Below are 288,358 nucleotides of genomic sequence, written 5' to 3' on the forward strand. Positions count from 1 at the left end.
ATATACGTTTTTTACTACTATACTCATTCAGTATATTCTCAGTTGAATGTAATTCTTGTATTGGTGCTTATTTGTTGTTAAGCACATAATGCTTGTATAGTTAATGCAATGGAAACTCCCTGATTATTTTGGCACTTTGAAGTGAGTTACTGCATAATGTACAGCTTAGTTACTAGGGGAAATAGGAATGACTTAATATCAAGACCTATATTTTTTAAAAAGAAGCTTGCAGGTTCCTGTAAATAAGACAGCTTAAAAATCCTCTTCCCAGAGTGTAAGTACGAAAGAAGTTTTAAGATGTAAAAATGAGATTTTTCACTTTTACAGATTGCTTCCTGATTGGCTTTGCATAAAAAAATAAAACTTTGAAGCAAAAGTGTGGTGCTTTGATTTGACAGTGCATCCTTCTGGTTACCCTTTTGCATATGTTGAAGAATGTAGAATGCTGTATGGGCAGGGACGTGATTACTTGCTGCATGACTATAGTACTGTCATCTGGGGGTAGAGAGAGTAAACTAGACATCTTGGAATGGAAGTTCCAAGACGAGGGCATCCAGCAGTGTGGAGGTGGAGAGAGAAAAGAAATGGGAAAGAAACAGGAAGAGAGAAAAGGAGGAAAAAAGAGAAGGGAGAGAAGAAAAAGGAGCGGGGGGTGGAGGCTATGTCGTGTGGGTACGTAGCTGATTTATAAGCCCAATCTTTGCCTTGAACAATCCGCTGTAGCAGGGGCAAGGAAGCGATGAGGACTGGGAACGAGAGGTTTTTGTTTTTCTGGCCAGGAATGGAAGTAGGCAAGTTGTAACTGGCAAAAGGCATGACACACACGGAACTGAAGATACCCACCTATAAAATGAATGGCTTGAAACAACATTTTGTCTGAGGGAAGATGTGTTTTTTGATTCCCTGTTCATCCTTCAAGTCCTGATAATCAAGTACCAAAAAGTGGTTGTTTCTTCTTTCAGGGGGGGAAGGAAGCAGGCAACTCACCCAACTCCTATTTAGAATCGTGTAATTGTCCAAAGGTTAAACATGATATCTGTTTATGAATGCAAGATGTGGTAACAGAACATTCTTAACATTTTCAAAAGGCCAACAAATACAAAGGCAAAAGTTTCCCTTATTGTAGTGAAATGTTGCAAAACAAATTGAAACAACCTTGAGTCTTAAGTGGAGAAACTAAGATTTGAGACCTGGAGTCCCTTTTAAAATAGAGACCAAAATAATTTAATTGAAATCTGTTAAGATTTGGTAAGTATCAAATCTTATTCCAGTAAAGTTAAGCTTTAATGGGTGGGGGGACCTCCCTCATCTAAAAATAGGATTTACTTCTATTATATGAATATCCTTTCACAGAAGATATGTCTATGGTTGGGAGCAGTATTTAGCTTGTGAAGCTAAATATTTCAAATAACATGTTGCATCTGGCTTGATGATATGGACATAATGGTCATGCTTTTACTTTTGTAGTCAAGTAATATTCTGAATATGCTGTATTCAAGATTAGTCCTTTGCCATAGCCTCTAACTCAGTTTTGCAATCAATGCCTAAAACCAGTTGGTTTTATAATATAACCGCACAAATCTAGGGGCCTGTGACTTTCTTTTTTTAAACAGTGAACTGGAAAATTCTAAGCTTAGTAGAAATTCTGCTTTATTTTATAGCATGAAATTTTGACCTACTTTCATTATTTCACATGTTGGAGACCCAGTTTAAAAATCATCTTAAATTATTTAATCAGAGACATGACATTTACTACAAAGTAAACAAACTTTCCCCTCTAATAAAAGTGGAGTAGACATAGTTTGGTTTTCCTGCAGTGTAACCTTTTCAGGATAAAACTGCCTTGCAGAGGGTGACCAACTATGTTCTGCTGCTGATTGCATTGTCAGCTGGGGCCTGGAGCACTGGATTTTGTGGTAGGCTTTGCATCCTAACTTCCAGTGACATGTCAGTAGCCTGCTCGGCCAAATTAATTAGACACCCTGGCACTAAATTATATTCTATCCCACTGATTTGTGGCAATTGCCAGAATATAAGTAAATAGGGTTCTTCAGGAAAGCCTTATTGAGAACATGTACAGAGCTTCTGTTGTAACCGACATTTGCTGAAGAACAGACTGTTTTACCCCAACAGAAAATGAAGCGGTCTATCAACGTATTGGTCACACATTTTACTAATTTATGCCAGAATACTGCATGGAGTGGGATAAGTGACTCCCTGTACCTGGCAACTGTGAAAGGCACCGGAATGTCTGGGGATCTTAAGGGTAGGTACACATTAACTTACCGCAAAATAACAAGGGATTTTGTTGTGCATCAGCTGTGCTGTGATAACTTCTTATGTGCATGCTCTGCCCTGTAACAAGTGGAAGCTAATCTTTCAGTAATTTAATACCTGCCAAATGACAGAGGGCTAAAAGTGTACAGAGTGAATGTCTGTTTCAAAGACTTAATGCATGGTCATTCTGTTCATTTTTATGGAGCCCTAGAATATGGGACAAATGGAGTTGCAGTAAAACCTAATCAGACAGAAGTCAAGAGGCTTCTAACACTGCTTTAGGTTTCTGTGTTGCATAGCTATGTAAAGCCATGTCAGCAGCAGCTTTATTCATTCCTCCAAATACATTGTTGGTGTTAAAGGTACTTCTCGTTGTACAAAAAACAAGGTACACTTGTTGCAGGCAGGATTAACTTGCTGATGTTTCCCTATTTAGCCCCACAGCCTAAATAAATGGCTCCAGCACCTGAAAGGTAACATCAAATGATGTAGAAAGAGAATGGTGGGATATAGGATAAGCAACTGAATACAAAGCTAACAATGACTTGCTAATAAAAGAAAAAAAATCTCTTCATGCAAACAGAACAATTGAAAAACAATGCATCAATTACAGTAAATTTCCAAATTTAAGATCAGGTAAGAATAATGAACAAGGATTACTCCCCACCCCTATTGGGCATGTGATAGAAATAGATAACTTGTCAGTTATATACTAGAGAAGTGGAGAAACAACTAGTTTTAGAGCTGTAGTGTGTGAAGGTGGGTTTACATGGACCATATTTTTAATATCCCTTTTCATCCCTAAGCAGACTGCACTGTCAATGCAGAGAATTTTGCAGTTGATTCCTTTGTGTTTTGCATTATCTGAATATACTCTGCATGTAAAACATGATGAAAGAGCCTACATGTTCTGATGTCTAACTTAGACAAATCATTGGTTTGTATTCTGAAAGTGTTGAGTTACAGATCTGGCCAGCAGCGCTGTCACATTAGCCTCACAGGACCCCCCACAGGTTTGGAAATTTGGCGGGGAAAGGAGTGGTGCTGCCAAATTTCTGAACCCACGGGGGAGCCCTGGGGGCTGGATAGTGCAGCCCTACCTTAACCTGGGATCACTACAGGGGCAGATCCAGATGTGTGGGGTCAGGATGGTGTGCAGCCTCATTCAGTATGTGGGGTTGGGCTGGTGCATGGTTGGACCCAGGTGTGTGAGATTGTGTCTGAGGACTGACCTCATGTGCTGATCCTGTGGGATCTGAGCCAGAGTCTGATCCTACTCATCCAGCCCATGGAGTGGAAGATTGAGCATCACTGGTTTGGATCAACAGTGAAGAAGGCTGAGACCAATGTAGCTGCAGAAATGAGGCAGCAGTTAATTTATTAAATCTTGAAAAAATGCCATTGGGGCAGTTGTATAGAATAAGCAGGCTGGGTTTTGTTGCTGATGAGGTTACTAACATGGGTTGGGTTATACCACAAGTGGCACCAATAGTACCTCAGGGTCCTTTGTAGCTTTCTGTCCCCCAGTGTGAAGCGCAACAGTTGGAGAGGGATACTAGGAATTTAATTTGTGTAGGTCAAGTGAAAAAAGCCCAAAGATTCACTTGGTAACTCCTACTAAGGACAGCAGCATAGATACCTCCTATCTTTCTCTCTAACTTTGCCAGATAGCAACTATCTAGCCATCTTCCCATCATGGTGTGCCCTTAACTGCAATTACCCAGCCATGTCAACAAGCAGTTGCAAATTTTGCTGTGGCAGACTGAGCACCAAAGGCCTGACATGACCATTTTGGTTGCACATTTGACAAATCATTGCAGCCTACTCTTGCATGATAGCAGATGTGCACCTGAAGGTGAAGCTAGCCAGGTGATGAATGAGGATGGTTTGCCTGGGACCATGTCCAGCATATGACCCACTGATTCCAGATATGGGAAACAAGTGTGGAGAGGCCTAGGCTGCAGACAAGATGGCCACAAGTTAAGGGAGAACTTGAGGGCAAAGGCGGCCACGTTCCTGGAAGCCTGGGTGGAGCTAGCCACAGAGCTGCAGATGCACATCACCAACATGAGGCTCAGAAGCATAACACCAGCTTTAAGGAACCTGGCAACCCTAACAGCTCAGTCCATTGCCAGTTAGCCATCCACATCCGATGTTCCTGTTCATAAGGCTTACAGCAATGTAAAAAAAGTACTTTCCCTGCACATAAGATCATAAGACTTTCTAAGGATGAGTGTGTGTGTCCCGTCTTCCCCTAACATGCTAGGGTCTACTGGCTAGCTTGGACAAGGATGCTGATCCCAAAAGGCAAGAAACATAATGAGCAGTTCATTAGTTCCATGGTCTCAGAGATTAAGCCTTAACTTTCTACAAACTGTAGGGAGATTATCGCCAGAGCCCCTGACTGTGGTAAATCTAGCACCTGGGGTTGAGTGGCTAGCAATCTTTTTGAAAGGGACTCCTTAATTGTGCCACAGTAGCTCATGATTTGCAAGGGTGAGCTGGTGGTGTTAGTACTGGCTTTGGCACGCATCCTTGTGCTGGGGGTGGAAGAAGAGGATGTGGACATATCAGGGGTATGTATGTGAACAAGCAAGCCTGCTTTAATTTATCTTAGTGCTTCCGGTGGCAATGTAAATTCTGTTTCTTGCTCTTTCTCTGCCCATAGCCCTAGAGGTGCATTGCTTTAACAGAACTGGAACATAAACTCTGCCTTGTCAGTGTTCTGTTTATACATAAACTGTAGTCTATCACAGCAGGGCTGCTGCCAGCATGTTGAAGTTGACTGGACTCTCAAAGATCCTTGCTTGAACCAAGTAGTATTACTCTGATGGAGGTTGATAACCTCCACACCCACATCTTAGCCATTGAGCTCTTCATAAGATAAGGAGCAGCTTATGGAGGGAGTGTTTACTTACGTCTGCCCCAAGTGACAGTCCCAAGGCACAACATAAAAATGGTTCACTGCATTTTTGGGTACCCTCTTTTCCTGCATATTGATCCATCCACCAGGTTGATATGGGGTAAGCTAGCTCAGCCTTAGTCTCTAACCAAATTCTTGGTCTTTGAGGCATAGCTTTGCCAGCCAGGAGACCTCTTCAACTTCCAAGCTCAAGCTGTTGCTGACCCCAGGCATAGAGAACTGCTTCCCAATCAGATATAGACAGTAGTTTGATGCTGACAAGATCCTGTTCAGCTCAAGTATGGAGCTGTGGCACAACCAGCAACTGAGCAATGGTTGATGCTCCTTGTCTACTTGAGCCATGCATGAGGTCCATGCACCAGTGGCTCTTTTACAACCAAATGCAACGGTTTCATAGACATTCAGGTTCCTGCAACTCAAAATCGGAACTTGCTAGACTTTTGCCTCCAACCATACCACAAGAGGGTCTGGAAGCTTCTGCTTGGGTCCTTTCCTGAGCAACGAGCATCCTTAGCCTTCTATTATTGCTTTACAACCTCAAAATGATTAAGTAAGCTGAGGGGTTTGGTCTAAGAAGCTGCAAAGCAGTGTGGCAAAGGCAGGTAGTCTCATCTAAACAAAACCCAAATCTCATGCAGTCTGATGTTGCAACTTGCTCCCAAGATGAACAGCTAGCAATTTAACCACTGAGACAAGGTTTCATCTCTTCAGGGATTAGGTCACATGTTTATTTTTAATTATGACAGCATGACTTCCCATAAACTAGCTTGGCCATGGACACAAGAGCAAAGTTGCATTTTTAGGGTTATATTTAATTTGCTTCTAACACAAACCATAAGGCATCTATGGCAGAGGGAAGAAACTGAAATTTGCTTGAGTCTAATGGGAATATGCAAATCCCTAAGGAACATGGAACTATTTGATCAAAAGCAGGATTTAAAACATAAGAAAAAAACCCATAATCATTTCAGGTCATGCTATAGAGTTCTGACTTGTTTGTGGTTCATATTGTACAATATTTCTATATTTGGATGAAATTATTTTAACAATTTTTAGCAGTTACCTGTGGAAGACTCTCCATGAGCCCCATATATGCTAGCCTGTGACTTTGATTCTTCATTTCTTTGAAATGGAGAGCGTGGGAATTTTGAAGAAGACTAACTCAAGGGACCCGGCCTTTGTTCTTTTCACTAGTTCAAGCTTCCAGTTGTAGGAAAGAACTTTTGAACAAGTACTGTACACTGTTCAGAAACTGCATAATGCTTGTGCCTGGAACAAAACATTTTAGGTGCTAGTGCAGCAGAAGCAGCCCATTGGACAGGAACATTTCTCTATCACGTAAGCACTGATGAAATTGGTAGCCTTCAACAGATGATTCAAGATACTGCCTCACCCAGGGACCTGAGATAGTACAAAGGCAGTGCACAGTGGGGTATTAAGGCCAATCCCTCTGCCGCACAGTAAGTAACACACAGCTTACTAAATAGTTACTGGTACACAAGGAAGAAATGGAAGAGGATAAACTTCTCTTTTCAATAAATGAATTAAAAACCTAAATCTGTAAATCTCCACATCTTCATTATCATGCCAAAGCAAACATATCCTGCTGCTCTAACTTGCTGGAACTCCAAAATGTGTATTCAGCATTGCACAGAGAATTTTATTAAAAACAGTAGCAATTCTGTGCTTTACAGACACTCCAACTTCAAGGCTGTTGTTTGATTATCTGGCATTTAACTAGAACAATGAGTTTCTCAGCTATCATGCTTCAAAACTCCTGCTCCAAAAAAATCCAGCACGAATGCCACAGAAGCCCAGGTAGACAGGAATAGGGCTTAAGAATAAAAGGAACACACAGAGTCCAATATATTAAGCATACATATTTACTTAATCTATACAGAATTGAGTAGATAAAATTTCAGATTCACATTAGTGAAAAATCTCTACAAAATGTTTTTGAAAAGCAAAACAAGACTGCCTGTTCATTTATCAATTTTTTCCTCATGAAAGCAGACATGGGTTGTAAAAATAAAGCAGTGTGTTTAGCACAAACTAGATTTCTGCATCACTTTTTTCACAGTTATTTCCATCTACAGTCTGAAGAGGTAGATTTTCTGCAACACCTGAGAATTGAACTGTAACATAACCAGGTGTAAGTGAAATAAAGGAAGGACAACACAGATTGGAGATACAGCCCTAAAGTCAATGTGTACACTATTACATGTTTGGGTCTTGCAACACACAAATTTTAAACTTTTTTTTCTCTGCAGGTTTAATTGGAGTAAAATGATCAAGATTCCAGTGCCTGATTAAGTAGGTGTATACATCAGAGGCTACATACATTTACAGTCCAGATTAGAATAATTTATGGTAGAGGAAGAAAGGCAATATACATGTTTACCCAAACCCCTCCTGGAACCAATCTGGCTGCGGAGTGGCAGTGCAATAGCCTGCTGTATGGCAGATCAGAGTTTCGAGTGCTGGGATTATTCCTTGCCTTCTTTATAGCAACATCCCTTTGGCTAATGCATGGAATGATTTTATCTGGTCTCAGGAAGCAGAGTCTAGCCCACCTTGGCCAGAAGGAAGGTTGTCAGTGTGGGAATCTTCTGGGTGAGACAGATGGAAAAACATCTCAGATTCTTACAAGCCTTTTTCTGGTGGCATTCTGCTTCATTTGCAAATCAAGTCAGTAACTATCCTGTATTTGTATTGCTGTTCCATTCATCTGAGATTTCTGTCAAGCCCTTTTAAAAAACAATACTTGCAACAGGGTCCACAGTTTACTTTTGCCTATATAAAAAGCACTGCACAAGCACGGTACAAAGAGTTGTGGTTATAGATACAAGCGACCAAATAATACATTGTGAAAAACAGAAAACTGCACTTTCCCATTTTACTGGCAAATTCTCTATCCGCTTTGCCAAGCGTATGTTGTGCTGTAATTTAATACATTGAGATTCTCACTTGCCCTCAAGAAAATTGTTCCATGCTCATGTAGTTTGTTAGCTAAAGGTCTCTTCTTTTGGCACTAACTAAAACTTACTAGAACGTTCTTGACTCCACAACAGACACGTTTTGTCAAAGGAACTCTGAAAGGATATTTCTTCTACAGCATTTTTGTTGCCACGTGGCTAGAACGTGATTAGTGTTTAGCTTTGATTAGCTTTGAATCCAACCCTGCTGACTGCTCCCTTCTACCTTCTTTTCATTACTGCACCATGACCAAAGACAGGCTGTGCAAATATGGGAGTGGGAGGGGGGAACCCCTAAATCCCAACACCACCAGCCCCACCAAACAGCCTGTTACCTATTTAGGCTACTCATCTGCTACACGATTTTAAAAATGTCAGTTTGATACCATTTTGTTCAGTGGTACGAGCTAAAACATTTATCATCACACCTTATAAAACCTCACTCTGTTAAAGAGACATCTACATTATTTCCATGTACATTACATCAGGAAAAGAGTCGAGAGCTCAGTGCAGCCTGAACATTCAAGTAATTTAGCCGATAAACTGTCAAAAAGAAAAAGGGGGAAGCTCATGGAAAGATATGTGCTTGGTTCAGAAACCCCCACTCAAGTAAGTGCAAAGAACATTTTGAGTACCAGAAAAGGCTACACTTTTTTTTCTTTTTAAAGAATTACAAGACAGCAACTGAAACGAGAAAGCAATCATAGATGGATTAAAGTTAACAGTAGCTGGTGGTTACTTAACACATTGCCTGCTGTGCCAAGAATGTGTTGGTCCCAAGTTGTCTTAGAAAACTGCTCCCTTAAAATTTCCGATATCCACATTTTCAAAGTTAAAACTCATAAGGCTCATAACTGCAGTCTATTAAAATTTTTTAAAAAGAACCCCCCCCCCCCCCCCCCCCCCCCCTTCACCTCAAAAACCTCCCCTCTGCTTGTGGCATGTTTAGCTTTAGATGGAACTTCTAAAGAACCAGACTTCACCAAGTCATCCTAGGCACCAAGAAGGCACTATCTGCTGACTAGAGTTTCTTGGCTGAGGGTGCAACAAAATAAATGTTTTACTCAGGGAAAAGAATATTTGAATACATGTGGTCAGTTACCAGCATTGTCTACTAATTCTTAGATTCTGCATATAGTGCTAAGTAAGGAACATTCAAACCAAAAACTTACACTGGGGGTGCGTCCACACAAGATGGTAACGCGCAGTGGTTACTGTGCAGTAGCACCAGTAACTGCCTTCTAAGTGACGATACTGTGCAGTAGCCTAGTAATACCACACAGTTGTGTATTATCACTTAGTGCTGTGACGTGCTACTGTGCAGTATTATTTGGCTGCTGCACAATCAGTGTTTCACGTAGACATGCCCCAGATATAGTCAACATCAACACTGTCCACACATTTGCAGATACCCTTTGGTTAACAAATATCCAGATTATATCAATGCAACTTCTCTCATTGGAAACAAATCTTGCATGGACTCGCAACAGGGCCAAGACCTTATGGAAGGGGGGCAGAATATAACCAATTCTTATGCATAATTAGCATTACTGAACAAAATTCTGCAGTTATGTAATACTTATTCCACATATTTTCTTCATAGGTTTAAATTCACAAATAGGGCCTTGAACTGACCTTACAGCACAAACCTGAGAAATTTGCAAAAATAGTTGTACACCCTGTTTTACCAACTGCAAATTAAAATATAGATATTTCAAAGCTGTTGTTGTCATGCCACAGTTTACACTAAAACCCTGTAAAATATTTTGACCATATTCTGGATCCTTATTTTCATGTATACTCATATATATGAAAATACCAGGGGAGAAAGCTGAAGTTTCCTACTGGCCATTATATGAATGGATGTAGACAGTTTACTGAATTTGGTAATAATATTAGTATATACCAAGCCTCCAGCTCAGTTAACAGAAGCAAAATGTTATTTTTCAAATCAAGGAAGTGACACTCCTGTCACTTTTTCCCCTGAAAAAGTGGGAAGCTTTCATAGCTTGGGAAGCTATGTTAAATCTTTACACACGTCTTAGTTGACAGTGATATTTTGTGTTGTAGGGGAAAAAACACACATGCATTCTTTATGGAAAAATATTTTTTTAAAAATGAGGCAGATGTGCAACACAGTTGTGGCAAATTTATAGATTAAGCTATTCAAAGCTGCTATGCAGCTTCCTGTACCACATAAGTCCAGTAGTTCTAAGAAAATACAGATATGGTAGAAAAAGTAAGAAAATTTTCACCACAAAACCAATAGTTACCACCACCAGAGAAAGTTATACACAAAATATATCTCTCAATACAGTGTTTACACTTCATTTTAGTCAACAGAATCAGTGCCAGGAACAGGACTCGTGGAGACAGTCTTTTCAGGGACATGTCCTTCAACTGCTGCATTTGATTCAGCATCTGGCTGGATTCCTGGTTCTGTGTCAGTGCAAGTTCCCAGCTCCTCCTGGGAACTGAGTGTGCATGACTGAAACACCTGCACTGCTAGATCCACATCTGCATCTCTTACCAAAACCTGTTCCTTAAGGACTTCCACCTTCTCATTCAGCTCATTTCTCTCTGTTTGGAGAGCCCTGCATAACTTCTCCAAACGCTCCAGCTTTATTTGAAAGCCTTTGTAATCTTTGTCTCTTACTGTTTTCTGAGGGATAAAAGTAAAACACAGGCCTTATATCATCAAGTTAGGTGAGTATTTTGCCAGCGTACTTCACATTAAAATGCATTAAGGTTAACTTTCTTGGAGATTAAATCCTGTTTAATTCACTGAAATGGTGATCCAGCACAAACTCTCTCAGGCTATCTGGTCAGAACAGGAACCTTGGGAAGGGGTAACAAGCCATTCTGTTGACCTGACAATAAGTGCTACATCACTGCCACTTTTGAACAAGCGCTTAACTGAGACTAAATCAGTCATAAAATTAATTCTTCCTGGAGACCATGGTTACAGGAGTTGGGTTAAGAATCTCTTAGAATCCAGCCAGTTGTATAGTGACTTTTACAAGAGAAAAGACTACCTACCAATGTCCATAGCTGAACCCACACCAACTCCCATCAGTAGTTTAGCAAGTTTTGTAACTAATTAAAAAGTTCTTAATACATATTTCAGTAAAAAAAAAAAGGGTAGAAAATGGGAGTGTGCAACTAGTCACAATGACTAGGGCCCAGAAAATTTTAGTCCCTTACAAACCTACTGGCACCCATAACCTGTTCCCTTCCACGTATTGCACAGTAAAACAGGAACTGTTACACCACTGTCTAAGTTCTGTTTGACAGATTGATACCAATCTTGCATCTTCTACACCACTAAGTATACTCAAGTGTTTCCAATTCTGCAACAGCATTCCACATAATATGCAAAAGGCAAGGTAAACTTCTACTAAGTTTCTTCAAGCATTTGCTTGGCTTGACTAGGTAGGTATATAAAGGTCAGTCAAGTATCATGAATAGCAGTTATGGAAAAATCAACTCATTCTTGTACACCAAGGAAAATAATGGTATTGTTACTCAGAGAAAGCTTTTCACAGGGAGAGACTAATGAAAGTATATCAGGGCAAAACTTTGGTATGTGCCATTTCTCAGTAATCTCCAGCTAGACATCCCTCATGAAGAGAGACAGTGACAACTATACTTTTTCCCAAACTTCAAAGAGAATTACGCACCTCTTCAGCCATTTGTAGAAGAGCTTTGTTGTTGTTTTCCCATTTTGTACGCCATACGATTGTCTCCTTTTCCAGTTTTTTAATCTTCTTGGTCATCTAAGAATAAATGTAAAGTGACTTGGCTTGTGACTACCAATAAATTGTAGGTGACCACATCATAAAACTTTTTTTTTGTAAACAGCTAGCACTGCAGCTTTGAAAGCAACATTACAAAATGAAATTATTCAAGTGTTGCAAACACTGGAGCTAAGAATATATTTAAAGATCTCAAAACACGAAGTAAATATTTTATGGTGGCTACCAGGTGATTTTCAGCCTCCCTCACAATTAAAGATAAACTTTTCCAGTAACAAAAAAAAAAAAATTGCAACAGAGTACTGCGCACAATCTCATCTTTAAACATTTTGTTCCATTTTTTGCTTTCAACGTTAAAAAGAGTAGCAGATGTAATTCTAATATGCTATGTAACACTTTCTGTAGCTACAGCCTATATTTTAAAACTGCATTTACCTATCTAAGGAGCATGCATTTTTTGTAGCACTTATCATGGAAACTTTAAGTAGTACAAGTACCTTTTCCATTTCTTGTCTAAAAGTTGTAAAAAGTTCATTACTTTTTGCCATAGTGGTCTGGAATTCTTCAAACTTATCCATGTAGAGAGAGAGCTAATGGGGGGGAAAAAGTACTTGAGAATATTAAAAATTGAAACCATTTAAGCAATGTTACCACACATTTATTGAAATGCAGGAGAAATTTCAGCTAACAGTAGTAATTCACAGAAGAATTAAATTCAAAATTAAGTGAATCTTTAAGTTCCGTCTCTCATTTATCAGGTGATTTTTCAGCTAAGGAGTATGTAGGTGACTGTCTAAAATAAAGGACTCATCAAACCATCCATGAACCGCCTGCTTGGGATACCATTATAAAGCAACAGTAAAAGTAATAGCCTTAACTGCTTGCAGTTATGTGAAATTGAGAGACCTTCTTAATCAACCAAGCTGCAGTTATAAGTCTATCTAAATGAAGGCAACAGCTAAATCTTGAAAAAAAAACCAGCAAAATTTTATAAAGGACTTATATGTATGTAAACAATATAGCTCTTTAAACAATGTATACAATAACAAGGCAAGAGTTAAACAACCAAACTAGATGATAAAAGTTGAGCTAGTGACAACCAAGTAATTCATATCAACCATCCTGTCTCTCAACCAGTCTTGCTACTATTTCAAACCATTTCTTAGAATTTACTACAAAACCTGATGCCAATAAAATGAAACTGACCAAACTCAGTAACTGAGGTTTTTACCTACTCTTTGAAATCTGCACAGTGAATGGTATGATAACTCAGAAGAAGTAGAGAATCAATAGGGAATTCATTTAACAAACCGTTCAATATCTTTTCTAAGTATTTAGTTGGGATGCTTAAATAATTGCATCAGCTAAATTTCTAGGAAATGCAGAACCTTGATCAGGAATGCCAACCTTACATGCTGAGTGAGGTGCATGATTTATGAAACTGCTATTGGGGATAGGCAAAGAAGCACATTAAGTGTGCCATAACCTTTATTAGCAACTTGTAACAATCTGAAAAACCTCAAAGCAGTAGATAAAAATCTCTCCCAACTCAAATCCATTTGTTGCAACTGAGGCTGAATTCCTAGATAGGTGACTGCATGATCAGTTTAGTGCACAGTGACTGAATGCATACCATACTCTTTCTAATTTAGCAGAAGGGTGAAACAGGAATTTATCTAGAGCAGTGTTTCTCAGTCAAGGATTGCAATATCTGTCTTGTTAAAATTGCACCCCCATACCTTGACACACCCTTGCCCTTGCAGGTAAAATATTCTGTCAACCTCTTGAAACATGTATACAGTAATAAAGGTTTATCACTAACAATTTTTACTCACTTTATAGGTAGTGTCAAGGCGTGGCAAAAATTTTTACTTCAAATAAGGGATTAGTAACCTAAAGAAGTTGAGAAACACAGCTCTAGATGTAGAAAATAATCATTCTGAAAGGTGCTGGACTTCTTTAGGAAAACCCCAGTAACTCTCAATGAATGAAGAAGACTGTGTATGTGTACTATATATGCTTAATGTGTGTTACTTTGAGGAAAAAAATGGTTAAGGTAGATGTGAAAAGGGGCATAAACCAAAAAACTGCAAGATGACTCAGGAAATCTCAGGAACTATGTTTTACACCAACAAGAGGAAGAGAGGGCAAGTTAGATGACTTCTAGATATGGATGCACTAACAACAATGCAAAAGGCCTGGAAATACTGTTAAGTATTGTGAACAAAGAAAAAGATCCAGTATCAGATATCTGATGGAAGAAATATCAGGGTCTAGATGCAGGAGGCTAGAGGGAGGAATCCACCTGAAATCCAGGTTAGAGGGCCGGGGTAACTGCAAGCATCAGCAACTTCAACTATAATATCTTGGCTGACACTGTCGAGGACAGGTTTCCCTTACTTTATGCTGTACTTGTGTTCCTGGAAAACGGTGCATAACTCGAACTCACATAAAGGGAACCCACTTTACAATGTAACAAATATAGATACCTTCCAAGACCTCGACTGTACTGACCACCAACCCATTTCTACTACTTTTACAAGACAATTTTGGTACTCAACAACAGTAGAGAGGGGTAGGAGGATAAGCTAGCGGGACGCTTAGAAGCCATAATGGGGATGGCAACTACAGAAACACGTGTCGCAGACAATGAGTGAGGAGCACAGATCCACACAGACTATATTTTGGTGCACGTCACTCCCACAATGCACCGCACAAAGCAGCCGACTGCGGGCTTCCATCACACCGAATGCATAGGAGTGAATTTACCTCATGTATAATGATTTTTTGGTATAAAAAGGGTCATCGCATAAGAGCAAGTTTGCACATACAGAGCCTGGATAAAGTGAGGGAAACCTGTACCCTCCCATCTCCCTGTAGACAAAAACAGTAAGATTAGGCAGCAAAATCATCATGGAAAAAGGAACCCTGCTTATATTATAGTCAGGAAAAGGCTGCATGATCCTAAACAGAAAAAGGGAAGTAACATCTTGAGGAGGAGAGACTCAACTTCAAGAAAAACAATATGTTATGTAACAGGTGGATAGAGACCATAGATGAATCACACGTCTTTAGACTTTCACACAATCTTGCCACTAAAAGTGGTTCATCATAAGGTATAAAACTGCTAAACAAACTGCCCACAGGAAAAAATGCTATTTAGTAAATTTCAAACAAATGGAATGTTTCCAATGACAGTGGTTTAATTTCCAGCTTTTTAGTACAGCATCCACTTTCAGATTTCTGGCAGACCCCTCTTGATATTTGTGGTATAAAACATCCATACTGAAAAGCACAATATTTTAAAGTTACCTGCTGTTTGAGCTGGGCTTCCTGCTGCTTCATCTGCTCACATTTATGCCTGGACTCAGTAGCTTCTTTTAAAAGCTGAAAAGTTGAGGAAAACTTGAACTGTATTATTGTTGAATATATTCACATGCAAATTTTTAAGGACAGCATTGTTCAGTATAGCTTAGCATAAAAAAAAAAGTGATTTACCATGAAAAAACATGCTCTTAGCTACTTTCACTTTAAATACTTAAAAAAGTTAAACAACAAAATTGATGGCCTGAATTATGCCAGCTTACTAGAGCAATTTAAGAGCAGTTGAGTTTTCCTACGCACTCCAAATTAATATTTTAGATGCCCACAGTAGCATATTGCAATTATTTATTATTGCATTTTGTCTCTGGAATAATCTCATATAATAGGTATAAAATGCAATCAAAATTGAACTTTCCTAGTAAACTTTAATGTTAACAACATCCAAATAGGCAAAAACTCAAGAAGCATGCATGCCCAACTGCCAAAAAATGTACATCTTACTTTCTCTCCTCACTGATGCTTATATACAGAGATTGAATTGGCCATTTTCAATAATGGTCTCAAATGAAAAAAAGTATCCCAGCAGCAGTAGTAATTGCTATGTGCAAAATGTTAGCCTGACATCAATGCACTCTCTCTATTTAAAGGAGCCAAGTTTGTCAGCTTGCATAAAAGTTTAGCCAAATTCTCTAAAATTCTAGTTTCCGTTTCATTTAAGATGTAGGAATTACCAGCACTCTCTTAAGTTTTTGGAAAACTGGAAGATTTGGTCTTCTAGAACATTCAGTAGATCAAAGGGAAAAAAACTTCTTTTGTACACCACCACCATCAGCTTAAATACTATAAAAAAAATCTACAGTGATTCCACAAAAGCTTCAAAAGAGCTACATATCCTGTTTTTAGTGTTCTGTCTTCTAAAATTACAGGACATGCTTAGAAAGGATTGTTAAAAGGCCTTAAATATTTTATTTGGTCCCCACCATGGAAAAGAAAAAAAAGTCACACAATAGCACTTGTTTTCCTGAAATCACCATATTTACTTGCCTGTCACATGACCTTCCTTTTTTTGAAAGACAGAATGTGGGGAAAAAAAGATTTTTTTCTAGTCCTGGCCCAGAGATGCCTTTTTTTTTGTGAAGACTCTATTACAAGATGACTGAGTTCCTCTCTCCCTGCCAGCAAGCAGGAAGGGACGCATCTAGTATTAACCCTTTCACAGCTGCTTTCAAATTGGCACCGGTTTTTGGAAAGTGTTGTCTCACAACAAGGATGAAGGGAATACATCTAATACTCTGGTGATTGTTACCTTAGTATCAATAAATGCCCGTCTTTTAAAAAAACTTCAGTTTTTTGGGCTCTTTTTTTTTTTTTTTTTTTAAATAACCCATAATTGTTTAGACAAGTACAAATAGAAAATCTTGTAAGATTTTGCTCAACTTGGAAACAAAAGCTGTTAACTACCTTGTGGGTAGATGAAAGGTTTGGGGTCTGTTCCAAAATTGGCTGAAATCTATATAATGACTATAACTGACTTTAAGTGAGGTTTGGGCCAATTCTGTAATGTCTACAGCCAGGTTCTATCCCTGGAAGACACCTGCTCAGACTGGAAGATAAGCTTTTCCTGTAGTAAAAACTTCAGTCTATATAGAACCTGCTGTGGGGGCATCACCCCTCCACAGAAGCAAAACTGATTAGGTTGGTTGACCCCATTTTGTCCCTATGGGCTTATTACTTGTTTGTGTCTCTCAGCAGTGCTCCCTCCCCTTCCCATGCCCATCTCTTGAATTCAAGCCACCATTTGACAGGCTGTTCTGTGCATGTCTCTTTACAGTATCTGATGAAGCAAGCTTGGGCTCACAAAAGCTTATCATCCCCAATTGGGTTAGTCTACAAGGTGCATCTCTACTGAGCCTTCTGCCTGACTTCAACCTAGCTACCTTTTGTTATAAAGGGGGACCATACCAAATGAGGCCTGTGTGAGGGAGGTGGTGGAATGGAGATGTGTTTGGGGAAGGGACTGGGGTGGGGGGAGGACCTCCAGCCTCTGGCACCAATTGGAACAGGGCCAGAACACTGCTGGGAGAGGTTGGGTTAGGTGTCTACCACAAGCAAAGTCAACCATTTCCTCACCAAATTCAGTGCTTTGGATTTCGCAGCCTATAAGGGGTATGCATCGGGAACTGGGAGAACATCTGTTCACCAGGGAACTGCAAAGGAAGCCAAGGTCTAATTGTCACAAAGTGCTGGAAGACTGTTTTAGACTTGACATACAGACAGTAAAGAAGTTTTTCCTCGTCTCCAGAGTCTGGAATAGACTCCCCTCCAGAAGTGGTGCGAGCATCTACTCTGGATACGTTCAAGAAACACCTGGATGCTCACCTTGCTGGGGTCACCTGACCCCAGCAGACTTCCTGCCCTTTGGGAAAGGGGCTGGACCTGATGATCTCACGAGGTCCCTTCCAGCCCTATCGTCTATGAAATATTTGCCATATAAAACTGTATCAATTGCAGGGCCAGGGAAGGGTTAAACTGGCTCTTGCCAGCAATGCCTCTCTCTGCAGTGTTCTGTTGCCACTCCATGCCATCACTAGTCTAAGGTGCCACTCTGCCGTCCTCTGCCTAACTTCAGGCTAACACAACTAACTACCTCTTGTGTTGTGCATACAAATTCAGACTTTTTTTTAAACAATCTAGATCTTAACATCTTCTAGCATTGTTTCTCAACCAGATCCTTTAAAGGATCTGCATGATATTAGCACAATTAGATACGCAAACACCTACATGGATTCACAAGGGAAACCCAGAGATCTCCAGTAGGAATACCATGTCAAAAACATTCTGACCTGTTGTGCTCCGAGTTCTTTGTAAAAGAAGAATAGCTTTATTTTTCCATAATCTAAAAATAAGTGAAGGCCAAGAGCTGGCATTTTCTCAGGGGTGCCCCAAATCAGAAAGGTTGAGAATCACGGTCTTACAGAAAAACTAATTCATCCTTGAATGTGTCGTCCCATTCAGTTATCCTCTCTGGTTAACGGTTTCAATTCACTCAATATACAGATTTTATTATGTTATAAGCAACTCACAAATTCTCTCTCGTGCTGATGTTTTTCCTCAGCTTCTTTTATAAGCTGTGTGGTTTGCTGAAGTTTGGCATCTACTAGTTGTTGCTGCAATTCTTTATGCTTGAACACTTTGTCAATATGCTAAGGAAAAAGTGAAAACTAATATTAGTTTGCAATGGATCCTCCATAATTTATTTCCACTAAAAAGCTACTGTTTGTTTAATTATCTAGGTATTATCCTTCGAGATTTTTTTATTTTTATTTTTTATGTGGACTGTGGCTGTTTACACTCATGTTTTATTTTCACGCTGTTTCTTTCCATTAGGCTTAGGACTTCAGGGATCACCCTTTATTTAGGGGCATTAGTTAAAATCATAATTTGTAAAACAGGCACGAAGTTCCTGCTGCCTCTGCATCATGTTTCAATAATTCTTATGTCAAGAGACAAAGCCATGTGATATCTAAGGCCTCATGGACTCTACTCAGAAATACAGCCTCTGACTTTAGATTTTATTTCACTCTTGCTTTATGTGCTTCTGAGAAGCAAACATGGACTGACATGCCCTAACATGGGCATGCCAAATGTTATAATTTTGTAAGGCTTTTAATACTTGACTCTAGAGCAATGCTTCTCAAACTATCTGATGTGGCAGACCAGCAATTTTTTTCCAGCGGGCCCGGGACCGGCGCCCGGTTCAGCCGGTGGCAGCAACTGCATGTAACCGCTATACAAACGCACGACCGGCTGTTTCTTTCTCTTTCCTCACCTCGCAGGACGTGACATCACCTGGAGTGTTGAAACGTACGAACTGTGGCGCTATGCCATATCAATGTTATGCTTCTGAAAATATATTACTTTCTTTTCTGGCAACTCGCTGTGGACTGGCGACCGGTTCGCGGACCACCACTTTGAGAAGCACTGATCTAGAAGCCAGAGCTTAAAAAACAGTCAAATGCTTACAGAAGAATCTGAGTTTTCAATCTGAAAAAAGTTTGTAGCCCTCACAATTGAGAACAACATGAAACAGGACTCAAATAGACTTTAAAACCTTAAGTAACCTGAGGAAGGGCACTTCATGTCTGAAAATTTGTTCAACAACTCTCCCACCTATACATTTGATCCAATGTAACATTTTAGTGCAGTTGATAATGATGTGTCAAGGTAGAGAACATCTCTGAAAAAACAAAAACAAAAACATGAATCCTTTGGGCTTTACTAAAGATCCAGGAGATCCTAAGAAAATGGCACGGGAATTGAAAGAAGATATTCTGGGCTAAACAGCCATGCGTTTTTTTATTAGGAAGGCTGATACTGAAAAAAACCCAGTGGTTTGTAATGACATGTACGAATTACATCTACCTATGTAACAGTAAAGATAATATTAACACATCATTACTGATTTTTTAAAAAGCGCCATTTAAATGAGTTAAGGGAGCTAATTGTGTGCAGAATCATTGCTTAATTACCTCCTCCCGCAATGCATACTGTTCAATGAGTTTCTTCAGTTTTTCCCCCAGTTCAATATTTTCTTGGCGGAGCTTGGCATTGTGTATATCATGCTGTTCCAGCTGAGCCTGAATTTCATTCAGCGTAATCTGGAAATGTGCAGTTGCTTCTTTACGTCTCTCTTCTTCTTCACGTGCTTGCTGCATGTTTTCTTCCTTTTTATGCGAAAGGTTTTGTTAACAGGCAAGTTAAAACTGACACATCCTTCTAATTAGTTTTTTGAATAAATGCTAGGGGTGGGTCTAAGTAGCTTTAAGTGCTGGGGTGTTTAAATATAAATACAAACTTTGCCAAGCTGAATTAGTTGAATGTTGCAAATTAGGGACCTTAATTTATCTTCAACTCACTAAATTAGTGATTTTCCACCAGGGTGCCAGGGCACCTAGGCATGCTACCAGATCCTTCTGAAGGATGCCTCAAGGTGTGAGGAGGTAAACAGATAACAGCAGGCTCTGTAAAGGGGGAAAGCATTGTAATAAGTAAGCTGGTTTTGAAACGGGGAGCCTCTCAATTCACAAGTTATGGAGGGGTGCCTCAAGTCTAATAAGGGACACCTTGAGTCCACCGAGAAGGTTCAGAACCACTTCACTACCTTGTTCTAAATATTTTTTGGTTTTTTTGTCACACCATGAGACCCTCTGTTGCATGACACAGGTGCCCCACTTTCTGCCGCACTGAGAGCTTCTGGCCTCGCCCTCTGTTCCCTGCACCTCGCTGCACCACACTGCTACACACCCTGGGCCAAGCGCAGAAAACAGGAGGGAGGAGAAGCCTAGAGACTGCAGCTTAACTTAGCCTGCAGGCCAAGAATTGAATGGCCCTGATTTATAAAAATAAACTAACCTTTAAAGTCTTGTTATGACGCTGAAGTTCCCGGCAAAGAGATTCCAGTTTGCTGCGTGCAAGAATAGCTTTGCTATGCTCACTCTGCAAGTGGACTTTCTCTTTCACAACCTGGGCTTGTTTCTTCTGAAGTATCTTCATCTGCTTTTGGACATTCCGGCTTTCCTCCAACTAAAGTTAGAAAGCATATTTAAGTAAGTGGACTTGAGCAAGCCTCTTTCCCCCGCCTAGTCAAAATAGCTGAAGCTACAATTAAACCAACTGGAAACAGTTTCTGAGAAGAGCAGTGAAATCAAATCATTAAGAATACTAGACTAGACTAGTGCAAGCTGTTCTTTTTACAGAAATTGGGAAATTTCATAGATAACTCTAAGGATGTGTAAGAAAAGTTTCCTATTTAAAGACTACAAACATTTATTTCAACTTACCAAATTTTCTCTCTGAGGAACAAACTCCACAGATCTATTAATAGGCTTTCAGTATTCATAAAGCTATAAAGGTCTGATGGGGGAGGATGTGGCTGGGTACAGGAAGAGCTTACCATTTAGGACAGCATCCATAAAATAAAGTATTCGGATCAGTGGAGCAAAAATGTCAGCAAGCTTACACACATCGTAGTTATGAACCAAAACCTGACTGCAACCTAAATTTGAAGAAGGAACCATACATAACAAGGCTCATATTGGCTAAAGATCACTGCAGACAAGAGATACTGGATTAGAGAACACAAACTTGGAAAAAAAGAATTTTTCAGAAAACCAGAATAAATGTTTCTACTCTCTTGTCTACAGGATTTAAAGAACTTTTAGCCAACAGAATGAAAGTGGCTGTTGAAACGCCCATACAAGTCCTTTCTGTCACTGGGAGATCAGTGAGAAATATCCTTTCATTGAAGGTCTCCACAGTTGATACCTGACAGTCCAGTTGGTAAAATGTTAAATTGTGATAAGGTCACACATGTGACCAGGCAGCTATCATACAGATACTTATCCATACTTAGCTGTATGCTGGATAAGATGGCTCAGTCCACAAGATTGCTGTTACCGCTGCACATCTTTAGCCCCCCCCCATTATATAAAGGCCAAACAGTTGCCAGCCTTTCGCCATCACTACAAAGGTCTGTCAGCAGTGTCTTCTTCACCTGCATGAAAGTTGTGCATCTCCTGGATGAGCATGCAGAAATGTTAGAGGACTACTTCTTAAAGCCATTCCATCATGTTCCGGGGGGGGGCGGCGGGAGGGGGACACAGCCCTGTTTCTCCTCAGTGTTGTAGGACACTCATGCCTATCATTGGTTCATCTGGAAAATGTACGTAAAACAGACAAGCAGCAAGTAGCCTCCTGCTTCCACCAGCATTCGCTTTCTCTGAGTTTCAGTTACCCTCTATAGGGAGATACCAGCCAGACCAAGAGTTCATAAAGAATTTTTAGCATGCTACTTACCCTTTTGGATCAACCTGAATCCTCCACTCCCAGGGATCATCCAGCCCAAAGTAACTATAGGGCCACAGGCCCAGTAAACTCATAGCAGCAGCAGCACACATTTGTACCAGCAAATTAAACAGCAGGCTAAATTGTTTATAGGGTCTACTGCCTATAGCAAGGCTACAGGGAACAATTTAAAGGAATTTCTATGGTTCTGTTTGTGCTGTAGACACATCTGCAGGATGTGTGACTTTAAGCAAACTATGATTGGTGGTATTTGCATAGATGACGGCTAAGAGGCAGCAAAAGAGGATCTCTAGAGAAGATATGTTTGCAAAGCTAATGAAACATTGATACAGCTGAAAGAAACTAGCATTAGTGGGTACTTTGGAAGCAACACAAGGAGAAGAAGGAGAAAACAAACATGCACAAGGAATTCTTGTAACTGAAGTAGCAGAGATGCTGGAGAAACCTGGCTTCTCTCCAACCTATGGAGAACTCACTTACAAGGAGTAGCGTATCTGCTGCATCACAGGTACCTGTACTACTTCCCTCCACATGAGACATAACACTTGAAGCTGAGAAATGGGAAAGAAAATTTAAGTGTACCTAGAACAGCTTGGAGGCTGTGTAGTACAAATCATATCAAACTGTGCTATTGCTGAGGACCTGAAAGCTGCCAGCTCAAGATTTAAGATGGCACTGATGTGTGCTTAGGGATTCTTTCAGGCTGACAAGACACAGCTTCGCCTATGACCCTTGTACCTGGCTGCTTCATCTCAGCAGACAGCTGCTGCACCCTCCTTTGCTACCCTGGGGGAAGGTTCCCCCTTTGCCCTCACATAACAGATTACAATTATGAGGGTCAGTCCCACTTATGTTCAGTTACCTACTAATCCGTAGGCCCTTCCAGATAAGAACAGGATATCACTGTGCACCTCCACAGTGCAAAACTAAACTTCTTCTTGGTGCTGTCCAGAATAGCAGTGTATAGCTACATGGCATCAAAAGATACATCTGGGTTTCCTACTGGCATTCTGAAGTCCCCTATTCAGATGTGGCAATTGGAAAAGAATATCCTCACAACATTTTGAAGAGGCCCATAAACCTGAATATAGGAGCATTAGACACCTTCTCTGACCAGACAATACAGAGGCCATTTCATAGGTACTGATGATGTGCCACCCAGCATCATCATGAGCAAAAACTCTCCTGTTAATAAATTCAGAAGCTAGGTGGAAGTATAGAGACAGAAGAAGTATGACTTTACAATCCCATCAGAGATCCAGAACAACCACCATAGATTTCCATATTGTTTCCTCCACTTTGCTCAGAGCCATAGGTCTCTGCAGGATGACACATCTCAATGCTCAATTCTAACAGCCACACTTCTTAACAATTATTAGTTTTCTACTTAGCAGGAAAAGTCTGAGGTTCAGGTTCTACAATACTGTGAGAGTCAGAACTGATCTCTTAATTATTTGCTAGTGTCCACTGATTTACCCCTGCCCAGTACCATACAGGTAGCACACGGACAAAAGCATGGAGGGAATCAGAGAGGACGACTCAATCACACTAGAGCCCTTCGGAACTCCAGCCAGTAGTAGGGAAGGACAGTGTGGTGAATTGCAAACATTCAAAATCAGATGGAAAAGACCTGAAAGACAAAGAGGCATGAAGGGAAGGAAATTCCACTTATCTAAAATACCCTGAAGATAGCATGCACATCTAATTATGTGCTTCTCCCTGCCTCATGCTAGGGCAGAGCCTACTGCAAATGCCACTGGGATGTCTTCCTATGGTATACTGTAGGTTCTGCTTGCATTGGCTGTGCTGTTACTAGCAGAAGCACCACGATGCACACACCCTTTTATAAAGTTAGCTGTTATAAGTTGACATTTTCTGTGGACAACATTTTCTATGCTTTTTGGATGCTCTGTCTAGAGAATCTTAAAATAGTAGGTTTTGATGCCATTTTCTTGAGATAGTGGAAAACAGAGCACACATTTAGCCGAATGATACAGATCTTGATGGTTTTATGTATATCTAAGGTATACCAGAACTTCCTGGACAAGATGTTGTTGCACAAGGGAGCATATAATTTCTTGGGTTCTGTAAAAAACTACATTAAGTACTGGAAAAAGACTGATGTGTTTGAAGAATCACCATATAACTATGAAGTGTGCTACATTATTCTTCAATAGATAATACTCCAAGCTCTTACACTTACAGGTGGAGACTGATAATGAGGAAAGCTGTCCAATAGGGAGAAGACATACCAGGATTCAAAAAGATGCTAGGTCAAGGCATTAAAAGCTGAATACAGGTCTCATGGCAATTTGTGATAAATCTTCAGAGGATGAAGTAAAGATGCAGTTCTAAAAAAAAGTTTGATATTCCAACATAAAGAGATTCTCTTCTTGCCTGTGGCACAGTCAGATAGCACAAGTATTGGCATTTTAAAAAACGGAATTTGTGAAGCTTTTGATCAGACATTTGTATAAAATCCAGCACATGCAATACAAGTTTTGATGGAGGTACACTGTTTCTTGCATCACTACTTGAACTTCTGCCAGGTCCCAAAATAGGAAAGAAATGCGGAAGATCTTACACCAGCAAAACAAAACCCCCCCCCCCAAAAAAAAAAAAAAAAAAAAATCACACCCTCCAAGAATTTGTTTTCACATGACATTACGCAACAGCCAGGTAGTTAACCTAAGCTGCTCTGGCTACATTATAAAAATCAACCATTGGGAAAGCAGATCCTATTGTAAAGGGAGAACAATAAGCCATTCCGAGGAAAACAGAAACATGATCTGTATCTGTTCCCTGCTCCTCTGGACAGTTCTGAGGAACTAGTAGGGATGTAAACAGTTAAATGATAATTGTATTTATATCCCTTTCCATTTAGTGACCTCCATCAAGAACAGCTCTGACTCTGGCCACATATGGCTTGACTATGTGCCCAGCGCTGCCTGGGCTCCAGGCTGCTGGTGGGGAGCTGTGGGCAAGGGGTGCCATTTGTGATTGAGCCAGTAGGGGGGTGCTGCCCAGCTGCAAAGCCACAGCTTCCCCTCACTGCCATAGGCAGGGGCTGGAAATGTGGACATGTCCTGTGCCCAGAGCCTGCCACCACGGGGAGGGAGGAAGGGAGGTGCCAGGCTCCCCCACAGGGGTCAGATGGGGGCTACCCATCACAGTGGCCCCACAGGGGGTCTACCTGCTCCTCCCGCAGTGGCGGGGCCTGAGCAGGACAAAAGGCTCCCTGCACCTCCCACTGTATTCATGCCACTGTGGCCTGGACCTGGAAGGCTACTCCAATGCTACCATGCCAGGCCCTCCCCAGCTCACCCTGTGGGAAGGCCAGGGTGTGGTCCAAGTGGGGCAGCCTCTGCCAGGCATGCTGGGTCATTCCCTGTCCCACCCATGACCGAGTGCACAGATGGCTTGGTCTGAGGCAAGGGAGGGCAATTATTTTGGGCGGAAGGCCACTTACCCAGTTATGGCAGGCTGTTGAAGGCTGCATGGACAGCCCCACCCCTTGACAAGTGCCCCACCCCCTGGTCACCATCTTGGGACCAATGTCTTATATCCCAGGGCCAGCACCGGTGGGGCCCAGACTGGGGCACAGGCTAGCAGGGGTCTGTGGAGCCAGGCTGGGCTGCACCAGCAGGAAGGGGGGAGCTGGCTCAGCTCTATAGAGCCCCTGCCAGCTGGGACCCCACGCTCCTGCCACCCTGATCTGGGTCCCACCGGCACTGGGACACTGGTGCGGGACCTGTGCTCCCACTGGCTCCCTGCCCGCTCACACCCAGTGCCCCCCAGCCCTGCAGTACAGGCAGGGGGCAGCGCACAGCACCGACCTCCTGCTCGCCATCAGGGAAGAAGCTGTTACTGAGCGTGGGAAAAAGTGGCCCCTTGCCTGCCCAATGGCCGGCACTCCCTGCTGCAGGCGCCCGCAGCCTGTGCGGGGCTGTCTGGAGCAGGCACAGGCAGCCTCATGCGGGCTGTGGATGGCTGCAGTACGGGGCGCTGGCCATGGGGCAAGCAAGGGGTCAATTTTCCCCCCCACACTCAGCACCAGCTTGTAACCCGCCCCACTGCCAGCCTAGCATTGGGGCCAGGTTACAAGGTGGTGCTGAGTGTGGGGGAAGTAGCCCCTCCCCACCCCATGCTGCAGCCCCTTGCAGCCTGACTGGGGCTGCCTGTGCCTGCTCCAGACAGCCTGCAGCACAGGGCGCCGGGCATGGGGCAGGCGAGGGGAAAAGCTGAGTGCAGCAGGGAAGTGGCCCCTCCTCCGCCCCACGCTGCAGGCACTCACAGCCCGCATGGGGGTGTCTAGAGCGGGCACAGGCAGCCCCATGCGGGCTGCAAGCAGCTGCAGCATGGGGCACTGGGCATGCGGCAGGGAGGGGCTGCTTCCCCCCCACCCGTCGCACTCCTTCCTTGCCCAGGGTCCCCCCCCCACCCTCACTTACTGAGCTTCCCCCGCCGGGGCAACCATGTGCTCCCAGCCCAGAAACCCGGACTGGGGGGTGGGGCCCGGCAGGCCCCACTGTTTCATAGATGTTAGGGTCGGAAGGGACCTCAATAGATCATCGAGTCCAACCCCCTGCATAAGCAAGAAAGAGTGCTGGGTCTAAATGACCCCAGCTAGATACTCGTCTAACCTCCTCTTGAAGACCCCCAGGGTAGGGGAGAGCACCACCTCCCTTGGGAGCCCGCTCTAGACCTTGGCCACTCGAACTGTGAAGAAGTTCTTCCTAATGTCCAATCTAAATCTGCTCTCTGCTAGCTTGTGGCCATTGTTTCTTGTAACCCCCGGGGGCGCCTTGGTGAATAAATACTCACCAATTCCCTTCTGTGCCCCCGTGATGAACTTAAAGGCAGCCACAAGGTTGCCCCTCAACCTTCTCTTGCGGAGGCTGAAAAGGTCCAGTTTCTCTAGTCTCTCCTCGTAGGGCTTGGTCTGCAGGCCCTTGACCATACGAGTTGCCCTTCTCTGGACCCTCTCCAGGTTATCCGCATCCTTCTTGAAGTGTGGCGCCCAGAATTGCACGCAGTACTCCAACTGTGGTCTGACCAGCGCCCTATAGAGGGGAAGTATCACCTCCCTGGACCTATTCGTCATGCATCTGCTGATGCACGATAAAGTGCCATTGGCTTTTCTGATGGCTTCGTCACACTGCCGGCTCATGTTCATCTTGGAGTCCACTAGGACTCCAAGATCCCTTTCCACCTCTGTGCCACCCAGCAGGTCATTCCCTAGGCTGTAGGTGTGCTGGACATTTTTCCTCCCTAGGTGCAGCACTTTGCATTTCTCCTTGTTGAACTGCATCCTGTTGTTTTCTGCCCACTTGTCCAACCTATCCAGGTCTGCCTGCAGCTGTTCCCTGCCCTCCGGCGTGTCCACTTCTCCCCATAGCTTTGTGTCATCTGCAAACTTGGACAGAGTACATTTGACTCCCTCGTCCAAGTCACTGATGAAGACATTGAAGAGTATCGGTCCAAGGACTGAGCCTGCGGGACCCCACTGCCCACACCCTTCCAGGTCGAGACCGACCCATCCACCACGACTCTTTGGGTGCGACCCTCTAGCCAATTCGCCACCCACCGGACTGTGTAGTCATCCACATCACAGCCTCTTAACTTGTTCACCAGTATGGGGTGGGATACCGTATCAAAGGCCTTCCTGAAGTCTAAGTATACGACATCCACCCCTCCTCCTGTGTCCAGGCGTTTCGTAACCTGGTCATAGAAAGAGACTAGATTGGTCAGGCACGATCTGCCCGCCACAAACCCGTGCTGGTTTCCCCTCAGCATAATTTGCCCTGCCGGGCTCTCACAAATGTGAGCCTTGATAATTTTTTCAAAGACTTTACCAAGGATGGAGGTGAGACTGACTGGCCTATAGTTGCCCGGGTCCTCCTTCCTCCCCTTTTTGAAAATGGGGACCACGTTAGCCCTTTTCCAGTCCTCTGGGACTTGGCCCGTGTGCCACGAGCGTTCGAATATTCCCGCCAGTGGCTCTGCAGTGATGTTGGCCAGTGCCTTCAGCACCCTCAGATGGAGCTCATCCGGGCCTGCCGACTTAAAGGCATCCAGTTCTTCCAAGTGACTCTGCACCACCTCAGGATCTACGTATGGAAGTCTGGCGCCTTGCTGCTGCCTCTCTACAACCCCAGTGAGAGACTTGTCGTGCCCCTCACTTAGGAACACTGAGGAAAAGAACTCGTTGAGGAGTTCAGCTTTGTCTCCCCTGTCTGTCACCAATTGTTTCTGCCCATTTAGCAGGGGTCCTATTCCTCCCTGGGCCTTCCTTTTACTCCCAATATATCTAAAAACCAATTTCTTGTTGTCTTTTACTTGGGTTGCCATCCTCAGCTCCATGGTAGCTTTGGCCCATCTAACTGCCTCCCTACAAGCACGAGCAGAGGAGGTATATTCATCTTTAGTGGTCTCACCTTGTTTCCACTTTTTATGTGCTCCCCTTTTGGCCCTTAGGCTGCCCTGGATTTCTCTGGTCAGCCATGGAAGCCTCCTGGCCCCTTTCCCTCTTTTGCCTCGCTCGGGGATTGTCTTGCTTTGTGCCTGAAGGATCATTTCCTTAAGGCACAGCCATCCTTCTTGGTTTGTTGTTGGAGCCCGCTGGACTTCCCCTGGGTCCTACTGCCCTTGGTTCCTGTCATTTTTGAAATGACAGAAACATTAATTTTCCAAATTTTTTTTAGTGGCCCCAGCCCAGCTCTGTCACAGCTCCAACCTGTGGGGGCAAAGGAATGCCAAGGCTTCAGAGCTCGGCAGCACCCCCTAATGGCTCAGCTGCATCTGCCACCCCCTGCCTGTGGCTCCCTGCCAGCAACCTGGGGTCCAGACAGCACTGGCGGCACAGTGAAGACATTAGGGGCTGGGGCCAGGGCTTGGGCCATTCCTGCCAGAAGCCACTAAACTATGTATGTGCTATCAGTTAACCATTTAACCAATGTAATTAGAGGAGGTCAAATGGATAATTTTTTAAACGCTGTTTACATCCCTAGTAGTCACTGGAAAGTCACCTCTGGGAGAAGGCATATTGGCTTCTGGATACCTCCTTTTGAAAGAAAAGGTGGACAAAACCTTGCAGTTAGAGAGATTCAAACTTCTCATGATTTAACTGTTCCCCGATTAGAAAGCTGACTAAAGTTCTCTTGCCCTGATGTGTAAAACTCAGCTGCACTAGAGGTACTATCATCCTGACAACAGACGTTAGGCTTCCTTTTGCAGGAAAGATTTCATTCCACACTGCTTGTTGGCCATCATGATTAGGAGATGAGAACTGATCACTCGCAAAAAAATGGCCCCTGTCCACAGTAACTTGAATTCTAACCAATTCATGATTCTGCAACAGTATAACATGGTCTTTAGACTTGGATGAAGTTGGACTTTCCTGGAGGGCTGCACTAAAAACATCTAAAAAGAACTGAGGATTAAAACCAGATTTGAATACAGATACAGGAGGAAATGTTTCTCTCAGACTCAGTCCAGTTTTGTTCCCAGTCACTATTTTTGTTGACATTATAAGAACAGTTATTTCTCCTGCTGCATTTTGACCCCTAAGTAGCAAACCAGACCACTGAAGTAAAAAACTAAATTGAGTCAGGAACTCAACTTTTCCAGAATGTTATGACACTACGTACATATTCACAAGGCTGCTTTGTAAAACATCTCTCTCCATAGTCGACAATGTAATGAGGGAGACTACACCATTTTTATGTCATCCAGGTTTCCTTACATTACAGTTTAGTGTGGTTATAGCTAGGAGTGCACCAATAGAGATTTTTTGGGGCTGATACCGATAGCTGATTTTTAAGGAGGCATATCGATCGATACCAATTCAATTTCCAATATGCAGCCTGGCAGCTTGGAGAGCTGTGTGCAGACGGTAAATCTGTTGTGGTGGAAGGGTAGGGAAGGGGCGTGGGGGGCAGATCAAGGCCCCTGCAGTGAGGGAGGAGTGGGGCTGGGGCAAGTGCTGACTAGTCAGGGTAGGGTGGGCCATGGGACAGAGCTGTGGCTTGTCCAGGGGGCACAGGAAGAGGGGGGGGTGACTTCTAGAGCTGCACAAAGCTTACCTGGTAGCTCCCACCGCTCATTTGGGAGGGCATGGGTGGGGCGGGCTGAGGCGGGGGGGTGCAGCAGCCACCACAAAATTCACCATAGCCTCCTCGCAGCACTGCCACTGCCTGCCCCAAGCGCAGTCTAGCCCAGTCTACCCACTGGTAAGAGCTTGGCGCAGCCCTGGTCCCATCCTGCCCCGCACAGATGTGGGGGCACATGTTGCCCCCATGCCATGCTCTCTTGGCCTTTATGTCCAATAATTTGGCTGCTATCAGGCCAATTTCCCATACAGACAATTTTCTTTAGGTTGGTGCTGATCTGATACCGGACCAATGTACTGGTGCCCACCACCCAATTTCCAAGTACACAGCTCTGTTGGGGATGCATTTCTGTAGTGGCGGGGCAAGCAACAACCACATTAACTGCCATTGGATTCAGATCTGGACTGTAAGGTGAGGGTGAGTTTGACACTTCTGAACTAAACAGTTTGTACAGCCACATCAATAAGCACATTTAAAACAATATCTAATATGGAACCTTCCCATATTCCTATCATCCATCTCTAGAAAACTGCAGTTAACTCCAGATGATGGTTTTGTTAATATTAATACAACACAAAGAAAGTTTCAATATCAGCATACTAATTAAATGTGTTTAGTTTATAGAAGGCAACTCGTTCAGACAGGTAAAAGCAGAAGCGATTTAAGTGTTTTGACTGTAACAGCACCTGTAAGGAGCCTGAATGCTTCAAACACCTTTGTATTTAAAAAGACAAAACAAAACCACGCCTCCCACAACCCCCACCCCCTTTAGTATTCCAGGTTATATAACATCCATTCATTCTCTTCAAAAGAGCACTATAATGGTTTCTCCAAGGTAAATTTTCAGCTACTACAATGTTAGACATGTGCACTCGCTATGCTTAGCTGTACACATTACTTACAAGATCAGCACATTTCTTGCAGAGAGCTGCTAACTTTTCTTCTGGAGTAGAAAGCGTGTTCAAGGCTTGCATCAATAATAACACTTCTTTTCCTATGGATGGGAAAAAATCCAAAATATTGAAAAACACTGTAAGAGCAGTTTATCCTTAGAAGGAAATTACTGTTATTGCACTTCAGTATAGTAGCTGCATAATTTTCCACTAAAGGATGCCAACTAGTAGTTCACTACAAGATACGCAAGGGTGTGCCCAAAAGCTTTTCTAACTTCTCTCCCAACTATACAACTAAGACAATAAAAGATATAACCTTACCTCTCATATTTCTTGGACCATCCTGCCTACACCAACACTCTAACCCTACCACTACAAGGTAAGTGAACACATGTAATTAGAACTCTTGTATATGTAACTACACAGTTTAAAGGCACAAATTATTGGACCACAAGGAATTCTTTGCCTTACATGATTTATTTCAGAAGATGGAAAGAATCCTGAAAACCAAGGTCTAAAAGTCAAGTATTTTATTAATAAAGCATAGAAAATATTCTTTTCTAAAATAAATATTCATGAAGCAATATTCATACAACAAAATAGTTTGAAAGAGTTCCCTGAAGAATGACTAACTGAAGTACAGGAAGTACAGTTCAACAACCAGAAAGTTAAACATCACAGTGGTAAGTATTAGATTAAAAAATGTGGAGAAACACGGTAACATATTGACAAGCAACACATTTTTACTTAATTTTAACCAGTGATCCTTTAGAAACTTTTTCCCATCTCCTCCAAAACAACATGATAAACAAACAAACAAACAAACAACCCCCCCCCCCGAATGACAAAATTAAAGATAATGAGAACGAGTTAGAGTTTGTGGACAAAATAAGAAGTTACACCATAAGGAAACATTTAAACCACCTGTTTTTCAACATTTCAATTTGCTTTAGTTTCAAAGCCACTCTTCCCTTTCCCTAAGCAGAGCATACCTAAGGTTTTCTCTTTGTTTTTGTCACTCTCTGGATCTTGTTGGCCATCAGGTGGGTCAGTACGGGCTTCTTCTCTTCCAGGGGTCTCCTCACGCGCTTCTCGAGTACAGCATGTTGATCCCAACAGCTTCCCATTCTTAGGGATATAGTCTTCCTCTTCCAATGTACCTGTACTTTCCATGCCATCACAATTGGACTGTGGATGCTGTAAAGTTGAGTCAGATTCAGCACATTTGCTATTCACCAACTGAACCTGGGTATTGATGGCAGTCTCGCAAAATCCAGCTTCTTCCATGGCATCAATCACAAACTTGAGAAAAGGAAAAAAGAAGCTGGGTCAGTTAACAAGAAAAATTTGAAATAAACTTCTACTCCTCTTCTTCTCCCCCACCTTTAAAGTATGAACAAGCAAGGTGGCCAAAAATTGCCTGTATCAACATGAACTGCCAACTAGAGTCAAAATGTTTAGAAAACCGATATAGGACATATCATATAAGCAGATTTTATATACAAAGCAACTGAAACATTACTATTAGCAATATGTAGACAGGACTAACTGTTGTAGGTATGTTCAGGTAGTAACAGGTGAGCTAATGTTTAGTAATTATTCTTATAAAGATGCTTGAAAAATCTAGACAGGACTTCACCTGGGGAGGTGGAACTGTGTGGGAAAGCTAAAGTGGCATACAGCAGAGACTCCCCTAGGCCTAAAGAAGCTTGCAAAGAACTTTTTTCCAATTGCTCAGCTGGTTTAATAAAAGATATCACATCTATACCCAAAGAAGCGTGCCTGCCTATGTCCTTAGATCAGTGGTCACCAACCAGTTGATCGCAATTGGTTGATCACGGAGATTCAGAGAGTCGATCTGAGGCTGGGGGGGCCCAGATTGAGGCCCCTGCAGTGAGGGAGGATGCAGGGCAGAGGCAGGAGAAAGGGGTCAGGTACGTGGGGCCCCAGGGGGGTGGGAGGACTGAGCCCAGAGGTGCAGGGGGCGTGTGCCCCCGCATCTGCATGCAGGGCAGGGCAGGCTCCTGCTGTGGGCTGGGGCTTTACCAGGCTCTTCCTGGCAGTGGCTGGACTATGCTGTGCTTGGAGTGGGTAGCAGTGCTGGGAGGGGAGGTCGCATAGTAGATCCTGGGTTGCCCCTTTACTTCAAAAAAGTGATCTTCACTTTAAAAAGGTTGAAGACCACTGCCTTAGACCAACACGGCTACAACCAAAAACCCTGCAAGCGAAGTGGCATACAGAATGACACCGAAAGATCATTATATTATGGATTAATCAAATTAAGAATTAGCTGCAGTAGCTTCTCATTCTAGAAGCTATGAGTTGTATACTAAAGAGATTTTCATGCTAACCTTTAATTTTTACATCAACTGTTAAATATTAAAAAGATGCAACTAGTTCTGATTACTGTACTAGAATAAAGATAATAGCTGATCCAGTTGTAAAAGTAAACAGAATCTTAAATGCAAAGTACATGCAGATAAATGAAGGAATTTTAAGGTAATCTGCAAATATAACACTACGTTTGGAGCATATTTGAAGAAATTTAAGAGAAATCACAAACCATCTAGCACTCTACAGTCAATGTGTAAACCTAGGAATTACTAAGAAATCCAAAAACAGCAGATAGCTAAATTCAAAAACAGTTTTTATGGTTTATGTACAATGACATTTTAAAAGCACAAGTTCTGACCCCCACCAACCAGAGTATTTTTTTTCTAGTTTACTGAATCATATTATACGCTCTTGAATACTTAACCCCCATCTCAACAATCCGTGATGATAAGTAAGCTTAAGATATGGTATAGCTAGATGACATCCTGTTCCTATATGGCCACAGCAAATGCAAAGAGAACTTTAACAATTAGAAGTACACTGATATATTGATAGCCTATTGGATCGGCACCGATTAAAGGGGAAATGACATTACTAGCTATTGTAACCGATAAGGTTTACTGATAGTTATGTCTTCTGACCAGGGCCCTGGACACCTGGGTTCCCTTGCCTCTGTGGGGCTGGTGCCCCCATATGCCTGGGTTCCCTCAGGAGCAGGTGGGCAGCATTCTAGCCTGCAAGCGGTCCTGCTTGGGGCTACCAGGAGCAAGAGCAGGAGGCACTGCATGCATGTGTGCGGCTTCACACACGCACGTGGCCAGGAACACAGTTGGGCAGCATGGAAAGCAGCTCCCTGCAAGCAGGTCTATGGAGGGAAGGGGTGTGTGGGAGGGGGCAGATCGAGGCCCCCCACAGCGAGGAAGGGAGTGGGGCAGGAGGCACTACCCAGCCAGGGTGGTGCATGGGATCTGGGGGAGGGGAGTGGGAAAGAGCCACAAGTGACTTATCCATGGGGTGCAGGGGGCTGCTCCCCACTACTGCGCATACCTCCCAGGAGAGGCATGGGCCCCCCCAAGATTTGTGCATGGGGCGGATGAAGGATGCTCACTGTGGGCTCTCAATTCTGTTGCTTTTCCCTCAGGAGCCCTGAGTTGGCCATGTGCCCCCGCCTGCCTGTCAGCAGTGGGGGTGGCGAGTTATGCGCCCCACTGCTGGGCAGGCAGAGGACACACGGCTGGCAAGGGGCTCCTTAGGCAAAGGCAGCAGGGCAGAAAGCCCCGAGCCCACAGCAGGCAGTCCATATCCACCCTCACCTTGCTCTACTTAAAAGTGTCCCTGTGCTTAAAAATGGTGGCAGCAGTGCATGAATTAAAGCTCATTTGACAAGCTTCAGTTCAAGCATCCCACCACCATTTCGCCATTTTTAAGCGCTGGGACACTGATACATGTGATGTAGGAGACTGCTGGAGTGCACCAAAAAAGGTTTAATTTAGTTAAATCGGCTATCCAATTGTTATTGCCTGATACAGTTGGTTAATAATCGGCTATTGGTATCAGCCAAGAAAATCTTTATTGCTGCAACCCTATTAATAACTGACAGCCATTTTATAATACATTAGTTTTAGATACAATTAAAAGTTTAACACTTAAATACTACAAATAATTAACAAAATAAAAAGAAACACTAAAAGAAAGGGGGGGTGGGGGAAAAAGAGGGAAAAAAATAAATAAATCGGGATTTGGGAAACTAATGGTAGATGTTATTCTGCCAGAAATGAAGCACCATCAGTCAAAACTCTATTTTTTTTTTAATGGTTGAGAGCGCAGTTGCATTTAAAGACAATTAAGAACCACTTCTACTATGTGGATATGTGGGGTTTTTATTTTTAAGTGATAAAGGGCTTACCAATAATGAAAACCACAGCACATGTATGTCAGGGTGGTAGCAATGCAGCTGTTCCCCAAATGATCACACAACCTACCATACCCAGCTTGCAGAACCATTTCACTGGTGCCAGCTGGTTATGGTTCCAGGGTCTGCTGCCAAATTCCAAGCAACAGAACCCAAAGTGTTGGGGGATGGGGAAGGGGCACAAGCAACAGCTGTGTTAACCTCACCACTGGCAGGTCCAGCCCAAGAGGTCCCTTTTGGCCTAGCTCACAAGGGTGACAGAGTTTGAGGAAGACTGATCATGTACTCTTTTGTAAGAGTATATATCTCCTTCCACATTTTTAAAGATCTTGCATACATATTGGCGTAATCTTAAATTGTGATCTTAAACCCATTTTTATAAAAGACTTAGGGGTTGCAAAAATGAATGCAAACTCATTTTTGTTCTAATTGCGTATCTTTTATATTAGTTTAAACTAATAAATAACAGGTTTAAGCTAAATACATGTAACAAACTTTCAAATTAATAATAGTTGTTATTAAAACTACTTAAACTTCACCAAACTTGTCATAAACAGAAGTTATGTGAAATTTGCTTTAAAGAACAAACAACCAAACAAAAACATTATATTGTAATATAAAATCTAATCATTTTAAAACCAAAAGTTTTCATCTACTCTCATAAGTCAAACTTATGGCACTCATTCCTCATCCAACGGCAGAGAGACTCTTTGCAAATGTAAGAGTTGCACAATACCTTATAGCTTTCTAATAATTATGCATGTATTATACAGCAGTGTAAGGCAGAAGTACGGTCTAGATGAAGAAAAAGATCTTCCTGAAAATTGTGCAAATAATGCATCTGCTCTAAGTAAATGATTGATTTTTATCTACACTGCTCTGCACCTGTTGGAGAATGAGAGAAGCAAGGTTTGCTATTCCTTGGGTCTTCAACAAAGTGTGACCTTATTATACAACATGCTGAAAAACACATTTGATGAATGGTCAGAATTACAAGAGGCCAACAGCAGGACTATTAAAAAATAAACCTGTTTCAGCCTTAACATTTGTGTCGTCCCCCCTGAAAAAAGGGCTCTAAAATACACATCCTTACTTAAAAACTGCTGTCACCCCTAGGCACTGAGCAGCATTTTCAAGTCCAAAATTGAGCTCATCTAAATAATAAATGGGTTCTCTGTAAATAGCTAGGCAATATCAAAACTGGGTAGTTCTTTTAAGATTATTCATGTTTCTGGGGGCCCAGCTAGTGCTCTAACCTTCCAAGTAAAAAACTAAATACCTTTCAGAACACGCTTCAAGGCTTGTTATATCAGTGTTCTGAAAAAGGTGGCTAGTTAAGGGATACAAAGGAGCGGTTAGTAAAAACTGAAGTTAATTTCTGGATTTGTAAAATCTGAAAGCATTGGTGCACATGATCTAGAGCAGCAAGGAGCCACACACATTTAAAAAAACCAGATAATGACTAAACTGCTTTCAATGTTAAGCTGAAGAGTCAAGAACAAAAGGTAAAAAGAAATGTATTTTCAAGAGTCTTATTTCCACCAAGATCATTTGACGATATTTACATACTCAAGATGCCATTATTTTCTTACCCACTTATAAGATCAAAAATATAACAAAAAGTATTAATTCAGGTTTACTAGAGGAGAGATATCTATACTAGTGTCCTTATACTCAAGTTCTAGAACTCTTATTACTGAAAAAAAAAGGTTTAAGTCATTAGCATAACCTCTTAATAGCCAGACAGAATAATAGAAAAGTACAACTAGAATGGAGGACCTCTGGAGGTCATCTATTCCAAGCTAAAAGTACCCTATTTTATTTTGTGTAATTGGCAGTCCAAAACAACTGGCCACAAAACTGACTTTAAGGCTAAAAGATACTTGTGTCTAATTAAATTTCTAATTTGAAGGCCTGTGATAAAAAATTAAGATGTGGAATTTTTTTTAACCATTACAAATATTTATTAAATTGCAAGAGAAATAGGAAAATTGCATTAAAAACACCTGTTATCGTTGACAGAAGCATACCTGCACAAGCTAACGTTTAAAATGTTGAATTTTGATCATTTTACTGAAAAATAGGAAATAAAATCCAAAATCTGAGCAGTTTCACATTACAAATACTTTCTTGTTAAAGAGCTCTGCAAGCCCTCCCTACAAATATAATTATTTCAGGTATCTCTGATATGCAGCCATCTATCTCTGAGGTTTTCAATGAGATGTAAACTGAGTGGTATGGTGAAAAGAGATCAGCCTTTTTTTTTTTTTTTTAAACCTCTGGCCACAAAAGGGGAAAATTAGTACAGGGGATAATTGGTAAAAATAGAGGCAACAAGAAGATACCTTTTTTCACTCGCTCATTTGTGATACTCACTACAATCCAATATCAAGGCAATCAGCTTAGTGTTTTAAAACCCATGACATCTCTTTGAACAAGTATATTCTCTCCAGACCTTGTTTCAGGACTTACAATCCCTCCCTGCTTCTGTCTTCACTGTAGGCTACGGTACACTATCAGTGGAAACTGTCATGGACCACAGAAACCTACATAAGTTTTGTTTCTATTTCTTCCAGCACTGTTTGAATACAAACAGCAATACACCCTATCAGAACACACAGGTCACCCAGCTACATTTGACAGTATGGCACAAATCTGATCATTTAATCTTGTTTTAGTACAGGTACTCCTCACTTAACGACCTCCTGCTCGGAGTACCGACTGCTCGGAGAGCTGGTTGTAAGTCTGCGCGGTCGTTAAATAGGTAGGTCGTTAAGTGAGGAGTACCTGTATTTATAATACAGCCTACAGATGTTTGACTTTCATGAGCACAGATACCACATACTACACAAAAATACACTTTATATATCTCTCTGTCTATACATACTATTTCCCCAACACTTGAGGACACCCAGCCCACACCAAACTAGTACATGCCACTCCAACCAAAAAAGGTGGAGTACTGTAATAGCTTTATATTTCTGCTAAAATTATTGTTACCAAGTAGACTAATAGTGAAACTTTAAAGGTTAGTTTTAGCCTTCAGAAAGCTGAGATGCTGTTGTGGGCTGAGGCCCAGATAGTGAAAGTTCTTAAAAACAGAAGGCCCAAAAGATTTTTTCAAATTTATGATTCTCAAATAGGTACAGCAAGAACTTCAACATAAGCAATACTAAAGCTAACAGGTAAAACATCAGAGTCCAAACAATGAAGGCATGCTTGAAGGATATTGCTCAGTTGACCACACCGTCTTCAACCTTTCTGTACTTGTTTACTGAGTACAGAATATCCAGGTGCCTCACCACACTAAGGCGGGGGGGGGGGGGGGAAGGAAGGAGAGTAGTTTTACCATGTGTTAGCCATGTTAAAATCTAGTGTGAAAAGGTAGGTAAATATTATCACCCATTACAGAAACGGTAAAAAAACCCCTACGCTTCCTTTACCCAGCTATAACCTTGATCTGTTAACAAGTGAAAACTGACATGATTTATCCAAAATAAGTTTTAACAAGATGTTAATGTCTCTTTTTCCCTAATGTGGACACAGTTAAAGAATCATCTAACGCCACTGTAAATATTCAGCCTACACAAAGGAGTTACCTTCAGAGTGTCAACAACTGTAAGGGCAATTTCACCTACATATTTTTAATATAAATCTATGATGCACAAAAAATTTAAGTTGAAAATTTATGGAAACAAAACCTTTGTTCTGTGATCTCATGCCACCAACTTATCACAAGGCAAGTGAATGTAAAACCAGTTTATTGCAGCTCTCTTTTTGCAATGTTCTTTTTAGGGCTGTTCTATTGCTAACACTTAACTGGATTAAACTATTATGAGCATGGTAGTATTATTATTTATACCCTGTGGTTTTTCTTTAAAAAAACAGACTTCCACGGATATGGCCAACTGACTACACTTGAAAAACTGTATTCCAAACAACTGTATTCCAAACTATTGTGCTCCTATGCTTAGACCACTGAAGTAAATTGAAAAAAAAAATGCTCCATTGTATTTATATGATTTACTTTAATTTCTCAGGTTAGACCAAAAAAGGAAAAAGGCAGTTTCATTTTTGTTTATAAACAGTAGCACTTCCAGGTTCCTGATATGTTGGTAATCTACATAATCCTAACAGGAAGACATTTCCAAATTGATTAAAAGGCAGGGTTTTTCTCCCCCCCCTTGCTAAACACTTCTTTGATCCAAAGTAGGCTGGCAGAGATCCTCCGAAACTTTCTGCCTGTTGGAAATACATTTTAACAAGATCTTATTTCCTCTATGGCCTACAAAACGTATTTTTCCCCTCTGACAGTCCTTTTGACATGAACTCATTCACTTACTGAAATTCACTTACATTTGTATTTCAAATCCGCACATGTAAAGGTGACCTGCAAAGGAAAAATGGGCTTTGTGCCATCTTTTTTATGCAATATAAAGATTTCAGAATTCAAGCTCTCTGGGAGGAAATCTGCAGATGGTGTTTCTGGAGGACCCAGAGAACCTGAATTCTTAGACCTTAACTGAGAAATGAAGCACTGAATGTTTAACAAACCAATCTCCTACTTAGCTACTTATGTGAGACAAAAAATGCATTTGAACAATATGACTCACTTCCCCTCAATCAGGTTCCACTTCTGTTTTTATGATAACCCTACTTGCTTGCCATCCATCCACGGACCTTTCTGGAAAAAAAGCAGGCAAGCCCCACGTTTCTAAGGCCAGACCAAACAAAACAGCACCCGAGCACAGCGTGGAGCCTCCCACCCACTACAAGGAAATGGCTTTGCTTTCTCATTCACAGGGCACGTTCCAAAGGTGAAGACACAAGTCCTGTACTTTTGGCAACGCCTTCCCATTACTCAATTCAACGTGACTCCTTTACTGGGGAGCACTTCTGAAACAAGCCTTGTAACTTTGCTTTCTCAAGGTTGGCAGCATCCTGGCTGCTTTGGTAGAGGCCAGGAGGAAAATAAAACGAGTCTGTGAAGAAGTGGCCGGCAACAGCAGCAAGATTTTTATAGAGCCATAGAAAGTTAGGGCTGGAAGGGACCTCTGGAGGTCATCTAGTCCAACCGTCTGCTCAAAGCAGGGTCATCCCCAACTAGATCATCTCAGTCAAGGCTTTGTCTAGCTCGGGCTTAAAAACCTCCAAGAATGGAGAGACCACCACCTCTCTGGGTAGCCTCTTCCAGTGTTTTACTACCCTGCTAGTGATGGAGTTTTTCCTCATAGCCAACCTAATCTTCCCGTGATGCAACTTGAGACCGTTGCTCCTTGTTCTGTCATCGGCCACCACTGAGAACACCACTGAGTGGTGGTCCAGCCTCTTTCCAACCCCCCTCAGGTAGCTAAAGGCTGCTATTAAGTCCCCTGTCTCCTTTTCCCCAGACTAAACAAGCCCAGGTCCTTCATTTTCCCAGGACAGTGGGGGTGGGAACGGCGCTGTCCCCAGACACAGACCCCCTAGCTGCCCAAAACAAAGGAAAACCAGGCACTAGAGGGCACTTCTTACTCCAGACCCCGCTGCCCTCGGCCGGCCCGGCGCGGAAGAGCCGAGCAGTGCTCCCCGCCCCGCGCCCACCATAACCCCAGCCTGGCCCCGGCGCCGCTCGCCTGGAGGCGGGGCACGTGCTCCCCTCGCGCCGCAGCCCCAGCCCCAGCCCCAGGAGCGGAGCCGCGCGCAGGGTGCGGGTGGGGGAGGGGCGCGCGGGAAGGGATAACGGCGCGCGGGCAGCCGTTACCTCCGAGCTGCCGAGCGACCCCGCGCCAACCGCTGCTGCCTCGCGTCGGCCCGGCCTCGGCCCTGGCCCGTGCCCCGCCCCCGCCGCGCGGCTTGTGCTGCTGCCGACGCCGCCGCCGCCGCGCGCTGCCTCGGCTCCGCGCGTCGCCATGATGTGACGGAAGCATCCAAACAAGCAGCCCGGCCCGGGGCCCCGGAAACTCTCACGCTCCCCACCGCAGCCAATCAACGCGCGGCTCCTCCATGGTCACGTGGCGCCCAGCCTGCCCCGCGGCCTCCCGCAGGGCCTACAGTTCCCGGCGTGCCGCGCGCGCCCGGGCCCGGCCTGCTCCACGGCCGCGGGGTACTCCGGGAACTGTAGTTGCAACTACCCGCGCAGGGTCGGCCTGGGGAGGGCGGGCCCCGGGGTTGTATGCCCTTGACCGCAGGGGTCGCGCCGCGTGCGGTGCCCGCCCGGCGTTTCTCGGGGGAGGACGAACTTCTCGAGGGGGCGGGGCAATGTAAATTTAAGCCTGTGCTGGTGCGTCAACATAGGCGACTTTATGAGCAGAGTTAAATCTGCTGCATGTGAAGTTAAAACCACCCCCCCCCGCCCCCAAATCGGCACCACACACATGTACATACACACAGAGATTTAATAGATTTTTATGCACACACAACACCCCTCCTCCCCAATCAGTGCAATGCATACACATACACTTTTCAATCAGTGCAACACCCACTTTAAATCAGCACAAGTTAGTTTATGATTAAAAATTGGGTAGCAGATTTAACCCTAAACCACTGTTGCACATACATGTCCACATTTCAATCCCACCTATAGTGAAAACAATGCAGTGCTGAGTCCAGCTGAGGCCTGCAGCAACCAGATGTTCCCCCTCTCCCTGTTTCTCAAGAGACAATGTACCTGGGACGTATATACCTTCAGTAGCCTACAGGCAACCACTTCAACTCTCCTACCAAAGGGGCTGCAATTCCTACTCACCTTATGCGTGTTTCTAGAAGTGTAATGCAACAAACACCTCAGGAAGGAAAGGGGGTAGCTGCTCTTGGCAGGCAAACCACGCTTTATGAGGTATCTGTTAAAAATAAATTGCAGGTTAACGGAGGAAAATTTCATCTCCCGCCTTTTGGCCTTTTTCATGTATTAAAATCCTAAACATTTTACTTGTTCTTGCTCCAGATCAAGCCAACTTTTGGCCTTTTTAATGTATTAAAATGTTAAATATTTTACTTGTTTTTGCTGTGGATTAAGCCAGCTTTGAAAACCAAGCCAACTCAGCTGTTTGTCCTGTGTAATACATGAAAATGGTGGCAAAGTTTGTAGGAGTCACTGCATTTCACTGTGATACCTATGGTTAAGGTGACCCAATTTCCAAGGGTGGGGGGAGGGGAACTGGGTAGAATTAGGGCACTTGTCGGAAGGGTGGAGGAGTTGTGCTGGGAGTGAGGTGTATATTATTAGGTGAAAGAACAAAGGAAGCCCTAACCTCAGCCAAAGAACACCTTTACTGACCTGGGTGCCTACTGATTCAATTCTGCTTTTAGAAAGAGAACCAGTTTAAGAAGAAATAGGGAGGAAGACAGGATTATAAAATTGTCCAGGGTGGGAATGAGGTTATGGCAAGCATGCATTCCTTGAACCAAGCTCAGGGGGCCACTGGAGGGTGTTAAAAATAACCAGCTGTTATGACTCATTAGGAAAGAGACCTTGGAGTCATTGTAGACAGTTCTTTAAAAACGTCAACTCTGTGTGCGGTAGCAACCAAAAGAGCCAATTAAAAATGTTGGGCATCATTAAGAAAGGAACTGAAAACAAAACAGAAAAATCTCATTATGCTATTATACAAATCCATGGTGCACCCACATCTCGAATATTGTGTGTACTTCTGGTCCCCACATTTAAAAAAGGATATAGTAGAATTAGAAAAGGTACAGAGAAAGGCAACCAAAACGATCAGATGCCTTGAACAGTTGCTATACCAGGGAAGACAAAAAAGGCTAAAGTTGTTCAGTTTGGAAAGCAGATGGCTGAGGGGGGATATGACAGAGGTCTATAAAATCATAAAGGGAATGGACCAAGTGAACAGGGAACTGTTGTTTACCAAGCTCCAGAATACCAGGGGGGGCACACACTGAAATTAGTGGGTGACAGCTTTAAACCTAAGTAGTGTAGTTTACATGTTGTTAACTTGTAGAATTCATTGCCACAGGAGGTGGTGGAGGCAGATAGCATGTCCAGGTTCAAAAAGGGACTGGATAAATTAATGGTTGATAGATCTACTAATGGCTATTTAACAAAATGATTGGACATGTTTCCTTTGGTAGCTCTAATCCAATAAATGGTGGATGCCAGGAAGGGTATTGAACAGGGCAGTCGTTCTCACCCTTTGGTACCTTACATACCCCCTGCCAAAGTGAAACCAGAAGTCGCATCGTGGCACTTCTGGTTTCACCACTGTGAGCTGAGTCCCACTTTTTCCACCGCAGCCCAGGGCAAAGCAGCCTGCACGGGGCCTCCCTCCCTATCCCCTGGTACACTGACGCTAGCAAGTGAAAGCCCCAGTGCACCGGACACAGTGAGAGGGGCGGCATCTGGAACTTCTGGGCTGAGCAGGCAGACGCTTCCAACCTGCTGTGTGTGTGTGTGTGTGGGGAGGGAGGGGTACGCAGCACCCACGTACCCCCCTGCCCATGTTTTGCGTACCCCCAGGGGTACGTGTACCACAGGTTGAGAAACACAGGAATAAGGGACAGATCACTCTAGAGATATCCAGTTTGGTGCTCCCCCTGTATAGCATCCACTCCTGCCACTGTTGGGGATATGCCTATTTCATGTGCTGAATGGTCCTGTTCTTAAGCCCATCAAGACAACTATAAGCCTCCCTTAATGAACAGGGATCCTGGTTTTATCCAAATTAAAAAAATCCCCAATTTTTGGTTTAAAAAAGAGCAACCCCAAATCCACATTTTTCTGTGCCTAAAATGAAACACTAGAGAGAGAGAGAGAGAGAGAGAGAGAGAGAGAGAGAGTGTATAAATGTGTTTCACTTAAATCACCAAAAGTGTGGATTTGAAAATTGGGATTTTTTTTTTTAATCAGAGGTTAATGAGGTAGGCCACTGGGGACATATCAACTGAATCTGGGGGACAAATAATAGGAAAACAGGGAAGGGGGTGATGTCACAGGTTAATAACAAGAAGGGATCTGGAACAAGACACCAAGCAGAGATGAGGAACCTGTGGATGTAGACCAGTGAAAGCAGTGAAAGGAAAACAGCCCCACACTTGCTCAGAATCCTCCTGACCAGCTTCCTTCCTGGTCTGACATATGGCCACCTTGGCTAGAGCCAAAGAGACAGCTGACCAGGAGGTCCAGGGACTTGGTGAGGCCACAGACAGGGAGTGCATAACAGAAAAGGTATGGGGAGAAATGCATCCAGGACCTCAGCAGGAGGTTCTATAGGAGGCAAAAAAAGGGGATGCAACTTGGCATACTCAAGGTGAGCATTCGCCAGGGTCTCCCTCTGTTGGCAAAAGGGGCAGAGGTTGAGGGTGTCCATCGAGTGTGCCAGATGCATGTCTGTGGTGGTGGCTCAATAAAAGAGCTTCCAGCTGAGGTCCCTGGTGGCTCTTGGGCGGAATACATGCTTGTCCACTGGGGACCCTCACTTCTCCAGGTTCAGCTACAGGGAGAAAAGGATACATAGTTAGTGCTGGTAAGCCTGCCTTTAATAAAGTAAAACCATAACACTAGCTGCATGGTTCAGGTGCAGTAACAAGTTAAAATGTACTGTTATACTAGGAGCTACATGAGGCCTTTTCATCAACGAAAACAATAGGTTTCCATCAGGAAATTAAAGGAAGTAAGGAGAAAGTAAGAATTAAAGGAACGTAAGAATTAAAAACATATTAAAATTGAAAATAACTATTCTTGGACACTTACCATGACATACTCTTCTGCTGCTGTCAGTGATAATACCAGATATTATTGTTCGGTAAGCATAGACAGAATATTTCTTCAAAACTCAATTTATATAAAAGTTTACATTGTTTGAGGGAGGGTTGAGGCAGGCCCAAGATGGGAGCAGGTATTGATGATTTATAGAAGTCTTAGGGAAAGGCTATCAGTGATGCTGCATTTTTAATTTCTCAGAAGTGTAGACATCTGAACTAGAATGAAAATAGCTCCAATTTACATTTCAAAGCATGTCTTTTAACAGAATATTAATCATACTCTCTTTCATTCTCTTTCTGAGATTTCTTTTCAAAATAAGTAGTCCAACAAAGAGACATACCAACAATATTGGAAAATGAAATGTAATTCAAGCAAGCAGGAGTATGTACATCCTTAAAAATGTGAGGTTACATTTGAAACTATACAGGAATGGGGATATGCAAATCACAAGCTTCAGCTGATATAGCCAGTGAAGGATAGGTGGTAAACAGTAGAGACTAGGACTAGTTACATAGGTACAAGACAATCCTCCGTTCCACCTGACACAGATAAACAAAATTATGTTACGGAGGGAGAGATGAGCACGTAAAGAGATGTGACTCAGATAACCCTGTTAAGGTGAAAGTCTCCATGAGCTTTTATTCTTTTCTTGAGTTTTGGTGCATGCCTCTTTCAGTCCATACGAGAGTCTGGCGAAGGACTCATCATGGAAAGCACAGAGTTTTGTCAGATATTAACAAAAATATGCTGACCTAAATTGGTTATTTAAAGCTTAACGATTTTCAAAGGTTGTTATTTCAATGAATTAATGACTGACTTCAATTTAAAACTGGACATTGATATAGAGTTGTTCTTTGAAAACTTACCTACTCTAAGAGTTTGAGAGCTCAGATCTTGAAGGAGTTCTGCAATGCAGTATTAGAACAAAATTAATAGATGCGATTTATTACTGGAAGGAGATCATAGTGGGGAGATTTTCTCTGGAAGACCAGATGGAGTAGAAATTAATTGCTGCTAATTTTAAACTATTTAGAGATGTGTAGGTATTTTATCTATGTAAAATTCCCTCAATAAAAGTCTGCCAAAATAACTACCATTTCATGTGCAAGATGATGAAAACAACCAAAATTTCAAAACAGACATCTCATTCCATATTTAGACACCCATATTTGCAGCCTGATAAAGTGCAGGCCACATAGCAAATCCCAGGAAAATCAGTTTTACTTTCAGATTTAAGCACATTACTGTAAGAACCCATTTAAGAAAATTTCAGCAATCAGTTTTCACATACTGTACATTTTTAAAGTAAGCAACTAAATCTATTTTTTTTTGTATTTGTATTCTTGAAACACTACTGCACCATTATACACTTGTAAGTATCATGAATTAATTAGATACTGTTATCAAGCACTTCCCCCAAGCACTACAATACCACCAGGATACAGTAAAAAAAATGTGTATATGCATAAGACCACAGAATTAGGCCCAAAAAGATTATTGAAAAAGTTGCTTACAATGAAAAATAAACTTTTAGTACACTGACCCTCCAACAAGACCACCTGTTTTGCATAGTTTCTAAAAGCTCCAAACATGAGGGCAGTGTGACTGGGACTACTCATCAGTAGGTATAGGGGAGGAGGTGTTGGTTCAGAACATTTTAATGCATCATGAGAAGTGCTGTGCTTGTAAGTAGGAAAATATATTAAAAAAAGGACCAATTACGACTGCTCTGAAAGCAAGATATAATGTTTATCTACACATTTCTAAATGCAAGGCAGGCTGAAATAATATTACAACACCAATCTTCAACATCATCTCCCATGTAATATTTATACAGAAATCACAAACATTCAACATACCAGAGACAAGTGGAATCCCTACGTATTGGGTGCCTCTACACATGCGATTTACTGTGGAGCTGGCTGATTAGCTCTGCAGTAAAGTGTCACTGTCTACATGTGCATCCATATTAGGGAGCAGTAAATTAACTCTGCCGTAGGATAGTACTGTCTGGTATAAGTACTATCCTACAGTAGAATAATTTACACCACCACAACATATGCAGATGGTGATTGGTGTTGGCTGGGGCACAAGGGTGCTACAGTACGGGGGGGGCTGCCTGCTGTCTAGCCCTGTATTGTAGCACCCTTGTGCCCCAGCCAGTCCTGATGCTGTGACCTGGAGCTGTTGCACCCTAGCTAAAACTGCTGCGGTCCCAGGCACGTGTGTATACACTGCTCAAGAGAGCCACTGACTCTGGTGCTAACTGCACCAGAATTTATCACTCCAGGCTAACTCTACTTGTAGATACACCCACTGTGAATCTTTCAATTAATTTAAGAGCAGGCTCTTCACAATGCAAGTCAGAAACCCTGATTTCTCATACAAGAGAACTACCTCCCACATAGTCCCTAATCAAGCCTACATACATAATGAAAAAAAGAAGGAAAAAGCCTTTTTTTTTTTTTTTTTTTTTTTACATTTGAACAGGTTCTAGATTAACTTCATCCACTTCAGAGTGAGCCCTTTTGTCACCGTGGGTGGCAAGATACTGGCTATATGCACAGCTGGAGGCAAAAAACCCAAGATGTCAGGATATATAAATAATAGGACTCATAACACAGAAAAATGTCATTATGTATCTATTGTGCAATTTCACCCTGACTACCGGACACCCTAGCTCAAAAAGATATTGGAAAATTAAATGAGGTTTAGACAAGGGTATAAAGTCATGGGGCATAGAAACACACTCCTGTAAAGAGAGAAAACACTGGGATTGTTTACTGTAGACGGGAGACAAGTAGGGAATCATGATAAAAATATGTAACATTATAAAGAGACAGGAGAATTGAAGCATCAGTTCTTCCTGTAATAAAAGCAAGAGGACTTTCTGGACGTCAGCAAGACAGTGCTCCCTTGGCCCCTCATTCCTGCTTCATGCATGCTGCCCGCTGAAAAACTGTCATGTAGCCAACTATTAGAGTTCTTGTGAGTGTGCCCAAGACTGACGGTAGTGCCGGGTGTACATTAAACAGTTATACTAATGCAGAGAATAAGTGTAGGGGTCATGTTTTCCCTTCAGTGCTCAGTGGTACATCTGACATGGTGTATACAGGTATACAGGTTAATCAAATTAAAAGGTAGCAAATTCTGAACCAATGAAAGGAAGCATTTTGTAACACAATGGAGAAACTAAGAAAGTAATTGTTACAGGATGCCGTTGAGAAGAATAAGACTAAAAAATATATTGGATATTCACATGGATAAACAAGAATATTGGTTATAACATGTTTATTCTAACAAAGCTTGAAAGAGCTATTAAATTTCATGCTTCAGAGATTAACTCAAAGTACCTACTACTAGGAGACTACCTACTCTGAGCAGATGATTAACCCCTCTGCCTAAATTCAAAGCCTCCCATGCCTTCTTTTCAAGCATCTGGCAGTAGCCACTACAGGAGACAGAACTGGATGCGTCAGGAGGCTGATCCAGTGCAACAGTTCTTAATGTTCTTATAACCCTGTTCAGTCCTTCACTCATTGTGGGATTACTACCCAGCTCTCTCATTCACTTTTCTAATACTGCTTAGATTTTGCATGCCAACTTTCCCATTTTCACACTAAATGGTAGACTCTACTCCCCGCTCCTAATAATGCTTATTATCAACCATTATTATTATTCCCAAACATTATACAACATATACAAAGAGACCATCAATTGATTTTTACAACATCTACCCAATATAAAACAAAGAAATGGAACTGCATTTGCATGTTCACAGACCTACATTTTCCATATTGGTTTCTATTCCATTCAGGAAAACACAAGAACAGCAGACTATCCCTCTGCCTGAAGAAGGGTGCGTGTGTCCAAAAGCTTGCTAAGAACAATTTTTCCCAACTACTTAGTTGGTCTAATAAAAGATACTACATTTACCCAAATGTAAGGAGAGTGAGCAGAAAGGAAGCCACCGAGGCTCAAAAAATCATCTGACTAGAGAAAAGTGAAGTCCTATGTTTTTCTAGTGAATTGACTGTTGAGTAAATTATACTCACTTGTCCTTCTGAGGAAGGGAAGAAAAGAGAAAAAGGAACTTACCTACTAAAAATCCTACTCCTAAAACTGAACAGGACAGAACTCGAAAGTAAGATAACCCAAGATTAAGAGCTGATTGAGACATGTCACATTTAGGTTTGGTGTATACATATTTAAATGTTGATTCTTAAAGTAACATATTTCAAAGATGCGTCAATAATTTGTTTTTTAATTTGTATACACCCACCTCTTTTTTGTTTCCTTTCCCCTACTGTTATCACAAATGTTTTATTTAAAAGCATCTCCCCTGAATTCATGCATCTTGTGGGGGGAGAGAAGGGTGTATATGCGTGTGTGTAATTGAACATGACCTGTCAATTAAAGTGCAAAGACTTATTTGAGGAGATACCCCATTAGTCCCCAGATTCCTCCAATTACTCATTATAAACTTTAAAAAATGAATGGTATTTGTGGCAGCAAGAAAAAAAGATGGAAACTACCTAGTTCAGCCAACTGTTCAGATACGGATCAGAGGGAGTTATTCCCTGAAAACAAGGAACACATTCTTTTATGGGGCAGCAATTATTTACTGCATATTGGAATTTCTCTTAACAGAAAATGCATATACAATCAAAATTCTAAACCAATTGCCAATGGCCTTGTACTATGTATATACTCCATTGTTTATTAGGATCTTGCCTTAAAGAATCAGCTGCTGTTTACAATCAAAATCTTAAACTATAATCTAAGCACAAAAACCTCTCTCCTGCCAGCTGTTAGAATCAAGTCTACTTTAATACAAACTGCTTGCCTACTTGCATATTGCTTATACAGTTGGATTTTAGGTTTGTGTTAATAAATGTGTAAAATATCACAAAGAACTAAAACAGTACAGTCTCTTGATATATGACTGCATGGGGTTTTTTTGCTTTTTTTTTTTTTTTAAACTTTGCTCACTTTATTTTGCTTATAAGTATTGCCAGTTATTAGAATCAGAAATGCTCAGCCCCAGTGCAATTCTAATAAACAATATGTTAATTTCTCACACCAGGAATAGGACGATAAACAATATTGAGGGAGGCAGACTTAATAACGGCAGGCTAGTATTTCTAGATTCTCTGGTACTTGTTTGAAGAAAATCTAATTATCTTACTATTTAAAACAAAACCCAGAAAGTAGTTCAATTTTCTCACTTGAATGGTTTTATGCCGTCTTTGCTCTTGTTCTCTTTTAAATTAGTAATCTTTATTTACAGCACTGACTTTAACTAGTTACAATTTTCTTTTTGCATCTATACCGATTACAGCACATGCCCAGAGTAGCTTACTTGTTTCTGATTTTCCATCACAGGACTCAATGTTGTCATGCACTCCAATAACAAGTGACCTTAATTCCATGAAATGAAGCAAGGGATTTTCAAAAGATTTTTTCTTTATGCTGTCTCTGTTAAAACTGAGAAGTCAAAGCAACAGTAGTTTTTGTTTCCATTACTCATGCTTGAAGTGATAAACAGGTGAAACTATCAGCTGAACCTTAAAATGTGTAGGATGATTCCCAAATATGAAATATAAAGGACAGACTAAGAAGAAATCTTGGACTATGTTGTGAGACTATAAACAGTTGAAACATACTAGATTTTCAATATTTATATATATTACCTCAGCCTACCCTATTAAGTAAATCATTTAAACTTTAGTTATAGGTATCTCAACCTTAATAATATTAAAAGAAAACACAGCAAAAAAGAAAAAAAAATAGCATATCGTATGGCAACAGCCTTCAAACCAGCTTTATACATTTTACCTGTTATTTTAAAAACAGCTAATATGGCCTAAATACCAAGGATTACTATTTAAGATATAGATTTAAGAAACAAACACACAATGTTTATAACTGTATTTTGATGTTTTGTGACAAAAAATATTATCCATTACCAGACAGCGATTACACTTCTTTTAATAGGGAATCCAGCCACTGGTGTAGTTATCAATTAGCTTACTCACCCCATGATATGCCTGTCAGTATATCCATCACCCATACTTCAAGACTAGGGACCAAAATTACACATAAGCCGCTATAGGTGACTGGAAACCAATTCAAATCTGTAACACAGCACAAGTTCAGTGCACATAAACCACTTTCAAAATGGCCAAAACCAAGATAAATCTGGATGGATGTAGCATCAGACTTGACTGATTTAGGTTAAATTGGTTTATTGAGCTTCTGTCCCAGATTCCCTCCATATTCAAGTTAACAGTGTCCCCCAGCATCCCAGGATGCTTTGCACCTCCCCTGCAATCCCACTTGCATGGTGGGCAGGCTAGTTTTGGCCCAAGCTGTTTAGCCAGCTGAGCAGGGAGGCGTGCTTTAGCATCCCCTGGCTTCTGGCCTGGGCCACTGCAAGCATCTGGTTTCATTTCCAGAATAAAAACTGAATGTCTGTTCACTTTCTTATTGGCTCAACCTATGCAGTTTGGACTAATCTGCAAAGATTGGATTGATTCAGCTTTGGACTTTTTGACAATCTGTACTTAGCCTAATGAAGTTAAATTCAGGCCTATTTTTAAACTCTTAAGCTTTAACAGGATTCTTCCCATGTTGTAATTCTATAGCTTGAATCCAAATACTGTGCATGAGTCTAGGCCTGATTTTGGTGTTGCTACTTGCCCAGACTCCCTTAGAAGTAACCAGAGGTAATCCATTCACCTGTATAACTGTTAAAATAGAAAAGTTAATAATAGTGGCGTGCACAAGAATTCATGGATCCATCCATCATTTGGATGGGTGTTGCTGGTACAGAGTGTTATTCTGTGAGCATAGGGGCCTAACATTGCTGGACAGTGGCAGTCTGCAATACCAAAGCACTTTTCTGATAATTTAATGTGACAAAGCAAAGTAATTTCTTTAAATTTCAAGCTTTTTCAGAAAACCCTAATCTATAGCAATAATCCAGGCATGGAGAACAGATTTATTTGTTAAATGTAGTATTTAGATATACAAGATGCTAAGGGGAATTCACTTTTCTGCAGGAAAAATATTTTCACTGAGCTCTGCTGCTAACATAAATTGTATGTAAGCATCTACTTCATTATTTAGCAAAAGTTGATGCAAAATTTAGCAATTTTAGTTCTGGATGAGAAAACTTCATAAATTAGTTGTGATTTTTATTTATCTGATATATATTGCACCTCCACATTGCTATTTACAGTACTGATATTATTCATATCTAAATTTGTTGCCTTAGTATGATTATGCAGGGATCAGAATTTCAAATCCTGCAATCCCTAAATCCTTCCAGGCAATACAAGTCTTTGCCTATGTACTTTTTGATGTGTGCACGGAATACAATAGTGTAGCATATGCATGTATATACAAAATAAGTAAATACTTAATAACAGTAGTAATTTTCAAAGTTTCATATCCAAGACACTGGCTCTGCAAATGAATGCACACAGGTTGTCCATTTGGCCAGAGTTCCACTCATGTCACTGAAGGCCTAAGCGATGAAGGAGATCTGCCTGTATACCTTTCTCTATAGGACTAGAACTTTAGTGCTTTTTCTCTACTATAAGCAGTCATACTTTTCCCAATTACTAATTGCATAGACCCTTTTAAATGAATGGCAGTGGAAGTTGCATATACTTGTGAAGAGCACACAAAACAACTCCTTTCAATTTTCTAGGTTAAACTCAGCTAAAGAGATTTAAAAATATCACCAACATTTTTTGCCAACAGAGAGACCTCCCAGATCAGATTTTAGTTAGGTAATGATCTTTGTTGGTTTTTATACTCTGAGAAACATTGCTGCCTCTGTAATTGTAAAATCACTGAGCACTTTATACAGAAAACAGTGATTTCCAACAACAGCTGGGGTCCCTACCTGCCATATGTACCTTTGAAAATCTGTTACTTGTATGTTACATAGAAACACAATACATAGTGGAAACTTTCTGGTGCACCTTCAATATAAAAAAACCCCATTAATATATAAGCAACCAGATGTTTGGCAGATTTATTACTTTATCCTCAGTTTAGCATTATGAACATGTATCTAGTTTTGATGATAACCATCTTATTAAAAAACTGGCACCAAGTCCCATTACTTTCCATTAAAAACCTGGGTCTACAATTGTTGCAGAACTGGAAGCATTTCAGCCAGTTAACTTATACACTTGATCAGCTCCCCGATTACTTTTGGTTCTCACATTCAGCTTATAATTACATTGGTCCAAATTTTTTTTACTGCTATCACAACTACCTATTTTTATATTTCAGCCTCAATACAACAAACCTGTTTTTTCCTTATTTCTTTTATTGAACTTCATGCATGTAATAGCATGTTGTATAGAGCCAGCTTTTATTCCCTCCCCAGTATTTTTTCCCTATAATCTTATGTGCCTCAATCCCACTAGGAGCAATCTACATGGTTCTGAGATTCAAAAGCAGATAGGAAATTGAGCCAGATATTTTTGATAAACTAATCAGTATACAGAAAGTTAATAATGAGATTTAAATTATTGCCCTTAGGGCTCAAAAGTTAATACGCCAGAAGTGAATGGACAACGTACACTATTCAGAGCTCCTTTTTTGGCTCCCTTAAGACTGATAAAAACACTGCATCATTTTAAATGTTGCAAAGAAAATCTTGAAAATGGGAACATACGAGAGATAGAAACACTTTGAAATGAGTGCATCTGCAGCTGTAAGTGGATTCCAAAATTCTGCAATGCATAGAATTGGCTCAAATTACAGCCTGACTGGTGAGTGCACTCAGAACATATTGTATTTCTAGGCTCAAAAAAAATTAATTTTAGTTTTCTACAAAATTGTTGTGTTGATGCTGTGGGGCTTTTTTGTATTTAAAAAGAATATTATTATTTGAAATAACTTTCATCTATGTTATTAATAATGCTTTGCAAATTGAGTGTTTAGGCTGCAAATACTCACACATGCAAATACTCAGTGAGACAGGCATGTTTGTAGGAGGAGCTCTTAAAGTTCATATTTTACAATCACATATTTTTCCCTTAACATAAACTTTTTGCCTGAATCTATGAAAGTGCACAGGGAAATAAAATAATTAACATGCTACAAAAACCCTGTGTTAACATGGTGACATATTTCTGTAATACTCTGCAAGGCTATATGCATTTTTTAATCAGGGATAAGAATAGTACCTATGCTGGAATTGGTACTATTCAATAAACAATGTAAATGTCAGTTAAACACTAGCAGTCCACAGAACCAAAGTTTTAAAAAGGGACATATTCCCAAATATGATATTTTGACTGTATTCCATACAAGTCTCAGAGAAAAGTAAGGGTGGAAGGTACTTTAGAAAGTCATCTGGTCAAACCACCAACCCAAGACAGGATCATCCTGTGTCTAAACCGTTCCAGATGAGCATTTGTTAAAAACTCCTAAGGATGGGGATTACGCAGCCTCTCAAGGTAATCTGTTCCAATGCTTAATCACTCTCATAGTTAGAAAGTTCTAATATCCAACCTAAATTTCCCTTGTTGCAATTTCAGGCCCCTGGCACAGGATCATTTAATGGTGCGATGAGATCTGATCCCCAATCCCAACAATCATGCCTCCTGCCATATTACAAGTGCATAGCAGGAAGCGTGATTGTTGAGATCAGATCCCAGTAGCGCAATTACTACTTTCCAGTACTGGAGGAGCCTGGGATAATGATCCTGGGTCTCCCCCTGCACTGGCAAGTTGAAAGCCAGATGCCTATAATTTGGCATGAATCAGCTTGGTTTCAGGGCTGAGACTATCAGATGATTGTTGGTTTCAGCCCTAGGACTGCACGGGGGCCATCCCAAATCCCCATGCACTGGGATGTCAGAAAACTTCATGTGGAACTCAGCTGACACATGATTTAAGGTCCTAGTGTGCCAAGGTCTGGGGATCCAGGAAAGACTGCTTGATCCAGGGGTTCTCATGCTGGTGATGTCAGAAAGCCATGTGTGCAGCCCAGCTGGCTCCCAACAACCCAAGACCCTGGACCAGATGATGACAGATCAAGTTGCATGACGGCGCTACCCCAGCACACATTCAATTTAAGGTGCTATGGAAAGCAGCCACAAAGTAACCACCCTTCAGGTATTTGAAGGCTAAAACCACTCTCAGCCTTCTCTTCTACAGACTAAATAATCCTGGTTTTTTAATATTTTCTCAAAAGTTGTGTTTCCTAGATCTTTAATCATTTTTGTTGCTTTCCACAAGACATTCTAATTCAGGAATGTCAAACTCATCCTTGGCCAGATCCAGACCACAGGGGTTCCCCCTAGACCAGATCCATGGAGCCATCAGCAACTGAGGTAGGTCTAGATCTGGGGCCAGCGGCACAAGTTTGAGGGGGAGCGGTATTGCAGGCTGGGCAGTGAAAGTCCAGGAACAAGCTGTGGCATATACTGGGGAGTGGGCAGCAGTGGGGCAAGCAAGGACTCTATTTGTACAGTCCTCATTTCTCCTCCCCCTCCGGCTACTGATAGCAATTCTCTCAGCGTCCAGAGTCCCCAAATTTTGTGGCAGGCCACATTCCACTGGTCATGCCTCCCAACTTCTGGTGGCCAGTTGTCTATTGGTGGGCCAGATGGAATGGTTCTGTGGGCCAAATTTCTTTAACACCATTGCTCTAATTTGTCTATGATATTCCATCTTTATTTTCTGATTTCTCTCAAGTTTTATTTAATTCTGCAATCATCTGCTACCTTGTAAAACCACATCCAGAGCTACCCTATCCTTTATTTGGATTACCTAATTTTCACTCTCTTGTTCTACGATCTAGATTTGACCAGTTGACTTACCTCAACCGAAGTGTCTACAGAGGAGTTGCCAAATGCTTCGTGTCATTCAGATCATTATAATGCAGAAAAAAGGAAAATATGCAACATCAAGTCTCCTCTACAAGCTGCAGGATCCCTGGGAAGACAGTACTAAGCAGGTCTCATCAATAAAAATCAGAGTCTTAGCCCAGCATTCTCATGTTAGTAGCAAATTCTTCATGGGATGAGCCCAGGACAGGTGTTTGTCTCTGGAAATTATATTATGATCTCATACTTCTAATGTGGGAAAGGTAGCACCAAATCCCACACTTTTCTTAAGGAAAGACATTTACCATTCTTGTACATGAACATGTTCTGCAATGTGTCCATAGCCATAAAGAAAAAAAGTACTATACTAAAAAGACCGCTGCGATGTTTATTTGTTGTCAATGAAAGCATTTAGGGGAATTTTCCTTGCAAATATACAATGTAATGAGAAAAACATAAGGAGAAATTGACAATTTTAAAAGTGAATTACATTTCCTGGCCTAAACAAGTCAATAGTGTTCTTTTAAATATCATTAAGTTCAGCAAAACCTATTGGATGAAATGTACACAAGGTTAAATTGTTCTCATTAGATAAATAAAATTATAAGAAAATTCCTTTTTACTTTGAGTTCCCTGAAAGCCATAACACGACATTTTCAGAAAGGGTAGCATAATTCTACATTTCAAAAGATAAGTCACTCCGTACAGCCATTACTGTGGAGTGAATGGCAAACTGAATTCCTATGGGAACAAGACATTAAGTTTAAGCTTAAATCCCATCAGTAAAATCCATCAGTCTAGAATGGGAAACAAACTCAAACCTCAGTTTTTGAAAAAGAAACTACATTTTTGTTTAAGTTTAATGACCAGCCTCCCAAAAGAGAAGTACAATGTGGAAATCTACATACGTTTAAGTATCCAACCATGGTCAGTTGTATTCTAGTACTGCTGTTCAGAAGGAAGTAAACTGTATAAATATCTACAATATTAAATAAAGATGTCCAAACCAAGCCAAAAATATGGAAGTTCAGCATTTAAAGTAGAAATATTTTAATTTGTGCTAATCCAGGCAGCAGAACTGAGATGAAAATTAATAATAATTTGAAGACAGAACATTATTAAACCATTTCTGCCTTGGGCAAAAGGAAATACCTTCACATGATGGTTTAAGATGATAATGTATTAGACCAGGAAAAGTAGGAACTGTCTTCTTATCTAGTCATTCAGATGTTGGGCAGTTATATCAAATCTAACCAATACTGATCAGTATTTTTTGGAGTCTGGATTAGTAAAAGTTTTTAAAAAAAACAAATCATTATAAAGGAAAAGTTATCTGATAAGACTTCCTATAAATTCTTTGGCGCCATACGTTCTCTTAGGAAGGTAAATTTTAAACAGAAGCTAATGCTGCAAGTACCTTAATAACTGGTACATATATACAAATAATACAGGGTCAGAGTGCAAACATGATGAAATACAGTTACTTGAAGGAATAAAGTTAGTCAGATACCATTCGATTTTTATGTCACCACCAGAGAACTGTAAATAAGCTTCAGTTGAGAATGTTTTAGATTTACAAATCCCCTAGCACAGCCTAGCAGCACATTTTGGCCCTCTAAAATTATAATTCAAACTAAACTGTAATTTCATATAACAATGTTACCACTTTTGATTATTATTTATCACCTGCAGTCCTATTTTAAGAAGAGCGATCAAAGTTCAAAACTGTTCTTACAAAGAACAGAACAGTGCTGGTTGTATCCCCATACGGACTTTTAATGATTTTAGGTTTTTTGCATTTCGTGAAGGTCTTTCAGATGCAAATAGAAAGGCAATGATCCGTATCAGTTTTTCAGAAAATGTTCATGGGTTATAGTGATTTCAGGAAATTGGTTAATTTTCTTCTTGCAGCATTTCCTCTATTTCTTTATCCCAGTTGTCATCACGTTTTTCTGATTCTGTTACTACTTCAAACTCTTGAAGCTCTTGCTGTAGCTCCTTTTCCCAATCTGCAGTCTCTTCTACAAGGAAAAGCAGCAATAAATAAATTAGTTTATAGCTAGCTAAATCTGCATCGAGGCTACTTCGCTTGGGCAGATTTAGGTTAGAGACCTAGAAATGCAAAGCTCATGACTTGCACCTATAACAGGTCCAAAAAGATCAAAAGCTAAGAATTGGAGCGGGACTCCTTCACACTAGACTATGCTACAGCAAAATAAAGATGTAAGGTATTCATTACATTTGATCTATTCTCCAGCTCAGCACAACACAAAAATGTTTTGCTCCAACAGACAAGATCATTTTTCAAACTGCTGTAGTAGCACAGTAGAAAGAAGTTGCTGTCAACCTTCTATCTTTCTTCACAAACAAAGAAAAAGAAGCTATGCTGCACTGAAACTACACATTATTGTTAACTCAAGTATTATGAATGAATAAAGATAAGTTTGTGGAGTCCACTAGCTCTCAAAAGGTCAAACAAAACCACTGGCAATTTTTAAAATGTAATGGACAATTTTTCCTATTACAATTTGTAGCTAGGAAAGCTCATATAATCATGGGATAAAGGCTGGCAATTTCATGCTTTAGGGCAAAAGGTGATCCAAAAGCCATTACTGTCCTTCTACCCTTTTTTGATGGTGACTAGGTCCAAGACAGAGAGAACTGGGGAGAAACTGGCTTTTGAAATGTTTGGTATTGCTGCCTCTGAATGTTACAAGTCCAAGTTTAAATGATTTGGTTATTTCAAACCTAGCAAATGCTAGAAACTAGAATATTCCATCTTTTGGAACCTAGTAACACTCTATCATAATTTTAATACATAGGATAAGCATAATAAAACATTTGAGAAATATTTATTTTATTAGCATTAATTTTTGTTTTACCTTCAGCTATGGAAGTCTTCTCTTCCTTGTTGTCAAGCACCAGTTGTTCCATTCCCTTCCTTAGGTCCTCCTGATTCAGGTTACAGGCATCAAAAGCATCACTCACAAATTCTGACACGCCTGGACTGGTGGAAATCTCCTCTTCATCCTGGGATGATTGATTTGTGGAAGATAAGGAAGGAAAGCTATTTGCCAAAAGTACTCACTGGTCGGAATCTCTCTTCCATAACTTGAACTAGTCACCAAATTACAAATAAAACAACTGCTGATTCTGTCAATTACTACACATCCAAGACTTTTCTTTCTAATGCAGTGGTTAGCAACTTTAAGGCTGTGGGACTGACCTAGTTCAAGTCAAAAGCCACTGGTGTGGAAAGTGTCCAACGCCAGTGATATTCCCCACAGTAGCATAGGAAAGGAACTGCTGCCAAAGCCTGGAGTCTGCAGGCCAGATCAAATAGCTCCACAGGCCAGAGGTTGCTGACCCCTGCTCCAATAGATTTTTGTTTTTTAATGGAAAAGATATTTGTTATGAGTTTGAAAAATGACTACTTTCATATGATTTTTCATTAGTTTTCCACTGAAAATTGTATTTCAGTTTAACACTTATTTAAAAAGGATAACAAATTTTAAAATAATTCAGCAGTAGCAAAAATATTTATATTAATCGATCAGACAGTTAAAAAGAAAAACAAACTGCAAGAGAAAGAGTTATAGTAGGATTCCTCTTCAGAAATCTTTCTTGTTAAATTTAGCAAGAAAGAGATGGAGGAGAGTGAACTTCTGGGCTATTTATTTTTATACAAAGATTTACAACCTTCAGAAACACTGATCTGTATTTTAAATAAATATTACCATTGCCATATTAAATATTATTGCCGCCAGACATATTTATGGCTTCATCACTGTCTAAGAGTTCTCTGGCATCAATAACGTAATCCATAAATAAATGTCTTTAGCTCTCCCCAAAATTATGATTTCTGCAGTGCCAAGCAAAGTTGTCATTGTCATAATAAAGTGTCACTATGACAACACAGTTTATATGGCCCACATGGTAAGCCTTAATATAAATTTCCAGAAGTATCATTGCTGTATATGTAAATATTTTATGAGGCAACCCTACTGTCTCCAAATATGACAAACTCAAAAAACTCCCTCAAAGCTTATGTGATTATGTCTTAAATGAAAATTTGATGCACTACACATCAGATAAAACAATAGTATTTTCACCTCTTGTGATTTCAGTTGAGATTTGATAGTAATAGGTGGCGTTTTGGGCCGAACTGTTTCTAGAAAGAAAGAAAAAAGCATTAATTTGATTAAAGGAAATACCATTTCTTACTTCAGGAAATACACACATTGAAAGGTCAAGTTCAGGTATAAAGGGAATATTGACATTAAAAATAAGGATGTGAATTGAACACAGAACCATTCTTTTCCATGGTGTTCCTATTTTTAAAATGAAATTCAAGATGAAAAACTTCAAGCATCTATACCCGCAACGTTTCCATAGCATGAAATCCTAAGTCAAACTGGAGAACAAACAAAATAAACAAAGATCCAGATAAGGTCCAGTATGTGAATGAGTCTTCAGAGCTGGTAGACTCCCTTAAAGGACCAATCTAGAATTCAAGATCTGAAGTTTTACTGCTTGAGAGGATCTTAGGACTCTAGAAATCAGACTCAGCCAAGAACCCTGGGTCAACCCTGGAAAGGCTTATCAATATAAGGGAACAAATCAAGGAAGAATATCTTGGACCACAGTCATAGATTCATAGCCGATTCATAGATGCTAGGGTCAGAAGGGACCTCATAGATGATTCCTTGGATGCATTGTGTTAACAGGCTCCATCAATTGAAATCAGTTCCAATATGTCAAGTAAAGGTGGAGACTGGCTCCTACAACCCAGTACCTTCCTGGGACATCACCACCATAAAAGAAAATGCTTCCAAACTCATACATCTTGTTACAAGACCTCATGCCCAGAAATTACTCAATTATTTTGCTGTGCAGGTTCTCTTGATTCATCTTTGTTAGGAAAAAAAAAATCAGTTTTCACTGAAAAACTGAAATTGAGAAATTCTTTGATTCTCTACAAGTAAAACAATTTGGAACCATTGCAGCTCCCAAGAAAGAGATGGAAACAAAACTAGAGGAGATGAACTGACAGAGTTGACTTGGGGGAGAAATTGTTTGCTGGGTTATACCAGGAAGGAACACCCTCTGGAACCAGATGACTAGTTTGGCATCAGATGGAAAACACTTTGCAGTCTACAGAATGATGCCTAACTCCTGAAAGTCCCGCTAGGAGGCCCCTTTATTTAACACTTGCTGAAAGAACTTTGACCAACAGATGACAGAACAGAGGATACATTTTCATCTCTAGGGGCAGTGTTAAGATTTGTTCATAGAAATTTGAGATTTTAGCAACGTGCAGTGTACCTTGCCTTCCACAAACTTCTGAATAAAGGATTCTCTATCAAATAATAGTCCTTTAAGTAGCAGACTACTAAATACCCTAGCAGCCAGAATTACCTGCGAAAAGCATAGTGAGGAGAGGCAGCAGAAGTCTGAGACTGGTGAGCTCCTCAGAAAATAATGTTACATTGGTTGTTATACATTATTTCATTTGCAACAGCACTCGGACTCCAGCCAAAATTGGGATCTTCAATGTGTTAGTTACTATAAAAGCCTAAGCTGACAGATTGTAAACTTTTGGGTGGCATCTAAGATGCTTAAATTTAACTTGGCAAAAGGAAGTCTTTGTTTAATGTCAGAATTCTCTTTTCAAGGCCCAATCACACAGCTATGTTAGTAGCAACTGTTCATTTCTTGAAACTGGCTTACTGAAGCAGTAGGGGGTAGAAACTGAAAAAAAAAAATTGTTATGTTTTCAACCTTTTTTACAAGAGAAGTGAAACCCAACAACCAAGACCCTAAGACAGACACAACCCCCCCCCCCCCCCCAAAGGTTATATTTGGCTACGCTAAGGGGGAAAATCTCTAAACTTTGTATAATTTAAACAATTAAAAAAGCAGTAGTAGTATTATAGTATCAGCTATGACATCCCAACCAAGATTTCTGCCCCCTTTCCACACACAGTGCTAGGCATTGTTAAACAGAGCGAAAGAATCTCTGCCCTTTAGTGCTTACAAAATTATTTAAGACAAAACATAGCAGACAGATGTGATGAACTAATCAGAAGGAAAAAAGATAAATAAGACCAAGGGAACAGCGGTGAGAATCTGTATTTACAGAGGCCACATAGGTGCAAAGCTAGATGTTCCTAAGATGGTGACCTATCTTTAAGTAAAACTATAAACTAAAACAAACACTCATACAACAACCTTCCTCCCCCCACCAAAAAACACAACCCAGTGAAAACTGGAAGCCTCTATCAGATTGTCTTCCTGGTTGTTATCAGTTCACATTTTTTCCAGAGTAGAATGGGATCCTGAGGAAGGATGAGGGAAACAGTGGCTTAATCAACCAATTCAAGGGGGTTATGTAGAATAAAGCACAAAGGTGCCTGTAAGAAAAACACAGATGGAAAATGGAGGTAGTCCTCTTGGTGGAATGGAGAAACAATGTGATGAGACACAAGAATGGAAGACAAGGAATATGTTAGGCTAGAGTAGGTAAAGCAGGGGCAGGCAATTATTTTGGGCAGACGGCCACTTACTGAGTTTTGGCAAGCCATTGAGGGCTGCATGAGAGGCAGCCCAGGGCAGATTAATATTAATTTTCTAAATTTTTTAGGGGCCCCGCAGGCCGAACAGAATGGCCTGGTGGGCTGCATCTGGCCCCTGGGCCACATTTTGCCCACCCCGATGTGGAGTGTGTTAAAAAGATAAAGATGAAAACAATTTGATACAGCTGTGAAAGTTACCGAATGACATTCAAAATGATGGAACAAGACAATGATCTTAGTAACTACATTTGAAGGGAGCCAAAATGGGAAAGGCCCTAGAGAACAGTTTTAGTGCAATAGAAGAAAAGGAATATTAATGTAAATAGCAACAGCAACAGTAATACTGTTACTCCAGTTACAAATCTGATAAGCTGGAGAGTGACATTATCAACAATGGAGAAAAATAGAACAAAGAAAGAAAAGAGCAGGGAGTCACAATTTGGACCAAATTAAATTTAAATTGATGGCACAATGTCCAGGAAGAGAGGTCAGATTCACATTGAGATACAGAATTAAGCAATGTTGGAGAGCAGATTTATGAGTCATTAGCAAAAAAAGTGGTGGCTGCAGCCACTGAGCAGATGAGAGTGAGTGTAGACAGGCAACAGGAGGCAGCAAAGGACTGAGATTTCTGACACAGCAGAAAGAGTAGAAGAGAACAGAATGCACTGCTGAAACAGAAAAGGCAGTTCACAAAGCAGGGGGAACAGAGTTCTGAAAACCAGAGATGTAGATTCAAGAAAGTAATGATCAATGAATAGAAAACAGTTGAGATCAAAGAGAGTAAGTATGAAAAAGGAGCCCTGAATATTAGTCAAAACTGGTCACTAGTGACTTGGCGAGTGTAGTTCTAAGGTAAACAGAGAGGGTGGAAAACAGATCACAAGGAGACTCAAAGATGGAGATGTAAGACAGGAACTTGAGGCAGTGGTTGTAGATGAGTGATTCACACACAACAAGGGTGCCACAGATTCACAGATGTAGGGTTGGAGGGGACCTGAGCAGATCATCAAGTCTGTTCCCCTGCCCTGGGCAGGAATGAATACTGGGCTCATATGACCCCTAGTAAGTTTAAGTTCATATGACCCCAGCTAGGTAGTTATCAAGCCTCTTTTTAAAGACCTCTAAGGTAGGAGCCAGCAGCACTTCCCTTGGAAGCTGGTTCCAGATCCTGGCCACCCTGACTGTGAAGTACTTCCTCCTGATGTCTAGCCTGAACCTACTCTCAATCAACTTGTGGCCATTATTCCTTGTTACTCTGGGAGGCATTCAGGGGAACAGGGTCTCATCCATTCCCCTCTGGTCCCCCCGGTAAGTTTATAGACAGCCACCAGGTCCCCTCTCAGCCTTTTCTTGTGAAGACTGAACAGGTTCAGGTCCTGTAGACTCTCCTCGTAGGGCCTGCCCTGCCGCCCCCTGATCATGCAAGTGGCCCTCCTCTGGACCCTCTCGATGCTGGCCACATCCCCCCTGAAGTGCGGTGCCCAGAACTGGATGCAGTACTCCAACTGCAGCCTGACCAGTGCCGCAAAGAGGGGGAGGATCACCTCCTTGGACCTGCTCGTGATGCATCTATGGATGCATGACAAGGTGCGGGTAGTTTTGCTGACCGCGTCCTCACATTGGTGGCCCATGTTCATTTTAGAATTGATAATGATTCCAAGATCTCTTTCTGCCACTGTGCTTTCAAGAAGGGAGTTCCTCAGCCTATAGGTATGCTGCTGGTTCTTCCTGCCCAAGTGCAGTACCCTGCACTTGTCAGTATTGAATCCCATCCGATTCACATTCGCCCACCCCTGTAACCTGTCCAGGTCCAGTTGTATCCTGTCCCTCCCTTCTAGCGTGCCCACCTTGCCCCAAATCTTGGTGTCGTCAGCAAATTTGAACAGGGTGCTTTTCACCCCCTTGTCCAAGTCTTTGATAAAGAAATTGAACAGTATGGGGCTGAGGACTGAGCCCTGGGGGATTCCACTGCCCACATCCCTCCAGGTCGAACATGACCTGTCCACCAGCACTCTCTGGGTGCGGCCCCCTAGCCAATTTGCGACCCATCTGACTGTGTAGGCATCAATGCCACAGTCACCTAGCTTTTTAATGAGAATGGGGTGGGAGACGGTGTCAAATGCCTTGCTGAAGTCCAGAAAGACTACATCCACCACGATACCTGCGTCCAATGCTTTTGTGACCTGATCGTAGAAGGCTATCAGGTTGGTCTGACAGGACCTGCCCTTAAATGAACCCATGCTGGTTGCCCTTGAGCATCCTCCCCCCTGCTGGTCCCTCCCAGATGTGCTCCTGGATAATTTTTTCAAAGAGCTTCCCCGGGACTGAAGTAAGACTATTCTTCTAAGGGTGCTGCAGGGTTCTGCACAAAAAACCACACTGTTAGATGTGCAAGCACCTACACATGGTTCACAAGGTAAACCTTGAAATTTCAAATAGGAATCCACAGTGTCAAAAAAATTCTGACCTGCTGTGGTCTTTCTGAGTTCTCTGTAGCAGAAAAATTGCTCTATTATTTTTCTGTAGTTAAGAAATGAATGAAAGCTACGACCTGGTATTTTCTGAGGAGTGCCTTGAGTCTAAAAAGGTTGAGAATTACTGTTTTAGACAGTATGCACAATGAATAGGGAGCCAAATAGGAGAAAGGTAGAGAGAGATTCAGGTGCGCATTAAAGAAACCTGAAGAGGGACCTATTTCAGAAACTATATATTTTTCTTTTTCAAGAAGCTCCCTTTAAATGGTACACGTAAGTTCTCCAAATAAAAAAGGATTTGTGGTAATTTGATGTATACAGATAAATGTGACAAAAAAAAGTTATATTGTTTTCAATAATCCAGTTACTGAGTTGAACAAATACTTTCTGTACCTGTGAGTTGTCCAACCTCTTCTCTGCTATTGTTCTCTTCCTTTCCTACTGCTTGTTGCTGAGCAGCCAGGGCAGTGAGCTGTGCAGACTGTTTAATTAGGGAGACCCGATAGAAATAGTTTCTCCAAAACACGTCCTCTTTTATACTGTAGAGAAACAAACATAAGTTTTGATACTTTTTTTTGCAGTTAGCATGAAGATTCACTTTACCAGCTGCTGCTGAAACAGTCAAAGTCAAAACTACAGATGGTTGGGGAAAGAAGCATAAGGTTCTACATTTTCATTTTCTCCATTGCATGGAGTATCTGAAGTACAATCTTAACTATGACTATCTGACAGCACACACAAAACTTAGAAATATCTACAGTTATAATGATGTTCTTTCCTTAAGTTACTGCTCGATATTCATCACTTAATCTCAGTTTGACATAAATTTCTTTAAGATTAGCTCAATAACATGCAGATAGGCATCATTATCTTGGAAGGCTCCCACTGCTCTGTTCTACTTTTCAGCAGACGAAAAACAAATAAAAAAAATAAATGTGACCACTGATGTTGGCTCAGCTTCTCTAAGAATTTCACCCCTTTGTTGTCAGGTAATGACAACTTTGTTTGATTCTGGCAACCGTGGACCTTTATCAGATTTGTGAAAGGCAGCAAACCTAAGATACAGAGAACAGCATTTGCTCACCTCTTCTCTGAACAGGTGCTGCACAAGTAGAAATGTTACTCTCATGGTTTTTCCTGCTTGGTGCTTTTACACGACAAAGTCAAGAATTGTTTACAGGGTAAACTGCAATATGCAGCATTTCTAAATCGTATCAGTTAAATAAAGGCAGTCTTTAGCTAAAGGTCCAGTTCTACATGTATTACTAAAGTTAAAGGGCCTTGTAAAAACAAGATTGCACACAGATGGCTATTTAAGACATGATGCGATTTGAATATGTGCCACTGAGCAGAACATTTTGTGTAAGATGCTTTAAAAATTGAAACAAAACAAAATCCAGTGGGGAAAAAATATCATGCTGTACAGTCCAGCCCCAAGAACTGAGAAGGTTTGTGTATTAGAGGTGGAGTGAATAGACCCACTTATAATTAACGTTGTTCAGCTTATCCTCCTTTCAGCCTGTTTGCAGTTGTTTATATTCTATAACACTCTGACTGGTTGGATTCAAATTTCCATGGACTATCTGCTTCATGCTGAACTCTTCTAAATTCCTAGTCTAAAAGATTCATCTGCTTTTTAAGAGTGAGGTTAAGGAAGAATACTTTGTGCAATGTCAAAAAATTATTAAAATTGATTTAATGAGTAACTTTGGGGCTCCCCTGCCAAGCCATGGAGCAGGACTAGAAATCTGGACAGATTCCTGCGGCCTAAATCCACATTTGGACAAGTTAAGCTTAAAAAAAAAAAAATCACAAATTACATATGCTCAATATGATTGGACTTGAACAGGTTAGAAGGAATCAAGTCTGGGAAGGAACAGGAAGAAAGGCCTGTGCACAGTGAAGTTAATGTCTCCCCGCTCCAAGCTTAGAATGCAACCCAAGATTCTTCAGTCTCACTATTCCCTTGCTGTCAGCAAATATCTGTGAAAGCACCTGAGAAAGCATGCCTCATCTCTGCCCAGTGCTGGTCTACAGTCAGGATAATAACCTACCATTGCTATCAGTTACTCTGTTAGCTAGAGACAGAGGTTTTGTGTGGCATATGTAAATCGAAAGTGTTCAAACCTTGCTGAGAAACCCTGTTGGTGTCTGTATTACAATATGTGACAAAATCTGGGGGCAGGGCAGGGTGGAGAAGGGAAAGGGGCAGCTTGCTTTAAAAAAGTAATAATAATAATAATAATAATAATAATAGAAAAAATGTAAACACAAAATATCTACGTTAAAAGAGCATTAATGTTGCTAAGCCAAAAATTGAAAAGCTAGGAAGTGCCAGAATTGCGTTTGCCTATACAACCTTAATTCAGCTCTCTTGCACATATGCAATTGACAATTTTTATTTACATGACCACTTACTGTTTTTTCCACAGACCTTATTCATTCAGTGCACAGGTGGAATGATGATCTGGGGATGAAGGAGTTATAAAGTGAAGGAGACTGTTGTCTATAGGATCCCTGCCTCATTTGTTGTAGAAGCTGGAAGATGTGTAATGAACTTGCAGGAAAATGAAGGATGGTTTCATATTTAAGGCAGTTGACTGGGCCATGAGAAAGTGGATTCAGTTCCTTTTTCTGCTAGAGGTCCTGGTCCTATGTGATGTCAGACAAGTCACTCAAGCCAAACTTTTCTTATATAGTTACTACCTGTGTATTCCTTTGCCGAGTGCAACCTTACATTTCTGGCATTTTGTAACTTTTGAGTGCTTGATTTAGCAACATTAATAAATATGCTTTTAACATTTTGTGTTTAGTTACTTATAAATAATTCAATACAAATTAGGAATGTCACAAAAAACGTATCAGAAGTGTCCACTGTCTATTAATAAGAACTATTCCTACAAACTGAACTTAATTTTATAGAAAAGTAAAAGGTTATTCAAAGTAGCAAATTGATAAGAAGTCATCGTAGAGCTTTGAGGAAATTTAAACTGAAGAGATCTACTTCATCTATTCAAGCAGCTACCTTAAAAATGGTTATAACAACTTCAGACAAATGGGCATAATTTTTCTGACTCAATTTTTTAAAAAAGGGTTTATAATACAAGAATTTGTTATTTATGGTGTGAATAATGCATACTTATACTAAATCCCAAAAGTCTGCATATTCAGGATTAACTGTATATACTCTTAATTTAATGAACATTGCACACGCAGTAGAGAAAAGGAAAAACAGTGGAAGGAGGTGGAGAGGAAAGATGAACAATTTAGAAAAGTTAAATTAAAATAGGCAAATGTGACGTGTTACATAGTTCACAAATATCAGCAGAAATTACTTACTGTTTAGGAACAAGATCAAATCTCATTCTGTTCAGAAGCTCATCTTCTTGCAGCATTACCAAGGCGACAGGATACATCTGATCAAAGTCAAAATTAAACTGAACACCTGCTGGAGGGTCTCGCAGAAAGTTCCGCTTGTCCTTTGAAAAAAACAGAGACGTTTTTAACAGATGAATGGTATCATGTTCAACAAATACTACTACTACATCTCATTCAACATAAATTTGAATGCCAGTGGCATAAAACTGTCCATAAAAGATAAAAACATGTTACAGGATAAACTTTTATCTGTTTTTGCTCAGAAACTGCTTTAGGCACTGTGGCAGAAGGCCACCTCTGTTTCTCCCCCCAAAACTCTGCTCTGTGACAATTTGGCTAGGATGGGACCAGCAGAGGATACACACCTTACCTTATCTCTTTAGGTAACCCGAGCTGGATACATTTCTGAGGGAGGGGGGAAACCTGCTCCCTCTGCCTACATGACTGGCATCAGATACTTGGGTGAGGGGCTTGGGCTCCCTGGGGAGCTAGGAACTGCCAGTCTGCCCAGCAACTAGTGATGCATTTCAAACTGGTTGGCTGACAGCCAACAGGTGCTGGCCTCCATTGGACCAGGTAAATGAGATTACAAGGGCTATATAAGTTAAGGACTGCCCAGGAGGAGGGGGCAGCAGCCACGAGGAAGACTCAGAGACAGAGAAGAGCTGAACCATCTCCACCTGCCTCTGGATGATACTTGTGAGTAAGCTACTTGAGATCTAACTAGATATACAGCTTGCAGTAACATGGATGCATGATCAAAGGCTACCCAGCCATGGGAGTTTGCTCTATGGGATTTCTCTGACATTGCTCTACCCTGTACCCTATTCCAACCCTACCCCTTGTAACCAATAAAGTTCTCCTTTGTATCTAGTGTGGGAGACTTACTGGGAGTGGGTCTAGATTATGCCTTGGGGTCCCCTTGGTTCGGCTGACTAAGGGAGACCACTACTTGTGCTTCTGACTGAGGGAAGCATCCTAAGTTCTTGAAGTGAATCAAGTACCCTCGAGGGCTACTAGGCCTGTGTTTCCCAGGGTGCACAGAGCCAGAATCAAGCCCAGCCCTGGGTGATGGCAGAGGAACTCCCAGGCTAGTGGGTGTGCTCCAGGAAGGGGGTTGGCCAGACGTGAGGCGCCCCCAGGGAGGCACTTGGAGCCTGGAAGGTGGCTGGGCACAGTGAGGTGGGTGGCTCAGTGCAGGAGCGCCTCCTACTGGTCCACCACAGGCACAACCTTATTTACAGTACTTCTGAACACAGCAGGTGGCCTGATGAACACTAATCTGTAGGTAAAGTTTGCATGTATATGCACACCATATCATTTATCAAAACGTAAGACTAAACTTTCTGTAAGTAAGTAAAATCAAACCAAAAGAAAACTTTGACACTACAAGAAACTTACTGCTGATAAGGCCAAAATTTGTTGTTGAATGATTTCTTCTTCATTGCTATCTACCCAAGGGGGTACTGCTGCTTCTGTTGTTAAGAGGAGAAATATAATTCAAGCTTAATTATACTTCAATATGAAAATGTTAAATTAACTAAGAGTAACATACAATGCCACAAGATAGAAAACTGTTTTAGAACTGGGTTTACATGGGTAGATTACTTCCATTTCTTTTTTAATTAAATTCATCTCAATATATAGGAGATGATGTCCAGAAATGGGTCTTTGTCTCATACACACGCGCACACAAAAGAATCTGCATTCTCTTTTTTTTTTTTGTTGCTGTCATTTTTCAATCAGATTTTGTTTTAGTTCTAAAATGTTCTGACCAGGTCTGCCACAATTCATTCACAGAAGCACTGTGTTGTACAACTGGTTGAACTATTTGGAAAAAACTGCAAGTGGTTTAAACTGGCTTGGGTTTCATATTTTGGAATACTTTACTAGGGACTCCATTTCAAACGCTCAAAATTTCACCAATTTTTTGCTATGGGGAAAGAAAAATGTTAAATTAATGAAAACAAGAAGGGGATGCTATTTAAGTGCTTATAGATATATTACAATTTTTTTATAACATTTGATTCTGTAGTCCAAGAATAAGTGAAGAAGGTATACTCTACTACTCATACCCAAAGCAGAGACTACATCTCTTCATTGTGAATAGAACTATATATTAATAGTTGAAAAGTATATGATACATTTTACCACGATTCATTTATAAACATCTACATATTCTAGGTTAAAATAGAATCAATAATTATGTCAAACTTGAACAAACTTTTCTATTCAAGTAATGCTTTAAAAAGTTAGAGAATAACAACCTAAATATAAAGAAGAAACAACTGTTGCTTCTCTTAGTCACAAGCAGACCCACTGATGTCAATGCACATGGCTGGGAAAGCCAAGCAGGATTGCATTCATGTTACTTATGAAATAATGACCTGTAATTAATTATTCCTTGCATCACAAGTTTAGCACCTCCCTTGAGGAGTTAAGGAAATGCTATCAGGGTACTGTCAACCTATGTTTTTTGTTCCATTTATTAACATGTTATTCCAGTGGTACAGCTTGGGTAACAGTCATCTAGTGTTTCTGTCTCCACTTTATAGAATTACTCACAGGAAATCAGCCCTACAACTACATGAATTTTAGAGTAGTATATTTCTGATGAACTTAATAGAAAATGCATGCCAGGTTAGCTGTGTAGTGTTAACTTGTTTCAGCTTATGTCAACAACAATCAATTAATCTCATCCCAAGAGTCACTTAATTCAATCTTGTCATACCAGTATGGTGAATTAAACATTATTTCCATATGCCATTTTTTCTGTTCAATGCATTAGGCTTAGACTGAGGTCAATTATGCACCTCTTAGCTAAATGTGATCAAATTCAGACATAAGTTACTTTTGCTTAGACAAATGCCCTACACATTTAATAACAGATATTCAATACCTGACTTTTTTGTGTGTTGTTCTTGGACAAATTTCTCTTGCTCCTTCTGAAAGTCTCCAATAATTGTCTACAAAAAATATATATATATTTTATATATATAAATAATTATCCTTGACAAAGCAAATGAAAACTATTAGTGTTCTAATGTTCAGTGAAAAACATTTTAAATAACTCTCAAAATGACATTTAATACTTGAAACCTTATTCATTCGCAAGTTCAGCAAGAAGAGGCTGCCCATTAATTTTACATAGATCTATCAAACTCAGTTTTGTCTTAAAGAGCTTAAATTTCTATCCATGAAAGTTCATAAATGAGATTCAAGCGTGATTCATGCTCTGTAGTACATACTTGACAATAAAAGACATAAGGTTCAGTCCACTTGGTTTGCTGATGACAAGATCAAGACGTAAATTTCTCATAGATCAGAAGTGCAAACTTTGACAGAGGATATCCCATGTTAGAAGTATTAAAAATACAAAGACAAATAGGTGAAGTCTGAAAAATCTGAGCTGTTAATATGATGTGGCTTATCAGTGAGGTTTTTAGACAGAGAACAGATTACCAAAGAATGTGAAGTAAATTCTCCATTAATTAGCATCTTAATTTGAGGTCAAACACCTGTTAAGAATATGCATTCTACATCAACTGCCAATACTTAGGCTTGATACTTAGCCCTGGTAAAAGAAATTCTACGGCCAGTTATTCAGGTAGATCCTAGAAGTCCCTTCTAGCCTTAAATTTATTAAACTAAATATAAAAAATTCGTATGTACATATGCTCAAAAGGGAGAATTTTGGATGCTGCGGAATTACTTTTAGCTGTCCTATGAAACAAAGTCAGATGCTTCTTCAGAAGCAAAGCCTATGTAGAAGAGGCACTAGACATGAATACAAGACTTTTCCTGCAAACCAAAAGCATTATTTGTGCCTAAACACACAATGCGTGAATAGCTTAAAGTCATACAAAGGATCTCCTACTTTCTCTCATCTCCCTGCTTTTGCATTTGAAACCATTTCTTACTGCTTTCTGTCCACATGGTAGATCAAAACATTTTCCACACGGCACTTCCACACAGTGCCTAAAACTGCCATTTTAAGAAAGTTCTACAACTGGGTTTATGCACAATTAAATGCCTCAAATATTTTTCATGGCCTAGCCTATATCCAGCTCAGCTGTTCTAGTCAGCAACTGAAACTTCTTCATTCCAGATAAGTGATTCTGACTCTGGCATCCTTATATAACAGGGGTGTCCAACCTTTTTGAATGTGGGGCTGGATCACAAACTTTTTATCACCTAGTGGGCCGGTGAGCCATATTCAAAGACCTCACAGGAAGTGCTATCACATCAGGAAGTGATGTCACGTGACCTTTGACACTAATGAAGTTGCAGGAAGTGACAATGAAATGGGTCTACATAACCAGTTCAAAACTCCCCCTCTATAGCATCCACCTCTGCCACTGTTTGGGACAGGATACTGAGGTAGATGGACCATGGGGCTGACCAAGCATGGCACTTTTTATACTCTTATGTTCAGAAGCTCTTATGTTCTTTGGCTGAGCTTCCAAACTATGGCTGAGATTTGCAAAAAGGAGTAGATAGGCATGTTACAAAGTTGCCATAAACGATTTGGAGCCCTCTAAATCCCATTCATTTTAATGGAAGTTGGCCTTTTGATTCAGCTTTGAAAATCTCAGCCCAAGGTGCCAACCAAATAAGTCAAAACATATTTTACATTTCTATGTAGTGCATCTATGTGGGGCTCTCCAAGCATTTTACAAACATGAAATGAACCTCAGGATGAGCCCAGCTGGAGGAGCAGGGGCTCAGCTGCACTTTCCCCCTACCTGCGCTGGTCACTCCCAAGCAGCACACGGCTCCGCTGCCACTTCTGCTGGCTGGTACTGACCCAGGTGGGTCTGTCCCATCCGGAGCAGCACGTAGCTGAAGCTGGCTTCCCACATGCTACTGGGGACGGGAGGAGCCCAGCCGGGTCAGCACCAGCCAGCAGAAGTAGCAGCGGAGCCATGTGCCGCTCGGGACTGACGGGCGCAGGCAAGGGGAAAATGCAGCTGAGCCCCTACTGCTCCGGCTGGGCTCATCCCATCCCAAGTGGCGCATGGCTCCACCGTCGCTTCTGCTGGCTGGTGCCGACCCAGCTGGGCTCCTCCCGTTCCCAGTAGCATGTGGGAAGCCAGCTTCAGCTGCATGCCGCTTTTCCTGGCCGGTGCTGACCCAGCTGGGTCCGTCCCATCTGGAGCAGCATGCGGCTGAAGCCAGGTTCCCACGAGCTGGTGGGGACGAGAGGAGCCCGACCCGGTCTACATCAGCCAGCAGAAGCAGCGACGGAGCCGTGTGCTGCTCGGGACGGGATGAGCCCGGCTGGAGCGGCAGGGGATCAGCTACATTTTTCCCCTGCCTGCACTGGTCAGTCCCGAGCAGCACATGGCTCCACCGCCGCTTCTGCTGGCTGGTGCCGACCCGGCCAGGCTCCTCCCGGCCCCAGCAGCACGTGGGAAGCCAGCTTCAGTTGCATGCTGCTCCAGATGGGACAGAGCTGCCGAGGTCAGCACCAGCCAGCAGAGGCGGCGGGGGAGCCGTGTGCTGCTTGGGACTGACCAGCGCAGGTAGGGGGAAAGTGCAGCTGAGCCCCTGCTGCTCCGGCTGGGCTCATCCTGTCCCGAGTGGCACATGGCTACTCCTCTTCCCACACGCATTGCGTCGGCAATGTCAAGCTGATGCGGTGTGTGTGGGAACCCTGTCCCTTCCCCAGCCCTTCAGCAGCCATTAGGAAGCTGCTGAGGGGCTGGGGGAGGGACAAGTGGTGGGAACGAAAGTAAACAGTGTTTACTTTCATTTCCAGTCGCAGCACCGCGGGCCACAGAAAATGGCTTGGCGGGCCACATGTTGGACAAGCCTGTTATTTAATAAGAAGAAGCATGTTTTGCATTCAAGTGATACCATACTTTTCTAATGGCAGACAGTCTCAGAGAAATCACTGACAGTCTACAATTAACGCAAAAATAATTTATTCCCCAAATTATTAAAGCTCTCTATGAACAGAGACAAGCTTACAAAAAGCAATACAATACGATACGATGAAAAATATTATTATTATCATTTAGACTATTATTATATATTACTCAACTACAAATGACCAAAATACTGAAATAAGGAAAAGGAAGCATGATTCTATACCCCAAAGACAAGCTACATTAATAGAAAAAGTGCTACATGTACAGCACACTACCTAATGTAGAAGGATTCTGTTTGCAATTTAGCTGGGTCTGAACACCTGAACTGGCAGCCTGGAGCAGGAGGAAGTTAGCTGGTTCAGTTGTAGAGGGGCCATGAGCAAGATCTGAGACCCAATGCTGCTGACAGCCACAGGAAATTCAAAGTTAGAATGGACACTGACAAGGAGAGCAAAGCGTGATGTCACTCACTGTGTGCGTCTACTTGAGATGCTTTATTACTGCGCAGCAAATTAGCCTGCTGTGCAAAGCATCACTGTGTACACGTGCATGGCAATTAGGGTGCAGCAGGCTAATTTACTGCACTTAAACACACGTGTAGATGGTGACACTGGCATTAGTTTATTCTGGCTCAAACTGAACCAGAGTATATTGAATTGCATTAAATCCATGTGTAGACATGCCCACAGGGTATTAATCTGCTTTGTACTGTTGCCCATAAGCCACCTTTGCTCCACCTGTCAGCATATGGTAGTCAAAGCAGAACGCAGCACTCCAGGCAAAGCTTCAACAATACTGAACAGACAGGAAAGATATTAGTATTTTTTACAAGAGCATCACATCACTGACTTATACAATTTGTGGTCCACTATGTTCCCTATATCTTTTTGTACAGTAGCACCACCTAGTCAGCCATTCTACGTTTTGCATACAATTCTTCCTTAAATACAGCATTTTACAGCTATCTTTATTAAATCTCATTTCACTAATTTTAGATCATTTCTCAAATTTAAAAGATATTCTTGAGTTCTAATCCTGTCCATAATGGTTACATGTCCTTCCATCTTGGAATTATCTTCAGATTTTAAGTACATTCTTTATGTGGTCAAAGCCAATAAATGAATATAAATAGTGAATGATACCACACCAGAACAGATCTTCAAGAGACCCCGTTGCATAAGTCCTGCCCATCTGAAATCAAAGCATTGTTTGGAAACAAACAAGGAAAACCCCCCAGAAGCCTCTTGAGAATCAATCAGTTGCGCATCCAGCTTACAGCAATTTTATTTGGACCCTATTTTCTGTGTTTGCTCATACGCATGTCATATATGACTGTGTCATAAACCTTACTAAGGTGAAGCTATATCATCACTACTGCTTTCTCCTATCTACCAGGCCAGCAACCCTGTGAAAAAGGAAGTTCCATCTTAATGGGCTATCATCAGGGTGTGCTACAAAAAAGTGCATAGGACAATTTTGTCTTTAGAGATGGGTATGAATACTGTGTGGCAAATAAGGCCAAGGCCCATGCCCTGAACAGCGAGGAGAAGAAAAATATTGAGCTGTTGCTTATTAAATGAGCACCATTTAGTACCGTGCTTTTCAAACTGTATTCCACAGAACCCTGTGGTTCTGCAGTAGGTCATCGAGGCTCCACAAAAAGACTGGAGGTTATGGGAGTGGGCTGGGAGAGCGGTTCACTGCCAAAGCTGGGCTGGGTCACCAGGCTCCATGTCAGTCTTTAGGGTAGGGGGTTTGCAGCAGGAGGCATATGAAAGGGTTCCATGTATTTAGGAATTCTGAACCCACTGATCTAGTAAATCTTTGATGTAGCTTTTTTGTGCGACCCACCTCCCAGCCAAAAAACCGTGTTCTTCATGTTTTTAATAATTAGTTTGTTTTACTAGAAATGTTTATTGTTTGTTGGCTAACAGCTAAGGTTGCTCTCAAGTGATTACATTTTTATGTAAGGGATTTCGTTAACATTTTCACTTGAAAATATGTACTCTGTCTGAAAACTTTAGTCAGATAATTAAAGTTTTATTTATTCATTCATTCAACTATTCAAGAAACAAGATATTTTAAAAAACGTTTTTTAAATATAATTTTACAGGCTCAGATTCTTCTACAGATGCTGACATACAGCAGCAGCAGAGGTACAAGTAGGTATATTACAGACTGATTTCACAAAAGACAGAAAAGGCATACCTTATCGATGATGCTATCGATTTTCCCTTCTTCCACAGACTTCTTTATAGTCTGTGCTGTTTCAGCAACTGATTCAGATATCTTCTTTGTAGCAGCAGTGGCAAAATTGAAGAGATAACCTTTCACAAATAAGTAGAGATTACAGATGTAAATATTTCTTTACATCTAGTTCTCTACTGACAATCTTTTCTCTCCTATATTTATAGATCCTTAATCTGAAAACTCTACTCTGAATACAAACTCCAAAACAAAATCATTTACATCAGCTTCTTAGCCCGAGATAAAACCTCCCGTGTACTACCCTTATTTTTTTCAATGAGGGATAAGCTACCACACTTATCATTCATTTCCCATGCGCATGGGTGAATCAGGATTTCAGAAAGGAGGGTGCAGGAACTGTGACTTCTGCTGCAGCGATGACAGGAGCTGCATCCTGGATTCCAGACTCCCTCCATACACCAGGGTGGGCAGACCATGTGGCAGGAGCACCAGCCAGGGATTTTTAAGTCCTTCAAGCAAGAAAGTATCTTCCCTCCCCTGTTGCTTACCCCACGTGCAGCAGCAGGTTCCCTCTCCTCTGCCAAATGCCACTGCTCCTTTCTGCAGCTAAGCCAGGTATGGGGGGGGGGGGGAGCGAGCCTACAGAGCCACTTCTGTCCTGTTGCACCTGAGCTGCACTTGAAGCCAGGCTGAGGGATAGCAGCAGCAGCAGATGGGTTCCTTTTCCTCTTCCTGCTCCCAGGCTAGCAGGGAACACCTGGGGGACCAGACAAGGAGCAGGGGCCTGCCTGCCAGGCTGAACCTAGCTCCCAGAAGAGTGGGAGGGGGCAGGAGTGGCTCTGAAGCTCCATCCTACCCCCTTGGGCAGCTGGAGACAATGACAGCAGTGGGAAGGGAAGGGGGAAAACATGCTACTGAATGGGCGTGGGGGGGGAGACAATTTTACTTGCTTCAGGGACTTAAAAAAAAAAGTGTCCCTGGCCTGCTTCCCCCATGCCACGGTCTGAAAGTGGTACATGGACTGCAACACTGCACCCTCCCCCTCCCATCTGCCCCAATTGTGAGATGAGTGCATTTGCATAAGTAATTACTGAAAAAGTAGCCAAAATGCTGTCATACCCTGCCTGCATGTAGTAGGGCTGTGCGAAATTGCTGGCAGTTTCAACAGTTTCGACTCATTTCGAGCTCGAAACAGCAAAATCGAAACAAAACACAGAGCTTTGAAACAGCCTCGAAACGAAACGAGGCAAGTCAAAATGTTTTGAAAATTTCAAAATGTTTTGAGTTTCGAAGCTCAAGCGGGCTTGCCTGCAGGGAAACAGAAACTAAAGTAAGGAGAGGGATGGGGAAGGAGTGCTCTCATTATTGACCGTGTAGCTGGCCAGTGACTGTCATCCTTTCCTGAGGTCCCTTGCAATCCCAGTGCTCTGGGGAGGGATGGAAAAACTGGAAAGAAGGCAGCATTGTTTGAACTGCCTTGCTTTCTGCCTTGGTGTCAGTTGAGTGAGGGTGCACCTTCTCTCTCTCTCTCTCACACACACACACACACACACACACACACACACACACCCCCCCAAGTGTCACCCAACCATGTCACGAGTTTTGCCTGTCAGCAGCCAGAGATGCATGGCCCCAGAACACCTTGTACCTATCTCCTTGACAGCTGGCAGGCTTTGTGGCCTCAGCAGGGGCTAGCAGGCTTGCAGCTTTCACCCTGCTGCGCCTTAACACACACAGTGTCACCCATGTTACTAGTTTTGCTTGTCCGCAGCTTGAGGTGCAGTTTCCCCCAAACCCCTGCACCTATCTCCTTGAAACTTGGCAGGTTTTGTGGCCTCAGCAGGGGCTACCATCCCTGCAGTTTTGACCCAATGTGGCTTAACACATACACATGACATGAGTTTTGCTTTTAAGACTTTGAGGTGCAGCTTCCCTGAAACCTCTGCACCTAACTCCCTGAAACTTGGCAAGCTTCATGTCTTCAGAAGGGACTACCATTCCTTCAAGTTCCATCCATATCAAGCCAGAAATGACAAAGTTATTGGCTGTTTCAAGCTTCCCTATTATAGCTTATGGGTGCAATGTTGAGACAGTGTTGAAACAGCAAAACTGTTTTGACAAAACAGAACAGTGGTTTCAAATCAAAATGGAATTCAAAACGAAATACTCTTCTGTCAAAACGCAAGTCGAAATGGAATGGTGCCGTTTCGCACAGCCCTAGCATGTAGTAGCCACCCTCATTCATGTGTCTACATTCTATGGGAGCTGGAATTCACGTGATTCTTTTTAATCTTCTGAAAAAATCTAAGTGATATATTAGAATATCATGAACAGTGATAATTAATGAATACATCTGATTTAGTGGTTGTTTAACATGTTGCTGAAGGAGAGAAAGAAGGCAAGAGAGAACTGTGTAGCAAAAACAGTAGGCCTGTATTGTTTTGGGTTTTTTTTTTTAACAGTCAGGTTATAGTGCTTGGCATGACTGGAATGAAATATAAGCTAGTAACTTTTGAAAGTATTAAGCAACAACTCCTTGATAAAGTATCCTGAAATGATGTTGGGTTGATTTATTTAGGCGCTACATAATTGCTTAAACTTAGATTAAGCAGTCCTGTTATTTAATTTGTGCTTCAGTAGATTTGAAGCCAATACTTAACTTAGAAAAAATAATCTTGGATCTAAACTAAGCATTCATATGAAACAGGTATAATTGATAGGATGATTAAAAATCAAAGGGACATATTTTCAGCACAGTAGGAAGAGACTAACACATTTCAATTACCACATTTTCTTTAACCCCCCCCCCCCAATAAAATATACACTTTGCTTTTGAAAGGCAGAATAAAGAAAATTATCCTTCCTTGAGAGCCTCTTTCAGGGTGTGGGGAAGTAATAGTGTCCATAGACAGCAGTTAGAGAGCTCTGCTTGCAGCAGGTGTAACTTTACTTTTGCACTCCTCTGGCAGAGGCTGAAGTGGCTGAAACTGCTGCTACCATATTTCCTTAATTATAACATACAGCCCAAATTCCAGCAGTTGAATTTTTTGGGGAAAGGTGTGCATTATATGCAAGAAAATAAGGTATTGCAGGAAGCTAGAGTTTAATTTTAACACTATGACTTTCCAGAACTATCAGCCCATCAGGTATTTTCACTCTTGCCTTTCACAAGACAGGCTGAGGCTTCTGAATTGAACCCTAACAGTTTTGAATTACTTTAACACTTTTAACATATCATATGCAAAACAGTTAGCTGCTTCATTTCCTCTGGCACACAAGTAATTAGGAACAATAACTATAGAGAACAAGAATCTCAAACAGATTATACTGACCACCCTAGACACTGTTTTGCCTCAACACACACAAAGCACTGAAAGCCTAAGGCAAATCTGATGCTAACACCAGAAAACAGATCACTCCAATTCCCAACTACAGGAAACTGGAAAAAAAATGAAGAAAACATAGGGTTATGGGTTTTTTTTACTAATAGAAATCATCAAGTCCTTCAGGAAAATGAAGCTGCCAAACACTCTCCCCAATGCAGGAGCTATCCAATCTTAAACTATACACCACTTGGTCAAAGATGTCCTCTCAACCCACTTCCCTATGCCTAAATACCTGACAGAACAGTGACAACTAAGCTTCAAAATGAGGTATCAGCCTTTGTCCCAAGTAGTTTGCCATGAGACTTTAAGCCATGATACACAGGAACTGCCAGGGACTTTCCTCTTAACTAAAGTATGGAGAAATAACCTAATGACAGATGTTTCTCATTTCTCTTTATGCATCCCTGGAAATTCTCAGACAGCATAATTATAGACAGGTGCAGTCTATGACTAAATAGACAGAAATCATGGATGAGCAATCTGTGTAACATCGCTGGATCTTTCTGTAGCCTTTAATATTGTCAGTCAAAATGTACCACTGGCCACAAAAATAAGATATGCCTGGAGCAGACAGCAAAGCACTACAACAGTTTCATGTATTCCTTTGACTGGTGCCAGAAAGTGCTAATTTGCAGCTATTTTTCCTTCAAAATCCTCACCTGTTAACTCCCACAGGGATCTATGCTGTCTTTCTCTTTAATATCTAGATCAGACAGGTTGGAAAGATAATGAGACACAAAACAACACCAGCAATACTCCACTTTTGTCATAGATACACCCACAATGTAAGTGTTGATACCTCAGAATTATTAAATAAGATTTAATCCATCTGAGCCAGAACTGATGACAGTTAGAATGGCAAAACATTTCAGAAGAATCGGCTGGGCCACTGTCTTCCTTTTTCCATCAAAGTCCCTTATCCCTCCAATTATTAGCAATAGTACAAAGCCTCAGTTTTCTTTCAGTTTGTAAAAAGAGTTGTTATTTATCCAGGGCTGAATCAGAGATTAATTCACTTTTCTGCCACTTACCAGCTTGCTAGGAAATGTTGCCCCTTTTTCATAGATTTCATAGACATTAGGGCTGGAAGGGACCTCGGAAGACCATTGAGTCCAGCCCCCTGCCCAAAAGGCAGGAAGTCAGCTGGGGTCATAGGATCCCAGCAAGATAAGCATCCAGTTTGCTCTTGAAGGTGTTCAATGTAGGCGCTTGAACCACCTCCGGTGGCAGGCTGTTCCAGACCTTGGGGGCTCAGACAGTAAAGAAATTCTTCCTTATGCCCAGCCTGAAACAGTCTTGTAGTAGTTTGTGACCATTCGACTTAGTCGTCATCCCTTGGGGCGCTCTGGTGAACAAACGTTCCCCCAGATACTGGTGGTCACCCCTGATAAACTTACAGGTGGCCATCAGATCACCCTTGAGCCTGCGCTTGCTTTTCCAGGCTAAGGAGCCCCAGGGCTCTCAGCCTGTCATCGTAGGGTCTGCTTCCCTGACCTCTGATCACGCGCGTGGCTCTTCTCTGGACTCTCTCAAGCTTCTCCACATCCTTTTTGAATTGTGGAGCCCAAAACTGGATGCAGTACTCCAGGTGTGGCCTCACCAAGGCCGAGTACAAGGGGAGAATGATGTCCCAGGATTTGCTTGAGAAGCATCTATGGATGCAAGCCAGCGTTTTGGTCGCTTTACTAGCCGCAGCATCGCACTGCAGGCTCATGTTCATCTTGTGGTCAATGATGACCCCCAAGTCTCTTCCATAGTCTTCCATAGTGCTAGCCAACACTAGGATATACATCTCTACTAAGAGCACTTTACTAATGTTAAGGAATACCAAAATACGATATGCTTAAATTGTCCCTAGCAGGCATGTAGCTATACCCACAGTTACTTTTGATAAGGGTATAGCAAAATCACAATCACGAGTCAAAGAAATTATATACCACTAAAAGGTTTGCAAGTATAAGTGTGTCTATAATAAGGATGTCTGTCTGAGAACATTGTTACATTAGTCACATCTCACACGTCTTCACACTCTTAATAAACATCACTGTGCAGAACACGTGAATGATAACATGGCCTTAGATTAGGGGTTGGCAACCCATAGCCCCCAAGCCAAATCCAGCCTGTGGTGGTGGGGATTAGTGGCATGTGGCAGTGGGGGCACTTTCTGTACTCTGTGCCATGCATTTATCTGTTGCATGCTCTGTGTGGCATCTCCTATGCAGCACCCAGCTGCCCTCCCAGCTCTGTGCTCAGGGCTGTTCTCTCACCGTACTACTACTGCCTGCACCTGCCTCACTACCAAATTTGGGGCTACCCCAGGGATGGGCAAAATGCGGTCCACCAGGCCATTCTATCTGGCCTGCAGGGCACCCCCCCAGATTTAGAAAATTAATATTTATCTGCTGCTGGCTGCCTGTCATGCGGCACTCAATGGCTTGCCAAAGTCAGTAAGCGGCCCTCCACCCGAAATAACTGCCTGCCCCTGGGGTACCCACTAGCACTGGCAAAAGAAATCAGCAGCAACTGGTGGTGATGTTAGGCAAAGACTGCATCTTCGAAGGACATGAGAGAGGCCCTTGCCACAGAGCAGAGAGGACAGGGATGCTGCCATCAGGATTGCCAGCCTACAGCAGCAGCCAGGTTGCAAGTGGGGCCTGCCACTCTTAAAGGTTGACAACTCCTGCCTTAGACAATGAGCTATGCATTCCTCTAGCCCAGGACTGGATTACTATAATTCGCTGAGAGCAGAAACAGACATCACCTTTGTGGCCCTACAAACTTTTTTATGGGGGTGCAAGGTGAAAGCAAACAGGCGTTTCAACACAAACATTCAAATTTGTGGCTGTGACAAAAGGTAGTATTAAATTGGGCCACTTTATTCAGTCCCACATCTATTTGCTCATAGCAAAACCCCCGCTTTTTGGGTTTTTTTATTTAAAAATACATTTCCTCCCCTTCCCCAACCATTTCTGACTTTTTCTCTCCCTCTCTATTCCCTATAAATAAGTAAGCTAAGATACAGGATAAGCTTTGGCATTTTATTTTGGTAGCAAGTTGTTTTTGTTTTATTTATTTATTTTCTTGTTCTTTTCAAATAAGTGCCCTGTTATGGATATCCACTGTTTTATATTGTATAATTAATATGTTTATATTGATTGTTACTGTTCTATATTACTGTTTTACTTATACAATGATTTAGGCCTACATATGTAAGCTAGCATAAGTCATGTCAAGTTTCCATTTTGTTTGTCAAGTCTCCATGTTGTGTCCCTATGCCCTTTTGTGCAAGTATGTTGTAACCCATGACTCATACCTACCAACCTGTAACTTGGTTCCTGAATGAATGGGGATGAATGGGGGTTCCTGAGAGACAATGGCAGTAGGTCTAAAAAAAGCTCCCTCTGAATGACCAAACCATCAGCACCAATACCTGGACCAGTGACCCAGCCCTTGGAACCACCCTCAACATTCAAGAAACAAAAGATGAGGCAACCCACCATTGTGCCAGGCTGCACATGCTCAGTAAGAACACCTGGAGCCCTCTGGAACAGGACTGACCTTGCCTGGACAGGCCCTCTCCACAGGAGATCAGAGGTAGTCTGCCCCATAAAAGGGATAGTGAAGACTGACTCCTTGGGACGCCCTCTCCATCTGGACCAGCACCACATCATACCACCTATCCACTCAGAGGCCCTGCTGGCAACCCCCGCTCTGGACAACACCTGCTGGACAAGTAACCCTTTCCAGCCTGGATCGGTAACTATCATCCTCTACCCCCTCTTCAAACAAGGACTTGGACAATGCTTCTCTTCCCTACCTGGACTCCAGCCCTTCCACTGAGTCTCTTTCCCCTGCTGCCATTGTGAGTGCTTGTGTGTGTGGGGGAACCAATAACTTCATGGGGCTGTGTAGTGTGTTGTCTGTTTAATAAAACTGTTATTTTGAAACCCTGAGTTGGGTTTTTGTCCGTTTCCTGTTTCCTCCTTGCTACCACTTATTTTCCCCCCAATCTCTTGGCTGTCTGCCTCAGTTTCCAGTCCCAAGCTCCTAGGTTTTCTGTCTCTCTCTCTTTCCTGGCTGTCTCCTCCTTGCCACTGGGCTTTTTCCCTTGCACCAGTGACCTCGAGTAACCCTGGGGTCACTTGACTTTAAGTAACCCCAAGCCTCAGTTCCTCAGCCAGCTTCTCTCTAGTCTACTGGTTCTAATCCTGGCTCCAGCAACTTTCACTCCTTACACTTTCCCTCTCACCTTAACCTTCCCCCAGGCATCCCAAGTACCCCAAACACACACACACACACATACTGTACCATCCAAGTAAGGAACTCATCTGTGTGTATGTGTAGGTGGGAGGTTTGTACGTGAACTGGTGAATATATATATATGTCATTGTGTGTGTGATATACGAATTAGTGATCTGTGTATGTGTATTGGGTGTGAGTATTGACAATTGATTTTTGTCTAACTTTTGGTGTGTGCAGGTGCTTGAATTGGTGATAGGTGTGCATTTGCCTAGGCTGGTAATTTTGGATGTATATGTGCCTGAGTTGGTAGTGTCTGTGTATGTGCCTGGTGGGGGTGTATGCAACTAGAGTGTGTGCATCTAACTGATTTTTGTGTGTACGTGCAATTGTACACCACGCCCTTCTAACAGCACAATATTGAGATCCTGAGCATTGGCCTGACCGCACAGGGCAACATGCTTATGGCAGTGTGAAGCTCCTGGGATTCTTCACCCTCCCCAGGGCTGGGACACCGGGATTGGCCCCCTCAAGCCTTGGGAACGCCAGCCTTGCTTTCCTGCTTACCCAGACTCACCTTCCTTGCAGAGGGATTTCCTTGTGCATCTGCAAACATGGAGGAGGGACTGTGTGAGTCCCACTCTCTGTGAGTGCAGACTTGTATAGGGGAATCCCTTGCAAAGGGATGCATGCCTGCAAATGGGGGGCGGGGGGCAAAGGAGGGGAGCCTTGAGTTTTCCCCGCTTGTAGATGTGCCCCAAGTTAGCATGGCAACTGTGGGCATCTACAGATGTCTCTGAAGCGTGATCATATTGTGGCACAGCTGATCGTGCTCCATTGAAAACATCTGCTTACAGCTTGAAGGTAGCAGGAAGAAGAGAGGCTACACCTTTGGGAAAATACAATAATCCATTTCCACCTCTTGGACAGGCTTCAAAAAACATATCAGCCAGCATCTGTCCTTCCACAGAAAATTCAAAGTCTCAATTTGTCTTGATATTTAAAAGCATTTTAAGGTATGGAGAGTAGGCCATACAATGAGAGGCTGAGAGCCATGGGTCTGTTCAGCCTGGAGAAGAGAAGACTTAGAGGGGACTTGGTGGTAGCCTATAAGTACATAAGGGGCACATACCAGGGACTGGCAGAACATCTATTCCCCGGGGCTCTCCAGGGGAAGACTATGACTAGTGGTCATAAATTGCTAGAAGACCGCTTTACATTAGACACAAGGAAAAGCTTCTTTACAACTCGAGCGTCCAGGATCTGGAACAGACTGCCCCTAGAGGTGGCACACTCACCTACTCTGGATATCTTCAAAAAACGTCTAGATGCACACCTTGCTGGGACCCTAGCAGTTTTTTCTGCCCAGACACAGGAGGGCTGGACCTGATGATTTTAGCCCCTAACATCTATGAATCTATGAATTAATGGTTCAGAACCCAGCTATATCATGCACTGAATCTGTATCCAGGACCATGAAGACTGATACACAACTTCAGTTCATGCCACCTATGGCAAAGAATATGAGAGGCAGGACTAACCTATTCCTGTTTAAGAGGACAGGCTGCGAACTAAACTTTCAAAACAAATCAAATGTATCAAAAGTTACAAACAATATTCTGATATTTTCCTCTTTGCTGAAGCTTCCCACTGCAACAGAACTTCGCATATTTTCCAGAGACAATACTACAGTAAAGCAAACCTCTCAGCTCTATCCTGTTACAGTTATGTACGGGTAAATTCAACAAATAGTTATTTGCTATTTTAAACTTTTCATGCAAAATTTTCACCACACTTCACATCACATTAAGTTAATGCACATGCCACTTTTTCCACTGTCAGAATAGAGTAAATTTTTAAAACCCTAAACTTTTAATCACATTTCTGCCTGAAGAACACAGATAACTTAGCATTACCCGCAAAGTACATGGTAACTAAAAGATTATTGAAAACATTTCTGACTTTTCATATTTATTTTGTAGCAAATACTTTAATTTGTCAAATTCAAAATTTGTCAGTTTCCCTTAATGGTGTACTGCACTCTCAGAGAATTAACACCTCCCTCATTTCCTACCTATCTTCATTCCATTAAATACTAAGTTATTGACATCAGAAACAAAGACGGCTCATTTTAATTTCCAGATACATGAATCAGTGGCAGACCGGGGGGGGGGGGGGGGGGGGGGGGGGGGGGGGGGGAAGGGGCAGAGTGGGGGCACCAACCAGGCCCTTCAGAGTTCTTATCGTGCGACATGACTAAGTATTGCTACGGCGGGGGGGGGGCCCCCAGCGGGCAACTGCAAGCATTGGCCCACGGGGTGCTGCAGACCCCTGGCACGCCACTGATATGAATGGGTGCACTTTGAGTGTCCTGGGGCAGACTGAAAGATATGCAGAGAAGTCCAAAACCAATAAACACAGAATACCACATCAGAAATCTATTCCATGATTTTATCAGAGAATGTAATCAATATATATTCTTGAAAAGGACAAAAGCAGGCATGGGAGTCCCAAAGGATAAATATTCAGAGAGGCTGAAAAGCTTTTACTCCACTTTTCGCTAGGTTTAAAAAGGAAGATTTTTTTTCCATTAGGTAACACGCTGAAACACTAATTAGCAGTTAGTGCAGACACCAGTGCCCTTAAAACTAGGTAGGTAGGTAGGTATCTTGTCTACATCTACACTAAATGTGAAGTTAAGCAGAATTAAGGAAAAAAACATGTTTTCCTTTCCCGAATGAGTTGACTCAAAACAAGCTATCATAAAGCAGCTGAAAATGTTATTCAACCCTAGAAGAGGCACAATTTAACATCTTCAGCTAGACTATAGCAGGTAATAGTCACAGCCTAAATGGGACCCCTTGCACGATCCAACTAAATCAAAATAAAGCTATTAAACTGTACCTATATTTATATTGTGATTTTCAATAATTAAACTACTTTAATTAAAGAAGTTGCTTCAAATCACATTACCTAACATTTTTAAAGGATCTTTTTGCTTGCTTACCCTCTGGTTCTACACCAGTTTAAATGTTTCAATGAGGAATATGATATATATTTTTCACTGATTTCTTTATATTGACAACTTCCACCAAAGCATGGACATAATTAAGCCAGTTAAAAAGGCTCCCTATGTTGGCCCTGCTTATTCCCCTTTCCTTGTCACAATAAGGCAAGACAGAGTGGCATATTTTAAACCAACTGGGGCCAAGCTTATGTGCAGGTGCGCCAGAAATTATCCCTGCACCCTGCCCAAGTGCCACTCTGATCCCTTTTCTCCACCTGATCTTTCTGCTCTCTTCCATGTGTTCCCTGCTTGATTTGCTGCTCTGCTTTCTGCACCCTGCCCTATCTGCTACCCGTCTGCTCCCTGATCTGTTGCTTGACACATAGGGGCTCCCTATACCACTTGTGGTACCTATGCCCCGGGTTGCTCACCCTCGACCTGGACTAATTCAGAGAAGCACAAGCTTTCAAAAGCTAACATGGCTAGCTACCTGTCTCCCCTGTCAGAACCCCATTTGATCGAGGCAAAGTGTTAATCTGGATACTTCCTAGGTACTTAATGGGCAAGAGGGCTTGTCTCTCTGTAAAGGCTGGGGTTGGCTGCCAGACAAAATACTGAAACAACCAGATCCATTAGGCATCAATTTATTTCATAAGAATTGCTATTTACTGGGTCAGGCCATAGATCCATCTTGCCCAGTCTCTTGTTGCCACAGTCCCAGGCACTGCAGGGCCATTTTCCTGTCCGTTGTTCACTCATATCTCCGAGCAGAGCTTTACTAGGCAGTGGCTACTGACTCCTTAGATGCCTCTGAGGGCCAGTGGGCACTGTCTGGTGTACTTTGCTTACCTTTCCCCCCCACCCTGCTGCTGCACTCGCTGGCAAGCGGGCACTCGCTGGCAAGCAGGCAGGCAATGGCAATCTTTGACCCTCACTCCCTGTTTTTGTCTTTTTTGTCCCACAAATTCAGTTGGCACATATTCAATAGCCCTCTGTTAACGGGGGACAAACTGCTGCTCTGTGGGTTCCCAATGTGTGTCAAATAGGCCTTTGACTGCAGCACCATTTTACTGTCCCTGATCCACGCTCTGAGCAGAGTTTTACCAGGCAGCATCCACTGGTTCCTTGGACACGTTTGAGGGCCAGTGGGCACTGTCTGGTGGGCTCTGTGTGCTGTGCCCCCCTTGAAGCACTCATTTTGAACCTTTGACCCTCATTCCGGTCCCTGTTCCCTTCTTTAGTTGTTCCCCGTAATCACTTGATGTGCACTTATTGTCCCTCTCCAGATTAACGGGGTCTTTTAGCTTTACTGGAAGGGAAACAGCCCACGCTCCCAATGCATATCAAATAGTCCTGTGACATGCAGCCCCCAGGGGATGGTGGGGTCATTTTCCTGCCCCTGGTCTGCCTAGGTCTCTAGACATTTTCACTGGGCAGCATCCACTGACTTCTTGGATGCACTCAAGGGCCAGCAGACACCATCCAGCATGCTCTGCTCTGTGCCTCCCCTCGATGTGCTCGTTTTGAACCTATGACCTCGTTCCCAACCCTTTGTCATCCCTAAAAAAAAAATCAATTGCTACATCCTTAGCAGCCTCCCTTTCTACCAGCGGCTCACAGCTTCCTCTGCAGACACCGGCCCACAACACGTCTTAGCACTGCAAAAGGCCCAGGCTGCGCAGCGACAGGGAGCAGAGACTGAAAGGGAGAAAGAAGTGGGTGTGACAGGGCGTTTCCCCCGTTCCTTTGCCCCTGGCAGCCTCAAGCATTTTGGGTTTGGGCACAGAGGTGCTGCCCTGATCCCCCATGCCGCTTTCCTTCACCCCTCCAAGGGAGCGAGACCACCCAGGCATTTGCTCGTACTGTGCTCACCTGCCCAGGGCTGCATGTACCTGGCCCTGGGCGGGCCAGCTTCGCACCTAGGGGCCTGCACGTGCCCAGCTCCCCTGAGAGGGGGAGAGGCTTCACCCGTGACGCAACAAAGGGGCGGAGCTTCGCCGGTGACGGGGGGGGGGGGTGTGCTGTGGAATACTCACTGCCTAGCCCCTTGGCTTGGCTGAGGAGCGGGTCCGGCTGCTCCTGCTCTGGCGCCCCTCCTTCCGCGGCTTCGGCGGTGCCGGAACTGCCGCTGCCCTCGACGGCCGCCGCCGCCGCCGCCGCCGCCGCCTCCGCCGCGGCCGGCCGCTCCAGCCCGAGCCAGCTGCCCAGACCCCGCAACATCCCGGCCCGGGCCGCCCCTCCTCCACCTCCCGGCAAGCCCGCTCCCAACGACAACAATGGGGCGAGGCCACCTCCGGAAGCGGGCAGTGGAGCCCTGCTTCCGTGTCGCGTCACTTCCGGACAGGCGAGGAGGCGGACGCTCTAGCCCGCGGACGCTCTCGGCTGCTCCCCAGGGGAGGGGAGGGGAGGGGCTCGAGGCTGTACTTCCAGCTTCGGCAGCTTTTCGTTGGAGTGGCGGGGTGGGTAGGCAGGCAGGTAGTAGGTGTGTCGGGGCTCCGGTGGGTTTTCCACGTGCACTGATGGAAACCAGGTATCCATCCAGCTAGAGGCAAAAGGAATCCAAACTGATGGAAGACGTGATATATTTTATTAGACCGGCTAGATATTTGCAAGGACATTATTTTCTTTCTATTTGCAAGCTTTCGGACACACTGCATTCTCTGCTCTATGCTATGCCTGATGAACAGGGATCCTGGTTTACTCTGATTTAAAAAAAAAAAAGAAAATCCCCAGTTTTCGGGTTAAAAAAAAAGTAACCCCAAATCCCACATTTCCATGATTAAAATGAAACCACTAATTTTGTATATGTGTGTATTTATATTATATATAAATATAAATAAATGGTGTTTCACTTTAATTGCAGAAAAATGAATTAGCGTATCTCCAAAAGATGCCGGCTAATAAAAATATACAATAAGATCCTGTATCAAGTGCATAGCCCTGAATAAGGAGCTGAAATTGGGCTGGGATTCTGGGTCCAAATCCTTCATTTTTAGCAGCCAATACCCATGTTGGGTAACTCTTCAGCCTAATTCATCACTGACCACCTTCAAAAGTGTCAAAATGAGCTTTGATATATAATGGTGTTTGATTTTAATCATGGAAAAATGTGGATTGGGGGTTACTTTTTTTTTTTAAACGGAAAATTGGGGAGTTTTTTTAAAACAAAACCAGGATCCCTGCTGATGAAGGGTGTGTGCGCCCAAAAGCTTGCAAGTAAATAAAATAAACTGTTTGCAAATATCTAATTGGTCTAATAATAAAAGATATCTCTTCTACTGGGGATGGAAACCAGATGCTTTGCCTCCAGGACCCTGTGAGTGCAGATGCATCCTGCAGAGATACAGGTTTTAGTTGTATCCTGCGTGCAGGTGACTGAACAAGGAGCAACGAACGGTCTTGTGTTGCAGCAAGGGAAAGTTTAGGTTGGAAATCAGGAAGAACTCTTACCAGGTAGGTTGAAAAGCACTGAAATGATGTGGTTGTGGAATCTCTATGCTTGGAGGTTTTTAAGACCCAGGTAGACAAAGCTTTGGCTTGGGTGATCTAGTTGGGGACAGTCCTGCTTTTTAGCAGGGGGATGGACTAGATGCCCTCCAGAAGTCCCTTCCAGCTCTCATTTTCTAGAACTGTACAATCCCTTCCTTACCTTCCCCAGGATGCAGCACAGCTTGTGTCACAACATGAGACAACACAGTTCTCTCTCTCCCTGTTCTCAGCTGTGTTCACCTCGGTTGCAAATTTCCTGGCTCTGGCCAAACACGTGCTCAGCCTTGTGCATTCGTGCAGGCATAGGTCCTCATTATACTTCTGCATTTTTAGCATTTTTTGTGGAGAAGTGGGGAATTTAACTCAATGGTGGGGGGGGGAGAGGGGTCCACATGCAAAAACTTAAGAAAGGCCCCCGCTACATGTTACATATATTATGCAATTGACTGGTGAATCAATACTGTACATTTAGTCTAGCCACAGGTGCAAAGTAATAAACCCACTGTAAAAAGGACTGTTCAGCTCTAAAAAAGAACCAACCAGCTACAAAGCATTTGAAAACATGTAAGAGCTCTATAGCTGGTTTCTATCCAGCTTCTATCTGAATATGTTGCAGGGCAATAATGTTTTGTAAGATAGGCAGCAAGGATTGCAAACTGGATCTGGCATGGCCCAGTCTCAGAGAGAGCCCTTTCCATTGGTATGACTACACTAGAGGTCAAATGCAGTTGGAAAAGTTTGCATTCAAAGGAAAGCTGGATAGTAACCAGCTAGAGAGTTGTTACATATTTTCAAGCTCTAACTTGATAGCTGGTTATCTCTTTATAGCTGGACAGTCATTTTTATCGTGTAATAATTACTTTGCGCCTGTGTCTGGTCTAAATGTATTATGTAATTCACCAGTTAATTGCATAATATATATGATGTACAGCAGGGTCTTAAGAATGATGTAGCTGTGATGGTCCAGAAAGGATGCAAGGCAAGGATTTCCTGGGGTGATCTCTTTTATTGAACCAATGGTATAGTTGGAATAGAGTTAAAAAAAATATTTTGGAATGCAGTATGTCCTTTGTTAGGTCAGAAAAGGTGAAAATAAGACTTCTGTAAGGTAGAAGAATAGGCAAGCTGGCACCTAACTTTAAGAGAGGGTGAAAGGCAAGGACAATTAATTACATCCTGTACTGGATCCGTTGATGATAGAAGAGGATTTTTTTTAATGGATCAAAAGCATGTGTCCTATACAAAATAATGTGCCAAAGAATATAAATTCTATTACTCCACAGTCATCAGAGCTGGTAAGTCATCTGCATTTCTTGTGCATGTGGCTTGGCTTAGCTTGGAGCCCTTCTTTGGGCCTTGACTTTGCATGGAATTTGGAGCTCCCATTGAAGTCACAGGCCAGCAATATGTTCAGAGCAAAACCAGGCCCTCCAGGAGTGCGTTAGAAAGGACTTTCAATAGGAGAAGGAAATACCCTCTTATCTCATCTCCAGGCTGCTTTTAAGTCTTAGAAGTGATGAGGATGAGTCAAGATATGACCCTGGATATATGTGAAAACAGAACATGGGCAGATTTAGGATTTTGAAAAGCAGGGTGCAGGTAGTGTAGTGTTTCATCCCATATAACACAATCCATATTTTTTCTTTGGGTAAAAAGAAAGTAGAAGCTGGCCCCTAGGGCGATGTAATTCTGTGGAAGATGCAATAGCAGACAGAACTTCATTGTAATGGGTTAAAGACAGTCTCCAGGGCTGTGAAATAGGAGCCATATTACCAGGAGTAGCAAACAGAGAGCAGAATGCCAGAAGAAAAGCTGGCTTGATTAGTGGATTAAAAAAGGAAAGAGGGTCCTTAGCATCTGTGAGAAGGAATCAGATTTTAAGGGCCATGTCAACTGACACTTTCTCTGCTGACTAGAAATGCTGCTGCCACTGTCAGGCTTGAAGGTTTGGGTGGAGCAGAAATCAAAGCGGGGCGTGACTGCAGCCCTGCACTCCCACTGGGTTTGCACCTGAAGTGGAAGTTGTCTACTTGTGTTCCCCTTTTCCATTCCCTCAGGTGAAGGCCTGGAAAGCCCCCCCTTTTACTCCTGATCCCTCCTCCTCTTGCATGGCTCCCCCCTGGCAGCCTCAATGGGGGACCCAGCTAAGGGAACCCAATGCTGCTCTGCCCAGGCCGACCTGGGCCCAGCCGACAGGCAGGGGGAGCACAGCTCAGCTGGGAGCAGTCCATGCATACATACTCTGTCCGGCAGGCAAGTAGACCATCAAGTGGGGGCTTCTAGTGAGCAGTTGCTTGAGACTGGCTTTCATGGTGTGAAAAGCCCAAACACCATCAGTCGTCCAGAAAACAGTGGCCACTGTGTGCCTTCAGGCCTTGCTCCAAACAAGGCCTGCTCACATGCAAGGCACAGTGTTGTCAACTCTCATGATTTTGGGTGTTGCTCTTAAAGTCTACTCTCCGGGCATGTGAAAAAATGTAGCTCTTTCTTTATATATAGATCTATATCTAAATATAGATATATAAATATATTTAGATATATATATAAAAGAGTTACGTTTTTCACATTCCCGAAACACAGCCTTTACGAACAACGCCAAAAATCACAAGAGCTGGCAACGCTGCTGTGTCTGGGGCCCCAGTGCAGGGTTGTGAAGGGGCAACAACATGAACATTGCATGCGTCCCAAGGTTGGGGGGACACGGTGGCCGCCTGCAGGCCGTGGCCACAGCGGGGTGTGGAGGTGAGCAGGGAGTTTCTTCAGGCGGCTGCAGCGGTGTCGGTGGCGTGGGGGCAGGGCAGTAGTGTCGGTGGGCAAGGGGGGAAGCAGTGACTGCCCACAGCTGATCTTGGGGGGTGCATGTACACCCGCGTGCACCCTCTTCGCATCACCAATGGGCAAGACACAGGTCTGCCTCAGCCAGGCAGGCAGCAAACACTCTGCCCCAGGCTGCCAGCCCAGCCCCGCTGCTGCCCGCAAAACAAAGGCACCCACGTTTCTTCGGACACCTTTTATTACATCGACTCGGATAGTTGGAAAAATGAGAGAGTGGTAAAAATGCAACCAGGCCCCTGCCAAACAGCGCCCAGCAGCCAGGTGCCTGCTCCGGCTCCCCGCGAGGCTGCATCTGCCTCGGGGGCCGCGGCGCCCTTCCCTGCAGCGCCGGGCGCGGGGGCCGTGCGGCGAGCCGCTGGCGCCAGGATGGGAGCCGTGCCCCCGGCGGGGCAGCGCCCGCTCCTTCCGGGGCCGCCCGCCTGCAGGAGCCGCTGTGCGAGCGGCAGGCCCGAACGCGCCGCCGCCGCGGGCGCGCAGGTAACCGGCCCCGCCGCGCTCGGGCAGGGTGGCGGGTCCCCTCCTCTCCTCTCCCCCAGCCCCGCTGGCGCAGTGCCCCCTGCCCAGGGCCGCCCCCCTCTTGCCCGCTCCCCCTCTTCCTCCGCTCCGCCAGGAAAGCTTGGCCTGGGCTGGAGCAAGGCTGGAGACCCGCGAGCTCCCTCTGAGCACGCAGTTGGGTTCTTATTCCCAGCTAGCTACTGCTGCTGCTGCTTCTTGGGTCCCGTCGTAAAGCCTCTCTTGACACACTTGAAGGTGGGCAGTGATGAATTAGGCGAGGAGTTGCCCAACATGGGTAGCGGCTGCTAACAAATGTAGGATTTGGCCCCCAAATCTCAGCCCATCTCAGCTCCTTGTTCAGGTCTATGCCCTTGGTACAGGATCTTATTTTATGTTTTTATTAGCCGATATCCTGTTTTAGGGGAACACGCTGACTCATTTATTACCGAGATAGCAGCCTTTTTTGGGGACATGCGAAGTCCTTTATTACTGACATAGCATATGTATTTGTATATCATTGCATTTCTCATTTTAATTAGAAATATAATTGTATTGCATTTATACATTTCACTTCAAGCAGCGGCACACGGCAGAGGCAGTGAGAAAGCGCATGGCCAGGAAAAGAGGACCTCTTGTCCTCAGTGCTCTCCTGCCCCTGCTGCAGCAGATTGTTCAGGGCAAACATTGGGTTTATAAATCACCAGTTTAGCCACGTGACCTAGCCTCCACCCCCTCCTCTCTTTCCTCTCTCTTCTTTCTCCTTTTTACTTTCTTTTTCCTTTTCTCTTTTCCCCCCTCCTTTTTCTTTCCCACTTCCTTTCTCTTTTCTCCTCCCCCCACCCCAGGGTGCAGTCATCTTTGCTAGCAAAGGACAAACAGCATACTTTTAACTATGAATATAATTGTATTTATAATTGAAACTAGAACTCTAAGTATGTAATAAGTTAGATGTAGTATCCATGTATACATTATTACAGTATAATTATAATAGGCATCTATAATATATATTATACATGTGTATATGTATATATTATACATTATGGTAATAGTAATAATAACAATAATAATTAGATTATCACTGCATCTCATTCATTACTAGCAACTATTATTTGTGTGACAATGAGCTTTGAGAAATGAACCAGGAACTGGGAATAAGGAACCGGCCTTGTGTTCTCATCAGCAGGGATCTTGGTTTTCTCTGATTTAAAAAAATCCCCAATTTTCAGGTTAAAAAAGGAACCCCAAATCCACATTTTTCCATGATCAAAATGAAACGCCACTATGCATATATAGTTTCATAGTTTGTAGGGTCGGAAGGGACCTGAGCAGATCATCAAGTCCAACCCCCTGCCATGGCAGGAAAGAGTACTAGGGTCAAATGACCCCGGCAAGGTGTTCATTAGACTGTCAATACAGTCTACACAACAGAATTATAATTCATAGATTCATAGAAGTAGGGTTGGAAGGGACCTTGTAGATCATCAAGTCCGACCCCCTGTCCTGGGCAGGAGAGAAAACCGATGTGTATGTGTATCTGTGCATATATGTATTAGTGGTGCTTCATTTTAACCACGGAAAAATGTGGATTTTGGGTTCTTTTTTAATCGTATTTTTTAAAATTGGAGAAAACCAGCATCCCTGCTCATCAGCCAGTGAGGGAGCTGCAAGCCAGAGGAATGTGCTGTGAGGTGGGTACTCAATGGGCTGAGTGGTTGTACCCAGCGAGTCGTCCTCAATGGCTCTGTGTTTGCTGGGGAGGAGGCATGGAGCAGGTGGCTGTTGAGGAGGCATTGACAGACCCCAGGGGTCACTCCTGGGTCTGGTACCATTCAGCATCTTCGTCAGTGATTTGGAGTGGTGGGATCCAAGCACATGTCTGGCAGGTGTGTGCATGACACTGAAGCCTCAGGCACTGCAGAGGGCAGGGCGAGGACTCAGAATGACCTGGGACGATTGGAGAAATGGTCTGCCATCGATCAGACAAGATTCAATGCGGGCAAGTGCGATGTCCTGCCCCTAGGATAGAATGACTGCATGTACAAATACAGGCCGGGGAAAGACTGGCCAGGTTGCACTATTGCAGAGAAGGACCTGGGAGTTAGGATAGACCGTAGGCTGGGTATGAGCCAGCAGTGTGCTCTTGTTGGCTTTTTTTGCAGCATCCAGGGGTGTTACTTGAAAATCAGGGAACCAATTCTTCTATTCAGGACCAGGGAAGCCTCAGCTGGAGCATCATGTCCAGTTTTGTGCCCTGCACTTCCAGAAGGATGTGGACAGTTTTGAAAGAGTCCAGTGCAGGACAACAAAAATGATTAGGGGCTTTAGAGACCAGACTTATGAGGAAAGGCTGAAAGAACTAGGGCAGAGAAGAACTGAGGGGAGGAAGGAGTGGGGATTTGATAACAGTCTTCAAATACCTGAAGGATGATTATACAGAGGATGGAGTTGAGCTTTACTCTGTGGCTGTAGGAGACAGGACTAGGAGTGACGGCCTCAAGCTACAGCAGGGGAAATTTAGGCTGGAGGGTGGTCAGGGATTGGAACAGGCTGTGCAATCTCCATCCTTAGAAATTTTCAAGGGCAGGTTGGACACACTTGGCTGGGATGGTTTAGTCAGGGATGATCCTGCCTTGAGCAGGGGGCTGGAGCAAATGACCTGACCTCATGAGGTCCCTTCCATCCCTGCTTATCTATGATCCTGTGAACCCTGTGAGGTGCTCCTGGGGTACGCAGGTAGCTGGTTCCAGAACTGGAGTAGTCTCAGTGAGAAGAAGGGGAAGCATCCAGCAGCATTAGCAGTTAGCAAGCTTATCTTGCAAGAGATCTTGCTCTGATGTGAACTAACACTGGGGATGATGTTATTTGGCAATAGCTCAATGGCTTGGGCAATAGCAGCTAAACTCTTTTCAGCAGGGTTTTAAAGGGGGAAACCAGCAAGGCTGTCAGTGTCATCTGTTGTGGGCAGTCTTCATTTTCCTAGGGTGGCTAGGACCTAGATGTCTTGTAATCTTGTACTTTTTCTAATCCCTTTCAATTTTGGACACCCACTCGTGGTACTTCCCATCCAAGGGATGGATGCATTCCTGCAGCTTCTACCAATAGGTGGTGGCCTCCCAGGTTTGTGTTAGACATGTATCAACAACCAACACTGGAGATGGGTGTCTCTCTCATGTGGGGGCTGCTTAATACTGCCTGACACTGAACCAAATGCATCAAAGTGAGAGGACCTGGACAAGAATAATGTTTGTATTGCTTCAAGTGTTATAAGTGCTTAAAAAATAAAGAAGCAGGTGACATATTGCGTGGAAGTGCTGCAGATGTCCCATACGATTTCCAAACTCTGATCCTGGAGGAAACAGGAGCAAGTACTTCATTGTATGTTTCAGGTTATGTTTGTCTTCCAGCTGACAGCAGGGATTTGATCAGTTTGCAAGCTTCCCCCAGTGTTTTGCTTCCCACCCTGCCCACCTTACTGAGGCAGACCTTCTGTGTCTTACTCTTAATTACCTTGCCCTGGGGCCCAGGAACCTGCCTTGCATGTGACCATGCCTTTTTTATGCTAGGCATGAAGGCACATAGCAACCACTGTTTTCTGATAGACTTGTGGTATTTTGGCTTTTCAAGACCAGTACAAACTACTCTCAAGCACCCACTCACCAACTACACTGGAAACCTCCACCCAGAATATCTGTGTCTGTGAAATGCTTCACCAGCTGAAAGCCAGTAGAGGCTATGGACCTTCTCTGCATCTGGGATGAGGAGAGGACCTAACAATCCTTCTGGAAGAGCCATCGGATCTAGGCTGTGTTTGAATGGTGTGCAGCAGGCTTGACCATGATGGGGGTCAGCGCTGGGACAAGGTGAAGGTGGTGAAGACAGTTGTGATGCTGACCAGGTCTCAGATGCCCCCTGGACAGTCTTTTCTTACTAGGAGGCATTTTGATTGAACCTTGTAGGGAACAACTCCATTGAGGTGAGATGCATTAACCATTGGGATGAAGCAGTCCAGATGGCAGCAACACTGGGGAGGACCAGCTGGCCACTGTGCCATCATCTCAGCACGAGGGCCCAGCTACCTGGACACTGAACCTGCTGGTGAGTAGCACCCATCTTATGCTCTGGCAGCATCATTAACCCTTTCTCTAAACAGCCACAAAAAGCCAGAGGCAGCGTTCCCTCTAAGCTGTGTGGTGTGTGCGGTTGCGCATGCATGCCTGGCAGTGTTGCATGAGCGCGCCTGCTCAGCCGCGCACACCACACAGCTTAGAGGAAATGCAGGCCCGAGGTCTGTTTTGTGCTTGGGGGTGACTTGGACCTGGAAATGTCCAGTTGCATGTCCATAGTGCCAGGCTACTCTGAGCGGAAAGGGAGCCCAAAGCCATGGAAAGTGGAGTCCTTATATTAGCCCTGAGGAAAGGGCAGGGGTAGCCATAGGCATCTTGTGAGGCACTCGGGGACCTTGAGGGGGATGGTGCTGCCACTAGGAGACCAGCATGCTAACAGGGACTATTTTGGTTTGCTGGGGGGCCTTGATTGCCAGTTTTAGCCAGAGGCCAAGGGAGTTTTCACACCTCCCATTCGGCTCGCTCGCATCCCATGAGGATGGGGGTCGGGGACACACTGCATCCTTTTGGGGACAATTGTGTCCTTCTGTGCAAGGATTAATATGTCCCATCTCATCCCTCTGTCCCAGACTGAGACACCCATGCCTTAGCCACAACTGGGGATTGGTGAGGAGTGCTATCCCAACATGGACCTGAGGGGCTGCAAGTTCTGTTTGCAGTCATATGCTGCCATTTCTGCTCCACTTTATTTGTATGCAGCTTGGGTCACACTCCTGTTACTCTCGCTGCCAGCCACTGTTTGACCCTTCTTCAACCCCATCATTTGTGGTTTGGTTGCGGAAACATTCATACTCTTCCCTCTGTGTAGGCCAAAGGGCCTTGGAAAACGTGTACGTTTCCGTTGGAAGGAAACATGAAGGAGAAAAAGACCTTTTAGCTAATATAGTTCTTGGATTTGCAAATACAGATATGTTCAAGCAGCTCAGGCTGTGAGTAGAGAAAGCATTAACACAAGTCAGTGCTCACTTGTCATGGTATACAATTCTCGGTGCTTCACTCTTAACACATGCAAGAGGGTCTTGTTCCTGAAAATGGTGGTGACTTGCAAAATTTAGGAGATTATTGGGAACATCAGGTACTGGGGACCAAGGTCTCTACCATCTTCAAGTCACTGCTGTAAATTCAGAGAGAGTCCCTGGGCAGCCCAAGTGAGGTATGCCACCAGAGGCACCCCAAGGACTTTTGGGTAACTGATAAGTAGGTATCCCCATCCTGGCGGTTGAGGCCAGTATATTTAATGTCTCAGGAGCCTACAACAAATGTGAAAATGCTTCTGTGACAGAATACCAAAACTCCTTTGGGAGGTCATTATTTATCAGACAAGTTTAATAAAGATTCTTTGTACATTTATTATCTCTTCAGCATCATCACCTTCAGCCACTGCTGCTCCTGATGCTGCCATGAAGGTTTCAAGGTTGTTGATAGGGGCTGCAGGTCAGCAAAGTTGAGGAGAAAGGAGGAGGAAGAGATGCTGTCATCAGACAGAACTGCAGCTGCAGAGGACTGCTGTGCCCTGATGGAGTACTATTAGGACTTCCGTGCTGACCCTGTCAGGTGGAAGATCTCCCAGACCAAGTGTGTGGTGTGGCAAGGCAAGACAGAATGCTGAGGCTGCCAGTGTGCTGTTGGCATTGTAATAGAAATTAGGGAGCTGCTGCTGAAGAGGAAAACAGAGCAGACTCTCATAGTAGCCCTCAGCCACCAGTGGAGAGCATCCCAGTTATGTTTCATTTTATCAGCTGTGTCTTTGCCTTTTCCCTGTAGACAGGAATCTATGACCTTTTGCTCAGTGGTAGTCCTATTCCTTCCAGATCCCAGTTACCCCCAGTAGGGCCAGGACTGACCACTCTGGTTCCAATGCTCCACCCCTCCTTCCATGCCCCATGGGGCACAAGGCATGCCCCAGAGAGTTCTTCCTGTTCTCTTTTTACCCTGGCCCATGTCTACTACTTCCTTCCTTCCCACACCCAAAACTTTCCTCTGACATCCCAGCCATACCACAAGAAGGTCCCTTCCCTTTCTTCTTGAGCAGAGCCCCTTTCCCCCCAGCCCTGACTTTCAGCCAACTGTACCATGCCAGCTTTCTCTGCTGTAGGGTCCTATAGACCCTTCTCAAATATGCGTGGGAGCTCTGGGATACCCTCCTTTCTGGAGCTGTGGAAGTAGGAGGGCAGGGTCTCTGGGAGGGCTTAAGGATGGTTCCTTTCCTTGAGTTTACAAACCATCTCTACCACACTCCCCTGATGTTTGCAAAACTCTTTGTTTTAAGAACACAGCCCATAGTGTTTGAATGTTTGTCATGTTAATAAAGAAACTTTTTTCCCAAAATAAATTTTCCCTGAACTGACTCAAACTTTATGCACTGGTACTTCCTGCCTTGTAGCTGAACATTGCTGGAAGTTGTTCACCAAGGTCTCCCTCACATGAATATCCTGATGGATGAAGTTCTTGGGGGCTCAGTTTCTAAGGTCTAGTACAACATAGTAAGCCTCTGGCCACTACTGCCCAGGGCCCTGGGAAGTCTTGCTTCTGGTCTTGCATCTGTTATGGAGCATGCGTGCTGTGGAGTGATTGTATGTAACAGGTGCTACTTGCTAGCATGGAGACACCCGCATTGCCCTTCACTGCTTTGAGGTGCTCAAAACTGCACTGTGTAGTCATTTGGCAGCTGCTCAGCTTGTAGCTGAAGAGTTCCTTTTTGTATCCAGCTGCCCAGTGTAGGGCTTCAGGAGTTATGGGAGAAGCAGTTAGTCCAGGTCCCTGGGCAGCAGAGTGGGGATAGTCACCTTTTCCAGCTTCATGCTGGGAGTGTTGTGTACAGATACTTCCAGGCTGGTGTTCCTGAAGGCCCTAGCATTGTGGCCTTTGCCCAGCTATTTGGTGCTTATGTGCATGAATCTTCCATGGTGGTCCATGACATTCTTCAACACAGTGCCTTTGTGGCTGATGTACACTGAATCACAGTATGCTAGATGTGAGATGGGAATGTGGATGCCATTGATGGCCTCAATACAGTTTGGAACTCCAAAGAGGAAAATTCATCTTTGATCACTAGCAGTTTGGAGATGGAAAACTGTTGTACTAGTACCCTCTAGATGGCATGGCATACCTTCTGGATAGTAATCTAGCAATGGACTTTCCCACACCAGTGAAAGGCATCTGACTGGAGGTTTTGGGGAGCTGCCAGCTTCCAGATGCCAACTGCCACCTCCTGTTCGTTTCTTATGGGTACTTTCCTGTTGGTAGTTTTCCTGTGGAACAGTGGGGTTGAGTCAGCATGGATCTCACCAAAGGTGACTCTACTTATCCTGGATATAGAAAGCAAATTTGGGTGTAAAAGGCAAAATTTTTGAGCGATGTGCTGTGCTTTCCCTGGCCTCTAGTTCTCTGGCACAAGCAGTAGTTAGGGTGGGGGAATTTCACAGCCCTCTTGTGAGTAAGTTGACAGGGGTGAAGGGACGGAATGTTCCTCCTCCCTTTTCCAGGAGCTAGAGAAGGACTGGGTGGAGATGCTCAGATTTATTTTTCTGAGACCAATAACTTGTCTTCCAGCATCCTGTTTTTTTCCAGCAGCTGGCATAGCACTTGGATGAAGAGTTTTTTCCTTAAGTTTCCACCAGACAGGAGCTGGTGGGTTCCTTGGGCCACTCTTGCTAATATTGAACAGTTTCTGGTAATATTGTAATCCAGGGCTGTCCAGCTGGCAGCCTGTGGGCCTCATGAGGCCTACAAAAGGTTAAGTTGATGCTCCAGGGCTCCCACTCAGCTGCTACTGCTCCCCCTTTTGCTCTGGCTGCAACAGCAGTTAAAGGCTCTGGACTCTTCCTCCCTCCTCCAGCTGCTGCTTCTTGCCCCTGCCCCAGGGGGTGGGAGAGTGGGGTGCATGGTGCTGGGACCTTGCAGGCATGCTATACAGTGATAGGGAAGAGGAGGTGTTAGCACAGGCATACAACACAGCAGGAGGGTGTCTGTGCAGCCCAGGGGCCTGTGCCTTGCCCTGTACAACTTAGAAGTTGTATAACTCTGTTCTAATTCATGATCTGATGATTAGGCTTGTTTTTCAAAATACTGTTTGATATTTCTCTTTAATAGGAGAACTTTGCTTAAACTATTATATACTGCTAACTTTTTAACTTTATTTTGTTACTTGCCCCCCACCGCACACACCGACACTCTTCATTTTGAATCTTTGAGAGCAGTGCATGAATAATTAAATGCTGATCTGTCAACATGTCATGGTACTGTACATCTCTGTCTTTCCAGGCATTCATGCTGACAAGTGGCCTGTTGACTTTTAAGCAGCTTATGTCCTTGGCTTGCATGAACATGAGTGCCTATTGTTTGTTTTGCAGGCTGTTTTGTGAGGTGGTAATGTTTGGAAGGCTTGCACTGCTTACAGTAGTACATGGAAGAAGGTATGGTTCTCCTGATGTTTTAGCTTCCTCTAACTATTTCATATCTCAGTATATTAACTCTTAGTGTGAAAGTGTTACATTAACTCAGTGTGAAAGTATTACATTAACTCTTAGAGTGAAAATGTTATAGATGCCCTAGACTTCATTTTTGTTTACTGTGCAGATAATTCTATATGATTTTGTATCTTAAACGATAGCTACCAGCTGTGGCATGTCCTGAAATGGCCATCTGGCTCTCATTAAGGTGTCCTCTCTGACATCTTATAAAAAACAGTGAATCCATTTCATTTGTCTCCTGTCTGGCACATTATCATTGTTTCACTTCCTGTGCCTGATATCCAGTGAGGTACAAGCAGAATAATCAAACCAGATTTTTGATTCTTAGCCAGGAATTGAGCAAGGTCATCTGAAAACAAGGTTTCCTTTATTTATCTTACAGCAAAAGATACGTTAAAATTTGTAAGATATTAATTAAAAAAACTGTAAATTAATGAAGAAGTTGAGGACGTTTGAGTGGAAACCGTGCAGAAACGTAGAACCGTTATGTAGATCGCTGTGGTAGGTGCAGACGTGCACAGGTTTTGGAGTTTGAACCCTCAGTCCGCTTGCCAAGAGTGTTGATGGAAGAAAATTGAGGAGATTTTGAGGTCAGACTTTCAAAATTTAATTGCTCCTGATTCTTCCCTGATTTAATTCATCCCTGATTTTTAACTTAATTATTTAAGACACATGTTTAGATTGCCTGGAATTTCTCCCCAAAATACTCCCGTATATAAAATCTGTGCTTATACTTTAATTCAAAGCGAAGGCTTGTGTTTGTTAGTAGGTTTTGTAGTTATGGTTAGTTTAATACAGTTTCCATCATTGAAAGTGTATGGTGTTTTCATGGTATTACTATAAATAAAGTAGGGTCTACCCAAATTGAGGAGGTGGCTGGCCAATTTCATGGGCAGATCGAGGGTCCAGCCACCATTTTCATGGGTTTGTCATGGTAGGGACTCCCGCGCTTCTGGCTGAGGAGCCCTGGTGACCCTGCCCCCTGCTACTGATTGGTGGAGAGGCCTGTCCATCATATGACCCTGCCCCTCACCACTGATTGGTGAAGAGAGGTAGTGCCGCATGACAGGTAGCCCTCTCAGCCAATCAGTGATGAAGGGCTGGGGCAGCAGCCATCTTGCTTGCTCGCCTTCATGCCTACAGCCCCTTTCATGCCGGGCTGCACAACTCGGAGGACTGGTGACTCTCACTGGGGATCCAGCATTTTATTTTTAGTAAGTTGGGGTTTTTTTGGGCGGGGGGAGAGGGAGTTGTTTTGTTTTGGGTTTTTTTCCCCATGGATTTCACTGAGACTGCCTGACTTCACTATTTCTTTGAAATGCGTGATCATGACTTGAGTAAGTTTCTATATATAAGATCTCAAGGAATATCACATACATCCCAGACTCTAGGAGGAAGGTGGACTAGCTGTGAACTTTAGAGTATATTTCAAATATAATTTATTTGGCACCTGCCTCCATGGAATTCTAGGCTCCACATACAAAGCCAAATACAGTTCATTTAAAAATAAAGCACACAGTAAATATAATTTGATAATTAGACTGACATTATATGTATTTAAATAGCGATCATATACCTATGATCCTATTTGTGTATCAAAGTTCAAGTAATTAACATTAAAATAATTTTGTTTTGGTTTCAAATACGTCAATGTTATTTTTTCCAACTGATAACTGCCCTTCACCCCAGCCCCCTGGAAAAATCCCAGCTCCCTGCAAGCATTTAGACAGCATTTTCACTTTGTAAAAATATTGACGTTGAAAAAACTGAATAACTTTAGCAGGTCCTCTCCCAGGAGATATTGAATGTCTGTACGAGGCCTAAGTTAAGGATTTTAGGTATGTTAATTTGAGGATTTAGGTACCTTAATTTATGTTTAGATTTTACAGTTTACACAGCCTGTTTTTTGGATTATTTAGCTAATAGGAGCAAGAAAGATTTGTGAAGCTTTCATTAGGTCAGCAATATGCTTTAATTTCACTTTATCTATTGAAGAATTATCTATGTATTTTTTTCATATCTATTTTTCATGTATGTACAGGGATATTGCAAAAAGACTAATATTGTTATGGAATACTCCTAAATGTGATGATCCATTTCTTTCACTGAGTCTAGTCACATTGAGTGGTCTCTGATATCAAACCTGTAGAAGTGGCACCACTGGGGTGTCTGTCAGGGAGAATAGCATTTTGGCAAATCATAGGCCTCTAATTATACTCAGATGCATAATAGACAAATAAGAATCTGATCCATTTTCACAGGAATAAGATATTTTTGATCTGACATTAAAAGAACATATTTGAAAAGCTTAACCTTTTAATATTCAGAAGTGGCTTAAAGTCTAGATTGGTGACTACATGTAATGTCTCACTTTCTGAAGCTCACTTTGGTTTTCTTTCTCTTTATGATAATTTAGTATGCTTTCTAAGGATAAATCTGCATTTTGTTATTTTTAGATTTCCAACTCGAGACATATGTGTTGCCAGTAATTTTCCGATGAAGTACATCCTGGTAACCGGGGGTGTCATCTCAGGCATTGGCAAAGGAATCATTGCAAGCAGCATTGGCACCATACTGAAATCATGTGGTCTACGAGTCACTGCAATCAAAATCGATCCCTATATTAACATAGATGCTGGAACATTCTCACCATATGAACATGGTATGAAGGGTGATACTGTTGTTCTGTGTGTACAAGCTGTTCATTTGCTATTCCATTTTATAAGCAGAATTTAAGTTTCTAATTTTTATGAGAGAGGTGTTAGGTCACCTTATGCATTTATTTGACAATGTAAGATTGGTCCGTGCTGCACATTCTCAAGTGTCTTGTCAACTCTAATTTGAAGTAACTCAAGTGTCTGGCTTTCTTGTATTTCTATTAGCAACTGTTCCCCAGCGTAATAGACCTCACTGTTAGGAAGTCTTTCTTGTTATTCATTGCACATTATCTTTGGCCCAGTTTGATTTGTAGAACACTATAGCAAATGCTTTACAAATCTTACTTAGAAAAATTACATTTTCATGTCCATACAGTTCCATACAAATACAGTCACCCATACTGAAAGCCAGATAACCAGGGATCCAGGTTTTATTTTTCCCACGGAAAAACTGAAAAACCTACCAATGTTCCCTTTTAACAGAGAAAAAAAGTGGATTTTCATTTTAATTGAGATACCTGTGGATTTTCCACTTTTGCAAAGAGCTCTTTCCAGGTTGGCAGAGTTGCGGCCTGCAAGAGCTTCTTGCGAAAAGGGCCGGAAACCCTAAGCCCTGTCCCGAGGGGGAGTGGGAAGTGGGGGACCTGAGACTCAGTCAGCCAGGGCTTGGGTCAGGCTCACTTTCCCTCCTGGAGCCTTTGAGGTAGGTGGGGGTTGTAGGGGGCTGGGGACCAGCTGGGGGGGTAGGAAGCTGCAGGTCAGGGATGGGGAGCACTGGCACAGCTTCGGGGGTGGGTGAGGGTGATGGCCAGGGTTGGGGGCATTGGGGGCTGTGGGAAGAGCCAGTGGTGGGGGTGAGAGGCAGGGCAGGGGCTGAGGGAGCGAGGAGGTGTCCATGGGAAGCCCCACGTGGAGGGCCAGCACAGTCTGATGGCGTGTGGACCAAGAGCCACGTGCCATTGTGCTGGGTGGGAAGCTACACATGGAGGCATGGAGTGGCGCACCATCACTCTGGATGGGCTTGTGCTTACCTCCATGTGTGGCTTCTCGCTGGAGTGCTGGAAGCCCCATGTTGAGAACGGAGCCCACCCGGCCCGATGGCGTGCGGCTCCCAGCCCACTCTCCATTGGCCAGTTGCTTCTGTGCCTCCACAGGGGGCTTCCAGCACTCCAGTGGGAAGCCACACATGGAGGCACGGAGCCCACCCAGCATGATGTTGCATGGCTCCTGCCTGCAGTGCTGCAAGCCTCATGTGCTGTCATGGAGCCAGCCTGGTCTGGTGTGAAGGCTTGTGCCAGTGAACTGGGCATGTGCAGGCCCTGGGACTCAGCCAGAGGCATGCACTGCCGGTGGCTCTGCCTGCCATGGCCATGAGCACCCCCAGGGCCCGCTGCCTGCTGCTGAGCCGCTGGTGGCAGGGGCTGTGCACCACAAATACCTTCCCCCTTACACCACCCCCACAAACCCCACATACTCCCATACCAACACCACCCCATACCCATAGCCCCCCGCACAAACCCCACATGGCCCCCCAATACCCCATCCCTTCACAACCTCCCCACAAACCCTACACCTTCCCACAAACCCCACATACTCCCATACCTACACCCTCCACGCCCCTTCACAGCCCCTTCACAAACTTCCACACCCACCCACAAACTCCACATACTCCCATATGCACACCCCTGCACAAATCCCACCTGCCACACCCACACACAAACCCTGTACACCCCCATGAACCCCACACACACATCCACACACCCCACACCTTCACAAATCCCCGCCACACATCCCACACCCACCCCTCAACCATACTAAGTATCTGCATATATTTCTAAAGAAGGTTCAAATAGTGTTATATTTAGTTTAGTTTGTAAAAAAAAGTAATAACTTTTGTATAATTTAGAGTTTTCCTGCACATAATTTTGAATTTTTCTGTGCATAATTTTAATTTTTTCTGCACATAATTCTCTGGGGTGTACAGAGTGGTCTCAGCAGGAGCTCTGATTTTCCATGATGAAAAACTGAAAATCAAATGCCAAAATATTTAGGTATTTAGAATGTATTTTATTATAGAGATTGAGGCAGTAGTAGGCTTCCAAACTACTTTAAAATTGTAAATATGTATCAATAAAACACTGTGTTCAACTGTTACCTATATATATATATAGATATATAGATATAGAGATATTGTATGTATATTTGTGTGTGTGCGTGTGGCCTTTCATTCTAATCTTGGATTTGGGGTTTTCAGTTGGAGAATTTGCAGGGGCTTTTTTGTAAATTGGAGAACTTGCTATTTTTATCCGAGAAAACCAGGATGTCTGCAGATAACAAAGGAAATAACACTTTATGTAGTGGCATAATAAATTAGAAGAGGTGTCTATTGAGCTGCTTCAAGAATTTGTGAGAGAGGTGGTTTCATTTAACACCATTACTAATGAATGATATATCAAATTAAATAATCTATTTAATTAATCAGAGTGTCAGAATAAATCATATTTATAGGTGATATGAAAGAGAGGTATTACAGGGGGATAAGAGAGCTTTGAAGTGATACCATGAGATTCTACTTGGAAAGGTAAATTATTCTATATGCAAGAAATAAATCTGAAACTGATATTTAGGGAAGAAGGAGGAGCAATGCTCTACGTATAGTTAAATATGAGCTTTCAAGGTGGTATTGCAACAAAAAAAAATGGCCAATGACATTTTAGGCTGTTTGAACAGACCTCCTATATCATGTAAGGACTCTCTAATACAGACCAGCGAGACTGTACTTAGCATGTGAAATCAAAGGTAGTGGGGTTGCACATATGAAACAGGGCAAGATTTGATCTGCTCATTTAGTTCTGGGAGCCACAATGCATATTGGAGGGAATTTAATTAACAAAATATATAATAAAGGGGGTTTAAGAACTGGTTAGGAGGAAAGATTAAAATAAATAAGTATAACTTAGCTCAGCAACAAAGATGAGTCAAGTCTGTTATGATTTTAAATATCACTTCTGCATAGGGAGGAAATTTTAGGGATTTGGGTTTGAAGTTAGTTGGATTGAAGAGAAGGAAAACATTCAAGTAAGGACAAATAGGCATAATACTGACTGGTGGCTGAGTTAAGCAAGGCAAAAAATATACTTACCAGAATAACATGTTCAGAAAAATCTACTATACTTTATAGATACATATTCACAGTCTTCAGTTGTCATATGTCAATGTAGCATTTAGAACTAATTCAGTATGTATAGAAACTGCTTTATTCTCCCAATAAAGTATTGTAACACATTGCTGAAACCATATCCACTAAGCATTTTAAATTACTTGATATATCTGCAGTATGATATAACTTTTCTAATTCATTCTCAAAAACATTTATTATTTAAAAAAGTAGTACCCCATCAGTAGCACTTCATTAGCACAGATGCAATGGTCTTATTTGTAACACACTCTGTATTGATATAACATACCGTTTGACTTTTAAACTTATTTATATGTCAAATTTAATACAAAAATGTGTACTTATTATGTTTGCAGTGTTGTTCCATCTAGTTAATAAGATTTAATTTCTTTTCTATATGTTACTTTAAAAGGAAGACTCTATGCAATTTTAAAGTCTTTCATTTTTTTTTCCAGGTGAAGTCTTTGTACTAAATGATGGTGGAGAAGTTGACTTAGACTTGGGAAATTATGAAAGATTCTTGGACATTAATCTCTATAAAGATAACAACATCACCACTGGAAAGATCTACCAGCATGTAATCAATAAAGAAAGACATGGTGACTACCTGGGAAAAACAGTTCAAGGTGCTTTTTTAAAGTTTAAATTCATGCATATTTACTGTAGGCTTCATTAAAATACTTCTCTTGCTAATATACAGCCCTTTCCACAAAACACGGTCATTCAAGTTTTTGTATGATTAGATTCAGGTGAATTAAATGCTGTTTTCCTGGGAGTATGATATGTTGTTGATGATTTGGACTGCTGAAAATGTAACTTAAGTTGGACCATGGACAGTTTGACTAAGAAATTTTACTGACCCTACCACATTTTCTGCTAGATCCCAACATTGTGTCTTTTAGGTGGTCCAGGAAGGGTTTTCTTCCTCACATGCATTCTAGTAAGCAAATTTTACTTGCCCATATGTTTGCAGAGAACAAATTTCAGTTCATTCACAAATATTTAAAACCTTTTTAAATTTGCATGCACAGTTATTTGAATTGGAAGTGCTGGCATGCTCATCTGTTTAGGTTTCAGTGGGGAGCATGCCATGTGGAACAGCTGATGATTGCTACCCTGTCTCACCCATTCTTTCTTGTCAATGAGATGTGGCCATACTTTGGTCCTCTGGAAGGACTTCTGCAGGCTCAAAGAAAGTAGGAATGTGCCATAGTGCTACTGCTTCCCCTTTAGAGTCCACATGTTCAGCTACCAGTGGGTTTTTCTCCCTTCTGTAAATGGAGAGTCCAGTATGATCCTAAAGCAGGAAGTATTTGCATTAATCAATTTGATTCACTTTGCAGTTGTTCCACATATTACTGATGCCGTTCAGGAATGGGTGATGAATCAGGCAAAGGTTCCTGTGGATGATGACAAGAAAGAGCCACAAATATGTGTTATTGAGGCAAGTATGGAAATGATCTCTGCCAATATCTATCTATTTAATATTTGTTACTGTATGATGAATAGATGGAGCTAGCTTTTCCTCCATTGTGTTATCTAGGTATCTGATTCATTGTGAACCACACTAAAGTTTATATAGATAGCAGCAAGAAAGAGACAGAAGTATTGTATGACCCGTGTTGTTAATTATAAGCATAGTAGGCATAGGTTTACCCTTGCAACTTATAATAATGTGACTAGGAAACGCTGACATTTGCTAAAACTATGGATTGCCTCTGTTAAGAGCTGATTCTTCCATAAGACTGTAGCAGCCCATCAGTGTAGATATATTTAGAAGTATCTGTTTTCACCCTGTTTACACAAGCTAGAGCGAATGATTTCCAGTCAGATATGATGAATTTAAAATATTTAGGGATGGTACTTTATTTCCCAAATGTTCTGAGAAATCGTGATGACACAGTAGAAAAACTCTTTAGATCCTAGCTTGTACTTTCCTTCCATGCTGTTAATAATCAGACTTTCAGGAACATCTTGAACCACTTCAGAGGTAAAGATAAGCTTCTTAACTTATTTTTTAGATCTAGAAAAGTTCAGTAGTTAGAGTACAGGAATTTGGCTCCAAAGATATGACTACCGTTTCCAGTTGTGCTGTGAATTGTTTTGTGAACGTAGAGTGGTCACAGTCTATTGTTTCCTGTAAAGTGGGAATGAAAAGCACTCCTTCATTAAAACACTTTGAGATATATGGATGCAAAACACTATATTAGTGCTAACTATTGTTATTACCTCCATTGGTGATTTTGAAGAAACTGTGGTTGGGGATTTAATGAAAGAGTATGTATACTAATGACAGAAGAGAGAAGAATCCACTCTGGCTATGTGAAACAGGTCATAGAAACTTGCTTACTAATTCCAGCATCAAAACCAGAATTCCTATTCACGCTACTGATTAAGGTATTGTATTAGAAGGGTCAACATGTTAAATACACTCAAGGATCAGTCCTGAAAATACTCATAATTCCACATAGCCAAGCTAAATTAATCAGTTTATTAGTAAATGACAAAAAATACTTCTATAAAGAAGACATATTATTATCTTTTTGGATGTCAGAATCCCAGTGGTCACCTCACGTTAGAGATCTGCCTGCAAATGAAAGCTCAAAAATCCATATTAATTGCCTACCTGGTTCTAGCAATAGATCAGTGGAAATTTTTGTGCCTTTCTCTGTGACCAACTTCTTATCTTTGTTTGGTCCACAGTATCTGTCTCAGAAAGTGGAAAGTTTATTTTTGCTGATTATTTCTTCCTATGACATGCTTGTTTTAAACAGCAAGAGAGATATCTGTATTATCTCTCTGAAGTCTAAGAGGTAGTTATCCGTGTTAGTCTTTCATATCATCTGACAAAGTAAACTCGCCTACAAAAGCTTACATCTTTCTGAATGAGTTAGCCTTTAAGATGCCACCCTGCCCTGCCTTATGTCTGAAGCCTAAGGTATGTTGCTTTCACAAGAGTAACTTAGAAGTAAAGAGCATTTTAGGACTCTGATTCATACACACTTTTACACACAGACTTTAGAGAAACAGAAAGCATTAACTAATAGTATTAACCTCAAGTATTAGTTTACTGTTTTTATGAAAAGTATAATTCTTCAGGGCATTTGGGTTACAAAGTGTAATGTTTTCCATTGCAAATTGTTGAAATATGTAGGTGTAGTGTATATGCATTGAATACACATAAAGCTGTATATTGTTTTTTACACTGTAGCTGAAAAAAATGAGCAGTGCTAACAGACACCACGTGAGGGCAGATCAGACTAGGTTCACAAATAACTGTGCTTCATAGAACTGTGTCAGAAGATTGTTTAATGAGCCCAGCGTTCCTGTTACAGTTCTTTCTGAATACGTTCATTTGTAAATGTAGTTAATTTTTTATTTATTTCTTGCTTTTGGTATAAGATGTTTCTAATTAGTTTTATACCAAGTGTATTTTATTGTACTGTAGAGATTATGTGATATTATCAGGTGCCTTTCTCACATTGTCCTCAGTTGTTGATTTAGCAAGGGGGAAACTACAGGTTTGTTTGTTTTTTTAATTTGACTTTACCACAATTCTTTTTAAATATATTTCATACTACTTGATTCAATAACGTTCTGAGATGCTGCAAATTATATTTGTAAAGCATGTATTATTTAGGGGCACCTTCTTGTGGAAGAATTACGCACTTGGAACATTAGTGAAAATGAAGCTATGTTGTAGGGTCCTTCTCAAGTTCTTTAGAGTATTTGGTGTTAATTGAAAATGAATAAAGTTTTATTTATTGAAATATTTCAGTGTTCTTCACAGTGCGTGTCTGCAGAAGCATATTTCATTCACTCTACCTCTTGTATGCAGTGCAGCTGAGATGAGTAGTTATTTTTAAGGCTGACCATAGAGTAGGAATTTTTCTTTTCTTTTGGTAATTTACCACCACCCTAACAGTTCAAGGACTTATTTTCCAGCTGGGTGGAACTATTGGAGACATTGAAGGCATGCCATTTGTTGAAGCATTTAGACAGTTTCAGTTTAAGGTGAAAAGAGAACGTTTCTGCAATATCCATGTGAGCTTGGTACCACAGGTAAATACTCAAGATAAATATATATTTTATTGTCTCTAAAGTTTTGCTTCATACTGTATTCTATATAAAGTGGGAACTTTCTGGAGAAAGTATCAGAAGGATTTAGTATTTTTTAAAGCTTAAAGCAAAAGTAAGTGGCACCATTGAGGCACTGGTGGCCTCAATGAAGTAAACGGGAGGTTTTCCACAGATTGTCTGAGTCATAATTTCATCCGGTGTAGAGTAAAACAGTGCCAATTATTTACTTTCCAGGTTATGTGAGGAAAGCATAATAATGCTCTCTCAGCAGTTAGATTACATACATCTGTTTTATAATCCTGAAATATATTTATTCCAGTCAACTCAAATTTTACTACAAACATTGATGTATTAAAAGGCATTTTTTAAATGTTGTAAGTATTTGTAGATGATATAATTACACAATTTCTTACAATCCTTCCATGTAAGAAGGAAAGGAATGTATTCTGTCCAAAATTGCACGAACCATTTACCCAATGTAAATTGAATGTGTATGTATGAATACAGAATAGGTTAATAAGTTCCAGTGACTTGTGGAAGACATTTGAAGGCTTGGTGACTTCATAAGGATTTCTAGCTGATTTCAAAGGCATAGCTTTGTACCTCTCTCTCTTTCAGTTTTGATTCCATTGCGTAAAAGTACTTCTCTAAAACCTGGCCTGAATTAAAGCCATATGATTAGAAACTTCATAGCATTATTATTATATTGAAATTATCGTGTTACTGTTCTTCCTTGCCCCACTGTATTATGGCAGGGGTTGGCAATCCTTTGCTAGCACTGGCTGGAGCTTGCAACCTGGCCACTGCTGTGGTGTTGCTAGCCAGCTGCCAGATTCCCAACCCTTCTTCAGTAAGGCTAAGTTCAGATGCTGAGGATCAGTGCACTGCAGCAGAAGGGAGTGCTCCCAAGTGGAGGGGCAGCATGGTGCAGCTCTGTGAGACCAATCTCCCATGTTGGATTAAACCTCTTTGCTGGCTCCAGCGCACAGGCCGTAGGTTGTTGACCTTTTTGTTGGTTCTATTTTCAAGCAGGTTTTTGCTCTCTCTGAATACTCTAACTTACACTGACTTTCTTTTTTTGAACTGTAATTGTCCTAACTGTAGAACCTAGTTACAATTGGAGCCTTTAAAACATATCTTTTCAGCCGAATGCCACTGGGGAGCAGAAAACAAAACCTACACAGAACAGTGTTCGAGCACTGAGGGGCCTAGGCTTGTCTCCAGATCTGGTGAGTTTATAAAGCTATGATAAAATCTCCATTTGTAGGTCATCTTGACTACCAGGGTATGAAAAATATTTAAGACACAGACTTCAGTACTTTTTACCTTGAGAGAAAAGGGTAAAAAGGGACATATATACTCTCATAGCATGCTGTAATCCCAAGATATTAAACTAGAAACATCTACTGTGTGTTAATATAGGATAACCACTCACATATCATGGTGTTGCATCCATACAATGTCCTATGTATTCATGCAGTTCCCTTTACAGAGTCTTATAGCAAAATTTTAGTGTGCTGCTTTAAAATAAACTAGTTAAAGCTTAGGCAGGGTTCTCTTTCTTTGGAGCAGAGAAATCTTGGAGGCAGACTCCAGACTCTGTGAGACCTTCAGCACTGCACTTGGGAGGTGGATTGCAGCACAAGGAGTGCTCCAAAGCTATTTTTAATCTGGCTAGATCAGATACTGATAGCCCTGAAGTCAGTGTGGCACAGGTTTCAGTTGCTGAATGTATGCAGGGTCCTAGGCAGGCAGGTAGGTCTGTGTGCACTTGCAGCCCTGGCTGAAACTGTTTCGCTTTGAGGTTAGAAATAATTGTGCTTCACAGTTACAATGTAGACCCAGCTTAAATCAGTCTGACTCCTAGTATGGTCCAGGAGTAGCACAGCATTGTACTGTCATTTGCCCTGTCTCTCATGGCAAAGGCACAGTGCAGACTTAAAGGCCTGGGTCTACATGATACTAGGTATTCCTTTAAGACCTTCATCTTTCTTAACAACCTGGGGAATGAAGGATGCTCAATTCATCCCAGGAGGTCCTGGCACCTTGCAGTCACTAAGGGCTCAATCCTAGTTGGTTGGTTGGTTGTTTTGTGAAGGGGCAAATATAAAAAATAAAAAAAATACTGTGTTCTGCCTATTTTTTTTAATAAATTTCTCTTTCCTCAACATTTCTGAGAAATTACCTGAAAAAAAAACCCCAGAGACCAGAAAGCCACATGCCTAGTTAGAAAATGGAGCTAAATTATGTGGTACTTCATTAACAAGGTATCTAGTGCACCATTAGTAACAGGTATCTTTACAAAAAATTCCTTTCATCCTTATGTTTGGGATACCAATTAAGTGTGATTTAGTAGGTAGAAGAAAGCCACTGAATTTTGTTTCTATCGCTGGTTGCTAAGTAATTACACTAATGAATATGCAGAATTAGAATTAAACTGTCAGCACTTTGAAGGCTTGGCTCTTCATTTCTTTCCTTAAAAGAGCTCCCTTGGAGTTTTTAGGAAAGGATGAACATTAATCTTGTGCAACGCCAATCAACATTGTACCTTGGCAGGCTTGTTCACCTTGCTGACTTTCTTGGTCAAATCCAATAAACAAAAGGAGACCATCCTACTGCCTTAATTTTTTCAAATCAGAGGCCTAATATTGAGCAGCAATGCTTTCTAAAAGCAGTTGATATCAGTTCTATAATTATTAGGTTGAAGATGTTTTGATAGTTCCTGATAAGAAGGGGAAGTTTTTGCAATCAGCTGTTTATAATATTATGACTTTAATTTTAAAATATTTGGCTTGGAAGACTGCTTGAATGATTGGACTCTAGCAAGACTGAACATAGTGAATTGTAAAAGCACTACAGTGTTATTTACAGATACTAAGGAAAATAACGAAGATGCACAAAACAAACTGATTTTGCTTTCAAATGACATAAGCATTCTTTAAATACAGCATGGGAGATAGTTAAGTCATAATGCTGAATTTTACCTGGTCATATAGTAAACAAACATTGGTGTTTCTGGGAATAAATAAATACTTATTTAATTGCCATCATTAACCTTAACTCTAGCTCAAATTAATACTGCTTGATCTGGAAATTAAAAAATGCTCTTCAAATTAAAAAAATATCTTTAATAATAATCTATATTGATTAGCCTCTAATCAAAGTCTGTGTTCATATTTTTACACTCTAACATTTCATAGTTTTTCTACTGAACTACCTATACAATATTATTCTGGAGAAAAAACTGTTACCGTACTAACACATTTTTAGTGTGGGTAAATAAAATAGCCAATATTTCTCATTTAAGTGAATCTATTCGAAACAGATACTTAGGTACTGAAATCAAGCCAACAAAAGTAATAAAGTCAAACAATCCATGGATCATCTGTAAGGTTGCTTCATTGTCATGTCATTTCCATCACTTAAAAACAATAATGTGTGTAATTAGAGGTGAATTGGGTAAGATTTATGATGTTTCTGGGTATCCATTCCTTAGCTTTACTCCTTTATTTTTCAATTTTCACTGTATAAAAATGTGTGCCTGGTCCTTTGGAATACAGGCTTCTTACAGACGTTGAAAAACCCAAACTAAACGGTGCTTTACTTTAAACTCAGTGTGCTCCTGCACCGAGCCCAGCACATGCCCAGAAGAGGCATTGTTGGACCTGGCTTGACCAACATCTATATAGATCAGGCACTTTAGTGGGGCTTTTTTGGTGCTTTTATCTAATAGCTGATTGAATCAGTTTGAGATAAAAGCCCCCAAAAGCCCTGCTGAAGTGCCTCATCTATACAGATGCTGTGGAACTGGGTCGAGCTAACATGTTTCTTCTGGTAAAGTGCATTTTTTTGCTTATTTTTTTTAAATGTCTGTAGGCAGCCAATGTTATCAAAATTCTTTCATCATAATGGTGATGTAAGTACCTAAATGTACTTTCTAAAGAAGTGGCATGTAAGTAGGTTCAGATTTTTGTGATTTAGTAATCTAAAGTCTTTTTTTAAACAATTACTTTATCATAATATGTTCCATCACAATATTTCAAAATGTTAAGTCTAAATCTAATGTAATATGCTACATGAAATGAATTGTATGTGCACAAAGAGTACAACTAATTTCTGTATGCAGTTAAGATAATTATCTCTCCCTATTCTAAAAATTAAGTTTTTAAAAGACTATTAAATTGAGTATGGAATGCTAAGAAAGCAGACTAATCTAATAATGTTTTTTCTTATCCTGCAATCGTGCAGAGTAATGTAGAAAAGAAATTTACCTTCTATCTGTAGCTGTTGATCACGTAACCAGATGGGACTAATTTTGAAAAATGTCTTTTTGCATGCAGAGTATCTACACATCCAGCAAACTCTGTTATGGCATTTTGAAAAATTGTGCCTTGGTTGTCAAGTCCCTCTCCTTGCACTGAATAATGTCTATTGTCTACTTGTATTTTATTGCTTTGGGATGTAAATCAACACCAGTCATTCCTTGAAGTACAGTTGTGCCTGTGAGAAGAGAGAGAACAAACAAAAAAGTTACTGTTCAGATCTTGGAAAATATAATGTGTATATAAACAAGGGAAAGGCAAAATAGACAAAGTGATTGACTTTGCTTAACTATTTTATGGGGTTCTTAAATGGTTTCTGACAAGAAAATAAGAGTAGTGGCAAGAAGGAGAGAGAAAGAGAAACAGCAGATGAGCAGAAGCAGCTATGGGAATAAAAAAAAGGGGGTCAAGAGAAGTGTGGATGTGTTGGTTGGATGTATTTTCTGCCGTGTTATGTGATATTTATGTTATGGTGTGCTGCAGAGCTCTCAATATGAAATATTCATCCAGTCCATTATTTTAGATCAGTGGTTTTCAAACTGCCTTAAGTCACCGAACCCTTTCGTATTACTTCTTCAGAACTCCTATCTTTATCCTAAAGATCAATGCAAAGTCAGGTGACCTAGCCCAGCTGTGGTGGTGCACCACCTCCCAGTCTGTTTCGCTATTATCCCCAATCTTTTTGTGGAACCCCTGATGACCTGTCGCAGACCCCCAGAGCTCCATGGAACACAGTTTGAAAACCACTGATTGAGAGGAGGATCTGGATGATTGGTGTTGAGGACTTTCTATGGTCTTAAAAAGAATTTTCCACTCTAATTTTTCCATTCTCTCGTTTGTAATTTGTATGTGTATTTTGGTAGATAGTCTGCAGAAGTGCAAAGCCTATAGAAATGGCAGTGAAGGAAAAAATTTCCATGTTTTGCCATGTGGAACCTGAACAGGTTTGTATTCAGTGACCATCTGTGACCAAGATACAGATAAATAACTATTTAGTTATCTGCTAACTATATAAATAAAGTTATTAACTATAACTATAATTGTTAACTTGTAACTATATAAATGTATTTATTTTTCTAGTTTTATATTGCTTGCATATCTTCATTTGGTTTCAGTCTCAAATCCTGTTGCAATAATTCATTGTTTTTTCATGACATTATAAGCAATCTACAATGAAAAATAAAATAGAACATATAAAATAGAAGCACTTCTTAAGTACTGGATAGCTTTTACATATTAATGGCATTTTAATATACCAATATTGATGGAAAATGTGGTCTTACTTTTTTAAAGATAAAGTTATAAATAGTTTATAAGTTAATTAACCAGTTTTGAATAAGTAGTTAATCAATTATCACAAATTTTTAGTCCAATAATTAGATAGTTTGAAATTACAGCATATAAAAAGCTTGTTGTTTCAGTAATCATCTACAATATACTATTTAAATCCCTAACATTCTTATAATATGTATTAATTATTTGTAAAGGATTAATAACTATTCTATAACTGTATCTTTAATATGGATCAAGTAGGTCATGATTCTTTGATGTGCCAAAATTAATATGCAAATACTGTCCAATATTTTTGAATGTCTAAAAGACTTCATCTTAACAAGTGTAATAGGTGCTCATGTATACCCCAGAATTCTTTGAATATGGCTCTGTGTGGGTCTCATGGTAGGTGTGCAAGCCTGGAATATGACATTGGAGCTGTGCATGCACTTGCTACCACCTCGTGCTCCCATATGAGGGCATGAAGGATGGGTTGGTCATAATCTTAGCTTCGTTCCCACCAGCTGCCTGTGGCAGTAAAATGGAAGCTATTCAGTATCTAACCCACTAAGTCTTAGCTTGGACTAAACCTCTCCAAAAGTCAACCTTCAAATACAAACCTCCCAGACACTTCTGGTCCTTTTGCTTATGAACACTTTTAACAATATTACCTGTCTGTGTACTGATGGCTACATCTGTACAGATTCCCCATCAAGGGTAACTTAATATGATGGATTCAAAATCTGTAGGCTTCTTGTCCTACCCTGCCTTGAATTCCACTGAAAGTTGTATAAAGCAAGTGTCTCATTTGTTTAGGATACTCACAGATACCAAACCTGTCACTTTCTGTTAGGAGGCATACATTTATTCTCTTCTTAGAGTCTGTATTTCATAGGAAAATATTTTTTTCATAATTGCAATTTATCTATTAGGTGATATTTATCCATGATGTTTCTTCTACTTACCGAGTGCCAATCCTGCTGGAGGAACAAGGCATTATTAAGTATTTTAAACAGAGATTAAATTTACCAATTGATGACCAACCCAGTGATCTTCTTTTCAAATGGAAGAGAATGGCTGACAGGTATCATAATGCCTATTATGTTTAGAGAAGTTTTAAAATCATTAAAAATAAAACACTGCATCAGACCTATATAGATAAAGGATGTAGTTCCATTGAAGTAAATGTGACAGTGCTGATTTACAGCAGCTGAGGATATAGTATAGCTCAATGGTGCTCAACATTTTGGCCCTGCAGGCCAAATGAGTGGTGCAGGGCCTGACTGTGAGCCAGATCCTACCCCTTGCGCCAGGATTGGGCCCACATGCCCGGATCTGGTATGCACTGCCCCCTGCCTAGCCCTGCATGCTAGGATTGGGGCCCCAGGAGCCTGCACTGCCTTTGTCTGTCTCTGCATGGTGGGATTGGAACCCTGAGACCCTGCATCACCTCCACCCAGCTCCACACTCTAGGTTTGGGGCCTTGGGACCCCCATGCTACCCTGCTTGGCAACTTGTGCCAGGATTGTTCCAGCCTCTACACACTGGAATTGGGTACTGCATCACCTCCATCTGGTCCCATGTGTGAGGATCTGGGCTCTGGGGAACCCATTCTGCCACTGCCTGGCTCTGTATGCCAGGATCAGGGCATCAGGACCTCGCATTGTCTCCATCTGGCCCCATGTGTGGGGACTGGGGTCCTCAGCCTGTGCACTGCCTCTGCCCAGCTCCATGCTCAGGGATTGGACTTTGGACTTTGCAGAGCCATGTGTTGCCTCTGCCCAGCTCTGCACGCTGGATCTAGCATGTAGAGGCACAGCCTGCAGATGGGCCTCGCAGGCTGGATGACAAGGTACTGGGGGCCAAATCTGGCCCGCAGGCTAGGGGCTGAGCACCCCATGTATAGACTGTTTCCTTTTTAAATGGGATGTTGCATGAACTTATTTTTAATCAGAAACATTTGTTCAAATGCTTTCTTTGTGGAAATTGGCATAATAATTAGAAATCTTGCTTTTGCTAGATATGAAAGGTTGCTGAAGGTATGCTCCATAGCTCTGGTTGGCAAATATACGAAACTAAGTGACTGCTATGCATCTGTTTTCAAGGCTCTGGAACATTCGGCTTTGGCAATAAATCACAAATTGGATTTAATGGTGAGTATCTGTCCATTTTCCTTTTCCAGAATGCTGCAGCCTGCAATGAGTTAGCTCCTGTCACCTTAGACAGAGTGATTTTTAAAGCTTATCTTCTTTAGGGCTTCCATATGCAGGTGAGTACAAATGAAAAATGTTGTTGTTTCATCTTAGTACATTGGTGTTCATCATTTCTGGTGCACAGGCTGGACGAGTGGGCCAGATCCTGCTTGTAGACTGACCCCACGTGCCTCAGACTGATCCCAGGTGCTGGCCTGATCCAGCACATGGGGCCATGACACCTGGCCTGTGGGTTTCTCCACAAGTCCAAAAATTTAGCAGTAGGGTGTTGCAGTAATGGACCTGCTGTGCAAGGACCTGTTGCAATTGCACCTGCTGTGCAAAGACTCTTCATCTGCAAATGCCTACTACCAAAAATAGAGCTTATTGATATTAATGAGATAACAAGCTGGGAAGTCAAAGGCAGTTAGATGTGACGTTGGCCATTACACTTTGTGTGCTGTTGGCTACAGAAACTGGCATCCTTAACTAGTTTAGCCTAATGAATCACCTAGTCTTGGTAAGACCTATGACTTTTTTCCCCTTGGTTATATTAGCATTACAGTTTGAAATACATAGTTACAGAATTGGCCCAAAAGGGGAGGGGGGACCCCCAAAACCAGATACCTTTACTTAATGTTGAATAATACTTTATTTTGACAGTGTTTCCATTTTTTCCATTGGGATTATAAATATGGAACAAGATGCTACTCAGCTTGAGTAAGGGTATTAGAATTTGGCTCTAACGTTAAAGTATGTCAGAAAAGTAAGTGTTCAGTTAAAAAATCGTTTAAGCCTGTGACGAGTTCTGACGTGTGTGTGTGTGTGTGTGTGTGTGTGTGTGTATTATTGAAAGTTTCAGTGAATTTGAAAATGTGATGGCAGCTATTTTTATCATGAAACTTTCTGCTTCCATTGCCAAGTCTCATGTCTGGAAAGAGCATATTCCAAGGTCTGTGGGAATGTTAGGAACATTAGGAATACTGGTGAAATTTCAACAGCCTGTGGTTTAGCAAAATGTTGGTAATCTGTCCCTCCAAAGGAAAATACTGTATCAGAAATGTATGGAATACTTAGGTGTGTGATTTCTAAGCGACTTCAGATAAATAGTCTAGAGCAATGATCATAGGCTAGATTGCATGTGGCTTTTGTGGGGGTGCAGGAAGGGGAAAGGGACAGTGTCCAAGTGTGGGTCAGGCAGTCCCAGTGCACTTTCTAGGGTCCTTGGGATTGCAAGCTCCTTCAGAGCAGCTGGAAAAAGGAGAGGATGAGACACAGGTATGATTCAGTCACTCGTCACTGGTGAAAGGTACAGGCCAAATATAGTCCTCCTATATTATTCCTGGATCCTATATCCTTCCTAGATCAGGAAAGAAGATTCACGGCATAATGTGCCTGAGAAGTGTTCAGTTATTAGTTGTGTGGCATGTAAGTACGTAGACGGAAAGAAAGAACTACTTGTTTTGTTTCTTGTCTCTAGGCACTTTGTCTTTTTTGAATTTAGTATTTGCAAGCTTACTACTGAAGTTGTGTAGCTCTTTTTTAAATAAGAGTGTTTTTTTTTCACTAAACAGTTTGGATGTAAAGAATTACGCAGCTATGCATCTGCATTAGGCAGCCTACAGCTATTAGGATCTAATTTAGTATAAACATGAAATGTTAAGAGACTGAATTTTCATAATGGATCAAATGCCATTGTGGAAGACTGTTCAATTTTGAACCTGAAAATTACAAAGCACCCAAACAAATAAACATTTTCATGCTCAAAATTTAAAAGACAAAATATCTTTTTGTTTTAAATTTTGAAAAAGAGAGTTGCACTTGGTTTGGAGCCTTGTAAACAAGTTGTCAGTAAAGATGTAAGGTGAACAGAAAAGCTAAGCATCTGGGGAAAAACAGGATGGTGATGGTAAAACTTGAAGATCCTACCTAATCTCATCCATCTGTCTTATGTGTCCCCCATCATAATGGTGTTAGAGATTGACTGGCTTCAGTGGGAACAGATTTAAGATTCACTGTATTGTATTCAAGTACTTTTGGCATCCTCTCAGCCTGCTTTAAGGGGTTGTTAGCTGCCTTGTGGAAGAATAGAAAACAATGACAGCAGTCAGTGATGGAAGGGGTGGGACTGATATGTCTTCTCATGTCATGGGCTATGAAATCATCCCTCTGTTTTTTCTGCATCCTTTCTGCTTTGAGTCAGGTGGAGCAGTTCAGCCAGCTGACCTTTTGCTTCTCTCCTAACCCCTTTTGCAAGACACCAGTTAGAGGGAGATCAGAGATGGATGAGGAGAATATGTACTTGTAAAAAAAAATGTTATAAAGAGAAATGTTATCAAGAGAGAATGAATAATTTGCAGCTCTTTGCCTTAGAAGAGAAACAAATAAGTGCAGATTTTATAAAGTTTTAAAGAATAATGAAGAGTATAGTGACTAGTTTGAGAGCTGCTGCTCTTTCTATATCACTTGAAAAAAAGACAAAGTCAGTGAAATTAAAAGGTGAAAAATTCAGGCCTTATGAAAAGAAAGAGTCTTTGCGGTAGTACAGAATGAATATGTTGAATTGATAGCTGTAAAATGTATCTCAGGTTAAGAATTTAGTCGTATGTTATTCTTTCTTGAATTTTGCTATTAAGATTATCAGTAGGTATAATGGTAAATACTGAAGAAGAAACAAACTCTAATTTCATTGTGCTGTAAGGCTTAAGCTAACTTTTAACTACTAGAGGTAGAAGGAAACTGCCCTTGGAGGTGGCTGATTTTTTAGGACATTGTGTTCTTTCTACTGCTGCTGATACATTTCACTGGACTGACCACTAGTCTGATCCAGTATAGCATTTCCTTCCTTTCACTCCCTCGGCCTATCTCTAGTCTGATAATACCTTAGTCCTGATCTAACACCAGCCATCAGAGTATCTCAAACCACTTTACAAACACTGTTAGTTTATAAATGAGAACTGAAGCAAGGGTTTGGAGCCTGTCACTCACAGGGCCAGGAACTGAACTCTGAACCCCTAACTACTGCCACAATATTTCCTGTAGAGGTCGGGCATCAATCCAGCAAGTCTCACTGATGACTGCTCTCTGTAAGCATCTGATATACGATACAGTAATTTACTTACAGTTACATCCTATTCTTAATTGCTCTTCCATGCTGTTCTCTAGCTACCAGTCATCTTGTTGCTTTGCATTTTCTGGCCTGGGGTTCCATGCTGAACTAGACAATTTGGGACACCAGAGCAATCGTGTGGCACTTAAATCGTATGCTTTATGATCGCTCTGGTGTCCCATGCTGTGTAGTCTGTCTTGGGTCTGATATTGTTTAACATCTTCATTAGTTACTTGGATGAGAGATTAAGTGCATGCTTTGCAAATTGGTGAATCACACCAAGTTGGGTGGAGTTACATTGGAACAGCCTACCAAGAGAAGTTGTGGAATCTCCATCCCTGGAAATCTTCAAGTGCAGGTTCGGATGATTTAATAAGGGATGACCCTGCCTTGTATAGCGGGCTGAACTAGATGACCATGTGAGGTCCCTTCTAACTCTACTTTGCTATGATCCTGTATAGGTGTTCATCTGGGAAGAGATGTTAAATTACCAATGACTGCCCTTGGCATTAGGCTTAGGATACAGTAATTGATGTGCTTTGAATTATCATCTTGTTTTGCTTAGAGGGATACAGCCTCATTAACTGAGGATCCACTGACTTGAATTGTTTTAGTAGCAGTTGCCTCAAGGTACCCCTCCCATCTCTACCCTCAGATTAATTTGGCAGAGGATCTGAGATTAAGTGAGCAGTCTTAGTAAGTGAAACAGACACTTGAGAGAAGATCATTTTCATTTCTGATGCATAGTACATACAAGCTTTGTGCTTACTCTGATCCGGTTCCAAAGCTTTGCTGGAATGATGAAACACTCATTTATCATAAATCAAAGGTTTCATTGTCATCATCATCCTCAGAAAAGTAAGTATTCAAGTCTCAAGGACCCTGCCTAGATACAACAGCACAAATTGTTTCTTTCTGCAAATATTTCACGCTCCTCGTATACATTTGCTTTGCTCAATTTTTGTGGGCACTGTCCTCTTGCTGAATAACCCTGATCACTGTGGGGCATATAGTGCTAGAACCCTTACTCACTATAAACATTCTGTCTGCTGAGTGTTGGCAGAGTTTGAGACTTCATAGTAGTCATTGTATTGGTTGGAAAAGAAATTATTTATGCAGCGGTTCAAGGATCTTATTAGATATGAGGCCAGCTATGTAACAGGCCAGGAATAAGTCTGTACATCTTTTACGCCCCATCTAAACCCTGTGTTTTAGATATTGCTTATATCTTCTGCTGGTTTTTTTGAATAGGGGTTATTTTTCATGTTGTGTTTAAACAAGTCCTGTTCCCTTTGAACAAAGATGGCAAGAGCCCCAATACTGCAAGCACATGTTTAGCTTTATATGTACCCATCAACTCAGGGATTTCAGTGGAGCTACATGTGTGAATAAAGGTAAACACATGCACAGGTGTTTGCAGGATCTAATTCAAAATTAGTGGCAAGGTTTTCCCAGAGCTATTTCATTTCTAGAGCTTCTGCTAAGCATTTGTGTTCCTGCCTCCTGTGTCCTAAAGTAGTTATAATACAATATTGTGATACTGAATTCGTAACATATACCCTACATATTTGAGGAATGAAACCTAAAATGTTGTTCAAACAGTTATAAATGTACTGACTCAATGCACGTGACAGTGAAAGTAGAATTAATTTTAACTGTATGATTAGTTAGCTCCCCTTTTCAACCATTTAACACAATAAAGAATACTATATGTGTGCAATAAAAACAGCTTCTATTTATATTGTATAATACTTGTGAAGTGTGAAAAAAAGAAAACAGTCAGACCTGAGATAACTTAATCTTTGTGTCTTTGGGTGGGGGGATTGTGGGGCTAAAAATAGTCCAGTTGGGTTTGTGGGAGCGGACTGGGGGGCAGGCAAAGCATAGCCCTGGACCTTGGGCAGATGGCTGGGTATTTCCAGCCCGGGGACTGTGGTCTGAATGTATGCAGATATTCAGTAGATTGGGCTAACCCAGGGGTTGGCAAAATGGCAGATCCGGCTGGCAGCCGGACTCCATTTCCCAGCAGTCCTTGCCTACATGGCTAGGGCTGGTTTCCATGGAGACCCCAGCCACAGCTCTGCTGTGATAGTGAAAGGCTGGGGTTTCCATGGAGACTGGCCCCAGCCACACTGGCAGGGCAGGGCAGGGAGCTGCTCCAGAGTTGCTGGGAACTTGTGGCAGGGGCAGCTTGGTTAGGGCCAGGGCACAGCTGCAATCTGCAGTCTACATGCTCCAGACAGGGGCACGCAAGCAGTGGCTTGCGGCTCTGCCCCGGCTCCTTTCAGCGATGACAGCATGGGCCTGAAACGGGGCAGAGCTGCAATCTGCTGCCTGAATGCCCCTGCCTGGAGCATGCAGGCTGCATATTGCAGCTCTGTCCTGGCCCCGACAAAACTACCCCTGCTGCAAGATCCCAGTGGCTCCACAGCAGCCCTAGGCCCTGCCATGTGCCCTGCCAGCACAGCTGGAGCTGGTCTCCATAGCAACCTCAGCCTTGCTCTGTCACAGCAGAGCTGTGGTTGGGGTCTCCATGGAAACCAGCCCTAGCTATGTGGGCAGGGGCTGCTGGGAAAAGGCATTTGCTGCTAGCTGGATCCGGTCCATGGACTGGACTTTGCTCATCCCTGGGCTAACTTATTCTCAATGTAATTTAGTCCACCTCCTCAGGTGAACTAAGTAAATTACGCTGGTTGTTTTTTGCCCTATTTAACCTCCCTGAACATCTGCACAGATCAGCACTTAGATCGACCTAACTCCAGTTGGATGAGCAAGAGTTGTTTGTGACTGAACTATTTGACCAGGATTACAGTGGAGAATTGTTGCTGAACTAGGAATTGAACCCAGCTTTTCTGTGTCCAGTGCCCAAATTTCTCGTCCATTCTTTCTTTCTCAGTGGACATCAGCAAAGGATGAAAATCTGGTGTGAAGTCTCCCTGAAAGAGAACTACGGCTGTGACTTACTCTGTAGAGTTGCCATCTTGAGGCAACTCATAAGGAGTTCTTCTGCACGCAGTCTCAGAGGTCTAGCTTACCCTGAAAGGAAAGTACAGGGAAAACAGATTTACAGTTGGATAGCTGAAAACAAGGAATTCTTTATGAGCTGGATAGATTTACTTGCAATCTCAGGGCCTTGGCTAGCATTTCATATCCAGATTTTTCAAGTGTTTCAGGTTTGCCTGATGCTATAGATGCTTGTTATTCAATACAAAATGCTTCTTTCTATGGAAGGAAATGAGGTTTTGACACGCATTTTTCTTTTTTAGTATATAGACTCAATAGAGCTTGAGCATTGCACAGAAATTGAAAACCCAGTAAAATACCACCAGGCATGGCAAAAGTTATGCAAAGCAGAGTAAGTGTCATCATGTATTCAGTATACAAAGTTTAATGGATGATTCAGTTTTGTGTAGTATTATTTTCTTCTGAGTTTTTCATTCCCCCTTATGTCAGTTATGCTTTGTCTTGTTTGTTAGCCAAATACCTTACAACATGAAAACCGCAATTAAAGATTTATTTATATATATGTGTGTGTGTGTGTATGTATAAGTTTTATATAAGTAAATAGGGGTGTGTGTGTGTGTTTATACACCCCCCCATTTACTTATATAAACCATGTCCCCTTTTGAGATGAAGACAGAATGAAGAAAAAAAGATTTGCCTAGAATCTTAACTTCCGCAGCCTGGGCGTACTGTGTCTGAATGCCCGGCTTACCATGGCTGAACGCTTCTAGCAACATGCAGCCAAAAGCTTCTGCTGATTTGGCAGCAACTGTGAGAAGGTTAAACATGAAGCTGTGGTGCTGCAGGTAGAGGATGAGTGACACTCATGAGTGGACTCTACGCCTCCTCCATGGATCATGAAGCCCAGCACAGCCACCAGCAACTAGTCTAATATCTCCATGTCTCCAGTCCAGTGTGGAAGTCAGAGTCCTAGCTTAAAAGATGTACCCCAATTTTAAAGGGTTAATGGGGGGGGCAGGGGGCGGGCAAGGTGTACTGAATGTGAATAAATACAATAATATTTTTGCATAATACACGACAGCATTATGTAGCATATTCATAATATCTATATACATATATTCTTGTATATATATTATATATAGACGAACATACTAGATTTTAAGTGTGTATCAAACAGCAAATAGATTATAAAAAAGATTGAAATTGACCAACTAAATAGTGGAAAAAAGTTGTTCTTTCCAAGCTTTCAAGTACACAAGTCGTTCATCAGACAAAAAAAAAAGATATTGAAAATGGTGAGAGAAATTAAAGATGGTCAGAAGTCTCTCAGGTATAAAAAAAGCCAGTCTTTGAAACTTTTTGCAACTATTTAGTTGGTCTAATAAAATATATTGCCTCTACCCAAAGAGTTTGTCTGCCTTTGTGCTTAGACCAACACAGTTACAGCCTAGATCCTTAAAATATGGAAGATGTCACTTTTTGCTGTTTGAAATGGAAACTTCACAATGTGAAGAAGAAGAAAAAAGCCAATTTCAACAATGTGGACTAAAATTTTAACATCAAGTGTATGACCTCCCTCAGCCTGTCTGACATCTGATACCTCCAGGTAAACAACCTGCCTTAGTTCCCTGCATCTCCTCTAAATTTGCATTCCTGCAGAACGGCTTTTCAAAGGCTGGCTTTTTCATACCTGAGAGATTTCTGACCATTTTTAATTTCTCTCACTATTTTTAATTTTTTTTTCTTTTTGCCCAGTGAAAGGCATGTGTATCTGAAAGCTTGCAAAGAACAACTTTTTTGCAACTATTTAGTTGGTCTAATAGAAGATATTGCCTCTACTCAAAGAGTTTGTCTGCCTTTGTGCATGTGTTAGTGTATTTTTGTGACACTTTTTGCAAGGTGGTTCTATAAACATGGAAATATTTTGCAAAATTACAAGATTTTTAAAAGGTTGATAAAGTGTGTTTTTGTCAAAGATCTTACAGCATCGCACCCTGGGATTATACAAAATATGGTATGTCTCATAACACCACGCTCAATTCAGTTTTAGCTTGACGGGTTCCTAACTGACTCGTGGATTTCCCTTTTGGTCTTATACTGCATCTCAGTCATTTTATGTATGAATTTTGTTACAGTGGCATTTTGGTCCCAGGAGGATTTGGATTTAGAGGAACTGAGGGCAAACTCCAAGCAATCTCTTGGGCAAGAAAAAAGAAAAAGCCTTTTCTAGGTAAGACCATTACTCTTAGAAAATATAATTGGGTGTTGATGATGTAAAGTTGATTGTTTTTTTTAATTGGGCCGAATCTCCTCTGAATCGAACAGGTGGCGGGGGCATGGTGGGGGCGAGTGGGGCCCGACCCCCCGGCTGCTCCTCCCAGCCCTAGCATCTTGACACTTAAAAAACCCCAAAAACAAAGCCCCTCACTCACCAGCTGCCGCAGCGGCGATCAGGGCCTCTGGGGACTAGTGACAGAGCCCCCCCCCATGCAGCGTGGGGCAGTGGGGATCGCCCCCCGTCCCCGTGTGGTAGCTGTCACATCAGATGGGTGCAGTGTGGTTTGGCAGGGCGCCACATGCTGTCCTGGAGCTGAGGGAGCCGGCTGGGGCTGGGTGGCAGTCCCCCCGTGGTCCTCTCCCTCCTACTCCAGCCTCCCTGCCCCCTACTTACCGGCTTGGAGCCCAGGTCCAGCTCCCTGCATCGGTGAGTGGGGACTACATGAATCTCCGAATTGTTTCGGAGGCTGCTGATTCAATTCGGACGTTTTAATGGGTCTCCTAATTCAATTCGGATTCAGAGATTCAGCCCCCGAATCGGGCCGAATCTCCTCTGAATTGAATCGGCTACCGAAGCTTTGCACAGCCCTACCATCTAGCCCAGGTCCATCTAGCCCAATGGCCTGTATCTTGCAATGGTAAAGAATGGCTGGTAAAGGAAAATGTATTTTTGCAGGATCTGTCCAAACTGACCTGTCCCAAATTGGAGGTTATACCTCTAATTGTCCTGTTTAATACCCACTGGTAGGCTTCGCTTGCATGAAATTAAAATAATAGAAAATGAGGGTTCAAAGGGACCTGAGGAGGTCATCAGGTTCAACCCCCTGCTCAAAGCAGGACCATCCCAAATTAAATCATCCCAGCCAAGGCATTGTCTTAAAAACCACCAAGGGTGGAGATTCCATGACCTTTCTGGGTATCCTGCTCCAGTGCTTTACTACCCTCCTAGGAGAGAGGTTTTCCTAATATCAAACCTAAACTTCCCTTGCTGCAACTTGAGACCATTGTTCCTGGTTCTGTCATCTGCTACCCTGAGAGCAGTCTAGCTCCATCCTCTTTGGAACCACACTTCAGGTAGTTGAAGACTGTTATTAAATAAATCCCCTGTCTTCTCTTGTCCAAGTAAGCCCAGTTCCTTCAGCCTTTCCTCAGAAGTCATATGCCCCAGCCCTCTAACCATATTTGTTGCCCTCCACTGGACTCTCTCTAATTTGTCCACATCCTTTCTGTAGTTGGGGGCCCAAAACTGGACACAGTACTTCAGATGTGGCGTCGCCAGTGCTGAATAGAGCAGAATAATCACTTCCCTCAGTCTGCTGGAAAGACTGATGCAATCCAATATGCCATTAGCCTTCATGACAAGAAGGACACACTTTTGGCTCATATACAGCTTCTTGTCCAGTGTAACCCCGAGGTCCTTTTCAGCAGAGCTGCTGCTTAGCCTGTCGGTCCCCGGCCTGTACTGGTATATGGGATTGTTCCATCCTAAGTGCAGGATTTTGCATTTGTCGTTATTGAACCTTATTAGATTTTTTTTGGTCCAATCCTCCAACCTCTAGAGGTCACTCTAAATTCTAGCCCTACCCTCCAGGATCTCTCCTATTCCTCCCTGCTTGGTGTTATCTGCAAACTTGCTGAGAGTGTACTCCATCCCATTTTCCAGGTTGTTGATGAAGACATTGAGCAAACCTGGCCTTAGCACCAACCCTTGGGGTACTCCACTTGATACCAGCTGCCAACTAGACATTGAGCCAGTGATTTACTATCCTTTGAGCCTGACAATCTAGCCAGTTTTCTGTCCACCTTACAGTCCATTCATCCAACCCATACTTGCTTAGCCTGCTTGCAGGAATGTTGTGAGACTGCATCAGAAGCCTTGCTAAAGTCAAGGTGGGGCTGACTCGTCTGTAGATCCCCAGATCCTCCTTCTTCCCTTTCATAAAGATGGACTATATTTGTCTTTTTCCGATTGTTTGGTAACTTCTCCTGATTGCCACAAGTTTTCAGAGATAATGGCCAGTGACTGCAGTTACATCAGCCAACTCCCTCAGCACTCTCGGGTGCATCATGTCTAGCCCCATTGACTTGTGCACATCCAGCTTTTCTTAGTAGTCCCTAACCTGTTCTTTCACTGCTGTTGGCTGCTCACCTCCTCCTCAAACTGTGTCACTAGGTGCTTTAGACTGGAAGCTGACCTTGCCTGTGAAGACAGGTAAAAAAAAGGCATTGAGCACTTCAGCCTTTTCCTCATCTGTCACTAGGTTGCTTCCCTCATTCCGTAAGGGATGACACTTTCTCTGATCTTCCTTTTGTTCCTGACATACTTATAAAAACCCTTCTTGTTACCCTTCACATCCCTTGCTAACTGCAGCTTCAGTTGCACTTTGGCCTTCCTGACTTCATCCCTACATGTCCCAACAATACTCTTATACTCCTTCCTAGTCATTTGTCCAGGTTTCCACTTTTTCTAAGCTGCTTTTTTGTGTTTTAGCTCATTGAAGAGTTCCCTGCTAAGCCAAACTGGTCTTCTGCCATGCTTGCTAGTCTTTCTGCACATCGGGATGGCTTGCTCCTGCATCCTCAGTAAGGTTTTTTAAAAATACAGTCAGCTCTTCCTGTTTTACCCATCAGACTGGCCTCCCAGGGGATCCTGCCTATCAGTTCCTTGAACAACTTGATGTCTGCTTTTTCTGAAGGCCAGGGTCCTTACTCTGCTGCTCTCCTTTCTTCCATTCTTCAGGATCCTGAACTGAATCATCTTGTGGTCACTACTGCCCAAGTTGCCATCCTCGTTTACATTCCCCACCAATTTTTCCCTGTTTGTAAGCAGCAGGTCAAGAAGAACATGATCCTTACTTGGCAGCTCCAGCACTTGCACCAGGAAGTTGTCCCCAATACTCTCCAAAAACTTCCTGGATTGCCTGCACACTGCTGTATTGCCCTCCCAGCGGATGTCAGGGTGATTGAAGTCCCCCGTGAGAACCAGGGCCTGTGACTGGGAAACTTCTGCTGGCTGTTTGAAGAAAGCCTCACCTACCTCATCTTTCTGGTCTAGTGGTCTATAGCAGATACCCACCACAATATCACCCTTGTTCTCCCCTTAGCTGTCCAGTTTTCTTTTGAACATGGTTAAATTATAGGCCTCTAAAACATTTTTTCATACCAGTGAATGCTGCCTGTTAATTATGAATGGTAGGTAAAAAAAGGAATACTTTTTGTTTGTTTTAAATCTGGGGCCTAATAATTTAATTGCATATTCCATAGTTCTAGCATTGTGAGAGATTAGTGAGTAGTAAATTCCTATTATTGTTCAAATTTTCTGAAGTCCCCAAACCTAAGAAATTGTATATATGCAAACAATGTATACAACAGAGTATCAGGACATGGAAACTAAGGGCATTCTAAAGCCTGGTGTGAGGCTGATTCTAAAGCCTGAACATTATATGGTCTTCTCTCTCTCTCGTGAAACTATTTTTTTCTCTTTCTGGCAGGAGTTTGCTTAGGGATGCAGCTGGCTGTTGTGGAGTTTGCAAGAAACTGTTTAAACTGGAAAGGTGAGTTCAATATCCTATTATTTGATTGATTTAGAAGAATGCCTTATTCCTTACATTAACTGTATGTTATTTAAGTCACATTGTTATAAATTTAGATTACCATGATCATTTCCTAGGAGCTAAGCTGTTAATTCAACTGCATATGTGCACTTCCCTTTACCTTTATGAAAACAACCCAGAACTTATTTCTGGGGCAGAGGACTGCATGGTATAGCAAATAATATACTCTCGTGGAGCAGGAAGGCAGGTAGTATAGATGGATGGGGAATAGGTGGAGTGCTGGCTTTCCCCATCCACTCATTGGCCAGAAAAGCCAAACTATTTCATGGGATAGTAACTTAATGTGAATTTAGGCCAGCAATAAACTACTGCTGCCAAGAGTCAGGAGGAGACAGGAGAATGAAGTGTAATTTGGACAAGTCTTGACGACATTATGCCTCTTGAAGTTGCAGCTTAGTTACCGTTCCTTTATTGGGCCAGCCCTAGAGGCCCAATCGAACCTAAAAGCCCACAGAACTGATAAAATGAGTATAGCGTATCCGGGATGGTGAAAATGTGTGATGCGTGTGCTGATTTTTTTTGTTTTGTTTTTGGTTTGTTTTCCAGATGCAAATTCTACAGAATTTGACACAAACACAAAGAAACCTGTTGTAAGTACTGATTTTCTTTCTATATGTTTAGTTGAATTAAAGACTGTATCTGCTTAGTTCATGAAGGCCCCGGCAGACATTCAAACAATAGCATGATTGGGATTGGAAAAATTTATGCCGCATCTCAAACATTGTGCCTTCCGCCAGGCCAAACCTGCATGTTTGGGGTTCTCTGATCCCAGTTGCAGCCTTGCTGAGCTGCCCCAGCCCAGCCCTGCAGATCAGGTGAGGAGCTTCTCTGTCTGGATCCAGAGTCCCCTCCTTCCTCTAATTCTACCCCCTCCGACAGGTTCCAGACCTGGGGCTGACAGGGCCAGGTCCAGTAATCAGCTCATTGTGAGATCCAGCTCTGACAGTCCTGGGTCCAGTTCAAGACCTAGAGCTGAAACATATGCCAGGGGCAGAAAGGACGTCCGTTGCCCATATTCAGCATATTTATTGTTTCAATAGATATTTTCTTTCATACTGTCCATCTACTCCCACTGGTAAAAATAAATAAATAAAATGTTCGTGCTGATTTTATGATTTTGTAGTATTTGCAGTGGCCACAAATTAATCTTATGAGGAAAAGATAAGCATTATGGTTATTTTACTGTAGAAAGGTAAAGAGAAGCTAGAAGATGGAGGACAGAGCTCTTATAAAATACAAATATGTTCAATAAAATAGCATGGAGAATAAAGCAAGCTGCTGGCAGAATTCATTTTCCCCCCGTGTAAAATGTATCATATTTTATCAAATATATGTGTTCATTATGAAGTCAGTTATTAGAACAATTTCCTATGCTCTAAATTTGATGGTATCTATCTCAAAATATTTGAAAATTTAAGGTTGAGATTTTTAAAATATTATGGATTTCATAAATTATGTGTGGTTTCAGTATTACTGGTACTGGGTCTTTTTAAATCAGTCCCTTATCTCTCTAATATAAAGTTGTATTCATACACCTGATATCATCTAAGTGTTCTCAGGTAGAATTCTGGAAGGAAAACCCTTATAATGCTGAAAAGAATATGGGATAGTCTCATAATTGGAAAACTTCACAGGTGATCTGGAATTTCAAGAAAACGGGAAAAAACTCACCAAGAAAAAGAGGAATCAAAATCTAGAAATGTTTTACTATAAATGTTAAGTCACTCAATAGTAGATGGAATTAATAAAAAAATCTCGGAAAACTGAGTGAGTAGCCTGTTAAGTGGTAGGTGATATTTAACTGTGAGAAATGCAGTGTAATATATATCAGGGGGAGGGGATAACTGGAATGATACATACACTCAGTAATGGGCACTGAATTAGCTATTAAAACTCAGGGAACACACTGGGTTACTGGTGGAGAGTTTGTTAAAAACATCAGACAGACCAAAAACATTTTCAGTAGCATTCAAAAGGCAAATAAAATGTGAGGAATCATTAGGGGCAGAACAGAAAACAAAGATTTCAAATGAGGACTTGGAAACAAATAGCTTCTGTACCAGATGAGACTGAAAAGGCTGTATATCTTGGAAAAGGGACAAGCTAGAGGAGAGATGATAAAGGTCTATTAAATTATGGAAAATTCAGATTGCTTGAAAAAAGTGAATAAAGAACTATTTTTTATCAAGTCTGATAATATAAGCATTAGGGAGCCTGCAATGAAATGATTAGACAGCAGGTTTAAAACAAACAAAAGGATTTTTTTTGACATAACATGTAATTAACATGTAGAACCTGTTCCCACAAGATTTGATGTATGCCAATAATACAACTGCATTTTAAAGGGGAATAGATGACTTAATGAAGGTTAATTCATGAGGAGATATTAAACAATAGTTAGGGATGTAACCTACTGTTGATAGCTGGGAATGTCTGACACAGGATGAATCACACTACACGTCCTGGTTCTTAGACTCTTCCTCTTATTTATCTTCTAGTTGTCACTGGTGAAGATAAGATACTGGGCTAGATGGACCATTGTTCTGACCCAGTACAACAGATTTTATGTTCATATCTTCTAATAACCAGATGATTGTTAAGCTACTACTGCTGTAACATTATATTCTGTACTGAAATGTGAAAATGATTAGGCATCTCTTCAGTTTGCAAAATACAAAGTTTTTTAAAACGGACTTCTAATATGCCTTCAAATTAGTCAAAACCATTAGTCAAAACTTGAAGATCAATTGTCAAAATTGTCAGAGTTTTGTTTGCATGATTCCTGTTGAAACTGGCATGAACTTTGCAGACAAAACCATTCACAGCTTTGAAAATTTACTCACATGAGACCAGATAGACATTTGAACATTACAACAGGATTTGAGGTATTGTAAGACAGCTTTTTTATTTCTCTTTTCAGAGTTTACTCCTTTGAATCCAAGAGTGGGAGTTAGCCATGTGAGTCAGGCAGAAGGCAGGGTAGGGTTACACCTTGGAGATTACCTGGTTCAGAGAGGTATAAGCTTTCAAAGGCAACAGCCTACTTCATAAAAAGTATTCATAGCATCTAAGTAGGCTGTCACCTGGAAAAGCATGTGCCTCTCCCAACCAGGTAGTTTCTGAGGTGCTGTACTGCCCTGCTTTCTTCCTTTGAACCTAAGAAAAACTGTAATGTGACGTTCTCAGTAACATCGGTGTACTCCCAAAAGAGTATAAAATGAAGGTTGTTCTAAACCAGTAATTCTCAACCAGGTTTTGTGAGATGCTTTTAAGGGTGTTACGAGGTGCTGCACTATATTGGCAGTCAGGTGAGCAAAGACCTCCATGATTCACAAGATAAACTCAGAGATTTCAAACAGGAATCCATAGTGTCAAAAACATGCTGGTCTGTTGTGGCCCGGAATTCTTTGCAACAGAAGAACACATTTCTGAATCCAGAGCTGTACAGCTGGAAACCTGATCTTTGCCAGCTGAACTCTAGGTTAGGTGAAGGGAACCCTGACTTGTTTCATCTGGACATCTTGCCATATTAATCTGATAACTGAGGAGTCCACATTAGCCCAGCCTGCATTGTGGTAACAGCTTTGGATTTTATTTATAACAAGCGAAAAGGGACCAACCAGTGAGGCGGTGGGAATATGAACTGTTACAGGAGCTTTTATGTTCCACAACCAGCTCCCAGGGGCCGCCTTGTTAACACTGTAGCATCTGCTGGTATTCTCTGTGACTCAGGTTCTGAAACAGGACTGGAGTATTTGTGTTCCTCTTCTTCGTGCTGGCTCCTCTTCCTTTCGAAAGTTCCTTCCTAGAGGAAGGAAAGCACAGCTGGCTACTGAAGCTAGATTTTTGTTGACTTTTTAAAGAAATCGGAGGAGTATGCAATTTTAAACTATGTAGATTGTGAAGGGCAGAGGTAGGCAACCTTTTCAGGCTGCAGGCTGGAATGACACACCCCAAGCTGGAGGTAGGTAGGGGGCAGGTGCTAAGACCCTACTGCCATCTTCACTTGTCTCCATGGTGGCATTGGAGCACCCACAGCTGATCCTCGTTCCCTCTGCTGAAGCTCCACATCTGCAGGCCAGATACAAAATTTCATAGCTGGTAGGGTCGCAAGGGACCTAAGCAGGTCATCAAGTCCGACACCCTGCCATGGACAGGAAAGGATGCTGGAGTCAAATGACCCTGGCTAAGTGATTATCTAGCCTCCTTTTGAAGACCTCCAGGGTAGGGGCGAGCACCACTTCCCTAGGAAGTTGGTTCCAGATCCTAGCCACCCTGACTGTGAAGTAGCGCCTCCTGATGTCTAGCCTGAACCTACTCTGTCAGCTTATGGCCGTTATTCCTTGTAACTCACAGTAGTGCTCGGGGTAACAGGGACTCTCCCATTGCCTGTTGGTCCCCCTTGGCAAGTTTGTAGGTGGCCACCAGATCCCCTCTCAGCCTTCTTTTGTGGAGGCTGAACAGGTTCAGGTCCTGTAGTCTCTCCTCAAAGGGCCTATCCTGTTGCCCCCTGATCATGTGAGTGGCCCTCCTGTGGACCCTCTCTGTGCTATCCACATCCCTCCTGAAGTGCGGTGCCCAGAACTGGATGCAGTACTCCAACTGCGGCCTGACCAATGTCGCATAGAGGGGGAGGATCACCTCCTTGGACCTGCTCGTGATGCATCTATGGATGCATGACAAGGTGTGGTTAGCCTTCCTGACCGCGTCTCCACGTTGGTGGCTCATGTTCATCTTGGAATCACTAGTGACTCCAAGATCCTTTTCTGCCTCTGAAAATTTTTTTCCAAGGGCTGGACCTGGCCTGTTGGCAAGAGGTTGCTGACCCCAATCAAGGGTTCTTGGAAGCATTTGTAGAACCTGGAATGTCCTACAGTGCTTATCAAATGCAGTATTCACAACCCTGAATGATCAAAATGCTTTGGTCAGCAGCCAGTCAAAAATCTTGAGATTAGTTTTCATGAAGATTTAGAAAAAAGGAATACATTTGGCTTTTCTTGTTTACTTTTTTTTTTAGCCTCTAACAGTCCTTGCTTTCAACTTTTCTCTAGTGCTATTTTGAAGACTAACAAGTTATTTAAAACAAAATGAAAGCTAAGATTCTCATATAATTGGGAACTAGGTCTTTAAGAAAAACATTAAATATTGCAATACTTGTGCTTAAAATAATGAAAATTAGCACAATATGGTTGTGCCCTCAACTAAAATGGCACAAATAAGCTTAGTAGGAAAATGATCAGAAGTTATTCATTTTGATAAACAGTTTCTGTACAGGTTTTCTTTTTGAGCTTTTTGTTTTTAATTCCTAACACTAAGTGGGGTAAATGTTGTGACTTGACTTTTTTTAATAATATATTGCTTAAAATATAAGGGAGTGTCTGACACTTGCTGATCTGTATCAGTTTGGCTATTGTTCTTGTTCATTTGGTTATATACTGCAGCACAATTACAAAACTGTTACTCAGCCCTACAAACACACTGAGTAATTTAATGCACATGAGGAGTCCCATAGGATTATCCACGTACTTTGCGTTAGCATGCAGGTGTCTGCTATTTGGAACCCTAATGCACTCACTTTTGAAATGTTGTGAAAGCACTCAATCACTTTTTTATACAAAGCTTTCTTGTTCTTATGAATCAAATAATGCAAAACTGGGCTAAAGGGCTTGTCCTAAGCAAAATTATAAGAAAAAAGGATAGCACAGAATCTGGTAAGTAAAGCATTGAGTCATGTAAGGAAAAATTAGTGGCATAGTTTATAATATATACCTATATTTGTATAGAGATATCTAGGGTCACATTCTGCATTGGTGGGATTTTAAAATTTAATTGATATTTGAGTTCTTTGTTCCAGTTAATAGTTATGCTTTATGCATCCTTGCTTTAACTTTGGATTTAAGTTTAAAGACTTACGTCACAGAATGAAAACAGCTAACTCCTATGTAGCATTTTATAGCTGTAGATCTTGATATGCTGAACAATCAAGAATAAATGTTGTCCGAATACAGGGGACTGTGGTGTATGGAGTTCTGATCACTTGGTGTTATACAATAAGTTAATGGCAGAGCTAAAAATAAAAACACAGGTCTGCTGCTCTCAAGCTGTCTTTACCAGATCAGGTATTTTACACTGTTAGAATTCCAGGGCCAGGTTTTGTGGCCTGGCCCTGTCTATGTTTAATACACAATGGATTTTGGAGAGGGAATCTTAGAGACCCAGAAACTTTTGATTTCTAATTCCAGTCCTGTTGATCAGGTCGTTTGAGTGGCATATTATTTAATCTTTTTACCTCTATTTTCTGAAGTGTTTTGGTCATGATATTGAGAGTAATAATACTGAGTTACCTTGCCTGAGTTAAGACATGGTAAAAGTGTAGGTTCATAGTCATATTATGTATATGATTATCATATTATAAATAATGTAGGGACAAATTCTACACTGATTTCTGCATATGTTCTATGCAATGCCCTTACAGTGACCATAAATAATTACACTGGGTGCTAGGCCTGAATTTGTACCTGACAGTCAAAAGTTTTTGTTGTTGTTATCTCCATCTCATTATTAAATCAGATTTTAAACTGAGATTTTAAGGGTTTTGAGCAATTTTTGTATGGTGATCTTAGTCTCTAATCTAATATAAAAATGGTTCCTTCTAGGACTAGATTCAAAATAGTTTAGTTTAGTTTTAAAACTTTATTCTCTATTATTTAAAATATGATATATTCAGGGAATAAAACATGCACATTATTCGTAAATATTGGGACCAAAACAGGTTTCCCGTAGGTGGGTGACACTTTTAACACCATTTAAAATTTCATTTTCTTCTGCCTATTTTTCCCATAAACAGTGTAAATAATTTGGTCAAACTCAGACGTTTCTCCTACTTTGTAACAGAAAAAAAAGAAAATTAGCACAGGACCCAGTCCTGCAAACACTTAATCACATGTAATGCAGTGTGGTTACTAAACTGCAGAAAGATGGTTAAGTACATAAGTGTTTGCAGGATCTTAAATGTAGTTGGAGTTGAAATAAAAACATGGGATTTGAACTTACTTTTATATTCGGCCAAAAGGAGACTAACCACTGAGAAAATAATATTTTTCCAAGAAATGCCACCTACGTTATTGGTTTTTAACTTGTGGTCTGTGGACCCCTGAGGCTCTGCAGGCTATGTCTAAGGAGTGTGCAAAAGATGTCTATGATCAATCAAAAGTATGTGAATGCCCACACTTACAATCCAAAAAGGGTCACACCTCCATTTGAAATTTTTTAGGGGTCTGCAAATGAAAAAAGGTTGAAAACAACTGACCTACATAAAGTAGTAGAGGGGTTTCTAATACACAATGGGCACCAATTTCCATTTTAGGTACTTAAATTGCCACAGTACCTTAGTGCCATAGTACCTTCAGGTACTTAAATTGCCATAGTACTGCTGAGCCTTATGATGCATTAATCCTCATAGCACTGCTATAGAAAAGTATTATCATCCTTATTTTGCAGTGGCAGAACAGGGGTACAGAAATAGTAAAGCATCTAGATTCCCTTTGAGTATTTGGGCCTAACTCACATATTAATACAGCTGGGCACCTAACACCTTTGAAGAGCTGGACCTAAGAGACTCTCACTGAGTCACCCAAGCCAGCTGTGATGGAACAGAGGTTTGAACACGGGTTTCCCAAGTTGTAGTCTAGCACCTTGAATCACTGAACCATCCTTCCTCTCAGTTTCATTACTTTTCATTATTTTTCTCTCAATAAGGTGAGTAAAATCTTTTAAAATGCTTTTAATTGCAGCAGTAACTTGTTATCCTTTAGGGACCCAAGCACAGCCCCTCAGAGATTATTATAAGTCTGTAGGGACAAGAAAGAAGACTAGTGCTGCACGATTGGTCTTGTGTTGAAAGAAATGTATGTGCCCATCCTCCATTCATTGAAGTCAGCTTTTTTGTTGTCTTAAAAATACCAGGTGTTCGTTATTAGTGTAATTGGAGAGCTTCCTAAGAGTTGAGCGCTCTAAACTCCCACCGACTTCAGTGAGAGTCAAACATGCTTAATACCTTTTAGGATAGATCTTAAAGGGTAAGAAGCAGATTTCCTAAAAAGAAGAGTTTTTTTTATAAGCTTCATTTTGGCAAAGGAATTTCTGTTTCAACAGGTGTTTAAAATGCTTGACTGCTGTGTAGGTGTAAAGGACAGTAAGAATAATACAAACATCGTTTCACTCAAATCTATCTCAGTTGCTGCAAATGTTGTTTGTTAAGTCTTCAGTTAAGGATCTAGATGTAAACAGCCAAGTGTATCTACAATGCTTTTTTTTTCTTGGAATAATCTATCCCAAAGCAGAACATAAAGCCAGCAGAGGTAATAATAGATGTTGCCTTTGTAACACTCTCAGTCTGATTAACTGTAAAATGTTATTTCAGGCCTTTGTGGAAAATAAATACAATGTGCTTGTGTAATGAAAGATTACTGAGCTTCATATGCACAATTTTGGGAATAAAGTCTCAGGAATTAAGTTTTTATAAATAATTTAAATTTTCCCTTTTACTGACTATTGAGTTTGTAATTTAAGTAATGTTCTTTTTAATTTAGTGTTTAAAATATAACTTACAGTAGTTGTACTAAACAGGCACCAAAGAATTTGGATGAGAAGATTCTGTCTGTAAAAGCAATTGGCAGTATGGTTGATGCACCTGGAGACATGAATTTGAGCCCCTTTCCAGACTTGTGTGAATGGCCTCCCACAGTTGACCCAGCTGCAAATCTGTCAGTCAACAGAGAAATATAGATGGTGAGATGCAGTGTTAGCTGCCATTCTTAAATAGAGAACGCATCTTTTCCCCCCAAAATCAGGGTGCATGTATTAAGTGGAGAAGCAGACTTTTTTGCTGTAGAGAAGCACCCTGCTTCTTCACCTCAGCGCAACTGGTCTGGTGTTACTCTTCAGGTAGTTGAGGGAGTCAGTGGTCTATTGTTCTTCACTTCACAGGTGTTAAAGATCATCTCTCCTTTTTAAAGTTCTTTTTAATGGTTCCGCAAATGAAGGAAACCTTTCTTAAAAGAATTTTGCTATCCGCTGGGGCTTCTGGTCACTTCTATTTTGCAGCTCTTTATCTCTTTCAAGATCAGAGGTCTACCTATGGAGACCAGTCTTCAGCAGCAGCTATAGTTTTAGATAAGCAGGAAAGGGAGCGTAAGTCCACTCCAGTTATTACTTTTTAAAAATATTTTTGGGTTACATGTAGAAAAGACCCCTGGTATACAGTCACATACAGATTTCTCTTGATTTATGCGGGTTCTTTATATGCAAATTCACTCTTATGCGATCAGCATAGGTGCGTGCCCCCCCCCCCCCGCCCAAGCAGGTAAGTCTGTGGGGGGAGAGGAAAGGGCTGTGACCTCACTCACCCCAGGCCCAGCTGCAGTGGCCCTGGGAGCAGCCAGTGCCTGCCGCCTGCGGCTGCTGGGCTGCACCATGCTCCACCTGTCCCCCTGTGCCTGGGCTCACCCCAGCTCCTGGGCTGCATAGTGCCGTGGTGCAGGCAGCTGGTGTCAGCTGCTACCGGGGCTGCTCCAGCAAGGGCTGGGGTGAGTGCAGACAAGTGGGGCCCCAGGTGGCACGTGGCACAGTGTTCACCCCAGCCCTGGCTGCAGCAGCCCCGGGAGCGGCTGGCTCCAGCGGCCTACAGCCTCTGGGTTGCACCGTGCTCCACCTGTCCCCCCCACGCCTGGGCTCCACTTCTCCCCACTCACCTCTGCTTCTGGGCTGTGCCATGCCCTAGGGCAGGCAGCTGGTGTCGGCTGCTCCTGGGGCTGCTCCAGCACAGGCTGGGTGAGTGCCATGCCCCATGCTTCCTGGGGCTCCATTTGTCTGCACTCACCCCAGCCCGGGCTGGAGCAGCGCCAGGAGCAGCTGACACCAGCAACCTGCACCAGGACACGGTGCAGCCCAGGAGCAGCGGTGAGTGGGGACAGGCGGAGCACGGTGCAGCCCAGCAGCTGCAGGCAACCGGCACCGGCTGCTTCCAGGGCTGCTGCAGGTGCGGTTGGGGTGAGTGCCACTCTGGCCTCCTCTCTGCTTTGCTGCCTTCTGCAGCCTCGGGAGTGGCAGCCCTCCCCTGCCCCTTCTCTAGGCGCAGCCTTGCTTCCTCCCTCCCTCCCTCCCCCATCGCCATAGGAACCTATCTCTTTGTTACATTATAAAGTGGGTTTGCTTTATGCAGATTTGATTTATGCACCGTTCTCCGGGAATGCTTGTACCGCATAAATTGAGGGAAACCTGGATACTGTAGATGGAAAACTGTTTGTACTTTGAATCAAAAAACAAAGTGTAGCATGACTTTGTATGTAAAAACTTGATTCTATCAAACTAAGATAAATGTGATCCCCATATTATTGTAAATGTTCCTGTATAATTTATGTTCTAGAAGAATTTACCATATATACTTGAATGCAAGATGAGGTTTCTTTCTCCCCCAATTGGCATGGGAGAAAAAGACCCTTGTTTTACAATCCCTAGGCACCTCATGGAAAATGAGAAATTGGGCAGGCTCTGCAAAATATGATGGCAAAAAACACAAACAAAAAAACCTATTTGCAAGCAGAGAAAAGGGTGGGAACCCCTGTAATCTTGGAGTACAGGGGGCTGGAGGTGGGTGCTGGCTGCTCATAGTAGGAGGCAGGGAGGCTGCAAATAGCTGCATTGGCATCCAAGGTTGCACATGTGCACCTGCTTCCAGTAACAAGTTGGGCCAGGGCTCCGTGGACCCCAGTGCAGCTGCTTGCAGCCTCCTGGCTGCCTGCCTCATCTGGTCCAGGCTCAGGCTCTGGGCATGCCTCTGCCGCTGTCTATGGCAGTGTTTCCCAACCTTTAATAGCCCAAGGCACACTTACATTAATAAAAATTTTCCGCAGCACACCTGCTAAGGCATTCCCCATCCTCATACATATTGTAGCTCATTGCCATGGCAAAATTCCGCGGCACACCTGTTCATCTCTGACGGCACACTTTTGTGCCGCACCACGCTGGTTGGGAAACAGTGGTCTATGGAAACTGGGTTGGCTGTGGCAGGCATTGTGGAGGCTGCAAGCAGCTACACTAGGGACCACGGAGCCCTGTCCCATTTCATTGTGCCTTGGGGTGGGCGGAAGGAAACAAGATGGGGTGCACCCACCACTGGCAGTAAGCTGGGCCAGGGCTCCATGGACCTCAGTGTAGCTGCTGCCTGCCACAGCTGGCCTGGGACCCTGATGCAGCTGCTTGCACAGCCTCCCCACTTGGGGATGGCCCAAAACCATAGTTTAATTACTTTGATTAAGCCTGGGAAAGCCATTAATCCACACTTAATGTATGTTGCTACCAGTCATGGGAAAGGTTTATGAAAAGTGTAACTGGTTCAAGTTAAAAGTTAGCAGCCTTTAAAATTAACTTGAGTTAAGTTAAAGATTTCCACTTTCAACTAGTTAAAAAGTAAGTTGAGTTGTGAGCAATGCATGAAACATGGTGAATTGCCTCTTAGCATCATTTTTCATTTTCAAATGCAACGAGCGGGTTTCTTTTCCGTAAGCCCACAGAAGCACACTAATTGACTCAGAACTCACCCTGCTTTACCTGAAAACAATGTTATACTTGTCATACAGTTTTCAGAATAACAATTTACCAATACCTATGTAATGTTAGATCCTTCTCACCCTCTCCATGTGACGTACTTTTTAAAGTCAATGCATCATATAGGTATACCAGAATAACAGAAAGGAGATGTTCATAACAAAATGACAAATGAAAGCTGTTTCCACGGAAAACCTCTGTTACAATTTTTATTGTGCAAAAGGTAACAAAAGGGTAAGAAATACATCTGAATTAGAAATAATACATGTGTCTGAAAATTAAAATTAGACTGAAATGAGAAAATCAGTTTAAATGACAAAAAGAATGTTCAGTTGCTTAGCAGAAACTGTTTAAACATGCTTATTGAACTTCACCAAAAGCTGCATTTCAAAATTTACATCTGACAATTTTCCTTTTGTGTCTTGGAAAACTAAGCCCCTGCTACTGAACAATCGCTGTAAATGGGCAGATGAGGGAATGCTTGTGTTATAACGGATGAATAGTTTTTTCATAGTAGGTGACATCTCAGATAAGTTTCTCACACATGAGAAATAATGCTCAACTTCTTGGGCCCTGGGCCGCTGGTTCTGATCTTCATTAAAATTAAAAAAAAAATCATTATCTGCTTCACCCTCACTACTTGCTCCCACTCTTACTGGGATCAATGTCTCTGCTTGCTTGTGCTTGTTCCCTCTTCTGCAGCCAACTGGCTGCCCTGTTGACTTCTGCAAATGCACAGAAAATGCCAATATGAACTAAGCAACTCTGGGACTTGTAATTCTTAAGAGATCATATCTCATAGGAAGGTGCACTACTCTCTGTCTCTCAAACAAGAAGTCCTTGAGTTTCAATAAAGAAATATCGTTCCACGTAAGTCCTAGAGAGTGGCTGTGTCAGGAAAAACTCTGGGAAAGCCGAATTTAATTAAAAAAAAAAAAACTTTTATACTTTCAAAAAAGTTAAAGTTAACCTTTTTTTTAACTAGATAAGTTAAAAGTTGACAGCTGAAAAATTTAACTAGTTAAAGTTAGCCATTTCTGTAACTTTTTAACTTTTTAAATAGTTAATTCCCATGACTAGTTGCCACACATTTTTTCCAAGAACTTGGATTTAGATTGTTTTACAAGATACTACTTCACAAAATCTGATCTGTAGAAAGCCAGTTTCTTACAAAATGTTTTTGTAATATAAAATTTAAAAAGTACATTAATTTTGACCTAACTGGGAATTCTGACTTGCTAAAGAACATTAATACTCAGTATGCAAAAAATGAAGGGCAAGGAAACCAATCCTTTTTATGGTAAAGAAATCTTTATTTTTTGCTGGTTAGGTTATCACAAGAAGTAGATCTGTGGTTTTAAATATAGATACTTTGTAAGAACTCAGGGTTTTTTGTCTGCTTCTTTTGGTGGTATATGATTGTCTTCCTCTTACTTGCTGATGCCTCAGTGGCCTGAAGTAGTTATCCTTGTTATAAGGGCCACAAATTCATCAAAGGTGACTTTGCCATCTTTATTTGTGTCAAATGATTTAATAATGTTATCAAGAGAGAATGCCCCCTGTTATTTTAATAAGAAAAGAAATGAAAGAAAGAAATTAATAAGTAAAAAAAAATCAATTGCTTACAGGAGCTACTTGGTAAGAAATATTTCTACAAAGCAAGCTCACAATTAACATTACTAGGAAGATGTTGCTGCTAACATGGTATCTATCAGCATAGGGTGATTATTTTACTGACTAAACTAGAGCTCCACAAGCAGCTCATGTTAGGAACAAAGACATATCAGTACTTTGAACAACATGATCCATAAATAAACTTTTGATCTCCTGGTCCTGTAGTTATGAATGCTACTATAAGAAAATAAGAGCAGTCCTATGAAACAGTTAAAATTCTCTGTCCTACTATTCAAATATCCCCACCTGGAAGAGCTAGTGGAACTATTACAAACAAACATGCACAAGATTTTCAAACAAACCGTCTCACTAAGGCTTCTTTTTGAGTAGGTTTTGTGCGACATAGGTAAATTTAGTCCTAATTATATCATGGAAATGAGAAAAAATGGGTGAAAAAGCAGCTCACAAGCTTGCTGAGCTACAATAGTCACCATCAGAAGTGAATCATATACTGCATAATGATTTGTGAGGATATGACCCAAAGCTTCCTGATATCAGTTGAAAAGCCCCCATTTACTTCACTGGACTTCACATTAGCCACTGAGAGAGCTCAGTTTTCCTGTTTGTAGACTACTGCATCTGTCCGTTGGTTGCAAAACTTCCAGCATATTAAATCTCACTAAAAGCATCAACACCTTTCAGTTCAGTGTGTAATGAAAATGCATGTGGTGTTTTAGTGTAAGGGGTATTCTGAAATCATTCTTGGTTATTAGACGGGTTTATGAAATAATTGAAACCTCATTGTGATAGTGATGTCAACCTTCCTGTTGATCTTTTCACTTTACATTGAAGCAGAAAATAAAGTACATGTTGTATTATATTCTCTTTCACTTTATATCCATCTATTTCAGTATCAACCAACTTGCACATTTCTGCAAATAGCAAATGCTAGAAAATAGTGAATATCTAAATTGCAAATAGAAAACCTCAATCAGACTTTGGTAAAACAAAAAACGATCAGGTAAATCTGTGGATATTTTTTTTCCAGTGCTGAATCAAGTACAAATTATATCAAAATGCTTCAGTAATAAAGCATCCTTTTGGGCTTTCAATCATGCATTGCCTATTCACTTTTAATATTAAATAAATTACAACTAAATGTAGCGATTGCTGTTTGAAAGGAAATACTTTTTATGTGTTTTATGAGATTTTCTTCAAGCAAAATTGTTTCCACCAGAAATTGTAAAATATTTTTTTCTAACTAACATATTTTAGTGAGTTCAGCCAAACTGCACTCTTGTTCATAAAGTACTGGGATTTCCACTGAGACCTAGGTGAATTCAGGCCTCTGCAGATACTGATTCAAATAGTTTTTTGTCCACCAAAGGAAACTATACAGAGTTGTACTGAAATCAGAATCCAGTGCCAGTCATTTCTCGAAACTTGAAACCTTCCAATGGTGTCATGTAGACATTTCTCCAGCTGAAATTGATAATGTCTCCTTGAATCCAGATGTGGCATTTTCCTACAGAAAATCTTATAAATTACATAAAGAGGTTTTCTCATTTATAGTCTGGTGGTGAGCTCCTTGCTCACATTGGAAGTAATTGCTCATGGATGTGACCTTTAGGTAATGATTATTGCTAAACACAATGAGACACCATTGGAATATAACAGGGTGCTTGCGGAATCCTGACCTCTGTGAAGATTTTCTCACCTGCTCCATATGGAGCACAGCTGATAATATTGGGAGCACACTTACCTTCAAATATTCTGCAAATTGATTTTGAAGCAAGCTTTTTAATCCACCAATGGACAGTGCGCTCATACTACCCTCCTTCAAAGCATACTCGGTGAAATATTTTAAAAGGTTGTCTTTGACCAAGTTTTCCATATTTCTATATAGATATTATTAAAGAATATCTGTGAAAATAAAGTATACAAATCATAAGGCCTTCCATTTGAATATATGAAGGGGAAAAATCCGTGATCTATTTCATTCCATATATTAAGAGTTCAGTGGGGACATAGTTGGTAAGGTATAAAAGATGTTTACTTATGAATTAGAAATGATTATATTAGCACAGCAGTTATCAACAGCTAAAAATATAAGTCTCCTCATACAGCTGAAATAGCTTGTAGAAATGTAGGTTTTTGATATTTTTTGCAGCTGGCTGGTAATTACCTCTACTAAACTGGATAGCACTGAATAAGTAATACTTACCTGCCGTCATACAGGTAAAGGGCTTTTTCTTTTCTATATATAGCAGCTACAACTCACTTCAAGAAGAACATGTTAAATTAACATGAAAGATTTTAATTGCATAATATATTATACTTACCCAAGTCACAAAATCCAGAACAACTAAAATAACCCAGCAGAAGTGAGAACTGTGGGGCTGGGGCTAGCCTTTATAGTCTTTTCAGACTCTGACTCAACCCTGATTGTGAAATGCTTCTCTAGTCATTAAAACAATACCGTAATTTTAATGGTATGGCTCCAATAATGAGAGGTGCTGCTCAATACTTTGACAAAAGACTAAATGAAAACAATTGTACACCAAAGCTGTATCATAAACCCATACTCACCTGTTTTATCCAAGTTTTCTAGTTTCCTACAGGCTTTTCTGTGTGGGATTGCCTCCCCCTCCCCTCCTGAAATGTGTTTGTTAATTTGCTGCGCTCATTCTAAAGAAGGCTTGCAAAGAGGGAGAGTGTGATTTATGAGTGTGAATACGTATCGAACCTTTTTGTTTCCACCCCTTAGCATGCAACATTTTTTTCTATAAAACGCATTCTTTCTCCTGAGCTAGCAAAGTGTAGATGAGATGTAGAAGTACAGGTTTTGGAGAAGATAGTTAATACCCACAGCACTGTGTAAAACACTCTATCAGCAATACATACCTGATCTTTATTAGTTTTTATTTTCATTTTGTATTGATGGTTCTTTAGAGTACACAGATAGGATTGTATCTCAATATATATAAATAGTTTAAGAAGAAAAATGAATAAGGTACTGAAAGCCAGTATACTGCTTATCAGCTCATTATAACTTCATATAGATTAGCTTTCCTGGTACTTCCCCACATCTCAAACTGACTTATGAGCTCTGCTGTCTTTCCTGAAGATAACAGAACAATACTCATCTTCTATTTCTACCCTCTGCTTTTCCCCCCAGTGAGAGAAACAACAGGTCCCAACTTACAAACTCTGCTTTGTTTCAGTGACTACCTGTAGCAGTGCTATAGTGGTCATCGCTTTCCCTGGTGTACCTGAGATTGAGAGGCTGTGAGACAGGCTCAGGGGGTAGTGGTCTTGGCATGGAGAGCTAGGATTCCAATCCCACCATGCCAACGTGCATCTCCAATACCTTTCTTTATTTGTGAATGAAATATGTTTATATGCTGTTGAGGATTTCTTTCCAGGGGGTTGCTTGCTCAAGACTGCTAGAACCGTGTCTGGTCTCTGAGAGTACCCCTTGAAGCCAGACTAGGCTTGGCTTCCTCAGGCCCCGCCATCTCTGGTTCTTCCCACTACGAAGCCCCAGCCTTGTAGTCCCTCACTCTCCCTGGTTCTTTGTGGCCCTGACCCAGGGAGCTAGCAACCAATTCCACTCCTGAGAGGTACTTCACCTCTTCTTGGTTTGACGCAGTGCAACCCATAGTTCCAAGCAGCACAGTCTCTTCAAGTAAAGACATTTATTGCGGCGAAGGCCACCCAGCCAGAGGTTCTCTGTCCCCTCCAGAGGGGTTAAGCAGTCCTTCTGTCACCAATCGAGGTGCACAGCTCTGAGCACCCCCAAACATACTGTCCTTCCAGTCTTTTCTAGCTCCTCAGAGCTTTTCTATCTTGTGTGTCCCTCAAACAGTTTTGGCCCCAGACCTACCAGACTGCTTCTTGTAACTTGCCCTCCTTTTTGTCACATTTATCTCTCCTGGATGCCTCCTTGGTGTTGGCCATCTCACCTTTGTTGATATGCTAACACAGCCATTCAAGACTGCTGATGCTGACAGTACATTTCAACTTTCCTGTAGCCAGCCCTAGCTTTTTACCCTTTGTTCTCTGTGCACAGACTAAGGTAATAACCTGAGTCATACAATATTATAACAGCAATGTGAATACAGTTATTATAAATATCACAATAAAGCATGTAGTCTATCACATGTGCACCAAAGGTTTTTTGTTCTGCTTGAAGATCTAGCTGCCTTGCAAGTTCTAAACTTGAACTGTTTTGAGGAATCCCAGTACAGAAAACTAGGCTTTTGGGGCCTTTTTTTAGGGTTTTTTTTTAGGGACACATTTTTTCATGGTCATGTCAATTAAATAAAGCACAATCAGGTTTTATGTAATTTCTGTCTCTTCCCTCTGCTAAAAATTACCTTTGGGCTAAGGTTTTATATCCAAAAGTAATATTCTTGATAGTTATGAGAGTGAATGGAGAAGCAGCCCAAGATTCTCAAACAGGTCACTTTTCTCTCTGTTTTAATAAAATATAACACTAATATTTTTAAACAGCAAAGTTTTTAGTATTTGAGAAAAGAATTAATACAAAATCATAATGTGTGTGTGTAAGGAGACTGAAAGGAGGTTGTACAGTCAAACTTGATTCTGAAGATTCCTAAGTTTAAATGTTCAGCTTTGCACTCTTTGTCATGTAGTGTTTTGTGTGGCATAACGTAATATAATTTGTTTGTCTCTTGAAACCTTTGAGATCTCACTTCTGTGACTTACCTAAACTCTGAATATTACTCTTATGAATAGGTCCACTGACTTCAAGTGTGATTTCTCATGTACAGAAAGTTAAAAGCACATGTGTAGGTCTCTGGGGGATTATAGCCTAAGTGGGTCCCTTGTAGTGCCAAGTGGATAGGGGATTACCTACATAAGATTGTATCTGTGGGCAGCAGACTTACTATAAGAACAACATGACAAGTAGGTTTAGAGTGGATTTCTAGTAGTTTTTTTTTTTTACTGGAATTGGGTTTTACAGCCCAAAAGCTTTAGAGAGAGAGTGAGCATTTTCTGAATTGTTTTGGAAGTTAAAGTTTGTGGGGGGTTTTTTCATTGTTGCATCAGGGTTGGTCAGAATTAGTTGTTAAAGACTAATGTTGTGTACAAGGCGTACAAACTTAGGGCACAACCTAACCCAAGAGTTGATGTTATGTTTAAAGGCCACAATGAGCATCAGGCTTGTAAGGCTAAGGACAGTATATACATATTGTATAAAACAGTCATGGGACACAGAATTCACTAAACAGACAAGGCAGACACAGGATGGGAGAACGGAAGTATGTTTTACAAATGGAAAATGATTGTACTGACAGATTATTCCTGTTTGACCATGAGAAAATTACATAAAGCTTGAGAGTAAACCTAAAGTATAACTTGAGATCAGTTCGGTGCCTTAACCCCAAGACCATTCTTCATCGTGGAACAGATGTGCCAAAACAGTTGCACAGAGCTAGGACTAAAACTCAGGTCTTGCAACTTTCACTCCTGACCCTTTGCACTAGACCATACTCCTTTTCTAAGGACTTGCCTGCCATCACGCAGGATGCCTCAGAACCAAGGATAGTTCTCCAAGTTCTGAAATTATTCTCTTTAGTTGCAAAATTACCCCATGGAATACGACTGAAACACTGAGGTAGACACAGACTTTATTTTTCCACAACAACTCAGGCATTGGCAATAGGGAGCCTAGCAGTTAAGAAATTTGGTTCAATATCCTGATCCAGAGATCACTGTTATGAAACAAGAGCACAGAAATATGTATCACAGTTGCTTATTAATAAAGCATGTATTACTATAAAATTTGGTTCAATAGTAATGAAAAATAGTACTTAGTATCAAATCTTTACTCATATACCTGAACAAGCTGACCTCCCACATGAAGGCAGCTGTTTCAACCCAGTTGTGATATTTGCAACCCATGTGTGATGCATGGGAGACTAAGGATGCTGGTATATCTGCATTTTATTAGCTTGTTCAGACTGCTTTGTGGGCGATAAATCATGCCAGCAAGCTCCATGGTGTCTAAATATCTACATGGTGGTGACATTGTTGTAGTGTGGAAACAAGACCACAAAAGAGCTGGGTTTGTGGTGTACTTGTAGTTGATTTGGAGTTGCATACAAAGTTCACACAGATGTCCCTGAAATTACAAGCCTGATCCACTTTCTAGATCCACCGTATGCAGATGAAAAATTAATTTTAAATTGGATGCTTTTGTCAGTGATCCCCAGGAAACTTATTTGCTAAACTATTTGCAGACAACAAATACAAAAGGTGGGGAAACACAGGGTATGTCTACACACCTGTCAAAAGTGGACTGCAGCTTTGGTGCTGATGGCAACAGCATAGAAGCCTTGTGCAGACTAACCCCATCTCCAAGTATTTCCTCAGCTTCTCCAGCAGACTTTGTAGCCTGCTCTGAACTCCTTGCAGCCATTGCTGCCCAATTATCGGCATCCAAACAAACTAAGTAAAAATTATCTCAGTTATGTATACCAGAGCCACTGTCAGACCTTGACTGCAGCTTTGGAAAACTTGTAAGTACATTTGATTAAGAATTTGAAGATATGTTTCTGGAGTTCTCTAGGGTTTTTGTTGTTGTTTTGTGTTTAATGTTCATTCATTTTTATTTCATTGTGTGCAGCTTGGTCATATTCAATACCTTTCAGAGTATAAAGGTCCTAGTCACTTATAGCTAAGGAGATGTTTTGTTTTTTTGGTGGTATAGATGGACTTGGTTGCCTTCTATGACCAGGTCACAAAATCCTTGGACGCTGGTGTCGTGGTGGACGTAGTCTTTCTGGACTTTAGGAAGGCCTTCGACACTGTCTCTCACCCCATTCTCATTAAAAAATTAGGCAACTGTGGTGTTGATGCCTACACAGTCAGATGGGTTGCAAATTGGCTGGAGGGCCGCACCGAGAGAGTGGTGGTGGACAGGTCATTTTCGACCTGGAGGGATGTGGGCAGTGGGGTTCTCCAGGGCTCAGTCCTTGGGCCTGCACTGTTCAACATCTTCATCAGCGACTTGGATGAGGGGGTGAAACGCACCTTGTTCAAGTTCACGGATGACACTAAGATGTGGGGAGAAGTGGCCACGTTAGAAGGAAGGGACAGGTTACAACTAGATCTGGACAGGTTACAAGGGTGGGCGGATGAGAATAGGATGGGATTAAACACTGACAAGTGCAAGGTACTGCACCTGGGCAGAAAGAATCAGCAGCATACCTACAGGCTCAGGAACTCCCTTCTCGTCAGTGCAGAGACAGACAAGGATCTTGGAGTCATTATGGACTGCAAGATGAACATGGGCCGCCAATGTGGGGACGCAGTCAGTAGGGCCAACCACACCTTGTCATGCATCCACAGATGCATCACGAGCAGGTCCAGGGAGGTGATCCTCCCCCACTATGCAACATTGGTCAGGCCGCAGTTGGAGTACTGCATCCAGTTCTGGGCGCCGCACTTTAGGAGGGATGTGGACAGCTTTGAGAGGGTCCAAAGGAGGGCCACTTCCATGGTCAGGGGGCAGCAGGGCAAGCCCTATGAGTAGAGGCTACGGGACCTGAACCTGTTCAGCCTCCACAAGAGAAGGCTAAGAGGGGATCTGGTGGCCATCTATCAATTTACCAAGGGGGACCAGCGGGGAACGGGAGAGATCCTGTTCCCCTGAGCACTACCAGGAGTAACTAAGAATAATGGCCATAAGTTGACTGAGAGTAGGTTCAGGCTGGACATCAGGAAGCACTAGTTCACAGTTAGGTTGGATAGGATCTGGAACCAACTTCCAAGGGAAGTGGTGCTTGTTGCAACCCTGGGGGTCTTCAAAAGGAGGCTAGACAGTTACCTATCTGGGGTCGTTTGACCCCAGCATCCTTTCCTGCCCATGGCAGGGGGTCGGATTTGATGATCTGCTCAGATCCCTTCCGACCCTATCAACTATGAAACTATGAGTGATACAGCAGTTCAGGTATTCCAGACTGTGTAGAGAACATGACAGTACCTGTCTGTAATATACAGGATATTTTTTGAATAAGCTTGACATTTTGATGAGTAAGTCAGCAATAGGGAAGGTAAATTCCTAGTCCCAACTAGAAAAATCTTTAGCTTTGCTCTGCTCAAAACATTCTTGCAATAGTTAGTGAATAGCAAGAATACAGCATGACTTTGGAACTTGTCACAGAATATACTAACCATCAAATTATAAACTGTATATTGTGAGGATGAAGATAATCAGCAGCTGGAATAAAAGCTGTGCTGGTGTGCCTTTTGCTCTGGCTGGCACCAGCCACTGTTCAGTACCTTTGTGGTGAGTGTGTGAAGAGTGGAGAGTGGGGCGAGAGCATGATAGAGAACTGTGGGGAGAGCATGATAGAAATGCTGCCATTTTGACCATTTGCATTCCCAGACATGCCAAGTATTCTGCCGTTTTCTACAATGATGTAACTGGTGTGTAGTGCACATAAAGATAAAGGGGTGTTTAGATGGATCTCATGTTTCCAGGTCCAGAAGCCTTTAGGATGTAGAGCTCTGCACAAGGGAAGCAAAAGATTAGAGATGAGAGTACACAAATAATCAGCTTGGTTCCTCTGGCTGTTTTCACAATAAGTGTCGTTGGATGTGGGAAATTAACTCTCAGTTGCAAATGGTATTAGATAAAGTCACTACTTCTGTCAGTGCCCTTATGTTCTGTATGGGAGATCAGGCGGGAACAAGTACAAAGTGGGGAGGAAGGAGAGGAGGGAGAATAGGAAGCATTCACAAAAGTAGCAGATTGGATTAAAATTATCAAATAATTGTGGAATGAGTATGGAACTCACTTAAGATTTGTGCTAAAGCCATTGAGGAGAACTGACATCATTCTTGGATTTGGAATTGATGGGAGGCAAGGAAGGCTTGTTCCATTTAATTCCATAACTAGAGCACCCAGATTTCACTGGTGATGTGTTCCTGTTGTTGCAATGGCTAGTGTCTGGAAAATTTCTGCCGACATGGTGCGTGCATGTGAGAAGGCTTTTTGCACCTTGCATCAGGAATGGAAGTTGCTGATTAGAGGGTGACTGTTCTAATTGACAGGTGTGGTTTCTTTCAGGCACTCCCTCATTATGCTGTGACACATACCTTATGGTATGTATAAAGTGTTGCCCTCGCAGAATCAGGTGTGGTGCCCGGGGCGGGAGTGGAGGTGCACAAACAATTCAGTAAAACACATTGCTAGTGGAAGACTCCACATTGTGATGTTTTTGCCAAATGAACTGTATGCATATTAGCTGCTTCGATATCCAGGTTATTCCACCTCAGAAGCTCTCCCAGATGAGTATGCATGCATACCAGGAAGCACAGTTTTTGGCAAGAGCATGAATGTAAAGGTGGGGAGGGGGGCTTTCCCATGGTGCTTTCTGAACTTAGTCATGCAGCACTACAGTAAAATTATTACCCTCCATCCCCCATTTACACACATCTGCTCTTTATAGTTAGGCTAAATGTTAGTAGTCTAATTCCCTTTATTCACAGATGATTTTGTGTACAACTCCTACAAGCATTTTACCTATGTAAAGTAAATACTGAAGAGCCTTATTAATCTGCATTTCAGTAATGTGCAAAGTCACAGATCAACACTGGAAGGTACAGAATAATGAGATGTTGCTGCTGGGTCAGGATTGGTACAGTTATAGTATTGTTAACGTTGATATTGATGATTAGGATACTACTGTATTTTATATCTTGGTTACGCCCCTGAAAGCAGCTAAACCAGGGATGGACAAAGTCTGGTCCAGGGGCTGAGTTGGGCCTGCAGCAGACTCCATTTCCCAGCAGTCCCTCCCTGCATTGCTGCTGTTGGTTTCCATGGAGACAGCGTGCAGCCCATGTTTCCATGGAGACTGGCCCCAGCAGCGCTAGCAGGGCGCGTGTTTGGGTGGGTAGTTGTTTTGGGACCGGGATCTTGCGGCGGTGACAGCGAGGTCTGGGGCTGGGACAGAACTGTGATCCACCTGCACCTTCAATAAGCAGCAAAGGCCAGAACTCTTCTGAATCTGGAGGATAATAGCCAGCTCATTTAGGAGAATAAGCAGATCCCTCCAATTTAGCCTTCAGTCCTAACATGCTGTTGGAGAAGATGCCTTGCCTGGCTGAAAAAACAACAACCATCTCTTGCGCCTTCTGGATTTTTTTGCTTCTGTCAGATGTTATTGGTAAGTGAATAGGCTAAAGCAACAAGTATCAACCTGGAAGTTGAGCATTCTCCAATAATCCTCTGGGTAATTATCAAAATCTTTCTTTTCTACAGCTCAGTAAATATCAGCGTTAACAGACAGGGTTGTTGGATGTGAAAGATGAGGCAAGCACTTCTGTTTCCTTTCATTTCTATTTTTCTGTTTCACCTGAGTAACAGAAGCACCCAAAGGTGTCAGAGAAGAATGTCAGTGGTCTAAATTACTAACCTGAATTAATGTGAGCCAGCCAGGCTATGACTAAGGAGAACAAAGAATTAGGAAATGCTGTAGAATAGGCCACAGGGTCTATAGTAATGACTCTTGTAGACTAGTTACGCATGTTATTAAAGACATTGCACGAAAATAAAATGAAGTTAATCACAAGCTTTCTGTTTTCATCATTTATTTTACTAGATTAATTAAGCAGTACAATTGCCAATTCAAATTCAAATCAAATCAGTTTGTTAACAATATTGGATTGGAATTAAATAATCAATTATGTCACATCATCAGATTGATACAACAATCAAACTTTATAAATCCTAAACCAGAAATCCACAGAAGTGATTTTCCATGTGGTTATAAACCCCTGTTTTAGAACTTTACTCATGGCAGTTCAATCAGAATTTTGCTGTTGGGTATTTTAACATGGAAATCAAATTATGTAAATCTAAGCCACAATGTCAAGGCCAGTTAAAGTTCTTTCATGGATGTCAATATTATATGGTGACTTCCTCACCTATGGTACAGGCACAGACTTAATTAGGATTTATTTTCACAAAGATATTTTGATAAGCAGAATTTTCACACCTCTCACCTAACAGTTTATAGTTAGTTTACAGTTTACAATTCCTTTAGACACACACAAAAATATCACTCTACAAGGATTTTATAAGAAAATGTTTAGAGCTACTTCATTTTAGGGAATGTTGTTTTTGGCATCTTCCCTGTAGAGAGTTTACTGGTGATCATAGGTGCAGGCACATGCAACTACACTTTCACAGTTTAGATAGGCTGGGATGCCTTCCAGCTAATAAAAACAAAAGTGACGATAGAAAAAGGAAATATAAGACACCAAAGAAAACAGAGGTTTGAACTCATCTCATATTCTTTAGACTTTCACAGAACAAGAGCTATCGCTGCAGTCCAATAACTAGGCAGTGACATGGCTAGTACAGTGTTTCATGCTAGTGAGTCCTTTCAAGAGCTGGATCATGGTGAATGTAACTTGTTCACTATTGTTTTAATTTCCTCTTCCTGTAGGTGACCAGCCACAGGGATTAGGAGAATTATGGGATTAGGAGAATTAATCTCTCCACAAATTGTTTGTTTCACAGAAGTCAAAGCCTTCTGCCTTGACCTTTATTCTATTGGTTGTAACCCTTAGTTGCTTCCTCTTTAAATGCCTTTCTAATGCATATCAGGTGTGAAGTCTATTTTGGACTCCTACAGCAGGAATTAATTATATTAGTGAGGCAATCACTGGCTGGCATCAGTTTAGGAAAGTCCTGTTTAAGGAAGGAAGTTTATTACAGTACCTTGGTGTAAACCACATGTCCTCTGAGTATGGGACCTCCAGAAAATCAAGATGAAAGACGTGCAAGACCATTTTTAACTTGATCCTTCCCTCGTGTATGCTGTTCCAAGGCAGGGGTTGGCAACATGCGGCCTGTACAGCCATCAGATTTTTCCTGCCTGTGGACCTGGGGGATTTGGCTGTGTGTTGGCGGTAGAGGGCTTTGGTGGTGCTCTGGCAGTAAGGGGTTTACCTGTATTGAGGGCACTGAGGGCTTTACCTGTGCTGCATTTGTGTGTCGGGGAGCTTTGTGCATGCTGTGCACAGGCACTAGCGAGAAGTCTCAGCATCAGCAGTCAGTTGGACCTAAGTAGCCTGCCTCTGGCCTAAGGTGTGTTTTTTCTAGTCTGCAGCTTTATAAAGTTGCTATCTCCTGCTCTGGGGTTAAATGGTTCTGAGCTAACATCTGGCTTTGAGAAATGCAAGAATGATTGGTATACATTTTCTGAACCCAATGATCCAGAGAGACGTATAGGTGCCAGCTTATGACTTGGTGGACAGAGGTTTCTGGAGTGACTGAGGATGGAGGATTCAAAGAGTCATCTCACTCTGGCACTGTAACATGGACCTCAGCTTAAAATATGAGCCTCAAGAATTCTGAGAGATCCTAACAGAGACATTGAAGCCTGAAACATGCCTCCATCGGCAATATTAAAAATAGATGTGGAAGTTGTATAACAGGTGTGTTTTCTTCTAGGCAAGGCAATTTAGTGCCTATTGCATTCTACAGCTATGTGAAAGTTTCTGCATCTTGTCTTTTTAGAACTTTCCATCTGTAACAGAGGGTTACTTTAAAACTTTTCAGGGTAACCTGTTTAAAATAGCAATAATTAAAGTTTACTCAGGTTGTATATTTGCATTTCTCCATCTATCTGCACTAGAATTCAAACAAACGTGGCAGAATAGGATCTTGGGATACCACATGGGTAACCGTTCTTGAAATAAATGCCATAACACTCCTCAAAGTAATTACTGCTATTCTACTCTGAAAAGTAGACACGTAAAAATAGCACTTACTTTCTCCATGTGTCTACTTTTCCTCTGTGTCCAGAGCTGACTTAAGGGATGAAAATGCACTTAATCAGCTTGTTATTCTTGGTGGCACCTGAAGAGCAGCTAAGTGGTTCCTTATCTTTCTTGCATCGTCAGTGTCATTTTAATAAATGTTAATTGGCTACATCTCTCTAAATCCCATGAAGTCCCTGGGGTTGTTTTTTGGGGGGGGGGGGTAAGGCAGGGGGGTGCTCTTGTACCTCTTTCTTGGTCTGCAGCCTATGGGACGGTGGCCTGCATGGCTCATGGCTTCCAGTTGCCCCAAAATTGAACAGCCAATTATAGATAATGATGAGCCAGAAGGAAGGGGCCTCACATCCCAGGCAACTCAAAGTGCCAGTTAAGTTTACAGGACTAGCAGTTTAAAAAGTACAGTTTACTTTTAACTGAATGTATTCTGTATGGTGTCACAGAGAGAGAATGGATTTGGAGCTTCACAGTCCACTTTTGAAAGTAGAACCTCACTCCAGATGCTCAGAAAGCCCTTAGTCTTCCCTTGTAGTGTCAGTTCCTAAATTAGGAACACATAGTTTTGTGTGGATAATTTTCAGCTGAATAGTGATGACTGACATTCATAGTGCCCATGACAGTTTACATGCTGTGTTTGTGTCAACTGGTGACCTAACAAGTTAGCACTGGGAGGTATATTGGCAGAACACAGTATTACAAAATTTGCCTTTGTGATGTCCTGTTGCTTGTCTGATTTTTTGATGTCTCATTTTCTGCAGGAAGAACACACCTGCTATAAACTCAACACATGGTAAATTTAGTGCTGACAAAGTGCTGATGCAAAGAGGCAACTGTGAACACTTAGTGTTTGCAAGCCTTTGCAATGCTTTTCTGTTGTGGCCTTTGTGTTTGAGTGTAGGGCATAAGAAGAGGTGTGACTCAGTTGCAGTAGAATAAGGTAGCTGTCATAAGGGATTAGTCCAGATCCATTAAAGAACACCATATGAGGATTTTGTTAGGGACTTTTGATTTTTAACATGGGTAATTGTAGTTTGATCTGCCTGATATAAATCTGAACTGAATTTTGGCTAAGGACTAATTGTCCAGGGCGGGTGGGAATGTGCTATGGTGTTGGCTAACGAGATCACAGCCCAAGAGGTTGTAGAGAGGTAGTTACTTGCATGTAGAGGAGACGGATGAGTTCTCTACAAGATCTAGTGAGACCTATGTAGTCAGAAACTCTGAGATGGTAACTAGCCACTGTCCCCAGCCTGGCTGCAGAGAGATTCGGGGTCAGTTGTACCTGCCTACAGCAATCCAATTTCCAGGTAGAAAGAAAAAATGAAAATGCCAATGCACTATAGAAAAGAGATATGGGAGGCATCATCCATAGCTCTATAATATTATGGTTGTGCCATAAACTAAAAATAAAAAACAAGAAACTGAGAAAGACCCTAAAATCAGGTTAGGAGATGTGAAGAAGTGTGGAGTGTATCTGTGTACTGGGGAATCTGGGGAAAACCTTAAAAAGATATCCTAGAAAGCAGGAATGCCAGGTCTACCTTAATGTTCCTTTTATGTAGAATAACTGTTAAGGATAATTTGGGGATATTGGTATCAAGCCTAACTTAGCTGAGCTTGTACTGTGTGGCAGGGCACTGTGTGCGCCTGCCACTTTAAGGGCCTGGAGCTGGCAGCCACCAGGTGCCTGACGATGGCAGCCATTTTGGAGGCAAGGGCTGCCTATATAAACAGGGCAGTTTGGCTGCTGGAGGCCAGGCAGCAACATTGCCTGACCGGAGGGCTGCTGAGAACGATCTGGAGGTAAGGGAGGAGCTGTAGGGGAAGGTAAGGAGGCTCCTGGTCCTGGGTATGACCTAAAACTGCACCCTGCTGGGAGTGGGTGGCCTCGTGGGGCTCTCAGTGGTGCGGGAGCCCCCAGGAAATGCCAGGCCAGTTATCACTCCGGTGAAAGGTGGGTCGGGGCGCCTTAACCCCTTGCCCCCACCACCCGGTGGGTAACCCTGTGTTTGTAGTTTTTCTGGGTTTAAAAAAATGCATTTCTTCTATAAGGGCCTGTGAGTTCTGTCTCTCTGCAGTAAGCCCAAAACAGTAAGTAAGGGCATCATCCATTAGTAGTGACCTTTGTAATATGCATTGAGATCATGGTGTGGGGAGAGGGGGACCCTATATAAATGCAAATTGCTTTGGGGTTTATATTGATTTATTTCTCTTCCATGGCTTTTATGTAATGATGTCTACCATGGTGTACAAAAATATCCTGAGTGACAGAGCAGCATCTGGAGTGAACCTAATTGCGAATTACTGGACCGATAATGGTTAGATTAAAGCTATTATTTATGTCTTATGACTGTTATTGTTAGGATATTTGGTCAGAAGAGCAACATAATCTGGTCCCAGCAGTCTTTCCTGCCCAAGTGCATGGGGGTGGGGCTGGACCCGATGATCTGTAAGGTCCTTTCTAGCACCTAACAACTGTGAAACTATAATGTTCTTTTACCTGTTGTTGTGAATAATTATGAATATTTTCAGCTTCCTTTCTGAATTGGTCTGTAGTAAAGATTCTCTTGAATGGTATAACCAACTGAGGACTGTTAGATTGTATAGTATGATTGTCAGATCATTTTGTATATATAGAAAAATTGATATTGGTTGCACAAATTAACTCAAACTTTCCATTCTTTTTCCACATCCAACCACTTCCAACTTCATTAGTTATTGATAATGACTCAAATTTACTATGGTCTGTCAGTTGTTTGTAGCATACATTTCATGTGGATTGCTTTGTCTTAAAAAGTTATCAGTTTATCTGACCATACTGAAACACCAGCTGCACTCTGTATGATGACCCTGTAGTACTACCAGTGTGCTAAGTAGTACAGCATACCTGATTGCACTTGTGTGGCAGTATTTGTGTATGCATGTGTGAACATGCACAGCTGGTAAGTATGCAATATGGTTGTCCTGATAAATGGGAAGAATTTAAACTGGGAAAGATACAGTTCTTTGGACCTTGTCACACTTCTGTCTTAATCTTATCTGAAGTAATTTGGGTTTATTACATAATTGTTGATACAGTTGTAGTTTAGCACGTTAAATCCCAATATTTTTTTAATCTGACCACTTTTCACAAATATAACCATTGTCTGTCCTACTTGTATCACAAAATATTGCCTGGCTTACTGATATCACACAGTGTTTTGAATATTTACAGAATGGTCAAGGGATAGCCATTTATTCTTTTGCAGCCATTCTCCTGCAGAATAATGAACTAATTCCTCAGAACCAGTCCTGCATGCACCCTTTTAAGCAATGAGGATATGGAGGCAGGAATAGACTCTAAAATTGATCATTTGCTTAAAGATTTCCATCACTATCTGCTCCCCATGTGCTAAGTGTGACAAATAATTCCATCCATTTGGAGCAGAATCCTTAGGCTTCTGGCACATGTTATTTTTCTGGTATGATTATTTTTTTGGTTAATAGCTACAGAAATAGCAACTGTCCACTTTCAAAGGGTTTATGGCACCATAAAAATCACAAACCAGCTACAAAGATATTACTTGGAAAATGTGTAATATCTTTGTGACTAGTTGTTGGCTGGCAGGGACTGCTCCAGGGCTGGAACCCTAGGACAATCTCTGCCAGCCAACTGCAGCTCAGGACTGCCCCAGGATTTGAGCCCTGAGGCGGTCCTGATCTGCTGATGGGCAAATGGCCCCTGTGCCTCTCTGGTGGCACCTAACAATCTGTTGATAGTCACACATACCAACCTGCAGGGGGCATGTGGGATCATACTCTTGGTCTCCCCCTGCACCAGCAATATGGCATGTTTGGGATCTGATGGTGGCTCCCACAGTTCTTCCTGCCATGCATCAGATCCTATCATACCTTTAATTGCATGTCTACTCAGGGGTGTTAGGAACAGAGAACTTAAAGCAGAAGAAGATAAGTAATAGAAGTCCTAGGGCTTTCCTGCCTTTTCTCCACACTTGTATTCTCTGTTCTTTCCACGTGCTTCTCTTTCACCTGGCTAAGTACATACAGACAGCCAAAAAGCCTGGGGCTGAATCAATTCAGTCTTCACAGGTTAGCCTAAGCTGTGTAGGTAGATTAAACTGGTAAGCAAGTGAACAGTTTTCACTTTTGATTCCAGAAATGCAGTCACATGCCTGCAGTGGCCCAGGGCAGAAGCTGGGGGGGGGGCGCTAGAGCACACCTTCCAGCTTGGGCCATGGCTAGTCTGCCCACCCTGTAGGGGGGGTGGGCAGACTAGCATCCTAGGATGGTGGGGGACTTAAATCAGTTCAGTCTGATACTACATCCATCCAGGTTTATCTTAAACTGGTTTTGGCCATTTTGAAAGTGGTTTATGTGCACTGAACTTCTGTTATGTTACAGATTTGAACTAGTTTCCAATTACTTATACTGGTTTCCAGTCACTTACACCTCAAGCAGGGGACAAGAGAAGCAAGGCACCCACCCACAAAATGAACTTTCTTGTGCTGTTAATTCACATGGCTTTTGGGTGCCCAGGCCCACTCTGTGCTGCTGAGGGGCACCTTCAATAGTGAATTAGAGATATGGAAACAAAAATCAAAGGAGTATTGCATAGCCAGTATTAAGAATAATCTATTTTGCCTTTGCCAATCCATAACATCTCTGTTACTAATGCAGGGGCTACATGATGTTACCTACATGTCATTAATGATGATGCTAAACACTATGACACAACCCTTGCTTCTAGTTATGTGGTGCTATCCTCAGTCCTTTGTTGTTGGTTGCCTAGCATATGTTTGTACATAGTGCAATGATGCACTCATCAGACTATCTGCTTAACTGATCTTTGGCATCCAAACCCACTCTTTTCACAGAGGGTGTGTATATTGTACTGGGTGGGTGCCTTGAATGTGATAATTTTATTTAATTAGATACTTGATTTAAAACTGAAGATATTACAAGGTTTGAAAGAATATAGGGGTTTTTAATAATAATTTTTTTTGTTTCCTTCAGATTTCTTCTATCTTTGTGATAAGTGAAATATGAAAATGTGTTTTTTTTTCTTTGCTCTAGCTTGATGGTAATATTTTGCCCATGCTCACACTCTTTGTGTCTCTCTTCCTCCTCTTTCATACGCACTTTATTCTAAGAGGTGATAAACTATGTATAGAAATAAAATAATATAATTGTGGTTTGTTTTGTTTCATGGTGCATTGACCCCTTTAATAGCCAAGACTGCATGAATCTGTTTGCTGTGGAGGAAGGAAGGAACTAGCTTGAGAGAGAATAGTGAATGAATGGAATATGCAGATAAGGTAAATAGTATTGAAGTCTTAACCCAGTGTTGTGTAATGACTGATTGTAGAACTGGAGAGTAATATGGGAAGAGGATTTTTCTTCTCTAAAAAGTGGAAACATGGAACTCTTTGATGTAAACAGAAGTATGAGTCTCTGCATTTGCTAGAGAGAGGTAGTTAGCAGTGTTAGTCTGAAATCAGGTCAAGGTGACCCGTTAGGCTATAAACAGGCGTTGTCCTAGGAGTGGGATCAGCTCTGCAAGGATGTGTCCCAGAACAGTTAATTCACTTCATTGGGTGATATGGATGTCAGTCCTCATCCCAAGCTGGAGTGCGTTGGCCCAATATATGCACCTGGGGGATTCTCAAAATGTGCCCCTGCAAATGGGGAAACCCAGATAGGTGCTCCCAGGGCTTTGGGGGCCCAATCTTGTAAGAGAATTTCCAGGGCAAACAGGATTTAGTCCCTGATGCCCTGGGAGCATTTGCCCACCATAGTTGGAGGGTGAGGGCAGCCTGGAGCTGCCCATGCTGTCCTGCCATAAACCAAACAGACATCACTGCAAAAAAAGCAGTACAAATGTTGACTACCAGTTCTTATGGCCAGAAACTTAGGTATTTGTGACATGAAAGGAGGTATGGATGTCTGTTTTCTTGGGCTTTTTGCCATCATAAAAAAAAATTATGGTGGCACAAAAGTGACATCTATTTGCAGCCTTAGAGACTAACTGGTTCAGAAGGGTGTAAGCTTTCGTAGCTTTTGATGGAGTAGGCCATCACCTATCTGAGAAACTGAGGACCCAGCTTATCAGGGAACAGAAGCAAATCAACACCAGACTTGCAGAACTAACAAGCAGCCTGCAGAACTATGTGAACATAACAGCTCTTTACCAAGAGGAGATCTCTGCATCCAGCCATGAAACCTGACACAAACACCTCTACTCCTTAAAGAAAATGAAGGAAGCAAAACTTTCCAAACTTACAATATCATCAACCTATCTAACCATATTCTCAGCCCTGCTGAAGTGCCTATACCAACCCATGGTCTTTCCTTTATTTGCTGGGAGAGGGAATCCTAGCCACAGAACTAATATAATCATTCCTTTAAGTTTTTTGAAACTGTTAAGATATTTTATATGGTTAAGTCAACAACAAAAACTGACATTTTACAATTAGATGATACAACTCTTGAAAATTAGGCCATTCTGATTGTTTTGTGCTTTCTCCCATATTTCAGTTATTTTGTGATTTATAGTATTCTCAGAAACAGCAGAGGCATTAGAATTAGAGATCAGGGCTTCATGGGCTTTCAAAAAGCTTTTGGATAGTGTGCAGCATTGACTCCGGTTTTAGGAGTTCTCAGGTTGGAAAGGTGATGGTGACATACATAGGGAAAGAAGGTGTGAAAGTAATTTGAATAATGATATTGTCAGATACACAGTTTGTGAAGGCTAGAAATCCTACTGAAAGTTTCTGAGGAGCTTTGCAGTGGTGTAGTTCCCATTGCTAATGCAGTGTCTAGTAGTTCCCATTGCTAGTGCAGTGTCACATGTTAGACTATTCCTCAGTAATCTGGGAAACATATGAGCCATCAGACAGGTCATGATATTTGTATCCTCTCATATATTTCTTCTGGAGCTTGAATCTGCACCCACAAGAGAGTAAAAGTAATAATAAGCTACAGTGTCTGTGCCAAAGGTAAATGGCCTGTAGATTCTCAGGCATTTGTTTGCAACTACCCCTTTAGGCAGATCCTTCTAAGATAGGGGTGGGCAAAATACAGCCTGTCAGCCTGCCAGGACACTGGATCAATCTGTGACCACCCCTGCAGTGCTCTGCATGGGGCCATATCCTGTGGGGCAGCCTGTGCCAGAGGGGAGGCGGAGCTTCTGATCTTGCTCCTGCTTCTGGCTCCTGCTTTTGATCTTGCCCCTTGTCATGCAAGGCAAGCAGTTTGTTGGGAGGCTCCTACCCCAGTACATGGGGCTCTGGCTTCAGCTCCTGGCTGCCTGCTGGAGGAGGGGCTGCTGTTGGAGGTGAACAGCACCCAACCGGCTACTCCTGTACTGGGAACAGCCTGTCGGAAGCTGCTTCTGCTCCTGCTGTGCTGCACCGTACCATGCTGTTCTGGGTGGTTGAGCAGCTTCAGCTGGGTGGCTCCTGCTCCATTGCAAGGGCTTCAGCTCCTGGCTGCCTTCCTGGGAGCTGGAGCCAGAGCCCCATACGCTGGGAAAGGAGCCTGGCTGAGACTGCTCACCCAGAGCAGGGCAGTACGGCACAGTGCAGGGAGCTGCCACTGGAGGTGGAGGGTAGGAAGGGGGTGCAGAGCAGTACCCAGTTGGGCTGTGGGCACCATTGGGAGCATGGCATAGTCTGCCCTGGAGTGAGAGGGCGGGGTTCAGCCCCATGCAGAGCACTATGGGGGCAGCATGGACCACAGTGCCTGGATGAGCACTGATGCATGCACCCCCCAACCTTCCCTCATCCACAGCAGGCTCCTAGGACCTAGCACCTAGGGAGCTCCAACTCCATACGCATACCACCCCCCCCCCCCCCCCCCCCGCAGAGGGCAGAAGCATGTGATCCCAGCCTCTCCCACTCTTGAACACTGCTCCCCACCTGCCCACAGCCCCATAAGGAGTTATGATGAGTTGTTGTCGGGGAGGAGGGTGCTGACCCAACCCACAACAGTTCATCAAATTCCCTGTGTGGCCCTTGGGCCCAAATAATTGTTCATCCCTGTTCTAAGAGCTATTTATGTTCGTAATGTTTAAGTAATATAGCCACCCAGTGGTGTAGCTGGCCAAATGAAGTTATAGTTTTATTTGAACTTTGCACTCTTTTAACAGGTAGGGTGGGGTGCCAGGAGGTGGGGACTGATGTAGGGATGTATAGCAGGCAAAACCTAAACTAAGGGTGGGCAAAATACGGCCCATGGGCCAGATCCAGCCCGCGAGGCCATTCAGTCTGGCCCACGGGGCTCCTAAAAAATTTAAAAAATTATTTAAAATATTTAAAATAATATTTCTCTGCCCTTGATTCCTGTCAAAAATGACAGGAATCAAGGGCAGTAGGACCCAGGGGAAGCTTGGCGGGCTCTCACAACAGCAGGGCCCACCTGGCCCTGCCCCCATAGCTGAAAGCCCCAGCAGGGGCTTCTGGCCTGGGACCACATGGCTGCCCCGTGCTGAAACCACAGGTAAGGGGGAAGGGGTCAGGGACCCCAGGCAGAGAAGGAGGCCAGGGAAATGTGGCCTGGGGAAAGCAGCCCCTCGCACGCCCTGTGGCCGGTGCCCCGTGCTGCAGCTGCTTGCAGCCCACGTGGGGCTGCCTGTGCCTGCTCAGGACAGCCTTGTGGGCTGTGAGTGGCTGCAGCATGGGGCACTGGCCATGGGGAGGGGAAGAGGCTACTTCCCCCCAACCCCTGTGCTCAGGTTTTCCCTGGGCTCCTTCCCCTTATGGAGGAAAGCAGCCCTTCCCTGCCCCGTGACCTGTGCTCCCTGCTGCAGCTGCTCGTAGCCCGTAAGGGGCTGTCCAGAGCAGGCACAGGCAGCCCCAGGTGGGCTGTGAGTGGCTGCAGCTTGGGATGTTGGGCACGGGGTGGGCAAGGGGCCGCTTTTCCCTGCCAAACTCAGCACCACCTTGTAACCTGGCCCCGCTACCGGCCTGGGCCCTGCGCTGGCTCCAGCCTTGCCCTTCAGGGCTGCAGGTGGTGACAGCAGCTGTGGCCCCCACACTTGCTACGCCAGGCAGTGTTTGCCATCGCTGCCTCTGGGCTGCCCAGCGCATGAGTTCTGGGCAGGCAGCAGCAGCCAACACTGCCTGGTGTGGCAAGCTGGGGGCCGCAGCTGCTGCTGCTGTGTGCAGCCCTGATGGGCGAGTCTGGAACAAGCACGGGGCCCAGGCTGGCAGCGGGGCCAGGTCACAAGTTGGTGCTGAGCATGGGGAAAAGCGGCCCCTCACCCGCCTCGTGCCTGGCGCCCCACGCTGCAGCCTCTTGCAGCCCGCATGGGGCTGCCTGTGACTGCTCCAGACAGCCCTGTGTGGGCTGTGAGCAGCTGTAGCAGGGAGCACTGGTCATGGAGTGGGTGAGGGGCTGCTTTTCCCTGCACTCAGCACCAGCTTCTTCCCTGCCAGTGAGCAGGGGTTCAGGGCTGTGTGCTGCCCCCCACCTGTACCACGGGGCTGGGGGGCACTGAGAGTGAGCAGGTGCGGGAGCCAGCGGGAGCATGAGGCCTGCACCAGTGTCCTGGGGCCAGTGCCAGTGTTGAGCCCCAGCTCAAGTCTGGGTTCGTGCCTGGTATGCAAAGGCCAATAAATATACCAGGGGTGAAAGTATAAAGAAGATTTATTGCTAGCAATAAAAGGTGCAAGCGGAATAATTTCACAGAACAAGCACACTAGATTTCAATTCTAAGCCACTTTTATACAGGAGTTTTAGACCTTCATAAGCATCCTTGTTTGCTAATTGGCTATAAAGGAGTGACGCAAGGAGTTCTTTACTGAGCATGTCTCTATACCTGTGTTTTAGCTATGTATCTCATTAACATACATGTATGTTTCATTAGCATACCTTTTGCCCACCTAGGGGCGTGATTTTTAGTATTTTAATGAGCTCTTTGACCCAGTACTCTGATTCTGCTTTTGTTTTCAAGCCTCCTTTATCTAAGACTGTCTCCTCCTTATCATTGCAGATGGGCATTCGTCACATAACATTTACTTTTGCTTAGGCTTTGCATAGTAGTTTCTAGGTCACTCCTTACATTCCCTCCTCTGGAGCATTTTTAATTATTATTATTATTATGATTGCTCCATTCAATTTGACTTAACACAAGTCTAGTATTCTCAGCTTTCTTTGTTTGCAAAATCATTTGATTTACCTTAGGCCTGAAGATAGATGTAATGAAAACAGGTATACATTGGATACAGAAACAAATCATAATCCCTATAAAACAAAACAAAACAACCATACTAAATAACTGTTTCAACCATCCAAAATTGGGAAGCCAGGAAGTTAACCAGGAAAAGTCTAAGCCAGATGATTCTTTCAACGTCTGTGCCAATCGTTGTAAGGCACCAATTTTGTCTTCAATTAGCACAGAATTATCAGTGAGGTTGAAGCAGCACATTCCTTTTAAAGTTTCACACCCAAGATTGTGTCGTAACAAGAGATAATCAATAGAGGCTCTATTTTCTAAGACAGCGTCCCTCAATTGTTTTTGTTCAGCATTCAGGGCTGAGAGCGCTCGGGATGTAGCATTTAGTCCTTTTGCTAAAACATAGGCCACTGCATTAAGATTTCTGCTATTACTTGCAGCAAGACCCGGAACCCCCACCATAGATGCAGCTAATGCTATGTATTCTGCCTTAGATAATAGTCCAGGGGAATCATTCTTGTCACAATCAGCAGTGAGAGTAGTGTATGTTCGTTTAAACCTCCCACCAAGAGGGGTTTGTTTGGTGTGCATTAGGTCAGATTTCCTTGGAAGAGCTGCAGTTACCCGGGCAATGGTGCATGGTCCCCCAGCAGCATTCGCTGGAAGGTATGAATATATCATTCTCCCGCAGGCCAGAAACCATCCTCGAGGAAGGATGGTATGTGTGTATACATAGGATATGTGACTGGTCTTATTACAGAGGATTTTTCTACCTTGGTTCAATTTAAAGCAATTATTAGTACAATTAACTATTAGGAAACATTCAGAAGCATTAGCTGTTGCCTGAACCCATACAGAAAACATGTCTCTGCTTTTCTCTTTTACAATAGTCCCCCACTTATATGTATCCTGATATGTACTTTTCTTCTCTACATCTTTCAGCATAGTATAATTTTGTAAAATTTTCAAAGGGGTAGGTACTGCAATTAAGCATGAGGTAAAAACCAGGTAAGCATTGATCCCTCCCGCTAAGCAGAAGTCCGTTCTATTTAATAGTTCCCGGGCCAGATAAATCCAGACGTTTTCCTGAGGGTCAAATTTTTGTTGTAAAAGATTTTCCCCTCCTATGAGTAGGAGTGGACAGATCAGGGCGCCCCACACTAAAACCTTGAACAATTTCATAATAAGGCTTGTAAAACTTGATCAAAGATTGACAAATTATTTAAAGTTCCTTTCTTTTGAATAGGAATTTTAAGTCTCTTATTGGCTCCACCTTCCACTGTTCTCTGCCTCTGGTCCCGGAGTCTGCAGGGGTTTCTTCTTGTTCCGGTCCAGCCACCGGCTTTAGGCGACTGGAATGTATCCAAATCTTGTTTCCTTCGAGCTTTGCTGTTGTCGGGGTCGTTAAAAGTACCCTATATGGGCCCTTCCATCTGGCTCGAAGTGGTTCCTCGTTCCAATCTTTCACAAGGGCGTAACTCCCAGGTAATAATTGGTTTTCCGGGGCAGGAGGCTGGTTCTGTGTCTGCAGCACGTCCCGTACCTGCTGATGGATGGAAGACAAAACAGAAACCAAGGACCATACATATTCTCTAATCATTCCCTCCCCTAAAACATGTAACTGTTGTTCAGTACCCATGGGCAGACTCAGAGGGTAAGGCTTACCATACATTATCTCAAATGGGCTTAATCCCAATTTAGAATGTGGTGCGACCCTTACTTGTAACAGGGCCAAGGGTAGGGCCTCTGGCCATTTGAGTCGAGCTTCTTGGCAAATCTTTGCAAGGTGTCTTTTTAAGGTCTGATTCATACGTTCCACCTTTCCACTGGACTGGGGTCGCCAAGGGGTGTGTAAATGCCAGCTGATTCCCAGGAACTCAGAAACCTTCTGAGTAATTTGTGCAATGAAATGTGGGCCATTGTCTGACCCTATTCCTTTTGGAAGTCCGAAGCGAGGTATGATTTCTCGTAGGAGTGCCTTGACCACCTCTCGGGCTTGGGCCGTCCGACATGGGAAGCATTCAACCCAATTAGAGAAAGTGTCCACAAAGACAAGGAGATATCTCATCCCCTGTTGCCGGGGCAACTCGGTAAAATTCACCTGCCATTCTTCTCCTGGCCCATTGCCTATTCTCTGATGTCCTGAAGTTTCTTTTCTCCCTCCTTTTGGGTTATTTCTCTGGCAGACCTCACATGTCTCTGATACCTTCTTGGCAGCCTCTCTTAATCCCACTCCAGTTACATAGTGACTGATCCACCTTATCAGGGCCCTGGGTCCATAGTGGGTGCCATGATGAGCTCTCTTCACTACCATATGAACCCAGGCAGCTGGGATGATAATGCGGCCATCCTTTGCTACTAGCCACCCGTGCTCCCCCTTCTTTGCTTGAAACTCTCTTATCAATTGTTTGTCTCTTTCCCCATACTGTGGTGTCACAGGCTGGTATAAGTCTGGGAGGAGAGGTAACAGATTACTTACTTTGGGCAGCAAGTCTGTCTGAGGTCTTTTAGCTGCTTTCTTTGCTGTAGCGTCAGCAAATCGATTACCTTTTGTGGAGGGGTTGTTTTCTTTTTGATGTGCTTTGCAATGCATTACCGCTACCTCCTTTGGTTCCCAGACTGCCTTGAGGAGAGCTTTTATATGCTTGATATGCTTAATGCCTGTTCCTTTAGAATCAAGTAGACCCCGCTCTTTCCATAGTGCTTCGTGAGCATGTAAAACAAGGAAAACATATTTAGAGTCAGTATAAATATTGACAGTTTTGTTGGCCACCAATTGCAAAGCCCGAGTCATAGCAATGAGTTCAGCCTTTTGAGCTGAAACAGATGGGTTTAAAGGTCCTGCTTCTATCACATTCTGTGTAGTCACGATAGCGTATCTGGATTTTTGAATTCCATTCTCCATACTCGAGCTGCCATCAGTGTAGAACTCCAGGTCAGCTTTTTCAAGAGTTCTGTCTCTCAAATTTGGTCTTGAAGAATAAACAGCTTCCAATGTTTGCAAACAATCATGCACAAGATCTGGTGTTTCACCCATAGATGGCAACAGTGTTGCTGGATTTACAGTGCGAGAAATGGCCAATTTTATTTCAAGCTTATCTAGGAGGATGGCCTGATATCGAGCCATTCATCCCGGGGTTAACCAGTTCCCTCCTTTCTGCTCCAGGACTGTACGCACTGCGTGAGGCACATATACAGTCATTTCATGGCCTAGGGTTAACTTTTCAGCTTCTTGTATTAGCAGACAGGTGGCAGCAACAGCCCGGAGACAAGCAGGCCATCCGCATGACACAAAGTCTAATTTCTTAGAAAGATAAGCCACTGGTCGTTGCCAGCTACCCAATTTCTGTGTTAAGACTCCCACGGCTACCCCACCTCGGTCAGGCACAAAAAGGGAAAAAGGCTTACTCATGTCCGGTAGTCCTAAGGTGGGTGCTTCAATGAGAGCCTGCTTTAACTGGCAGAATGCTTGCTCACACTCTTCAGTCCATTCGAGCACCTTTTCATCACCTTGTGTAGCTTCATACAGAGGTTTTCCAATAACCCCAAAATTTGGAATCCAAATCCTGCAAAAACCTACTGTACCTAAGAATCCTTGTAGTTGTTTCTTTGTTATTGGGGGTGCCAGCCGGCATATAGCTTCTTTTCTTTCCGGCAACAGGGCTCTCTGACCAGGCTGTAATTCAAATCCCAAGTATGTTACCTTCTGGGACATGGGCTGCATTTTACTCCTGGATACTTGGTATCCTTCTTGGCCCAGAAAATTAAGGAGGCAAATTGTTCTTTCCAGGCAGCTTACTTCAGTGATGGCTGTTAAAAGCAAGTCATCCACATATTGCAAAAGAGCACAGGACAGTGGCAGTTTTAGCCTACGTAAATCCTTGCATAATGCAGTGCCGAATAGGGTTGGGCTGTTTTTAAACCCTTGGGTAAGACAGTCCAGCAAAACTGAGTCTTAATGCTAGTATCTGGGTCTTCCCATTCAAATGCAAATATTTCCTGAGATCCCCTCTCTACCGGTATACAGAAGAAAGCATCTTTTAAATCAATAACCGTAAACCAGTTATGATCTGGGTTCAAAGCAGATAGTAAGGTGTATGGATTAGGCACGACCGGGTGTATACTCACAACCACTTTATTTACAGCTCTCAAGTCTTGGACGAAACGATATTCATTACTCTTAGGCTTCTTCACAGGCAAGATGGGTGTGTTAAAAGCTGATGTACATTCACGGAGAAGGCCATACTCCAGGAACTGTTCAACTAATGGCTTCAGTCCTTTCCTGGCTTCCATCCGCATTGGATATTGTTTCACACATGGAGGCTGGGCCCCTGGCAAAAGTTGAATCTTTACAGGGTCAGCATTTTTAGCCTTCCCAGGTCGGTGACCTGCCCATACCCATGGAACAACAGCATCGAGCAGGGGTTGAGGAATATCCGGTGTACTTTCCTCTCGGAGAAGGCCGAGAAGGCAAGCCTGCAAATGCCACCCCTTTTCAGGAGGCACTGTTAAAAACATTTGCCCATCCTGGAGCGACAACATAGCTTGCAGTTTACAGAGGAGGTCTCTCCCTAAAAGGGGAACGGGGCAGTCTGGCATGTACAAGTATTGATGGGTAACTTCGGCCTGCCCAAGATTACAGGTCATTGGCTGTAGGAAGGGTCCTGTTACTGCCTTCCCTGTAACCCCTACCACCGGCACAGTCTTTTTACTTAAAGGTTTCAGTTTTTGAGTTAAGACGGAATGAGTAGCACCTGTATCGACGAGAAAATCTACCAATTCATCTCTGTCCCCTAGTTGCATTTTAACCAGAGGCTCGTCAGGGGACACTGGGATCTGGGTTATCTTTCCCTCCCGGGCCTCTGGTCCCCTTCAATCTGAATCCCTTCCAAAAGCGAACAATCCACTGCTCTCCTCTTTTTTTTCTTTTCACCTTCCCCCACTTTCCGATAAGGGCATTTCCGCTTCCAGTGTCCTTTTTGTTTGCAATAGGCACACTGATCTTTCTCTAATGGACCCCGTCTCTGAGGCTGTCTCCGGGATCCCTCATCTCTAGGTTTTCCTGTGATTGCAGCTGCCACTAGGGCTGCCTGCATTTTCATCTTTCTCTCCTCTTTCTTGTCCTGTTGCTTTTCCTGAACACTTTCTCGGTTAGTAAATACTTCGTAAGCAATGTCTACTAGTTGGGAAATAGGCATACCTGTTGCTCCGTCTGTCTTCTGCAATTTCTTTCTAATGTCTGGTGCACTCTGACCTATAAAGATCATATTTACCATGCGAGCTTTCGATGCATCCTCCGGGTCCTCACGAGTGTATTGCCTGAAAGTAGTGTAAATTCTTTCCAAAAAAAGCACTCGGGGTCTCATTTGTCTCCTGTCGAACCTCATACACCTTACTGAGATTCTGAGGTTTTTTCACAGCATCTCTCAGTCCTCGGAGAATATATTCTCGATAGGCACGGATGGAGGTCATATCTTGGTCTGGTTTCCAATCTGGCTCCTGGATGGGGACATGATCGTCTCTATTTCCTTGCAGGTTCCCTGCAGTAATTTCCTTTTCCACGTACTCACGAGCTTTGTTCACTACCATTCTCCTTTCCTCTGGTGTCAACAGGATATCTAAAAGAGACTGAACATCTGCCCAGGTTGGGTTATGGGTTTTGAAAATCGTTTTAAACAGGTTTCGTACCTTTTCAGGATTCTCTCTCAAGCTGGGGTTATTGTTCCGCCAATTATACAAATCTGATGTAGTGAAAGGAATGTGCACAAAGGTTCGACGGTAGGTTGGCTCACCATCATCTTCGAGAGGCCCGGGTACCACTTGTTCTCTTAGGGGAAATACCCCATTTCCCTTCCCACGGCCAGGATCAGATTCCCTGTGATGTTTTCCCTTAACCCCAGAGTCTGCTCCTAACTGTACTCTCCACCCACCTCCCAGGGTTATATCAGGAGAAGTTGGGGATTCTGGAGATTGCTAAGCACCTGACGGCCATGGTTGGTGCTGTTCCAGATCCCTGGGTTGGGGAGTATTCTCAACCTCCGCCTCGGGGGGGGGGGGGGGAAGGGGGGGGAGAAGCAGGAAGAGCAGATGCCAACGAGGAATCAGATGAATCAGGAGGAAGAGGGGGAAGAGGAAGAGAATAAGGTAAAGGCAGCGGGGGGGGGGGGGGAGCCTCCAGCTCCGGACAGTCCAGGACAGGATTTGCAGTTGGCCGAGCCACAGCCATCTCACAGATCCCAACCCCCTCCCCCAATCCACATTCCTCCAAAATCTTTCTATCTCTACAAAGAGACATAAACGCTTGCGCATACATCAATTCCTCCCATTTACCGTTCTGCCGGCAGAACAAAATCAATTGTAAGATGGTATTATAATTAACACTTCCCTCCCGAGGCCAATATTCTTGATCATCTAGTTTATAGCATGGCCACACAGTTTCACAGAAGAATTTAGCTTTCTTCTTAGTCATAGGATCCCCACTGAATTCTGCCCAATGTCCCAATACACAAGAGAGGGGGGTACATTTCCTAACCTTACTGTTAATAGTACCCATCTCAGGGCTGCCTTCCCGGTTCTGACCGTCCGACTTACCTGGGATCCAGGGATCTGTTCTTAGTCCTCGTCCTCACAGGGGAAAAATCACTGGTCTTGGACTCAGGCCAGACAGAATACTTACAGAGATAATCCCAGGCAGGTGTACTGACGGTAGGCCTTATGCCCTTTCTACCCTCTCACCCAGGTGCCTGTTACTGATACTTTCACTCTGTGGTGTTGCACTGTTAGGCTACTGCCGCCTCAGCGATCCAGCTCCTCCTGAAGCAAAAGTCTCACCGGGAAAAGAAATCCCGGGGTGCGCCTGACATTTGATAAGGAAGAGCAAATCAGCTGGTCGTCAGTTAGTCCGGGCAAAGCTTATCTAAGGCAGTCCCATCTGGGTCGCCAAAAACTGTTGAGCCCCAGCTCAAGTCTGGGTTCGTGCCTGGTATGCAAAGGCCAATAAATATACCAGGGGTGAAAGTACAAAGAAGGTTTATTGCTAGCAATAAAAGGTGCAAGCGGAATAATTTCACAGAACAAGCACACTAGATTTCAATTCTAAGCCACTTTTATACAGGAGTTTTAGACCTTCATAAGCATCCTTGTTTGCTAATTGGCTATAAAGGAGTGACGCAAGGAGTTCTTTACTGAGCATGTCTCTATACCTGTGTTTTAGCTATGTATCTCATTAACATACATGTATGTTTCATTAGCATACCTTTTGCCCACCTAGGGGCGTGATTTTTAGTATTTTAATGAGCTCTTTGACCCAGTACTCTGATTCTGCTTTTGTTTTCAAGCCTCCTTTATCTAAGACTGTCTCCTCCTTATCATTGCAGATGGGCATTCATCACATAACATTTACTTTTGCTTAGGCTTTGCATAGTAGTTTCTAGGTCACTCCTTACACCAGCAGGGCCCAAAGCAGGGCAGCAGGAGTACAGGGTTCCCAGCCAGCAGGGGCTCTATGGAGCCGGGCCAGCTGCCCCCTCTCCCTGCTGATGCAGCCCAGCCTGGCTCCACAGACCCCTGCCAGCCTGTGCCCCACTTCAGGCCCACCGGTTCTGGCCCTGGGACACTGGTCCCAAGATGGTGACCAGGGGGCGGGGCACCTGTCAAGGGGCGGGGCTACCCAAGCAGTCCTTGGCAACCTGCCAAAACTAGGTAAGCGGCCCTCTGCCTGAAATAATTGATCACCCCTGACCTAAACCAAACCACAAAAAACCTCAAAAGCAGAGGAGGAGAGGAATAGAAATCATAAATAAAACACCATGAAAGGTCTGTGTAGTGTACATTAACACAGTGCTCTTTATGAAAATAGTAAGCTGGTCCTTCTGACCTTCTGACCTTCCAAAAACACTACTATTTAAAGCAGTCCTTGGGGAGCTATTAATATAATGCCAGCTCATTTATTAGAACAAATTACAGCAATCAAAGTCAGAACAGTTATTCTGAAATGATTACTCTGTGCAGTTGTCACAAACCTGTCTTCAGGGTACACCCAATGTCCTGAGTTTTTCTCCTTGCTGTCTCACTGCAAAGTAATAGATCAAGTTTGCTTTGGGATAACTCCTTATCCCCTACAAGCCTCAGCTCTACTGCCCTTGAACTGGACCTCACAGATACAGTGGGGAAATTTCTACTAGCTCCCAATTTAGGTTGTGAAAGATAATTTAGGTCTTTTCTATAGAATGGGTTAGTCTGTAATATCACTCTGTCTGAGACCACTTGTCCCACAAGCAATTGCTAGGGAGACAAAACAACAGACAAATTTATTCTGTAGAAGAAAAATGAGCAATAAGTTTGAAAACTGAACAAAAGGACATGAAGTTTCTTCATGGCTTCCTCTGGCTACCACCTAGCCACCCCCTCCCCTGAGAGTCCTGCTAGTGTTTTAAGGTGTTTATACACATGCTCTGGGAGTGGGAGGGGGGCGATTTAACTAAAGCTGCCCTGAGTTTTGCGCGCGCGCGAGTGTGTGTGTGTGTGTGTGTGTGTGTGTGTGTGTGTGTGTGTGTGTGTGTGTGTGTGTATTACTAGCCAATTGCCCGTCAAGAATGACAGGGGGTAGGGCAGGTGCAGGCAGAGACAGAGTCCGCTTGGGGCCGGGCCTGCTCCCCCTTCCCCTCCCTCTGCTGCGGGGCTGGGCCCGCCCCACCCTCACCACCCTCCCTGCTGCCATTTCAGGTCTGGGCATGCCCCCCCGTCCTCCCTGCTGCTGCTGCAGGGCCAAGGTGGGCCCAGCACCGCCCCTCCGCCTGCTGCCATTTGGGGCCAGGCTGGGCCTGGTGTGCCCCCACCCACTGCCTTTTAAGGGCCAGGCACACCCCTTCCACCTCCCTACCGCCATCTTGGGGCTGGACCAGCGCTGGGCCCCCCACACCCTCCCTGCCATCATTTTGGGGCCAGGCCGGGCTCGGCGCACCTTCCCACCGCTGTTGCAGGGCCAGGCCCGCTTCCCCCCACATCCACCTGGCCCACATCTGCTTGCCTCCAGTCCCCACGAATGTCATGGGGTGGGTGCAGATGGAGCACCTCTACCTAGCACCTTGTGCCAATGCTGCATCCAGGCAGCAGGGGGTAGGTAAGGTCAGTGCCGATGGCCTCATAACCCACTCTGTCCATTCCATGGCTGCCACCTCCCTGGAGCAGAGTGCTGTGCTAAGCTCGCTCCCCTGCTCCTTCTCCTTTGTCCCTGCTGTCATGGCAGCTTCCAGGCCTGCTCTTCCCTCGACGCCATGGCAGGCCTGGGCTCATTCCCCCCACTTCCTTGGGCTGCTGCCACAGGTTCAATCCTGTTCCCCACTCTCCTTATGCCGCTGCCTCTGCCTCCTCCACAAAGCAGGGCAGGGAGCTCCCCCCACCCCCTCTGTCCCTGCTGTCATGGCGCTGCCATCACCCATGGGCTGAACCTTCTTGGAGCACTCTGATTGCCTGCTGAGACAGCCAATCAGAGTGCAAATAAAGTGTTACGGCAGACACACAGACAGACAGACTAAAGCTTTCATACTATTAGAATACTAGCCAATTGCCCATCAAGAATGATGGGTGGGGGGGCAGCTGGGAACAGAGGCCTGCGTCTGGCCCCACTCCCCCCACCTTTGGGGCCAGACCCGCCCCTGTTCTCCCCCCCCCGCGTTGCTTCAGGGCTGGGGCTGGGCTGCCCCCCACCGTCTGCTCTGTTGCCACCTGCAAGGCTGGGGGGCATGGCCAGCAGCGCTGGCCTTGCCCCCTCCTCCTCTCCATCTGCTCTGTTTTCATGGCCTGCAGGGAACAGGGGGGACTGGCTCCGCCCCTCCTCTGCTCCGTTGCCACCCCCTTCAGGGACGGGGGTGGGGCTGGGGTCAGTGATGCTGGCCCGTCTGCTCTGTTACCGTTGCATGCTGGGGGGGAAGGTGGGCAGGGACAGAGGCCCGAGGCCAGGCTCACTCCCCCCACCCCCACTAAGGGGGCTGGTGGAGACAGAGCCCTGTGTCCAGCCCTGTGCCCCTGCTCCACTTGTCTGGTCTTGCCCCCCCTGTTTGGGCCTGACTTTGTTCCCCCCCAGTGGTTTCGGTTTGGAGGCCACTTCCCCTGTTCCCCTGTCAACGCTGTGGCCCCGACCCCATTTCCCCCCCCTTCTCGTGCCACCGCTGCCTCCTCCATGGTGAGGACAGAGGGTACCCCCATCCCCCCTTTTCCTGCCATCATGCCGGCTCTCCTCCACCTGCTGTCCGTAACACTGTATTTGCACTCTGATTGGCTGCCGAGACAGCCAGTCAGAGTGCAAATAAAGTGTTACAGACAGACAGACTAAGGCTTTTATATATATATATATATATATATATATATATATAGAATATGCCTTGTAAATGTCTGCATCTTGGGCATGGCATTAAGGCTGGTATTATTAGTAGGGTGAAAAAGGGATGAGTTGAGGATGCCTCTCAGAAGAAGTTTCCTGCAAACTTGGCTCAGTTTATGGAATAGAACATCCTCTTACACTTTTGTTTATTTACCATCTCCACCTTGATCACAGGAGACTATCTAGTATACATCTTAAAAGGTAAAGTGTTATCTTTTTTTTTCAGTTTTAAGTCTTGATTTAGTCAGATAAAATAGAAGCAGTGATACCTAGAAATATTTAGCAAATTCTTTTTAAGCTTCTTAAATCTCTCCATCTCAGATGAGCAATTTTTGTTACATTATGAAAAAATGAGTTTTGTCCGGGAATTGCAAACATAATAGTCTGTGTGTTTTGACAAACTGAAGGAGCACAGAATCCAAGATAGATATTTTAGACACATATCCTTTTCAGAGGAAGTGATTCAAGGCTGAGTACAGAGCTTTGTGTTCTTTATCAGCTCTAAAGAGAAGAGATTTTACTTGAAATCCCATAAGCTTTATCAGTCTCATTTCAGAATATAGTTCCATTTCCCTTTTCATCATTTTATTAAAATGGGGAGGGCAAAAGGGGAAAAGCCACATCCAAAGACTAGGTAAGGTAAAAAACCAAAGTTTAGTGAATTTATTCTCTTCAGATGGTCTCTGTTCCATTACACAGTCAAGTGAGATATCAACCAGGCTATAGAAAGTATCCCTGTCTGCTGCTAGTCTGCTGGAGCGTGCTACTTAGCGCTCTCCCACAGTCCCCGTGTTACATGTATTCAGTGTTTCTGTGTTTCAAAATGGCAACGAAGATGCTTTAATTAAAGCTCGTCAAATTAGGTTTAGTTAAAGCACCCCTACTGCCATTTTGAAGTGTGGGACGCTGAATACACGTGATTCTGCTGGCACTTTAGGGATAGGATTCAGAGGAACCTAGACAAATTGGAAGATTGGCCCAAAAGAAATCTCGTGAGGTTCCACAAGGACAAGTGCAAAGTCCTGCACTTAGGATGGAACAATCCTATGCACCAATACAGGCTAGGGGCTAATTGGCTGGGCAGCAGCTTTGCAGAAAAGGACCTGGGGGTTGCAGTGGATAATAAGCTGAATATGAGCCAGCAGTATGCCCTTGTTGCCTAGAAAGCTAAAGGCATACTGGGCTGCATTGGTAGGAGTGTTGCCAGCAGGTTGAGGGAAGTGATTATTCCCCTCTATGCAGCACTGGTGAGGCCACATGTGGAGTACTGCATTCAGTTTTGGGCCCCCCACTACAGAAAGGATGTGGACAAATTGGAGAGAGTCCAGCAGAGGGCAACAAAAATGGTGTGGGGACTGGGGGACATGACTTATAAGGAAAGACTGAGGGAACTGGGCTTATTGAGTCTAGAGGAGAGGAGGCTGAGAGGGGATTTAATTGCAGCCTTAAAATATCTGAAGGGGGGGGTTGAAGTTTGAAAGAGGATGGAGCTAGACCAGGAGTGGGCAATTATTTTGGGCAGAGGGCTGCTTACTGAGTTTTGGTAAACCATTGAGGGCCTCATGACAGGCAGCTGGGGGCAGATAAATATTAATTTTCTAAATATTTTAGGGGCCCCGCAGGCTGGATAGAATGGCCTGGCGGGCCGCATCTTGCCCTCCCCTGAGCTAGACTGTTCTCAGTGGTGGCTTATGACAGAACAAGGAGCAATGGTCTCAAATTGCAACAAGAAAAGTTTAGGTTAGATATTAGGAAGAATTTTCTCACTAGGAGAGTAGTAAAACACAGGAACAGTTTACCCAGAGAGGTTGTGGCCTCTCCATCCTTGGAGGTTTTTAGGACCTAGCTAGACAAAGGCTTGGTTGGGATGATCTAGTCAGGGATGGTCCTGCTTTGAGCAGAGAATTGGACAGGATGACCTCCCATCGCCTGACCTCTAGCGTATCTACTACTCCTCCCAGCTTGGTGTCATCTGCAGACTTGCTGAGGATACACTTCATGCCATCTTCCAGGTTGTTGATAAAGATATTGAGTAAAACCGGCCCCAGGACTGACCTCTGGGGCACTCCACTTAATACTGGCTGCCAGCTAGACATCAAGCCATTGATTACTACTTTCTGAGCCTGATGCTCCAGCCAGTTTTCTATCTACCTTACAGCCTATTCATCCAGCCCATACTTCCTTAGTTCACCTGTGAGAATGTTGTGGGAGACATGTATCAAAAGCCTTGCTAAAGTCAAGGCATATTATGTCCACTGCTATCCCCTCATCCACTGAGCCAGTTATCTCATCAGGCAGTCAGGTTGGTCAGGCATGATTTGTCCTTGGTGAATCCATGCTGACTATTTCTAATCACCTTTTTCTGCTCCATGTGCTTAGAAATAGATTCCTTGAGGACCTGCTTCATGATTTTTCCAGGGACTGAGGTGAGGCTGACTAGTCTGTAGTTCCCTGGATCCTCTTTATTCCCTTTCTTTGATATGGGCACTATGTTTGCCCTTTTCCAGTCATCCAGGACCTCTCCTGATCACCATCGATTTTCAAAGATGTTGGCCAGTGGCTCTGCGATTACATCAGCCAGTACCCTTGGGTGCATCCCATCTGGCCTCATGGACTTGTATGTGTCTATATTTTCTAAGTAGTCCCTAACCTGTTCTTTTGCCACTGTTGGCTGATCACCTCCTCCCCAAACTGTGTCTTCCTCACCTTCATTTTCTAAACAAAATTATTCGTTTCTCGTGGGGGGAGCCTGCTGTCCATGCTGCAGGGTGGGCTGCTGTCATATTACAAGTGGGAGAGGGCAGCTGCCCACACAGCAGGGCAGAACTGGTTTATTCACACACCAGGTAGGAAGCTAGGCTGCATGTGTGGGTGGGGGCTCAGACCTTGCAGTGTGTGGTCCCCAAGTCTTGGCTTGCACTGCTTGCGGCCCTGGGTCTATGTCCCAGGCTGCGTGTGGACCCCAGGTGCCTCTGAATTTGGACAGTCCTGTGCTAGAATATGCCAAGTCAAGGTGCAGAAATAAAGCATGGGAGGGCAGCTCTGAGACTAAGCAAATATGAGTCTTTTTAAAGACAAAACATATCCTGTGTATCTTGTAATTACGAGTGCCTTTCTTAAAACATAAAACACACATAACATATTTTTTAATGAAGTCCCTCTTCTTCCCTGTAGTTGTGAAGCTTCTTTTCTTGTGGAAAAATGTTCCTGACTGGACACCCTACCTGGGTTATAATAGCCTCAAATGCCTCCAAACAAAATTCTCCAGCCTCAATTTTATCCGTTATTGTCACGGCGGGGTCCTGTAGGAGGGCCGTGATCTCCTTAAAGCCCCCTCTTCTGTGCCAAGTCGGCCCAAGGGCACCCTCTGATTGTCTCCTGCCACATCTTTGATGTTTAGGTAAAGTTGGGAGGCTGCCTCACGCCCTCTGACACGTCTCTATGTTTATTCGGACCCCGTGATTTCCCGGACTCACCGGGGGTCTCCCTGTATAATGGGTGCTTCCTGGGCACCCTAGCCTTATGGGCTATGCGTGGCTCCAACTACCCCTGATACCACGCCCCAAGCCTCGCAGATGGAATCGACGTTGGTCTGTCTCTATCTCTCTCTTTCTATGTACGCTGCCGCCCCCTCCTGGGGCTCTCCTCACCCACTCCGGGCCTTCGCTGCGCTGTCGCCCTCTCTCAGGGCCTTCTCAAATATTGCCCCCTTCCTGGGGCTCTCCGCGCCCACACCTGGGCTTCTCAATAAGGCGCTCCCCTCTCTGGGTTCGCCGGGTCCAACTTGGGCTTTCCAATAATATCGCCCCCTTTCTGGGGCTCGCCGTGCCCAACTTGGGCTTCACAATAAGGCGCTCCCCTCTCTGTGGCTCGCCGTGCCCAACTTGGGCTTCACAAATGCCCCACTCTGGGGCTGGGGTCTATGCACCCCACAAGCTGCGCCTTTCCTGGCGCTGGGGTCCTCGCACTCTGCTGTGAGGCCCCTTTAAGGATACTGCGCCCTCACTGGCGCCGGGGTCCCCACGCCACTGTGTGTTCCCCCCTGAGAAAGATGCATCCGCACTGGCGCTGGGGCCCCCACACTATTGTGGGTCCCTATGAGGATACTGCGCCCTCACTGGCGCTGGGGTTCTCACACTCCGTTGTGAGTCCCCAATGAGGCCTCCTCCAACCCCTTATAGCCTCACCCAAACCACTGGTGTAATGCACAACAACACAAACTCGAGCCTCCTGGCTATAACTCAAATACACGCCCTCTGGCTATAACAACATTGCTCAACTCTGGTCAAGCTGTACTTGCCGTTAGGCTTCTCCTCGCATCCTAACTCCAGGAGCCCGAGCCCGAGCCCGAGCCCCTGCCCCTGCCCCTGCCCCTGCCCCTGCCCCTGCCCCTGCCCCTGCCCCTCTGGTTGCTGGCAGGGAGCTGCCAGCCTGGCCTCAGCCCTGGGCTTTATAAGAGCCAGGCTCTGCCTCCTAAAGGCAGCTGACCGCTGGCAGGTGTGGGTCATTTGCTCCCTCCAGTTGCCCTGGCAACCCCCAGGTGAGCTCCTGTTCCCTGCTAGGGCTCTTTCCCTGGCAGTTTCTGCCCTCTAGGAGCAGGGCAGCCCAGTGCTCTGTGACAGTTATTTTAAATTTTAGTGGATATTCACTGTGTGTTTTAATAAACAGCAATAAAAGTTTAAAAAAATATATTGGTGATTACTGTAGATTCTGCCTTAGAAGAGGACTGGCAGTAACTCTTAATTAACTAGCTTGAACTCTTAGTTACTCAGAGGTAATCCTGCTGTTAATAAGGTCTATATCAGTAAAAACTGTGGGAACTACTAACTTCTCTCAATTATAGGTCTGATTCAAAGCCCAGTCAATTTTTTTCCCATATATTGGCAATTAATTTTTTTATTCTTGCACACACACAATGTGATCCAGAGTATGATTATAAAGCCAGCTGTTGTTGGTTTTTGAGCATGTAAACCTTGTGATTCCATTGATTTATTTTTTGTGTGTGTATGACAGGTAGGTATACTATAAATGCTGTGGTGCTTTGCAGGGGTCTGTTTCAGTGGTAAGCAAGATGCACGTTTTGGAAAATAAGAAAAATCTTGGAAAAGTTGATGAAGAATTTGAAAGCTTGTCTGACTTTATTCTAACCATGTAGTTGGTCCAATAAAACATATCACTCCCCAAAAATTCTTGCCTCACAGAAAATCTCACGACATACTTGTGAAGCACTGTATCCAAAAAAGTACATAGTAACCTGTGTAGGAAATGGGGTTGTTGCAAAGATTTAGGGCAAATTTTAGTTTTTTCTCAAAGGTAAATCAGTTCTAAGTACATGACTTTTAATTAAGAAAGCAACAAAAGGACTGTCTCATGTGAGTTCCCAGTAACTTTTTCATTAAACAGGTTATAAATCAGACTTCTATCATTGCTTATAAAAAGAATACCTTTTCTGGATACTTTGTTAGATATCCATGTGTTAGAACTTTTTGAATTTTTTCCATCAAGACTTTGGGAAAAGAGAGAATAAATTCTGAAAAAGGAAGTGACCAAACAGAAGTTACAGCCAGTAGTACCTGAGGGTGCCTGTAGATGTGTTGGGAGGCTGCTCTGATGCACTTGCAGTTGCAGTGTGTTGAAGCAGACTTGATTAATCGAGTCTGCTAGAGTGTGCTAATTAGCATCCTCTAGCTAGCCTTTGCATCTTGTGGATCAGTGTCCCCATGCTTCAAAATGGCAGCAGGGCGCTTTAACCAAAGCTTGTTCAACATTTTTTTTATAGGCCAGTGCGTGTGCATCCATCAAGTTTTGCTGAATTTTATTCCCGTAGGGATCAGCTTTCCCCTCCCTTTACTTGTCTGCCATGACTTGATATTCCTTGGTTCTTAAAAAGGCGGGAGGCTGACCCACAGGTTCCCAGAGAGGCTCTAGGCTCACCACCTATAGGATAATGAATGGTTGCCTTAAGGGCAAAATACATACTCCTACCTCGCCTTGACATGCCCCGTGCCTCACAGATGTTTTATAATTTTCTCTTTGTTGGCGTCTCAACTGCTGTGGGCTTACCCCCACCCCTCTCTAGCTAGGCCTGTCAATCAAAAACCCACTAAGCAGGGCTTGACTCTGAGGGTCTAGCTCTCTAACTTGCTCGGGCTCAAGGCTCTGTTCCATACTCGCCACGATACCAGTTCCATACTGGCCCTTCTATACTGTGCCCCTGTGGTGCTAGGCTGTTGAGGCCTCAACCCCTCTGGCTTTGCCCCTCTTTCTGTAGTTAGGGCTGTTTGCCTAAGTCCACCCACTAGGACCTGGGTTCAAGGCTCCTATCTTCCCTTCAAATTATTCTGGGCTTGTGACCCTAGTGCAACAGGGCTTCTTGAGCCCTCTATCACAGTGACCCTCAGTGCTAATGAGGCCTCCTCTTTCCCTACAGCCTTAGCCACAAACTACTGGCTTTTAACATTAAATGTGAACCATAGGTCTCTAAGGCCATATAATGAAAATAAAAAAAAAAAAAGAGGCAAGGTGCCTGCTTATATGTGCTTGTGGTTCTGTCTCTCAGCATGGCGCATCCTTCCCAAGGAGAACTGCTCCATAGTCATCAGGAGTCTCCCCCTCTACTGCCTCGTTGGCCTTCTCTGCTTGCGGTTTATGTGGTTCTGGCCTTCCCCTTCCGGTCACCTGACCAGCTGGCAGGGTTTGATCCTAAACCCCTGCTCGGCTGGACGGCTGCGCCTGGAAGGTTTTGGATTTAAAGGGGCCGCCCTGCTTCCTGGTAACAGGGCTAGGGTTCCCTGTTACAGAGACACAGAGACGCTTTAATTAGAGCAGCTCTCAGAATCACTCTAATTAAAGCGCCGCCTTCCCCACCCTCAGAGCACATGTAAAAATGCTAGGGATGAAATCCTCAACCCTTAGGCAATGCACAGGTAATTGTCTCTGCCCAGGCAGAGTGACAGTCCTTCTCTTCCAGCCACAGAATACTAGCTGTGCTGATGCCTAGATGGGCTCAGGGCATAGCTGCTAATGTCAAATGGCAAAATCCTGCAGCAGTGAAGTCAAAACCAATTGATCTATTTACAGTAATGAAAATCTGGATCAGATACCCAGTGCTGGAAGTTTGCTCCACTCATTTTTAACTAAATTCAGTCCCTTAGCAAAGATTACCCATGCTGGCTCAACATACCCCTACACTTGTACATTTCTACACATGCATAAACAGAATCAAGTTCAGCAGTTTTCTCTGTGCTTATCTTCAATAAATCTAGAAATTCCTTCTTGTATGAGGTCTTCCATTTGTTTGGGCCCAGCTGGTCAGGGTCACTCTTGTTAGCAGCACAATAAAGAGAAAATGTTCTTAAAAGTACAGAAGATCAAAGCATCTTATCAGAAGAGTTCTGTTTTAAAGTATTTATTTATGGATTTCACTTTGTGCATTGATCAGGGATCCTGGTTTTCTCTGTTTAAAAATTGCAACTTCTCTGATAAAAATTGTAAATTCTCTGATTAAAACCCCCAAATCCATGATTAAAATGAAAGGCCACTACATATATAGGTATCAGTTGAACACAATGTTTTATTGTTATATTTATGGTTTTAAAGCAATTTGGAAGCCTACCAGTGCCTCAATTACTAAAATAAAATAAATTCTAAATACCTGTATATTTTGGCATTTGATGTTGGGTTTTTCATCATGGAAGATCAGAGCTCTTGCTGAGACCACACTGTGTACCCCAGGAAATTATGCATAGAAAAATTCAAAATTATGTGCAGAAAGGTTCAAACTCATGCACAGGAAAATTCAAAATTATGCATTCCAGTGGGAAGCTGTATGTGGAAGCAAGGAGGGGCCCGCAGCCTGATGGCACACAACTCCGTGTCTCCATATGCAGCTTGCTGCCTGGCCCAATGGTGTGCAGCTTCTGGTCCATGTGCCATTGGGCTGGGCTGGGCCTCCATGTGGGGCTTCCAGGACTCCAGCAGGAAGTCACACATGGAGGCCATTGGGCTGGGTGGGCTCCTGCTTGTCTCAACATGCGGCTTCCTGTTGGAGTGCTGGAAGCCCCAGATAGAGGCACAGAGCCAGCCAGCCCGACCCCATGGCGCATGAACAGCAGCAGCAGCAGCTTAACACCTGCCCTGGCCTCTGGCATGCTGCAGCATCCTATGAGAGTGGTGGTGGACGGGTTGTTTTTGACCTGGAGGGATGTGGGCAGTGGAGTTCCCCAGGGCTCAGTCCTCAGACCTGTGCTATTCACCATCTTTATCAGCAACTTGGAGGTGGGTGTGGAAAGCACGCTGTCCAAATTCGCTGATGACACAGAGATATGGGGAGAAGTGGTCACACTGGAGGGGAGGGACAGAATCCAACTAGATGTAGATGGGTTACAATGCAGACAAGTGCAAGGTACTGCATCTAGGGAGAAGGAACCTACAATATACCTTTAGGCTGGGGAACACCCTTCTCAAGAACACAGTGGCTGAAAGGGATATTGGAGTCATTGTTGACTCCAGGATGGACATGAGCTACCAGTGTAAGGAAGCAGTCAGTAAGGCTAACTGCACCTTGTCATGCATTTACAGATGCATCACAAGCAGGTCCAGGGAGGTGATCCTTCCCCTCTATGCAGCGCTGGTCAGGCCACAGTTGGAGTACTGCATCCAGTTCTGGGTGCCGTACTTCAAGAGGGATGTGGCTAACCTTGAGAGGGTACAGAGGAGGGCCACTCACATGGTCAGGGGGCAGCAGGCCAGGCCCTACGAAGAGAGGCTAAAGGGCCTGAATCTATTCAGCCTCCACAAGAGAAGGCTGAGAGGGGATCTGGTGGCCGTCTATAAACTCATCAGGGGGGACCAGCGGAAAATAGGTGAGGCTCTGTTCCCCTGGGCACCACCTGGGATAACAAGAAATAATGGCCACAAATTGATTGAGAGTAGGTTCAGGCTTGATATTAGGAAGCATTACTTTAAAGTTAGGGCTGCCAGGCTCTGGAATGGGCTCCCAAGGGAGGTGGTGCTCTCCCCTACCTTTGGGGCCTTCAAGAGGAGGTTGGATAGATATCTGGATGGGGTATTAGGATCCCAGCACTTGTTCCTGGCCAGGGCAGGGGGTCAGACTTGATGATCTGTTCAGGTCCCTTCTGACCCTAGAAACTATGAAACTATGAGCTGCAGCACTGTACCATAGCTACTGCCACCTCATTGTGGGAGCAGGAAGCAGGGCAGGTGCCTCGGCTGTTCAACACTGCTAGGCACACAGGTAAAAGACCCTGCTTGCCTGCCCATCCCTACCCCTGGTGGGGCATGGGGATGCTACCCGGGTTCTTCTGTGCTGGCCTGAGAGTGCCTATGGACATCTCCCTGCTCCTTCAGCCCTCACCTACACACCCCGGTACTGACCCCACTCACCTTGCCGGGTTTTCCCACAACCCCCAAACTCGCCCCAACCCTGGCAATCACCTGCACCCACACCCACACCTTCCCCTGCCCCAGAGGGCCTTCCCTGAATGCTGCCAGTGCCCCTCCTTCCTGACCGACAGCCCCCTAATCTCCAGCTCCCTGCTAGCTTTACTTACCCCAAAGGCTCTAGGTAAGAAAGTGAGCCTGAGCCAAGCCCTGGCTGACTCAAGAGTGTTCCCCTTGGGACAGGGCTTAGGGTTTCCTGCCCTTGTTGCAAGGAACTCTGCCAGCCTGCAGAGAGCTTTTTGCAAAAGTGGAAAATCTATGTGTTTCTCCCTTAAAATGAAAAATCAACTTTTTTTCTCAGTTAAAAGGGAAAATCCAAGGTATTTTTTCTGTTTTTTCGTGGGCAGTGGGAAACCCAGATTCCTGGTAATGATTCTGTACTGGGAAAAAAGATATATATGTTATTAATAAGATCATTCTTGTAAATTCAGTTATAAAGAATTAATTCATAAAGTAGCAAAACTAGTACAGGACAAAATTACATTTTTGTAAAGAAGCATGCAGAAATGTTCATTGGTTTTGTGTGACTTTTCTGACCCCTGAAATTTTTTGACAGAAAAATATCTCTATGAAGGTAAGTGAAAAACCTGAAAAGCATTTTGTTCACATGACAATTTGCCACAGCATAATACAAAAATTCATAATAAAGGGTTTTTCAGGCACAAGTGGATTAAACACAAGACCTGGCTCGTAGGGCACCTATACACATGCCTGAAGCCTACTGCACTGCGTGCTAATTAGCACACATTGGAGCAGACTCAATTAATCGAGTCTGCTGGAGGTTGCTAGTTAGCATGTTCTAGCAGTCTCAGCATCCTGTGTATTCAGCATCCCCGTGCTTCAAAATGGCAGCAGGGGTACTTTAAAGCTCACTGAACAAACTTTATTTAAAGCACCCCTGCCACCATTTTGAAGTGTGGGATGCTGACTACATGAGATGCTGCAGGCGTTTTAGTTAGAGCACCTCCTGAGAGCCACTTTAATTGAAGTGCCCCATCTGCCACCCAGCAGCATATATAAAGACACCCCTAGAGCTGTTGGATCTGTTTTCACCTCGGTCATTATTAGCCTTAGTAATGCTTTGTACATTTCTTGCATTTGCATACATTGTTTAGGCATACTTCTTTATATGGACAGAGTGACTTGTAATTAAGTGATCTGCTCACAGTCTCCAAGCAAGCTATTTTCAGGATGAAGATAAGAAAGATTATAATTTCTAGGCACATACTTCATTTGCTCACTTGCAGTGTTCTTCAGTCAGGCTTCTAATTTTTTTGCAAGTAGCAGGTAGGATATGGATAGACAATATATTTATACCAGTGTCATAGGTGGAGGGAGAAAATTTTTTTTTGGGGGGGGGGGGGCTGACTGTGTATGCACGTGTCCCCTCCTCCTCCCCCGTGGGAAAGTCTGCAGGGGAAGGGCCATGGGGGAGGAGTGGGGCTGGGGCTGCACTGGGCTGTGCTCAGGCCAGGCTGGGTCGTGGGGCAATCGGGGCCCAGCTGCTCCTCCAGGGGCGTGAACACGCAGCTCCCACCACTGCGTGCACCACAGGGGAACCAGGGACGGGGAAGCACGTTTAGCCCCCACCCCCCCTTAGCTTCTCTGCGCTGTGCCCCTGGATGAGCCGCTGGGCTCTGATTGCCCCGTGACCCAGCTTGGCCGAGGCCCCATTCACAGTGAATGGGGCCCCGGCCAAGCCAGGTCATGGGACAATCAGAGTCCAGTGGCTCCTCCAGAGGTGTGGTGTGGTGCAGCACTGGGGAGCCGGGGGGGGGGGGGGGGGGAGGGCATGTGCCTCCCCCTGATATTTGCACGGGGCAAGGGCGGGCTGCAGCTGCGAGCTGGATTCTGCCTGCTCCCAGCCTCTGTGCCTTGCTACCACTGCTTTGGAAGCGGTGTGTACAAGTGCCATGTGCCTCGCTGCGGCAGTGGGACTCACATGGCGGTGTGCTGCCCCACTTTTGAAGCAGTGCCTGCGAGGCGCTGAGGCAGGGAGCAGGCAGATCCCAGCTCACAGCTGCAGCCTGCCCTTGCCCCGTGCAAAGTTTGGGGTGGGGGTGGCACGTGCCCCCTTTGGCTCCCCAGCGCTGTGCCTCTGGAGGAGCCACCAGTCTCTGATTGTCCCACAATCTGGATTGCCTGGGGCCTCATTCACTGTAAATGGGGCCCCAGCTGAGCTGGGTCATGGGACAATCCCCACAGTGCAGCAGGTTACGGGGCAGGGGTGAATGATTTGCCCCTGCCCCACCCCACTGCCTCCTGCCATGTGTGGGGTCTCAATCTGTGCCCCTCACCACCTTTGAAGCGCAGGTACAGAAAGAAACTTACCTGCCTGCTGGGCTGGCTGCGATTCTGGCTGCACAGGGTGTATGAGTGTGCACACCCCTCCCCCCTGCTGAAGCAGCCTGTGGTCAGGCTGTCCTCTGGCCATACCTGCTGCCCCCTGTGTTTGGGGATGCTGAGCCCAGTTAGCCTCCTCTTCTGACACCTATGACCAGTGTAAACTGCTTTTAAACCCATGTAAAAGTGGAATGCACTTGACATATAGCCTTAACGCCAGTGCAATTCACTCTGTTTGCAAGGAGTAGCTAAGCAAACCCATAGAAACTATTTATAGGGTATGAGTAATGTGCCCCAGCTCTAGTCCATTTTAACTGACTGTCTCAGGGCAGCCCTTTGTGGCAAAAATGTAAATAACTATGTGGCGCTATTTCTTAGTGCGAAGCCTGGATTTTTTTCAGTACCTACAACTGGAAAAACTGTTTTTAAAAAGAAGAGGAAGAAGCTTTCTGTGTTCCTTCTTCCACCTGGAAATCTTCAGCCTCAGTTTTTCAACTGCAGTTGTCAAGCTCCTTCTTTAAAAAAGCCTTTCTGAGTTTGTTGTTTTCTTCTATTTCTAAAGTATCAATTTAACCACACTTCTTTCTGAATTGTTGCAGTTGCTGACCCAATGTACTTGCCTTAGTTGAAACAAATACATCTGAATCTAGCAGTGATTAAAAAACCAATAAATGAATGGATGTTGAAAGCATGTTAAGCTGAGTTCTTGTTTGCTTTGCTTTGCTGAGAATCTCATGGCTGTGCCTGGTAGTATTGGTATTCAGCAGCAAAAAAATCCGTGTTCCCTTCAGCTTTTCCCTCTGCAAAGCTGTTTTAATGTTAGTATTATTCTTAGAGCATCACTCTGTGTTTAGCTAATCCCTCGAGTCAGCGCTTCTCCTCAAATTTGATCAGTACTTATATTAACAGCCACCTCTTTCAACAGTGGCAAATAATTTGTTATTTGAATGGGACCTGATAAAATGGTAGATGAACTGAAACGCTTCAAAGGCTGATTGCTCAAAGAACTGTTGAAATCAAATGGTATCAGTGCAAGGATATATGAGAGTGTTGTAGCTCTGGACAAGCTAACAGTACAAATGCTAAAGTAGACAGGAGCTCATCTACTTGTATATTTTAGACCAGTGGTTTCCAAACTCTGACAGATGGCACGCTACCAATTTAAAATGATACAACTTTAAGTACCACCAGCAAATTTTTCAGTCCAACCTTAAGTATCAGCAGCAATTTTTTGTCATATAAAGTAATTATAATAAACCTGTTAATGTGTACCACTGACAGGTTGTCTGTGTACCACTGGTGGTACATGTACTACAGATTGGGAACTGCTGTTTTAGACTATATAGTATTTTATATGCTGTATAGGACTTAAATGTAGGGTGGCCATTGGTTCTGTTGTATGCAAGACCATCCTGTTTTTAAACCCCGTTTCCCCTGTTTTTTCTTAATGAGGAACGGACTGCAAAAGGTCCTGTTTTTCAGTTCACTGGTGGAAATACATGTCAATTATTTGTCCTTACTATTTTATTGGCTGTGCCTAGAGATGGGGCAGTGCACAGCCAGGAGGATCAGGGTTCCCAGTCAGGAAGGGAAGTAGCTGTTTTGAGGTGAGTCCACCCCTTGCTGCAGATTGGCCAAAGGGCCAGATGGCCCCACCTCTTGCTGCTGATTGGCGGAAGAGGTGGTGGCCTCACGCCTCAGCACTTGTTGGCCGAGGGGGCCAACCCCTCACCAGTGGGATGTCCTGTATTCTGGGGATGCATCCGTGGCCACCCTACTTGAATGGAAGACTGATTTGTTGTTAAATGAGATGCTCTCCACATAAGTCTTTTACAATAAAAGAACTCTAACATGGCCACATTGACAGATGGCAGCCTGAAACAAAAATTAAAAGCTTACATTTTTTTAAAATAAAATTTAAAACCTTCCAAAATACATTTATTTCATTTTCTATCTGGCATGCAAAACAACTAGGAACATTTCAGAAAGTCATGGGAAATAAGTTCCCTTATCCCCAAAACAACAAGTGATGCTGTTTCCACAGATTGGGATCCATGCCCTAACTGTATGGGTCTCTCAGTTCTTGTCATTTGCCTTTATGCATTTCCTAAAGCTAGGAAACCCTCCAAGCAGAAATTTCTTGGGGAATATTGGATTTCATGGATGGTTAAAATCATTCCTCAGTTTTGTAATTTAATACCAATCAGATCTTACTGTAATTGTGTTATGTCAGATAGATTCATGATCTGTGTTTCTGCTTGACTGCCTGACTTAAAATGTAGCTGTGAAGTCCCTGTCTCTCTCTTGGTTTTTAGGGATCAGGACAGGGAATCAGTTCAAGGACTTTATTAATTTTCCTCCAGTTGTCCTTCTATGCTCCCTGACATTTTGTGTTACTTAAGTACCTACACTTCTACTGGTGCTGTTTGCTCTTCAGAGAATTATTGCATTGTAGGGTTTGCTGAGTTTTGTGGCAGGGAATATAATAAGCCTTTTAAAATGAAGTGGCTTGAAAGCACAGTTGTTTTATATAATAAAACCTAGCATTCAGAAAACCCAACATCTCATCTAATTAAAACATGGCATAGAAAATAGCCAAGTTTTACATAATATGAGCTGCTTTCATTTATGGTCATTACTCTCAATGGGCAGCAGAGCCATTTTGCTTTCCAAACTTATAACAGATTGTTACAATAAAAGTAAAGGAATAAACAAGTATATTGACTGCTGTGATTAAATAATCCCAAAAGTGGAGGAAGGGGATATTTGAAGGAGAAAGGAAGGTCTAGGGTGAGGGCAAGATGAGGAATTAATGTATAAAAAAAATCTTATCCTTGCCTAACCATGCAAAACATTAGTAAACACCAAATACCGGAATCCTTTCCAGTTCAACTGGAACCATCAAGTTCAGGAAGCTCTAACAATCTGGGACAGCAGCAACATTTACTTGATAGTGTGCTTATCAGAATAATTAAGTGCAAGTGCAAACATACTAGTTTTTAATAGACTATTCTTCTTTTAATCTACTGCCACACTACTGACAGAAAAATCTCCAGTAAAAAATAAGTTACATTTTGCATTGTTTTTTAAAAGATCTTAAGTAGATGTGAGTTTCATATCTTGTGGGCTTCCTAACAAGAATGCGCTCTGCTCTGCACTTTGGAGAATGAGAGCATGGAGGACCATCACTTCCATGGTAGGGCATGATGTGAGATGTGGTTTCGTGGCTTAGTTAAGTTCCAGCCCACTTTTTGAGTGTTAGCAGTATTCAGCATCTTATTTTACATCCAGAAATAAGGGAATGCTTTAGAGGTTGGAGCACCTGTAAGCTGTTCAAATTGATGTGCCTCATTTAGAAAATGGGATAGTATACTAAGTTCTAGCTCAATGGTTCACAACCCAGTGCCTATGCAAAACATGTTTGTTGCTAGAGCCTCCCATGTTGCTTTTGGCCACAGAAGAATTAAGAAATCAGCATGGAGGTTGGCCAAGGAGAACAAAGTATGGATGTTTTCTACAGACTGTCACTGGCTTAGAATAGTGCTTTTGTGTCACTAGGTTGGTGGCCATTGTGCTAGTGGAAGCCTTCTATGCTGTACCATAACCAAACATTGTCCCATGTCAGGTATGCCTTTAACTTTGACAGAGCCAGGATTTCACTCTGTTTTTTTACATTTTAGCTATTTCTGATTGTACATATTTTAATCGTGTAGCAGAACCTAGTACTTTGAGGGGGGGCTTTGAATAATAAAAGATGTAAAATAGAAGAGACAAGCTAAAAAGTCTCATTGTTATAACACCATGTGGATTAGTGCCATTGGGGCAGCGCAGCAAGGCAGAAGGAGGGTGGCTGGGTGTGCTGGCAGCCAAAGAAGGCGGCAGGGATGGTGCACGGGACACTGGAAGTCCGCAAAGCCCAAGCTCCCCTGAGCACATCTGGGCTTCCAGCACCTTGTGCACTATTACAATTTTTATGTAGCAAACTAAAATACATCAGATGTGTTTAACTTCACTATGTAACAAAGTAATTTAATGCAAAATACACTGCCACACATGTACAGCATGGTGAAATTAAAATGAAATACATTACCACAGGTGTAAACAGTGATGCCGTTAAAGCGGTGCAAAGGGGCAATTAAGCCATTTAAACGCCAATTTCATCACATGTACAAGCATCATTTGATTCTAGTGAAGAGGGCTTTAAACTAGGTTCACAGAGGGAGGGAGATCAGAGCCCTGAGGGAAGTGGGGGGCCTGGAGGAAATACAAGCAGGAGGGGACAACAAGGGAGGCGTTCTCATTCTGCCTGAGAAAGTAGGGCAATCGACTACTTAGCTCAGGTGTCAGTACATGAATGCATGGAGCCTGGGAAACAAAGAACTGAAAGTTCATGCACAGTCAAGGAATTGTGATGTGATTGAAATAACAGAGACTTGGTGGGATATTTCGCATGGCTGGAGCACTGTCATGGATGGGTATAAACTGTTCAGGAAGGACAGGTAGGGGAAAAGAGGAGGAGTTGCTCTTTGTGTAAAAGAGCTGTATGATTGCTCAGAGCTGTATGATTGCTCAGAGCTCTAGGACAGACCTGTTGAAATACTTTGGGTTAGAGTCACAGGGGAGAGCCAGAAATAATCCAATACAATGACAGAAATGTGAATAAATCATGAATTCTCTTGACACAGGAATTACATAAAAAGTCTTCCCAGTTTAAGAATTTTTTTTTATATCTATATGAGTGGTCTCTTGCAGAGGTAGAACCTTTCAGAATTACTGAAATATATGGAGTGAAACTACCATATACATATTTACATATGATACAAAGGAATGTGATTAGCTAATATGGGTTTGGATAACACAAAGATTCATATGCACTGGTAATCTGAAACTGCATTTCAGTAACTTTAATCTGCCCTCTCAGAATATAAAATAATTTCTTGGTAATGCGTTTCATTAAAGAAATGTATTCAGTTCAGAAGGGAAAATGCTCAATCCTTTTGGTGTAATCTCATACCCACTTAGGGATGGGCAGGGGGGCAGGCAGGAGCACCGGTGACCCCCCTGCAAGTGCTGGCTGGGGAGTGGGAGCACCGGATGTAGCACTGCGCCTGCTTCTGGGAGCAGTGTGGCTGCTCACCAGATGGTAAGTTTTGCTGCAAGGGGACCCACCCCCCCAGTTGGTGAGATTGGCTGTGGGGAGAACTGCCCCCCCGGTCTTTGACTGGTTGTGGGGGGCAGGGGTGCCCCCCTGCCCTTAGTCAGGTGCCCCCCTGACTAAGGTGGCACCAGTCGCCCATGCTCATAGCTTCCAGATTCATCCACAACTTTTATCCTCTTTGGAAAAGGCCATGACTAGAAGATTTGAACAAACCGTTTGAATATGATAAACCCTGTAATTACTTCACAAAAATGGGTGTGGAGACTACTCAGAATTTTTAGATAAATTATCACTAATCCACATGGTGTTATAACAATAGCACTTCTTAGCTTGTCTCTTCTATGTTACATCTTTTATTATTCAAAGTTTTATTATTATCCCACCACAGAGGGAAGCCCCCTCCCTGCAGCTCATGGGCTGCACAGCCTAGTGGCAGCTCACGTGGGCAGGCTCCGCCAAGGGGAAAAAAAAGTGGCGAGGGGCCCTTTTCCCCAGAGCCTGTTCACCTCCCCCACGGTCAAGGGACAAGCTGCTGGCGGGCTAAGTAGGCCCTGAGCTGCAGGGGGGGCCTAGTGCTTCCCTCCACAGTGGCAGTGCCCTCTGGGCAGCACCTGCCCACTAGCATCCTGCCTGGACAGTCCCAGGGGGCGCCACTGCTGTGGACACAAACACCAGGACCCATACAGCTCAGGGGCTGTGCCACTCGGCGGCAGCACACACGGGCAGGCTCTGCTGAGGAAAAAAAAAGAAAAATGTAGTGAGGGGCCTGATCTTTTTTTTTTTTTCTTCTAGGAGCCTTTCCACTTCTCCCATGGCTGGGGGGTTAGCTGCTAGCAGGCCCTGAACTGTGGGGGGCTCCAGTCCTTCCCTTCGTAGTGGTAGCACCTGCCCGTTAGCAGCCCATCTGGGCAGTCCAGGGGCAACTCCGGCATGGTAAGAAGGACCAGGCCCCGTGCAGCTCAGGGACCCTCTGGCCCCACCGTCAGGTGGCCCCCTAGCTGTGGATGACATGAGGAGGCTCCAGAAGGAAAAAAATAAAGGATCGGGCCCCTCGCCACTTTTTAAAATTTCTTCCTTAGTGGAGCCTGCCTGCACGAGCTGTCACCAAGTCACGCAGCCCCTGGGCTACAGGGAGGCACCCAGTGCTTCCCTTCACGGTGGTGGCACCCACTAGTTCAGAAGCCAGCATTGTGTACATAAAGCTGAAATTATTTTTCTCCAGGTACGTTACCTTGTACTTGTCAACACTGAAGTTTATCTGCCTTTTTCCTCCACTGACTTAGCTTGGTGAGATCTTTCTGCAGCTCTTCTCCATCAGCTTGGGACTTGACTATCTGAAATAATTTGGTATCACCTGAAAACTTGGAGATTTCACTGTGAACCCCCATTTCCAGATCGTTGATGAAACTGTTGAACAAAGTGGGGCTCAGCACAGATCCCTGCAGGACCCCACTTTTGACCTTCCTCTATCCTGAAAAGTGACAGTTTAGTGCTACCCTTTGCTTCCTATCTTTTAAATAGCTCTCAGTCCACCAAAAGGACCATCTCTCTAATCCTGTGGCAACAAAGCTTTCAAATGCCTTTGGTGAGGAACACTGTTGAATGCTTTTTGTAAGGAACTTACTGTATAAAGTTCCTCTATTTTCTCCTTGCCACAGGTTGAATGTATATAATTCTAAGAGTGCACAAAATATATTAAAGCAAAGATACTTTGTTAATAGTGTTCTTACTGTACTGGATTGTATTCCTGCAGCTACATGTCATTCACTAGAAAAGAGATACTTGATTGAATAACATTTTCAGGTTACAAGGAATACCAGAAATAAAGGGATATTATAGTCAGCAGTAAGAGGACTAAATTCCTAGTGAAGGTGGCATGCATTTTGAGTTGCTTTTTGTCTTTTAAGGCAACAATGAGCACTGATGTGTAGAGACTCCCATCAATGGAAAGGAAAAGTTAATCATTCATGGGTTGTTATGTGTTAGAAGAAACTAATGTTATTTTCCCAAACTGTCTGCTGGCCCAGTTCCTGATAGGTTGCCATTTCATAATATGAGTGTTATTTTTCTTGCTTTTGAACAGCAGTAAAACTCTTAACAAAAGGTTATTATTAAAACAGCTATGATTTGGATCCAGAATTAATACCTCTTGGTCTGAATTGGGCAGTTTGCACCCTTCAAAATAATATTTCATGATGCTTTTACAGACTCAGGAAGGAAAAGCTACATTGGTTTATATGTAGATCTCATTCCAAAGATTATTTTTCAAATAATTTAAAACCAAGGGTTTATCTGTAATACAAAATCTGACTAGAGTCAAATAGGAATCTGAAGTGCTGCGTTAACTACAAAAAAAAAAAAAAAAAAGATGATGATTACAACTGATCTGTCAAGATAGACCAGGGCAAAACTTGTTTGGCATTGTGTGTGCTAGCTGTAATAAAAAAACCTGGTTCCAAAACATTAGTCATTTAATGTGTGCTACATGTGATGAAGAAGTTGAAATAATTATGATTACTGCTATGAAATTAATTATTTCTATGTTTTGCTTGCTGAGCCAAAAATTTATAGGGACAAAGGGGAGAGGGTTAAGAGAAACATTTAATCTAACCCAGAATTAAATATTTTGTTTCCAAGGGTTTTATTTTACTTTAAAAATAGATTAATTTAAAAGTAAGACTGAAACACTGAACTGTTTAATTTCAAAATTATAAAAATGAAAACTTCTGATTTTTTTTCAGCCATAACAATTCAGTGAATTCATCAAGAATTTGCAAATTGTTTCTGTCAGCTTGAATATTAAAAAAAACCTTGTATCAAATTTGTCCTAACTTTTATACCTGTATGGCTCTCAAAAGTCTTGTACTCAGAAATGATATCATAATTCCTGCTAAGTATATTAAGCACTGGAGACCTGCCTCCCTGCAGATTTATTTTAAAGTGATATTATCATTTTTAATTCCATGTGGCTCACTGTATGACTCTTTTTATTTAAAAAATAAAGAAATCATGAAATAGTACTTATCTGTTTTCTGTCTTAAGGTCATTGACATGCCAGAACACAATCCTGGAGATATGGGAGGAACAATGAGACTGGGGAAAAGGAGAACAGTTTTCAAAACAGAGGATTCTGTCTTACGTAAGTTAACTTTCTTGTTTCATTTGCCCTTCGGATAAAAATGTTACCTGCTTCAAACCGAAAGCCTGAATTTCATCATGTTAAACATGTTCTGAAATGTCCTTATAGTGAAATTCCCTCCTCTTCTATACCGTGCATTTAATATTTGAAGTGTTTCCAAGCCTAAAAGGCTACCCTAAAAATGGCATTTTCTTGTTCCTGTTTCTGATTAGTTCCTTGAGTGTATTTTTTCAGTTTATGTAAAAGACATTACTAAAACCTTATTGTCTGGGTTAACAACAAACCCTGTCCCTATCCCTGTTTGAAGTGTAAGGTAGAGAATCACTATCATTGCAATTGCACTTTCAAAGCCTTATCATCTCTTTCTCTCCTCCTTTAAGTAGCAGTTATGAATTTGTGGCTCTTGTCCCATGGGGGAAAGGAAAGCTCAGGGTTCCAGGCTGGCTTCAGCATGCTAGTTGCCCAGCTGTTAAAAAGGATCGAAAAGTACCTAAAATATAGCATAGTTTTATTTTTCTAAGTAAGACGTTTCGCTTCATTTTTGTTTTGTTTTAACCAACTCCAGCTAATCCTTGATTTTCCAAATCACATCTGATGATTCTAGCCACACGTTTATATCGCGTACAGTGATGAACATCCTTGGCTGTTGAATCCTCTTTGGTTTTGCCTTTCCATACAAGGAGCATAAAGGAAGGAAAACAAACATTGACTCCAAATCTGCCTTTGGATATTTGTCACATTGGTCTCTTATCATTGGGTACTCCAGGCAATAAAAGCTTACTCGGGAATAATGAAAAAATGGGTCACTTGGGAATGTGTATATGTGCCAAGGAGCCAGCATGTCTGCATAACCACCTCAGCACTCTGTACCAGAGTAGTCTATGCCCCTTATGAAACCCTGTTCCTGTGTATGCACGCCTTTTCCCCAGAATCTTCTATTAAAGTGCAAACAGCTGAAAATTATCTGGCCAGTTCTAGGCCCTAGGTGGCAGTGGCAGATTTGGTGCTGCTGGAGATGTCGCCTCCTTTTTTTGCGACCAGCATTCGTATTGCCAGTGTTCAGTGGCAAAAAGGAGAGCCATTGGCCATGTGCCTCCACTGATTCTTTGCTTTTCCCACTGCTAAAGCCTCTGCAAACAAGGTGCAATGTGTGGGGAGGGATGGGGGATAGGAGGGTAAGGTTCCCCCTAGCTCTATTCTAACAACCTTCCTCCAGCTCCCTCCTTAGGCAGCACCCAAGGTTCATGGCCTGCTTACTCGCCCATTGTTATGCTACTGGCTGGCAGATGTCTGCTCAGCATGTCTTCTTCAGGTGTCTTAAGTGCAACCCATTTTAGGCTACACCTCACCTCCAGTTTCTGCTTTGGTTCCTGCTTGTCAAGTCTCCTGCTCCAGCCTTGCCGCTTGCCCAGCCTCACCTCCTACCTCCTCTCAGTTCCCTGCTTCTAGCACAGATCTGGGGTTCCAGACTAGTTCATTTGCTAGTTTAGACTCCTGGCATCCAATCCTGCTGTAATTGTTGCTCTACACTGCCCGTGCCCCCAGTCCCTGACAATGTATCATGGTTCCCACAGTATAAACAGAATAAGTACTTTGAAAAATCAGTATAATCTAATTGTTGTCCTTCACAGAATAACAGCCCATTTATAGACTATTTTATTAAAGTTTGCAGCATTATGCAACAGGCGTTAAAAGCTGAAACTTCCCTTTAGATCTTCAGCAGTGCTTAGCAAAAGTTGTTTTTCTGGCTTGGCTCACTATAGCCATCATGAAACCCCGCTTTTACTGCCTTGGAAATGAAGTACCCATAAATGAATGTTAGCCAAAAGGCTCTACATTTTCTCAGCTGCTTTGAGTGCCAATTTAATCTGTTCATGTTTATGTCAGCTAGGTGTGTAGGGCAACCTGAATAAGCACTCCATACCTTTGAAAGTTCACTTGATATGTGCCTTTATTATCTTAAAAGATGCATGTTTGTGTGAACTTCACCAGCTCACTACTAGGGACTCAGCCAAGACATAGGACTAATCCTGACACATTGGATGGAAATTCTTGTAGTAAATAAGTGTCCAGACTACCTAGGATATGTGAACTCCTTTCAAAGTACTTCATTTCATTTACTAGAAAGGATATTCAGCTATATTTGAATGGGTGAATCACAAAAGTGAAATGACCCATTAGTAAACTAATGGAGCATCATTATTTTCTGAACAACCAGAGAGTGCTAGTACTTTCAAGAGGTAAAGATAAACATTTTCAGCTATGAGTAACATTCCATTCAGGCAATACGGGAAATACTGCTAGGATTTAATTTTTCCTTCAACAAATTTCATACCCAGATATATTAACTAATTCTTTAATAGTATACTTGAAATCCTATCCTACCCCTTTCTGGTGCCTAACCCAACGCCCCCTGCCTTTTAAGGCCATTGGCCAATTGAACTCTAGTTAACGTTGTGTTCAGAAGTGGGTGTTCAAGGCTAGGCCAGTCCTGTTCATTGGTCCAGAACCTCTGTTGACCCCAGCTGTTGACCCCTTTTCTTAGGTCCTCCTAAACTTCTTCATAGATATCATGACTTTTGTAGTCCCAATGTTAATCTGCCAAAAGCTACTGTTTTGTACACTAATCCTTGCCTGTAGCTGTCCTTAAACCCCTACCTCAGCTCTACCCATGACAGTAATCCTAGTAATTCTCTTGCAAAGAACTCATAAAGGCCACAGTGGGTCAGAATGTTTCTAACACTACTCATTCCTAGCTGACATCTCTGAGTTTATCCTGTGAATTGTGTTTGCATGCCTAACATTGAATGGCACCCTATGGCATCCTTGAAAAGATCTCAAGGCACCCCAGGGTACTGCAGCACCCTGATTGAGAATCACTAGTGTAGTCACTATCATCAGCTGATGGAGAGATCAGAGTTAGGATAAAGCAATATGTGGTAAGTCTCTGCCATCATTTTCAGTAGCTTCATCCATTTCCATGCATGTCAGAGGCTTGAGAAAGCTTTGATAATCTGAACAGGAGAAAGAAATTCCACCCTCAGTCCTAATAAATTTAAACTGGAATGATATTTTAAAAAAACAAACCAAAACCCTAGAATAACTCTATTTTAACTCCATCAATCAAAAGCCAGTATGATCACTGCAGTGTTTAGACAAATTTTCCTGATGTTAGGCAGTTTCAGTATCCTTTTGGGTGCGGTTATATCTTTTACAATAGTATGAGCAAAAAGCACAATTTGGTTTGTTACCTTTAATTGAAACTCCTGTTAGAATGTTAGTTTTTTCTAGCTGGTTGTGTCTATCCGAAACCTAAAGAGTTTTAGGTTCCCAATGCAGAGGCAATCACTTGGACTGAGGGGCTTCCAAAGTCACTGGACATAAGAAGTGGGGGAAACAAGGAGAAAACATGGCTTTTTTCAAGGTGGATTCATACAGGTATTATGTCAGTTGCTGGGCTTTGTTCATAAAAATGGAACAGAACCCTAGTAAAAGGGTATGGAATTTCCTTCACTCTACACTTTTTTTGAATGTGAGAATTTTTTGAGATTTTCTTTGTATGTGTAGCACACCATGGACTGAAAGCAAACCCTAGAAACACAATTATACATGGTTGTATAAAGGGCTTATATTTTCTGTTATCTAAAAGCATTTAATGGAAGCTGCACTCTGGCGTTAATCACTATCCTACTTTTTCTGCAGGGAGGCTTTATGGTGATGAAGCTTTTGTGGAGGAACGACACAGGCATAGATATGAAGTAAGCACTGCTAATGTAATATATAGTGTCGAGTGTTTACAGCACAGATAAATTATGAAGGACTAAATCTATCTGTTTAGGAGCAAAACTCTCACTGAAATCAGTGGGGGTTTTCCTGAATAAAGAGGATGCAAACTCTTAGGAGCCTGGGTATATTTAGATCTATTCTAGTGGTTTCTGTAGTTTGGAGGCAGTATTGCGTCTTGGGAAAGCTACGTTGAAGAGTGATACTGGACTTAATTCTGCTTCCAGTGAAGTCAGTGACAAAAGTCCCACTGGTTTCAAACACTTTAGCACGGAAGTAATGGGATCCGTACTCTTTACGATTGTTGTTTCTCATCCTGATTGAGCTTGCCTATGTCATATATATGACAGGCTTTGTCTCTAACGCAAAGTGACCAGAGTTTATTGTATGATCATCTATTGTCATCATCCATTTAGAGGAAGTCACTCTGCTGCTCTGCAGACTAGCAGATAAGTATCATAATTATTTCTGTCAAAGGAGAAAGGTATAATGAGGAACTGTTTTACGAGTTTTCTGAATAAAACTATGTGGCTTTTAGATCTCCATCTATATCAGTTAAACCAGGCTCTGTATGGCACATTTGAATGACTTAGAGTAAACAAGTACTAATGACAAAATAAGAATAGCACTGCTTCCCAAATGTGCTGCTTTGACAGTGTTCCCATCCTGCAAACTATACACCTCATGCTGTATGCCCTGCAAAAAACACTTGTTTATTATCCTGTTTTCTTGCCTGCCAATTAATAACTTTTTTTCTCCAAACCATACAGCTCATTAACACTTCTTGCTAAGAGCAAGATAGCAAATGAGGTAAAGCTTAAAAATCCAATATTACAAAAATACAAAAAATATTAACATGGCTAAAGCTATGACCAAACAACACTAATCAACCCATGAAGTCTAGGAGATAAGAATCACAGGACCAAATTTATGCCACAGAGAGAAGAGTTAAGAGTATTAGGGTATCAATTTTGGTGACTGAGACTGAGATTATTAATGTGTTTAGGGTAAGAATGCCATGTGCTTGTGAGCTTCCTTGTATATGTTTGTGTTTGATGATGTATGAAGTTGCATGACTTATACTTTGTTTCCTGAGTCTTGGGGAGTTTTCTTTGGGGGTTGTTTGTCCTTAAAACGACTATTTACTGGAGGTTTATCTTTTGTTTTATTTTCAAATATTTGCATATTATCTTCATATTTTAGAATATTAACCACTTGCAATACAAATATAGTATATTGGTGGTAGAAATCATGTTAGTATTTTGGAGGTATTTTTCACACTTTTTCAAATATTACTTAATTTTACCTTTCTTAAAAACTACTTACTGTACCATTTTCCACTGCAGACTTTTTAAAATCAAACAAGAAATAATTCCCAGCACGTGACCTAGCCATACATTTGTTAATGCCAAGTACATACTACATTATTTATATAATCTGCTCTAATCTGTGTATTACTACTGTTTTTCAATTTTTGAGGTGAACCCTGAGTTGACTCGCTTCTTTGAAGAGAAGGGTTTAAAGTTTGTTGGCCATGACACAGAAGGGAATAGAATGGAAATCATTGAACTGGAAAGTAAGTGGCTCAGTTTTTTCTAACACCTTTTGTCTGTATTAAAATGAACTGCATGTAATCAGAATAATGACTAGACACTGACTAAGATGAACATGATTGTTTCGAATAGTTTGGGGTATCAAACATACTTCTATATCCAAATGGAGAAGGCTTCATAAGTATGTTAGGAACCCTTCCCTTCTACATCTGTCCCAGGACTACGAGTACAATGCGATATCAAGGACTCGTATTACTCTTCGAAAAAGCTAAAATTCTAGCTTGGGGTGGGCAAAATATAGCTTGTGCCAACTGATTGGATTCAGCCTGCTGGGGGTGCCTGCCAATTAATTAGATCTGGTCTGTGGCGTTCTCCAGGGCAGCCAGTGCTGTGCTCCTGCCTGCACCCACTGACCCCAGTCCTGGCCAGCATTGCCAGCTTCTGGCGGGGCTGCTTCCAGTGTGGCTGCAGCCACCCAAGTGCTGCTCAGCTCCCCTCACCTTCAGTGGTGACTCCTCCTCCTGCTCCTGCCATTGCTGTGCCACTCTGAGCAGGGAGGAAGCTTAAGCTGAGAGGCTCCTGCCCCAGCATGGGGAGCTCCACTTCCAGCTCACAGCTGCCTTCCACCCACTCCTCCTGCCTAGCACGATGAGCTGTGTGTACTGGCCAGGGCCAGGCCAGTGGGCACAAGCGGGAATGTAGCATGGGGTGCCCTTGGTGGGAGCAGGTGGATCTTGGTCCTCTGTGGAGCACTGCAGGGGCAGCCATGGACCACACCACCCTAGCGAGTTCTGCTGCATGTGCCTCCTACCTTCTCCTCCCTTTCCTCACCCCTGGCCAGCTCCCAGGATCTAGCACCCAGGCAGGCTCCCCTCCACACACACCCATGCACATATGACCCCCCCAACTGCTCCACATACTTCCCCCTACAGATCCCATATTCTCACACCCCACAGGGCAGGGGCATACAGGGAGCAGATTGTGGTTCTGCCTCAGGCCCTGGCCCTGTATGTCCCTGCCTGCAGAACCAGGGCTCTGTCCTGGCCTCAGCCTTGGCCCTGCGCTGTCCCTGCCATGCAGTCCCAGGGTCTCCAGGGTCGTGAGCATGACTGTGCAAGTTGCTGCCTCCGGGGCTGGGTCCAGGATCCTGGGGCAGTGACAGCACAGGGCTAGGGTCATGGAACCCATTCCCATCACAAAGGCATGCAGACAGCAGGTCACGGCTCTGGCCCAGGCCCCAGTCCCATGATCTCACCATTCCACTACCTCACTCTGTGATCCTGGCCTCACCCACCTGTCTGCCCATAAAGCATCTTAAACAGGACATCTGGGAGCAATTACTACCCTACCGAAAAGGAGAATAACATTTTGTGGCTACTTTTTGTCCTGATACTTCAGAAAAGAAAAAACTCTTCAGGAGAAAGGTTGAATAGACTCAATAGGGTCAGTGCCAGGTAGGACTTTTATTGCCAATGGGTGCATCTATATGAGATGCTTAGCTGCATAGTAGTGTAGTTTACTGTCAAGTAAACACATGTGTCTACACATGGACATGTTTACTATGCAATAAACCTTCCTAATCGTGAGTAACTTTGCTGCCAGCAAATGCAAGTAGCAAATTTAGTTTCAGTTAGTAATGGCACAGTAGCGCTTGTGTAGATGACTGACCGGGAGCAGATTTGCCATCCACCATGGGGTGGGAGGTTGCTCCCTGCCCCCAGGAGCTGCCTGCTTTTGGGGTGGGCTCCACCACCAGAGCCCAGGCAGAGACTATATGGCCCTGGTTTGGCAGCACTGAGCTTCAAGCCCCTTGCTCCAAGATTGCGATTGGGGAACGGGGCCTGGGAGATCCATGACACCCTGCATGTAGGGTGGGGTCTGGGAACTGTACTGGTAAGGGGCATGTCCCAGTGCCATGTACCAATTGGGTGATTTAGGCACGGGACTTGGAAAGAGCTGCAGGGATGGGGGTAGGTCCCAGCCACCTGCTCCCATCTGCCAGTGGAGCAGCTAGCAGTGAGCTAGCTGCTAGCTGCCCAACCAGTGCATTGGGGAAGAGGGCCGAGACTGCCTCCTCTGCAGCTGTTTCCAAGTCCCCTGCCCCTGATCAGGGAGCTGGAGCCAGGAGCTCCCCGGTGCCAGGGCAGGGGGAAGTTGTTTCTGCCTCGAGACACCAGCCAGGGCAGTGAATGTGACCCCACCAGGAGCAGGAGGGAGCTGCAGGTGGCTCATCCAAGGGGTGCAGGTGGTGGGGGGGGAGCAGCTCCCTGCTGCTGCGTGCACCTCCCGGGGATGTATTTCCCAAATATGTGGAAATGCCAAAAATTGTAGTTATATAGCTACGTACATGCTACCTAGGCAAGTAAATTGAAATAGGTTTCTAGATCTAAGTTTAAAATGTCGGCATTAGACAGAATACCATTTCTGAGACTGATATAATTGTTTTGCTACCATAATCTTGTATTCAGGTTTCCAAGCTGCCTTAGAAGTGGGATATTGTAAACTGCTAAGACACAAGATTGGGAGTTCTGAGTTTATTACTTCCATTAAAGTTCAAAACTTTAATTTTGAACCAGTTTGAATAAAGATGTGTTTCCATCATCTCAATCAGGCACTAAAGAATACATCAGAAGTCATAAATTAATTACTGCCATGGTGATTTTTATTCAGTTTGCTCCTGATAGATTACTTCTGCTATGCATGCTGATGATTAGTACTGGAAGGTTATTGTATCTGCCCCACATGAAATTATTTATGTAGAGAGCATGATGAAATATCACAGGATTTTTAAACTTCATGATACTGTGAAAGGAATAGGAGCAGCAGTAAAACCTGCATTTCACAACAACCTGCAAGAAGACTCTGATGATCATTCATGAGGAAAAATGATCAGCTCAGGGGGATTGGAAATCAGGCACAGAGATACAGTATATCAAGTTAGGTTGGAAAAGCGTTTCAGCAGACTATCCCCACAGGTAATATTTTGATGCTTTTTCATCATCTTGTTTTGCTGCTTTAGGGAACTATCTCATGTGGTAAAATGAACCAAGTAATGAAATCACAACTGGTGAGGTCCAGTAAGATTTTTCCCCCACTATTCTCAGCACTGGATAATGAATAAATGTATCATATACCTAGATCCTAATCCAATGGGAATACAAACATAAATGGTGACAGCTGTTTCAAGTGTCACTATTGTATTATATATATTAATTCCTTCTGGATTACATTTAGACGCAAGTAAATGGGGTAAAATGCAGCATGGGTTTACCAAACGTAGATCAAAGCAGACTAATCTGATGTTTTTCTTTGATAAGTGATTTTTTTAGATAAAGGAAATGCAGCAGATCTAATTTATTTGGACTTCAGTAAAGCACTTGATACGGTGTCACAAGGAAAGTATTAGTTAGCCTGTGGGATATTGGGCATTAGTCAAAGAATTGTAAGGGTGGCAAGGACCTGTCTAAGAAGAAGACAACAGAAGCCAGTTACTGAAGGGTCAGATTGGAGCCAGGTTACAAGTGGAGTTCCTCGGGGATTGATCTAGAGACTGATTTGGTTTAAAATTTTTATGTAATGACCATGGTACAAAACTACAGGTGTGTTAGTGACATTTGTTGATGATACAAGCTAGGAGGCATCAATACTGAGGTGGGCCAAGTTATAATACAGAAAAAATAGGATGATCTTGAGGCCTGAAGTAATAGAAATGGGATGAAATTCAGTAGTATAAAGTATAAGGTTATACATGGAAGGCTAATGATAAAAATTACTGCTCTAAATTGTCAGTCGGAAAAAGACCAAGGAGAAATAAGACTTGGGTATACTATTCTATCACAACATGGCTATGGTCATATCTATACAGTAAATTTACCATTCCTGATAGTGGTGCCCTCAAGCATGCTGATGCTCTGGGCCTCCAAAATCAGAAGCCAGGCAACTGTATCAACATGGTGCTTGAAATTGGTGGCTATTCACCTACTCCCCAAGCTGTCCATGTAAGTGCACTGCTTCTGATTTAGGAGGCAGCCTGCCCAGAACACTGGAGCTTAGATTCACAGATTGTTAGGAGCTGGAAGGGACCTTGCAGATCATCGGGTCCCGCCCCCCTGCTCTAGGCAGGAAGACAACTGGGGTCAAGTGATCCCAGCAAGGTGACTGTTCAGTCTCCTCTTGAAAACCTCCAGGGTAGGTGACTGCACAACTTCTAGAGGTAGTTTATTCCACGGTCTGGACACCCTGACTGTGAAGGAGTTTTTCCTCGTATTAAGCCTGAAGCGGCCTTCCAGGAGTTTATATCCATTGGTCCTGGTCTTCCCCAGGGGTCCCCTAGTGATCAGTTGTTCACCAAGCTGCTGATGCACTCCTCTGATATAGTGGTAAGCTGATATCAAGTCCCCTCTCAACCTGCTCTTCTTTAGGCTTAGGAGGCGCAGGTCCCTCAGCCTTTCCTCATATGGCTTGCCTTGCAAGTCCCTGATCATATGGGTGGCTCTTTTCTGGACCTTCTCAAGTTTTTCCACATGCTTATTGAAGTGTGACTCCCAGCACTGCATGCAATACTCCAGCTGCAGTCTCAGCAGTGCTAAGTACAGCAGGAGTATCACTTCCTTAGTTCTACATGAGATGCATCAGTTGATGCATGCCAGCATGTTGTTTGCCCTGCTGGCCACCGCATTGCACTGATAGCTCATGTTCATGTGGTGGTCAGTCATTACCCCTAGGTCCCTTTCAGCTGTGGTGCAGGTCAGGCTGTCACCTCCAAGCCTGTATGTATGTTAAGGGTTATTTGCCCCCAGATGGAGCACCTTGCACTTGGAAGTGTTAAACTTCATCTGGTTCCAGTCTGCCCAACTCTCTAGCCTGTCCAGGTCTGCCTGTATCAGCAACCTATGTTCTGGTGTGGCTACACTGCCCCATAACTTGGTGTTATCTGTGAACTTGGCCAGCAAGCTTTTCACTCCTCCATCCAAATCATTGATAAAGATGTTGAAAAGCACCCGACCAAGCACGGACCCCTGAGGGACACCACTGGCCACTTCATGTCAGGGTGACACAGATCCATTCATGAGAACTCTCTGGGTCCTACCATGTAGCCTGTTTCCCACCCACTGAACCAGCGAGCAGCTGAGCCCACAATCTTGTAGTTTTCCCACAAGGATATCATGGGATACTAGATCAAGAGACTTTTGGAAGTCTAGGTATATAATGTCTACCTTGTCTCCCATGTCCAGTTGGCGAGAGACCTGGTTGTAAAAGGAGGTGAGATTGGTAAGATAAGACCTACCTGCGACAAAGCCATGCTGGCTGTTGTTCAGAACCTTACCTTCCATGAGCGTATCACACACAGATTCTTTAATGAGCTTTTCCAGGATTTTCCCTGGGATAGTGGTTAGGCTGATTGGCCTATAGCTGCCTGGGTCCTCCCTCTTCCCCGTCTTGAAGATGGACACAATGTTGGCCCTCTTCCAGTCCTCAGGAATTTTCCCTGTGTGCCACAAGTTCTTAAAGAGCTTTGCCAGGGGTTCTACGATGACCTCAGCCAGGTCCTTCAGCACTCTCGGATGGAGTTCATCCAGTCCTGCTGACTTATAAATGTCTAGCTTTTTTAGTTGACATTGCACCCACTCAGCATCTGCAGTGGGGAGGCTGACAGTTCTGACATGCCCCCTATGGGCATGTCCACACATGCAGATACATGTGCTTGCAGCAACTTATCCCTCCCAGACCCCTACCCCCAGTGGCTGCCCTGCCTGGCCCCACCCCCTGCTTGCACCCCCCAGCCCTCCAATGACTGCCCCTTCAGCATTTAAAAAAAGAAAAAAATAGCCTGTACTCACCCCAGTAGCAGGGACTGTGAGGGCTTTGGGGCCTCCTGGCAGCAGGGCCCAGGCTAGGGTTGTCACCTGGCCCCCTGGGGGGGGGGTGGTGACACCAACAGGCAGCTGTACTGCTAGTGAGTGCCAGGGTTGTTGTTTTTTTTTTTAATTGTGGGGATGCTTGGATTCAGGGGGGCAGGATTGGCAGCTATTGGGGGGCTGGGGTTCCCCCCTCCATGGCCCCCTACCCTGCCCCCCCCACTTACCTGCACAGGCAGGCAGTGTGCTTCAGCACCAGGGCAAGGGCCAAGGCCAACCACAGAACACCCAGCCTCCTTTGCCTGCCCCGCTTTTTTTTGCTCCATTTTTTTTTTACAGTGATCTCAAGAATATCCCTCTGGATATCTAGGGGGGTCTAATTTCACCCCCACACTACAGGGGAACCTTTTTCTGTTCCTGCACATTTGAGGCGCTGCAAGAGGCACCTGCGGGCTCATCTGAATGCACCCCATGAGCCTTATCTCACTTGACTGTCCCCATGGTCCAGTGAAATACCAAAGCAAGGTGGGCATTCAGGAGTTAGTTTTTTCCTGAATGGTGGTTACCACCTGTATCAGTGTTAAGCAGAAGTAAACAGCAGCTGCCAGGAGTGGGGTTCAAACCCACCCAGACATATATCCATTGAATCTGAAGTCTAACATCTTAACCACTCAGCCATCCTGGCGCGGGTTAATAAACTTGCTTGAGTACATTGAGCACGGGTTAATAAATAAGCTTGCTGGAACACATTGTCACAGGGACAGTAAATTTACTGGGTAAATATAGCTTATGAGACATCAATATGATCCAACATTAGAAAGGCAAATGTAGGATGTATCAGGGGACCTATTTTCAGTAGAACTAGAATTTTTGGTGATTTCTTCTATTGAACCAACTGTACACTTGGAAGGGGTAGAGTGGGGCAGCAGAAGTTTCATGACAGCCTCCTCTGCTTCCCACATGCTGTCAGGGAGCCAGTGGTTCTCCTACCATGGCTGCCAACTAATCAATGGTTTCCCCCACGACAACAGCCAGAAAAGCTGCCTCTAGCTGATATTGGCACTGCCATCTGCTTGAGGTAACCATGGCAGAGAGCTTGCCTCCAGCTGACACCAGCACAAAGGAGCAGTCCCTTTATTGCCCTGTGGTTGGAGAGCACACTTTTGAGATGACTTTGTATCACTCCAACTAGGCTGTGAATGTGTGGACACCTACTCAATACTTTATTTTTGTATTACTAGAAAGTGCCTCAGCCATAACTGAAGGTAGTCATAACTAAAATTAGGCTGGGAATTATAAGGGGGAATTTGACCATTAGAGCAGTGTGGTTCTGGAACAGCCTTCTAATAAGGAGTGGGAGAGTGGGCCAAAACACTGCATAACTGGTATTAAGACAGAATTTAATAATTCTAGGAAAGAACTGAATCAGTCTAAGACATTTAAGCTAAGTATAGATAGTCAAAAAGCCTGAGGCTGAATCAATTCTATCTTTGAAGGTTAGTTTAAGATGCAGAGATTAAATTTAGACAACTGGACAGACATTTACTTTTGATTCAGAAAATGCAGCCATATGCCTGCAGTGGCTCCGGCCAGAATCCAAGGGCACTAGAGTATGCCTTTCTGGCACATAGCCAGCATTGGCTGTGTCTTTGCTTCGTCTTCCTGTTGCCCCTGAGGTCTTTCAGATTTGCAGTCCACAATCACAGTAGCAGGACTCTCCAGATTGCTCATCACTTCCCCTTCCTGCTTCCAGGTGCCTCTGGGATTTTTAGTGCACAGTCACAGCCAGTAGTAAGTTTAGCAGCAGGGTAGCTCTGTACTCAGGGGAAGGTGGGTTTAACCCCCTCCCTGGCCCCAGACACCAGCTGGGGTTTGCCTGAGGGCAGGGTAGTCTCTGTCTCCTGTCCCACCTCAACCCTTCTCTGCTGGAATAAACAGACACAACAGCCCAGCCCAGGGCTGGAAAGCATGCTGGGATGCTGGGGGACTGTGATTTAATTTGAACCAGGAAAGGGTCTGGGACAGAAGTTTCATAAACCAGTTTGACCCAAATCAGTTAAGTCTGATACTACATTCAACCAGGTTTATCTTAAACCAGTCTCAGCCATTTTGAAACTAGTTTATGTGCACTGAATTTCTGCTCTGTTACAGGTTTAAACCAGTTTCTGATCACTTAAACTAGCTTATGTGTACCTTCTGTCCTTAGCCATGATGCAGTTGCCAGCAGTAGCAGGGGTATGGTCTTTCCCTTCCAGTCCTATAAAGGACCTTATTTTTCCTGGTTTTTCTCTGCATTCTTACACTCACAATTATTTACCAGTATTCTGTAGCTGCTCTTTGTTGAAGTAAAATTTATCATTGTGGGTACAGTCTACCAAAAGGTGCTTTACTAAGGGCCATGTCAGACATATGGATGCATTAACTGCACTTAAAATGTGAGTATACATGCTTTCAAGAAGTAAAACACCTGTTAAAGGCACTACTATAGTAACAGGGGTGTAGGTTGTAGCCGTGTTGGTCTAAGGACATAGGCAGACAAGGTTCCTTGGGTAAATCTGATATCTTTTATTAGACCAACTTAAATAGTTGGAAAACAATTATTAAGCAAGCTTTTGGGTTCAAAAACCCTTTGTCAGGCTAAGGAAGTTTCAGCAGTTGGTGTGTGCTCTTCCTGGATGGAATGAAAAGTAAAGAAGCCAGAGGCTGGGCTGGTATGCATACAAGACAGGTAGTCAGTGAAAATGTAGATTGAGGAGTCAATGGGTGAGAGACAGGCTGGTGGGGGGAGAGTGGAGAGCTACCTGGGGAGTCAGATGTCAGGCAGGTTATAATGTGTCATAAATCCAATGTCTATATTTAGTCCATGATCTCTAGTATCCAGGAGGTTGATGAAGTGGAGTTCATAGGCTCGTCTCTGGGAAGTGTTTTGTAAGTTTCCTTTGAGGATCAGGACTGAGAGATTGGAGAGAGAGTGGTTTTCTTATGAGAAATGTGCCCCCACAGGTAATTGGGGTAATCCCCTTCTCTCTCTCCCCACCCCACCAGTCTGTCTCTCACGCGTTGACTCCTCAATCTACATTTTCACTGACTACCTGTCTTGTATGCATACCAGCCCAGCCCTGGCTTCTTTACTTTTCATTCCATCCAGGAAGAGCACACACCAACCGCAGAAACTTCCTTTGCCTGACGAAGGGTTTTGAACCCAAAAGCTTGCTTAATAATTGTTTTCCAACTATTTAAGTTGGTCTAATAAAAGATACCAGATTCACCCAAAGAACCTTGTCTACTATAGTAACAAAGTTATGACGTTTCACGAGAAGAGTATCTCCAGATCATATTAAGTGATCAGCCATCATCAGATCTCAGACTGTTCCATAGAGATAATAGAGTGATCTGAGGTCCTCCTGGCACTGGCGGGATCCAGTGGCAGGAGTGGCACCCTCTCCCAAGCTCAGCTTGCTATGCGTCCCTCTCCTGCCGCAAGCAGCAGAGACTTGGCTTATTCTAGTGTGCCGGGGCAGGCACTCCGAGGCTGGGCAGTACTGGGCATGTAGGCATGGGGGTTGCACACCCTCTTGGGCAGATGTGCAAGGTGTAGTACTAAGTTCCATGGTCAGTGTCTAGGGTGGGGGGAGGCACAGCCAGCTCCCTCCCTGTCCTGAGCGGGCTAAGATTGTAGTAAGCATTACTGTGAGACTACTCAGAACACATACTAACTTTCTGTATGGCACAGTAATGCTTACTATGGACTGAGATGCTAAATGTCCCGTACAATAAGGGCCTAATAGAGCCACTTTTCTACTTCTCACATACAAAGTATAATATTCATATATAAAATATTACAGGCAAAAGGATAGAAAGAGAACAGTAGCTAAGGTGACCAGATCAAGCATTCAAGTGTTAGGAAAAGCCAGACTTCATGTTCTCTGTTCAACCTTAATTTGGCCCCCATGGGCACATCCTCACAAGCACACACGTGCTGGGTTGTGCATTTCCCAGAGGACAAATAGGAGTGGCACCACCTCCCCCCTCCAGGGTCCTGGTGGCCTTCCAGGGCAGCAGTAGCACTGAGCCAGCCACTTGGAGCCTGGCCAGCAGCCAGAGCCTGGCTCTGGCTGGCCTGGCTCCAGTTTCTGGTGGTGCATGCTGTGGCCATGTGTGCTACGCCATTCTTTTTAGTGGTGTTTTTTTTTATACCGGGATCTCCTGGTGTCAAGCCCCCCCGCCCTGTTGCAGATTAGCAGCATAGCACACAGGTGAATATGCGCCACATGTGGTTTGCAGTGCCTCAGATGGCTTTGAGGTGCTGCAAACCACGCATGCACACTTGTGGTGCCCCATATGTCTGTTCATTATGATACAAATTTATAACAGTCTTTAATTATAAGATTACATACTCTTTTTTATAGGATCTGTGCCTCAGTGCACAGGATGGATGGTGCTAGGATAATGAAGTTATTTAGTGGGCTTTTTATCCCCCGTGTTTTATTTACTGCACATTAATCAAGCCTGTTGTGGAGAAAGAACTATTTATTTCCTACTAGGTATTTATATACTGCTCATCACTGTAGTGCCTGATCTTCTCAAACATCCATTAATTATTTTTATTAAATTATCTCCATTCCACTGATACATCACAAAGAATGCAAAAAAAGTCCACTTACTTCTGGTATTTCAGGTTGAATAGTTATCACCTAGTATTTCAGAGTACTCAGCATTCATTATGTTACACTTATTCAAACCCAATCTCTTGTTGATTTTAGTTGCACTTCTGAAAACTCAGACTTTTTACAAATCTGACTACAGTTGCAAGTGAAGTACTAAAAATAAGGGACATAGAGTTAATGACACTTGTGAAAAGTGTGGGTTAGGTGACTTGCCAGCATCACAGAAGCACTCTTTTGAAGAAACAGACAGAATCCTGAGTAGCAATCAGTTGGCTTACCAGTGAAACAGTCCTTTTTCTTACTGAAGTCGTCTGCCTCATTCATTGCACACCTTCCAAATTCTGCACCAAATGGGCAGAGATACAAAAGACAATAGCATCCTTTACTATACAGCCATGATTCACCCCCAAAGCAGGTCCATCCTGTACACTAAGTACAGCAGCGGTCTTGGGAAGAAGTAGTATGTGATCCTCTAATTAAAGACTGTATTATAACACACACACATTTAAGGCTACCCCGACAATCTTAATTCTGGCATTTCCTAATTTATTGGTGTTTGACTTTACAAATGTAATGATGCTCTTCTAATGTAATTATAATTAATTTCCCAGATTTTTTAAAAGGAAGCTGAACAAACAGAAATGTCAGGGGTGCAGGAACATCAGCACGGCTATGGCCACAGAGTGAAATTGCCCTGCACACGTTTGTTTTAAAGGAGGCACGTTGCAGCCGAGCTAAGTGGCTGAAAGAGAAAGTCGTGCCTGCTCACATTACATTCAGGCAGGAGCCCTGTTTCTGCTGAGGCTTTTCCTAGTTTGGCTCTGACATTCCTCCTGAGAATGGAGACATGCAGGGCAGTTCTACCTGGTGGAGCAGCAGCCTAGAGTTAAATGTTTCTCCACTAGGTAGAACCAGTCTGGGAAGAGCCACAGCAGAAACAGTGTGCCTGCCCTATTAATGTAATGCAAGCAGGCCTGGTTTTCTCCTGCAGCTACTTCTCAGCTCGGCTCCAACAGGTCTCCCAGGAATGGAGGTGCCTGGGATAGTTCCATCATCCCCATGCCCCTCTGTTTCTGGGAGACACCATGCAGGGTCAGATCAGGAAAGGCTGCGGCAAGGGCACATGCTTCTGCCACAGCTGCTTCCCCATTTGGCCCTACAGAAGGCATGCAGTGCAGTGAGGTGAACATAAGATAATTATGTCTAATCAGTAGCCAGTATATTCATTGATAATAATTGCAATGTTTATGTTATAATATACACAATATTAAAATTAGCTTTTTTAAATGGGGTGCTGCTTCACTCTGAAAAGTTTTGGAGGAGTACCTTGAGTCTAAGATGGCTGAGAAACACTGTTGTAGGACTTGGGGATGCCTGGTCTTTCAGAGTCCAGCACTCTAGGGCAGCATTCCATGCAGACTTCTCAGGTTACAGACTCCTAGGCTTCTGTCTCTCTGAGACACCAGTGGCATGCAGCCTGTCCTGAAGTTGGGGTACCATTTTGTTTCACAGAGAATTTCACCTTTTTTTTGCATTGAAATTAGATCAGATTTTGGAATAGTGACTTCGTCTGCAGAACAGAATGATCTTTTTCTTCCAGATTCTAATGTTGCATTTTGAAGCCTCTGGGGCATATTTTGTAGTGTCAAGTGATCCTCAATCTGTTTTATTTCAATGGATCATTAAGGCATTCTTTTGCAGAACCTGAAAGCATAGTGGGAGCACTGCATGTGCACACAAAATATATTTGTATACACAAAAGAAATTGAGCCACAGTGTACCTACAAGATACAAACTGAAATATGCTTTGATTTCATACCAGTGACATTGTAAATCTGAGTCATTTGTGGTGGTGTAAGCATACAGGTGAGCACGTAACAGTACATATAGCATCAGTCAGTTTTTCTGTGTTGCATTTCATCAGACATGGTTAAGCCTTTTGCCCCATTAAATTAATTTGAAAGAGGGATATTTATGGTACTGTCAATGCCCTGTGTTAAGTCTTTCTCTTTACAGTTTTGTTTCATTAAACACTGTTCTCTTTCTGAGTTTCTCTCATTTTCTTTTTAACTTTCTGCTTTTAGATCACCCATATTTTGTTGGTGTTCAGTTCCATCCAGAATTTTCCTCAAGACCTATGAAGCCCTCGCCTCCATACCTTGGTCTCTTGCTTGCAGCAACTGGGACACTCAGTGCATACTTGCAGCGTGGATGTAAATTATCTCCAAGGTAGCCTTTTCTGTTTGCTTGCCAAGGTCTAGTAACATTTTCAGCCTGGCTGTTTTTAAGATAAAACTCTAGAAAGGGGAGGAAGTAATTTCATATGCCTTCCTTCCCAGAATAGAAAAATTGTGATTTCAGATTGTAAGCAGCAGCCAGTAGATTCTTGTATTTTTCCTTTTCAGAGACTAGTAAGTCTAAGGTCAAGAACAGTATGTACTCTTCAAATGGAAGTAAACACATCTTGACCAGCTGCAATTATAGGAAAATTATTTTTAATCTCATAGGAACTGTCTGGCTCTCTAATTTCACCTTTGTTAATATTGGTATCATAGGGGAAAAGATCTGTTAACAGCTCCCGCAGTTAAATGAAATTCTCACCTAGCTGTCTGTGAGTGTTTGTATCAGTGTTTTGTTCCAGTGTCTGTAGTTGGCACTGACCAGACAAAGACCCAAATCAAAACCTGGACTAAATATCTCTGAATTTACAGTAGGATTTGAATCCAAGGCCGAATTTAGTCAAATCCAAATCCCATAAGCTTCATTTCCATGACAATAGTTCTTGGGACATTTCTTGATTTTAGCAATATTTCTTTAGCTTTTTTCAATTCATATCTCTTGGTACAGTGCCCTAACAGAGTGTGATAATAATAAAACAATAATAAATTATTAGGAGTGGGGGAGGCTTGCAGAAAATGGGGTAAAATGGTAACATTATTAAAATGTAGAATTCCAGAATGTCATACTGCACAGCTTGAAATGCTTTGATGTCCTAAAAGTGAAGTGCACAGCATGCCAGTTTTGCTTTCTTTGAGCACTGCCACTATTTCTTATAGTTAACAGCGAATCGTTCGGAAGTAAATGCATCTTACCTGTCATAATCCTGGTCATTTGTGCAGTGATGTACATAGATGAAAAAACTCCTTCCTGATCTCTTTCAGCCCCAACCTATATTATAAAGCATGAGTAAAATAGCTTCAAATATTGTTACAGAGCAATCGTAACATTATGCAGTCCTTTTTAAAAATCCATCTGATAGCCTACGCTCATAGTGCATCACATAAGTCAACTCTTTGTGGCAAAAATGGCTTTATTGGCTATAAATACAATGCCTTGTAATTTCATTAAGTGCCCTTCTATCCTTATATTGAAGAACAGAGTGCAAAAGATGTTTTCATCTTAATGTAGTATGATCTAAAGTAGAAGGTTTATGCCAATTGGTTAAATTAAGTGAGAAAGGTCTTCAGGCACTAAGACCCAATGTGATCACAGAGAGGGGAGGGAAAGTTCTACTTGCCCATTGCTTTTTCCTTCTGAGAGGTGTGTGGGAGAAGGGTGCTCCCTTAATCCTCACCCATAGCCCACTGGCCTTCCAGCTTGCAGTCCCATTTCCCTTGACCCCCCAGCCATCAGTATACATACTTACTTTTCTGAAGTACAAAAGAAAGCTGATGTGCATTTAGTGACTGCTCAATGTATATTCTCTAAATTTAATTTGTGTTTAGTTAACAGTTAGTTGCTTAGTAGTTAGCGCTGAAATATTACCATATGCATTGGATTACCTGCATTAGAAGTTTCAGCAGTGGCTACATTCCCTTTTTGTACTCTGGAGAAACTGTGTGTAATATGAAGATGTGATTGCTTTTTGTATCCAGCATTTTTCTTTCTATTTGTGTCCATAAAACAGATTCCAACCAGGAACTGAACATTCAGTAAGAAAACTTTTTTTTAACACCCACTTCCCCCAATTATAGCATGAGAACCCACTTTAGCACCCACCTTGCTGCTTAGTTATGGCAGGCTTTGGTGATAGTACACATACAGCTAGTACCAGAACTTAAAAAAGCAAGCTTACATTAGAAGATAGAATGGGAGAGCCTTAATCTTAAACACATCTCTGAGCATTGCAGAAGGTTAAAAGCCAGTTTGTGTGCACACATGTATCTCCATACATATCTTACCCAGTGGAATGGACATGATTGCTGACCTGAATTTAAACCCATAAATGTAATGTTTTCATTAAACAAAAGTAATTGTGCGGCTCAGGCTCATTGTAACGGCAGTTTAAAATGAATTTGAACCAAGAGGATTACAACTCAGACATCTTCCTTTCAAAAATGAAATCTAAGCACAGTTTTTAAACTCTTTTAGTAGAATTTCTGTTAGCCATTTCATGCCTAAGTGACACTCACTGGCTTTGTAAATGGCATGTTTGACACTTAGGCAGAGAGTGGGATTTTGTCACCCCTGCAGCATAGAGGAATTAGTGTCCACACAGCCACTTCGTATACCCACTAGGTTGTACCAGCATAGAGCTACATATGTAAATCATGACCTTCCACCTCACAGAGCCTATGGTTAGTGGGTGTTCCAAGGAGGAGAGCAGACCTCTTGTATTTTATTCTCAAAACCCTTGTGGTTAGGGCATTTACCCAGTTCCCAGAAGACTTGCCTGCTAAGACCCCTTCACCTAGATGTGGCTTGAACCTTTGTTCTTCTGAGTAGAGTGCTCTAACCACCAAGCACAGACCAGGCATTGTTCAGATCATTTTCCAGCAGAGCCTTTGAAACTGGCCTACAATCAGCCAAAGCAGGAGATACGTGGGGGTAGGAGGGTAGGAGGAAAAGTGCAATTTAGAGCAGGGGTGTCAAACTCATCCAATCCATAGTGGTACAGTGCAGGTCCATTGGCCAGATTAGGCCCAGATTGGATCCCCCTCACCCAGCATACTTGATTCAGCAGCCACTCCAGCCAGCCTGGGACCTGCAACTGAGTGCAGCGTGGATCCTAAAACAGGCACCATGTGCATGCAGTCCAGGTGGCTGGAGTGGCAGCCATGCTGTACCCAGTGGATGCCCAGGCTGTGCCACATGTAGTGACTGCCCTAGCAGCTCCGAGACTGTGCCACATGTGGCGCTGGCTCCAGCCATTCTGGGGCCCACACTGCACTTGGTGGCTGTGAGTGCTGCATGAAGTGGGGGTCCCAGACCAGCTGGAGCCAGCACTTTGTGCAGCGCACCTCACAGAGCAGGTTTTTTCATAGATTTCATAGACATTAGGGCTGGAAGGGACCTCGGAAGATAATCGAGTCCAGCCCCCCGCCCAAAGGGCAGGAAGTCAGCTGGGGTCATAGGATCCCAGCAAGATAAGCATCCAGTTTCATCTTGAAGGTGTTCAATGAAGGCGCTTGAACGACCTCCGGTGGCAGGCTGTTCCAGACCTTGGGGGCTCGGACAGTAAAGAAATTCTTCCTTATGTCCAGCCTGAAACGATCTTGTAGTAGTTTGTGACCATTCGACCTCGTCATCCCTTGGGGCGCTCTGGTGAACAAACGTTCCCCCAGATACTGGTGGTCACCCCTGATAAACTCGTAGGTGGCCATCAGATCACCCCTGAGCCTGCGCTTTTCCAGGCTAAAGAGCCCCAGGGCTCTCAGCCTGTCATCGTAGGGTCTGCTTCCCTGACCTCTGATCATGCACGTGGCTCTTCTCTGGACTCTCTCAAGCTTCTCCACATCCTTTTTGAATTGTGGAGCCCAAAACTGGACGCAGTACTCCAGCTGCGGCTTCACTAAGGCCGAGTACAGGGGGAGAATGACGTCCCGGGATTTGCTTGAGAAGCATCTATGGATGCAAGCCAGCGTTTTGGTCGCTTTACTAGCCGCAGCATCGCATTGCAGGCTCATGTTCATCTTGTGGTCAATGATGACCCCCAAGTCTCTTTCTTCCATAGTGCTAGCCAAAATAGCACTGCCAAGCCCATAAGGATGCTGCAGGTTTTTTTTCCCAAGGTGGAGAACCTTGCATTTATCGGCGTTGAACACCGTCAGATTCTCGTCCGCCCACTTGCTGAGCCTGTCCAGGTCAGCCTGGATCATCCGCCTGTCTTCTGGTGTGGATGCTTTTCCCCAAAGTTTGGTGTCATCTGCGAACTTGGCCAGTCCGCTTCTGACTCCAGTGTCCACATCATTAATGAGGATGTTGAACAGTATGGGTCCAAGGACAGAGCCCTGGGGGACCCCACTGGTCACCGGACACCACGATGAGTGACTTCCATCAATTACTACCCTCTGGGTCCAACCCCGGAGCCAATTTTCCAGCCAGTGGATCGTGGAGGACCCAAGGCGACAATTGGCCAGTTTCTCCAAGAGACGATCATGTGAGGCATAGTCTAGCAGAGTGGCCACTGTGTGCAGCACAGCTGCCACTACAGCTGGACTATGCCACACCTGGTACCTATTTTGGTCACTCCAGGATCCATGCCACATAAGGTCTGGGGCTTAGACTGGTTGGAGCAGCTGCCAGATCAGGTATATTGTGGTAGAGGGAGGGCCCATGGGCCAGATTCAGCCTTTGTGGACTGGGTCTGTACCACGGGTGCGTGCCCTGCCCCATGTGGGTATCATTAGACCAAGGGGCAGCACCAGTTTGCTGGCTGGATCACACCTGCAAGCCATTTTGAAATGCGAGGATGCTGAATGTATGAGATGCTCCAGCATACTCAATTAATCGAATCTGCTCCGACGTCTTCTAATCAGAACACATTGGAACACATGTAAAAGTGCCCTGGGTGCTTAAAGGGTAATAGAATTCCATCTCTTGTGTTTAACAGTTCGACAAATAGGAGACTTCTGAGAAATAGCTGGATGAAGCATTTTCTATAAAGTGTTTTTTCCTTGAAGATGGTTACTCAAACCTGAAAAGTTTCACAGAAACAATCTTTTTGCTAGTAAAGTTTCTAAGTCCCAAAGTAATGTGTCTAGTCACTGAGAAAGCCAAATTAAAAACCAGACCTTTTCCATCCAACCACCTCCTGCCAAAGCCCAAGGTTCACAGGCTAGATCCAGTGGCTCCTCAGGCCAGATCCATCCCCTGGGCCGTAGATTGCTGAACCCTGAGTTTCAGCCCATAGTACATTAGATGAAGCTATTTAGCTGAGTTCTTCATGAGCTCTTTCATACAGAGATATCTTCTGCAGCTATTTATATAAAATGGTGATGGAAATAATTTCATTTAGAACTGAATGAGCAGAACACAAGAATGTTGGCCAAATTAAACATTAATAGTAAAGGAAATGGAAAGGCTACTCTGAAAAGTAGCTAAGTGTTCACAAATATTCTCTCCTTAAAACCAGTATGGTCAGGAAAATAAATATTGTTACAAATACAATGGATAAAAAGTTATCATTCAGTCTATTTTTAATGAGAAAAATCATGAACAAACCGTTTGATCCATCCATTGTCAAAATTAAGTTCTGATAAAGAGCTAGTAAAGGAGTATTTAAAAATTAGGGATTTATCAATCATGCAGCATGACTACTGCTTGTGATAAGGTATTAAGTCTCCTACTAGATAAAGGGGTTTATTTCTGAAAATTTTAAGCTGCTAATAGCAGAAAAAAAATGTATAATGTTGAAAATAGAAGAAAAATGTGATTCTTGACACTTGCCATGTTACACCCATAACTTCTGTCTTCATAAAGAAGGGAAACTACATACAAAGTGAAAAAATCACTAACTGCCAGAGGCAAGATTCTCAGCAGCTATAAAATGGTATATATGCATTGACTTCAGAACGGCTATGTCAGTTTCTGCTCTAAATCCTAAAGGGGGCCATGAGCAGTGAGCTCCATGGCTCTATGAAGAATACATTTCTCCAGGCAAATACTTGATTTTAAAGCTGGCAGATGAAGAGGGAACTTTAAGTGTAATATATGGGATTTTAGAAAAGAATTTTGGTGACAAATCTTATGGTGTCTTATTTGAAAAAGTAATAAAGATTGGCTTATATAGCTGTACAATATCATCAAGTTTAGAAAGCCACTGACGTGCAATAAACCAATAGGAGAAAAAAAAGAAGCATAATGTCAAGTTAGAGAAAGTGTTTAATGGGAGTCTACAGGAAACATCAGGCTTCCCTTCCCTCCACCCCTCCCCCCAACATCTTCATTAATGGTCAGGAACAAGGAGGTGACAGCAAGTTAATGACATTCACAAATCATTTTACTTTAGGAACAGTTGGGAGCACCAGTCAGAACAGAGAAACAATTCTAAAAGACTTAAAGAATTTAGAAACACGAGTTGTAAATAATGAAACAAGGTTTTACTAGTGAATGTGCAAAGGAATATGCTTGAGGGAGGTGAGATGGGTGTAAATAATCCTAACACACCTACTCAATAGGAGGGAGAAATATATGAAGCAATAATGGTAAAAGACTGCTCATTGTGACAGTTTGGATGGCGTTGGACTGTTGCAAACATTGTTTTTGCAAGTCAGGGTGGAATATACGTAGATAGCAAGAAGGAAAATAACAGTCCTCTACCTTGCTCTGCAATATTTTGTTAAATTCTAGGCACTGCACTAGTAGAAGAATATTGATAAGTTAGAGGGATTGAGAAAATGGTCAGAAAATGGAAAGACTGGTCTATAAGGAAAAAAGTAAAAGACCTAGTTATGTCACCATAGTGATGAGCTACGGTGACATAGCGACAGTAGGCATGAACCATGATGCTACCACTATTGCGCAGTAGCAATGAGCTACTGTGCAGTAGGATCGGAAATGACCTGTGTAGTGCTGGGACAGCACAGTACTGGCAGTTACTGCACTGTCATTTAGTATTTGTGTGTTCAAGCTCAGGGTGTGCTGTTTTGCTAAATGGACAGTAAGGAAGGGATTCAGTATCCAAATATAGTAAATGAGGAGAAGGTACAAATGCACTTAAATGTACAAATACATTAAATGAGGAGAAGCTATTTAGGGGATATAACAAGGAGTAATGGAACAAAAATTAATAATGGGAAAACTGAGGTGACTCAAGAAAAAATTGAATGATGAGATATGTTTTGCTGTAGTCTCTTTAGGGAAGTCCTATCACTTGGGACTTTGTGTACTGGACTGGACAATACACTTGACATTACAGTAGGAAACTTTTTTGCATCCACATGGTAAATAGGATAAAAGGGACTTTTGTGCCAGTTAAGAGCATCTAGCCTACTACTATGTGTCTGCCACTGGCAGGCACCACAGACTTCAGAGGAAGGTGCAAGAGACCTTGTGGTAGACAGTTAGAGCACGGGTGTCAAGCTCATGGGCTGGATGAACAATCCTGGGCTGGTCTGTGCTCCAGATCAGAACTGACTCCCTATGGAGTGCTCATTGTGGCAGGTCCAGCCAGTAGGCTGCACACAGCTTGTGCCAGTCCCTGGGGTGGTGTGGAGCATGCACTACTCACAGCCCTTGGGCTGGACCTGGCTCTGTAGGCAGCACAGGGGGATGGTGCAGGGTGTGTGCTCCATGCATTACCCTTCCAGACTTAGCACTGCACAGAGCCTAGACCAGGGGTGGCCAGCTGGTGTTTCTTCAAAAGTTAATATGTGTCTACTTGAATCTTTACACAAGCACACAGTGACCAGCTTCCATAGCTGTTACATCACATTATTACATATTACCGTGGCTCTTTGGCAATGTACATTGCTAAATTCTGGATCCTTCTCAGGCTCAGGTTGCCCACCCCTGGCCTAGACAGTTTGGGGTGCAGGCTGCATGTTATGGCCCAGGCCAGCCCCCTGTTCTGCCTACAGTGCTGGGTCCAGCCCATGCACCACATGCAGTGTGAGGGTCCAAGGCCAGCACATGGGGTCGGTCCAATGACCCACAACCTGGATCATACAGCTTCACAGCCTGGATGCAACCTGGATGTTTTACACTCCCAAATTAAAGTAAAAAGAAGTTCCATCCTTTCTAATAAGTTAGTGATGGATTTAGTGGATACGTAGAGTAAGAGTTTCTATCCCTTCTAAGTATGTTGTAATTTGTATAAAGGGAGGTGTTTGACAAATATATGGGTAATGTTTTTCTTATCCATGTAAAAAGTCTAATTAAAAAAACCCCAACCAATTAGCTACATTGTAGCTAGGGATTAATAATATTGCTAAGCAGCTGGCCTCAAAGACAAGCAGGAGTAGGCCATAAGCAATTCACTACCCTCCCAGAGCAAGGAGTCTGTACCTCAGATGTGTGTTTCAGAGGAATAGTGCAATTCCTCAGTGACAGTATGTATTATGCACTTGAACTGAAATCAGATTTGCCTTTCATCCTCACTTTTGTCTCTAGCCATGGACAGACATTACATTTGTGCCAAGAAATATGCCCTTTTCTCAGCACAAAATTCTGTGTATATGTGTTAAAGAGTTTTTTTTGGAACAAAACTCACTGAAAAAAATTTAGATCTTCTAACTGGCAGCTTCTCTGGAGAGAAAAATTATAGCATTACCTGTAGGCTGTCATCTTATCTTGGGGTCCCTAGAACACCCAGTATCCCACAATCTTCTGTTCTCTCTCTCTGCAAGGGGGAGGGAAGGAGGGAGAGTGCTGGCTCGTTGATGTCCTTGGTAGCTGCAGCTTTTCAGCCTGTCCCCTTCCTTGGCAGGGGAAACAGCAGGCTGTCAATGATGAGGCTCCTCTAGGGGTTGGATGAGCCAAGGAACAGCTGCTCTTGCCCCCTGTCTAGTGAGCTTGCCTTTTGGGGCAGCTTTGTAGCTCTCCAGCCAGAGGCTTGGAACACCTGTACCCTCCCCTTGTCACCGTGCTTTCATGGTACTGCAAATTCCTCTCACTGAAATGTAATGCCTGTCCATCCCCTCTGTCATTCTAGCATCACGTCCTGCCATTCTTTTGTTTTGATTGCAGAATACATCTCTCTCTCTTCCTACCCACCTCTTATTAAATAGCTTCTTAATGCAATGACCTTACATTTAATCACACATCATAAAGTTTTGGTGTAATAAAAGCATTGTTTCAGAACATGCCACATTTCATCATAAACATTAAGTAAATTTTATGGATTTCTAATTTAATATATATTTAGATTTTTGGCCCATTTTTAACAGAAAGTGGAATAATTTTCTTAAAATGTTCTTTTTTTAAAAATCAATTAATGAAGTTTTAGTATTTAACATAACTTTCCTACTTAGTAATCCCTTATTGGTTACATCTACCATGACTTTATCCATTTAGCTTAGTTCTCACCCTTTATAGAAAATGAAGTTGCCATAAAAATTGAATTCAGCTTGTTCACATCTCTGGGGACATCAGGGTTTATTCTTAATTGTTCATTAAGAAGATATAAAGCTCTGAAACAATTTATCATATAATCTACTTTTCTTGTTCTTAAGAAGCATTGCACATTGGAACATTGATCTTTATTTTCCAAAGCAAACTAGTAGGATTTATTATTATTACCCACTGCACAGTTGTCCATATTTCTTAATAGAAGTGGACAGCTTAATGCTTGTGGGTGACCATGCAGAAAACACAAGTTTAGAAGTGATCTTGACTCCCAGCACCTGTGGCTTTGCTAGTGAGGTTATGTTATGGGGATGACAGTGCAATTTAGGTTTAGGTCACCACATAAACACATCGGACAATGTTCATTATAACAATGACAGGGAATCTGTTCCTTTAGCTTGCACACCGACCCAGCACTAACTGGTCCACAATGGTATGTAAAGAAAAGATAGAGGTCTAGTAATTGGTGGCAATAAAAAATAACAGATGCAGAATACCCCAGGACTCTGAATGTGTGTGAATTTGGCTATAATGGAGTCAGTGTACAGAGGACATTTCATTCTTGTTTGCGTGTTGGGAGGGAATTTGGGATGGATTTATTCACCAAATAACAATATATAAGAACTAGAGGTGCACTGATACTTCGGTTCGATATCGGATCGGCACTGATATAAAGAAAATTAATTGTATTGGAAATCGGCCTGATGTAGCCAATGAATGCCCATGCGTGCATGCAGCCTCAGTGCAGCACTCAGGCAATGAGGGCTGGTAAGTCTGGTGTGGTGGAAGGGGAGGGAAGAGAGAAGGGGCATGGGGGGGGCAGGTCAAGGCCTCTGGTGAGGGAGGAGTGGGGCTGGGGCAGGGGCTAGGGCAAGCACTGCTCAGCCGGGGCAGGGCAGGCACAGGATGGAGCTGTGGCTCATCCGAGGAGGGGGGAGGCTCCTACTGCTGCACACTGCTTGGCCAGTGCTTGCCTGCTTGTCTGGTGGCTCCTGCTGCTCATCCAGGAGGGCATGGGGGGGCATGTGCCCCCAGATCTGCGCAGGGTGGGGTGGGCCAGCAAGAGCCCTCTGCAGATCCAGGGGCACATACCACCCCCCGCCATGCCCTACTGAACGAGCGGTCAGAGCAGCGGCAGGAGCCGTTGGATGAGCAGGTAAGTCCTGGACCAGCGGCTCCTGGATGAGCAGCACGCAGCGGCAGGAGCCGCCCCCTCTTCCTGTGCACCCCAGACAATCCGCAGCTCTGTCCTGCACCTGTCCTGCCCCAGCTGGGCAGTGCTTGCCCCTGCCCCAGCCCCACTCCTCTCCCACTGTGGGGGCCTTGATCTGCACGCCCCCATGCCCCATCCCTCCCCCCTCCCCTTCCAGAACACCAGACTTACCAGCTGCATGCAGCTCTCCAAGCTGCCGGGCTGGTATCAGAAATCAGCTCAGTATCGGCCGATATGCCTCCTTAAAAATCAGCTATCGGTATTGGCCTAAAAAATCTCTATTGGTGCAGCCCTTATAAGAACTATTTGCAAAAGAGCATTTTTCTGTGATACAGTTTAGGGATACCTGTGCTTCAAGTCTTGCTTCACATGATAAAGCCCTTGCTGAGTAGAAGTATTTCCTTGTACTACAATGGGGCAAAGTGAAGAAGGGAATCTTCCAACTCTGTTATTTCCAAGGCCCCAAGTCACTGTCCTTGAACTGGGAGATAGAGAAGTTGTAGGGACATGACCTCATCCAGGCCATTTTCTCCTGGCTATGTTCACACAATCTTGATGTCCAGAGGGGAGTAAAATAGGTGGTTCTACAGTGCTCTATACATCCCTGTCTGCTGTGGCGATCCAATGTTGCCTGAGCGGTGCAAGTTGAATATTGCAGGTCCAGGAATTAACAAAATGTTTGTTAATTCACTTATACACAAACTGAAAGAAAACCTACAGAAAAAAAATATAAGTACATTTTAAAAAAAATATATAGTTTTTTTTACCTCCCTGCCTGCCATCTGACACCTCCAGGGAGAGCATTCTACCTGATCAACACATCAAAGAGCTACTCAACACAGCTCTCACATTCTCATGGACCCAGAGGGACAGCCTTCCATCTTCAGCTCTCTCTGTGCAAAAATGAAGTTTATTTCCTACCTATGGGGACTTCTTACCATCTTGTACCATCTACACTTTTCCCAGAGCCTGACAAAGGGACTTGGATCCCGAAAGCTTGCAGAAAAAGACAATTTTCTTGCCATTTTCCAGTTGGTCTAATAAAAGGTATCATTTTGGAACCAAGAGTTCTAGTTTTTTGTATGTCTTATAGGTACATTTGTTCACTCAGGCCGTGTCCATGAGAATAAGCTATAGTATAAGCTGTAGTAACTTAACAGCCCACAAGAATAAGCTGTAGTAACATAACATTACGAAGTGCTGGTTTCCATCAGTCACTTACTTAGCCCTACATAAAAAAAAAATAGCTATATTTGTTTACTCAGGCCATGTCCAGACGAGTGTGGACATTTGGTTCCCTGGGGACAATTAGCAGTGACCACCTTGCGCTGCAGCTACTTGTCCCTGGGAATGCCTGTGCCACGTGTGCTTTGGCTCGCAGCAAGTTACCCCGGGGGCAGTAGAGGAGGCTGGGGCTAGCGCTGGGCTGGCCCCAGCAGCCTTACCTGAGGTCCTTGGGGGCTGCAGCCATGGAGATCCTGCTGGGTGGAGCCTGGCTGGCAGCCACAGCATGGCTCTGGGCAGCCCAGCTCCACTTTTCAGCAGTGTGCACTGCCTGTGTGTGTGCTGCTCTGGGTTTTTTTTTTCTGAGGGTTTTTTTGACCAGGGGTCCAAAAAGGGTAAAAAAAAAACCTGCAGAAAGAAAAAACAGAGCAGCACACTCATGGGCAACGTGCCCTTGCAGCGCGGAGACCTGACTGTGCAGTATGTGGCGCTGCTGCATACCACATGGCCACAGTCATCTGGACATGCCCTCAAGGGTGTTACTTGCTCTCTATGGACAAGAGTTTTGTAAAGGAAAGAACATGCTGTTTGGATTTTTCACTTTCTTAGTTAACACATTTCAATAAGATTTATATAGCACATATGATATCAGCAAGCACAAAATATCCATTTAATCTTTATGTTTAATGTCCATTTGGCACTTTAGTGCAATTTGGAAGGAAATACACATTTGATCTTAAGAGATGTTATTACTCTTTCCTGGACAATACAACCCTGAGACTTACCACAGATACTTACCCAAGTATAACACATTTCACCGTAGAGTACATCTTATACATTTGACACAGTTACTGGTTTGGAATGTAAGCACCTGGGCCCAGATACATGAAACTACTTACGTGCTATCTGTCTCTAAATCTGCCAGTTAAGTACCATGAAATCACTCAGTTGCTGACTGCCCTTGTGGGTCCCTGTGTTCTCTGGAGCCTGTTTCCTCCCATAGGAATGTGTAAAGTCTCCCTACCTCTTCCTGAAGCCTCAGGACCATCAAAGTGGATTTTTGAAGTAGGTGCTCCCCTGCTTATTTCACCAGCACAGCCTTTGCATCCCTAAATAGATAGTATTTTGCTCCCATTGAAGGTTTGCTCCAAACATGCCACAGATAAAAGCAGGGAAAACCAGGGCATTTTGGGAGTTTATAGATGTGCTTTGGGAGGCTGGGGGGAGGGGGTGCTTTAATTAGTGAGCCACACTAATTAAAAGTGTCATGTGTATCAACATCTCTGTGCTGAAAAATGGTGATGGGACACTGAATGAAAGATCATCAAACCAGCTTTAGTTCAAAGTGAGCTGCCGCCATTTTTCAGTGTGGGGATGCTGATACATGTGCTGCTGGAGGCTTCTGGAATGTGTTAATTTCTGTGCTGCAGCATGCTCTGACATGCTGGATTTATAGCATGTCAGAGCGGCCTCACTGCACATCTATAAGAGCCCTTTATATGCTTATTTGGATGATCCTCTTTTGCTGCAGTGCATAAGCAGCTGTAGTGCTGTCTTCTGAGCAAGCTCAAAAGGGGAAGTGCAGGGAAAGGTTAGCCACCTCAGTGGAAACAGAATCTACAGTAGGCCTAATTGCTAAAAATGGCACTTACATACCTACATTTTGATATACAGAGTGTAAACCTGAAAAAGCATTTGGCCTGAGGTACTTAATTGGTGCTGTCAAAAGACAACAAAGCACTATGCAATCAAAACTGTACTATTGAAAATGGTGCATGTTGTATTGTGATATTCAGATGCAAAAATGTTTTAATAATACAAAGTTTTTATTCCATGCTTCCGGGCTTATTCAGAAAGAAGTAAGTACACTGGCAATGATGCTCTGATGAAACTGTTTGTCTGGGTGCATCTGGCATGCTTGATCATACTGCTAGCTTTTTTTTTACCATACCTGGTGCATAACAGTAATGTAATTATTTCCACTTAACAAAATACTTAGTTTGATCATCTAGTTAGCTGTATGGGAACTGCCTTTTTAAAAATGTTTAGCAACCTTATCCATGTTAGTAAAGAATATTGTAGGTCAAACTTAGTAAATGTTAAGTCAGTTAGTGTCCCCTCTCCTCTTGCTACTTTGTTGTAAGAAATTTTTCTTAGCAGTCAAAGTTAAGAATTCATAATTAATTAGATAACTCTTTTGCATATCAAGTGCAAGGAAAGGGTGAATTTCAGACTAGAATCCAGGGCTGTAGGCACATCTCTACATATACAGTGGAAGTATAATTTAGATCAGTTTAATGCCTACCCAAATCTTGTAAAGAGACATCTCATTTGAGGTGGCCTTGATTGATCCAACTCAAAACATGGGACAAAACAGGAGCAACACAGCCCTTTATACATGTAGCCCTTCTAGTGCATTGCTACTCCTCTGCCTGTAAGTGGCCGGGGAGAGCACACAGCCTGATAGACTTTCCCCTGGAATGACTGACAGTTAACTTGAATGAGCCATGATTAACTTAGATGTACACAGCATTGTCCCAGAAAAAAACTGGTAGCATATTTATCTTGTGTACTTCATGGCTAAGGACAAACATTACACATAAACTGGTGTAAGTGATCAGAACCTGGTTTAAACCTGTAATAGAACAGATGTTCAACGCACATAAACCAGTTTGAAAATGGCTGAAACCGGTTTGAGATAAACCTGTTTGAATGTAGTATCAGACTTAACTGATTTGGCTTAAACCGGCTTATGCAATGTCTGTCCCGGACCCCTTGCTGGTTTAAGTTAAACCAGACTCCCCCAGCATCCTGGCATGCTCTCTGGGCTGGGCGGGGCTCTGCTCTACAGCAGAGCTGGTCCCTCCCCTGTGCTCCCTGGCTGCAGATCTGGAAGGGACTTGCAGGCTGCTCCGCCCCTTCACCACTCCCTGCTAAGCAGGAATTTCCCCCTCCCCTCTGCCTTGTTGAGGGGAATCTGTGTATTACCTAGCAGACCACATGCTGGCTCCAGGCCTATGACAAGGCAGAATCAACAGCTAGCTGGTAATGTTCCCCTGTTGTTTTCTTAATGGGATGATAAATACTGGGTTGGGGTGATAAACACTGTTATCAATTCCCTGCTGGGCTAATCAGTGTGTCCTGCCTGGGCCTGGCACACCCCCCTCAACTCAGTACTGTAGAAGGGAAGGGAGGGCTGCTCCGGCTGCTCCAGCACCCCTTGCTTCTAGCCTGAGCCACTGAAGGCATGTGCCTGCATTTCTGGAATGAAAAAAGTATGTCAATCCACCTCCGAATTGGTTTAACCTTTGCAGGTTAGACTAACCTGCAAAGATTGAATCAATTTAGGCTCAGCCTTTTTGAATGTCTGTCCCTAGCCCACAGGTACTTAAAGCAGAACAGTGGATTTCTATGTCTATAAGATCCCAGGACATAAGGCCTTCTCCAAGGAGAAAAATGCTACATCTGTTTACACTTCAGTTCATGTGACACCTTCCTTCCATCTAGGGCAGGGGGCAGCAATATGTTCTGGTGGCAAATCAGAATGACCCAGCAAAGGTCCAAGGAAGTCAGACACTAGGACCTGGCTGCCACCACTGCCTCCCCCTGCAGTGTAGTATGGCAAAAACCCCACTCTATCAGATCTCTATGCCACCCAACGGCAGTGCTGTGGGCAGAGTCTTCCTTCGCTGAAACCCCTTGCACCCAACTTTGGCCTAGCCCTAGGCTGGTAGATCAACACTGCTATTGCCTGTTAGCAGTTTGCTGAGTTGATCACTGTGCTGTGTCACATTCTTCGCCATGTCCTTTTTCTGGTCACTTCATAAAATTATCACCTGCATGTTAATTTCTATCCTTTACATACCTATCTAGGAAATAGTAGATGAAGAGAAAACCTTAGAGGACTGCTGTTAGCGCATGAGCAGTACAATGGAAATGGGTTATGTTCTGAGGATTTATGATAGAAAAATAGCAAGGACTGTTATATAATAAATTGAGATTTTTTTCTGGGCAAATAAAGCAAAAATAGGCCCTTTTATATTGTTCTCAGAGTGGACTTGAAACCCTTTGTCTAGAGCAAGGGAGTCAAATTCCCCTCATGCCCTAGGTTAGGTCCTTATTGTGGGGCATCTCAGTCAGCCAGGACCAGTGGTGGAGGCAACTATGGTGGCAACTATGATGACAGGAGTGGAGCAAGGGGCATAGAGCAGGTGGCCTCTTGCTGTGGTGGAGGTGGCATGAACAGCAGTGGCTAAGCTTCTGCAAGGCAAGCAGGGCTGTGTTAGTACAGCCCTCATTTATCCCTCTGCCACCAAGGGCCGTGTCTGCCGGGGTCCCAGAGCCTCTGATTCAGCTGTAGGTCCTGCCCACAGCTAGCTACACCCCCAAATTCTGTAGCTCACTAGTAGCCTGGCAGGCCACATGGAACAACAGCATGGGTTGCATCCAGCCTGCTGGCCATATGTTTGACACTCCTATTCTAGTGTAAAGTAAGAATGCTTTCAGCCTTATGCTGAGCCTTTGCTACCTTCACACTGTCAGTGGTGATTGCAGTCAGTCAGCACTTTGCAGGGTAAAGCTGTTTTGTTTCCTTCCTATTCCTCAACCCATGAGAATGAGCTGTAGTAACATAACAGTACGGAGTGCTGGTTTCCATCAGTCACTTAGCCCTCAGTATTTAATCGATGCTTAAGTCCCACCATTTTGAGGAAAGCACTTTAGAGTGGCATTAAAGTTAGGCATGTGCTGAAATGATTCCTTGGGTGGGGATACTTTTTTATGTGAACATGCATCATTAGGGTTGGAGAGGCTGGGGTGAAGAAATGTTGTGTACACTCATGACACCGTTTCTCCCTCTATGACAGCGACAGCTACAGCGACCTTAGCGATGACAGCTCTCCAGAAAAAGAACCCCCTGATTCAGAAGCAACCTGAAAGCATTATGTGAGGGGAAAAAAACCAGGAGGATGCTGCTGAGGTAAACCACCTCATTTTGATGGTACTTTATGGCATGCAATTCTTTTTGACTTACTGCAAAAAGCTGAGTTATCTTGATTCTCCCTTTCATTTCAAATCACCTCTGAAACTTTCTCTTTTTTTCTCTTTCCTGAAGCACTTAATGTCTCTCCCCTTCTGTTACTGCAATTATATTATTAAAGTCTACAAAGCATTTTGAGTACAGTTTGTGTGCAAGATGCTATACAGTGCCATATTATGGTGCTGTTTGAAAAGTTAATCTTTTTGAGTGTACCTGCCTTCCCAGTCACTTCAGTAATTGTCTTTTCTTTGCCCATTTGTTATTTCCATGTGCAAGTGGAAAACCAGATTGATTGAATCACATGGACAAGCCTTTTCTTTTTGCCTTTACTTGAACCATTTATTTGTTCTTTAATGCTTTAATGCTGGATGCACACCATGCTGGGGTTATTTGACCTTAGCAGTCTTTCCTGCATCTGATGGTCTCATGAGGGCCTCCTCCAGCCCTAAACTTCTGTGAATGCTGCCTTGTATCCCTGGGTTCAGCCATTGTAGTGATGGTGATTCAGCAGGCTGAGTTCGAAATATCAGAGGCCATAAATGCCTGCTAAAATTCTGTCACTTCTAGCTTTTTTAGGATTTTTTTAAACTTTTTTTTTTAACTGTAGCAGTCATGGTTTCTGAATTTGTATTTTTGTTGTCATCTGACTAACCGAGTCTTGGTCTGAGTCTCAGGATCACCTTAGCTATGCTGATCTTCCTTACTGAAGGCCTCTAAAGTCATGGCTGCTATGGTGATGTCATCTGTCTCTGCAGTTGAACTACTCCGTGTTTTGAAAGCTTTGGTTACAGTTCCTTTTAGTTTAATCCCTTCCCTCCTTGCCATTTGTGTGACAGCCTGGGGCAGTTGACAGGCATGTCAAAATGATTATTCAGCTTGTATGCAAATACCATGATTTTGCCTTTCCTCCTTTTTGCAGAAAGACAAGATGATATTGAAGGGAAAGGAGTGTACCACCTATACAATGGATTGCAGCATGTACCACCCGTACAATTTCATGTTTTCCTTTATTTGATATAAGTAGCCTGTTGAGCTGTAAAACCTTCACAAAGGCTTAATTTCCTTGCAACAATGTTTCCCTCCCTGCTGTGGATGGTAGTTGTTTTCAGGTGGCTTCTTATATTTCCATCAACCTCTCAAAAAGAAGTCCCCCATGCAGATGCTGGTTCTGTTTAAAACTGACACAGAAGGCCATCAAATCTTTGCTCTTAGTCATAACCAGTCTTGTTCTGTGATTTCTGAATTATCTCAGGTGAATCTTTAGCTATCTTTGATTTGAGAGAGAGATTTTTTTAACTGCTTTAGAGCAGTAAAATATATTCTCCCTTGTGTGGAAATGGTATTAGCCAGGAGGGAATAAATTGAAAAACTTGCTTGATTCTATGATGAGTTTTTCCCCCCATTTAACCTGGGGCGGAGAAGTCCCTTGTCTTAGAATTGAGTAGCAGGGGGGAGGAAAGGTGCCTGCTGTGGCTCAGGCTCCAGCTCCTACCTGGGGTTGGGGCCATAGCCACGGCTACTGCCTGATTTCCACTCCCTGCCGCCTCTGCAACCTGTCATCTCCCCCATGCAGTCTCTTGCTATCTCCCACCTCATGCAGCCTTGGCTTTTCCACCTTCCGCTCTCCTTCCTGCCCTTACTCTTGCTTCACACCAACAGCCTCTGTCCCCATTCATGGGACGTGGAGCACAGCCCCAGCCTGCATAGCTGCTACAGGGGCTGGGCAGAGGCCTTGCTCCATGTCCCAGGCTAGAATGGGAACACAGCCTGCCAGTGCAGAGCAAAGGTAAGCAGGGAAAGGGAATACCGGAGGCTGGAGGGGGCAGGCACAAACAGGACAAGTTACTTGACTTCCCTGTGCCGCCTGCTGCCCTACCGCCTGCCCCTTTGCGGTGGTGTGGGGGATGAGTTAAAGACGACCCTCCAGTAGTTAGATTCTATCTTGGAAAATTACAAGTTTATACATTTTCTATGTGTAGAATCTAATTATTGGGGAGGGGCATCTTAAATTCAGGTAAATGTGGTGAATTGTTAAGTGTGCTTACATATAAGCTGTGGAGAATTGTCTCAGGTTTGTTTCCCTTGTAAGCTGTTTGTATATATATTTACTCATTTGCTGTTAATACGCGGATTATATTGATTTGTTATAATCCTCTTTAGATTTTAACAATTGATGTTGAATAGACATAGCTTTTCACTTTGTCCCTGGAAGTAGTTTCACTGTACAAATGTTCCAATGTGTGATTTTTTTTTTCCTGTAACAGTAATGTTTTTGAAAATCTTCTAATACAGAATGCAATTCTAGGTTACCGAATTGTAAAGGAGATAGTATAATGTTTTTAATTAGGAATTTCAGAGAATTTAAACATGTGGCTACAGTTAAGTTCAATCTGTTTAGCTGTGAACAAAATGCTAATATAAAACATTTGGAGGAACCAGTCAGAAATGTACAGGGCCAGATACTGAATCCAGTCAGATAACACACCAGTGGATTAAAGCTCCTCCTTGCACTGCCATCATTCAGGGACCACTCTATGCAGGGGTGCTACCCCTATATCAGATTAGAGCAACCTATATGTGCTGTAATTTAGGACAGGGACAAACAGCCTATTATAGAAACTGAAACTATAAGAGTGATGGGGGAACGGAAATAATCCAGTTTCTCATGGTATGTCAGTAGTGCAGGGAGGATCATACCAATGGCAGATCCTCTAGTGAGTCCACGCAGGGCCAGTTTGGGTGGCTGAAGACACAGAATCCTCCAGTGATATGGCCACCTAATATGTAATTTAATATGAACTTAATATGTAAGTTCAAGTTTTGGATTTAGTTTTCTTAAAATTGCTTTAGAAAACTTCAGTTTATAGAACCAACAGATCCTTTTATTCAAAGAAATTCTAATACCAGTAAAATATAAACTAAGCTTCTGATGTTTTTATTTTGGGGTGGGTTTTTACCTTCTTGCCTTGGAAATATTAGGTATTAAAAGAGTTGACGTTATTTACAAGTCTTTGCCAATGTTGGATACTGGCCACTGGAATGTAGAACATGTTACACTTCTTTTAAGATTGTCTGAAATTTTAAAATATATTTTCAAATAAATTATATTACATGAAAATGGATATATATAATGTCTTACTTTCAGAATGTAGTGCATGTCAGTTAAATGCCAGGAGACGATGAAAATAAGCAATTCCATTATCCAGCAGGGTCCGTGGGGCCTATAACTGCAGCCATATCCCATCAATCTGTAAATGTAATCCTAATTCATTAAGCAAAATGTTAATGAGTTATGACTCTCAGTATTCCAGGAGAAGGTTTTCTCACTTGAAAAACTGGGGTAATGCCTAAAACACAACAGAGATTATTATGCGTTGTGAAGAACAAATGCAAGAAGCTGTGGTGGAGCCCAGAACAGTACCTAGACCACCAAGCTCCCTGGCCCTGCCTTCTCCCTCTGTCAAATGTGTATGAGGTGTATGAACAACAGTTGGATCTGTGGGGAGCCTCACTATTCCCAGAGAAGGCCACCTGTTACCAATTTTGGCTATATCAGCAAGTCATTTCCAAAGGTGATTACTAAAAGCCCTACTTTCTGAAAAAAGAGAAACATGCTTCATAGCACCCAGTGTCAGCCTCTTCCAATTTACCTGCTCTTTTGATGTCATCCTCACCCAGAGAACCATCCTGAACCTGGGGTACATGGTCCTTGACCCACTCCTTAGGAGCTACTCTAAGGCTGATAAGTCTTCTCAGTCCACACACCATCTCACCTCACCTTGTTTCTGTTGGTCAGGACCACAAGGTTTGTGGCTGGTCTGCTTCCGCATCACAGCTAGCTCTTGTGGACTGCAAAGTGGAGTACAACAGACCTCCTCCTCCAACCCTGTCCTCCTTTATCGTCCTCAGGATTCCAAATTCCAGTAATTTCAGTATAGTTGCCGCCTGCTTCGTATAACTTATTAGATCCACTTCCTGTTCCTTGTCTCACCGTGCCCCCTCAGCTCACCTTCCTGACCTTTATCTCTAGTTTTTTCTAAGCAATTCTTCCCAAGTCACCACTCCTTACCTTCTACCAGTCTTTGTGTCAGCCTTCTCCAACACTCCTCTGTACTACTCTCCAACTTCTTCCATTCAACTTTTCTAACCCAAACAACCAATCCATCCATACCTATTCTTTAATGTTGATATACAAATAACCTATGGACTGTAATACTACCCTCCCTCCCCCAAACCAATCCTTGTGTTTCATAGGTGTCATAGGACCAGAGAAAAGTAGGGCTGGAAGGGATTTTAAAGTCATCTAATCCAGATCCCTGCTCAAGGCAGGATCATCACTAAATAAATGCCAAATGTCTGTTTAACCTGCTTTTGGAAGTTTCCAACCATACTGCACCTTCTCGGAGTGTGGCTGTTCCAATGCTTGACTACCTTCATAGTCAGGAAGTTCCTCTCTATCTGCAGCCTAAATTTTCCCTGCTGCAGCTTGTGACTGTTGCTCCCAGATATGTGCCCTAAAGACACAGAAAAAGCCCATCTCCATCCCTACTATAATCACCCTTCAGATATTTGAAGATTGTTATCAAATCCCCCTCAGCCTTTTCTTCTCTAGGATAAATAAACCTTGTTCTTTCAACCTTTACTCATAACTCTTGCCTTCTAGGCCTCTGATAATTTTCATTTTCCTGTGCTGGACTCTTTCCAAACTGTCCATATCCTGTCCACAAACTCCCCCATTTCACTGGCCAGCCTCATGCTCAGCCCCCAACGTACTACACTGGTCTGGAGATGGTTTGGCTTCTTATGCCCAAAGTCCCAAAGGGTTTTGGCCCCCCCAAAATGAAAAAAAAAAAAGGATTTGGTTGGGCCAAGGCTCCCCTCCTCAGAGACATTGCCCCCTGGAGCTGGCACAGTGGTGATCTGGAGCACAATGGCACTCTGCATGTATCAGGGGGATAAAAAAAAATTGCTGCTCCCAGGGGTGGTTCCAGCTGGCTAACAGGTGACACCCAGCTTCAAGCTATAACTTTGGGCTCCTCAAATGACAACACAGGGCTCTGTGCCACACAACCAGGGGTGAGAGCTGTCCCTGTAAGCTTGAGTTCCCAATCCAGTAGCAAACCCTGCTACCCCGCACTCCCCAATGAAAACAAGGAGCAGAGAAAAAAAAAAATCAGTGCCCTGTGACACGGCCCTGTGCCCAGCTGGAAGTGCTACAGGCTGCCACAAATTTCATTTTTAGTTGCCAGACTCATGCTTAGCCCCCCAGCATGCTGTGCAAACCTGCAGAGGGGTTGGCTTATTATGACCAGGGGTCTGTATGGTCTCTGGTTCACCAAAATGAAAAAAAGGATAAAAAAGGGATTTTGGCTGAGCTGACAAACCCCTCCTCAGGGTCACTGCTAGGGCTCTTACTTAGGTATATGCCCAAAATTGGGGCCTGGCATGGTATGCCAAAACCCATTTTGGGTTTTGGCTTGCCACGCCAAACCCTGCATCTTTGCACCCTGGAGCTGTGGCACTGGTCAGGTGTGGTCTGAAGCCCATCTGAACTGGGCATGTACTGGGAGGTAAAAAAAAACAAACTGTTGCAGCCTTCTGGGACTGGTTTGAAAGTGCAGGTGCAGGAATGAAAAAGGATTCTGGCTGGGCCGTGACACCCCTCCTCAGCAACGCTGCCAGGCCTCTGACTGAGGCATGGACCTAGAACTGGGGCTTGGCGTGGCATTCTGAAACCCCAAAGGTGTTGGCATATATTAGGTGGAAAATATATTTTGAAGCCCAGAGGGCCTACTCTGGCTGGCTCAGGGCCCTGAGCCCATCCCAAGCCTTGAACTGACACTTGGTCTTGGACGCTCCAAAATGAAAAAAAGAAAAATAGGGATTTTTGTTAAGCCAAGACATCCTTCTTCAGTGACACTGCCAGGGCTCTGACTGGGGCATTGCCTTAGCCAGTCATTCCCATGTCTGTATTTTTGCATGAAGTTATTGCGTCCCAAGTGCAGGAGTTGCATTTGAGCCTGTTGAATCTCATCTGTTTGATTGCAGGACATTTCTCCAGTCTATCCAGGTCATTCTGGTTCTTAGTTGTGGCCTCCAGTGTGTACTGTTCCACCCCACTTGAGGTCACCTGCAAATTTGCCAAGCTTATACTTGATCCTGTCAACCAAATAAGTAATGAAGATGTCTAACAATACTAGACCCAGGCCAGACTTCTAGAGAACCCCTCTTGATGCCTCCTCCCACTTAAACACAGAGCCATTGAGGACTACTTGCTTTGTACCATGATCCAACCAGTTTTGTATCCATCTTACAGTACTTTCCTTTTGTCTGTATTTCATTAGCTTGTTAATGAGAATATCATGGCAGACAGTGATAAAAGCCTTGCTATAGTTAAGGTATATCCCATCCACTACTTTCAGTTCATCCACAGACCCTGCCACTTCATCATAGAAGAAAATCAGATTGGTTGATATGACTTACTCCTGGTGAATCGATACTAGTTCCTGATCACCTCGTCTTCTATATGCTTCACAGTGGATTCCTTGAGGACCTGCTCCGTGATACTTCCAGGTACCGAGGTCAGGCTGACTTGTCTGTAGCTCTCTAAATTGTCCTTCTTTCCCTTCTTAAAGATACACACTAACTATATTTGCCCGTATCCAGGCATCTGGGACCTTACAAGTTCTCAAAATGGATAGTCAATGGCTCTGAAATTACATCAGCCAATTCCTTCAGTACCTTTAGGTGTATCCCACCCAGCCCTCAGAGCTTCCCCGCTTATTGGCCGCTCTGCCATTTGACTTTAAAACACATGCAATTTAGAAATTTCTGTTGCTTGCTTAAAGAGAGCCTTGTCCACTTCCTCCTCATGGTCTGGAGGCCTGTAGCAGGAACCTGCCATGATATGCCCCCTTTACCTTTACCCAGAGGCTTTCAACAGGTATATCTTTCACTTCTTGCGACACTTCCAAACGTGTACATTGCCTTTATATGAATGGCAATACCTCCTTTTTCCCCATGCCCATCTTTCCTGAACAAGCTATGCCTATCTATGACTGTATTCCATGTCTGAAATGAGACTTTGAGCTCTTCAGTCGGAGAGTATAATATCTCTTATATGCTTGATGATGTGGCTCACAAATTTCATAATCATCTTATTACAATGCAGGTGCATCACACCCAGAAAAAAAGAAGTGTTCTCTAGTAAATTGTATTTGACATGATTTTAGCTATTCTATTTTTAAAACAAGGATAAATATCCTTATTGTGATATCTGTGGACTTTAAAATATTGCAGCATGGACTAATGCAGGTGTTTAAACCTTTTGGGACCAAATTCATATCAATATATCAATGATATTTTATTTAAAATCCTTATCCCTTGTTACTGTTATAGAAAAAGTGTGTGGCATTTAAAAAAAAAAATCCAGTTTCTGAATTTGTTCATTATTTGAAATTGCTGGCCATTAACTCTGCCTCATTCAACTCTGCTAGGTTAAAAGCTCAAACCTGTTAGCACTTTCAAACTAAACCAGCATGCCACTTACAGATAATAGGCCTGTGCCATGCTTTCTTCCAGGGAAAGAGAATTGAAGCATACATAGGAGAATAAAAGTGCACACTACACTGATCCACAAACTGCTTCATATACAAGATGCTTCAGGTTTGATGAGATTGGCTCCTTTTGCACATTTGCAGGCAGCTGAGCCTAAAGGTGTAATTGAGTCCTTTGAGGGGCAACGTGAGAAATTTATGAAACACACTGTTGCTGTATCTGTAGATCTGTCGTCCCATTCCAAAAGGCAAAGAGAGAATCCAATTAGTTCCTTTCCATTTCTCTGTTCACATTTAATTCAAATCTTTGATTTACTGAACTATTTAATTATCAGTCTAGCAAGATGGGGAAAACAATTTGCAATGAATGAACTGTACAACAAAACTTAGAGATATTAAATTTGTTTTCTGTTTTATATTTTGGTGTGCATGTAATAGTAAATGAATTTGGGCTCCTTTATGAAGTGAGGTGAAGCAAATCAAGCCATGTAATGTATATGTCATTATTCTAAATCCAAAATTTAATGAGAGAGACCCAAAGTAGGTGTAATTTACTAAATTCTGTAACCTATACCCCTCACCTTTGCTATAGAGAGGACACTATGTTATACAGAACTCCAGCAGGTCTGGTTTTTCCTTCTTTGGGAATTACCTGTATAAACTGGGAAGCAACCTAATGAGCAAAATGTGTCTTATTAACATAACCATTTAAGTACTGACTAGCCATTTGTTACTTCTTAGTCTAGCCAAGCCAACTGTTTCCTAGCTAACTATCTCTTTACATGCAAAATGTTGTAATCAAACTGGGTGCATCTACACGTGCAATTAGTGTGATGCAATACACTCTGGTGCAGTTTACACTGGGGAGTCAGGTGCTTCCCAGGGGCAGCGTTTACATGTGCACCCAGGACTGCAGCAGTGTGAGCCAAGGCAGAGCAGCCCCAGGCTGGCAGGGGACCTGTGGGGGGTCAACCTAGGGCTCTGGGTAGCAGCATTGGGTCTCATTGGGGCATGAGGGTGCTATAGTGCAAGGCTAGGTGGCAAGCAGCCCTTTCACCTTAGGACCCTCGTGCCCCAGCCAGCCCCTATCACAATTTACGTGTGTATTTGATCACACGTAAGTATTCTGCCATAGGATAGTACTGTCCATGAGTTAATTAATTTGCCGGACCCTAATATGGGTGCACATGTAGACTGTGATGCTTTACTGCAGAGCTAATTAGCAGGGATCCTGGTTTTGCTTAAAAATCCCAAATTCTCTGATTAAAAACCCCCAAATCTGCAGTTTTCCATGATTAGAATAAAAAGCTTCTGTATATATAGGTATCAGTTGAACACAATGTTTTATTGATATATTTACGATTTTAAAGCCATTTGAAAGCCTACCAGTGCCTCAATCATTATAATAAAATAAATTCTAGATACCTATATACATATTTTGGCCTTCAATTTTCATTTTTTTATCATGGAAAAATCAGAGCTCTCCCTGCTCCCTTTGCTTACCAGGATGCGGGTCCAGCTGCAGCTGTCTTCCTTGCTGCTTTGTGGCATTGAACAGCCCTGATTTGCTGGTGCCCTAACCCTGTCCATGCTATTGTCTCTCACTCACAAGCCATAGCCCCACCCCAGCCCTGCCAGTGCCCCTCACTCCCAACCCACAGCCCCCCAGTCCTGTGGATGCTCACTCCTGATCTGCTACCCCCTGCCCCCACTGTATGAAGAGGAGGGTGGGTGCCTGGTCTGGCCTGGCTGAAGCCCCATAGCCAGCTGTGAGAGTAGAAATCTGGGGGGGGGGGGGGGGGGGCACATGCCCTCTTCTGCATTACCTGTGTCCCACCACAGACACAACACTTGTGTCCCACTGCTCCACTTCATAGACTTACCTGGAGGAAGCTGCTCTCCACCTCTGTCTGGCTGCCACATGCATGTATGCATTCGCACACATGTACATGACATCCCCTGTGTCCTGCTCCCCTCGGCCCCAAGCAGCCCCTTGCAACCTGGAACTCTGCCAGCCTGCAAGGCGAAACCCATGGTTTCCTGGGTTTTTCTCCTTTAAAGAAGAAAATCTGTATTTTTCCACAGCAAACATAAAACCCAGATCCCTGCTAATAAGTCAACTGTAGTAAAGCACATGTGTAGATGCTCCCACTTAATATAACATCTATCAGGTAGCAACTATAGGTAGGGCCTGATCCTGTAAAATATTCCTGGGAGGTACTAAACTGCTTAGCTCCCAGTGAAGTTAGTTTGAGTTTGAGAGTATTTATAGAACATTAGCAAACCAGGCAGCATGATGGAGTATCTGTTGTGTGCACCACAAGAACCAAATTGTACCTTATCTCTTTGTAAAATTACACTGTTGCAGACAAAGCTTTTGTTAGACATATGAAAGTTGAATTAAATCCTGGCTCCACTAAAGTCAGTAGAAGTTTTGCCATAAATGTCAATGGAGCCAGGATTTTACCCCTTGATTACAAAAGAACTTAGTCAAGATCCAGAGAGGTGCTTTAGATACCTAAAACAGGACAGAAGTACATTTTAATCACCTAAGCCCAGAAAACTGGGGATTTTTTGTTAGATAAGTAGCTAAACATAGGCTTAGGCTGTCCCTGCCTAAACAATCCCCCACAGCCACTGCCAAGTCCATATGCAAGGTAAGCACGAATATATAAGTTTTTGAAATTTCATGCCACTCAATTCACAAAAGTTATGGAAGGGTGCCTCGAGTCCAAAAAGGTTGAGAACCCTTGGTTTAGACAAAGAGTGGATCTCGTGTCCTTTTACAACTTTTGTAATGCCCCTGTGCCAGCTATAGTGTAATCTTGTCATGGAACCAATTTATATGATCCTTCAGTTTCTCTCCCTCTCCCTGCCCCTGCACATTGTCGTCTGCTCTTGCTCTGCCTTTCCACAGTAGAATAGTATCCAGGGCCTTTGTTGCACAGAAAAATCTGGTTTTTGAAAAAAAAAGTTTGAAGTAAGTAAGAACTGAGTTAGCTGCCTCTGCTAGGGAGAGAAGAGAGTGCAGCAGCTGGACAGTGCAGCATCTGGCCAGAGGAACAGGGAAGTAGAGAGTCCAGAGTCGGTGAGAGTGGATTGGGGGAAAAGAGGACCAAGTAACTGGGGACAATGTGCAGGGGCAGGGAGAGAGACACAAAGATCATAGCATAACTCTCCCAGAAGCAATTTCAGTTAGTAGCCACTGGGATATTACAAAACACTCTCTCTGCCAGTGTGGCCAACACTATGGGTATGTATGGACTGCAGCTGGAAGTGTGATTGCAGCATCTGTCATTATCCTGAGCTAACTTTAATCTAGCTAGTTTTGGTACCAACACCAGTGAAGCCATGGCAACATGGGCTTTCATATGGGCTGTGAAAGCCTGCCCAGGCCTCTGGCTGAAGACTGTGTCAACCATAGTTTTAACTGGCCATGTCTACACAAGATGCTGACTGTGCAGTAACCTGAAACTACTGCAGAGCAGTGTTTTGTGGTAACAAGCATGATGCAACGGTACTGCACAGTAGTGTTAGATGCAAGGCTACTATGCAAACACGTCATGAAAAAGATGTTTGTCGGCACTACTGCACAGTAACTCGGGTTACTGTGTAGTCATTTAGTACTTGTTTATACATGTATACAGTAACACCTGCACAGTCAGCATCTTGTGCAGACATGGCCACTGCCTGCTAAAAGCTAGAGATAAAGGAATTATTCCGTATGACATTGACCTCTGGGACAGCACTTACTTCCTTGGTATGCAAGGGAGACATTCCTACTACGGCCCATTTTCATGAAATTATAAGGAAAGAAGAGTCCCCTGTGCTCCTCAGGATTATGCCTGATCTTTACATTCCCTCTTTGCTACTTTGCCCTGGCAGATCATGGTCATGTTCATGACTCTATTAAAGGATTTCATTTTCCATCTTAAATGATTGGCATTTGAATTTCACAGGTATGTCTGGGCTGTTCTAACTTCAGCTGCTGCAACAATTTAATGATCAGATACTTTCCAAGCATGCATCCATTTCCAAGCTATTGACCATGACATGCCTAAAGACTTTTTGATTAATTAGTGATTTATACATAAAGAGTTTCATTATTATACACCTCAGACTAAATTCATGCTTGCTGTAATTCCTTTGTAACTGCTTAGAGAATGTGGGTGTATTTATACATACAATCAATGTGTAGCAATACACTCCATGACATATAGTGTCATAGTTTCATAGTAGCAAGGGTTAGGAGGGACCTGAACAGATCATCTAGCCTGACCCCCTGCCACAGGCAGGAATGAATGCTGGGTTCACAAGACCGCAGACAGGTGATCGTCCAACCTCCTCTTGAATTTGTCCGAGGTAGGGGCGAGGACCACTTCCCTGGGAAGCTGGTTCCAGATTTTGGCCACCCTAACTGTAAAATATTGCCTTCTGATCTCCAACCTAAACCTATTCTCCATCAGCTTATGACCATTGTTCCTCGTCACCCCAGGTGGTGCTGGGGAGAAAAGAGCTCTACCTATTTGCTGTTGATCCCCCATGATGAGCTTGTAGGCAGCCACCAGGTCCCCCTCAGCCTCCTCTTGCTGAGGCTGAACAGGTTCAGGTCCCTCAGTCTCTCCTCGTAGGGCCTGTCCTGCTGTCCTCTCACCAAGCGAGTGGTCCTCCTCTGAACCCTCTCCAGGCTGGCCACATCCATTTTGAAGTGCGGTGCCCAGTACTGGACGCAGTACTCCAACTGCGGCCTCACCAAAGTCGCATAGAGGGGGAGTATCACCTATCTGGACCGGCTTGAGATGCACCTTTGGATGCATGACAAGGTATGGCTGGCCTTGCTGGCTGCAGTCTGGCATTGGCGGCTCATGTTCATCTTGGAGTCAATAATGACTCCAAGATCCCTTTCTGCCTCTGTGCTTTCAAGAAGGGAACTCCCCAGCCTGTATGTATGCTGTGGATTCCTTCTCCCAAGGTGCAACACCCTGCATTTGTCTACGTTGAACCCCATCCTATTCTCATCTGCCCACTTTTGTAGTCTATCTAAATCTAGTTGCAGCCTCTCTCTCCCTTCAAGTGTGTCCACCTCGCCCCACATCTTAGTGTCATCAGCAAACTTGGACAGCGTGCTTTCCACCCCCTCGTCCAAGTTGCTGATGAAGATGTTAAACAGTGCAGGCCCAAGGACCGAGCCCTGGGGTACCCCACTGCTCACATCTCGCCAGGTTGAGTACAACCCATCCACCACTACTCTCTGGGTGTGCCCCATCAACCAATTGTTTACCCATCCAACTGTGCAGGCATCAATGCCACAGTCGCTTAATTTATTGATGAGGATGGGGTGAGAGACAGTGTCAAAGGCCTTCTTAAAGTCTAGAAAGACTATGTTTACAGCGACACCATCATCCAAGGATTTAGTTACTTGGTCATAAAAGGCAATCAGGTTGGTCAGGAAGGACCTGCCTTTGATGAACCCATGCTGATTGCCCTGAGCATGATCTCCCCTGCAGGCCCCCCACAGATGTGCTCCTTGATGATTCTCTCCAAGATCTTCCCGAGCATCGAGGTGAGGCTTACGGGCCTATAGTTACTTGGGTCACCCTTCCTCCCTTCTTGAAAATTGGGACCACATTAGCCAGCTTCCAATCCCCTGGCACCTGGCCAGATGACCACAAATGCTCATACAGCCGGGCCAAGGGCTCCGCGATGACCCCTGCCAGCTCCCTCATCACCCTTGGGTGGATGGCATCTGGACCTGCAGATTTAAAAATGTCTAGCCCTTCCAGAAGATCCCTAACTACATCTGCGCTGACTGAAGGCCTGACAGAGCTATCCCCAAGATTGTCCCTGCCTCTGGTAGGTGGGATATCCTGGTCCCTGTTCAAAAAAACAGAGGCAAACTGTTTAAAAATATCAGAAACTGTTAAAAATATCAGCTAAATATCACTAAAAATAGTGCTGGAGTGTATTGCTCCCAGGTGCCAGGTTTACACATGTGCCTAGGACCACAGCATGTTGAGCCAGGTCAGAGCAGCCCTGTTTGGCAGGAGGCCTGGGAGGTCAGCCTGCTAGCCTAGGGCTGCTCTGACCCAGCTCAATGTGCTGTAGAGGGACTGGCTGGAGCACAAGTGTGCTCCAGCATGGAACTAGCCAGCAGCCAGCTCCTCACACTGAAGCACCCTCATGCCTCAGCCAGCCTGATCTCTGTCTACACATGTACTGCAGTGGAGTGCTTTACTCTGCTGCAGGATAGTACTTGTATACAGGATATACAAGTACTACCCTGTGGCAAAGTAAATTAGTTTACTCCAGCCTAATAGCATTGTACATGTAGGGCATTTATACACGTACCTTTGTCTGCTCTGACATGCCGGAAATCCAGCACATCAGAGCAGACTCAATTAATTGAGTATGGAGAGCACGTGAGCTGCCACACCCAGCACCATTTGTAGAAAAGGCGAAATGCACATCAAGTGCGCAGAAAATGGCGGTAGGGTGCTTTTGAACTAAAACACCTTTGATGTGTTTTAGTTCAAAAGCATGCCACCACCGTTTTCTCATGGCTGATGCTCATTTCGCCATTTATACAAATGTATGCACCACCACACTGGGTGCTTTTAAAACTGCCCAGTGCTGTAGCAAGTGCATGTGTACAAATGCCTGTACACACTGAGACTTTACTGTGGAGCAAATTAGTCAGCTCTGCAGTAGACTTCTTGTGTAGATGTGCCCTGTTTTCACAAACATCTATCATGTATCTGAAGCAAATTTGTCTCATCTCCATTTGAAGTTAATCATGAGAAGCCATTCAAAGTGTGCTGAATTTTTAGTCTCTCTATTGATTCAACAGCAGTAGCATTTTATGCAGTTGTTTTATTGGCAATTAACTTTTCCATGACTCATCTTGCACAACAGAGCTTGACCATTTATGGAAGATCAACTCCAGTCTGTTGTTCCTTATATTCCTATACAAGTGGATGATCTAATATAAACTCTATCTCATTTCTTGCGCAAATTACGCTGGTAATTGTTTCAATGACTGTATTAAAATAGCTCAAATGCTGTAGCTAATTTCAAAACTCTCTGCCTGGCCTGGCTAGTTGTCTGCTAAAATAAAGTTTGTTGAACAAATTGGCTTGCCTTTAGTAAATGCTGCATACTTTTATACTTACGCTTTTTGGGGTTAGTTACTACATGCCACGCTTTATTTCAGAATCCACTTTCAGCCTTGTTCAGGAAATGTATGGCTTGGCTAAGCACTTGCTTACAGACTCTCACAGGTTTGGAATCTCAGCCTGAAAAAACAGCTGGGTGCCTGTAGATGTGCAGGGAGGCTGCTCCGATGTGCTGTAATTACAGCGTGTTGAAGCACACTCAGATAAAACTGCTGGAGTGTGCTAATTAGCGTGCTTCTAGCAGCCTCTGTGTCTCAGATGTCAGCGTCCGCACACTTCAAAATGCCAGCAGGCATTGTTTGTCAAGCCTTAGTTTGACAAACAATGTCAAACTAAGGCTTGACAAACAATGTCAAACTGTCAAACTGCCAATGTCAATGTCAATGTCAAACTGCCCCTGCTGCCATTTTGAAGCACGGGGATGCTGATACATACATGAGATGCTGTGGGCACTTTAATTAGGGTAGCTCTCAGAGCCACCCTAATTAAAGCACTCCCCCTGGAGGACTTTGAAAAATGCCTGCTGTGCCTGCATTGTAAAAACATTGGGCAGCACAAGCCCGATTAGGAGGGCAGAGTTCTGGTGTTCCAGGCTAAGTACAGACATTCAAGAAGCCCGTGGCAGAAGCGCTCTGTCAGATTTTACTTTAAGCACACACAGTTAGGTTGGGGGGAAGCAGAACGCGCTAGGCCTTGTGGTGGGGGGAGGGGAATGGGGTTCGGAATCTGCCTGCATGGCTCTAGGCCAGCAGATGAGGGTGCTCTGCAGGCCTCCCAGCATGCCCTACAGCTCCCTGGGCAACTGAAGACTCCCGAGCAGAGCGAAATGGCTGGGCCACCCCAGATTGGTTGGCAGAGACATCAAGGATGCCCACCTGGACTTGTCATGGCATGCATCCTCATGGCCACAAGCCACCAGCTAGCCACCCTGCACTTGCCCATCTACTGCGCCCTGTGTCCTAAGGTGACCACCTTTTTAAAGTGTAATGGTGGAACACATGCCTGCTTGCCCGCCTCCTCTTCCACCAGCGACACAGCCGGAGCCAAGCTGAGTGGGGTGGTGATGGATGCAGGTTGCCCTCCGCAGGCTCAGGGCTCCCCACCCCTCTGCCTTTCCTTTGGGGCCTCTGCACCAAGTGTGTACCCTCTGCCTGCCCAGCAGCAGTGGGTGGCACAACTCCTTACTGTCACTGCCCCCACTGCTGCTCCGGAACTTGAAACTTCTCTTCTTAGTTAACATAGAGATAGTGGGGAAAAACCCTGGCTGCACTGGGTGGTTATGCTGTTGAGGTGGGGATGGGGGTGAACAGCTGGGGGGTTGGTGGGGGGTGAGGGGGCTCAATTTAACCAACATGAAACCCTGGGGCAGCAAGGGGAATGCTGTGTGCAAAACTTCTGCCCCTCGGTTTAAGCAAATGTAGCTGCCAAAATTTGTGTGTGTATAATAAAGACAAACTGGAATGTTGTCCACTCCAGAACTTGGACCTGAGCCCAGGGGGATGCTTATCCTTACAGAGGCTGTGGACTGGGGCTCATAGTGACCTGGGCTGGTGGGCCCCCCTGCCACTCTGAATGCTTCCACCCCCTTCTGGTACTGACCTGGAATCTCTCTGGGGCCTTGTGCCTATGCCAGCAACTGTCAGTGACCAGGGATCGCGAGTTGGTTCTGGAAGGTATGCTTAGTCAATGCCAAACCTGGCAGTAGGTCTCGCTGCTGGCGAGAGTGGGCCCCCCAAGATGCCTTCCTGGCTCCTTGGACCATGGGTTCAGCAGCTCCCATGTACCACCTCTGCTGTTCTGGGGCTCCCCCATCCAACAGCATCTTCCAATCAATGTATGGTGTGGAGCATTCCCCATGGTTGCCATCCAGGACCCTCCATCCCCATGCTTCTGGGCATGTCGCCCCAGGGAGGAGTCCCTGGAGTAGGGCTCCCCATGCTGCAGGGATGTGGGCAGCAGCCTGCCCCACCACAATTGCTTGGGTGGTAGTGCTGATGCCACTTAGGGGGCACATCTACATGAGATGTTTACTGGTGAGTTGTCTAATACAAGTAAATACAAATACTATCCTGCTGCAGAGATTTTACATGCACAGCAATGCATGTGTAGACGCTGACAGGGCTGGCTGGGGCCCCTTGTGCCCCAGCCAGCTCCTCCTCTGTATATTGAGCAAGGTTGGATCATCCCTAGGCTGTCAGGCTGACCCCCCAGGCTCCCTGCCAGCTGGGGCTACTCTGACCCACCTCAACATGCTGTGCCTGGGAGCAATAAACTCTGGCACAATAAGCCCCAGAGTTTATTGGTGTGCATTAATATGCATGTGTAGATGCACCCAGGGGTGTCACAGCTGGATCCCAAGCAGTCTTTGACCCTGTGCATAAACTCCTTATTCTGGTGCTGCAACTCAGCTCTGTAACGATGCATGCGGCCTCTCTCAGAGTACACCTGGCCATCCATATACCTCATTCTTTGACCTTTGTAATGTGTTCCTGTGTCTGGGCAGCTTGCTCAAGTAACACAGCATTGCGGGTACAAGCAATCACCAGCCTACCCATTGAGGGACCTATTTGGTGTTGTCCATGCACATTTCTCTGGTGTTTTGCAGGTGTTCAGGTAACTATCCTGGAGCCAGCATCTTCATCTCCATGACTGGGCCTGTTGCATACAAATGCAAAGTCTGCAGACAAGGGAGACACTGAGGGATCTATGGTGAGTCCCCTGGCCAGACCCTTTCCTCTTTCTGGAGCTGAGAGCCACACAGCTGCTCACAACCCTGCACTGACCACACTATGGAATGCCTGTCTTCTGCCTCCCAGCTGGGAAAACCTGCATGCCTGGGTTCTGTTTCCCTGCTGTGGGAGCCAGGATGCCTGGGAACCCAAGTGTCCAGGATCAGAGTGATGAGCCTTCTCCAGGTCTCTGGGAGGAGAGGGAGAGAGGGAGGGAGTGGGGGTGTGGGGTTTGCTGGGGAGAATTACAGTTCCCTGTTGTCCCTTACCTGCAGCAGTGCTCATTCATAGCTGCTTTGCCAAATGGTGCCCAGATAATCACCAGGAAAAATGTGCAGTTTCCCCTGTTGATTACACCTCAGCTGTTGGACTTGAAAAAAGCTTTCAGAGGGCGCAGCTACATGCAATAGTCAAATAACACTGTACAGTAGTGTGCTGGTCAAAACCTATGGTAATATGATACTGTGCAGTGTTATTAGGATACTGAGCAGTAAGCATCACAAAAAAACCATGCAGCTGTGCCACTGCTCATTAACTGTAGTTACTGTGCATTTATTTAGTACTTCACCAAGCAAGCACTAAACTAAATGTTCAGTAACTGCTTTACATTAATGAATGTGTAGACGCACTCAGTGTTTATTGGGGTCTGTTTGGGTGCAAGTTTGCATTAGGTGGATTTGGGTAAACACTCTGGCCTCTCTCAAGAAAGCAATGAGGCCTTGAGGGATGAGGAGGTCTGTTGCTAATTACTAGGCCTGTGTGAAGCAGCAAGTATTCAATTCAGATTCGGATTTGGCTGATTCAGAGGGACGGTGATTTGATTCAGTGACTCGAGTCACTGTCCTGATTCGATTTGGTTGAATTGGATTCAAAGATTTGGCACCAATTCGATGATTCAGCCTTAGGCTATAATGGGGAATCACTAAAATACCTATAATTTTGTCACTTTTTGCAGATTTGGATGAAAACAGGGATGGTAGCCCCCTCTGAGGGCATGAAGACTGCTGAGTTTCAAGGAGATAGGTGCAGCGGTTTCTGTGAAAGTGCCCCTCAAACTGTTGAAAGCAAAACTTTTATCACTTGCGTGTGTTAAGGGGTGTAGCAGTGGTAACACATAGCAGGTGCACAAGGGTGCACGTGCACCCCCTAAGAGTGTCAGTGGACCCCCTGTCAGGCTGTGCTCCCTGTTTAGTCATTGGGTGGGGGGGCAGGTGGGGACACCAGTGCCCCCCCTGCAAGCGTTGGCCGGGGAGCGGGGCCACCAGCAAAAGTGGCATGTGCCCCCACAACTCAAGAGGCACCCATGGGGTGTAGGTTGTAGCCGTGTTGGTCTAAGGACATAGGCAAACAAGGTTCTTTGGGTCAATCTGATATGTTTTATTAGACCAACTGAATAACTGGAGAAATGTACCTTAGCAAGCTTTCGGGTTTAAAAACTCTTTGTCAGGTTGAGGAAGCATCTGCAGTTGGTGTATATTCTCCTTCTGGATGGAATGAATAGTAAAGAATCCAGAGGCTGGTATGCATGCAAGAAAGCCAGTCAGTGAAAATGTAAATTGAGGCATCAAGGGGGCGAGAGACAGGCTGGGAGGAGGGTAGGGAAGGGGGATGTAGCAGGTAAAAGTGGAGAGGTACCCAGGAAGTCAGATGTCAGGCAGGTCATAGTGTGTCATAAATCCAATGTCTATATTGAGTTCATGAGTTTTTGTATCTAGGAGGTTGATGAAGAGACGTTCATAGGTTCATCTGTGAAAAGTGTTTTATAAATTCAAACAAGCACTGAACCTTGCTAACCTCATCACCAGAAGCCAACTTCCTATAGCCCAAAACACACCAAATGGATCCAGGCCATGCCATGACAAGAAATGCAAAACCTGCCAACATATCTCCATCCCACAACAGAAACATCACCATTCCTGGATCTTGCAGCTGCACTTCCAGAAACGTTATATATCTCATTCAGTGCACCAAATGCCTTCATGGAAAATATGTAGGAGAGACCAGACAACAGCTGCGCATCAGAATGAATGCACACCGTAAATCTGTTAAAGACAAGAACACCCAATTACCAGTGGGGGCACATTTCTCACAAGAAAACCACTCTCTCTCCAATCTCTCAGTCCTGATCCTCAAAGGGAATTTACAAAACACTTTTCACAGACGAGCCTGTGAACTTCACTTCATCAACCTTCTAGCTACAAAAACTCATGGACTCAATATAGACATTGGATTTATGATGCACTATAACCTGCCTGACATCCAACTCCCCAGGTACCTCTCCACTTTTACCTGCTACATCCTTCACTCCCTCCAGCTGTGGTCCCCTCTTTGGGATCTTTGGCTCCCCTTTAGGCCCTGGCCCTGCCTTCAGGCCCATCAGAATCCCAAGCCTCTTGTTCTGGGCATTCCTCAAGGTGGGCCCCTGGCCCCCACTTTGGGTCCTGGCCCCAGCACGGACCAGTTGAAGGTACCTCAGGTCAGATCTTAGCTGCCTGCCTGTTCTTGCCCTCACAACTCCACTGCCACCAGTAAGCCTCAGGCCTCTCAAAGATCTTACAGGTCTGGGATTTCCCCAGCCAGGACTGTGCATGCGTGTGGTGGCTGGAGGTTATCAGGTGCCCCCTACCCACCTTTCACCAGGGAGGTTCATGGTCCTGGTATTTCCTGGGGCTGCTGTGCCACTGGCAATCCCACTAGGCCTCCTTACCCTGGCAGGGTGCAGTTTTAAGTCATGCCCAGCACCTGGGGTCTCCTCCTTTCCCAAAGCTCCAGTCTATACCTCCAAGTTCTTCCTGGCATGGGAGCTCAGCAGGGAGATGTTCTTCCCCTGCTGTCTGGTGATAAACTAAACTGCCACCTCCAGCTGTTAGAGCAGGGCATTAAATGGTTCTGAAAGCAAATAAAAAAAGCAAATAGGTGCAGAGTGAGGAGGGTGACTTTCACTCCATCTGCATGTGGAGCTTGGGGAACCCCAGCAGCAGGAGGTTCACCTTTAGGAACACCAGCTGCTTCACCAAACCACGATCCAAGGAGATGCAGTGGGGTGTCACAACATCACCAGCAGTGCGGAACACCCTCTCACTTGGAACACTGGTTAGTGGACGGGACGTGTTCCTGGGCAACTGTGGCCAGATCCTGCCACACCTGGCTGCGGGTTGCCCAATAAGCCAAGGGATCGCAGTGCAACTGCTCCTCATCCTCAGTGAGATAGGTAGCCATGAGGCCTCCGCTCTACCTGCCAGATGGTGGAGTCTGGTGCCTCTGGATCCCAACATTGAAGCTATGCTCTTGGCCCACATTGGCAGTGGCTGTGGTAGAGGAGATTGGCTGGTGCGTGGAGTGCTGGCATAGGAAAATTGATCCCCCTGTTCCATGTCCCCCTGCCTCTGCCCTTCTGCCTCCCTGACTGTTCAACAGCACCTCTATTCAGTGATCAAGGGTTTTGTTGGTGCAGATGATCCCCTTCACCCTCAGGTTGCACATGCCTGCCAGCATGTGGACCGCCCTGGACTGCAATGGATCCAGGTGTTTTTTGATGCCCGCCTTCAGCCGCTTCACCAGTGCCTGCACCTCTAGTGAAAGTGGCTTGCCCCAGCCAGGAATATTGATCCCTTGGAAATTCTCCATGTGATTTTCAAGCTCCTTCACTATGGGGATCACCTGGCTAAGGAGGAAATCAGCAACACTGAGGCTCTTGAGGAACAGCTTGAGGACCACCAAGATCTAGGAGATGGTATCCCACTTCATTTTGTTAAGGGGGCCACTGATCCCAATCTCTAGAGTAAGGCCATCTCATGGATGGCCTTCTGTTGCCTTTCCAGCATCAGGTAAGTGGAGTTCCACTGAGTCTCCACATCCTGCGTGATTTTGTGCTGCCAGATGCTCGGCTCTGCCTGTTTGTCCCATAGCATCATGCCTCCTTTAATGCTCCCATGGAAGTAGCCTGCCACCTTCCTGCATTTTGAAATGAGTTGGCTGGTAGTGGTAGTGATGGTGCCATCACCAGGATCCCTGTCCCCCTCCAAGGCATCTCTAACTATGAGGTGGAACTTGTGTGCCACACACTGGATGCCAACAAAGTTGGCATCATGCACTGCCTTGACCATATTGGCCCCATTGTCGGTGACCATGAACCCGCGGGTTCACCCTGCCCAATGAGCCACCCCTGCACCATGCAGTTCATGGCCACCATGATCTCCCTTGCCACATGGGACTAATTCATCACCTCCACTTGAAGGAGAGCCCACTGGCACCTTGACTGATCTCACCAGTGCCCTATGAGGGAGAGGTAGATGTGATCTCCACTCTAGCTGCTCCAGATGTCCGAAGTGAAGTCCAAGGCTACCTGTGGCCCTGCCTTCCACAGCTCCTCCCTCAAGTACTCCCAGTATGCTTCATACAGGGAGGGCATCACCATCCTGCTAAAGTTGGTGCATGCAGGCATTTGGTAGGATGGGGCTATGAGCACTATGAGCTGCCTGAACCCTGGACACTTAACAAAGGAGAAGGGCTGGCCATCCAGAGCAAGCATCTCCCCAGTGCTCTGGGTGACCTCTCTTGCCTTGGGAACATACCCTCCCTTTGTCTCTGCCTTTCCCCCACTGGTCCAGGGTGGCCTGCCTTTACTTCTTGGGGCAGGGGCTTTGGAGCAAAAGGGGGACTTCTTTTTGGGCACACTCCCACTGGTGCTGGGCTGAGGAGGAACAAGGGCAAGGGGGTGCTGCCTCCCAAGATGCAGAAGCATCACTATGGTGGTGAAATGTTTCTTGTCCTTGCCTTGGCTGATCTGCTTTCAGCAGTGCTGGCAGGTAGCATACCTGGGATCATCTTCCACCTCAAAAAGATCCCACACTACATGACCTACCCACTTCTGGGTTGCGGGTGGGGATCCTGCCTTGTCCTCCTCACCAGGCAGAGGCACAACAACAGGAGGAGCTGAGCCACCTGCCCCCACAATCTCCTCTGAAGTGCCTTTCAGAAGAGACCTGCCTCTAGGAGAACTTTGAGAGGTGTGGAGCACAAACTCAGATTCCCCCTCCTTCCCCAGAATATCCTTAGCTATGGCACTCAGCTCCTCTGCTTCCTGATCCAGCTCCTCCTCTGGCACTGGAAGGCTCATGCTGAGAACTGAAATTGGGGTGGAGACTGTCATGCTGGTGCTAGTGGTTATAACTGGTGTTAGTGGAGGTGGTGCAGATGTAGACACTGCCCCCACCTCCTTGCTTCCACTAGCAGCAGAAAACTTATCAATGCCAGGAAAGAGGGTGCATCTATGGTTGTGGTGAGGGGAGGGTGGGGGGGAATTGCAGCTCTCCCTCTGCCCCCTCTCCCTCTCCTGTCAGAAGACCTGGCACCTCCCTTTCTAGCACACTTCATGTTTGGTGTGCTTCAAACTCTGTGTGTGTGTGTGTGTGTGTGTGTGTGTGTGTTGTGCTTTTCTGCACAGTGATAACTTACTGTCAGGGAAAACACAGATTTCTTTTTGTGTGGAGAAAAAAAAAAGACAGACTAACAAGAACAAACAAGAGGATTCTGGAGGAAGAATAAGTTGAAAGGGGTAACAATAGGGATGGTAGGCGAGGGTAAGTAGGAAAGGATTGGATACAACTTGCTAGCAAGAGACTAGCTAGTGCTACCAAGCCAGAAGCTTTCTGATGCTGCTGCTGCAAGACAGCTCACAAAAGGCACAGAAACAGATCACTTCACACACAACCTTATGTGTTGTTTCTACATCCCTCCCCTAGAAGGGATTCCTCCAAATCTTTTCAAATCTTTTATGAATCGATTCAGATGCTTCTGATTCGATTCAGACTTTTTAATGGGTCTCCCGATTAGATTCAGATTTGGAGATTCGGCCACTAAATCAGGCTGAATCTCCTTTGAGTCAAATTGGGTACTGAAGCTTCACACAGCCCTAAGAATTACTCAGATTTATGGCCGCACTCAATGTAATGCAGATTGATAAATCCCCAACAACAGCAGGGGGGACTGAACCTGGTGCCTTACCTTTGTTCCGAGCTAGTGGTGCGGGAGTTGGTGGGGAGGTTGTTTGAGAGGCATGAGGTCAGTGAGGAACATCAACAAATCAGTATCATCAGTCTTCCACCTGGACACTCATTCAGCCAAGAGCACACTGAATAGCAGAGTAGGCAACCGCAGCCTTCCATGAGCGTGCCTCAACTTAACAAGCAGTCACGTTAGACCATTCCCTCACTAATAAACATCCCATTCAGAAAGTCAAAAGTAAAGCCATTGCACTGGCAATGGTATACACCCCAGCTGATTAATGTGCTCCTGTATGGTCCAGTAATTGTTGCACTAAAAAGCTCAACACTGTACTTAACAGTGCACAGAGACTCATAATAGACCGCACAACACACACACAGATGTACTCCCTTCACTCTCAGGCATTAGACCAAGTGACATAAGAAGACAAACTCTAACTACACCCCTACCACCAGGTTACTGGTCCTGTAGAGAACCCAGCAGTCTGGGTACTGCAGCCTTGTGTGTTGTGTTAAATTTAGAAAAAGGGTGGGGTGAACAGAAATGAAATGATCAGTCAGACTAATCCAGTCTGAAATTTTATAGCATTTCCTACAGCATTTTATATCAACACTGTAGTAGGTCTGCACTCCACTCACTGTGTCGCCAGGCTCCAGGTGGCTGATCTGCATGTAGCCACTCCAGTGTCCCATGGCTGGGTGCAGACTGCGGATTGGTTCTGCTTCTCAAGGCTCCTGGGACAAAAGGAGCTAGGCCACCATGCACAGGGGGGAGCAGGAAGGAGGGAGCACCCACAGTGCCTCCGGACACCTTCCCCATGGCTGGCATAGGCCGGCAGAGCTGCAAGCCAATGGGCTGCTGGGCAGCATGGCAGCTCTGACTGCGGCAGGGTTTCCCTGCTGCATCTGCATCATTTCTTAAAGGCGTGGAGTCCAGCCAAACCACAGATGGCCCATGCAGACCAGAATGAAGAAAGAAAGGGCCCATCTCCAGTGGAGGGGCAGTCAACCATGGAGCCAGGGGCTCTGAACACACTGAGACCATACCCATGGCAGACGCAGTCCATAGGTACATGCAGGGTGGCCATGGAAGGATGGAGGTGGCCCAGGATGGGCTGGCAGGTCCCACCAGGGAGTGAACTCACCAGGGAGCTGGTCTACAGAGCCCACCATGCTGACATGCCTTCAGGCCCTGAGACCCACAGTTGGGCAATGCCAGGCCCCTAAGGGAAGCAAGTTCATGGGAAGTTGCCCCATAGGGTGCTATCAGACATGGCCAGGGGCTAGCCAATCTAGAGCCCAGTGCTTTTGGAGTCCAAGCCCTGAAGCAGGGGTTACGTAACAGTTGCCTAGTGTACCCCACATGTAGAGAAGGAGACACCAAAGAAGTGGCACCCAACGTGGTGAGCATTGTTGCCTTGCTTGCTTGCACCTTGGGGGGAATTCCAGTTCTAGTATGGTTAAGTTGTTCATTTTCCAATTGGAGACATCTCTACCACCAGCTGGGTAAGTGGGGTGGAGACAGGCCACCCAGGAGAAGCAGACAGTGCCTGTAGCACATCCAGATCCTATCGAGACCCAAGCCGGACAGATCCAAGCCAAGTGGAAAGGGGAGGGGGTGAAGGGGAGGTAAGGAGCCCCACAGAAGAAGCACCAGCCAAGGCACCCAGGGTTTAAAAGGCACTGAACCAACATCCTTCTGTGGAACCTCAAGTAACATTAAGTCGTGGCAGAAGAGTAGATCTTGGTGTAGCATGCTTAGGTGGACAGAGCAGGCAAGCAGCAACACGATGAGCACGGGCCGGCCAGAAACACCCAACGAGTCCCCCATTGGGTATGACCTTGACAGAGGAGTGTGGATCAAGCTGAACAGACTGAGATCTGGGCTTCTAAACAATACTGTACAAGATGAACATCTTGGACAGCCCCCCTGTGTGAATGCAGTATTCAACAAACAGCACGGCACTTGCTCAAAAGCTGCAATCTTTACAAATTCCCAGATCGGACAGATCGACTCCACACAGTGAGTGATAATACTAGACAGCAGCTCAGCTGGCTGGAGGGAATGGGGGCAAGGGATTGGAAAGAGAGGCTTTGCTGCCTCAGGTCACTGAGAGCCCATGGGTGGGGTTGGCCTAGTGCTCAGGCAGAGAAGATGAGATCTGGCTTAGGCTAGACTGCCTCCCTGTGAGTGGAAGTGAGTGGGGTGCTGCAATGCTCTGTGGGATGTCAGCAGAATGTAACCTAACATGAGTCATGATGGGTTCTGGTACAGAGGTTCGTTACAGTGCTCTAACCTACAGCACTTATGTCTGATACCACCTCCATCCATGGTTATCTTAGAGCAGAATCTGCCTTTTTTACAGACCTCTATGTACCTTGACCATCTGTTTGGTTATGGCTGTAGAGTGCTTTCTGTATGCTTACAGTGCAATAAGTGTAACTTTTATACCTGGCCTCTGTGGGCTGCACTGCTAATGATTTATGAAACATGGAGAGGCTCACAGGGAAGTGACAGAAAGAGGGGCTTTAATATTAATTTTACTTTACCTGAAGCTTTTTAACCATTATGGGTTCTACACTGAGAACCAGAATAAAGCACAGTACCTACAGTGGACTTCAGTTGAACCTAGGTGGTTAAGTCTAAGTATTTCTGATTAATCTAGTCTCTGCTGAGTGATAATGTTACGCCTCAGCTCTGTATTCTTGGGCAACCCTGGCACAGGATGCAGTCTGTCTGACTCACAAAGGACTTACCCCCCCTCCCTCCCCTCCTCTACATAAACGAAACTGATTAAGATGCAGTGAGAGACGCACCTAAAACTCTCCAGATAAGGGTGATAAGAGTGAACAACTGCCCTCGGTCTCATCTGCATCTGAGATGGAACCAGATGACCATTCATTTACATGATAGATGGAAAACAGAAAGCCTGAAGCAGAGACTGCAGTGAATTCTGGGACCAGAGAAGCAGGAGAGCGCTGCATGATGGGGAATCTGTGCTTCCAATGTTAATTAACCCATGTTCACACACACCCAGCTCAGCATTTATCAGACCAGTTCTAATCTGGATTTGCTAAGGACTTTCCCCCCCGCCAGACACACACACACAGCTCTAAGTTTAATAGGCATCTCGGGCCGTACATTCCCCAGTCCCACTATGGGAGGCCTATTTAAACTTGATTGACTAAAACTCGGTTGCTGGGTTAGGGAATGCTGAGGCAAGAGACCGAGTCCGAGGGGGTATGAGCAACATTTGAACAATGGTTAAGGGTTCATCACAGCATCCAGCCTGCTGGAGCCCTAATCCCAGGTGTTGTCGTATCTTTCCCGAGACGACTGGTGGGAGTCCTCTCCACAAAAGGTTATGAGCACCCCAATAATTGCTTTAAGTCTGTTAAAAGACTATAGTAAAATCTGGGAAAGTCATGCTAAGCTGAGGCTTGTGCACAACAAGTAAAAATCCAAAATCCTGATGCTGCAAGCTATCTATTGTTCCTGAAGAAACCATGAGATATCCCATCAGGATATCTGCCATCCATAGGAATCTCAAGCTGGCTCCCAAGTATTTGGGTTACTCCCTAATCTTAAGTGTTTCCTGATTATCAATCAGTTTCCTGAGATGGTCCAAACCAGATAACCCCTTGTCAATAGAAAAGACAATGATTTACACTACTGAGGGTGCTTTGAAGCAGCTGAACTGAGGGTATAAAAATCTGTAAGTGTGTGTGCTTAAAGAAGAAAGAGAAAGAAAAAGAAGAAGCAGGAGGAAAGAGGGAGAAAAGGAAAGAAGAAGAAAACTCCTGTGCTGACACCATACCCTGTCATTCTTGGGACGCTGGAAGAACAGATCATCTCTCTCTTCAAGGACTGTGCTACGGACTGTGCCTGTCAGCTTTGCAGCCTGCGTACCGTGGACTAGGAGAGATTCCCAGCGTTCTCTCTCGTCTGTCTAGGCACAAACTTCTGAACCTGCACTGTATTAGTTAAGCTTGAGCTAAGTTTCCCCAAATACTTAGTGAAACCAGAATATTATTGTCATTGTTTGTGTTTGTTTTTCTTTTGCATGTCTATTACTACTAGTACTATTATATATTTCATATGCTTAGCAATAAATAACTTTTATAGGCAAACTGGTAGTAATTGGGTATATTTTTCCTTCTCTGCTTCTTTTTCCTCCCATGCTCTGCAGCAACGCTTCTTTTACCTATGCTAAAGATCCCTGTGAAGCCTAAATTATTGTGGGGTCTGCTCATCAAGAGGCCAAAGATTGGGATGTGCTGAGTTTGAAACACATAAGGGGATCAGCTTGTACAGGCTGATTGACCCAGTTTGACTCAGACGTGCCCTTATGAACTGAATGCTGGCCCATGAGGGTGTCATCTGGACACCCAGCCGGATTCAGAGGGATTCTGTTTACCTGTGTGCTTGTGTTTGACTGCATTTTATTGTTGCTCTTATGAACTGATTCTTGGCATATGAGGGTGTCAGCCTGTATGACTGATTTGGTGACTGGAGGAACCCAGTCCCATTGAGATTGAGTCCTGCAAGATAGCTCCACTGGGGGTGAGGGCTTGCAGAAGGGAGAAATACAGCTCCATATAGTAACACAAGCAGCACATTGACAGAATCACCAAGACCCTAGAAACTATCCCTAATAAATAAGCACACCCCAAAGTAATGGGCAAATTTGGTAACAATAACTTCCTGTGTTAAGAACTTTAATGGTTTGTGGAGGAGTTAATTTTATTCAGCCCATTCTCTTCAGTACAGAAGAAGCAATGTGGGAGGAAATAGAAGAGGTATATAATAAAACATCAGTTCTCCTACAGACATGATGTTTGATTTCTGGTTGCAATTATACTGTCCCCCATGACACATTTGAATTCTGCAGCATTCAAGCTATTATTTAAAAATATAAAATAAGTTTCTGTGCCTTCTGGTTGCAATATTCAGCTTCCGAAAAAAGAATCAAATTTAAAGTATCTATAATACGGTGTTGTCTTACAGAGACTGTAAATGCCTTGTGAAAAAGACTCTGAGAGTTGTGAAACCAGATACTTGGACTTAACCATATAGGTGTGCAAACTTTAATGCTCAATGGGCATATCTACATGTGCACTTTAATGCATATTAGCCTATTTAACATGCATTAAAGCGTCACAAAAACACGCGCTACCTAATGCACATTAAAATTGGTGAATGCACATTTTTTCTAGTACCTCATAATGCAGGGAACTTTTACACCTGCTCTGAGGGTGGGGGGTCAGGACTTTAATTTAAGCACTACAGCGTCTTGTGTATCAGTGTCCCCATGCTTTAACATGGGAGTGGGGGCACTTAAATTAAAGCTCATTCGATGAGCTTTAGTTCAAGTGCCCCTGCTGCCATTTTGAAGCATGGGGGCACTGATACACGAGACACTGTAGGATGCTGATGTGCAGTAATTACCATAATTACCATCAGTATTTCCATGTGCCTTTATTCTTTTGTATTCAACCAGCTTAAAAAGAGAGAGAGCGAGAGAGAGAACCCACGGTTGCATATATGCTGCCCTTGTCCCAGACACTCCTTTCTTAGTAGAGAGAAAGAAGGTTAAGGCTCAGTGATCTGTGACCAAGGTAAACTTTCTCCTGTTTAGGAGTTGGTTAAATTTCTTCACTCCCCATGCTAAACTTGCAGGGGAGCTGCACCTGATGATCTCATGAGGTCCCTTCCAGCTCCTAACATGTATGAATCTATGAATAACAATCCACTCCGCTGAGCTCTTCATACTAAATTACAGCAGGGGGCGCCTATAGCTCACAGCATGCTGATCTGCACAGATCACCAAAAGTTGTGATGTTTCATTTATTTAAATAATTTAATGTGTCATTTCATTAATTTAATTATTTTCGTTATTTTTATACATATTTTAGCTTGTTTTTACCAATATTTTAAAACTATTTTATTCTTAATTTTATTTGTATTCTTTTCATTCCTCCCTATCTTTATTTTTATTCTCACCTTATTTTTCATTTTACTATGTCATCAAGTAAACTTTATTTTATGTGTAAATCCACTTTTTTTTTTTTTTATTTCACTCGAACAGGGCATGAACATTCAGCTGTGGCATGCAGGGCAGTCCGAGCTGAGACAGCCCCTGTGTGCAGTGGCCACACAGCTGTGCCAGGCTGTGCTCGGACGGCCGGTGGGAGGCAGGGCAGGAGGGTACCCATGCTGCGGGGAGGCGGCAGCTGTGGGGGTGGTCTACAGCAAACAAATGCCCAGTCTTTTAACATGGGAGTGGAGTGTGGAGGGGGGTCCTCCAGCAGAAGGGGAGGCATGACGGAAAGGAGCAGAGGTCTTGCGCATACAGCAAAAATCCAACGACTTTTCCTGCCAACAACTGCGAGAAAGCCCTTCCCCCACCACACTGCACCTCTAAAACATCCCTTTTCACCTGGCTTCAACATAACTGTCCTCATAATGCCATTAATTTGCACTCTGCTTTTACGTGAGCCCAACAAGTGGAGTTCTATGAATCCTATCATAAGCCTAAAGGAGCGAGGCTGTGTGCAGAAGGGAAAGCCTCAGGAGCGCCTATATGGGTGGCTTCTCTCCTCCCCACCCTCCACAAAGCAAAGGAAAACTTTTAGAATTCACTTGTCACTGGCTTCCCCTCACCCCCCTGCCCATCTCTGCAGACTTGAGGGGGCGTTCCTCCCCTCCATGTCCCTTCCCACACCTCCACCCCCCACAAAGCAAAGGAAAACCTTTACAATTCAACCTTCTCTGGCTTCCCCTCTGCCATCACCGCAGACTGACTCCTCCTTCACTACAGAAAATGTACCTCTGAGACAGAAATAAGTGTTGTAATGAAATGTTGTATTTTATTTATAGAAACTCAACAGTAACTGCTAACTGCTGAATGTTTTAGCATTCAGCACTGATAGACTGGTGGCCTTTGGAGCAACCTCTCCATCTGCAGCAGCTAGAATGTGTGTGGCCAGACAATTCTGCACAGTGACCAGCATTTGCTTGCTGATCTAAGGGGGCACCATGCCCTGCCTGCCCATGTCTCTGCCTCGCCACTGCCTCCCTCACTTCCTCAGACCAGGAGTTGCTGAAAACCTTCCCCTGGGTCTCGCAAATATTGTGGAGCATGCAGGCTGCCACGATGAAAGCAGTAATGTTTCCTGGCTCCACCTATAGACTGCAGGTCAGTGACCTCCAACATGCTTTCAGACATTTAACAGTCATATGGCATTTGCTGAGGTGGTAGATGAATACAGACTTTTGCTGGTGAGTAACTTGTCCTCCATATGGCTTCATGAGCCAGGGTGCGGCAACACCCTGGATCACTGCACTGGGGAACCTGGGCACATATTGCCCTTTCTCCATTGTGCTAAGCAGCAGCAAGTTATGAAAGATACACTCATGAGTGCTGCCTGCCCAGTCTGTATAAATGTTAGTGAAGCAGTCTCAGTGATCAGCTATGGCTTGAAGAATCACTGAGGCAAATCCCTTCCTGTTGATGAATGACCAGCTTTCCTGGGATGGAGTAGGACTGGGATGTGTGTGCTGTCCAATGCATCCATGCAGTTAGGGAGCCCCATTGCCTTGAAGTCTTCAACAACTTCCCTGGGGTTATGGAGGCAGGTCAAGTTGTTCACTGCAATGTCCTGCAGAAGTTGGCATATCTTATGTACTGCCACCCCATCTGTGCAGACAGCCATGCTGAATTGGTTTCTGTTGAAGTGGAGGCTGGTGGGGGTGGCCAGTTTCATGATAGCCATGGCCACCCTCTTTTCTGGTGTGATGAGCTGACACATGACAGTCTCCTTGTGCTCAATGTGCAGTGACAGCAGTGAGATTATATGGAACAAATGTGTTTCTGCTCATGCAGAAGGTCTTGAGCTACTGTTGATCTTCCCAAGATGAGAGTATGATGCATTCCCACTAGTCAGAGCTGCATGCATGTGCCCAGACCTTGCGATAGTTGCTCTGTAGGTTTATCCACATTACTCTCTCAGCCTTGAGATTCACGGCTACCTCTTGGTTCTCCAATCTCAGCAGCTGAGACATTTCCTGATATAATAAGGCAAGTGAAGCTGCTACCCAGCACTGGAACCTCTATACAAGGGCCATCATAGCCTGCATTGTGTTCAGTATCAGCTTCTCTGCATTATTGAGTGCCTCCATTTTCCAGTTGGACATTTCTAGGGTGTCCAAAAGCATCTGGTTCTCCTTGCTGATTCCATCAGGAGTCAGCAAAGCCTTCTTGTTATGCAGAAAAGAACTGTTTCCCTCAGAGCACCACTTGCTTGTATAAAGGGGGTTGACTAGGTAGGTCTTTTGAATAAGGTCATTACCTTTACAAGTCACTGTCTTTAAATTTCAATTCCTACCCTACACAGCTAAAGTTCCTGTAACCACCCCTCCTGTAAAAGCTTGGGGTGTCTGATGACCCCAGAAACCCATGATAGACCCAGGGGTGCAGATAGTAGCACTTAGTGGAACAATGACCAGACCTGCCATGAAGTTTCATCCTAACAAACACCCCAAACCCAGGAGAAACAGAGGGAAGAATTGTTGGTGTGAGGTCCCTGTGCCCATTTTCTAAATAGGTCCCATTAGCATATTGAAAGCTATGCCAGGTGTTACGGTGCCAGAAGCAACAAATAAAATCACAGTCCCAATTGTCCAAAGTCTCCAAACACCCCATTTTTCTATGATATGCTTTCAGCAGAACAAAAAGAGGAACTGAGTAGAATACTGAAATGGCCAAACCCCAAATTAAGGGTTGCTGAATAACAGGAGATTATCCTTAATGGCATGAACAGCCTTGCTCTTAACATTTCCATTCCTACACATCCCTGTAACTTCCCCCCCCTCTAAAAACTTGAGGGGTCTGATGACCCCATAAACTACTCAGGGGTGCAGATAATAGTGCCTAGTGGAACAATGACCAGGCCTACCATAAAGTTTCACCCCATCAAAAACCTGGAACCCAGCAGAAGCTGGGGGAATAAATGTGGTTGTGAGATCCCCGTGCCCATTTTTTGAATAGCTCCCATTAGCACCACCCATCTTGTAAAAAATTCATGGTTTTGGTTTTCTGGGGGATTACCCCTGGAATCCATCAAGCACTCAGAGGTATACAGGCATGCTCAGATCAGAAGCCTGAAAGAACCCCAATTTTGTCCCCCTTCCCCCTTCCAAGTAGATCCCCAGGAGCACAGTTCAGTGATTGATAGGTCGGACATTATTGCCTGGGGAGCAGGGTGTGCTTGAAGGGTCAGCAGTAATTCGTTTCAATCAAGCTGCATCACAGGCAGTGAATTTTGTGTTATTGGCAGTGGGCCATTAAGACCTACTGTTTTGGACAATTGGGTCATCTGGGGGACAATTTGGGGTAGACTAGGGATTTCAGCAGTGTTTTGTCAGGAAAAACCACATGAGCAGATTGGTGTGAGTCCTGGTACTAAGACACAGTTCATGCTTGTATAGGTATGCATATGTTGCAAGTCAACCCTGCACGAAAAGGTTCCATACAAATGTCTATATACGTGCTCTCAGCTGTGGGCAGAAAGCACATGGCAACTCTGGTCAGAGCTTTGCAAACCCTCTCTCAGTGACTCATTTTGACCCTGAAAATATACTCAATGGAAGCACAAAATATGAAGCAATGTCTGCTGGGCTTGGAGGAGCAGCCAGATACGTTTCAAAGGTGTGGCCCCGACTGGGGTCACAATGAACTGGAGGATTTGATTGAGATTTGAGGGGAATGAAAGGTTCTGGCACAGCTGGAAAATCTACAAAATAAGCCAGCCTATGCATCCATTGCCAAGTAAGTGAAGGAGCATGGCTACAATCGTGACTGGGTCCAGTGCTGCAGCAAGATGAAGGCCCTGAAATGTGCTTTCCATCGAGGCAAGGACCAGAATTCTTGTTCAGGGGCTGAATGCACAGTAGCTTTGTTCTATGATAAGCTGTGCAGCATTCTCATGAAGGACACAGGGGACACTTGCCTTCAATCCTTTGGCATGATGAGGCGGGCAGGAGGTCACAACATCACCTAGCCACCAAGAGTCCACACAGTGTCCTGCCACTGGAGAGGACAGTGCGATATGCACTGTGTAGCCTTCAGGCCACCAGTTGGTGGCAGGGGGACGAGTGCTCACAGCAGCTACAGGACATGGAGAACTAAGGCAAAGTTGCCTTGACCATGACCCCACTCTCCCTGGGGTCTCTTCTGAATATCCCAGAGGAGGAGGAGGTTGCATTGGACTCCATGATCATATTGAACCTGGATTTGTTGGGCACACCAGAAATTCCTGAGACCCAAAGATTGCTGTCAGTGTTGGCGATTCCTGAGGTTCTATTCCTTGGGACTTGTAAATTATGGGGAAGGAGTATTGTAACAAAGTGAAAGTAAAGAGTTACCTGTTGGCAGCAGCAGGAGTCCCACCAGCCCCACTGGAGTCAACAGGACTTGGAAATCAGCAGCTGCAGCTGTTTAAGAGCAGCTGCTGGATCTGACTTAGTCCTGCCCATGGTAGCACAGGGTTTTCTGGCTCACAGTCAGAGCTGGGGGAAGAAGTGGCAGAAAGTGAGCAAATGGTAGGGAGAAGCCAAGGACATCAGCATGCTGGAAGAAGAGCTCTGGACTGGAGAGAAGGGGCAAGAACAGCTCCTGGGATCCTGGAGGGGCTTGGCGAGCTTGAGAGTGCTGGGAGGGATGGAAGCAGCAGCGAGTTAGAAGAGTGCTATCAGCGCTCCTCCCAGGTTTTTATTTTTAGTTTGTTCTTTCTTTTACTTTGACTGGAAGGTCACAAAGCCCAAGAGGATGGGCTGCAGCCCTGGAGATTGGGACAGGACTGTTTCATGCCAGCACAGGTGTGCCAGCAGGGGGAGTTGGTTGTGAGCTCACATGAGAGCTGAAAAAATGAAGATTGGTGGACAGACATGCCACATCTGGGAGGGCTGCAAGAGGCTGCAAAAGCTTTGAGTCAGATGCAGAAGCATCTAAGAGGGGAAACATACCCAAGAGGGGTGAAGGGGATCTGGAATCCCCTTACTTTTCCTCTTTTTTCACTTTATTACTTTGGGAAGGGCTGGGCAGTAGAGAAAGACCCACAACCTTAAGATCTGGAGGTTCTTGGGCTGAGGGAGGAAGTCCACAGTTGTGATGCCCTTTGGGGAGCCTTACTTAAGTTTTGGTTTATCTTTGAGTTATTTTGTCCTCTTTATTCACTAATTGAATGGGGACCAACTGATCAGAGGATTGACACCAGCACGGCCTCAGTTGGCCATTTCAAGATGCACACAGACCATCCACAGTAAAGACCAATTAAAGATGGCCAGTTGAGAGACGAAGATACAATGAACACAAGAACAACAGGGTGGTGCTAGGACAGGGTGTAGGGGATGTTGGAGCCCTAAAGAAGAGCTGAACCCAGTACATCCAGAGTTTCACACAACAGAAGTGGGTCACCTCCCAATCAAGGAGGGAATATTTGAACGCTCGTGGCACATGGGCCAAGTCCCGGAGGACTGGAAAAGGGCCAATGTGGTCCCCATTTTCAAGAAGGGGAGGAAGGAGGACCCGGGCAACTATAGGCCAGTCAGTCTCACCTCCATCCTTGGCAAAGTCTTTGAAAAAATTATCAAGGCTCACATATGCGAGAGCCCGGCAGGACAAATTATGCTGAGGGGAAACCAGCACAGGTTTCTGGCAGGCAGATCGTGCCTGACCAATCTAGTCTCATTTTATGACCAGGTTACAAAACGCCTGGACACAGGAGGAGGGGTGGATGTCGTATACTTAGACTTCAGGAAGGCCTTCGATATGGTATCCCACCCCATACTGGTGAACAAGTTAAGAGGCTGTGACTTGGATGACTACACAGTCCGGTGGGTGGTGAATTGGCTGGAGGGTCGCACCCAGAGAGTCATGGTGGATGGGTCGGCTTCGACCTGGAAGGGTGTGGGCAGTGGGGTCCCGCAGGGCTCGGTCCTTGGACCGATACTCTTTAATGTCTTCATCAGCGACTTGGATGAGGGAGTGAAATGTACTCTGTCCAAGTTTGCAGATGACACAAAGCTATGGGGAGAAGTGGACACGCCGGAGGGCAGGGAACAGCTGCAAGCAGACCTGGACAGTTTAGACAAGTGGGCAGAAAACAACAGAATGCAGTTCAACAAGGAGAAATGCAAAGTGCTGCACCTAGGGAGGAAAAATGTCCAGCACACCTACAGCCTAGGGAATGACCTGCTGGATGGCACAGAAGTGGAAAGGGATCTTGGAGTCCTAGTGGACTCTAAGATGAACATGAGTTGGCAGTGTGACGAAGCCATCAGAAAAGCCAATGGCACTTTATCGTGCATCAGCAGATGCATGACGAATAGGTCCAAGGAGGTGATACTTCCCCTCTATCGGGCGCTGGTCAGACCGCAGTTGGAGTACTGCGTGCAATTCTGGGTGCCGCAATTCAAGAGAGATGCGGATACCCTGGAGAGGGTCCAGAGAAGGGCCACTCGTATGGTTAAGGGCCTGCAGACCAAGCCCTACGAGGAGAGACTAGAGAAACTGGACCTTTTCAGCCTCCGCAAGAGAAGGTTGAGAGGCGACCTTGTGGCTGCCTATAAGTTCATCATGGGGGCACAGAAGGGAATTGGTGAGGATTTATTCACCAAGGCGCCCCCGGGGGTTACAAGAAACAATGGCCACAAGCTAGCAGAGAGCAGATTTAGATTGGACATTAGGAAGAACTTCTTCACAGTTCGAGTGGCCAAGGTCTGAAACGGGCTCCCAAGGGAGGTGGTGCTCTCCCCTACCCTGGGGGTCTTCAAGAGGAGGTTAGATAAGCATCTAGCTGGGGTCATCTAGACCCAGCACTCTTTCCTGCCTATGCAGGGGGTCGGACTCGATGATCTACTGAGGTCCCTTCCGACCCTAACATCTATGAATCTAAGACAAGTTCAACATCAAGGCATGGCAGAAAAGCATTGAGCATAGGCACCAGGTGAGTCTGCACCTCCGACGGCACAGTCCTATAGGGTGCTAGGCCACTGGGTCCTGTGGCCCTGTCTTATACTATGCCGACAGGTATTAGATAAGTTTGGGTGACTAGGGCTTATATGGACCTAGCCTCATGTGAGGGCCTAGCCCAATGAGGTGGGAGGAAGGGGGTTAATGTTGGAAATGGCAAATATGTGTGCTGCTTGCAGTCATGCCATGTTTCACACCCATGAGGGTGGATGTGCTGGCCCTTTTCTTTAAGTTGCTTAGAGGGGGGAAGCATTCATTCATTTAGCAAAAGAAATTTGTATGCTGAAAGATATACAACGATCTCCTTAGGGGACTGGGAAGACATCGGGGTTCCTTTCATAGTCATCAGGGGAAATAATGCTAAAAGGAAATTAGCACGGATTCATTGCAGGTAGATCCTGCCTGGCTAACCTTGTTTCTTTTTATGACCAGGTCACAAAAGCTTAGATGCAGGAGTCGAGGTAGATGTCATCTACCTAGACTTTAAGAAGGCCTTTGATACAGTATCTCATTTAGTTCTTGTAAATAAACTGACAGGCTGTGATGTAGATGATTACACAGTCAGTGGCAAATTGGTTTAGGGGTCACACCTATAGAGTGGTGGTAGACAGGTTGACATCAACTTGGAAAGATGTGGGCAGTGGAGCCCTGCAAGGCTTGGTCCATGGACCGGTGCTATTCAATGTCTTCATCAGTGACTTGGATGAGGGCGTGGAGAGCACCCTGTCCAAGTTCACAGATGATACTGAATGATAGAGCACAGTTAACGTACCAGAGGGTAGGGATCCAGGTGGATCTGGACAGGTTGGAAAAATGTGCAGAATGAAATAGGATGCAGTTCAACAAAGACAAGTGCAAGGTACTGCACCTGGGCAAAAAGAACCACCAACACACTTACAGGCTGGGGGATGAACTCAGCAGCACAGCACCAGAAAGGGATCTTGGAGTCATAGTTGACTACAAGATGAACATAAGTTGTCAATGTGACGAAGTGATCAACAAGGCTAACCACACTTTATCATGCATTAGCAGATGCATGACAAACAGGTCCAGGGAGGTGGTGCTTCCCCTCTACGTGGCACTGATCAGACTGCAGTTGGAGTACTGCGTCCAGTTTTGGGTGCCTCACTTCAAGAGGGATGCGGAGAATCTTGAGAGGGTTCAGAGGAGGGCCACTTGTACGGTCAGAGGCCTGCAGGTAAGGCCGTACAAGGAGAGACTGAGGGACCTAGATCTCTTCAGCCTTCGCAAGAGAAGGCTGAGAGGTGATCTTGTGGCTGCCTATACATTCATCAGGGAAGGGCAGCAGGGAATAGGAGATGCTCTATTTACTAGGGCACAACCTGGAGTAACTAGGAGCAATGGCCACAAATTGATGGAGAGCAGATTTAGGTTGGACATTAGCAACAATTTTTTTACAGTAAGGGTTGCCAGAATCTGGAATGGGCTTCCAAGGGATGTGGTGGTCTCCCCTATGCTGGGGGTCTTCAAGAGGAGACTGGACAAGCACCTAGCTGGGATCATCTGACCCCAGACTCTTTCCTGCCCAGGGCAGGGGGTTGGACTCGAGGACCTACTGAGGTCCCTTCTGACCCTCATATCTATGAATCTATGAATCCTTTGTGGGTGCCTACATTAATTTACCAAGTGGCAGGGATAATGCCTCATGACTGTCAATAGTCAGTTTGATAGTGGGAGTGGAGACAAGATCTCTGACCATTAACACATTTTATTTTTCCCAATTCCTGTTACCAGTTACTGCATGTGCTGGAATTTTGGGACATGCGCCCAAAGCACAGACACCAGCACAGACTGGAGCTGAGTGAATATGTGAGCACTGCCACAGGCAACAATGGTTAAGAGAGGGCATGATGGAGGTTTTGGTGGTGGCCTCTGAATCATGAGTATGGGTTGCGGGTGATTGGTGGGATGAAATCTGCAAGGCATTCTAAAAGATTGAAGAGGGAGAGAGAGCAGGACATCATGTCCAGCACAAAAAAAAATTCCTTGACCTGGCCAATAAGTTCTGTCAGAATATTAAGTGGAGCTGGTGGCAGGAGGGAAAGTTTAGACAGGAGCTCCTTAAACCCCCATTCATGAGCATCCCTCCCCCACACTTAGAGACCCTTATCTGCTCTTTAGAGACCCCTATCTGTGATCAGCCCCACATAGCAACAACCTCAGTTACAGGCACTGTGCCTGTGAGCAAGGGGTGCCCCATCTCTAGCAGGACCAGGAGAGTGCCAGTCTGCTTTAGGGACCAAGGGAAGGGTGAGACAGAGGGGGCATGGTAGGGGGTGGGGGGAAAGAAGAACCAATGATGGGTGATGGGTTTTTAGTTGTTGTGCTTTGTTGATGCTTCTGTAGCAAATTGGGGGAGTGGGCATTGTGTTCCTTCATTTTTTCGGTTCTGGTTTGATTTACTGACAATAAAATAAATGCTTAGGTGAAATTAATTTTCATCCATGTCTGTCTGCTGACATGGGAAGGGAGGGATCTTGGGGGGCGATGGCTTTCAAGGCCCAGGATTTCATCATTGTGACCAGAGAAAAACACATCAGGCAAACCAACGCCACTTAGTGGTGGGATGGCCCAGAGTTTCGCTAGGTTGGGGAGTGCTAATTGGGTGGGGAGCATTAATTGAGTGTGTTCTTCAACTGCATCAAGCTAGCCAGGGGTCAAACAACTTCCCCACAACCTTCCACAAGCTAGCAACCCCCCCCTCCATCCACATTCCCCCTTTAAAAATAGACAGGTTGAAGTGAAAAATCCAACAAAGGAAGTAGAAAACTTTATTTACAACCAACAAAAATAAAGAAAGGAAACAAACCACAGAACAACTCTTAAGATAATGATTCATAATAAGTATGACTTACTATAATGGTGCATGAACAATTTAAAAGCAATGACAACAGTGGTGCCATTACTATAACTGTCGCTGCCGTGCACTGCAGCGAGGGGTCTAGGGGCCTTAGAGGCCCGTTAGGCGGGTACTTGTGACGCTTGGAGTGGAATTAGGCACAGATGCTTATCGGTTGCAAAGCAAGGTTGTTTACTTACGCCGTCAAGGTGGTGAATGATGGAGGTCAGAGATACTTGGTTAGTTACAGCTTAGAGTTCATTAGGTCGGTCTGCAGAAGTGTTGGGCAGAAATGGTCGGGCCGGCAGTCGTTGATTTACGTCTGAGATTGAATTGGTGACGGGGAACTTAGACAAGTGATCAAATTGTCCAGTTACTCTGACACGTTATGTTCAGAGGTCTGCGACTTTGCGGAAGTCTAAGCAGGTTTTATTTGTGTAATAGCCAATTATATTTCGCCACGTCATAAATTGAATTAGACTCGCCAATTATATAGCATTTTCCGCTAGGGTTTTGTTTCAGGGCTACTCCTATTTCTACTTTGACCAATTATAATTGTTTATGTAAAGCACAGAAGGCAAAAGTTTTATCTCTTGTTAGTGTCGCAGCTATAAATCTCTTTTTGGCATGCACAGCAAAGAAGGCTGTTACTATCATCTTGTTAACTCTTAGTTAACCTAGTGCGGAATGAAAATGCAATGCTTTGAATAGTATCTCTTGCTCGTGGCATGGGCACTGCTTAATTGGGTTGTGACAATAACAATTACTATAACGACCCACTTACTATAACAGCACATGAATTGTGGGGAAAAAAAAATCAGTAATCAATTCTGACTAAAAGAACCTGGCCCTAAGGTGGACTTTCATTCAGAGCTTGAAAGAGAACTATTGGATTACATAGCATGGATCCATGCTTGCTGTTGCTGCTCCCTGGCAGGGGCAGGTGCAGGACTGGGGCTGATGACCACCAGGCATAGAAACGTTACCAGTATGCCCATCGGTATTTGCCAGTCCAGCTGGGTCTCAAAATGCCTCCTGGACTCAATGCTGTTCTTTTCATGCTGGAAGGCCATATTGCTTCCTGTAGCATGATGGACCTGTGTGACCAGCTTGCGTAGCCATTGCTTGCATTTGCTGAGGGCAATCACCAGCCTGTTGGTTTGTGCATCAGCTGCAGCCTGCCTTGGTTGCCCGTAGGTCCTTGATGGCGGCATTGGAATCTGAGCTGGGGGGGGAGGGGGGGTGGAATCAATAAATGCAGGAAATAGCACCAATTAAGGACACTTGCAGCTCTAAAAAGATGCACTCATTGAATCCTGTGAGTGGAAAAGAAGCGTACGGACCAAAATGACTGAGAAGGGGTGCTTGGCCATGGTGGGTAGCAGGCCCCGAGTGGCTGTAAACAAGTGCGATCCCACTGCAAACAAGTGGCTGCAAACTAGACCTCCCTCCACTTCATCTCCCAGCCCAGCCTAATCACAGCTGTCAGTTCAGATGACAGATGACTGTAAGGTTTCACAGGGCTTCACATACTGGCTGTGGAGGTTGAGCTCCTTCGTCTATCCTCAGAGGAACCAGCAGGTAACATGAATGACCTTTTTGCTATCTTTTCCACTGGAGTCCCTGGATCCCCTGTGACTCACAGCGGTGGTTGGCAAAGTGTCCACAGGCAAGGATGCACCAGAGTCCTCTGCCTCTCAGTGTTCACACCAATCCAGTACCTCCATTAGTGGCTGGAGGTACCTGCAGTGGGCCACATCATGCAGTGGGGTGCCCTGCCACTGTGCTCTGCTGACATCCCTATGGAAGGCAGCCTGCAGGATTTTTGCCTTGACTCGGCACTGGAGTAGGTTCCTGCTGTGCCCCTGCTCTGCCATTCTTGCAACATCAAGGTAGTTGGCCCATGGGCTGCAGAAGAAGTGGCACATGACCTCAGGATCCCCCAGCAATTGTACTAGGCTCTTTGTTTTGGCAATGATCCAATTGGACCTAGACCTATGAGCCCTCGTCTGCTCTGTTCTCTACCGAACGCCAAACATCTTGGATCAATAAGGGGTACCCCGGGGAGCTGTGCACTCAATTTATAGGTCTTGAGTTGAAGGGAAGTTCACACCTCTCTCACCCTGCTGTGTCTGGGCAAAGTTTGGACAGCAGACATGCTCTGTAAGTGTTGCAACTTTTGGCACCAATGGAAGGTGTTCACCTGGGCCATGCTGGTGCCAGGCAGGGTGTAACAGGTTGCCCTCCCCAGCGCCATCTTCCGGGTCATCCACTCCTTATGTGGGGCACCCTTGGAGTCCTCTTGGACCTCTGCTGTCCTGCTCTAATCTCGTCTGCCACGTCTTGATGGAATTAGTATGTGAGTGGGAGACTGCTGATTATATTGGGTATGCTGGGGTCTCTCCTATGATGGTCTGACCCCCTTTTTCTCTAGCTAGGCCTCTCCATCCGAACCCACCAAACAGGGTTAGACTCTGAGGCTTTAGCTCTTCCTTCCAGTGCCTGGAGGCTCTTGGCCCCCTTTTCTGCTCCCTTCCGAGGCACAACACCCCCTGGCCCAAAGGCACGCGTGCTGGCCCCCCAGCCAAAGGGATCACAAGTTCAAAACCCGGGCACGACCCCACCTGTCCAAACAACAGAAAAATATACACTTGCACCCCCCCAGGTGCTCCAGGCCCCCCTGGCCTTTTTAAGATCATCCCAAAACGGTGCCCTTACTGGCACTTGGACTCTCCACAGCCCTGTCTCTCTCTCTGTGCCTCACTGGTGCTGGGCTGTGCCCCCAAAAGCTGTGCCCTCACTGGAGCTGGGGTCTGTGCCCCAGAAAGTTGCACCCTCACTGGCATTGAGGATCCCACTCTGGAGTGGGTCCCCAAAATGAGGCCTCCTCCAACCCCTAATAGCCTCACCCAAACCACCGGTCTTATTTCATCACTAAAAGAAAACAAACAGTCTTGTCCATGGGCAATATCTGCCACCCCAAAAATGGGAATAAAGAAAGCGGTATGTCAGCTTATAGTTGCAGGTTCGTGTTTCAGCTCCCCACCATCAGCTCCTGTCCTTGCTGCAGTGCAGCTGTCATCTCTCCAGGGCTTCTATAGTTCTCCTCTTCCTGCTTTGGGCTTTCCACCAAGCTTCTCCCTAGAGCTCTGAGATGCACTCCTTCCCTGTGGCTGCTGGCCTCTACTGCCATTCAACCCAGGGTTTTTATAGTCCTGCCTCTTCCTGTCAGCTGACTTTCCGTCCTAGTTCAGCAGTTAACCCCTTCCTCCCCAGCCCTCTGTGCCCAGAAGGTTCTGGCCTTTTAGGGGTGCACCTTCTTCCTCGTGACAGGGTTAGGGTTCCCTGTCACACAGGGCCAAGCCAGGGATGGGTGTGCACAGCAAAAATCCCGCTATTAATAAAGTGGGAATGCTTAAGGCTCATGATCATGGTTCCAGACTTCACTTGTCAGGTTCATGTAAAAAGAGTGAGTGAATTAATAGCGTTAGGGAGACAATTGTACCACAGCCAGTCACAAAGGGATGATCTTTGAAGTGCAAGGTGGGTTGGCACAACAGTTACTCATGGTGGCTGGCAGGAAAAGTCTGGGAAGTTTAGCTATGCACGCAAGACCTCTTGCAAGTTTTTCTACCAGGCAACTGGGAGATTTTGGCACCAGACAGGGTCAAGCCAGGGATGGGGGCTCTGTCTGCACCCATGGCAACTCTGTGTATCTTATGGATGTGCTCATTCTGGACATGTTTTAGCCCTGCTGTGTCCTGTAGCCATGTGTATGCCATGGCACAGTATGAGGCTGCTCAGTGAGCAATGTGTCAAGACACTGCTCCCAGCAGGACATGATCTGAAATGCTGAGCATTTGAGAAATGGCTAGTAAGGTAATTAATGGTGACAGAGCACACTGGCTAATCATAAAGTAGGAGTGCTTAAGGCTCATCATGATCAGGGTTACAAAACTCAACTTGTCAGGTTCACTTAAAAGCAGTGAGTGAATTAATGGGATATGGGGGACAATCGTGCCACAGCCAGCCAACAAGGGATGATTTTTAGAGGTGCAGGGTGGGTTGTCACAGGAGTTAATTATGGTAGTTGGTGGAAAAAGTCTGGAAATTTTTGCAGTGGACTTTTTAGCCCTGCAGGCCCTAGCATGCAGCTTACTGCTGGGATGTGCCACTTCCCTGCTGCACAGTCTGAAGGCTTCTGGCCTGGATTGCATGCACAACCTGAACTGCAAAGCTCCGTGCACTGGCAGGACCTGCCCTTTGAGCCAGGTGGCAGGGGCTGTACAGAGGTAGATGCTTCCTGAAATTAACCCTGAAATCCATCAAGCACTCAGCAGAAAAAAGGCAGGTGCCAAGCAGAAGACTGAATGGACGAACCACAAGCCCCAAGGGTGGGCATTGACTCCTCCTGGCTGAAAGCATCTCCGACACCAAAACCACACTAGCGCCCCCTCAAGGGAGCCCTCCACCACCAACAGCAGCTGCCACCCATGACTGATACCTCACAGATTGCTAAAGCACTGCTAAGTGTACCCAGATAGAAAAAACAGAAACTTACAACAATAAAATCTTAATTAAAATATAAATTAATACAAATACAACAAAACAGAGAACACATAAAAACTGTCAAATGGCCACTCTGTTACCAGATTTTCCCATCACTTTGGGGTGTATTAATTTATTAGGGGTACGTTTCTGGGGTCTCTGTAATTCTATCAATGTGCTGCTTGTGTTACTTGTGTTTCTATATGGAGCTGTATCTCTCCCTTCTGCAAGTCCTCACCCCGAGAGGAACTATCTTGCAAGACTGAGGTTCAATGGGGCTGGGTTCCTCCAGCCACCGAATCAGTCAAACACATGTACGCACATACACACACAGATTAACAGGACATGCCTGAGCCAGGCCGGGATATTTAGCATTGACAGACTAATACCCTCATATGCCTTGAACTCAGCTCATCATGGCAACAATGAAATGCAGTCAGACACAAGCACATGGGTTAACAGAGTGCATCTGAGTCAGACTGGACTATTCAGCATTGATAGGCTGACACCCCCATGTGCCTTGAACTCAGTTCATCCCTTATTTCAGCAGGACAATAATAAATGCAGTTAGACACATATACACATAAGCTAACAGAGCATGGCTGAGCAGGCTGGGTCCGATCAGCACTTTCAGCTGATACCCTCATGTGCTTCAAAACTCAGCATTTCACAATCTCTTGGCACAATGGTCCTTGTAGTAACCCCCTTGATGAGCAGACCCCACTGTAGTATTGGGCATTATAGGGCTCTTTGGCTTATGTAAAAGAAGTGTTGCTGCAGAGCAAATGGGGAGGTCAAGAGGGCGAAAGAGTAGGTGAGGTTCAGAGAGAAAGTATAGCAACCAGCTTGACCATAGAAGTTATTTATTGCCAGGTATATGAACTTATGATGAAATCAGTAATAATAGCCATGCAAGAGAGAGACAAATAAAGAGTTACAATATTACATAATTTTAATTAGGTTTTTGGGGAAGTCTAGCTTGAGTTTGATTAGCAGAAATCAGGTTTAGAAAGCTGTGCCTGAAAATTTTTTTTATAATGCCTGCAAGCTAGTATGTGCCATCCTGACAGTGGGTGCAGACTTACTGCTTTTAATGGCAAAACCCCCCACATTCGGCAGCCCACATAAAGTGGGCCATCAGTTATTAATGCCATGCATTAACCCTGAACCCTGAACTAGGGAACAGGATACACCTTTCCGGAACAGGTAATTTTTATTCGGTGGAGTGATTTCTATAATCGGACTGAAGGGCTCAAAGTATACCTTGCACTGCATTATTCCTGATATTGGAGAAGGAAGCGCATACAGCAGACACTGGTCAATCTCTAAAAGACTCCAGGATAACCTCAATCTGCAACCCCCAGCATAACCTGGGGACATTTGGACACCCACCACACCAAGTGACATAGGAGATGATAACCACAGATTGGTGTCTTTGAATTCTTTATTTAATAAAATAAGGTCAGCAGAAGATTGATTCATTTCGGGCTCTGAAGCTACACCTGGTGGTCTCAAACATTCATTACATGCAAATACATGCAAAAAGGGGGATAACTACACAAAAATTGTAGCAACACCCAATAGCCAAAGGCGCTCACTACACAGAAACTATAGTGACACTCGATGGTCAAAGGAGCTCATTACATGTCACTCAGTGAATTGCCATGTACATCTGACAGATTAATGGCTGCAATGTTGCCAGTTACAATGTTGCAAACTAAACTACATCAGGATGCAGTTTAGTTTGTAATGATGCAAACTCATTTAAAACTCCCAAACCTCGCATACATGTAAAGTGTGATGCCATTAAGCCACATGAAGGGAAATTTTCATCGTGTGCACATCGTTGGGGTGTCACATGTACAAGCACCCTAGAAGTCCCCACAGATCCCTACTGCACCACACATTTTTTTTTTAAATTGTCACTATAGTGTTCCCTACTAAGGTACGCCTTCTCTTTTTAGGTGGTTGAATTCCACATCTATTTTGACACACAGTTTGTAAGGAACTGGCTGAGCTTTATGAAGCTTGGCCTGGGCATTTTCATCCGTCATTCTCCTTGATGTATTTTAAATTCCCTATGCCTTCCTTGAACACTTTGGAGGCCTGATTTAATATCCCTCCTAACTTTTGTTTAAGTTTCTGCAGGGACTTTGGAAAGTGCCTGAAGCATCTTTACACAATTCCAGTCTAGGGGAATTTATCTTAATCACTCACAACCCCACAGAGGGGATCCCCTTTTCAATGATGTATAAGTCTAAGAGGTGCTGCTTATTATTATATTCTGTAGGCACTGAATAAACCCTTTGGTATGCTCTTCTCTCCTGTGTATGTTTTTAATAACACCAAGATGTCCTTTAATTTAATATTTTAAAGTTTTTTATACTCAGAATATGAGGTAACAGATACTGCAGAGCCTGTATCCAGCTCTGTTTGAAGGCTTTTCCTAGAATCTTGGGTGTCAGCCAGATTGTCTGATTTATCACCCTTGTTTCATGATACAGGCCCAGGCTAGCTACTCCATTCTCATTGCCCATGTCACTACTGTTCCCATGTATTACATATAATTTTTCCCATTTTTTATACTTTACTGAACCCTTTTTTCATTTCTCTTATCTAGGCACACTTCCTGGATACATCTTTTTTTACCATACCTTCAACAGTAGCATTCCTTAAGCCAGCAGTTAGTTGGGGTGTGAGACCCTTTTCCACACCAATAGCATGCATCAGGGTGTGGCCTGTCCAGGCTCTTCCAGAGCTGTATGCAATGTTAAATATTGCATATTTAATAACTCATTTGTTCCTCTTTTCATGGGCAGGCCTGCATGCAATTCTATGGCCTCCTTTATGGCAGTTTTTTCATAGCTTTTCTAATTTCAGCAACATGCTTAAAGGTGAGGTCTTCCTCTGTTAAGAGCTTCTGTTGTGTGGCTTCATTAAATAGCCCACATAAATCTTTCTCCGAGGGCCTCATTAAGTCCCTCTTTAAAGTTTCAGTGGGCACATCTACACATACCTGTATGGTGCTGTTGTTACTGCACCATCATTTTGCACTTCCTTTTGGAAGTACTAAACGAGGGCGCAGTGACAGTCCATACTGCCCCATGCAGGTGGCATGTAGTTATTTTTAGCTGCTATGTTGCTGTAGCAATGTTGTATAGCGAGGAAGTGTGTTGCTACGGTGACACAGCTATGCCATCATGGTTTGTGCCTGCTGACACTACTCCTTAGTGCGCTGCTACAGCGATGTAGCGTCTTGTGTAGATGTGCCCAGTATTCCTGAGTTGTGTCACAAAAGAGGAAATAGATTCCCCATCAAAGTCATTTCTACTTACAGGGCCTGAAACTTTCTGCAGTAATCAATTCTGCTCCAATGCATGCTAATTAGCACGTGTTGGAGCTGTGACATGCTGAATCCACTTCAGGGTTCTGGCATGTTGCATTTAGCCCCCAATTCTGGCCTGTGCTTTAATCCACGCCCAGGGAGTGTCTATAATGTGCAGTGGCTGGGTCTTCCTAAAATGCAGTCTTTTTTTTAAATTTGGGGTGGGAAGTTGACTCGGGTGGCCATGGCTCCTCAAAACAGTGCATAAGGAAGAATGGGCCCAGGCTGGATCCTGTGTACCTCTGGGGCTGGGCTTTTGCCTATGAGGCAAGAGTTCCAGGCTATTCATGGTCTTCGCTGTCTAGGCAGAACGTCTTTTTCAGATAAGGCTAATCCCCACCTTCCCCCCCATTTTGGGCCATCGTGACCTCTCAGACCAAACTGTATGAGAAGTCCAAGAAAGACTGAAGCTTAACTTGGTACTTGGTGGCTGGGCCTTCAGTGGGTAAATGAAGGGTGTGAGTTCAAGGTTGTCTGTAACCACTTCTTGTTGAGTGGAAACTTCTCTTTGCTCTGCTTAGGGGCTGCAGACTTTTTCTCCCTGACCCATTCATAGCTCAGATGGATTTCTGAGGCCACCTGACCAGTGGCAGGCGACCAGGGTGCAAAGATGTGGGCTACATAGAGATGTAGTTGAATCTCCATCCCTGGACATTTTAAAAAGTAGCTCAGATAGACACTTGGCTGGGATGGTTTAATTGGGGATGATCCTGTGGTTAGCCGGTGGCTGAACTAAATGACCTCATGAGACCTTTCCCAGCCCTTCTCTCCTATGATCTTATTTAGGATGGATTTTAGTTTCACACGTTATGACCCAATCTACGGTAAATTTCAGATTTACATAAGATATGGCTATTTTGGTTTTAGGTTCAGAATTTATTACTTGAAATACCAAATACATTTCATGCATTGAGCTGTGCAACTTGCATTAATATGCCCCAAGGGCAAAATGTGGCCCTCTATTTTTAGTTAAGCAGAAAAGGCTAGGGAAAATTTATGATGGGGCATTATTAAAGTCTTGATTGCTTTATAGTTCAATTACCACAAATGCTCTGCTGCTGACTGAACTGTAAATGAAGATTAGCAGGCTTTGATGAAACTGAAATTGAAAATCTAATATTGATGAGAACAACCTAAGGGTTCTTCTAAATAGTGAATAACATTGAACTGCAATGTATTCCACAATGCTGGTATTTATCTATTGCACTTAATAAGTATTTTAATAAGATACTGCATCAATTCACAACAATAACTCACATTCCATAGTGGAATTTTTTTTTCACTAAATGAATGAATAAATACACGTTTCATTATTTTTTTGGCAACCTTTAATTATTTATTCTTCTAAGCACACTAACAACTGTCTCCTTTAGAAATAAGCTTTTTTAAAATTATGTGCACACATCATAAACAGTTGACCAGGTTTATAAATTTAGTGTCTCACTCTCTCCCCCTCTCTCTCTCATCTCAGTTATGTGCTGTATTTAGAAAGGATTACAGTGAAGTACTTCTCTTGGTTTGTTTCTGCTTTCTATAATAATTTAGAAATAGCTAATATCAGAAGCTCATATTCCAACACATCTGCATTTCCCACCTTGGGGATCCCCAATAACTCTTCAACACAAAGCAGAACTGCTTCTGGTTCTGGTTAAGGTTAAGTGGAAACCTGATGGAAACATTTCTGTCATTTACCTCAAATCTTTTCCTTGATTTGGCCTTGATTCTGAGCCCAGTTTATACTTAATCCAAACCAGATACATGTCACCTTAGCCAACTGCCATAGGCAGATGCAAGATTCTGCAAATGGGGGTATGAGAGCTGCAGGAGTGACTTTACCTCCATCCCCAGCCTTCCTCACACTGGGATGGGCAGACCATGCAGCAGGAGCAGTGACTTTTTTAAAGCCCCTGAATCAAATGAGAATTTCTTCCCCTCTGCCTTTAGTACCCTCTCCCTTCCCCTCTGTACTCAGCAGGACCTCTTCTTCCTTCCCATTTTCTCCCTTTGCCCTCTCTACTTATATCTTTGGGTACAGAAAGGGCGACCCCCCTTCAGCCACTCTAATACAACTTAAAAGGTAACTAGAACATCAAAATAAAACAGAGACCCCCCCTAAATAACATATCACCCTAGTTTTATTTGAAATAAGACGAAGTGAACACAGGGTTGGAACTGGGAGTTTTAAGACTGAAGAACATATTCCTACACAGTTTAAGAGGGAAAGATGACTAAAGATTAATAGTTACTGAAATTCTCATTGATGTGATTTTTTTAATCCCAAGTGGCAAGTCGTAGATGAATATGAAATGCCTGTACTTTGAGGTGAGCAGAGCATGTCATCTCAAACATAGTTAGCAATTCTGTTTAGTGCTAGAACTCCCCAGTTATCCCTGTGCATCTCACTTTATGTTAACTTTGAATTTTAATCTTTGTGTTTTATATATTACCGTGCACATGTTCTTTGTTCAACAAGGAATAAATAATAATAATAATACTGAAGACTTCAGAAGACTCTTAACTTCTAGGAACATGAGATTATTTTGGAGGTATTCATAGATTCATAGATGTTAGGGGTGGAAGGGACCTCAATAGATCATCGAGTCCGACCCCCTGCATAGGCAGGAAAGAGTGCTGGGTCTAGATGACCCCAGCTAGATGCTTATCTAACCTTCTCTTGAAGACCCCCAGGGTAGGGGAGAGCACCACCTCCCTTGGGAGCCCGTTCCAGACCTTGGCCACTTGAACTGTGAAGAAGTTCTTCCTAATGTCCAATCTAAATCTGCTCTCTGCTAGCTTGTGGCCATTGTTTCTTGTAACCCCCGGGGGCGCCTTGGTGAATAAATCCTCACCAATTCCCTTCTGTGCCCCCGTGATGAACTTATAGGCAGCCACAAGGTCACCTCTCAACCTTCTCTTGCGGAGGCTGAAAAGGTCCAGTTTCTCTAGTCTCTCCTCGTAGGGCTTGGTCTGCAGGCCCTTAACCATACGAGTGGCCCTTCTCTGGACCCTCTCCAGGTTATCCGCATCCCTATTGAAGTGCGGTGCCCAGAACTGCACGCAGTACTCCAACTGTGGTCTGACCAGCACCCGATAGAGGGGAAGTATCACCTCCTTGGACCTATTCGTCATGCATCTGCTGATGCACGATAAAGTGCCATTGGCTTTTCTGATGGCTTCGTCACACTGCCGGCTCATGTTCATCTTGGAGTCCACTAGGACTCCAAGATCCCTTTCCACCTCTGTGCCACCCAGCAGGTCATTCCCTAGGCTGTAGGTGTGCTGGACATTTTTCCTCCCTAGGTGCAGCACTTTGCATTTCTCCTTGTTGAACTGCATTCTGTTGTTTTGTGCCATTTGTCCAACCTATCCAGGTCTGCTTGCAGCTGTTCCCTGCCCTCCGGCGTGTCCACTTCTCCCCACAGTTTTGTGTCATCTGCAAACTTGGACAGAGTACATTTCACTCCCTGGTCCAAGTCGCTGATGAAGACATTAAAGAGTATCGGTCCAAGGACCGAGCCCTGCGGGACCCCACTGCCCACACCTTTCCAGGTCGAAGCCGACCCGTCCACTACGACTCTCTGGGTGTGACCCTCCAGCCAATTCGCCGCCCACCGGACTGTGTAGTCATCCAAGTCACAGCCTCTTAACTTGTTCACCAGTATGGGGTGGGATACCATATCGAAGGCCTTCCTGAAGTCTAAGTATACGACATCTACCCCTCATCCTGTGTCCAGGCGTTTCGTAACCTGGTCATAAAACGAGACTAGATTGGTCAGGCACGATCTGCCTGCTACGAACCCGTGCTGGTTTCCCCTCAGCATAATTTGTCCTGCCGGGCTCTCGCAAATGTGAGCCTTGATCATTTTTTCAAAGACTTTTCCAAGGATGGAGCTGAGAATGACTGGTCTATAGTTGCCTGGGTCCTCCTTCCTCCCGTTCTTGAAAATGGGGACCACATTGTCCCTTTTCCAGTCCTCCGGGATTTGGCCCGTGCGCCACGAGCGTCCAAATATTCCCGCCAGTGGCTCTGCAATGATGTTGGCCAGTGCCTTCAGCACCCTTGGATGGAGCTCATCTGGGCCTGCTGACTTAAAGGCATCCAGTTCTTCCAAGTGACTCTGCACCATCTCAGGGTCTACGCATGGAAATCTGGCGCCTTGCTGCTGCCTCTCTACAACCCCAGTGAGAGACTTGTCGTGCCCCTCGCTTAGGAACACTGAGGCAAAGAACTCGTTAAGGAGTTCAGCCTTGTCTCCCCTGTCTGTCACCAATTGTTTCTGCCCATTTAGCAGGGGTCCTATTCCTCCCTGGGCCTTCCTTTTACTCCCTATATAGCTAAAAAACAATTTCTTGTTGCCCTTTACTTGGGATGCCATCCTCATCTCCATGGTAGCTTTGGCCCATTTAACTGCCTCCCTACAAGCACGAGCAGAGGAGATATATTCGTCTTTGATGATCTCTCCCTGTTTCCACTTTTTATGTGCTCCCCTTTTGGCCCTTAGGCTGCCCTGGATTTCTCTGGTCAGTCAGGGAAGCCTCTTGGCCCCTTTCCCTCTTTTACCTCACACGGGGATCGTCTTGCTTTGTGCCCGAAGGATCATTTCCTTAAGGCACAGCCACCCTTCTTGGGCTCCCATCACTTCAAAAATCCTACTCTGCAGTGCGTCCTTGACTAATGTTTTCCTTGATGTATGTTTTCCTAACAAACATAGGTGGATGAAGAAAACAACAGATAGGAACATAAACAGTAACCTCTTTCACCGGGATCTTTAACTAACAGGAACTCACTGTTCAGAACTACAAAAGGGAATAATGGATTCTTCAGTTGATGACTGCCCCTAACATATCCTGCAGTGTACTTTCAAGGCTCGATGTGAGTAATATAGCCTCACTACTGCATATAATGATATCAACAGTCCATTAACAAAACAGCACGTCCTGTATTTTGCTTTGAAAGTAGAACATTTCCCTGAAAATTGACAACTTTCAGCTAAATTTAGAGAACTATATCCAAAGATTTCTGTAGAATGTAACAGCCTCTGGCTTGGTATAGGAGCTAAATTAGAAGGGTGATGGCACATGGAAATCTCTTCTAGTAGAACTCCAGGAGCATGAAGCTAAAATAGGTTAGACACAGCCACATTACCTTTTTGTTATCTCCTTAAATTTCTCATCCTGAAAAATTAAAAAATGCTATATCATATTTTAAAACACCTTATCAGCATCAGGGGCCACACATTACATAGACATCAGGGCCTGAACTGCCACCACTTTAATGAGGTTATGACCTGATTAGTAGGGCTGTGCGAAGCTTCGGGTGGTGATTCAATTCAGAGGAGATTCGATCCGATTCGGTGGCCGAATCTCCAAATCTGAATCGAATCAGGGGACCAATTTAAAGGTCCGAATCGATTCAAAGGTTTCCGAAGCTTCGGCAAAGATTTGGAGAGCTTTGATGATTTGGGCAGTCCCCAGTGGCTGCAACAAGGAGCTGCAGCCTCTCGGAGCTGGTAAGTACTAGGGGCAGGGGAGGGGCAGCTGGGGGAGGGGGACCATGGGAGGACCCCTTTCAGCCTCTCCCACCCCCCCCAGCCCCCCCAACCCCCGCCCACTCCCCCAGCCCCACCTTGGCTGCCCCGCCTGCCTCAGCTCCTGGTACTTTAAAGAAAAGCTCCGCTGCTCACCGGGTGCTGCTGGGCGGGGGGTGATCCCCACTACCCCCCACTATCCCATGCTGCATGGGGGGCTCTGCATGAGAAGCTCCACCCCCCCTGATCCCCTGGCCCCCCCACAGCTGCCCTGCCTGCCAGGGCTCCAGCCCCTTAAGAAAAAGCCAAAAAAAGGAGAAAAGTCCTGGGACTCACCGCTCCTGGTGCAGCCTTGGGGCTTCAGGGGGCTTGTTCAGAGCCCCCACATGGCATGGGGCAGCGGGGATCTCCCCTGCCAGCAGGAGAGGTCAGTCCCGGGGTTTCTTCAGGTTTTCTTTTCTTAAAGGGTCGGAGCTGGCCTGGGTGGGGCACCCGTGAGGGGGCTGTGGGAGCGGGGGGGTGGTTTGGGGGCTCATGCACAGTCCACCATTCAGCGTGGGGCAGTGAGGGGCAGCAAGGATCGCCCCCCCCCCCCCCATCCAGCAGCGTCTGCTGATCCGGGGCTTTTTTTCCCCCAAGTGCTGGAAGCTGGGGCAGGCAGGCAGACATTGCCGGCTGGGAGAGGGGTGGTGGATGGGCCTGGCCTGGCTGACTGGAGATTCAGAGATTTGGTTGCTTTTGAATCTCCACATCAGATTTGGCTGAATCAAATCAGGACAGTGATTTGAATCATCGAATTGAATCACTGTCTCCTGAATCGACTGAATCCGAATCCGAAGCAAATACTAGCCACTTCACACAGGCCTACTGATTAGAGTAGATGGAGAGAGAATAACAGACACACTGGGCGCATCTACACATGCTGTTATGGCGATGTTGTTACTGCGCCGTCATTTAGTACTTTCTTTAGGAAGTACTAAAAGACGGTGCAGTAACACCCCATACTGCTCCGTGCACACTGTGCATGGTTATTTTTAGGCACTACATTCCTGAAGTGATGCACTATAATGGGGAAGTGCATCACCACAGCGATGTAGCTGTGGCATCACAGTTCTTGCCTACAGATGTTACATTGCCGTAGTACGTTGCTATGTCGCTGTAGCATCATGTATAGATGTGTCCACTGTTCCTTTCCATGGACTATCATATCCCTCTGGATTCTAGCACGGTGTTTCAAAATCACATAAGTAGACTTTAAAAAATGGGAACCTGAGTGGCACAGACTCAATTCCCTTCAATCACCTGATTGCAGATTTAGGAGTCCAAATCTTGGACTGAGGCATCTTATTTTGAGTAGTGAGACGCATTTAAAAAGTTAGGCCCTAGTGCTGCTATCCTACTGTATGTAAAACTCTAATCTGCATCCCAAATTACCATTACCTTATTCGGCAATGAAATGAGTTATAAAATAGACTTTTAAGGCTATGGAGAGACATAACCCTTAACTGCTTTAAAAGAGGAGGGGGAGTTGCTGCTCCAGAGAGAACTCAGCTGTTCCAATGTAATGGTTAGGTCTGTTTGCTTCTATAGTGGTATAGCAATATTTCCATGGTCTTAACTCTGAATGGAACAGGGCAAAACTACAATGTGCAGGCATAGCAGTTGCATTGGGACAGCTTATACAGATAGCTCCTGCTACAGAGACCATTGTTGTATCTGTTTGTGCCTTAATTTTAGATTGCTGAAACCAGCATTTGCCTTTAAGCTTATTCTTAGTTGGTTTCTTATTGTTGAACAAGTTTCTAAGGTGCATCATCATCTTCAGCATCACCTTATTACTGTTCATTTTGACTCGGGTGAAGGCACAGTGCTATAATCAGGACACGTCTGGACCACTTGCACGACATTCCTGGAAGTGCTGCACAGATGCAAACCCTGCCTATGTGCTCCTCTTATGCATGTACTAGACTTAGAAAAAGCTGTAAGGAGGTATCAGATGCACCTCTGTTTCTATTCTTGCTTGTGCTTGAGATTGTGCTTGAAAGCAGCTCTACAGGCATGCTCAG

General features: G+C 43.8%; 4 protein-coding genes and 1 long non-coding RNA gene across 11 annotated transcripts in view; 2 read left to right on the plus strand and 3 right to left on the minus strand.

Moving 5' to 3' along the window:
• RBBP7 (RB binding protein 7, chromatin remodeling factor) overlaps window positions 1-376 on the plus strand; it is a 17,400-nt gene extending 17,024 nt beyond the window's left edge. Inside the window, exon 12 of the mRNA XM_006259121.4 lies at window positions 1-376. This exon is cut by the window's left edge and continues 123 nt beyond it. The gene's annotated coding sequence lies outside the window, so the exon portion shown is untranslated.
• Window positions 377-7,067: 6,691 nt separating this feature from the next.
• Window positions 7,068-41,276, minus strand: TXLNG (taxilin gamma). Its single transcript, XM_006259120.4, has 10 exons — window positions 41,112-41,276; window positions 32,115-32,424; window positions 31,132-31,223; window positions 20,667-20,837; window positions 19,784-19,978; window positions 18,338-18,457; window positions 15,243-15,317; window positions 12,428-12,520; window positions 11,856-11,951; window positions 7,068-10,837 (listed from the first exon to the last, which is right to left on the minus strand). The coding sequence occupies exons 1-10, from the start codon at window positions 41,259-41,261 to the stop codon at window positions 10,508-10,510; spliced, it is 1,632 nt and encodes a 543-aa protein (XP_006259182.3). The 5' UTR covers window positions 41,262-41,276; the 3' UTR covers window positions 7,068-10,507.
• A 15,014-nt stretch (window positions 41,277-56,290) lies between these two features.
• SYAP1 (synapse associated protein 1) lies at window positions 56,291-89,370 on the minus strand. Its single transcript, XM_019495119.2, has 9 exons — window positions 89,107-89,370; window positions 76,439-76,557; window positions 71,257-71,323; window positions 69,759-69,832; window positions 68,319-68,458; window positions 65,373-65,518; window positions 60,040-60,098; window positions 58,810-58,957; window positions 56,291-57,948 (listed from the first exon to the last, which is right to left on the minus strand). Exons 1-9 carry the CDS (start codon window positions 89,288-89,290, stop codon window positions 57,821-57,823), a joined length of 1,065 nt encoding a protein of 354 aa, XP_019350664.1. The 5' UTR covers window positions 89,291-89,370; the 3' UTR covers window positions 56,291-57,820.
• Window positions 89,371-93,773: 4,403 nt separating this feature from the next.
• On the plus strand, window positions 93,774-236,593 carry CTPS2 (CTP synthase 2). Of its 6 annotated transcripts, none has more exons than XM_059720899.1 (21): window positions 93,810-93,871; window positions 97,514-97,984; window positions 102,366-102,428; window positions 104,942-105,147; window positions 108,776-108,946; window positions 109,664-109,764; window positions 112,266-112,382; window positions 113,546-113,629; window positions 117,586-117,666; window positions 118,927-119,078; window positions 120,015-120,147; window positions 126,562-126,650; window positions 128,395-128,489; window positions 132,028-132,090; window positions 132,697-132,740; window positions 198,757-198,853; window positions 202,556-202,611; window positions 204,116-204,212; window positions 216,799-216,943; window positions 233,303-233,415; window positions 234,395-236,593. In XM_059720899.1, exons 3-20 carry the CDS (start codon window positions 102,385-102,387, stop codon window positions 233,370-233,372), a joined length of 1,845 nt encoding a protein of 614 aa, XP_059576882.1. In that variant the 5' UTR covers window positions 93,810-93,871; window positions 97,514-97,984; window positions 102,366-102,384; the 3' UTR covers window positions 233,373-233,415; window positions 234,395-236,593. The 6 variants fall into 6 exon arrangements, with proteins under 6 accessions (XP_059576880.1, XP_059576883.1, XP_059576882.1 ...); XM_059720898.1 differs by having other exon boundaries at window positions 93,857-93,871; window positions 97,453-97,984; XM_059720897.1 differs by lacking the exon at window positions 97,514-97,984 and having other exon boundaries at window positions 93,774-93,871.
• On the minus strand, window positions 145,050-147,994 carry LOC102569470 (uncharacterized). 2 transcript variants are annotated; one of them, XR_009459138.1, is made up of 3 exons: window positions 147,961-147,994; window positions 147,134-147,294; window positions 145,050-145,316 (listed from the first exon to the last, which is right to left on the minus strand). It is a non-coding gene; the product is annotated as an uncharacterized LOC102569470 (long non-coding RNA). The 2 variants fall into 2 exon arrangements; XR_363243.4 differs by lacking the exon at window positions 147,961-147,994 and adding an exon at window positions 147,714-147,760.
• Window positions 236,594-288,358: the final 51,765 nt, after the last annotated feature.

Source organism: Alligator mississippiensis, chromosome 1, assembly GCF_030867095.1.
Source record: "Alligator mississippiensis isolate rAllMis1 chromosome 1, rAllMis1, whole genome shotgun sequence".
Classification (NCBI taxonomy): domain Eukaryota; kingdom Metazoa; phylum Chordata; order Crocodylia; family Alligatoridae; genus Alligator; species Alligator mississippiensis.

Coding starts and splice junctions, on each gene's coding strand:
- TXLNG (XM_006259120.4), bottom strand. CDS start 41,261: ATGGCGACGCGCGGAGCCGAGGCAGCGCGCGGCGGCGGCGGCGTCGGC. Junction 31,224..32,114: donor AAACAAAGAGAAAACCTTAG/GTATGCTCTGCT, acceptor TCCCATCCATAG/GAAAAGAAGTGTTATTATTG. Junction 10,838..11,855: donor TTCTACAAATGGCTGAAGAG/GTGCGTAATTCT, acceptor TTTATCCCTCAG/AAAACAGTAAGAGACAAAGA.
- SYAP1 (XM_019495119.2), bottom strand. CDS start 89,290: ATGTTGCGGGGTCTGGGCAGCTGGCTCGGGCTGGAGCGGCCGGCCGCG. Junction 71,324..76,438: donor TCGATAGCATCATCGATAAG/GTATGCCTTTTC, acceptor TATTTTTTGTAG/ACAATTATTGGAGACTTTCA. Junction 60,099..65,372: donor AGAGGTTGGACAACTCACAG/GTACAGAAAGTA, acceptor CTTTCTTTCTAG/AAACAGTTCGGCCCAAAACG.
- CTPS2 (XM_059720897.1), top strand. CDS start 102,385: ATGTTTGGAAGGCTTGCACTGCTTACAGTAGTACATGGAAGAAG. Junction 109,765..112,265: donor CACAAATATGTGTTATTGAG/GCAAGTATGGAA, acceptor CTTATTTTCCAG/CTGGGTGGAACTATTGGAGA. Junction 120,148..126,561: donor ATCACAAATTGGATTTAATG/GTGAGTATCTGT, acceptor TTTCTTTTTTAG/TATATAGACTCAATAGAGCT.